The sequence below is a fragment of the Harpia harpyja genome, chromosome 8 (assembly GCF_026419915.1).
Source record: "Harpia harpyja isolate bHarHar1 chromosome 8, bHarHar1 primary haplotype, whole genome shotgun sequence".
NCBI lineage: Eukaryota > Metazoa > Chordata > Aves > Accipitriformes > Accipitridae > Harpia > Harpia harpyja.
In genome coordinates, this window is record NC_068947.1 from 52,590,056 (window position 1) to 52,874,668 (window position 284,613).

Consider the following 284,613-nt stretch of genomic DNA (forward strand, 5'->3'; position numbering starts at 1 on the left):
ACTCAAGATTTGTAAAATACTTGTCTACATCCTGTTCACTGTTTTCACTCCCCATCCCACAAAACTTTTGACCTTATTATTCTTTTGGTTTTGAGCCAAAATGTGAACCGGTTAACACTTTGCTGCTATCCCAGCTATTAAAGTCATTCCTTAAACTATGCTAGTAGCTCAAAACTTATTTCTCTGAAAATATAAACATTTTGTTTACTTCATCTTCTGGACTACTAGAAACACTTTTTGCACAGGTAGATGGTGGTAATTCTACTGCTGCTACTACTACTACTAGATTTCCTGTACCAGAATTTGGTATTATTGAAAAAACAATGTACTTTTGCAATAAAAAGAGAACTTAGAAGACAGGAAATGCCCTTCTAGGTGTCACAGATGAGACGGAGTAAATGGCAACCTCCAGTGGATCTGGATACTGGGGATTATTTTAGAATTACTGAGAACAGAGCTTTTACCTTCTTATTTCACACTGGCTTTCACTCACTGGCTTTCTCCCAGATGCATTACCTGGGTCTCAGCTTCCCTTCCTAGCAGCAAGATCATTGCTCGTCTGTGAAGGTGGAGCAGAAAGTTGTGTTGGTTCTGTGCTGTACAGCTGCTCCCAGTTACCAGTCTTGGGCATTACAGGTCACAGCCTCCGGGCACCCCCTGGCATTTGTTTCCATGCAGCTCTCTGATCCCCTCGATCTTCCCCCACTTCCAGGGTCTTTCCTCCAGCTGGTATATTCACCTTCCTTCTGGGCCCTTCCTCCTTGCAAGACTCCTTTTTTTCAGGAAGCCTTCATTTTGGCACCAACTCTTCCTTCAAGAACACCAAGCCCACAATTTTCCCAATCTAAATACTTTATATGCTGAAACACAACACCACCCTCCTACTTGGTGGTTCTGCCTCATATCTCTTTATTAACGCATTAACTTTTGTTTAGCCCAGTTGTTACCAAAATTTACAAGCAGCCCATACTGCTTGAAGCTAGCAAGTAGCAGGCTTCTGCCTGAGAGTTCAGAAGTGCCTCTGGGAGGTACTACCTCAAGAAATTATGCTAAAATCTCTTTATATAGAAGTTCCATTGGTATAACTCTCCAAATGGAAGATACTGCACAGATTAATCAAACAAGAATTCTTTATTTTGATTCCTCAAGGCAGTAAAATACAAGTATACAAAAAGAATATACAAAAGTGGCAGTGATAATGCAACTTGACGTAATCCTACACACATCTAATCCATCAGAGCGGATTGCTTCATCAATATACATATCTGTAAAATATTGCACCATTTCAAAGAGGGACCACTCAGGAAGAAAGTGTTTATACTCCAGGGAGGTACAACAGCCCCTAAACTGGTATCTTAAACTTCAGAGTAAGGCACCAATTGGCAAGTATGATCCTTGTTCTGTTTATCATGTTGTGTGTAACGTAAGTGCAAGACATGTATTAATGCTGCACCTTTGTCAGCTGGAGGAAACACAGCCTTCATTTCCCTAGGCAGAACAATAAAAAAAGCACATGCCTAATTTTCCAGCCTCCCTCCATATCTCTTTGTGCTTCCTATTCATAATTCTATCCTGAAAAAATATTTTAAAAGCCACACTTACATAAAAAGAGTAAGCCAGGAACTATGCCAACTTCCTGCTACAAAATGGAGAAGATCGAGACTTGTTCACTACAAGTGAACAGACTGTAGTCCACACGTAACCCAGTATATCAGGATTTAGGCTTTACCACAAAAAGAGAACAACGCCTATCTCCCATGTCACATCAAATAGGAGTAGCTGCAACAGGACACAAGCAAGAGACAAATTACAGCATGAAGACACTGTGTAGGAAATTTCCAAAAGAAGTGATGGATTATGCCACAACATTTCTTATCGACCAGTTGAAATGACACTTTGCAAACAATATTAGCTGAACAAATAGCTTTAAATGATCATGGCTGAAGAAAGAAAACTCACATACCAGGGTAATAATGTGAAACTCTTCCCTCATTTAAAAGGGAAACACTGCAGTGATAAATAATCCAAGCAACACGCTTAGACTGTAAAGAGCTGCCTTGAATATTTTTGTTAATTAAACAAAAGACAAAAGATCCTTCTGTACAAGGCTGTACGGTTTCAGGGATTCAGTTGTACAGTACAATTTACAGACTCCTGAGAAGTTGGTGGATTGAATGCTATGCCTGTTGTGACACACAGGTACTATGGCAAACAAATTCCTCAAAAGTAATATTCTATGCAGTTGTTCACTCTTGGGACTAACGGGAGCTAATCTAGAATTTCTAGATTATGTTTATGGAGGCTTATTTGTCTGTATGAGAAATCCTGGATCTCTATTTGTTTTGTTGATAACCTGGGATGTCTTGTAGTTCTCTTGATAACTTGGCTACAGAAGGAATGTGCAAAAACAGACTTTTAAGTGATCAAGATGGATAAGAAAGTGCCAAGTACTGAAAACTATAACCTTCCATTTTAGAGAGGGGAAGGATTCCCCTTCACAAGGAAGCCCTTTTCTAACGTGCACTGGAGCTGACTCCTGCATGAAGAACCAGGCAGAAAGTACTTAAAAATTTTAAAATACAAGCATAAGATAAGTAGCATCGTATGAGTAATCCTCCCTTCAGAAAGGCTTAACTTTAAAAAAAAAAATTATATGAATAGTCTGTTTCCCTTTTGACATTCACTTTGCTCCTTCCAAAGGATGTTCCCACTTCTTCCCAGTTCCAGTGCTGATCTTCTTTCCATCAATTTCTATACACATGGAATAAGTCAGGATATTAGAATTTTAAACCCTGAACTGAATCAGATTAGAAAAAGAGTTGCCAGATTATTTTAGAAAAAGACATCAAGAATTGGACTGGCCAGATATAAACAAGCATTCCTTGCTTGTGCATCTGATGTCACAGCCCATAAGAATGAAAACATAGACACCCATACTCAAAGTTCAGCTTTGGCAGTTTCTCTCTTCCAACAGAGCTGGCAGGGTTATTTTCCTGGCAGATAGCCAGGAAACAGGTAAAGGTCCCGACAGAGTGTGCTACAATATTCTGACATTTCCTTGCAGCGGTGAAATTCTGTGCCTGGGGCATAACCTTCTCGTTGCTTGATTTGCCTATTCACCTAGATGTGAGATTAAAAAAAAAATAAAGTGACTGGAAGAATTAAGAAGACAGAAGAAAAATGTCATTGCTTTCTGTACTCATAGATTATTCTGTTTAAAAAAGTAATTCTTGGCAAGCCAGATTAATTCTTCTCTTAAGTTCACCATGCGACTGCACAAGTGAAATGGAAGGAGTCAAAGAAACAGCATTTTTACTTTGGTTAAACTGCTGTGGAACTGTATATATATATAAAAATGGGAAAAGTAGTAATAATTTTGCTATAAACAAGGCAAGAACAATTGCTTTAATAGTAGATTAATCCTAGCAATTTGAAGCACTGGAAGGCTCTACAGAAACTAGGTAAGTGTGGGAAAGACACTCCAGCTCACCTTCACCAACATGTCAGCCACATGAGTGTCTCGGGAGTCCTCTGCAAACACAGAGGTGAGAGCCTCAATATACCAGGATCCACGCTTGGTGTTTCGCATGGCTGCAGTGCCTGAGAAGAAAGTGTGTATTACGATGAAGTTTCTGGGGAACACAGACACATAAAACCTCCTTATGCCCTAACAATTAGGGCCTTTCCCCAGTACCTTTCAGACAAGCATATCCACAGATCATATCAGAGCACGTAGGAAGACGCAGCTTGAGATTTTCTTCCTTGTTTGCATCACTTTCCTCACAGCCTGGGGAATCTGACCATTCTTTCCCATCTCTTTGATCCACTCCCCGGTCTGTCTCGTCTGGGAGGGGGCAATAAACAAGGAGGGGGAGAAGGAGGAAAAAAAAAAAAAAAAAAAAAAAAAAAAAAGAGAAGAAATTATCTTGAATTACTGGATGTAGTTTTCCTGTACTTCCTTAGTTTTGGGCTCTGGTCAGCAATGCCAGAACTGCTGTCAAGCAGAAAGCTTTTGCATGAACTTTAAGCTTTTTCAGCTGTTTCTAAAACTCATCTGAAAGTTCTTCTGCACGAACTAATGCAGATACCAACAAGCGCTGAACTTGCTCAACCTAACGTGACTGTTAGTCCGCCTACCGACTGATTTTCTCCCCTCTCCTTTCCTATATCCCATTTTCTCCCCATCTCCTTTCCAGATCATGGGATAACCAGAAAGCAAAGAAGTTTCTGATAGTTCTTCATCATGCATGGAAGGATTTGATGCCTAGCCCTAAAAGTTTCTATTTTCCACTTTTACCTACCTTAGAAATGTCCAAAAATGTCTAGTCCAGTTTGGAATACTACCTACCTACTCATTGCAGAACTCAAATGAGAGCCATAATTTTATTTGCTAAGCTCTACCTCCAAGACATCAAGAAAACATGGACAAAATATATGACCTAGTTCTAAATCCTGACTATAATATCACTTGTTTCAATCAAAAGCATAAATTGTGCAATAGTAAAATACAAAATAATTTGACCCCAAACACAAGAGAGAGAAGTCCAGTACATAGAGTTTAGTTTAAAACCTGGAGAACATTTAATGTCCTTTCCAGGATTCATTAGTATGTATTATGACAAGTGTAGATATTCTCAACTGGTTGTTCACATGATGCAGAGCTTCCATTGTAATCTAGACTAACTCCTTAGTGGTAATAACTTTAATAGTCCAGCTATGCTGTATAAAAAATAAAACTACGTTTTACAGGTTTTCTATATAATTTTGCCCTTTTGTTCTTCTGTTGTAAGATGAGAATCTACTATGCTACTTACTTCCTAACAGCATAGGTCAGATTCTAGTCTTAGAGGGCATAAGCGTCCACTTCAGGGGCCTTCTTGTTATGATGGCTCTAGGTTTTTGTTGCCAGGTTGTGCCTAAGAAATGTATTTGGATTTCTAACATTTTTACAGGCAGTGGCACTGGTGGCATCTCATAATTATGCACAGGAAACAGTCAGTTCATAAGTCAGCAATGTTGGTTTTTTCCTCCAAAATGCAAGCAGCAGTGGGAGGGGTGTGATTATCTGACAGGCTAGATATTGCCTATAATTAAGGCTCCATAGCTTAAAATTTCATCATTACTTCCATCAAGTTCCTTCATCATCACTTTAAGGTAGCAATGCAATTTTTTCCATTTTTAACCACACTTTTTTCATGTCTGTTATCACACTTCTCCAAATCCTTTTAGTTCTCTATCTTCCTAAAAATTCAGTGTACCATTCACAGCGTATGTTATTTCAGACAAGACTCAGGTAGTTTTCCAGTCAAGCTGTATTATTCACACTGTCATCATCCATAACGTATAAAGTCAAAACCTTTTTGATTAAAGCTTCAGAATTAGGTGTCTTCCTCATGCATTTGTCTTCAAACACCATTTCAGTCAACTTACCAACATAACTAAAAAGTGTAAAGCACTAACCCTATCAGGATATTCCTCTGCATACTTAACCTCTAATTTATATCACCAATAACTGCCACCCAGATTGATCCTATCTGTTTAAATTTTACTGAAGCTCCCAGATAGCTGTTTTCCCAATTGATTTAAATAACTGCTAACTACCTATTTGTCATTATTTACCACAGTTCTTCACTTTTCTGGATCAACTACTATATTAACCACAGATGTTAAGCAGCTTCAAAGTCTCATTTTATGTCATAGTGAAATCTGACTATTTGTCTTTTCCCATTGCTTTCTGTTGCCGCTGGTTTTTGATCCATGACTGTAGGTGGACTACTTCAATTCCTTAGCAGACTCCTGCCAAAGGCCCTTTGGAAGTAAACTGTACCAACTCTTCTTTATCTACATTTTTTAATGTGTCATTAATAGAAGATAGATAAGGCCGATTACATAAACTTAGGGAAAAAATAACCTATGCATTTCTCATTTTATTTCAACTGGCTCCAGCAAACTTGCATGGCATAGAGAGATTGACTACTAATCTCAAGTTGTCCACACTATTTATACAGTCTTTTAAATGCTGCTTTTGAAAAAAATTTGTATTGGCTAGTCTAACCTTTGAATGCTAACATGAAAAGGTACACATTTTGGTTCACAGCTCAATTATTTTGTAACTAGCTTTCCCCTCCAACTATTAATCAAGGTTTAAAAGAGAGGTTAAAAAAAGCAGGTTTTTTGCTTTTTTTTTAAATTGAAGAAAGATTTTTCCCTTTCAGTTGCTCAAGTCTCAATCTTTTGCCTATTGCAGTATCCCAGTTCTACAGCATTTTGCATAGCGAGCTTACCACTGTTTCTTAACTGAAACCTTTTTGGGAAGGCGAAGCCTGATTTGTTGACGTGAACAGACCCATTATGGTAACATTAGTGTCAAATAAACCTGATTACCTAATTAGGTCAGCTCCAAATTCTGGCTTATTACACTTATTTCCACACTGTATGAGTCTGCATATTCAGGTTTGTTCAAGAGTATCTAAAGGTTCAATAACATAAGGAAAGCAATCACATTCAATTCATATTGTAAACATGCATGTTAGAATATTTCTACATGCTTAGAAAGATCAAATATTTGTGATTGCCAAAATACTCCATGTAGACTTTAGGTTCTTCTCTGCATTGTGATTAAACATGAGTAGGTAACAGGTGAATGAAACATCTTCTTGACTAGAGGACAAACTACAAAGCTCTGCTAAAAATGAAAAAGAAATTGCAAGAAACAAGGGAAAAGAACATGAAAAGGCACACACGCTCAAAAAACTTCTCTATTGCATGGGAAAAAACCAAAGCTTTCTAAGACAGAACTTCTCTTTGGAGTATCTGCAGTTTCACAGCAATCCCAAAAAGTCCAAACACTTTAAGGAAAAATTTGGTCATTAGCAGATCTGAAAGGTAGTTAGTTACAGACATGTGTTTAGCTACAAAAGGAGAGAAAACGAAAAGCAGAATTTAAAAAAAAAAAAAAAGGAACAGAAAGAGTGGAAAAAGAACAAGCCTATGACAATCAAGAAAAGAATTCTGTACAATAGTATGTAAGAATTCTATAACAGTATGTGGAAAAGGATGTAAGGAAAGGTCATTTGAAGGTTGAAAACAGGATAGGGTAAAGGAAAAAAAAAAAGAAAAAAAAAAAGACTCAGAGCCAACTTCGATAGCTCAAGAGATGACAACACAAGAGACACAACACATCCAGGATCAAGAGAAAGACAGGACCTCAGGCAAGACTCCAGTGCTAGTGTACCACTCCATGCTGTGCTGCAATTTGATGCACCGTATGCCCCACTCCCCCTACTGCAGGCATAGCAAGAGAAAGCCTCAATATACGAGTGGGATATGATAGAGCTTCATATCACTAAGGTGCTCTGGGGTCTGCAAGTCAATGCACACGCCTCATGCAGAGCAAAAGACACTTACAGAGCAACAGATGCAGTGGCAGCAGCAGGGCAGAGGGAGGTGAATATGGGTCCCACTTACACCTGAGAGAAGCAAAGAGGAGAGTTGACAGCAAGTTGAATGTGAGGGTGTGTATGTGTGTAAAATGAGCCTTAATGGCATGCCAAATACATGGCTTTTAGTATTTGGGTACTCACCTCCCCGGCAGGCCTGAATAAAGAACATTTTTGGCTTATTCTGGAGATTTGGACAGTTTGCATTATCAAAGAGCCGGAAAGCCTCCTGCAACTGAGAAGAAAGATGATAAATTCTTCACTGCAGCCTTCTGTGAGCCAAACCCAGTCTCACCTTGCTTCCCTGTATTTTGGTTATTACTCTCCAGTCTTGATATTTTCTCCTTTATCTCCAAACTCACTGTGTGACAAACACATCCCTTTCCCACCCTCTCCCCCAGCTCCTACTAGTTCGAGTTCATGCACTCTACCTAGTAACTGTACATGAAGGAGAATGAAATAACTTCTCCTACTTGCCCTATTTCTATGCCATTCTTTACCTTACAGACCGCTCACAGACAGCCCCCTGCCTTTTTCTCCCCACAAGCCCTTATTTTCTCCTTTTCAAAAAATGTGAATCCTTAGTCTCCCATCACTTCACTTTTTTTTTTTTTAAACTTTTTTTTCCTCTTTCCATTGTTACTTTCCAACACTTAACCTAAAACAACGTATCAGGACACAGCAATATACCTGCAGCAGTTTGCCATCACTGCCATAAACCCCACCCTCCACACCGTGGGAAAGTAAAGCTACAATGCAGGAATCCACATCCCGATGATCTGGCAGCTTAGAGAATCTCTCCAATGAATTCTGCATCTCCTGGAAGAGAGAAAAAACCCAATGTTTAATGCTTTCCAGACTTGCACAGCGAAAGTGAGTCAATATACACGGAAAAATACAAATGGTCCTCCTGTTATGAAATAAACCCTACATACATCAAATTTACAGGATAAAAGACGTGTTCCATAAAAAAACCAGCAAAATGTTCTTGTTCTTTTATGTAATATTATGTAATATTTATGTAATATTCATATGTAATATCCTAAGTATAACACTGTGAAGTAGGAAACACTTGGGCCAAAGGGGGATGCAGCAAGTATCTGAATTGGTACATATGGATTCAATACAGGAGAAACCAACTGATATTTTATAGAGGTTTTACACTGACACTTGAGTCTGGCTGGGATTTTGGAGCAATTTAACAGATACATACTCTGGTATTTCAGGCATTCAAACACTAGTGATCAAAACACAATAATAATTTAAAGTGGAAAACTTTAGGAACTATGACAACATGGCAGGTGCAAAAGTCTTATTATAATGTTGCAAAAGCTGCCTTCTTGAATAAAATGCTCTTTAACAGGTTCTGTACCACTTGGTTTCATAGGGATTTAAAAGGACTAAGAACAAATGAGGCTGGAGAAGGCAGCAATTGCATTCCTAAGGAAAGTGAGTGACTTGATTCAGTCAGTCAAGGAACATTACCAATTTTCCTAAGTGAACCACAGCCACTTCTCTAGCAAAGCAAAGACTGAAAGAGTGGTATTTAACTGCATAGATACTAGAAGACTGATAAATAGGATGGCAATTGACTCAATCAGTGAAAGGACATGAAAACATCACTTACACTTGCAAAGACTAGGTCAAATATTTGCGAAGTTTAACTTTTAGGATAGCAGAACACTGGAAAAGTCTATCGAGAGTAAACTGGAGACTTATTTGTGTTTTTAACACACATGCCAGATGTGGCCTAGAAATTCTTGCACCTTGCACTACAGTCAGACTAGAGTAGTATCTCTTGTGGTCCTTCATGACCCTACTTTCCATCCTTAAGTCCTCTGCCTTCCAAGCTTCTTCATATTTGTGAGCATGTGAGCAGACGTCATGCCATTTAGGCTTATTTTCTATGCGTAAGTGACCACTCACATCTTCCTGTTCAAGCTTAGTTATACCAAAGGGAACCTCTTAAGATGTTTATGTAACAGTTACAAACTCTCATCCATACTGGTTGTGAAGTACTGGGATCCATCCCCCTCACCTGTGCAGTTTGATCATGAAAGACAGTCACTTGGTACCCAAGATGCTTAAAAAGCATCTCCAGGGAAGTACAGTCCACATCTCCCCCTGCACGATACTCCAAGTCCTTCTCACTGCTGAAATGGATGTTGCTGAGAATAAGTGCTAAGCCTCTGGGCTCTGATATCAGTTTATATGCCTGAGAAGAAGATTTAAAATTGGTAAATTTAGACTACACAAAGAAATAATAGTGTTAAAGTAGAACAGCAACCCCTACCTACTAACTTGATACGATGTGCAGGATTTCTTGATTGAGAAGGCACAAAACCAGCAGAGGTCAAAGTTGTGATTTTTTTTTTTTTTAAATAAATAAAACAAATGTTTGTATTGCAAAGGGTGCAAGGACAACTGTATTTGCAAGCCTCCACAACTGATGATCCTACAACACTACTATTAAGATGTTATACTAGCTTGCTTTATTTCTCATTTTAAAAGAAACACAGCTTATCCATTTCAAACCGTGAATTAGGTCTTGCTAACTTTTCTCCCCTTCCCCACCCTCACCCCAGCATGGCCCCGTATATTTCCACCATCCCCATCAAAGGCCTTAGGACAGCACTATGTAAAATTTGGCTAACATTTCTTAATTGCTGTTGGAAGCAAACAGAGATGTAAAATAGCATGTAAGTGGAATCGTAACAGCAAAGGACTGTCAGTCACTAATCCTGAAAGTTATGTGGCTGGCAAAAAAGGCTAACGGAAAGAACTAATTTAAAAGGGGTGTCTTCAAATTAAGTTCCCTCTCTGCCCCTCCCACTGGAACAACAACAAATGAATAGTAAATCAGTTACTAACACTCCTGTAAATTGGAAGCGAAATTTAATAAGGAGCATATCAAATCAGGTGTATCCAGCCACAGATGTAAAAGGAGCCAAGTCAAGCTCACACTGATGCTGCCTAATTAGGTCTCCCCAATAGACAGTTAATAAAAAAAAAAAAAAAAAAAATCAGTTTTGCTGAACACAGAGCCTGTGACAGAAGTGTTAAGTGTTAGCACATTGTGTAACCCTCGTAAAGTGTCTGCCTCATTATACGAAATGATTTTTTTCCTTAAGCCCACCCCACCACAATCTATGCTTTACAAGCATAAACAAAAAGTAATTAGACTACCTACGTAACTTCAAATGCTGCAGAAGATTAGAAATTCAGGTTGTTCTACCCAGTACTACCCAGCACAGAATCCTAATCTGGTTCTTGAGCCTGAAGAGACTCTTCCAGGTACAGCTGGCAATTAAAACAGCCAAGACTGTGACTACTAGTCAAAACACAGTTCTAGTACCTTACAGTCATTTGCAGGGTGTGTCATCACACAGAAGGAGATGAGGATGCAGACAAATAAATATGAGGCAGTAATAATGACAGCTTACACAGAGCAACAGAACAGAAGGCATTTCACGAAGCTCTTCAAGAGGCAGGGATTTGTACAGAGTTACAGAACTTCTCAGAATTTCTGGATGCTTGTAAATGAAACGACGTCAAATCAACCATGACTGGTAACACCTTTCAGTTACACAAATAGCACAACACTGATTTGTATCCCAATAAAGCATGTGTTTCGAAGCAGTTTTAAGTAGCATGTGTTCAGCTGATATATCCAAACTCCTCACATCTTTCACATCTTAAGGAGATTTTCTCTGTCAACTACTTACCAAGTGCCGATGATCATGATAAAATTCAGGAGTGCAGTACTTCACTGGAGGAATCGGGGGACCATCTCCATTATCCAGGGAATGTTCCATTGGTTCTGTGCAAAACAAACATATCGATAATAAGAAGAAATTCCAACTATAAAGCCTCTGCATTAAGGTAGTAACTTGCAAATTCTGAACTATGTGGTCTTAGGCATATTCCTGTATTATACTATTCATACCTCTAAAAATTTTGCTTGATCAGGGACTACAGACACACAATGAAACAGCAGAAAAAAATTAAAGTACTGGAATGGTATGCTTATTTTTTTATAATTTTAATTGGCAACTTTTTTTTTTGTCTTGTATGTGGGTTAGCCTTATCTAAGGCCTAGTAAATTTGGTTCTAGAGAGTATGAAAACAGAATTCTCATCTAAAATTAGAGCCATGTGCTTTCTGTCATTTTGTACAGTATGTTATTCCTTTCACAGTTAGGCAGACAAACCATTGCTACAAATATTCAAACAGAATAGTGCTTTTCCTTTCATAAAAGGCCTCCCGTGCTCACTGGATACAATTATTTATTTTTTGCTGAACACATGCATAAGTGATCAAACTACACGTTTCTAACTTCCATAAAGTGCAATGCCCTTTTTTGTTTATCTGCCTCTGAACAACCCTTTCCTCAGTAACAGCAGATGAGAGGAATGATAATCAACTATTTGCCATTTGCAGACAAACACTCACTCCCCTGTCCTGAAGAAACGGAGCTAATGACATTCATGATATCCTTTGAAATCCTTTTTCGGCCTTTTGAGGGATGGCTCTCCTGGTTGGAGGAACATACGCTCTAAAAAAACAAAACCAACCCAACCCTAAAACCTTTGCACCTAAGTTAAAAAGCCCTTCAAAATCTAGACACTTGTTCTTTAACACCAGAGAGAGAGAGCGCCTAGTAACCAGCACACAGTTAAAGCTGTGGTTAGGGAACAGGAGTACTCCAGGCATTACCAGAGGCAACATAAAGACTAGCAAGGAGATTCACTCCAACAACTAGTTCCCTGATTTAAGTCACAAATGCCTGCTAAAGAAAAGCTGATTTGCTGCACTCAACAGAAGCTATAGAAATCTGTGTTGGGCCCATGTAATGTATATAAGGCCTTGTACTTAAACTTACTTGCTAAGAAGAAGTCTAAGTTAAGGAATACTGCCCCAAATCAGTATCTTTTCACAGCTCTAGTTCAACTAAACTCTATTACAAATCTTAAAGAAGAAAATCTTTGAAACGTCTAAAATTTTACTGACATGTAGTGTTTAAGCAACAAAATCTCCTGTAAGAATAAATGAAGCTGACTAGAAACTGATTTGGTTCTCTCTTCCAATATGCTATTTCACTTTTATTTTCTAGCCTAATTCTGCCTCTTGCATCTGATCATAATATAGTCAGTTCACTGTCAAGGTTTGTATTCCTGGGATGAGCAAAGTGGTGGCAAGCTTATTGCTAGAATTGAATTAAGAGAGTATTAAGAAATTAGAAGCAACCAACCAGATAGCCAATCAAGTATTCACGATGTCACATGCAACTCACCAACCCAGCGCGGTCTCTTTGAATTGGATGACTCACTGGCAGGGACTGGAAGATTTGATCCATAACAGTGTTCAAGCTACAAGACATCCAATAAATCCACGAAAAAGAGTAGCATAAACCAGTTATTTTTTTTCTCTACAGTATAAGCCTGTAGGTGTCATGGTACAAAGATACATGCATTTACATACACATATACGTGACTTAAAAAAATAACGTTATGGTTCACATCCAAATGAAACATCATGACAAGATAGCAGCAGCATTTTCTGTCAATGCAAAATTCCTTCCCTTCTTTGCTCATCTCTACTTCTACCCAAATCCCCAGTTTGGAAACCTTACACTGAAGTCATATCCTCCTCATTTTTGCCAAAAATTGATTTGTCCAGCGATTCCTATCTTTCTGTTTGCTTTCAAGATGTCATTGTTTGTATAGTAAAGCACAACTGAAAACAAAAAAGTGGAAAGGGTAGTCTAATAAATCCTACATTTTAATAAGGGAACATCTCTCTTCAAAAATATCTGGCCTTCCTTCATATAAAATACGTTTACTGCCAATTTCCATCCTTGTCAATGCACTAAGAATATTGAATCTTTGCTAAATTCTTCTTCTAGTCCAACGCTAGCAACTGCAGATAGTAAAAAGGTAAAAATACAAATAACAAAATAAAGAAAGAAAAGTCTCTCTCTCCTCAACAGACTCACAAGGTTTCCTCTGAACATCAGGAAACACACTTTTACTGTGAGGGTGATGACCGAGCACTGGAGGAGGCTGCCCAGAGAGTTTGCAGAGTCTCCATCCTTGGAGATATTCAAAAGCTGTCTGGACATGGCCCTGGGCAACCTGCTCAAGGTGATACAGCTTGAGTGGAGGGTTTGCACCAGATGACCTCCAGACGTCCCTTCCAACCTCTACCATCTTGTGACCCTGTGTGAAAATTCTCTTCTTCCCAAATTCCTTCCCCTCTGCTTTTACTAAAGCTACTACAAGTTTCAATTTGCAGCAAACCCCCATCTTGTCCTTTATAAACAATTTTTCTTTTTTCCCATTTCAAAAAAGATTACTTCGTGCCCAAATCCAATGTGAAATGCAGTCCATCCATCTTATTTTTTTAAAACTGTTGTACCCTTGCAATCCCACGGCTCAGGTTGGATATTGTCTTCAAGATCATTGCCTCCAGATGCTGTTGTTTCGTTTCTCGTAAAGCTTCACAGAAGGCTGAGAAGGCATTAGGGCCTCTCTTGGGCAGCAAATTGAGGAATTCCACATTTTGGCTGAAGCTCCCAGACTTGGCCTAGATCCAGAGAAAAAACAAAATCCATACTCAAAGTAACACCCCAACACAATTAATTTTCAATGAATCTTCAGAACAACTACATTTTTTTTACTTCATGTAAATGTTTCATCATTGTGCTTAGCTGTGCTAGATCCATTTTTATAGCTTTTCCTAATTGATTTCGCTCCCATTCCTCTGTTCCTATTAGCTCAAGGGGGAGAGTATATGACAACACAGCAAGCCAACAATTCACCTATCACCACACACAGTAATACACCTTCTTCTCTCTAAACTTTTACTTCCAGTTACTGTTGGAATAGTATCTGCTTCCCCTCACTGAATACATGAATTCCAGAACATGCTTCCATTACTGCCCAATAGTTTGTAGTCTCATGTAGCGATATGCAAATCCCTCAGATAGCATTAAATAAAACACTTATTATACACAATCAATTCCAAAAAGATACTACATATGTATAAACTGTAACATTTAAACCAAAGAAGCAATATACAGTAGTATATGAGAAAAAGTAACAATCAAAAATGAAATTTATGTATCTGTGAAACATTCTCAAGAAGTTCTAATTGTTAGAATATTAACAGGGCATTTGTCAACAAATTGTATAATTTATACAATAGTAGCCTTCCCTGAAATCAAAAACAACCAACAAATCAGGTACTAAAATACTGGGTATCAAAAATAAATTTTATCAATTCCATGGAATTCATCTATATTTTTTGAATTACCACTTAGATCTAAGATGTCTTCTTTCGGTGGATGATAAGAAATGGTTGGCGAGTTACACAGAATCAAGGCCTAACACTATGCTTGCAATCACAGGAAAATCAGAAAAAAAGCCTCAAGTCACATGTGTAAATCCTCTGCTACAGAAGATTTCACGTCATCTGGTTTCTTTTATAATATTTATCAAGCTTGGTGTTAAAAGTAGTTTGGCTTTTGTCCCATCACACTGTTTGGAAGAATATTGCAAAATCTTGTTGATCCAATGCTTATGAACCTATTCTGAAACTTCAGAATAGCTTCATTCATGACTGACTAACAGCATTTATTTTTGTATCAACAATGTCCCTTGACTTCAATGTTCTCCTGTCCTTTCCCTTATTTATCAAACTTCTTTCTACAAATTGGTCTCAATTTGCTACAGTAAACAAGCCACTTTCTCTCAGCCTCCTCATAAGTGGCCTCTTCCCCTTGACAATGCAAGTAGCCTTTCCTACTCCCACAGAAACCTCAACTTTCAGAGCACTGTTGACTGGAAGTACATACAGTAATATCTCACCTGTGCCTCTCCAGAAGTATGAAAATACTTTCCCCTTTCTCCTGGTGACACTCCTCCACTAGTCCATAGAAGATAACCAGCTCCATATACTTGTATCTTGCTGTAAGCCCACTGAATTTTATTTTATCTAATAAAGTAATTGACAGCTGATATTCTGAAGTACCTATTAATTGTTTCCTCCTTTCTAGCAGACGTGCAGCTGTCTATGACAAGCTTAGGATCATTAATCTTCTTCGCTTTATGTCTTCATAGTCTATGATTCTAAACCATAAATCATAATTAAGAACACAAGCTGACCTCAAGAATTGGATCTTAAGTTTTACTGAAAAGTTAAGAAATTTCCATAAAGTTCATATTCTGCACTTTGTATGCACAGCAGTCAGCTTTTGGCAGACTTCTTCCTTAATGCTTCCTTAAATACCCAAAGTGCTGTACCTCCTTATGTAACTTCCACATCAACACCACATTTAGGTTATACTAAATAAAGTTCAGCAAACATTCAGAAGTAAAACTTTCGTAAGGCAGACTTCTTTCACTTTATTTTCTAATACATTCTTAATTTATTTTTTTACCCTCACAGATGAGTTTGATAATCTGCATAAGAGGAACTGGTTGCACGATAAACTGAATTCCTGTCAAAATCCCATAGTATTAGTCTTCTTATTGAGCCTGAATATACATGCAGAATCTGTGGAGAGAGCATATATACTTGACAAACATCCTAATCAAATGTATGTCACTTTTTCAAAGCCAGTGATCCCCTCATTACTGTCTAGTGATCAACACAGAGCATTTAAATCTCTTTATCTATACAATCTGGTAGTCTTCAATTACAGTACAGAGTATTCAACTTGTTTAAAAAGCAAAAGAAAGCTCTTGCTATCAGATCTGCAATTTTGAAGGTCCATCCCAGAGCTCTGGAAGAACATCTGATGCTCTGACAAGGCGGCATTAATGAAATGGATTTTGGACTTCATCTTAAAAACAGCTGTTTCCACTGTCCCACTTTATTTCCACTATAATTTTTGCTCTGTGTTTAAAATCCCTCTCTTCTAGGCCTTCATCTAGATAATTATATTTACATCATCTTCGCTACACAGGAAACACAATTTTTTTTGTCTCTATTCTTTCTTAGAACTGTATAATGGAAAAAAACTCAAATTGCTTAGTATCTTTCTTAATGACCCAATTTAAATTCATTCCTGTCAATTCCTACTCTCTCTCCCCACTTTGGGCAAAGGAAACTGCTCCTATTTATTAACTCTTCTCCAGTGTACACCTATAAACTCTTTACTCACTCTTCATATTCCTTGTGAGCTCTTCATCCAGCTCAACCACCTTTGTCTTCAGTGGCTCTTCCTGCAACGTCCTCCACTCCCACTTTTTTCTTACTTGTGGTAAAGTTTCAGTACTGGTTTAGCATCTCACACTTGAAGAAATTTCATCCTTCCTTCATCGCCCTGAGCTCCTCGGTTTATTTCACTTTCCTTAGATTACAAAAGCTTATTTAAGTGCAGTGCCCTATTTCCAGAACCATTTTTTTTATTCTTCTGTTTAGTTTAAATGAAACCAACAGGACCAGTATAATTGTTGTGTTTTTAAGACAAGATGATTTAAAACATAACTATTTCTCCAGATCTTGATTTCCTGACTTTTTGGGGGAGCAGGGGGATATATAGAACCAGTCAGTTACAATATCCAGGAAAATCTACGTTCTATCATCGGACACAGTGGCATTTGCCTCCTCCTATTTCCACTAAGGTACCTGATGATTAGCGTCACAACACATTTTCAAGGGTAGGCTACCTAACAGCCCTCCTAAGACCTTTGTTCACATTTGAGCAGAGAGTGGAAGACTATTACAAATTCACAGACCTACTATAGGAAAATGAAAGCTAAGACAAAGTGTTTTTGACTCAAGTGATTTTTTTCTTTATGCATGTTACTTCTTGTTTATCCACAGCACTGTTATGATTAGTACTATCCTGCAAACATTCCCTTCATTTCCATCCTTCTAGTACAAAGCATACTTTGCAGTACTACTGTTCCAGCTGTGAATGCTTTCCTCCTACCCCTGCCATATTTGTATTTTTGCTGCAATTTCCAGATTCATACCCTGCAACAGTAGTTCAAGTCACTTTGTTCTCTTGTTCAGGCTGCTATTGCTCTTTACGTACATTTAAGCTCTTAGTTATGTGCGTATGTTGTATTAGGCACTATTTTTCCACTAAGCTATTACTATTTACCCGACTTATCCATCATAACACCTTTCTCCTTACTGATAATCCATTACTAAGTATTGGTGCATCTCCTTATACCCAATTACACCCAGAGGGGAAGATTCCCTTAGTCGTCTTCCCCTCTGTCTCAGTTTAACACTTCTTAACTACAGCAGCATTTTGCCAAAAAGACTATTTTCTCTGGCATTATGCTACCTTTGAGAGGACTTCTTTTTTTTCCTTCTCCTTTTCTTCCCCTCCTCCTTCAATGACTAACTGCAGGCCAGCAACTGAACATCCCTACTAACCACCCATACTTCAGCAGTGTTGCTGTTTAACCCCTGCGGGCTGCTAAGCCCCACACAGCTGCTCACTCACTCCCTCCCCAGCAGGATGGTGGGGAGAATCGAAAGGGTAAAAGCGAAAAAACTCATGGGCTGAGATAAAGGCAGTTTAATAGGTAAAGCAAAAGCTGCACACATAAGCAAAGCAAAACAAAGAATTAATTCACCACTTCCCATTGCCAGGCGGGTGTTCAGCCATCTCCAGGAAAGCAGGGCTCCATCATGCGCAACGGTTATGTGGGAAGACAAAATACTCTAACTCTGAACATCCCTCCCTTCCTTCTTCTTCCCCCAGCTCTATATGCTGAGCATGACGTCCTATGGTCTGGAATATCCCTTTGGTCAGCTGGGGTCAGCTGTCCCAGCTGTGTCCCCTCCCAAATTCTTGTGTCCCCCCCGCCTCCTCGCTGGTGGGGTGGGGCGAGAAGCAGAAAAGCCCTTGGCTCTGGGTAAGCACTGCTCAGCAGTAACTGAAACATCCCTGTGTTATCAACACTGTTTTCATCACAAATCCAAAACACAGCACCATACTAGCTACTATGAAGAAATTAACTCTATCCCAGCCAAAACCAGTACAATCAGTTCTTGATTCATTCTCTGACTTTCACTGTCTTTCTGTATCTTTGTCCTCTTTCACTAGGGATTGGAGCTATTTCAGGTAAGACTGCCCGCATCTCCCACAACTTAGCACAGATATCCTTGACAGGTCCAATGAGGAATTTCACATTATCTTTGACATACAATGAGTCAAAATTCATTAGGAAGTTACTTCTTCATTGCTTTCTGTCCTGGTTTTGGCTGGGATAGAGTTAATTTTCTTTTTAGTAGCTGGTATAGTGTTATGTTTTGAATTTAGTATGAGAATAATGTTGATAACACACTGATGTTTTCAGTTGTTGCTAAGCAGTGTTTATACTAAGTCAAGGATTTTTCAGCTTCTCATGCCCAGCCAGCAAGAAGGCTGGAGGGGCACAAGAAGTTGGGAGGGGACACAGCCAGGGCAGCTGACCCAAACTGGCCAAAGGGGTATTCCATACCATGTGATGTCATGCCCAGTATATAAACTGGGGGGAGTTGGCTTGGGGGAGGATCGCTGCTCAGGAACTGACTGGGCATCGGTCAGCGAGTGGTGAGCAATTGCATTGTGCATCACTTGTTTTGTATATTCCAATCCTTTTATTATTATTATTATTGTCATTTTATTATTATTATTATTATCATTATTATTTTCTTCCTTTCTGTCCTATTAAACTGTTCTTATGTCAACCCACAAGTTTTACTTCTTTTCCCGATTCTCTCCCCCATCCCACTGGGTGGGTAGGGAGTGAGCGAGCAGCTGCGTGGTGCTTAGTTGCTAGCTGGGGTTAAACCACAACATTTTCAAAAACCTTATCAGTCTTAGGTTCATACCTTCTGCACTGGTACCCAGTAAATAGCTCATAATTCTCTTTTTCAGCATCTGTTCTTGTGACAGGACCATCAACCTTACTAAGGGACTAAGAAGTCCCTCAATTGCTTACTTGAGTCCCGAGATGCACTTGACATGCACCGTCAGTCACTTCCTTCCCAGTTTGCTTTCTCTTTGACATGCACCGTCAGTCACTTCCTTCCCAGTTTGCTTTCTCTTTGAAGACCTGTATCTCCATCCTGCACAGTCTTCGGTGCTTTACCGTATCTCTGGGAGCAATCCCAAGCTATTTCCAATGACTTCTCTTCATAGTACCCACTGCTCAGAAAAAGTGACAAGAACCTCCAAACAGCATTTGTCATCCGAGAGTAAGTCTTGGATCACGTAAGGTTCTTCACGCAATTTACAAAAACACATAGGAAGTACAAATTCTTTCAGTGAAAGGTGCCACGACAAGCTGGTTTACAATATATTCATTAACTTACTTTCACGGTATTCTTTTGGAAATAGGTATTATTCCTGCTTCTACAAATGGAAAAACAGAGGGGCCCAAAATGACAACAAAGGACTGGAAGACACCACCTGCTTCACGAAGCGCAGCCTGCCACAACTATGCACCGGCACGTGAGCCAAGGACTTAGTAAATCTCAGACAAAACCTGTATTGCCAAAAGCAGCTTGCAGTCCTCCTGCCTGTTGCAAGCAAACCCTGTTCTCCCAATGTAATCCCATTAAAACATGCGAGTAACATGTAGTCTTACGAGGAGTGGCTGAGGGAGCTGGGGCGGTTTAGTCTGGAGAAAAGGAGGCTGAGGGGAGACCTTATAGCTCTCTACAACTACCTGAAAGGGGGGTTGTAGTGAGGTGGGTGCTGGTCTCTTCCGTCAGGTGGCTGGAGATAGGACGAGAGGAAATGGCCTCAAGTTGCAGCAAGGGAGGTTTAGGTTGGATATTAGGAAAAATTTCTTTACGGAGAGGGTTGTTGGACATTGGAATAGGCTGCCCAGGGAGGCGGTTGAGTCACCATCCCTGCAGGTATTCAAAAAGCACGTAGACGAGGTACTCCATAATGTGGTTCAGTGGGCACGGATGATGGTTGGGCTCGATGATCTTGAAGGTCTTTTCCAACCTAAATGATTCTACGGGTTTTACCGTGCTGCCACCGCCAGGAGCGACACCGAGCTCCGCCAGAAAGCAAGTGCCGTCCGGCACGACCCGCACGCCCGCACCGCGTACCTGTATGGTCTCCACCATCTCCGCGGTGACGACGTCCTTCTCTATCATGTGCTCCAGCAACTCCTTTAAAACCAGCTGCTTCGCCAGCGCCACCCGGTTCTTCTTCAGCGCCTCCTGGTGACACCGCTGCATGCCGCACGCCACCAGCATCCCGGCGGGAGAGGGGACACCGGGGCCCAACTCGGCGCCCAGCGCCGCCCCGACCCCTCCCGGCGTTCTGCTCAGGAGGAAGCGGGCCGACTCCGCGGGCGGCCGACTCCGCGGGCGGCCGCCGCCGCCGCCTGGCAACGGGCGAAGAGGCCTCTGCCGCCCGCCCCACCGGGCACCGGCGGCGAAAGGCGCGCTCCGCGCCACCCCCGGCTCCCCAGGCCGCGGCGGCAGGCCGCCGTGCGCTCTCCCGGGACCAGCTCCCGCCGAACGGCCGGCCCGCCTTCTTCCTCCCGGCGGCCCCAGCGATTCAAACCGCGAGGGCCGCTTCCTCCATAAAAAAAAAAAAAAAAACCAACAAAACACAAAACCACAAACCACCAAGCCGTGTCCCCTCGTGCGCATGCGCAGGCACGCCTTTCCCCACCCTCTCCCCCTCAGGGGTTCGCGCCTCTTCCCGCCGCCGGGGGTGGGGTTTATACGGTTATAGTCTTTCACGTCAGAGTAACGGGAGGGGTTCTACGCGCACGTAGGGTTAGCGGGTACGCAGGTTTCCTCACAAATACACCGGTTCTGAGCTTATTTTTTTATTTTCAGAGTTTTTGTGAGGTACATTTCGCGGCCGGTGCGTTCCGGCTGGCGGGGGCCGAAGTCAAAAAAGGGCCGAAGTGGGTGTTCGGTGATGGGAAGGGAAGGGAGGGAGCGGGACGGGACGGGCGGAGCTCGCCTGAAATGGGGAGGGAAGAGGCAGCGAGCACCCTTTGGGCAGAAGGAGGCCCGCAGCTCTCCTCACGCAGGGTTCTTCCTCGGTGCACTGTGGTTTTCGCCTGCTAAAACTTAACACAAGGCCAAAGGCTTGAATAACCCTTACGGGGTGCTGCAGGCGAAATCCTAGCGATCGTACCTGGTGACATTTTTGGCCTTTTTTTTAATCTGTGCCGGTCACCTGAATTTCTTCGCGGGTCTTGGCGATTCGGTGGACTCAGAAAGGTCCTGGTTTGCCCAGTTTAGACCCAAAGCTTCTATTCCTGCATTGTATACCTGCACTCCTTTTTACTGTGGTTTGTTCTTTTGTGTTTGCAGACACAGGAGGGAAGTGCAAGAAGTGATTGCCACTAAAGAAATCACATTGCCTCTATCAGCAAATTTATCTCTCATAATACTTTTATGATAGAGATACCGTAGCTGCTTCATCGTTAATGATACTAAAGTGATTCAGCTGTAGATTTAGAAATGGAACGCCTCTCCGTTTTCTAAGCCAAGATTATCAAATAAGCAGAACGCAAGCAAAAGCACGGCTTTATGGAGTGTTTCTTTGGGGAGAAAAAACTAGTGATGCCACCAGGTCTTTTTAATGCGGTCCCGTTTATTTATAAACAACATAAAAGGTCTTTTTTTTTTTATTTGAACTATAAAGAATCAAACAGAAATAATTTATTTGCTTCTAGCCTATGGTTTGACGGTTCCTCGTATGAATTAAAGATGACGCAGTCATATGAGACAAGGCTGTGATGATTGCTGCTCTCCTTCATAAGGAGATTTGGACCACCATATTTCTTTTTTTATTTTATTTGGACATTCACCAGACACGAATGTCTCTTTGCATACTGCAGACCACTTTAATGCTGCAGAGCCTATCAGCTTAACTCACCCATTTTAAACGACCACACAGCATCACTGATCAGTGATCAGTGGAGGTAGAACCTGGCTGCAGCCTAGAGCTGTCATGATGATGAATGCATATGCCTCGGGATGGTGATTCTCAGGTGCCCTCCGTTGCAGCTGTGGCCATGTCAGACAGAGTGGCCCTTTCCAGAGCCCAGAGAGAAGCCTCCATGCACAGCGTTGCTACGGAGAACTGGAGAACTCGCCAGGATGACAATAACGTATCTCAAGCCATCAATGCTTGGGGATGTAGTACAGCAGAGAAATACACCCTCCTGTAGAGCTCCGCAGACTGGCAGTCCAGGCAGAGGATACATATATGTGTATGTGTTCCACTGCCGGACTCTCTTGTGGGAGAAAAACTGCTATTATCTCCCTCTTGTCCACCACTGCAGGCTGTGTGGGATGAGAACCTTGTGAACAATAGAAGTCATTTCATGGTGCCATGCTTGCCATCAGCTTTTCAACCCCAAGTGACAGGTATCGGGTGGTGCCAGCTTCCAGATGAAGACAGCCACCCTCACCTCAGTTACACTGCGGTGCGGCACAGCTGAGGATGCGGAGCAAGTGCAGCAGAGGGGTAGCAACAAACAGCGCAGACCATAAATTTGTGTTGCTGCAAAACAACAACTCGGGGAACTGCAGCCTCAGTCTCTCCATAGGGATTTTAGGGTGGCTGATGATTGCACAGCTCTCAACAATACTGCTGTTTGTAATGCACAGGCAGAACCTACTTAGTGCTGTTTCTGTTCCTCCCCTTTCCCAGGCAGCTTCTCCTGGCTGCTTCCTACAGTCCTTCTTCAGAGGTCCTTTGGCAACTTTGTCTCTTCTCATGATTCACTCTCCTCCCCCATAAAGGTGTATCTCCAGTTGGAGAATTGTTGCCATAGATAACACAACTTTCCTCACAGTGTTTTTATGCATCTGCCAAGAAAAGGCATTGTGGTATTGCATTGATTCATATTTTGTGCAAAAAGATTCTAGTGACTTCAGAAGCTGTGTCTGTAGTTCAGCTCTGGTTCAAAGAATGGTGGGACAAACTTTTACAGTTTCAGGCGTGAAAAATCACAGCTCTTTCACCTTCCCTCTAGGAGCATCCTGTACTGGGCTGAGGATTTGGTTCTGCATTCGTGGAAGGTGAAATTAATCATAATACGGAGGGCTGGAAAGCCTCTTCAAAGACCTCGTCATTGATGGCACTCTCATAAGCAGGTGGTGGAGTGAGTGGCTCCAGTGGCTCAAGCCTGTCTTCAAAACCTTTCACTTCATGGATGTCCGAAACGAACCGCTGCAGTCTTGGGGGCAGCACCAGCTGCAGCTGCATCCTGGAGCCTGTGTCCGTCTCAGAGGTGTGCCTTGTGTCTGCTGCCACTGATACCCTGAAAGGCTCCACCATAATCTCTTCTTGGGCAGATGATTCAATAACTACGTTGTAAGGAGGCGGCTCATTCAGCGGTGAGGGCACTAAGCCTGGATTGGATGCAATCGTCCATATTGCTGGAACCGACATCGTCATCACCTCCTCATAGGTAGGTGCTTCATAGGCAGCGTTCACCCTATGCGCGAAGAGAGGAATGGCCGTTACACTGGTTATTTTACTGCTTGGTTTGTGCAGAGGCAGGTGGTCCGGATAATGTACTATAGGGACCATGCTGCAATCGGCAGGTGGGACTGAGACAGGGTGTCTCGTGGTATTACTGTATGTGATATTCTGCCCCTGGATGAGCTCACTTGTCCACCAACTTAATGTCTTGCTTCCTGGCCTAGAGAATGGCTCATCTGACCATTTTCTCAGAGCAAACAGAATAAGTAAAGAAACCCACACTGTTCAGTTCAGTGTCCTAGGCTTAGCTTAATGTCCCTCATTTAAAATCTCCTACGAGTTAAAATTTATTACTAATAATTACTAACTACTAATTATTTCTTGGAATAAAACAGGAACTTACTTTTTTAAAACATTAGCTCAATATTCATCTGTTTTTAAGAAGCGGAGAAAATCAAGTATTTTCATTTAGTTTAAACAAGGACTAACTATTCTGTAAAAGAGTATCTGCAGAGAAAAATGTTACTTTAGAAACATTTTCCTTTTTAGGTCATATTCTTAAATAAACAGATACTAATTTTCTTCTAGTATGCCCCCAAGCTAGCAAAGCCCAATATAGACTTCTTTTTATGTACTCTTTCTGAAAATAAACACATCATTACATTTTTGCCTTCCTTCAAAACCTGTGTTTGAGAATGTCAAGTCATTTATGGGTGTGGATAATGATTATCTGGATTATACAGACAAGGAAGCAAAGATACAAATAAACTCTTCAACTACAGTAGGCAAATTGGGGTTAAATTAGGTGATGCTGAGAAACTGCAAATGTACATGAAGCCAAAAAGATGTGGGAGTGTTCAGGGCCTCTTAAAATCAGGGTTTATTAGTGTCAAGTTGGGTTTTTAAGACTGGAAACACACCCAGTTACAGGTTCCTTTTAAAAAGTTTGCCGAGGAACAGTTGCTCTGGAGATAAGGTTTATAGAGATAAACCCAGCTAAGATTCAGTATTGCTTCAGCTTTTTTTCTTTTTCCGTGTCTGACTCATTGTTTGGCAAGACCGGATTACTCAAAGAAAAATAAAACTGGGCCTGGATCTGTTTAACCTTGGAAGTTGTTAGTGGATCAGTTCCTGGGGGGAAGAAATTATATATTGGACGGGATACACAGGACATGAGTGGCATAGACATTCGCAACCTCCACCTGAAGAATGAAGGAAAACAACCTAAAAAGAACTTTTGCCTCCTGGAATGGGGTCTGTGTTTGGCGCCCTAGGGGAAGGGCAGCAAAACAATACGTAAAATGGCCGTGACTGAGGAGAGAGAGTTAAAGTAAAGAATAACCATGTTGCTGCTTACCCTGCTTGGCTTTGCCTGTTTGGAGGTATCTCATTTGTGTCATGTCGGTGCTGATTCCTCAGGTAACACTCGACAAACACGCTCAGCAAATAGCCGATCAGACACACTCCCCCTACCCCTAGGAAGAAATAGCCTACTGGGTTGATGTTAGATGAAATGGCCAGCATGGTGACCCCAATGAGAAGAGCAGCAGTGAAAAGAAGCAACAAGGCTTGGCGGATGTTCTTCCAGTGTGTCTCCAACCACATGGTTGTATAGATGGTGGTAGCAGACAGTTGAGAAGAGATGAGCAGTTATGGGGACAGACATCTGTGGGAGACAGAATAGTTTTTTCAACGTGAAACATGAGCATACAAAGACGTTATCAGTATCATGACCAAAATAAGAATGTACATACTCAAGTACATGCCATCATGACAACATGCAGCTATGCACATATCTAATAAGCCTGGGAAATCTGTGCATGAATGCATGCCAATGTAAATGTACTAGAATTTCCTATGTGAATGCATACTGAATAATGGGAACACTTGGGCACCCAGTTGCAAGACGTAAAATGCATAAATAGACCATCAGCACTTACTGCCAGGCTCATCCAAAAAGGTCTAGCTTCTTAATAGAACTCAGAGCAGTCTAGGATGCAGATTTGAGGTTACTACAAAAGTGAAACACGGAATAACTTTAAAGGTTAATTCTAGGACATTTGTACATTGCATAATGAACATTCAGATACTAGTTCAGATCCCGGAAGAAAAGTAGCGTTATTAATGGGGCTGTCTGCCCCGGTAAATTGAGAGTCTAACTTCAGTGTAGCGTTATAGCAATAACATTACTTTAAGTTCTAGATACAGCTGGGGTATGTCTGTTCCTGCAAAATGTAGGCGTGTGTTTGAATATTTGCCTGTATCCTCAGTTCTTTTTCTGTTGATGTGCTTTTTTCCATCATTCTCAAACACAAGAGCCCCTCCTGTCCCCCATTCCAAACCCCATCTCTGTGAAAGAGACAGCAGTTGTCACTGTGTGCAGTCAATATGGAATGAATGCCAGGGATCTGTGGTATTCAAGAATAAAAGAGTCATCTTGCATATACTAACCTACATATGTCCCACTGTTTTGATGAAGACCCCTTTGAAGGAAAAAAGCATGACACAGTGGACATATTTTTTATGAATATGCATCTCCAAACAAATACAGTTTTATATAGTTCCATGTTGCATTGTGTGCTTTGCACACTAAATGCATTCCCTTGTTACAGCAAAAATAGTTAAATGTATATATACAAATGCCAGAAAAAGAAACACATTCTTTTTCAGCATATACTTACCAGAGAGAGGTTTTGGTAGGTAGGAGCAGTCATGTTTTAACTTCGCTCTTCATCACAAGGAAAATTGCACACGCTCTTTTGTCCCTGCTCCTTCACCTTCTGAACTGAGGATGGGACACCAGTAAAAATTCTCCCTTCCTCCTTTTGAGTTTTCTTGTAGGCAGACAACAGATTTTTTTCGAAACTAAAAGCCAGGAACTAGTGAATATGGGAAGGTAGCAAACGATGGGAAGATCCTGTTGTACGAGTTTTGCGTGGGAAACTGGAACCTTATTTTTCCAGGTTTGGAATCCAAAGCAATTTCTAGACGATCGCGTACCTTCTACTCTTTTGCAGCTCTTCTAGGTCTGTCCCACAAAAGCAGGAAACTCATTAGGAAAGAGGGTGGAGTGAGCAGTGGGGGAGTGCTTACCTGTGTCGGATCTGTTTGGTCTGCTTTACTTCAGTGAGAGAAACTGCCCTGAAAATTATGTTCTCCCCTCCACGTAGCAGAGGAGTCTTGATCTCTGCCTCACAAAGCAGGAAGGACTGCTGGCCCAGCCCACGTCACATGGCCCACACGTAAATCTATTTATGAATTCTATAAAATGTAAACCTATACATTTTTCTATCCTGATTGGGTGCCATTTGTTTGTCCAATGTTGTTTTACGCCCTCTTTGATTTTACAAAAGAAAGGAAAGGAGACAATGGGTTATTATTTCACAGAGGGCTGAGTTAAAATCCTTTTTACTCCCTGATGTATGTGGGAATGAGGAGTACTGATAAGCAACAGAACAGGTACTGAATTACTTCATGAAGTCTGTTATCTGAACCTTTAGTGTGTGTCTGAAAATAGAATTAGTATAGAATAGAATAGAATAGAAAATAAAATAAAAGAAAAGAAGAAAGACAAGACTATTTCACTTGGAAGGGACCTACAACAATGACCTAGTCCAACTGCCTGACCAATTCAGGGCTGACCAAAAGTTAAAGCATGTTATTAAGGGCATTGTCCAAATGCTCCTTAAACACTGACAGGCATGGGGCATCGACCACCTCTCCAGGAAGCCTGTTCAAGTGTATGACCACCCTCTCGGTAAAGAAATGTTTCCTAATGTCCAGTCTAAACCTCCCCTGGCGCAGCTTTGACCCGTTCCCAGGCATCCTATCCCTGGATAGCAGGGAGAAGAGATCAGCACCTCCCTTTCCCCTTCCCCTCCTCAGGAAGCTGTCGAGAGCAATGAGGTCGCTCCTCAGCCTCCTCTTCTCCAAACTAGACAAGCCCAAAGTCCTCAGCCGCTCCTCAGAGGACATGCCTTCCAGCCCTGTCACCAGCTTGGTTGCCTTCCTCTGGACACATTCAAGGACCTTCACATCCTTCTTAAACTGTGGGGCCCAGAACAGCACACAGCACTCAAGGTGAGGCTGTACCAACGCCGAATACAGCGGGATCATCCCCTCTCTTGACCGGCCGGCTATGCCGTGTTTGATGCCCCCCAGGATGGGGTTTGGCCTCTTGGCTGCCAGGGCACACGCTGCTGACTCCTGTTGAGCCTCCTGTCAACCAGCACCCCCAGATCCCTTTCCGCAGGGCTGCTCTCCAGCCACCCCTCTCCCAGTTTATACTTGTGCCTGGTGTTACTGCATCCTAGGTGCAGAATCCAGCACTTCAACTATTAAATTTCATGCCATTGATGATTGCCCAGCGCTCCGATCTATCTAGATCCCTCTGCAAGGCCTCTTGTCCCTCGAGAGAGTCGGCAGCGCCTCCCAGTTTGGTATCATCAGCAAACGTGCTAGTGGTGCATTCAACTTCTGCATCCAGATCATTGATAAAAATAGTGAACAGAACTGGCAGCAGAATTGAGCCCTGAAGAACACAGCTGGTGACCAGGTGCCGGCCAGATGTAGCCCCATTCACTAGAACCCTTTGAGCCCTGCTGTCCAGCCAGTCCTTCACCCAGTGCACCGTGTACCTGCTCATCTCACAGCTGGACAACTTTTCCAGAAAGATACTGTGAGGACCGTGAGGAACAGTATTGAAAGCCTTACTAAAATACAGAAAAATTACATCTACCACCTTCCCTTCATCCACTAGGTGGGCAACGTTATAGTAGAAGGATATCAAATTAGTTAGACAGGACTTTCCCTTTGTGAACCCATGTTGACTGTGCCTGATGATTGCGCTGTTCTTTAAATGCCTTTTGATAGTACCCAGTATAATCTTCTCCATAATTTTCCTGGTACTAAGGTTAGACTAACAGGTCTGTAGTTTCCTGGATCTTCCCTCACACCCTTTTTGTAAATTGGAATAATGTTGGCTAGCTTCCAGGCAGCAGGGACCTCCCCAGACTCCCAAGACCTTTGGTAGATGATCGAGAGGGGTCCTGCCATAACATCTGCTAGCTCCTTTGGTACTCTGGGATGAATCCCATCAGCTCCCATGAACGTGTGAACATTCAGCTGATACAGCTGGTCCCTTACAATTTCACAGTTCACAAATGGAAAGCCACTGTTCCCGCATTCGTGGTCCTCTGATTCAGGGGACTGGACAGCCCAAGGTCTATCAGTATTATTAAAGACTGAGGCAAAAAAAGCACTGAATGCCTCTGCTTTTTCTTCATCCCTATTACTCAGGTGACCATCTTGAACAAGTATCTGTCCAATGTTTTCTTTAGACGTCCTCTTGCTATTAACATAGTTAAAAAAGCCCTTATTGTTATCTGGAGCAACACTGGGCAGTTTCAACTCTAATTGAGACTTGGCCAAGTTTCATGTCTTTTCCCTGCATATATGAACCACAGCTCTGTAATCTTCCTGCAAAGCCTGACCTCGCTTCCAGACATCGTACAATTTCTTTTTCCTCTTGAGCTCCATGAGGAGTTCCCTGTACAGCCAAGATGGTCTTCTGCCCTGCTTGCTTGACTTACGACACAGGGGAATTGCCTGCTCCTGTGCTTCTAAAAGGTGATTCTTAAAAACTGACCAGCACTCATGGACTCCTAAGCCCTCAAAAGCAGATTCCCAGGGGATGCTGCTAAATAGCTCACTGAATAGCTTAAAGTTTGCTCTCCTGAAGTACAGGGTAGCAACTCTGCTGTCCTTTCTTATTACACTGAAAATTTTAAACTCAACCATTTCATGATCACTTGTGGCCAAGACAGCCACTTACCATCACATCTCCCACAAGTCCTTCTCTGTTCACAAATAGCAAGTCTAGGAGGGCATCTTTCCTAGTTGGCTTACCGAGCACCTGTGACAAGAAGTTATCTCCTACAAACTTCAAGAATTTCCAAGATCTGCTCGTCTCAGCAGTATGATATTCCCAGTTGATGTCTGGGAAGTTGAAATCTCCCATAAGGACAAGGGCTACCGATCCTGAAATTTGTCTTAATTGCCTATAGAATAACTCATCAGTGCTTACATCATTGGAAGTTCTCAAACACTATAGTGCGAATTACCTCCAGGAGCTGACCGCAGCTCATGTTCGCCTGTAGTAGGAAGATGTCCTACTGCTAAATATTTATTAATAGTATTCAGGTTGGAAGATTGGGCCAACAAGAATTGCATGAGGTTTAACAAAGATAAATGTAAAGTCATGCATGTGCGGAATAATCACAATTAGCAGTAGAGGCTGGGGTCTGACTGACTGGGATGCAGCTCTGCTGAAATAGACCTGATGGTCATGATGAACAGCAAGCTCAGCAGGAGTCAGCAGTGTGCCCTGGAAGCAACGAAGGCAAACTGTGTCCTGGGCTGTACCAGGAAGAGTGTAGTCAACAGATCAAGGGATGTGATTATTCTACTCTACTCAGCACTTGTTAGGACACACCTGGAATAATGTGTACAGTTTTGATCCCCCCAGTTCAGGAGAGAAGTTGAAAAATTGGGTATGGTCTGGTGAATTGCCACCAAGATGATTTGAGGGTTGGAGAACTTCGACAACTTAAGGAGCTTGGTTTGTACAGCCTAGAGAAGAGAAGGCTTGGGCAGGTGGTGTCTACTCACAGTTTTCCAATGTCTAGTAGGTAGTTACAGAGAGGAGGGAGGTACTCTTCATGAGGGTACATGGTGACAGGACAAGAGGCAATAGGAAAGAGGGTAAGTGCCTCTGGATATAAGAAAAAAAGTCTTCAATGTGAAAACAGCAAAATGTTGCAATTACTTGCCCAGAAAAGTGGAGGAATCATCTTGGCTGGAAATATTCAAGACGCAGCTGAGTCTAAGGCCCTGCTTTCAGTAGAAGGTTGGACCAGATGATCTCCCCTTCCAGCCTAGACTTGTCAGTGTTTCTATGTTTCAGATATTTTTCCCTTATAATTGCCTTTTTGGCTGCTGACAGATAAAGGACCTTCAGCTCTGATTGTTATCCATTCTTCGCTTTCAAGAGAATTCCTTTGAAGATGGCAGACTTAACATCCATGTAAAGGGGAGGAAGTGAGGCTTCTGGTGGGTAACGTCATTTTGCAAGACTATCATTTAAATGGGAAAACTGATTTGTTTCTTACAGCTTTTTCCATTCTGGGGTTGCCTAGTGTTGAGAACACCTTAACTGCTAAGGAAGTTTTGCCGAAACTGTTTTCACAGCCTCTCCACAGAGAAAGCGTGACTGACTCGTGGTGGAATGTGGTCACCTCAGTACTAACAGCAATTTTCTTCTAACCAGGGTAGCTGGTGGTTGCCAGAACTGTTCCTTCAAGATACAAGATTTATATCCTACTGCGCTGAGGTGGCAATTAAAATATACTACAGACCTTGGCTAAGTGTTCTGTTTACTGACCTATTGTAATAAAAGAGCATCACTACTATAAGAATTATAGTAGTGAATTTTCAAAGGGTTCTGCTTTTTGAAGTAGCGACTGAAAGTGTGGTTTGACAAGGCAGCTGAACAAACCTAATAGATAATTGCTGTGGAATGTGGTAGTCCTTTCTCCTTCCTGCCTCTTCTCCATCTCTTCCTGTCCTCCTTGCAGTGATTCTGGTGCTCAGGTGATCTCTTGCTGAGCCAGCTCAGCTGTCTCAGCTAGTGGGAAAGAATTTACATTTTTCCAGAGTGAATTTAGTGGGCTGAATCTAATCACCAAAGTATCATCTAACCACTAGATCCCCATTCAAGGGAAGCAATGGGAATGCATAACTAGAGTGGTGGAAGGGAAGGGAGGGAGAGTGGGAATAACTTCCAGGGCTGCGGTGGGCACCGTTTGATCGGCTCAGCCCAAACTCTTGGAGCAGAAAGAAGTTCGTCCTTCTTTGACTGAGTAAGCCCCGCAGAAAGGTGTAGAATCTAAGACCCAACTTGTCCTCAGCAAATCCTGTTAATTATATCAGGGATTTCCAGCTCAGCCTGATGACTTTAGGCAACTCCCAGCTCTGGTACATACACTGACTATTGTTGAATCCCCCCAAGAATCTGACTATTGTTGAATCCTCCTTGTAAGTACCTAGAGAAGGTACTTATCCTTCTGTAGGCTGTGTGGAGGGAGCCGAGGCACTTTGCTTGTCTGCACATTCTGCTGTGGGGAGTAGGCAGATAAAAACTGCTTTGGGGCTAGACGTTTTTGCTAAGTTAGGAGAATGTCAGAAAGGTGAAAAGATCTTCATTATTTGGTGAAAAACTACCTCTGTGATTGGAAAAGCTGTATTTGATTTGTGGATAGATAGAAAGATACAGGTTTTGCTGAAAATTTGTATAGTAGTTTTGATTGGTGCACCATTTTTTTAAATATTTATAGACATGAAATACCAGGATGAAAAAGGCTAAAAATGGTAGGTATCTCTGCTGCATTAGTTGTTGCTTGTATTACTTCAGTTTATTTCAGTTGAAGTTCAGAGTTCAGTAACTCCTGTATATTTTAGCCATGGAGTTGCATGGATGACTGGGCTGAATCTTTAAGAATGATTTTTATACATTTACAAGAATGATACTTTGCCATGCAGCTGTGAATGTATTGGTTGGACATGTTTATGAATGTGATACTGACTGCTTTGTGGATCTAAGGATAGAAAGCAGGATGAAGTTCTATGAACTAACCTTTGCAGTATGATTTCTAGCAATGCAGTGCTTCTACATGAGGCCTTTCGGCATTTCTGAAGGACTTCTGAAATTTTTATCTCTCTGCCATTTTGATTCTCTCCATAGTCTGGTTCAGCCTGTCATTGGTTACAGCGTGTGGGATCCATAACAAAGAAAAATTGATCACGTAGCTGCATCAAGAAGTTTTTGGTGACGACAAGATTCAGAAAACAGAGAGGGGCTTCCAAAAGGCCTGAGAGGTATCACTACGCAGTGTTTGTGAAATAATGGGTAGAAGTCAGGGAAAGTAAACAAGGACATTTTTACTGCTGTCCTAAACTCTCTCCCTTTCATGTGCAGTAGAGATGTTTCTTATAGAAAGCTTTCTGTTCTCTGTTGTTCAATCATGCTGTGGGGACCAGACTTCATTTAACAGCAGATTTCTTTAGTTAAGACCACAGATTTCCTTTTTTTAATTCTTTCTTTCTTCCAGTATCTCATTGTTGATCTTCATTCTTCATTCAGTCTCTAGGAAGCATTTCACCTTTCCCCTGTTTCATCTCACTATCTACTCTACCTCCTGCCCAGACTGCTACTGATTAACTTAGTACCTACAGCAAGCTCGCTTATCAGCTCGGTATGCAGAGAAGCTTGCTTTATTCCCAAGGGCTTGTGACGTACATACCACGGCATGATTAATCTCTCTGTAATCGCTAAGTCTATTCTTCCCTATAACCTTGTCCTGAAGCAATTTCTGAGAGCCTCAGCAAGTACTGGGGACAAAGTGCTACTGAACCATCTTTTCCTGTCTCGTCTACGTCTCCTTTTGTCTCCCACGTTCTGCTTGGTCACCTTTGTGAAATACGTCTTTGATTTTTCTGTTCAGGAGCATGATTACGTTGTATCTACAGACATCATGGGGCAGCCAAGAACTATGGTTGATATATTTCTGGTCAGTATAATGTCTTGAGCAGGAGAAAGCAAAAGCCCAAGGAAGTTATGCCTATGTTCAGATGTTCAAAAAATATGTGTCACTTTGAGAAATCCAGTTGTGCTTGACCTGCCACAGCTGAACGTTCATACATTTCTTGGGAGATGGTAATCTCTTTTTGCCTTCCAGCTTATTCCAGTTCTCACAGGACAATGGTTGAAAGTTATTGTATGTGTAGTCACTGTATGGTGGTTTTTTGGCATGGCTGTCTTCTACCTGCAGTGGCTTTTCTCTATAGATCAGTGTTGAGGTGTTGTCACAGAAGGACTGATACTGCAAAGAGACATTCTACTGCTGCTGCTAGTTCCTCAGCTGTCTCGGGGATACCTGAAAAGCCTAAATCTACAGAGACTGAGTCAGAGACACTTGTTATGTTGTGCAGAACTAATGGATTTCTCTTTTCTGAAAGTGGGGAGTCACATTTAAGGTGAGAAGTGTTTCCTGGGCTGCCTGCACACCTAAAGTTCCTAAGTATTTAAAATTAACAAAGCAGCACCTCCTTTTCTGCCATGAGAAGGACAGAAAAGTAACAAGCATTTACCAAGACTGTGATATATGAGGTTTTTTATCTCCTCTTACAGCCTTTTAAATTCACTTATGTCACACATTTCACTTTTTCTCTGCAAAAAAGAAAGCAAAGGCTAGAAACTTCCTCAGTTTTTTATTCTGAGTTCTCCTTAGGGCAGGAGCTTTAAAACTATGAGGTATCATTAGCATTGGTAAAACTTTCTGCAGCTGGTTTAGTTAAATGACAGAGCCCAATCTGGTCTATATTATTTACTTTTTGTTGGAGGACTTTCTATGCTTGTGTAGAATCTCTGCACATTGCAGTACTTCTGCTGATGAAAAATCAGACATTACTGTATATAGCATGTAAATTGGCAGTATGCAATCTTTTGAAGGAATTCACCCTGGTGACTGTAATGCTACTAAATGGAATATTATAGTGACTTCTCCTTTTGTGCTTAGTGCTAGTTTAGAGCTCCTAATGTGGATCAGGCAGAGGAGGAGAGAACTTGACTGTGACTAAAGGTGAAGGAGGAGGGCAGTTAAGATCCTACTGCTAGAATATGGTGAAAGACCCAAGTGGAATACCTCGTGTGGAAAGAGCAAGTGAGCAGAAAGAAGTAGTTTCAAGACGAAATTAAGGAATCAATTGAGAATAGTTAAAAGAACACAGAAAGCTCATTTGCTGTCATTCTGGACGGTGTTAGGTGTCTCTGGAAATATAAGAGAAAATAAGACCCGCATACACCAAGCTGCTTTACTATAGAACAGGGTTTGCATTCCTTTTCTTCAGATGTAATTTCACCATTTCAAAATGGGAAAGTTTTCAGCCAAAGGACAAGAGATGCAGTGAGAAAAGTTAACATGTAATTGCCACAGAGTTCCTGTTCCCTATCTTCCTCCCTGGTCCTAGTGACATATCCTAGCTGCTTATGTTGCCAAACCTGTTATGCACTGCAGCCCTCCCTGACATGATCTGAATTGCTAACAAGGCATAAAACTAACCAAGTAAAAAGGAAAAAAGTGCTATTTTCTGTTGGGTTAGTAAACTAACAGTCACAAAAACATTCAGGAAGCACCGGTATGGCCACAAGAGAGGAGAAAAGACCTCATGGCCTATTTCTGTGTTGAAGAATAGGGGATGCCCTTTTCCTTTCAACAGCATTAGATGGTTCTGCTAGGGAACCTGAAATATTTGGGAATTACCACCCAACATTAAAACATAGCCTCCTTGGGTTGGAATTCAGTGACAATGCAACTCACTGTAATATTAAATAACAGTGGTCTGAAAAGTAATAGGCATGAGAGGAGGAGAAAGAAGTTGAAATTACTGTTGCAGAATGTAGCTTCCTGAGCAGGAATTTGGCATTGTTTGCTGTTGCTGGTGGGACCCACAGTGTCTCTCCTTGAGGCACTTTTACCTTCCTATTGTATAATGTTGCACTTTCTTCGAATTCTTTCAGTAAATAGTGGGGTGGGAGAAGGGGGGGGCAGGCAAAGACCTCACTTAACTATTTTGTTGATGAGCTGTGCTTTGGAGAAAAAGAGTACACTGCTGTTATTGGTACTGGTGACTCTCTGAGTGTTGTTCTTCACAGCAAATGCAGTGCAGAATCCCACATGCTCCTGGGCACCTGTTCCCAGCCTAAGGTGCTCATAGTCTAAAGCAAGTGTCACAAAGCCACCGAACAACAATTCAAGTACGGAAGGCCAGAGAGAGATAACTTGGTAAGAAAAGAAATAAGAAAGAAAAAATTAGTTAAATCTATTTTAATAAAGGCAGTTTTTGCTTGAAAACTAAATCTGTAACAGTAAGCCTTTTTTTGCTTCAATTAGATACTCTCCATTCAAAGGCAACACTGTTTGTTTCAGTGCTAGTTTTAGCACTGGTTTCCACTGCCCTTTGTGCCAGCCATGTGCCATAAAGGCAGTACACTGCAGAGAAAGGAAGCTCGATGGGGTTCCTTTTTCTGCCTCAGGAAAAATGGGTGTTACATTTTGGTTACATCCGTGCAAATAGGCATTCACAAGGGTCAGTGAAAGAGCATTTTCTTTGTTACTTTATGAAAGCAAATAGACACATGAGCTGAAAAGAACGTAGCTTTTATCTTGGCGTTGTTCCTCAGCGTATGAGCTGTCAGTTTATTTAGTGATAGGTACAGGTTTTATCCAGTTCTGACATGGATTTGCATTTCTAATGGACACTGCCAAATTAGCGAGAGCACATCATAAGGCATTTCTGGTATGTGCCATGATCATGCCTTGTAGTATTGCAGTTTGTATGGCATCTGAATTGTTATCCTGGTACATTCCAGCATGGCATTGTGAAGATGTTTTGGATGTTTTGTCCTGTGGGGTGAACGACTGTTTCCAAGGTCAGCTATCAGCTGCAGGGACAGTCTCATAAAGAGCACCGTGCCACAGCACTGCCAGACCAGGCTGCTATCTGTACGTCAGCGCTGTGAAAGCAATACACCACTTTTGCTTTCTCCTGAGGCAGCAGCAGTAGTGATACTGCAACTCCTGTTGTTTGTAAAGGGGAACTCTGATCAAGGCTTCTGTTGATGAGAGATAACTTTCTTGTTCACTGTAGGCAACAAAAAACCAGGATGCTCAATATGTGGAATTAAGTGTATATCTGGTTGAACTGATGGCTTTGACAGAGTTTGTTAATGGTGATAACTGTGCAAGTCTGCTTGTTCCACATAGTGTCCATATTCATGAGAAAAGTGATGACTGGTTGCAAAGGGTCTTTCTGTGAACATGAAAAGATTGCCCATGAAGGGAGAATTTCAGAGTGGTCATAGTTCATGGACATCTGTGTTGGACTGAAGTCGTATTTGATGCCAAAGATGATCCACGTGATGGTGCCACTGTTTCTTGAGAAGAGTAGTCAAGTCTACTGGCTACTGGCAACCTCTGATTCATAAGACTGTTCTGTGAAATCCCTTGCAGCTGAAAGATGTCAGGGTGATTCAGGAGAGCTTTGAAAAGCTCTCATTGACACTTGATGCATGGGAGATTGTAGTTTTGGCTGAAGAGACTTCTCTGAATATATTGCAACTACTGATGAGGTATATATTCTTGTCCACTGCCTCCTCTGTTCCTCCCTGCTTCCTCCAAATTTTGTCTCGCTTGATTAAAAAAAGGGATAATAGTCTCTTGTCAGAATCACCGTTACAGAACCCTTTAATTCTCACACTTGAAAGTGTGGCAGCGTGTGACACCCAGAACTCTCACAAGTTTCCAGTCTACACCTGGTTGTAGATCCATTGATATTGACAAAGTCTCCAAGTCTCCATTGATGTTGATGAAGTTTCCAAGTCTTTGATACATGGTGGTGCTACTTTTACCCTGATTCTCCTGCTCATCAAGCTGCTCAGCAACAACTTTGACCATCATCAAGGCTTCCTAAATTTCTACTTCAGCCGCTGCTATGGGATGTACATTTGGCCATCTGAAGAGAAGATAAAGGGCCTTCACGATGAGAGCTGACTCCTCTGCTTCCTTGGCAATATCATGTTCACCTCCTGTTCTTGAAATTGTATTTGCAAAGTAGGGGATAGGGCAGAATGAGGAATGTGTGGAGGTGAAGAAGAATTGCAGCCTTTAGGTGATTTGTTCAATTTTCTATGAGCACTGTAAAGGCCAAATTATGCACTGATCTTTATTATGCAAAATCCCTGACAAGTGTTTGCTTATATTGAGTACTGCCGCTTTCTGCATCTCTTGCTTGTGCTTGCTGCTTTCCCCTTGCAGCCCTACCCTGAAGTGTCCTTGCATGGTAGCCCAGCTACATTGAACTTTGTTAAGCCTGTCTCAAAATTTCAAAAATTCCAAACCCCAAGCACATGAAACTGGCAACATGAGTTTCTACCAGATCAACACACTTCATCATGGGTCTGGAGAAGGCAGAAATGTGTTCATTTCCATGCAAACTATGTTTGGCTTATTTAATGTAATTAGGACCAAAATGTGAGTCTTTAAAACACTTCTAGAGATCTTTTCAGAGATGATTTTTTTTATGCTCCTGTATTATATTTTGTTAATTTGCAGGCTGAATGTTTTTCTTACAGGTTGTGTTGAAACTGGTAGATCAAACAAGAAGCGTAGAATCTGACTGTAAACATATTTCAGTAAAACCCCAAAGACAAAAGCAAGGCTTCTTGTGAATTGTGGCTCTCTAAATGGAGAAGTTTTGGCTAGAAATTGCCATAGTAAGAGGTTTTCGTGGTAGGTCGATAAGAGACAACTGAAGTGGAACAACTTGAAGAATATGCAGAAAAAGGTGAAAAATAAATTTGGGTATTCTCCAAATCAACATTGGATGTATGCCTTTGGATGAGTCAATGGGAGAAAAAATTACTGGTTTGGAGTGATAGCTGAAATACTGGTATTATAAACAAAGAGGCTGTGGTTAGCTGATTCCCCACGTTTGACATGCCTGTGCAAAACTCTTCAGGATGAGAGTATAATTGGTTGTTGTTGCTGTTCCTGAAGTCCCTGGTTTAGCTGTTGACCCTTCTGAGTTCACTTCATAGCATTGACACCAAGCCAGCTGGGGTTTGAGCACTAACACAGTATAAATATTTACTGCCTAACAAATCTAACTTTCCCCGTTTTGGTAGAGTCCCACTATTGGTTATAGTTCTGCCTTTCATTCCATGAATGTATTTACATCAGTTATATCAGTATATTTACCAATTCTTAATATTCTTTGAGAAGGGAGTAAACATCTTGCCCTCCTTTCATTATATTTTAGTTTGTGCAGCTCTCCTTGCTGTTAGCAGATTGCTGGATTTTCCCTCTTCTCAGTTTTCTGTGTCATGGAAGCATTGCTGGCATTCCTTATTTCAGGTCTACAATTTGTAGCAGTTTAGAAATTGCTGGATGTTTCCTATTCCAGCCAAGTGGTCACTTGCTGTCTAAGAATGATTGGATGCTTTTTATCCCAGGCTGATTTCACTGCAATCTACTAGGATTTTTTTGTTGTAGCAGTTCAAGTCCCCACAGTCTCAGAATTCTACTGGATTCTCACTATCCATAGTGCTCTATGCAGACTGATTTTCCACTGGTGCTCAGTTGTTTGTCCTGCTGGTGCTATCCAGGCCAGTGAGGTGCTTAACAAACTGGTCCACAGAATCATTTTTCCTTAGTTGTTCTGTCACGTAAGTTTGATGTGGAAACACTATTTTGTGAGACATGTTGTCTGACAGTACTCCAAAAAGCTTAGGGAGCTGTTCTCTGTAATAAGTAAAAGCGAAGACATAGATTCAGCTTTTACTGCAGAGCTGATAGACAGAATATATTATGTATTTTATAAATATATGTGTACCTATACTGTACAGCCCACACATGCCAATTGGAATCATGTCCTATTGTGATATGTACTGTACAAATGCAGCAGGATATATATTTAGCCATTCACGCAAGCGAAATGTCCCCCACATTCTTCATTAATAGATTTTCTGGGTGTTTAGTGTATGGCTCCTACGTGGTAGACATTTTCTTACTGAATATCATGAAGTGATTCTTTTTAAGATGTTATATACACCAAGTATTTGTGAAAGCAAGTATCGGCTGTTCTTTGCTGTTGTACATACTTACACTACTAGACCCTCCTTATGTGTCCTTATTGGTTAACAAATAAATGATCCATTATTTTGCCTTTTAATGCTCTGCATAAACCATCTTTGCCACTTTCCAGGTAGCCTATCATTGTGGAATAATTGATAGGTGCTTTTTGATGAAATTCTCTTGAGGAATTAATTGTGAACAGTCTGCATATTGTTTGTTTACTGTCCTGATTCAAGTAAGTAACAACGTCCTCCCCTTCCTGTAATTAAAGGCACTGTATGGCATGCTTTTCTTCTATTGAGGAATAATAGCTAGGAAAGGGGAAGCAAGGAGACTGTTGTTGTAACCGAGGAACTGATCTCTGATTGAGGTAACCTCAGTTCGATTTCCAGTTGCTACAAACCTTTCAGCTGTGACTTTAAGCAAATCCCTTCGTTCATTGCAGGTCTCTTGGAGAAAGAATTTTTTTAGGACAGGGACTGACTCATTTTGTGCCTTGCAAATAGGGCTGAGATTTTACTGAGCTGTCTCGCAGCCTCCTTCAGTGAAAACAGGAGTAGAAATGTTTCACTGAAATGCATAATTTCACAACATTTCAGGTGTTGATCAAGTCTAAGAAATTATCAGCACGAACTCCCTGCCCCCTCCCGCCGGTATTTATAAGTGAACTTTCGTGCCTCGGGGTGTCAGCCCTCTTGGGTTTCCCTTCCCATTTTTAGGGCACAGGAGTTTGTGGACGCAGCCGCATCCCCGCATCCCCGCATCCCGCCGCAGTGGATCGTGCTGTCCACACTAATCAGCAGCTGCTCCCGCTCTTAAAGGGGCCGCGGCACCTTTCTCATTTCCCGGGATCCTGCCAAAAAGAGGGGACCCCTGCCGGGAGGGGACGGACGGGGGGGGTGGGTCTGGGCTGCTGGTGTCCTATGCCAGAGGTTGCCGCCGGACAGGGACCGGTGCCTGCCGGCCCTTGTGCTGCGGGCTGCTTTAACCCCTTCTGCTCCCTTCAGAGTTTCAGGCCCACTGGAGAGGTTTTTGGGGAAGAATCCCAGCTGGTTCGGATTATCCGGATGGGAGAAATTGAAAGCAGCTTTATCCCTAATTCTGCAAAATAAACTCACTTGTCCGGTTGCCTTTCCACCCAGGCATTCCCCTGTTGTCCTCACCTGCACTGCAACCCCCCGGGTCTGACCTCCTTCCTTCCCATCCTGTGTATCTCTCTAGCAGTCCCAGTGCCAGTTTGGAAAATTGTGGGTACATACAGAGCACAAAAACTTTGCAGGTGCACCCTGCCCTTCTGTTTGGATTAGACCACTATTATTCCCCTTGTTTGAATACCATTTCGTTGCTGCAAACAGCTAAACTTGTTGGCCCAATGCAGGCAAGGCCCGTACCTTCACCTAGGTGCTCTTCAGCCTTTCCTCACTCTAAGGACTTGCCTCTCCGCTGTCAAAAATCTGTCCATCCACCTGTTTTAATGTGACCCTGGCAATCCTGTCACCCCTCTACCTTGATTTCACATGTGATTCATGGACATGAACTGGCTTTGTATATTCATATATTACTGCTTTTGAGGGACTGGGCTGACAGAGAGTATAAAGTTTTTCTTTGTTAAAATTATTAGTTAAAGCCAATTATGAAGTTAATTGTGCCCAGGAACTAGGTCCTTTCTCTTAGGCATGATTATTATATAGATAATGCACTACCATTTGCACAATACTCTGTGAAGAATTTCAACTTGGTTATGATCTGATACACTGCAGAACTTGAAGCTCTTACATTTCGTGCTGAAACCATGAACTTGGAGCTTTTGAACATTTCATGCCACAGGTGTTCTAACATGCAGTGGGTAAAATCATAGAATAAATCAGGATGGAAAGGTCTCATTTACATCAACTACCCTGCACAAAATGGACAACTTCAAAGCTAGAACAGGTTGCTCAGGGCCTTGTCCATACAACTCCTGAAGGTCTTGAAGAATGGAGATTACTCAGCCTCTCTTGGCACTTCTTCCCCATACTGAACCATCCTCATATGAGGAACCAATTTTTCCTTATATATAGCTGAAATTTTCTTTGGTGCAACCTGAATGTTACCTCTTGTCCTTCTGCTGTGCACGTATGTGAGAACCTAGAAGTCACTTCTGTGGAGGAGCTGCTTCCTCTTTTCTGAATTGTGGCCATTCCAGTTATCTCTGAAATTAGCAAACAATTCCATAATTTCCATCCATATGAATTTTCCTTGTTGACAAATATCCAGAGTTATGCTGCCAAAATCTCCCCCCAATTCATACAGTACTGACAGTCAGATAAATTAATAAATATTTCTCATATCATTAAGTTCTCCTAGCAGGCAACTTTGCTCAAAGCTCGAAAATAAATGGTGTTGTTACCTAGGGGCTCTGCCAGGACACTGATGATGCAGTTTCACAGGCCAGTTTAAAATACAGTTTCTTGCAAAAAAAGTAGTCCTGCCATATCCCATTTCCATCCCTGGCCACTTATTCCAGTCCCCTTCATTGCACCAGCACTAGCACCCAGGATGTCGCCTGGCTGAGCCGGCTGATCTGAGTGGGACTGTCCTGGTGTCAGTGGGGTACGCAGGTGTCTCAAGCTGTTTATGCAACTGTACTGATGGACTCCAAGCTCTGTTTCCTTTTCCTGGCCCTGGGTGACAGTGAGGGTTAGTCTCTCTAGTTTATCTGTACGTGGAATAGCAGTAATAATGGGAACAAATATCAAAAACGTATTGTGGGATCTTCAGATAAAGGTGGCAAGGAAATGTGAAGTGTTAGTACCTATAGGGAAACAATTTCTTCTAGATTCCTTATAGACAAACGTGAAGACCCAGTCAGTTTATAATCTCAGGGTGATTTGAAGGCTTGTAGAAATGGAAGGATGTTACAATTTTATTAATCAGGTTATGAATAATACGCATTTAAAATTGTAAGATACCAGAATAGTCACACAATAAGTCCAGAATGAGTCTAATATTCAGCATAAAATGCATAAATTTATGCTCCTATATCTGCAGGTAGATATACAGGTATCGGTATCTGCTGTTTACTGAAAAGCCAAACATGACTGCTTTTCTAATATTTACAATGGTGGTTTTCTTAGTTTTATTGAGTTTTACCACACTTTGTTCTTAGACTACTTTTCTGGAAACAAAACATATTTTAGACAGTCTGTGTGGGTGTGTCTGTACACCATTATCCCTTAGTAGCCTTTAGAATAGTTATCTTCTACCAAAATTAGGGGACTGAGGTCTCAAAGACAATTTGTTCATTTGATGGTTTTCTCAAAATTATATTTTGACAATTCGATAATTATCTCAAAGAGAATTTATTCTCTTACCTCAGAGAAAAAGTTCCTATAAACTTAATTTAAAATGGTCAACCAGGAAAAAATTTCCCATAAATGTCCCAAAAGAGGGAAACGTTGCAAAGTGAACCTCATCAAATATTCAGCACAAGAAAAGGGTCTTGCAAGTGCTCCAGTAAATTCAGTCAAAGTTCTTAGACCCAGAACAACTACACAAAACAAATCCATGGGAAATTTGTTGTTGTTCCACCTATAGGATTTGTTGGGTCCCATGCTCATGTGAAAACAAAAAGCTGCTGGCTCTGTTTCTTTATTTAAAATAAAGCACTTCCAGCCTGCATATTTGTGGAGAAAAGCTTGACAAATCTTGATCCATGAAGTGTTGAAAACAAGAACATAATTAAAAACAATTGTAGATACAAACAGTCAGGTTTGTAGATACAAACAGTCATGGTGCCCTCTTGAAAGGAGTTGCCGGTTTTCAGGAGTCTTACTCACAACTGAGGTCACAATACCAACAATTTTTATTAGGCACTTTATTTTTAATGTAATTCCAGGCAACTCTTTATTACTTTTGGTAAGATTCCTGCAGATATTTTTTCAAAATATGGGAAAAGTTAAATAGGGCAGAAAACCCCTATTTATGACCTACTGTTTGAGCACCCTAGTATGCTTTTCTTTGTCTCTGTGGTGCCTCTGCCATGGCTATGGTCATGGGAAGAACTAACAGAAGAAATCACTGTGATGTTTGAGATGACCTAGTAGGAGATCCCCCCAGCAGACTGATGGGACCAGAATGAGTCAGGCTAAGTTACTCTAGTGCTAAATGGAGTGGTTAATTTGCCCTGGGAATTAAACCTAATTTTGCTCTGAGACCAATCTAAAGCACTCACCCAGTTGTAGGTAGTAGCCCTCTACAAAGGCAAAATGCTTTAAGCGCCTTCACCTAGGTCTGCTGGAACTTGTTTTACCATTGCCTAAGACTAGTACCACATAGGAAATTCTTTAATTATCTACAAAAATTACAACTGGACAATCACTCCGATCCACAGGTCAGTCTCACGACTCATGACTACCAAAAGCATTTGCAGAAAGTACCATGTCATCCTGTCCCCTCAGATTATCCTCTTTCAGTGCCTTTGCTATAGGACTAGGTCAGCACTAAGTAAGCATTTTTCAGATTTTCCCCATCCGCTACTTTCCCTTCCTACTCTGATCTATACACAGGAATCCGCATGACCCAGTTCGCTGTCACCAAATAACTGTCATTATACTTGAGAGGACTAAAAAAATGTGCTTGTCTGGGGGAAAAAAAAACAATAAACCCTCTCATTTTTAAAGGTCATCCCTGCAGGTCTGGGATTAGGAACGCAGGGAGCGGGATGAGGGTGTACAGAGCTGCCCCTGCTCCACCACCTATGGAGCAGGCGGTCTGGCCCCTTCCCCCAGAACCAATTTTCCCTGCTTCAGAGCCCAGCCGCTCGGCAGGCTGGCTGTTCCATTGAGCGTCATCTCCAGTTTTGAGTAGGACAGCGTGGACCTGCTCGCTCTCCAGTCATCTGCAGGTGGGGGCAGCGGAAGAGAAAGGGAGGGAGGGAGAGGGAGGACACTGCAACCTCCGTGAATAATTGATAGTGCAAGGAAAGGAGAGCAGCTGGGTTCCCCGTCTGCATCCGCTCACCAGCTGGGGATGAGAGATCCTTGCTCAGGTAGGGGATGAACAGCTTAGCTGCTTTTATTCTCATCTCGCCTGCAACGCCAATTAAATGTATTTTGCATTTAGAAGGAATGGGAGCAAAGAAAGCGGGGGGAGGGTTGATCCAGATCTTCTCTGCTGCTTGCGTGGCGTTGTGTAACAGATGGACCGTGGGGCAGTTTCAGCCTCAGCAGGGAAAGTGGCTGTATGCTTTTTAAAAGACATTGTGCTAGACTGCATTGTGTAGAGAAGCAGTTGGGGAGAGAGGGAAGGGGGGGGGACGGGACGGATGTCTGTGTAGGAAATGAGACAAACCGAAGAGATGGAGGGGCATGAAAGAGGGTCTGACCAGACTCAAAGGAATCCCACCCTGATTCTGTCAACCTTTGACATAAAATGATGAATCCAAGTGGGCAGTGGGAGGTGCTGCCTGTGCACACTCAGTACTATATTTAGAAGCTGAACGCATAGATCCGGGGAGACAGCTGATGTGAAAACATGTATGTTTCTCTCTGTAGGTGCATCTCAGAGTTTGCGACGACTGAGTGTAATATTGTAGTAAAACATGAAACAATACAGTTTCTGCCCTGAAAAGTTTACCGGTGAAGGATATGCTGCTGTGTTTATGTGATACTGCGCAGCTTCTGATGTTCTTACGATGACTCCATTAATAAAATTGCAGAGATCAGTTTCTGTGTTACAGCTAATACAGACTTTCCCTATGTGAGCAAGACAAAATGCTGATGCAGTTTTAAGAATGAAAAAAATGCTGTTAACAAAAACTGGGAAAATACATAGTAAAAGGTATAGACGCCAATTACGGTAATACATATATTAGAAGGATACCTGAAAGAACAGAAATCTGTGTGCCAGTTCCTAAAACACTCAATGACTATAAAATGCATATGATCTATGCAAATATAGACAGGTATATGAATTACAATGTGAGATTATAAGTACACAGGATTAGTCATATAAGAATGCAAGCATCAATAAGAACTGAATCTACTTAGTACAACTAAAGGCTTACATTAGGTGATATTGTTGCATCAGCTGTGTAAATAGTAACAATTGTTAGCTTGATTATAAGTTGAAGAACAGTAAGAGGAAGGGGGGCCTGTGATTTGCTTACATGTGGAAGTGATTTATTCATATGATTATTGCTAAAGGAGGCTAATTAGAACAGTAATTAGAGTATTTAATAATTGCTGGTTTGCTTGTGGGTCTTGAGGGCTTTGTATGCAACTAGAGTTGCACAGGAGGTTAGGTAAAGCTGTGAGACAGTTAAATCAAAGCTGAGCCCAGTGTGGTTTTGTATGTGAACAAAGTTGGCTCTTATCTGTAGTGGCAAGCTGCTGAAGAATGGCAGAAGGACCTGGGCCTCTCTGTATACTTTGCTTTCACCGTGGCCAGGCTTGCTATTGCTGCTGCTAATGACCCTGGGATCGGGGAGGGCAGTAGTTACTGCTGGCAGCCTTCTCTAGCAGTGGAAAATAATGTCTCTTCTTCCTTCCTGGATGCAGCATAAGTGGTAAGCTTGGCTCTTTGCCTTGGCCCAGTCACATCTCTGCTCAGAGATTCGGGTGAATGAGTAAGAACAGCTTGTGCAGACAGCAGCTGCTGTATTCAGTGCCCAGGACCCGTCTGGGAGGCATTTGGGTTGGAGTGAGGAGGTGGGCTATATGAGTTAGCCCTTATTCCAGCATCAGATCTGCTGGGGCTGAGGGGCAAAGAGGTAGACAAGAGGAAACGGAAACACTCGGCCTCCATGCAAGTTCCTAAAAACAGCAAGTGGATCACTTCTTTGTCCATTCAAAGCTGTCACCTAGCTTGATCGATTCCTTACAGTCTCTTTTCCCACCCACAGACCCTTGAAGGCCCCATAACCATTTCTATCCAGGTTTTTCACAAGTAGAATTTATAGGAAGCATTATGATGAATTTGCTGCACTCTTATCCCTAAAACTTTGATGTAGCTGCTCGCTTTCTCTCTTTTTCTTTTTGCTCATCTGTATCAGCTATCTCATATTTTCTGTCTGGTCTCTCTGCATTCTGCTTTTACTCTTCCTTTGCATCTTTTCCTAGCTCTGGCTCCTCTCTCAAATTCTGTCTCTTGTTCTGTGTTTCTTACTGTCCCCTTCATGAGTTAGAGCAGACCCAGCGTGAGGCTGACACCTGGCACAAGGTTGTAGCTGCTGCCTTTATAGGTCTTGATGTAAAGAGGAAACATTACATCATGCTGTGGAATGAAATTGGGAATCACGGGAAGAAAATGTGTCCAGAAGAGCTCTGTGTTCTTATTTAAATGCAAGTACGTGCATACTCTTGCAATGGAAGGTCATGGTCTCATCCCCAGCTTTTATCAGGAATGATGATCTACTGATGAGCGAACGCAAATACGTGCAGTTAAGGGGTTTCTGACCCCTCAAAATTTGAGCTTCCCTGGGGAATAGCTTACACATTAGATCAGTGAGCTATGTCACAAGGGGGGATGTAGAGCCAAATCTCCGTAGTGCTCGATGTAGATCAGCTCCAAATACCAAAGGCCAGTGGGTTGGTACCTTCTTAGCCTTTCACTGAAGGGAATGCGAAGTTGTGGAGGGTTGCCTCGATGCCCACTTTTCCCACTGGACGCTGAGAGCCTGGGGAGACATCTTACCCTACAGCAGAGGTGAGTAAGGGACCCCCCCCTCCCCCGCTGTCCTTGCCCAGCGCTGCCTGTCTCGCCACCCCCGGCAGCCCGGCGTACAGCTTCCTCGGCGCGGCTGTCCCGGGTCAGGGAAGAGCCGATCTCCACAGCGGAGGAGGGACGGAAGTCATGGCCCCATCCCCCGCTCCCTCATCTCCCGCCTTTCCCGCCCCGGCCCCGCTGCCAGCTGTGAGGTGCCCTTTGCCGCCGTCTCCCCGCGGAAGGGCGGCTCGGGAGGAAGAGGAGGGGTGGGGGGAGCCCGAGCCCTTCTCCATGGGGCGGCGGGAGGAGAGGAGGCTCCCGAGGAGGGGAGCCGGCAGCTGACTGGGCCGAGCGGGCCGGCATGTTCTCCCGGCAGCGCGGCTTCCCTGCCGCGGCCGGCGGAGGGTACGTACTGGTACCGGGCCGGGTACCGGGCGGCCCCGCTTCGCCTCGGGCGCCCGGCCGGCACCGCCTGTCCCCCGGCAGCCCGGGGGACGGGACAGGGCGGCGGCTGCCGGCGTTTGGGGCGAAGCGCCGGGGCGGGCGGCCGTGTGGTGGGAGCGGGAGGGAGAACCCCTCGCGGGTTGTGTCCGCAAGGGCGGGCAGCCGAGGAGGGGGGAAGGCGGTGGCCGCCCGGCCCGGCCCGGCGGGTCCGGGTCTGGCTGTGGGGCCGGCCCGTCCCCGCCTGGGCCCTGCTCCGGGCGGGAGGAGAGGCCGGCGGGGCCTCCTCTGGCTGAGGGGACGGAGAGGGCGCGAGTGAGGCTGGCTTGCTCCTCTCCCGCCTGCCCCGGGAGGGAGCGGGCGAGTTCCCCGGTTCGGACTTCTCCGGGGCTGCGAGCGCGGGTGCGTGGCGCGGTTAGTGTCCCTCGGGAGTCCGCCGTTCTCCTGCCCTGTGGGGGAGCGAGAGGCAGCGGGGTTCTGCCGGCCTTTTCCACGCCCTGCCCGGCTTTTCCGTCGGTGCGTGGGGAGACGGAGGCCGCGGAGAGCGGGGATTGCCCACCCGTCGTCCTCCCGGGAGGGGCAGGAGCTCCCCAGCAGCCAGAAAGGGGAAGAGGGGGGGTCCTAACTGGAAGTGAGGGTCTGTGGGCAGAAGAGTTCGTGACCAGCTGACAGCAAACGGCGGGATAAAGTTACTTCCTCTTCCTAGCTCTGTCTTGGTAATGCCTCCTCTTGAATCTGCGTGTGAGCAAAATTCAAAGCCGTGCAGGTGTTAGTAGAGCAAGGCTATTCGTGTCACGTTTTCAGCTGTCTTCACTGAGCGCCTAAAAATCGTATTTGGTAGAGCAAACACGTCTCAGGGAGAAACGAGGGAGTGAAAGAGCGGAAGCTGTTGCTCAAGGGAAGTGGTTGCCCGGAATTTTCCTTACGAGCATTTCAGGCTTGTTCTTATTTCAGATTACCTGCAGTTCTTCTGAACTGCCTGTCCCTTCTAGTGAGGGATTTAAAAAAACATATCGGTGTCTCATTGCAAGAATGAGGTAGCTGATTCACCCTTTCCAATAGCTGTTAAAGATGATTATTCTCACTCACAAGTTTATCAGCTAGTTTTTCTCCTGTCTCCTTTTCAAAGGCCAGTGATGACTTCAACACCTCATTTTTGGATTTCAAAGCTGTATATTCTACGTCAGAAACTTGTTTGGGAGCGGGGGCTTCCTTAGCTTCTTGCTGTGAGCACAAGATAAACAGGCTCCTAGAATCACACAAATGCATAGCCTGACGCCCCTCAGTGCATTCTCATTCTTCCAAAACTTTTGAGCCCACTCCTTCTCAGCCGGGGAAGGGGCATAGTTATATTTTTGGAGCAGTTTATCCATGGCAATCCTGCCAACTATGCCAATTTTCTGTTGCGTTGAAGGGTAAAGAAGTTTGGCAGAAAATAAACCCCCTTGCATTCCAGCTTATCCTCAGATGTCAGAGGGGCTGGGGGCAGCTAGGTTTAATTTCTGAGTGATGTCCAATTCAATGCTATAAGTCCAGTCACGTTCAATATGTTGACCTATCACGATGACAGATGTACTTGCGGTGTACTGCACTCTCAGCTTAGCCACGTTCAATGCATTAGAATTACCAGACTTAGGGAGTTTGGTTGCGTTAACGAACTATCATGACTAGATTAATGAGCAGCGCAATTTATTAAAACAACAGTACAGGTTCTTTTGGATTGCCAGTGATAAATACACTTTCTGCAAAGCACGTGCAAATAATAATACAGTCGACTACAAGCACACTAAATTATGGAAAAACGCTATAGAGATTTCTAAGTTTCCTGGGGAAGCACTCGGTATAACCGAGGGTTCAAATCTTACCCAATCCCCCAATAGGGATTCTTCCCTATGGGGCGGAAGAGAGATTCAGCCCATTGACTGATCCCAGAAGTCAGTGATGTCCCCCGACTTGTCTACAACGGTGTCTTCCCTAGCATTCCTCCTCTCTTAAGCCCTTTCATATTTTCTCATTTTTAGGTGGAGCTTGAGTGACTTTAGTCATACATACCTTTACTTTGATTGGTATAAAGTTCTCTTGCTTTTAAAGGTATATGCTAGAGAAATTCAGAGCGCATGCTCAGTGAGGGGTGGTTGCACCTTGAAGGCAGGTAGCTTTTGGGATGGAGGTGTGTTTTGGTATTATAATGAGCAAAGTTCACCCAGAGAACACGATTTAGCATGTCACTACTCCAGAACTGGGCACCTATGATATAAATCAGAAGTAAGGCCATAGCGTTGACAGAACCCCATTGTTTCACCTCCTTGCTTCAGTGGTCCCAGTGCAGGGACCTTCCATTCTTGTTCCAGTAGTTCCAGTTCCCTATCCCTGAGGTGATATCACAGACCCTGGCCGCGGTGTCTCCACTCCACTCCACCCTCCGTGTTGTTTCGCTTAGAGTCAACACACCAAGCTCCCCTGGTGTGGCTAATATCTGAGGTTGCATGTTATGTTGCTTAGGGAATTATTATGGAACAGATTTCTTGCATATCCACTGCATTCCACCCTGGAGGTTTACCTTCCCTTAAGAGAGGGTGTGTGTGTCATATCGATAAGTCACCTCCAGCAATCGTTCCACATTTGTCGAGGCCAATTTGTGGTTTTTTCTCGGAACAAATATTTGCATTGACTTGGTTATTGAACTGGCTTAGCTATAGCAGATGGGAATGATTTTGAGAGCCATATACAGAGATCCCAGGACTCAAATAGCAGAGGATGCTGCAAGATAGGAGTACGGGGCGTGAGCAGTGTTGTGTGTGTGGAGATAGTGGTTTAGAGCTCTGCAAAGGTGCTTGTCGCGCTGTTTCAGAATTGAAAGTGGAGTCTATAGCAGAGGATCAGCAGTGCCTACTTTTTAGTTTGGCTACCTGCTTGAAATTATTGCACTGGTTACTCTCACTAGTAAAATGCTAGTTTAGTCTTCACCATTTTGCAGGCCCTCTGCTTCCCCTTGTTGCCGTTTCCTAAAAATAAAGCTTTAGCACATATGCATTTGCACATATGTGCTCCTCTCCCAGTCTGCAGAATTGCTTTGCTTTTTCAGAAGGATGGTATTCTGCTTTTCTGTGGTCAAAGAGTTTGAAGTTCCAATTTGAAAAGAAGTATGTTGTCTTTCTATAAATAAAGCTTAGTGCTTTTCATTCCAGAAGTTCAAAATTCACAAATGGACTTTCAAGCAATAGTTAAAGTGGCCCCAAATTTTTGTGATATTTTGTAAAAGATAACATAAAATCTAAGTAATTCTCCTGGAATTTTAAAGTCCCTCAGCACATCCCTAGTCTAGGATAATTACAGAATTCAGAACATCTCTAAATGCATGATAAAACCAATGATTTTGGCATCTGCTGGAGTAATTTTGACAATAGAACTGTACTAGGATTGAACAGTAAGGAGCAGTTGCTGCATGAAGTGCTCCGGTCAGTCCAAAGCGCAGAGATGAATTTATGGTGAGAGAAGAGGGGCAGGACTGGCCACGCTGACCTTATGTGGGAGCTGCCAGCCAGATTTCCATGATGTGGGTGTGTATTTTACTCTCTACTGAATGATTCAGGATTCAAACCAGGGAGATATCAAAGGAAAACACTGCAGCATGCAACAAGGCCCCAGGGCATCCAGTTGCACAAAAGTTCTACTATTACACTTCTCTGGAGATGGCTAGTTTCTGAAAGTGAGAATTTATCAAATTAAGCTCTTATGTTTTTAGGCCTCACAGAACAGTATCTTCAGGTTTCTAAAAGAAACAATGAAAATCTTTCATGTACTGCTTTGGACATAAATTTTGTTAGTCCCAAACATGCTTCAAGTAAATGAGTTAAGATGATAAATAAAGCATGTGTTGGTATAATATTAATATTCATTTAAAATACATTTGCCACCTAACTATTCCAATATTTATTTGAGGATGTCAAGACTAACTCCTACATCTTCCCTCCCATATACATTATGGCTTTAATCTCTAGATGCATTACACAGATCTCTCTCATTTGAATTTTAGGAGAAAATTGTGGGATGGAAGCATTGTGTTTCTTTGTGTAGATCAGCCTATGTACAAGTTACATGATGCCATTGGGCTACTAAAATAAATTGTGAATTGTCAAAGAATTGGTGGGCATAGAGATTCTTGGAGCTTGCAATAGAGTGTAGGTTCATGATTACAGAAATATAAAAACTTCCATATGACAGGGAATGTAGCCACTGGTTTCAAAGCAAGAGTCTGCATGACTTACAGATACCAATCTCTTAGCATGGAAGCAGTAGGAGTCGTGCATCTAACAGCTAGAGGATAGCAATTCGTGATTGCATTATATGATCACATAACAAACATATTTATGATGGCATTACAAAGTGGATGAGTCTTGTCTCTTGCATTAGAAACTTGGGCTTTGTTCCCAGTCCCACCTATGTGACCTTCACCATGACTTAAACCCCAGTTGTGACTGCTAGTAAAAACTCTGAATGGCATGGAAATTTTATTAACTAACAGTAGGAGAGCTGGAGCTAGCAGTGAGACTGTCCATAGTGCAATGGGCAATGCAATACATGTCTTTTAAAGTGCATTGTTTGTGTTACTTTTTGTTTTCTCTTCTATGAAATCAAATAAGTGCTGCTGCTATTCGTGTATGCTGCTGCTCCAGCAGGGGCCAAAATAATAGTACTTTTTCCATAGAAGATGTGCAGACAAAAGCCCATCTAATGTGCACACTGCCTTTACCAGTGGTGGTAACACAGAACCATGCCTGCATCTCTCCTGCAGGGTGTATCAGTTCTGTTCTAGCACCATCTCTGTTACGTTCCTGTCTTGGAGACTAATACCCAGGCTGTGGTAACTGGGGCTGTCCTTTAGGTGCTGATTTCAGTGATATTTCAGAACTTCCAGCTCTTTTAATATGGTTTGGTTTTGAGATCTGATCCCAAAGCTTCCTGTGAGACCTGTCTTTATTCTGCTGCAAATCTATGATAGAGGAGGAACTTGGCAAAAACAGTCATTCAGCACTTCACAACAGTTGTGAGGAAAATAGTGTGTGTGAACAGAGACAGAGCAGTCAGGGCCAGAAGATTTTTGCTTTTATGTCCAGGATGTTTGCAGGTGCCAAGTGGTAAGTGAAAACAGCTCAGGGAATCTCACAGGGAATGACAGCTTCCTCATAGGCAAGAAATGGTCTGGGGAGAGGAATAGTAAACAGAAGACAGCAGAAAGCAAAGGAGGCACTGCAGGCAAGCACTGGCATCTTGAGTTCTTTTAGAAGTTGTTTCTTTTTTTTTTTTTTTTTTTTTCCCTTCTGCCTCTGTCTCTTGCAGGAGGTCTGAGGAGGAGGTGCGCTGCATCAGTGATGTTGTAGACTCTCCCACCCAAGGTGTTCCATGTGCTCTCGCTTCTGCTGTCCCCAGCAAGGTAAAGGCAGCTCATGTTCCTCTGGCTCAGGGTTGGCATGTGCCTTGAACCACTGGGCAGAAGAAATGACTGAAAGCAAGCTCATGTGCATGCATGTGTTATAGCTATAGTTGCCCACTTCTGTGAGAATCCTAAACGTGTTTGTTTAATAATTTCTTATGCTTTACTGTATCCAGTCATAGTCCAACCCATTGAAAGAGAGAAATTCCTCATACCTGTCCAATCAGGTTCCAGGTCAAGCTTTTGCAACACAAGCTGAAGACAATTTGGCCAGTTGTATTGCCCATGCTATCTGTTAAGGGAGAACGATTCCATCTTGTCTTCAGTGAGCAAGTAGTTTCTGTGCCAAAACATGGAAGGAGCTGTTGGCTTCTTCAATATCTGGGTTACCACAGAAGATAACGTTAGCTTCTGCAGATGTTAAATTCTTTTCCCTGTTGTCTTTTCCTTTTCACAGACTGTGGACTTGTTTGAGATGATTGAAAAAATGCAGGTAAGGAGGAGTTATTCTGTCAAACTTTGGGATCTTTTGAAGTTATTCTGTCCAACTTTGGGACCTCTTTATTTTTAATAGCCAAACAAATAATCAGCTGCTATTTGTCTTGTCACTTCACTCCCAATACCCTTTAATTTGGACTTGCAGAATGTTCAGCTCTTCTAGGCCCAAGCTCCTATACCTACTCTTAAATGGGGTTTCAAAAGCATTTTCCTGTGTTCATTTTCCAACCAGCACGATGGAAGGAATAGACACAAAGTATTATAGTTCTGTCTGTTCTTTGCAGAAGTGTGATTCTGAGAGAAAATCAAAGTTGCATTAAAGTATCTCTGGCATTTTCTTCAAGAAACTATGTTTCTGCTGGGTAGCAGCTGCTAATGACAGGTGATTAACTGGATGTTAACATAACTGCATTTAGCAAAGTCAAACAGTTTAATAAATAACTATCGTAGGCCTTGTCTTTAACTTGCAGAAGAAAAGAGGACTCTGGCTTAATTTTCTTATGGGAATACGTGCATTTAGTTGCATATATTATATTATAAAATTAAAATAGAGTAAAAGGGGAAAAAAACCCAACCCTGCCCTACCAAATAAAGAGATAGTAATATAATAATGTGTTATATGTGTTATATATCTAACAACAAAATCTTTAAAACTGTTTTTTTCAGATGCTCTGTTCTTAGAGCATCCTTACAGACAACAAATATTTTCTCTGAGCGGTACACCTTTTTTAAAATGCTGTGGTTAACTTTGACCTAACATAACATGTAACATGGCACATAACTGCAGCCTTTTATTATGTGCAGGAATTAAACTTATAAGAAACAACTTATTTTCTGGAATTTGGGTGACCAAGTTATGGATATGAGGAAAATGCAAGACTTTGGTGAGACTATAAAGGTGAGAAGGTGGAAGGTGGAAGCAAAATGCTAAGTGTAGAGTTATGAGGCTCAAGTACTATTTGGTAGACTAGGCAGGAGAATTGGGGCAAGGAAGAAGACCTAAAGATCTCAGTCTGTTTAGTTTGTCAAGAAGAGGGGCTGAAGGTATCTCTTCTATATGCTCATGTGTAGACAGACACAGATCTTGAAACCACTGTACTGACACCCAAACTATGTTTGGGGTATATTCTCAGTGCTTTAGAATAACAAGCTCTATAAGTGTGCCTGGCTCATTTAACTCTGTGCTGGAAAGTAAGCTTGAGCGTGCAGAGCTTCTTGTTCAGTTCAAGCACATGTTAAAAGGTATGACAATCTTTTCCAGGCCTTTTGGAATCTGTATAAGGAAGAATCACTAGCAGATATCCCTTACTGGAAGACTGTGTTGCTTAAGATTCTCAGTGTTTCTCAGCTCCCAGTTTACCATATGAAAACTGTCTCTCACTGCATTTGGACCTCTTTAGTTAGAGATATAAGAGGGAGCTGATGAGAATTTCCAGCATATTCAGACCACCTAATTTTGCATCTCTATTGGTTTCCTAGCTGCCCATTGTTAAGACTGTATAGTGTTTGTTTGATGTTTCCCTATGAAGAACAGTTCTAAGCTGGTATTTGTTCAGGCTCCTCTGTTGAAAATACAAATGAAAAAAAAAAAAGAACTTTTTTTGGGGGGGGGGGTAACTCTCTTTAAGCTTAGCTTTTATAGTTTGATCCTGTGTCACCCTGTAGACATTTTGGCAAGCTTCTTTATTATAATATTAAGGAAAGTTATAGGAAAATAATATATTATTATAAATATATGAAAATAATATAATAATACAAATTATACATTTATATATCAATATGTTAAATATATTAATATATATTTATATATAAATATATAATATTATAATATAATACATAGGAAAGTTAAGGAAAATAATTTTTTTTGCTGTTGTTATGTTATCTGCAGATTGTTCCTCACTTGCTTTACTGTGTTTCTATATTTAACCAACTAAAATTTGTTGTTACTGCTATTTTGTGTTTGAACTCAACTTCAGACTTATGAAGAAGGCCCTCATGCATCTACTACTAGCCTCCCTTACCCTGGAGTTCAGCCATACTGGCTTACTTTGGTGTTTCTAAGAGTTTTTTGAAGGTGTTATGCATTTGTTGTGAGATCAAGGTCTGGTCCGCATCATTTCATGAAGGTTTAGCTTTTTTTATGGCTCATTTTTAAGTTCTTTTAATAAGCTTTCTGATTTTTCTATAACCTTGTTTTTATGTGTAATAGATGTTGTTGGTTTTTTTTTTTTTGCTTTTGTTCCTCATGCAAGGAGCATCCTGATCATTATTAATCCTCAATGTAATGTTGCTATTGTTCAATGTTAATGTTGTTGCTATACTAGCAGTTTTTCACCCTATATATGGCTGGACCATTGGCCCCAAACTTTTGCTTTTGAGCCTTTTAAATTTCCACTGTAGAACTCCACTGAGATTTACCTATTTCTACCAGATACTAGTTTACAAGCTAGTTCCACTGTAGAATACTTGCATAGACATAGCTGTTATAAATCAGATCCTGCTTATTTTCAGAAGAAAGTCAAGAGCTGCTTATCCTGTCTGGAATCCCTGATTAGCCACTCCATTAAGCAGTCACTGATGGTGTATAAAAATGTGGTCTCAGCAGCAGACCTGCTGTAAATCTGATATGAGATTTACAGGATTTAGGTTGCAGTAGTTGAATGCTTATGTATTGTGTATAAGAGAAAGCTATAAGTTAAATCCTGGTCTTCAGCTTCCTATCTGACAATGCAAATTTTGCCTCTTACTCTTCTGTCTGTATTGATACCCCCTTGGACTATGGCCAGCATTTTATGCAGCCTGTCGGGCCCCATATCTTTTTGGCTTCTTTTGTTCTGGGCTTCTGCTCAGTCCTTGTTGGGGCTGTCCACGCTAAAATTTTCCTGTTCTTGTGTGCTTCTGCTGCAGAAGTGTGGTGGAAGTGAGCTACTCCTGCCATGGTGAGAAGGCAGAGGATGGAATAGCCTTAAGAATGAGAATCAAGTCTGGATGCCAGTTGCTGATTCAGGAAGAAATTAGGCATCCAGTAGTCTTTTGCCCTGCCATTCCAACCCGCCTCACAGTAATGGTGCCTAGGAAAGCAGATGTGTAGGGCTTTGCCGTATGGCTCCTTGCTGCCTGCAGGAGTCTGTTGCACTAGTCAGATGCATGGATGGAAAGCAGCTCTGATTTTCTGTCTTACCTCCAAGAGACAGATTTGTTCCCTTATGTGGATGGAAGCAAGGCACATAAGCTGCTTAATAAGTATCTTCAAGAGAGACAGTATATTCAAGGGAGAGGGAAGAGTAGAACAGGAATGAATGGTTTGAAATACTGTTCTTTTGCATTTTGTCTTTACCTCTTCCTTTTTTTCTTGCTTGGGATAGGAAATAAAGTAGCTAGAAGAGATTGGAGAATTAAATAGAGAATCAGTTTGGGAGATCGCTTTTGATTTCTGCTAGCTTTCTGCTTTTTAAGAGATGTAAGGTGGGGGGGAGCTTTTCAGTTTTAACGCCAAACTAGGGGACTGGCCAAGTTCTAGCTTTACTCCTGTGTATTCCAAACTTCCATAAAATAGAAAATTACAGAGAAACAAAATATGCATATTGGGGATACAGAGAAGGACACAGAGGGTAAGTGAAACAGACCTGCTAAAACACAGGATTCACTGTCTGTGACTTTATGTTTCCAGGGGAGTCGTCTGGACGAACAAAGATGTTCCCTTCCAGCTCCTCTCAAGGTCAGGCCAAGTCATTGTTGCCTCCTAAGTTGTTGAGAATGGCAGATAATTACTGACCTGGCTTGCAGTGTATTTTCAACTTGGAATGAACAGGGAGCCTACAAACAGCCCAAGAACACATATATGCTTGCCTTTTTTAAAAAAAAAAAAATATTTTTTTAAAGTTGCTGCATAAGAGGGTGAAACTATGTAGCTGAAACAGAATCAATACTTCCCTTTTTCCAATTTAAGTGGTTCCAATAAGTGTTTATTATTATTAACAATCTTAGTTTTGACTAAGTAATTTCTTAAATTTTATTCAATGTAAGAGCTATAATAATATTTATGAAACCACATTGCATTTATTTCAGTAGTCTGCTTGAGGACTCATACACATGCTACTAGAAGGTGTGTCTGTTTCCCTCGCTATTAGGCCAATAAGAACAGATTCCCATCTTCAAATTCTCAACTCTTCCTCTCCATTCCTTCAGTCTCAGCTCAGGCACAGTAACCTTACAATCAACCTTGACCTTGAATTTAATCTTTGAATGACCTTAAAAAAAAGCCACATAGAGAATTGATATAGCTGAATTCTGTCAGGGATAGTCAGTGCTCTTTCTGGTGCTGGAAGGGGCATCCAGCTGGCATAAAGTGGCTCAGATAGTGCTCCTATTCTTGCAGTCATGCCTCAGCGCTGCTCATTTGTATACCACAGGTCTAGCTATGGAGATGACACAACCTTGATCTCACTGTAAATAACAGTACTATTTCTACCATCCCTACTGTCATCTGTCTGCAGAAGAACAGCAGCTGTCTAATACTGTGTGGAAGGAAAGGAGAGAGGCTGTCACACCTAACCTCATTCAATTTGCCTACAGTTTGGCTACCTCCTCCTTTTGCATGCCTGTGTTCTGTGTAGTTTCAAGGAGGAAGGTGGGTGAAATCTGACTCCGAAATTTATTGTTCTCAAAGTTTTGTATTATAACGCTAAAACCTGGGAAATGGAGTCTAACCTTAAATCCTAAAGTAAAACTCTAAAGAGGGACTAGGGCAGAGTGGAAGCTGAGGGCACAGCTTGTGCCATCATGAGAGCATAACACTTTAAAAGATGTCACACATTTTTGCTAATGGTCTCTTCTGATTTCAGACAGAAGAGGAGTATATTCCTTACCCCAGCATCCATGAGGTGAGTTAGTTCTGCTCTCCTCTGTTTTTCCTTGGACTTTATGGGCCTTTCAGCTTATTGGCCTTTCAGCTTATTGGCCTGTCAGCTTTCATGTTCTCTGTCCTGAATAGGTATTACAGAAAGGGTGGCCATATCCTCTCATTATCTTACCCCAGTTTGGGGGCTACTGGATTGAAGGGACCAGCCACAACCCCTCCAGCCTGAGTCCAACTCTGTCGGATGTACCCTTTCCCTGGAGTGGTAAAGTGAAACTGGAAAGTGACCCTACAGCCAAGCTGTACCGCAAACATTTTCTGGGGAAGGTAAGGGTGACCTTCAGTGCCTTCTCTGCCTACCCAGCCTGAAGGCTGAAATGTATCTCAGTTTTTTTTCTGATGGACTTAGAAATAACTGCACAGCCACTCCATTTCAATTCCTCATGATGCCTTGAACTAATATGAATAAGGTACCTACAACCGCATGGCCCATAGCATGTTAAGTTGGTCCTGTCCCTGTGTGATAAGTGCATCATCCTGTGCATTAACAGAAGAGAAAGATTTGCACAGGAAATGCTTGTATTTGGTTAAGAAGTTCTTTTGAGGCTCCTGGGCAGATACCAACCTTGGGGTGACAAGGGGAAAAAAGTGTAATAATATTGGAAATGGAGATGGTATTATTTTTAGAGGGGACTTCAGCACTGATAGTGCAAGCCCCTCAGTAGTAAGCAAAATGATCCATTTTCCCTGGTGTGGATAAGTAGTAAGCATGGTCACCACTGAATGTGTATGAAGAAACTGGACAATGTGTTTTACAGTTGTTTGATTTAAGTAACTTTGGTGCTAAGTGTTCCCTGATTCTAAAAATTCCAGTCTGACAGATAGGGAAGCAGAGCTTGGCCTCATAAAGTGGATGTTTGCTGGCTGGCCATTAAGGTCCATCTGCGTTGGCCTATTTAGGGAATTGATTGATTCCCAGACTGGATCTCAGGGTGATAGTAACCATCAGGAACAAGTGAGAACAAACCCATGGCATAAGGAGATAAGAAAGCCCAGCAGGTATACTCACACTGCATCTTATTCAGTGGTCTCCCTCTGCGACTGCTTAATAAGTTCAAAACCAGGAAGAGGTGGAGCTTTAAGCAGTGCTTGGGACCTGTTCAGCAGTAGTTGGGCTTGTCTGAATGATCTTGTGTAGTATGCAACACTAGAAACCGATATTAATATCACTTATATGTAAAGTACCCTTTCTGGAGGCTTCCTCTCTAGACTGACAGATCTGCTGTACAATCTGTTAATGGACATCTACCCTGTGACATTCTGGAAGCTTTCAGTATGCCAACTGTAATTATTTTTCTGTCATGGTAAATTTAGTGTTGTGCTTGAAGGTTTCCAGAGCCAGCCAGGATGAGAGGCAAATTGGGATACAATTTTTTTCAGTCTGATTGTAGGATTCACTGCTGACCTGATATCACAGAATGGTTGAGGTTGGAAAGGACCTCTGGAGATCATCTTGTTCATACTCCTGCTCAAGCAGGGCCATATCATCATTGTTCATGCCAAGTGAGATCCAGGAATTTCCGTATCATCGGACTCTATGCATTTGCAAAGTGCCCAACCATCGATGCTTCATTACTACAGAAAAACTCCTCTCCTATATTTTTTCCTTTTCTACAGCGTCCAGTGTTTTATTCTTTGTCTTAATTGACATGAATGTGTGTCTCTGTTCAATTAAACATGCAAGTTTTTGAGCAAGCCAGTATCAGAAAAGAACAAGGTGAACAGGACTCTTCTCACAGAAAACTCTACCCATGGGTAGAAAATTTTACCTGTGTCTTAACCCATGGCTTAAAGGCTTAGGTAAGGAAAGAGCTCAGAGCTTTTCCACAAGGAGAGTATTTCTTCAGTGCACAGTTAGAGAGACCAGTGATTTTGATGCTGTGTGGATTGGGTCCTTTTCTTGCTGATAACATGGGAAGGTTATTTCAGAAAGGTAAAGAAAGGTCTCTTGCATGCTTTGAATAACTGCAAACAATTCTTAGCTGAAGAAGAGTCCATAATGTCCATGATGGGACAGGCATAGCCAGTGGTTTGGGGAATATCCTTTAAGCAAGATAGGAGATTAGAGTATGTGTGGTATTACAAACTTAATATGCATGTCTGTGTTGTGGGTGTGCATATACTAAGTCATTCAAATTCGGACAGTTCTTTTGACACCTTTTGCAGAACATGCAGATCCTATAAAACAACCGCAAAAAAAGAAGTGCTAGGACATACAAGCCATAGCTCAGTTCCTTTTCTTTGTTTCATGGTCTATATTTTATATGACGATTACACAATAAGATTCCTTTTGCCTGTAGGAAGAAGGCTGTAAAACCTTATGTTTTATACTGTGGGAATTATTAAATGTCTGCATTGGTTTTCAAGACTATAATAAAGAGAAGTAGCCTGAAGCCAGGAAGGATTTCATAAAGGTATACATTGGAAATGCCAGTCAAAGAATCTTAGGGTGCAGTTTCACAAGCACTTGAAGCTGGCAGTGCTGATGAGAGAAGCTTTCTTGCCATACATTCGTATGTGGTCATGTATTTCTCCATTATGCTGTCCTTCCTTTGTGCTGGTTAAAGTATTGTTTCTGCAGTGCTGTGAACTGTTGGGGACTGACTCAGTGGAGTCCTCTCAGCGGAAAGAACTACGTCTGAAATTATTAGTGTGAAATTCTAATTTAAGCTAGGACAAAGAGGTGGAAACTACTTGAGCAAAGGACATTTTTATTACTAGGTTTAATTGTCATGATCTCTTTTGTTATTTTAAAGTGTCTCTAATTTTGTTTCATTACTACAAGTCTATGCTTTTGGTAAACGTGTTCTCTGACTCGCTGAGACTTCAGGTCTTCTCATTCAGGGTCATTTTCCTCTGGTATGCAAATACATGTGTTTTGGAGCTTGTTACTGTTTTCCTGTCATGACAAGCTGACGTCAGCCCAAGATTTATTTATTATTTTTTTTTTAGTTTTCTCCAGGCAGAGATGCAGTGAGGGCCTGCAAGGAGACAACCTTATCAGGTATTATTTCAGCACCAGTCCAGCCTTAGTGGTTCTGTGTTCTGCAGTTGCCAACAGTGGGAGTAGCTTCTATATCCTTGTTGTCATCTGACTGGCAAACAACACCTTACACTTTTCCAACAGGAATGCTTGCTGGAATAATGATGCTGCCTACTCCGTACTGTAAGTTTATTAGTTATCTATCACTGTTGATAGGTTTGGATGTTCAGGTATCATTATCTTCCTGTAGGTCACCACGTAATCATTTGGCCACCAAAGCTGCTTTTCTTCCTTCTTCAGGGATGAAATCATCCCAGTGTTTTACCAGGTGACCAGAGGTTGCCAAGTTTTTAAAAGTTAATTGTTTTTTTATTTTCAGTTGTCTTGAAGGAAGACAATGGGCTAATGAACCCATTTTGAATCCTGTAAAGATCTTTCAGTGTTCTCTGGCTTCCTGTGCTCCTATTGCTGAAAGATGATGAAACATACCAGGTCCCATGGGGAAGACGTCTTTTACTCTTGTCTGGTTTGTTCATCTTTGGTGCAATTGCTGCTACTGAGTAGCGAAAAATAATCCTATTTCATCAAAAAGAACCCAAGTGGCTAAGAACATGGCAAACGTCTTAATAGCTTTATAACTTCTCAGGCAAGCTGTCAGCCCTCCTTATGTATCTGTTAGTCTTTTCCCTTGGCCCCATGGAAGATACTTAATTGCTTTTACAGAGATCCATTTGAAATCCAGAGCTTCCTTTCAGACTGCCCTAAATGTTACAGAAACTGCTTCTGTGGCTGAACAAATTTGTACCTATACATAGATCATCTCAGCTCCAGGGTATCTTGTCACCGCTGAGTTGCAATCTTCAGTGTTAGCCATAAAGCCTTTTGATGGTTCATCTCTTCAGGACAGCTAATGATAAATGCTGTTGAAGGGCTCTGAGTCTGCCTTCTGTTGACTGTGTGTTTTTACAGAGAAAGAAAATCACAGAGGGAAAAAAAAAGTCATAATGAGGAAATTTTAGTTTTGTTCATACATACAACTACTCAGATATCTTACATTCAGGATCAGGCTAGACAGCCAGAGTAGCTTCGACAAAAATTCAATTATTCTAAGACCTTCACTAATTCTGGTGCCTGGTCCCCTGTGAAGATTGCACCCCTTTGTGCAGCTCTGCCCAGTTATGCTGGCTGCAGAGCTGATAGCCCAGTCTACAAAGCAACTGAGATCCCAATGTGTCAGACCTGCTGGGGTCTGGCTTAGAAGTCTCATCAAAAGGCATCCTGTTTTCTGGTCTTTGCAGCTCAGTGTTACTTTCGGCTGCAGCTAACCTCAGGCTTTGGCTCCTATTCCTTTGTTCTGCCTTCTAGTCCTGACTTCTGTTGGCATTGTGCCATCTTTTTCCTTAACAGCCTATCTTGGGCGTCCACTGTAGCGTATGACTGCTTTGGTTTATGGACTTCTTTGATTCTAGACTTCAACTGACCATTGAGCATACTCTTGTTTTGCTCCTTGAATCTGTCTATTCCTCAGCTGCTCTGTCTTTCTGCCCTTGGTCACAACGACTATTCACCTGATTCTTGTTCACGTCCCAAAAATCTCTTAGTATCCTGAAGGTCATGGTCGGGAGAAATAAACTGTCCTCTCAGCCTTTGTGGCTTCCTTTGATTTCAGCTTTTCTTCCCACATACAGATAAGTTCAGTCACTACCATTGGCTTGTGTGACAGATAACACTGGACTTCTGTGATTTGAACACTGTGGCTAGAGGCCGCATTATTCTGTTTGCCTGTTTGCTGCTCTCTACTTATACCTTCCCTTTTTCAGGACCCACTCTTTTGGTCTGCTTCAGCAGAAGGTAGACTATGCTAGCACCAGAAGCCATGAAACTTTCTCCCCATGAGTCACTAGTAGGGCAGTTCTGGGTGTTGGGTTTTTTTCTGTCTCAAAGAGGAATTGAGGACAATGATATTTCTAATACTTAAAGAAGTATAATAAATTCATCTTCACATCCAGGTTTAGGGTAGTGACTGTAGTCTTACTTATTCCTTTTTGTCTTTTTCAAAGAGGGGATTGTTTTGTCTGTTGACTTCAGGATGCCTATGTCCACACAGATATCATAGTATTTCACTAGATGTATCTTTATTTCACAGTGAGTCAGAACTATGACTAGTACAAAAAGTTGTTTAGATTTTTTCCACAGCAAAAGGCAATCTCACCAGTGTGTTGAGAGAGGTTGCAATCCACCAGAGACAGAACAGACCTGTATTTTCTAGGCAAAAGGCTGAGGAAGGAAGTGTCAGTGTAGCAACTCTTTTTGATCAAATTACACACTTTGCTCCCATTGAGTCCTTATTATTAATTTATTGTGTCCAGAATATTCCTTTGACAGAACACATTCCAAATCGTGCAAGTTCTGACTGTACAACTGGACACTTAACTTACTGTCCCAGCGCATAACACTCTTGTGTCATGCACAAGGGTGCATTTATACAGTGCTTCCTGTGATCCTCCCTCCGAGTCTTGCAGTCCCAGTTACCGACTTCATGCTTCTTGGCTGTCTCCTCAGGTTGCAGGTGACTCTGTCTTTGATTTGAGATGACTGCTATTCTGGTGGTAGAACAGCCCATTCATATTTTCAGGGGAATGGTGTTCTTTCCTCCATTTAATTTGACCATGACAAACACTTCGCATTTAGGCCAAGGAGAACACTTGTACAACCAAGGAGCATAAAACCACTGGTGTACATCAGAACGGAATCTGTACACACTAAAATGTATGCAGAATACTTTGATTATGTCTTTCAAGTAAGTTGGTGATGGGCAACACTATCATTAGAAAATACATCAACAAACAAGATAGCAGTTGGTACCTCTTCTCTGTGAAAGAGTTGACAAGTGGAATTTGGGAGTCAAGCTCCCCATTAAAGTGTGTGCATTTAATCTCCTGGGAGCATCTGACTTCTCAGTGAGTGGACAGAACTTCTTTTTCCTACAGAACCACAAGTGGGAAATCCAGTTGGGTATCTTGAGGTACATCATCTGGGATTTGGAAAATCCCAAGATTTGTTTACAAAAGATACCAAAAGAAAGCCTTGATTTTTTTTTTTTTTTTTTTTTCTTTCTCCTGTTGCCTAAACTGTTCTGCACTGAAGATCTCCGTGGACACATTCCTGATTCCACCGTCAGCAGATTGCTGTATGACTTTCTCCTGATTTTCATGTCCCAAGGCATAAGGAGGCACTGATAATTCTGCCTGCTATAGGGTAGCTGAGATGATTTTTGTTTGGGGATTTTTTATTTTGTTTTATTTATTATTATTTTGCTTTGCTGGGATGGAGTCCTACTCCAGTTTTCATCATTGCTAGCTCAGAAGTACCATACCAATCTCGCTATATTCTTCTGGTTTGGAGGCTAAATACTGGAATGTACTACTGCCCCTTTCAACAGAAGTCCTCATTAGCAGCAAGAAATTAAGATATTAATCTAATCAAATCTAATCCAAAGAGAATTGGATCCCCTGCATGACATTCTCATTGGTGTCTCTTTCCTGCTTATACCTCAAATCCAATAATTTTGGACTGTTTGCTGAAAGCATGAGTTCAGTCTCAGCTCTTTGGTCAGACTATATGTAGCAGATGGCTCCAAAACCTGGCCATAACGTGGTTTTCCACTAGGAAGTTGGGAGTGATCTAAGCATTTCTGGATGATTCCACCTATATAGTATTCTCATTGTGCTAGAGGTTTCCGTTCACATCTCTTGTCAAAAGGCTTTAATCTTTTGAGGTTAGAGGTTATATATATCAATATATATGTTTTATATATATATCAATATATAAAATATTTATTGCTACACTCAGGCCATTGGAACATGGCTGTATACCTAGGACAAATGTATGGCCACAGCCATTTCTATATAGAGCCTGTGAAAATGTTTGCATTATGGTTCATTGTTTGACTGAATGACTTTGTTCGAGGCACACTCCACTAAAGCTCAAGCAGTGTTAGTGGCACTGCTGAGAACAGTCTTAATCTGCAAAGTAGTTACCTGGAGCTCTGACTGCATCCTCCCTGAGATCTGAGTGCTCTTATAGATCAGCCATTTGGTATAATGATTCTGCCATTACTGTTTGTATAGAAAATTCCCATGACCACATCCAGTTGAGTGTGCTGGAGACCACTGCTTAGTCATGCAGACTCTGAATGGATACAGGGAAAGTCCATGAAAGATACAAATTTATTTACAAGAAACTCGATTTCTTCAAAATGTGTTGCTGAATGCTCTCATCCTATTCCTTCTCGGGAGCCCTTCTGATGATGGACAGCTGAGGAGGAACTGAACTGACAGTGGATGAACTTTGACTGATATGCTCATGCATTCATCATTGAGGGGGCTGGGAGACAGCATATGCATGTCTTCAAGCACGCCATTGCTAGTTAAATTAAAAATTAGCTAATCTTGAGTGATAGGTTGTATGCAAAAAATCTGGTAAACTTTTCTGGGAAGCGTTTTGGGAATAATGCATTTTGGCTTCTGGTTTTCAGGAGCACCAGAACTTTTACTCCAGTGACATGTCCTTGGGCTACCTGGTACTTTCTGTGAAGTATGAACAGATTGAGAAACAGGAAAATCTACGCCTGTTGCTGAGGTAACAGAGCCTGTTGTTGAAGTGTATGTATGTTACTGCGCTGTGTCTCTCATCTTACCTTGAACTTCCTCTGCATAGATATGGGTGTGAATCTCATGTCTTTCTCCTGGAGAGGACTGCAAAGAAACCTTTGAGCCTTCTTTTCTTGCCTTCCCCTCTGAATTTCTCTCAGCAGTTTCCTTCAGGAAGCTGAAGTGATGTTTGCAGGTGCATCTTTATAGTTCCTGTGTGAAAAACATCATTTCTTCCCTCAAAAAGAAAGTTTTTCTGTTTATTCTGTTTACTTAGAGACATGTCAGTACTCTCTAGGAGAATATGGATTCCCTGATGGAGGGCAGCCTAGCCCAGGCCTGTCTTTGGACTTTGTGCTTGAGACTAAGGCTCCCTTGAAGGTGAGCTAGAACATTCCTTAGCTTCCCAGGACAGCCTACGAAGTGCCATAACCTTTAGGGCTTCCACAGAGAGCCGTTACCCAGAGAGAGCTGCTGAATGAGCTAGAGGAAGAACAGAGATGGATCTTGCATAGGTGAGAGGCATGCTGCAGAAAATCTTATTACCAGACTATGGGCTGGGTGCACCTCCAGTAGGCAATATGCTACTGGAACCAACTGATGTACAGTTGCTGCTGACAAGGACTCATCCAGGACTGAGGGAAAATACTGGTTGCATAGGAGTCAGCTACAAGAGAATCACTGGTGGGTTTCCTCCATTGTATGCACAGAACACTTCAGAGTGCCAGGTGGACCAATAATCTGGGGGGGGGAAAGAGAGAGCCTATTTGTGAGCTGTGCCAGGGAATGCTTATCTGAGCCCAGCAACCTTCCTACATGGAAGAGACTGGTGAAGAACAAAAGTGTAGTAATTCCTATATTAAGATACCATATTATATGCAGCACATTTGCTCAACAGCTTGTTCATAATGGTTTGAAGAGGACTCTGACAGCCCAATATTTCTTCTTCCCTAGAAGGACATCTCTCCTTTAATATGCATGTATAGAGAAAGGAAGCTTTTCTCCATCAGCTTTCTGGAACAGTGCTGCACCAGTTTCTACCTTCTATACTTTGCATAGATCTGCTTTCCTAGGCCATCTCTAACAGACCTTTGAACTGTCTTTCAAACCCTCATTGTATGATCTTATGAATCCATTATAATACTGTGTCCATGAATTGTATTTCAACATTTAGATTTCTGTGAAAGAAAATGGCGGGGGTGGAGGTGGGGGGAGCAAAGCAAAATATTTCTTCAAGTAAGAAAAGAATGCAAAGGAGCAAGAGACTAAGCATCCCTGTTTTGTCTTCCTCTGCTCCCCACCGCAAGTGATGAGCAATAAGAAGTGTAAATACCTCCCTTTTCCAGTGATTTTATGTACCAGGCTTAAAATTAATCTTCTGGAATTAACTGCTTTAAAGATAATCTGCAGGAATGGCTACTCTTTCTTTAAAGAGCCAGCATTGCTTGTGTCTCCCTTCAGCCTTTGCACTAATGCCTTTTTTGTTTTGTGTCAGGACTCGGACTGGCACCAAACATGACCTGATCCCCATTTCCTGTCTGAATGAGTTTCCCAATGCTGTCCAGATGGCAAAGGTGAGATTTGAGCTTGCCTGTTCACTCTTTAACGCCTCATTCTTCAAGTTGTTTTCACCTCTGTCCTCCCATTTCCCTCTTTTCTACTATTCCTCAATAGTACTGTCATATACTTCCCTTTTACACTTCCATTTAGCTTCTCTAATTTCACTTCTAAATTTACCTCGGATTTTTTGCCTGAAGGGACTCCTGTCAGATAATTATAAACAGTGCCTACACTCTCATGCCTGCAGCAAGCTAGGGCACATGATAATCACACTTCTGTTTCCCTCTCTCTTTCTCACTCAACAGCTACTGTGTGAGGATGTGAATGTTGAACGCTTCTTTCCTGTCCTCTACCCCAAGGTATAATGTTCTGATATGTCTGTTTGTCCCTGTTCCATCAAGGTCTGGCTAATGACATCCAACTGATAATTTGTATTTTCATTACTTCAGGCTTCGCAGCTTATTGTTGCATTTGATGAACATGTCATAAGCAATAACTTCAAATTTGGGGTCATCTACCAGAAACCTGGACAGGTAAGCTCCCTCAGATCGCATGATACTTAAGGCAAAACACAAAGAGTTGGTTCTCTTAGCTTAAATGTAATAACAAGGTCCATACTATTCTGTGAAAAATACAGATGCTGTAAAAAGAAAGGATAGAAGCTTGCCTTATGTTGATTGATTTGTTTGTGCAGGTCCTCAAAGCTGGTTGAACTGTGTATAGAAATTACTGCCTGTTCTTTGTACTGCTTGTGCTCCTTATGACTTCTCCTTTCCTTTTGAAGACGACTGAAGAAGAAGTCTTCAGTAACACAGAAGAGAGTCTGGGTTTTCTGGAGTTCCTGGATTTCCTTGGTGACAAGATTCAGCTGCAGGATTTCCGTGGGTGTGTACCCAGTGCAGTTGGAAAGCCAGATTGAGTTAGGGAACCACTGTGTGTTCAGAGGCTGTGGCTCTGTTAGTGCCCTGCTTTCAGAAAAGTGCTGTGGCCTCTGAATCCCAGTGTAGGTGGAGAAGCCCAGAATGCTTTTGTCAGCCATCCTGCCTGGGAACAAGATGGAGCTTAGGTCTCTGCTGGTATTTTCATTTAAAGGTTTCCTGGTATCTCAATCTGACCCACAGTATCAGTAAAGAATAATTTTATTTGATTGTGTGAATGTAAGTTTGTTTCACAATAGTATGGGTCAGTATTGTTGTAGTCTCTTTCTGAGGGCCAGCCCATCCTTTCTGTAGTTCTAAAATATGGACTGTGTTTCTCAGAATGCCAAAGAAAGTAGCTACTCTGAGGATCCCTGGTTTAGCTTCATAGCTTTTAGCAAGCAAGTATGTTCATCAGCAGAAATATTGTGCAGCTTCAGTCAGTGCATTTGTTTTGGGAAGATCTGGTGCCTCGCTATCACTGATTTCTTAAAAATTACCTTTGATAATATCGATGTACCAAACTACTGTTATTGATATCATCTTTCTTCTCTCTACTTTCTCACCTCTGTCCTGCCTGACCTATGGTGTGGTATGGATTTGCTCAGGTTCCGGGGAGGCTTGGATGTTACCAGAGGTCAAACGGGCACTGAGTCGGTCTATACAAATTTCCAGGGCAAGGAGATCATGTTTCATGTGTCTACAAAGCTGCCCTTCACAGAGGGAGATTCCCAGCAGGTATCGGAAGGAGAACTAAGGAATATAATAGTGTGGCTAAGAGAGGATGGGTATTTGATGAGGGACTGCCTAGAGGGGAGAATGCGTAACTGCATAATGTTGGGAATTATGGCTGGAGTAATGGTAAAAGTAGTGATGAGGAGTTTGGTTGAACAGATGGGTTGGAGATGCTAGGCAGACTGGTGTTTGAGGCCCCATCATACTGTTCTGCTCTTTTTTTCACCTGCCTTCTCGCTTTATTTTTTTTTTTCCTCTCCAGCTTCAGCGGAAGCGTCACATTGGGAATGACATTGTAGCCATCATCTTCCAGGACGAAAGCACACCTTTTGTCCCTGATATGATTGCTTCTAATTTCCTACATGCTTATGTGGTAGTTCAGCTCACTCATGGCACCACTGGGGACACTCTCTACAAGGTAAACAGAACCAATAGATTCCTCTGTACTGATTTACTGATATTGATCCTTGAAGTGGAAAGGTGTTCTTGGGCCTTTGGGAGAGGTACAGGTTCAGCCAGCTGTCATCCTAATTTGTTAAGTATCTACACATGAAACTAGAATGTAGTTTTATGTTTTTCAAAGTAGCTGATGAATTTCTGAAGCTTTAAGCTTGGGAATTGAAGAAGGATGAATTAAAATTAAAAAAAATTGTTTACATCAAAGAACATGAGGCGCAATTGATCTCATTTTGGGGGATGTCTTGCTTGCATTGTATAAGTCAGGTAAAACTCATTCACCTGACTGACAGCCATGTCTGCGTGGCTCACGCTGCACGGCACAGTGCTGAGAGCTTGCATTGGCTGAGACTGCAGGTCAGATACAGCTGGTTGGCCTAATCTATGGAATCTGAACCAGCTACATCTGCTTTTGGGGACCCCAGAACTGATGCCCATCTGGCAGGGAAGTGCTACCTGTTAGGGCCCTCCAGTTGAAAGAAGCACTGCTAGAACATGAATTCCCTGCCTGCAGCATTTGGACACAGCTCTTTCTCCGTCACATGACTCTGTATGGATGGCTCTGTATGTTCAACGTTCAGTCATGCTGAGAGCGCAGAAAATATATAGAAGCTTGCATTCTGTGATGGATTTTTCCATTGTAGAAGCATTTTAATCAAAGTGCTATGTCTTGTATTATGTAGGAATTCTGATTTGGTGAGGATGAGTCCTTATGCCTTGGAGGTCTACAAGAACACCAAGAATATAAAAATTAGGACAGGATCTCCATCTCCCAGCCCACCGAAGAGGGTGCTGGGGGTGGAACAACCACCTTCCATTGTTCCCTATGCTATAGGCAGCCAGGTCTGTAGTGACACGATAGCCTCATGTTGATCAGGGACATGGGGTTCCAGTTTTCCTCTTGCTCTCTGTTTTGTAGGGTGCAGAAATTCACTGGATCTTTTTAATGACAAGAGAAGGAGCTGGGGAAGCTTGCCATTTGTCTTGTCTCTTCCTACTATTGTTTTCATCTCTGCCTGTCTGCAATACCATTGTTTTTGTCAGTGTAATAGGGTTGCTTGTATCATTTAATGAAAAAGAAATAGTACCAGTCAAGACCCTCAAGCCAATGCAGAGTCTTCTGTAAAGGCTTTTCCAAACGGGTTTTAACTTATTCTGCCTTGAGAGCATTCTAGTACCTAAGAGACTGCAGTTTGGGAAGATTTTTTTTCCATCCATTGTTCCATTTACTTAAGCTTTAGTGCCTAGTGGTTAAATTGGAATATTAATGGCATTTATTTCTGTAAATCAATTTTTGCAATCAGAAAATTAAAAATGCAAAGGAGGATTTTAACTGGTAGATACCTATCGGGAGGGAGAGGAAGGCCTGGTAATTAGGGGAGCTGGCCTACAGTGTGAGAAATCTGAATTAAATCGAGGGCCCCTTTCCTTCTTCCTCTCATTAAACTCATGCCCCTCATTGACTCTGTGACATTTACATTGGCGTGTTATTTTGAGGTAGTTGCTGTTAAGTTGTTCCGACGTCGTTCCCTGTTGTATGAAATGGCAAATAATGGTATTGTTCCATCTCAAATGTGACAAATAACTGTGAAATATTCTTAAGTGCTGTATGTATCTGGTAAGATAGGCAAGTGCTGTGAAGAGCCAAATGACAGTATGTAAAAACTGGACTGCATTACAGTTACTTTTTTTGGCATTGGTGTGTTGGGTAGGATCATGTTAAAAAAAAATAAAAGCATGCATTTCCTTATCTCTTACTGGGAAAGTGCTTTTGTATGTTTACCACATGTGACTCGGAGAGGTGGTGTCACTGAGATACTCCGCTCAGTGTGCAGTGTATCTCCACTGAGGATTCTCTGTCAAAAAAAAATAGGTCAGTATAACCATATTGACAAAAGTTCTTCTAGTAGAGGTAAATCTTGCGGGCTGAATAGAAGTATCTTATTTTTTTGTTCTAAATGTACTGGTGGTTATTAAAAATATTTATTAAAAAAGCAATTGGTTCGATTGTTTTTTGTTGCTGTTACTGTGTGCACGTCTAGCTGACTGAATTTCTGGGAGATAAATTAGCACATCCATTCCCTGAGTTCAGAAACAGATGGATGCACAGGACAGCATATTAGATTTCTTTTGGATATGTAAATGATTCAGGAGGGATCAGATATACCATAGTAGTTTGAAAGCTTTGATAGTCTCACCTGTGTTATGATACTTATTTTTTTTCTGCTTATATTGTTTCAGGTTTCAGTCACAGCCCGAGATGATGTTCCCTTCTTTGGACCCCCTCTGCCAAATCCAGCAATATTTAGAAAGGTTTGTTTCTCTGGTCCAGTGTTAGGTGGCCGGGGGATATGGTACACACACTTGTGTTCTGATTCAGTATTGTCAGTCTGGCTAGATGACTTTGGAGGGCTAAACAGTAGTAAGGCACAGCTTTTCTCATGTGATACTTTATTACTGTTTTCATCTCTAGTCTAGTCTTCATCTTGTCTTGCAGAGTGCAGAGTTTCGTGAATTCCTCCTGGTCAAGCTCATCAATGCCGAATACAGCTGCTATCGAGCTGAGAAATTTGCTAAATTAGAGGTGGGTTTATTACCTGGTTGCTTCCACTGAAAATCATAAAACTATATTACTGCCAGATTAGTAAAATACAGTACAATTTTTTACTTTCTTCTAATTTTGTGTTGCCTAAAAAAGGAAGATGGAATGTGATTGTACTCAGCTATGAGATGCTTCCTTTGTATTTCACAGCAGGCATGGTAGAATATGAACAGGTTCATTGTAACGTAAAGGTCTAATCCTCAAGTAAGAATGGGAATACAATGCATACGTTATGCTGGAGGAAATTCTGTATTAGCTGAAACTCAGTATTGTGCAACAGGATGAGTACCAATATCACTGATTTTTGGTTCAAGGTACCAAAATTCTGTTCCAGACTCTGCTGCTTGCCTGATCTAGAAAAAGCATGCCTCTGTTTCATCACCTGTAAAAAAGTACTGACGTCCTTTATGACTTGCTGTAGAAAGAGCTTAAAAGGGCTGGGTATTACTGTAATATATTCCATAACTATACAGTTAAAACCACTAAACCACTTCATACTGTTCAAAGTGATTTTCATGGGGGCTTGGGGGGTTTTTTTTGGTTTTTGTGTTGGGTTTTTTTTTTTGTTAAGGATGATGTGAGACATTGCAAAATGGTGGTGTTGGGGGAATCCCTCCACTCCCAATAATAGTTGTGTTTTCATTCCTAATGTTGAAGCAGGAAAGAACCCGGAGTGCCCTCCTGGAAAGCCTTTTTGAGGAGCTGCAGCTTCGCAGCCGCAGTATGATGGGATTACCTGTAGGGGAGGATGACAAGATAGAGAACGGCAGTGGGGGCTTCCTCGAGAATTTCAAGGTGAGCCATAGTGGATTGATTCCTTAGCCAGTTGCTCACATTTTTCGCAAGCTCATTGTGTGTCCCTCCAAGGATTATTGACCCTGCTGATCAGCTGTGCTTAGGGTGAGACAGAAAAGAAGTCTTTCCATCCAGCAGCCTTTCTTTAGAGCATCTTCAACTGTGCTTTACCATACCTCTCAAGAAAAAAGATTTTTTCCCCTTCCTGTGCTCCTTCCTACAGAACTACAGGATGGTCCAGGGTGGAATTCTATACTGTCCCTGAGAAGTCAAACTCTTTATGCTTCATACTGGTGTCTAGTGTCAGATGGGATTTCACTCCATGACTTACAAAAAAAGGAGTGAGTGTTTGCAAGAGGAATTGTAATAACTAGTAGCAAGCAGCTTTCAGTTCCTACAGCAGATCTCTTCCAATTTGTTTTCATTATAGCTGAAAGAGTTGCAAGAGCCACTGCAAGAGAGTTTCTGACATACCTGTGAGTGTACTAGTGAGAAAAACTGATGCTTTACTTACCTTCTAAAAGCCAGAGTTAATTTACCTTTGTTCAGTGTTGGCTTTTTAAAATAAATCAGGATCAGGCAACAGAACTTAGTTTTAAAAGTGATCAAGATGATATGAGAAAGCAAAGGTTTTGTATGAACAGGCAAACTGAGTTTTGAACTGATTATATTATATCACTTTCCTATCCACTTCCCATTTCCCACTTCTGTGGGAAGTGCCTCACCACTTCCTTTGTATAATAAGTTATCTGTCTGGACAGAGAGACGTATTATAAATAGCATTTCTTCAGATGACCTCCACCTGCTTTATATGGTGGGCTGGTTAGAGTTGTTAAGGGCTGTGAAATTTCATACCCATCCATGTCTTACACTAATTATCCTCAAATGTCCTTTTCTGACTTCTAGCAGGTGCTGTGATTTGCATGTCGCATACACAGATGACCTATGTAAAAGGCTGAGTAAACTCAGAAAATGGCTTTTTCAAATGCTGCAGATTTTGATATGGCTGCTTTCCCCTTGGAACCAGTACTCAAGTTCATGCAAGACTGAACCTTACAGTCTTAAACAAGAGTTTGATTTTGTGTTTTGTAGCCTGTACTGGGTAGGACTGCTCCAGATGATGCTGTCTTATCCAGTATGCTGGGATACTGGTAGGGAATCTCTATTGCAACAGGACAAGGGCGGTGAAAGTAGAGAATATACTTGAGGAAGAACTCTTCCCTGGCAGTAAGCCCCATGAATTGGCTAGGACCAAAAATGGGTAATATCTAAGATGCTGCCTTCTAGGAGTTAGGATTTCTGTGGTTCTGGTGTTGGTCTGTCACAACTTTCCACCCAATCTGTGGTGCTTTTCATACTACCCTACCGTGTGCATGTCTATATGTGTATCTGTGTTTGTCTGTTTCCCTGCCTCCCTTCTGTTCAGCGGGTGATCAGAGGCCGCAGCCAGAGCCTGGATACCATGGGGATATCCATGAGAAAGCAGCAGCCAGCCACCCTGCCCAGCCGCCCAGCTACAGCTGGCCTCGCTCTCAGCCAGAGTGTCGCCGAGGGCCCTAAGGCCATTGCTGCGGTAAGGTATTCGGGTGGGCTGTAAGAAGAAACCCGGCATACCTTTGTGACCCACACATACATTTTATTTCTCTTTCCCTATTAGTTTGTCCTCTTGTCCTTCTGTGAATCTCTTTTTGTTGTATCATCCCATTTCACAAGCGATGACAGCATGTGTTGCAGTCTGTTTTGTCTGTGCCTATCTCTAGCCCCAGTTCATCTGTAAACTAGAGCTGAGATTGATGCAGACTGGGAGAAGAAAGCCAAACATGATTCTACGTCAGACATATCTCTCTGCTATCCTGGATTAGATCCTGTACGTTGCCATACCTTAAAAAAATGCATGCACTGTGGTTTGACCAGAATGGTACTGTATTGTCACATGGCAAGAGCTGAGAACATAAGGACACTAGATCTGTTCCATTTTCTTCAATTTCACCAGTCCGATTATTTTCTGTAACATAATAAGCAGCTGTACAATGTTTATTCAAGGTGCTGTTTTGCTGTAAACAGAATTTGCATGTTGGGAACAAACAGCAGAATTAATAAAGTTTGGGGTGAGAAAAAGAGTGAATATTTCTAGGCACTATCAAAGCCTTTCTTATTTGATAGGGATACTAAACATACATGATCAGTGTGAGCATAATAAATCCATGACAAATGTTTCCCGAAAAGGATCCATGTTTCTGATATTGGAAATATGGTTACCTTGGCCAAAGTGCATCCAGCAGATTGTGGTCTCTGCACTAGTGATGTCAATACAGGCAAACTACAAAAAAAAAAATCTCCGAGTAAGCCAAGGTGCCTTTCAGTGTGGAAATTTCTTGATGAATTGTATGCATTCTTTATGTCAGCACAACAAGGTCATAGAATAGTAATGACTTGGGTTTCTGCCTCATTCTCTCCTTTAACTTCTAGTTTTCCTTACCTTTCTGATTCTGCCTCTCCTTCTCTCCTATGGGGATACCTCCCTTCCTGAGCCTCTTTCTCTGTATACTGGCTGTGTATCTTGTTCTGCCTTTGTTTCTATATCTCTCTGTCTCTTCCTCATACCACCTTTGTAGGCCCTAGCTTCTCTTTCTCACTGACAGAAGTACTCCTTCTTGCACCAGTGGATCTGGGCTGTGCTACTGTATTGCAGAGAAAAGGAGAGGGTCTGGATCCATGTCACAAACTCCCTCTCCCATGCTTCCAGTTCTCCACAGTTTTTCCTGTCTTGTTCCCCTCCCTGCTTTCTGTCACACTTTCCTTTTTTCTAGTCTTTTGCCTTGCCTGGTAGGAGCCCATCACGTACTCGAGCCAGCCGCTTCCATGGGCGACGGAGTAGTGCCATTGGCATTGAGAACATACAGGAGGAAAAGAGGTATGAGCCATGGGAAGATGAGACAAAGAGAGAAAAAAGCAGGAGGAGATGAGAAAAGGGAGATAGAAAGGCACGTATAAGGACAGAAAGGGGAATCAACAGGAATGAGAACTGAACTGGAAATTGTTGGAGTGGGAGGAAAAGCCTGATTATTGGCTAATGGAGAAATGGACAAATGACAGAAACAAAATAAAAAAAGGACATTTGGAAATGGGGAGGATCAATACTTGAGGAAGAATGGAGGAGATGGGTGGAGTAACATAGTAAGATCGCTCTTAAACATTGTGCAGTATGATCCAGGACTCTTGGTTCTCCTGTTCTGTATTCACCACTTTTAGATAAGTCAGATGAAAGGCTTTTACTTGGGAAGGGGGAATTGGGTGCTTCATTGTTTGTTTGTTTGTTTTCATGTTGAAAAGTTCAAATAGACAAAACTTCTAATATCTTAAAGAAAGGATTTTTTTAAAAAAGCTTTAAGTCAAAACAACTAGCCTTTAAGTTAGATGGCCTGAGAAATAATTATAATTAAGGGGTAACATACAGGTTCAAGGAGTGATTTGGCATATCTGACAGAATTATAACCATTCAAAAGTTGTTTACTGGTCACAAGAGATTATTTTGTTAAATCAATAAATTTGTCTCAGCTCTAGCTGAGACACCTGTTTAAGATTATACAGAGTCTCAAAAGTCACGAGTGCTCTGCATCTAATATACAGTTTTCCCAGTTGCAAGAATTCCAGGGAACAGCTTAAAGACTCAGTGTAAAAGGGGAAAAGCCATCTTTAATGTGGAAACTAGCGATTTCACAACAGGAAGAATTACTACATTTTCCCTTCTTTCCAATTATTCTCTTGAACATTTCCTTAATGAGGTGCCTATAACCTAATCTGAATAAAAATAGTATAGAACTTCCTTTGAGAAAAATAAAATCTTCTGAGACAACTTCCCTGTGACAGTCTAAGCCAACACAGTAGCCACAGCTCCTCACTACTTTAAATAGTTTTGTACCTTACGCAGCTGTGCCCTTCAGTCCATTACTTTGTGTACAACATCCTTCATTATCCTCTTAAAAGATCTGTAAAAGCTTTCTACAACAAGGAAAAACCCTGGATTTATTTTCTTTTTTTCCTGCTCTTTGCTAGGAGGGAATTGGTAAGCTATTGGGTTTATTTAGCTTTCCTTTTACTTATTTGTAATGTCGGATATGAGGAACAGTAAGCCTTATCTTGTGTTTTGTGAAAGACTTAGTGGGTAATTCTGGAACGTGCAATTTCACAAGCAACTGGTCTGTTCTAACAGTTAATTGCTACTGAAAAGCAGATATCATACTTTTCCTCTCCCAGTGTCTCTTTCAACTACCCAGTCCTGTCTCATTTCTTGAGATGTCTCAGATACTTAGTGGACCCTTCGTGGACCCGATTCAGCCCATTAATCTAACAGAAAAAGTCTCGACTTTCTTTCATTGGATTAATTGTCCACCAGGTTCTGCTATGAACTGGCTCATGGAGAAGTCTGATGGGTACCAGTACCGATGGAAAGTACACTCAGCAAGAGTGAAGGAGGCTGGAGCAGGCTCTCTCTGGCAACACTGAGCTCAACATGTCCTGTGTGACCTCACCCTGAGCTGTAGTTTAATGATATGCAGGCTTTGATGACAGAGCTGACCCGGTCCATCCCGCTTGTTCATGTGTCACAGAAGTTTCACGGCTGTTTTAGTTTCAGGATTGTTTTTTGTCAGGATAACTTCATCTCACAAACAGTTGTATTAGCACAAGTGAGGGCATGAGGAACTGTGATGCAAGTAGTACAGGTAGGATCAACTGACCAAGAGAGCAGAGGAGGAACTTTGTGAACTCCATCACTGAAGCCACAAAAAAACCCCCAACAAAAACCTGATTTTTCCAATCCTTAATTAAACATACCCCACTTTTCAGTTACTCACACAGACAGCTTGCTTCAGAAGTATCTTGACCAGTACTAGTAGCAATAAAACTATTGTAACCATCCTGAAGCAGGGAAATTTGCTGAATCCTTTTTCTTTATGCAATAAATATATAAGCTCTCTAATCAATCCTAAAGCTTCTTAAGACCAATGAAATGGGGTGGGTAAAAGAAAAAGTTGAAGAATTAAAGGAGAATACTGAAATTAATTTAGGCTTTTATATCAATTCAAAAGGAGCTTAAAGTTGGCCATTTCTAATATATTGCCCTCAACAGGTCACATCTAAGGAGTCTGCCCTTTTCAACACAACTGCATTTGCTTCCCTTTTGTGTGTATATGAGAGATCCAGCTTTGTATCGTGGCTTGCAAGGAGGTGTTAGAATAGATAGGTGTTAACTCTGGCCCTGGGGTATAGCTGGTTTCTCTTTTGTCCCAGCAGAGATACTGCAGAGAGGATACAGAAGGTGCTGGACAGTCCAGGAACTTTCTTTGACCTGAAGTCTGATGGATCATCCAGTCCCAGCTCCCCAGAGTTCCCCAGCAGGAAGAGCAAGTGAGTTGAAAATAATTTTAATATTTGAAAGATGCTCACTGTGTCTGGTATTGGCTTAAGTGTGGTGCATGTCTTGCTCTGTTGGAGGCTTTACTGAGATTGTCCACATCAGGCATTGCAGCATCATAAAGGTTAGGTGTCTGGCTGTGGCACAGTAATTCAGAGCATGTAACTAAGGAATTCAGCGTTCTTAAACAGCCAGTGAAGAAAGATTGGACCACTTAAAGGTGATTTTGGCTATATCTTTACTGTAATGTTAGCTTGCATCCAACAGGATACACAAAGCCCTAGCTGTCCAATTACCCATGCTTACTCATGTATATGTTTCCTCTGTAGTTTGCTCTGGAGTGATTTTGGAGCTTCATGGAGAAGCTTGGACAAGGGTATGTTGGGATGTTGGGTTGTACTCAAGTTCTGCTCTTTTAAGCAGGATTCATGCTGCTGCTCCCAACCAGTGTGAACTAGCCTGTCTTAAATCCTCCCGAAGTGTTACAGCAGGTTCTCACGTGTTGCACCTATGTTTCATTGCTAAAGCACGCCACACCACACCCAGTGTTCTCCTCCAAAACACTTCATGCAGTAATCTGCAAAATAGTTCTCCAGTTTCGGGTGGTCGAAAACTGGAAAAATGCACTTTCCTTGCAGTGCAGCTTTGTTGTTGCTAAGCTGTATTATGCTGGGATGTGATCCTATCTAGGATACTTCAGGACTTCACGGAAACCACACATTTAAATTTCCAAGACTCCAGAGCAGCCTGTCTCTAAATCCAAGACTGCAGCTGACTCTCTGGAACAGCTTGCCACACCTGATTTTTTTTTTTTTCATGAGAACTTGGATGAGACCTGTGGCAAAAAGGGTACCAAGTACTTTGTAGTAGGGCATGTCCCTTTCTCAGGACTGGGGCTGCTGTAAGAAAATTTCAGGAGGTCCCCTAGAACCAGGCCTTTATAGTTGTAATTGCTCCAGATTTCAAGTCTAGGGGCCAGGAAGGGCCTTTCTTCCAACTAGATCCAATGCTCCCTAAAAATTACAGGCTGGTGACTATCTGCAGTAGTTCAGCTACCCAATTGTATGCTGTAGGACTGCCCAGAATTTTGTCACAGCCAAGGTGCAGAGTTCTGGTAAGTATGTTTTTGTGATACTAGTTTTTGGGTTGGGTGGGTGTCCAAAATTTTGGTGGGGAGGAGGATGGGAAAACAGCTAGGGGATACAGAGCACTTAAGATGCTAGCTCTGGTGGCCAAGGAGAAGAGAGAACACAGGACATGGAACCGCTAATTGGTCAGCAACCCCCATCTTCCAGCATTACCACAGCATTCCACCTCCCCTTCCTCATCCTGCCTGGGACCTTGCTAGTGAACTAGAAGTTCCTGGCTAGGTATGTGTGAGGGACTCTTGCTCTGATTAGGTAGCTGAAGTAACCTTGCATAATCAGCAAGAATTCTGCCTAGCAAGAAAACATCTCATAGCTCGGTTAGTCCTGGCTACCCTACTGTAGAATGTGTGCATGTCCTGGAAAAAAATGATGAAGCTTTCTTGACATCTGTTCCTGATTTCTGCATTTGATTGTGGGCTTCCCCCACATCCCAGTGCCATTCTCCATTCATCAGCTGAGGAGGTGAGCCAGTTGCAATGGCTGTTTCAAATCAGCATCACATGCTTTCAGAGAGCAAACATAGCATGGGATTTCACTAACAATACTTGCGTGAATATTGTTTATGCACGAGGCATGACCTGTATGATTTGGCAGTCAGTCTGCTTCTGTCCTAGGATTCTCTCTATGCATCTTTTTCCAGTCATGGACTCAGACCCATTTGTATGATCACCAGAAAGTCTTTTCACAGTTGTGGTGGTTTAGCCCATTCCTGGACAGTTTGTTTATGAGGTGGGATGTAGCATGGAGTTTTGCACAACTGGTGATTAGCCAGAGTTAGAGTTGTGATTTCAGAGTTAGGCACCAGCCCACATGCAGTCATACCTTCTGCGTCACATCTCGGACAGGGAATCAAGGACATGTAATTCAACCATGTAAAGCACACCATTTTCACCAAGACCATACTAGCACAGTATTGCAGGAACAGGCTAGGAGTGTAATTCTAACAAGTCTCTCTTGGAGACAGTTCTACTTAAGTTCTACTGAAATAGTCTGTTTATTGTTCATTAATTGTGGAACCACAAATCAGGATCATGATGTAGGCATATTTCTAATGCAAAAAGAGTTCCAACTGGTTATAGAGTAATTTATGCAGCCCCTATTAAAAATGTTATCCCTGGCAGTATGTCATCACTCCACTCCTGTCCTCTCCAGGGCGTAGCGTCACAGGAAATTTCTCAAAATTCAAAAAAATGTCCAGCATGTCACTGCTGGTCTTAAATAATCATTTCAGATTCCAGACTTGAATGATCAAACTCTTCATCTATGTTCTACTACAACCAACCTGGAAACAAATGCAAGGGGAACACATAAATAATAAATTAATTCTTTTACAGTAGAGACAAACGAGCTCTTACTTTCTGTCCTTGCATGCTGATTTCCAACATGCCCTTCTGCAGTGATCCGCCTGCAATCCATGAAACCGCATTGCTCACTTGGGCTAACAGCATCTTCTCTCCCACATGCAGGGACAATTGTCCCTAGTTTTTCCACTCTACTGCCCAGGTAGCCTTCCAAATAATCCTTCTTCCCAGGGGACAGACTCAAAAGAATGGACCCAGTCTAAGTAACCAGGTAGCAAAACTCCTTAGCATCAGATGGCTCTCTGGGTTGCATCTGAAAAATCAAGCACTGTACTGTGTATGTCCATATCCTAGGAAAAGTACATGGGTTTTTTGTGTGTTTTCCCTCCTCAGACACATCTGAGTGGGGACATCAAGCCAATCAGGAGTGGACCGGATGCTACTCAGTCATTGGTTACCTCACTGAAGATACTGGCAAGACTTTTGGGGTGAAATGAGAGTCCTGGCTAAGAGGAGCGTGAACTTACTTAGAGGACCTCAAGGACTGTGGAGAGACCAAGTGGCACCAAGTAACGCTCCACTGGCAGTTCCTGGAGCAGGAATCCTGGGAAAGGGAGATGGACAGATAGCTCCTATTGGAGCATTTTGGCTCTATGCCCTTTCCATTGCCCAGTCAGCAGCCACTGAACCAGCCTCTACTAATGATGGGGAAAGGAGGCCACCTTGAGTGCCTCCCCTTCTCTTCCCCTCCCCTCAGATGAGCAAGAAGAGAACAGCTTGGCCTGCAGAAGGCAAGAGCAGAAGAACATGTTTCCACCTCTGTCTCTAGTGCCTTTGGATGACATAGGTCAGGAAGTGCAGTGCAGAGAATGAGGATGGAGAAACCTGCTGAGGAAGGATGCTGAGAAGGAGATACTTTGTGGAAATCTAGGTCCCAGCTCACTTAAATTCATGTTATTGATTTGCTCTGCCAAGGGAGAAGCATGTTGGCCTTCATTTCCTCCAAAATATATTTCCTAATCTCCTGAGGAAATATCTTTGGCCTATATGGGCCCTATCTTTACTGTTCTCCCTGTTGCATGCTGGCATGTAATATGCCTGGGACTTTAGGTTTCATTACTGCTTGTAGGTCAAGACTGGCCACATTTTGCAGTGTTTCTGAAGGAATAAATATATTTAGTATGTTAAAGGTGTCTTATCTTTCTTGCCTCTCTCAGCTTTTTTGGGTTTCTTAAAATTTTAAGCACTCCATCTCTCTCTTATTGGCTGGTCTCTTGTGCAGGCAGTGAGTATTTCACCATAAATGTTAGGCTTATAACCACAGTGTACCTTCCGCCATGTAAGCATATCTGCCTCATGGACTGCTCTTTCTCCTAGATAACTGCAAGCAGTGGGTCCCAAATTCTGAGCTGGGACAAGCTGACCTTAAGGGTCTTTCTTGACAGATATGAAACATGCAGCAGGCTACCTCAGTGTCTGTGACATTTGAGAGAGTGGTGGTCAAGTGATCCAATACAGTTTGGGATGTTCCCTTTGTAATGACCCTGTGGGAGCTAAAAGTCTAGTGGGATGGACCTACAGGAGCCAGTCTACTGGCAGCTGGGCACGTGCAAAATCACCAGGACAGGCATCCTGACCTCGGTATGTTCCCGTCTGTAAGCAGGAGGAGGATTCTGACATATCTGTGCAAGAGCTTGGCACTTGATCCTAAATAGTTGGGCACTGAGACACCCTACAATAATGCAGATGTCAGTAATTTGTTTCTACCTCCCCATTGCTTCCCTGAACTTTCTTAGTTAACATTCTATAATACTGTTTAATGTCTATATGCTTTCCTGACTCCTGTTACAGCCATCCAGAAACACAGTGGTAACAGTTTATAAGCTCTATGACATGAAAAATGTGCTTTCATAGTTCCCTGTACTGTCTGGAATTCCATGTAAGATGAAACATGACAGGCTAGCGTGGCTGTGGGAATGGGTAGGCTAGGCTGTGTAGTGCCTTCCCTTTATACTCAGTTTAACACTTCACCATGTTGTATTTGGGCTCCTAAAATCTCTGATCTCCAAAATGAAGGCATCTGTGGATTGTAATGAATGTCTAGAGGTAAACAGTGCTTAAATGCAGGTGGTTTGACTCACTCTGCTTTAAGATACTTAGGTCTGTGACTTAAAAATTCAGTTAGTCTTGTCCTTTTATACAGCTTTTGTACAGTTACCCAGAACAGAAAAAGAAGTGGTTGATAAATGAAGTAGCAACTAGAAATTAAGGAATGCAAGCCAGTTCACCTGAATTCTGTTCCTAGGTGGAAAAACTAGCTGTGGATGAATAATTTCTTCTTACTGTTTCTGACTGCTATATAATCAAGCTATGTCACAAAAAGTGCAAGCCTATGTGTAACAATAAGCATGATGATGTTGAATGCTTGCATTTCACAGAATGCTCAGGAGTCAGACTTCAGGATACTGTGTGATGCAGCCATTCTCACGTTCTTCATCCAGTGTAAGCAGTTGTTGTAGTGGTTTGAGGGAAAATGAAACATCTGAGGAAGAGGAGAATGACAGGGTGGGTGTATGATCTCTAACAAACAGAGGCTACCCTTCCTGATTTTACCAAGTGCATTATTAAAACACGTCTTCTTTGCCCTCTCCAGGAGCTGACGTGCTCTCTTGAGGGCCCTCCAAAACAGGATTCAGTGGTTCAGAGTATGTGGCTGGATGACAGTGACTGCACACCCAGTACTTCCAGCTCACCAGGTAAAAAAGACAGAAAGAAAAAAAAAAGAAAAAAACCCTCTACTTATGCTTCTAGAAGCGTATGAGAGGTTGAGCCACATTCATTTGGCAAAATCTTTTGTATGCTATACTTAAGATTTGAGAAGCATAGGTAGATGATAGGCTCAGAGAAATGGGGAGAGGAGCTAGCATGCAAACTTTAACGGGGAGAGAATGGGAGGGGAAGTGTGTTTCAGTAGCATGAATAAATAGTGATGTACATACTGCAGAAGGAGTTAAATTAGATTGCAAAGAATTAATGTGTTTATGTCTTTCTGTGGAGAGCATGTATCTCAGTGGTTGCTTTTCTGAATGCAGTGCCCATACCTTTTTATAAACTAGATAGTTTGGATACGGGAATTACACAAACAGCGCTTCCTGAACAAAGCAGTATGCTCCTGAGAAGGTGGTAATCGGGTAGCTAACCTGCACTGAGCTCTTTGACTGTTAAGGCTGGGCTCTTTGTGTAGTACTTGATTAAAGTTGAAGTAGTTAATTAAAGTCAGCTTGGATCCATTCACAGTGCAGAGATGATTTATAGTCATTAGAAGTTCTATTTAGTTCCACAGCAGGAAGAACTATTGCAGTATCTGTTGCTGAGGTCGTATCAGCTGCCCTGATCTCAGACCCCGTTTGCAGTTGCGTTTCCCTTTGTTAAAATGAACTGGTTTGGATTGAAGCATTTCTTGTTAAGCATCAGCCTAAAGCTAAAATTATGGAAAATTTAAATCAGTTTCAGTCTGTTTCTGGGAATGAGGCTGAAGGGACTGTGTAAGATTTTCAGAAATATGATTGAAAGCACTAAACTTCCGAGATTGGGAGGTCATTAGGAACTGTGGAAGGCAAAACTTAACATTTGTTGCTAAAAGATTCTGGAATAGGGCAGGTTGAGATGGTAAGAGATACTAGGGATTATGTGGATGGCAAGGAAGAGGGTTGGCAGGAACACTGAAATCTTTATAGGAATTATGTGAAAAGGGATTGTTGAAAAAGATTACAAGGGTCAGAAAGTGAAGCCAATTTGCTTTGAAGACAGAGTTAGGTGTCTCAATCTCTGCAGCAGCCCTGTCTGAGATACCAAGCGGCCATCAGATCCCTGCTTAAAATTGCCTGTATCTTAGCAACAGCAACGAAGATGTGATACTGTGAGATGTTCTGCAGAGACCTCTGTTCTGTGAGATGCTCTGTAAGATTTCTCCACTTCTGCAGAACAACTCACAGCATGAGTGCTTGTGTACTTAGAGGCACAAGAGAACCCAAAGGGCTGGTACTGAAATTCTGGAAGAACAGGGAAAACAAGTGGAGTTATTGATCATGCAGAGGAAGACAAGAGCCATGCTGTATGGTGTAATTAGGAAGTGGGGTGCTACATGTCAGAAGCCTTCACAGCAGAAGACAGCTAATGAGCTGCTATTGAGAGGCAGAAGATAGGAATGAGCTTCTGTAGATCCTTGTGTTGAAGGCTGGGAAAAAAGAGTTCAGTGTCATCAGCTCAGAGCAAGAGTGATAAATAAATACTGTAAGGCCAGGAGGCCCAACACTATGAAACTGTCTCTTTTTGAAGGGATCTGGAAATGACACCATAAAAGGCAATAGCTGCTTTGTGCCTGGTAGTATGAGGGTTTTCAGTGTATCACCATGGCATTGTCCAGGCTACCGTTTCCACGGGTCTGGGATTATCCTGAGCAGGCTACAGCTCCCCTCACAAATGTTTGAGCTTTATTCACTTCTCTTGCCTTTGTGGCACCACACTGAGACCAAGCAGGTGTGAAAGATGATTCCCTGTCAGAAGTGAACAAACAGCTTGTGTTTACTTGTGATATGAAATACTAATGGGAGCAGAACATTAGTGTAAATGCAAACTAGTTTGTTTTGCTTGAGTGTCAGAAATTGTCTTGTCATCAAGTAGAAGATTTCACAATCCTTTTGACCTTGTGGGTAACTGCAGTTCCCCTTGCCCTCCATTTCTCCGAGAGCACTCCCAGGCACAGACGTACTGCAGTGCTGTTTTTAACAGTACTGTTACGCCTCCTCTGCCACGGCCCATAGTTTAATCCAAGTGTGATCTTTCCACAAATCCACTTATCACTCCTATCTACCTGATTCACATAAAGCCCAGTGGAAGTGATCCACTATAAACTTTTATTATATTGGCTTAGGTTCTCTCTCCTTTTACCCCTCTACTCACTTGTGCTACATTTTCCTTCCTCCATTCTTCTTCTTGCCAGAAAATCCCACTGGATCCTAGAGCTGTAGCTGAGCTGTGAAAGTTCAGATCCAGATCCAAGTGCCAGGTTCATAGTACAGGCCCAGCTTGCTCTGAGCTCCCAGCTTGCCACCTTGAGGAAAGCTGCTGACTCAATGTACTCTCCAGTAGCAGAGTGCTAGGTTATTCAGCCTGCCTGTTCCCCTTTTATTATGGATATTGGAAGTAGGGATGCTTTCCAGTGGCCTCTGCTGCTCTTCCCAGATAGTTTCCCTATCTGCTGACTCCTTATTTTCCCACAGGTGTATACATCATTAATATACACCACTGAGAATAATCATTACAGAGAACGCGATGTAAGGTTCAACATAATTTTTAGGTTTTGTACACTCCGTTGTTAATGGCAGTGATCTGATACTGACACTGCAAAATTTTCACTGTGGTTTCTCAGTACCTTGGCATGGTAAGAAAGACAGCTGCATCCTGCAAGGGTGGTGATTTTTTGCTGTACCGTATCTACTCTTATATCTTTAGTGCAGAGATTTTTTTTAAAAAAAAAGTACATAAAGGTACACAACAAACATGCAGGTTTGTATATGGACTTCTGATTTATGCCAGGAGAGCCATGGTTGAAAGGAATAAACATAGTGGATACTTTTCTGACTAGCTGAAATCAACTCACCTAATCAGGAGACTGTAGAGATGTAGTCTTGAGTGCCATTGCTGGTTGCAGTAAGAAAGCCTGATGATGTCACCATCCACACCATTTAGAATGTGTTTGCAGTAATAGATGAAGGGGCAGAGAGGAAGGAAATAAAAGGGGGGGAGGGTGTGTGTGTGAGGTACATGAGGTAGCAGAGTTGAGCCTGCATTTTTCTAAGCACAAAGTGAAATCTTGTCCTTAGGAATTTCAAAGTTTTTGAAATTTTATTTTCTAGAAATTCTGACAGTTCTTGAGCTAGAAAAGATAGGATTAAAGCAATTTGTTGTGCTAAAAATTTTAGGAAAAAAACCCCAGGAATCATATATTTATTTTGATTTTTGCAAATATTAAAAAAATTTCTATTTATGTGCTATAGCCAGTCCTGATAGAATACTAATTACCAAAAGATCAAGTGTGCCAATACATGTTAATATTCCTAGACAAAATTACATTTAAATGAACATTGATAATTTAGGTTAATCTATGCAACAGGGAAGAACTGTAATTATCCATAACCAAGCATAGTAAACTGAAGAAATGCCAGAGTTAAGCTAATCTGAAAGCAAAGAAAACACCTTGGGACACAGAGAGGCATCCGGGTGTTTTAGTTTTGCCCTTTAGTGAGCTATACAATAACTATTCAGCCACAGTTAATGTACTGTGTAAAATCAGACTGAACTGATTTTTTATGAAGAAACCTTAAGACATTTTGGATGCCCACTGTAAGTCTGAATCTTACGCTGAATGATTCTAGGATTCCTAACCTGTGAACTCATTCTTGGGTTCTCCAATTTGCCATTTGGATTGAGAGAGCAAAGTTGCAAACAAGAAAAAAAAATGGCCACAGTCTGTGGTCATTATGCTACCAGAGCTAGATAAAGACAGAGAGAACTACCACTGCCAAAACTGCTATTTTTGGAGTTGGCTTTAAAGCACCAACATGTTTCATATGCCAGTGCATATCACATGAGGCAGAGGTGACTTTCACCCTAGCCTCAAGGCCAGGATATAAATTCAGCTATAACCCTCCTTAATGCGTTCTTTAAGACACGTCTAGGTTAATTAATATGCATAGTTGTTTTAGATGTGTTTTTATTCAGTTACTCGGTCTATTAGTCACTACCTACAAACATACAACATAACTAAATTTCAAAGTACTGGAGCTGGGACATACACCAAATGGAGAAGAACCTTGGTACTGCAAATTCATGTTGTTTAAAGCCACAGTTTAGCAACAAATAGCAGTGATTTACCAATTTTGTTTTTAAACCTCAGAGTTTTAAATTACATCATGAAATTGGGAAAGGGCATAGTCTACCTTTGAAAAACTGCTGAAGCCCAATTGCATCTCACGTGTTCCCTAGAAAATATTGGTATGATTATGTATAGTTCAAAAGAAAAAAACGTTCCTGTGAAGAACATCTTGGCTTACCATCTTATTGCAGGAATCCCTCATTTGCTGAATTTTACAGCTTGCTTAACTTCCCTGATTGAATGGCGGATAGGTAAGCCATCACAGTAATTTGTCTGCTCCTTCTTCCCCCTTAGCACATTCCACGTGATACCAACTCTTTAACTCAAACGTTTTCCATTTTCCTCTGATTCAAAGAAAAGACTTATAATACAGATTTACTGTTGCAATAGAGCAATGCACAAACTCCCAGAAACTATACTATTTATGAAATTACAATATTTAATAATCCTTAGTGCATAGGATGGAGGGTCACCTAAGAATAAATTAGAATGGTGTAAGAAAGAGAGCTGTTATGTTAAAGACATCATACTTGTTTCTTGTCACATGTGTATGGTGACTATAAGATGATTACAGAAAGCAAAAGAATGTTCTAAGTTTGTGAATTTTGCAAAGTATTTCATCCCTGGTTTTGCCAGGGTGTTGATATGTGATGATAGGCAAATTCCTTAAACCCTGAGGTCAGATGTAGGAATCTTAAGGGGGGGGGCAGAGGGAGGAGAAGAAGGAAGAGAAACACTATGAGAGCGTAAGATTAGACTCTGCTTCACAAAGTGTATTCTTAAGGCTAAGGCATTCAGGTTGCACAGATGTATTCAGTAATGGCATTTCTTAGCTTGACTGCATGATGCTGTCACCTACTGGAACCTGCTGTATTATTTTAAGTTATTTTTTGTGTATAACAGTAGACTGATACAGAAATTCAAAACGGGACTGATGGAAACATTTGGGAAGGTTGGAGAATGCCTTCATTACTCATTAGATAGCTATAGACATTAGCTGCTTTAGCCAGAACAGCTATGGCATTGAAATACAGTCTGGAACCAGTGGTCAATGATTTTTTGGAATGAAATGAAAGCCAAGTAGTCACTTTCCTTGTGTTTCAAGCTGGAATGAGAAGTAGGTCAAAGTAACATTAGTCAAGTTGGGTGTAGATACATTCCTTTCACTCTTCCCTGTGGATGAGCCACAGATCTGTGAAAAGTTTGGGGTAAAACCAGCTATGTGTGCAGCTCCTGGGATACCCTCTTGATTATTTCTTTATTGTTCTGTGCTTGGTTCCCTTCTAGGAAGCAGGTTGCTTCCTTCCAGCAGTGTTGCTGGCTCCACTGGAAAAGGAAAAGGCAGCAAAGCAGATGCTCAGCACCAAAATCCAGTAAGTGCTTTAATGAAATGTTTCCTTTTCACTTGCACAGAGATAAGGATGGGACAAAAAAGAGAGATTTAATTTAGGTGGTTTTGCTTGCTGAGGGTTGAAAGGACAGTAAGGTGCTTGCAGGGGAAGGTTAAAGAACTGCCTTGTTCTGCAGGCCTCCATTTTGTGCTGCGTGTGAGGTCACCGCTGGAGGACTGCCTCGGTGTATACTGGGTGAGGAGCGCAGGTAACGGACATGGAGAAGTGCCACCGGCCCCTGGTTCAGGCTGGGGACAGGCCCCTGGGCCATCCCTGGCCTCGCTGAAAGAGGGCAGCAAGTACTGTACAGCTTCACAGTAAATAGAGTCAATCCTGTACCTGCTTCCCTGAAGGATCTTCCCTGGCCAGCCGACTCTGGCCTGTTTAATCTACCTAAGCTCTGACTTTCTTGGTTGCTCACTCCCTCTCAGGGAACAGCATTTTCCATTGAGACACCTCTCTCTGCCCTAATCTATGCTCAGTTTTATTCTCTTCTTTTTCTTTCATTGTTTGGTTTCCTTTCCTCAGATGCAGCCAAGCTCTCTCTGCACCTATGCTCTGCTTCCTATGGTTTCATTATTTTACTGAACCATTTTCTTTTGCTCATTTTGTGACTTTGTGCCTATCTCTACACTTGCTTGTTTGCTTTCAGCCTAGCATTGGCGGGACCTACTTCTCCATGCCAGTTTCACAGCTTTTCCAGACAGGGGAAGTGGGACCGGATCTCCTGGTGAGGTCTGTAATAGAGCAAAGGGGAACACAACTCCAAGTTTGTTCCCTAGAGCTCGTAGTCCAGTTTTGCCTGCATCACTGAGAGTCTCTCTTCTGGCTCAAAGTCCCTTTCCTTGCCCCATATCTTCTCTGGCTTGATAGCTAAACAGCATGCTGCCTTGAAAGTGCTGTGGATGCGAGGCTCTCAAGAACTCGTTTGGTGTATAGCTAAGTATAAGTATCACCTTTATGGAAGAAAATTATTGCAGCCATTCCTAAACAGCTGTCAGTTCTTACTACTGTTAGCATCTACCTCTGCGCCTGGTAAAAAGACAGCGGTTCAGCTCCTCAATGTTTTTTCAGTGCTCAGCTTTTAGCTGCCCGGCCACCTGATGACATTCAGATAAACAGGTCAACGCCATGCAGTGGTGGCTGTTGGTGTGGCAGCAGACTGACATGTACAGAGAGCGGATCATAAAGGGAAGCCAGGGAAAGCTGGTACTCAGCAGTGAGGCTACCTAAATGCATGCTATGCCAAAGGTAAGTACTGAGAATGACAGTGTAGCTGCCAGCCAGTGTTTACTGGGGTAATCACCAGAGCGTCTGCCAAGAGCTTGTGCTCATGGTCAGGTCTCTGTAACACAGGAGCAAGGTTGCCTAAACAAGAGGCAGAATGTCCTCAAAGCTCTGCTCCCAAGCAGGCAAATTTTGCTCAAAGTAGGTATACAGTCAGAATTGGAACAGTATGCATAGTCACCGATAAAAATGCAAAGGCTGTAACCACTTACTAGTGGTTATCACAGGCAATAAGCAATGGCAGGAATCCTGAGTTTGGATTTTTCCTTATCTATCTCAGTAGTGTTTAAGTACCTAATGCTTTGAGCATTTCATTTCCAGTGATTTCAAGTAGGTCTAAGGGCCTTTAAGATCATTTGGGAAATACATAGCAGTTTGTAAGATCCATCTCATTTGGTCCATCTGCCAAATCAACAACATTCTGTCACAAAGGCGCTTTTTTTTTTTTTCTTTCCAGTCAAGCTGGTTCAAAGGACAAAGTTTCATGAGACCCTGGCTTTCACCATGAGATTATTTCAAGATTTTCCTTGCATTCTCCCCACCTTCCCACCAGAGTTCATTACCTCTACAAAAGTGCATTTTACCCATTTCTGACACAGCACTGGCCCCAGGCCACTGGGGTGATCTGGATTAAAGTGATGTTTCAGTCATTCCATTTTTATCACCACCTCCATCAGTTTGATAGCACAGATTGGAGACTAGCAAATTTCAGGGGGCGGAAATGGTAAAAAATTTCCTTAACATGGCTTCAAGGGACTCAAAGAAACCTATGGCATCCAAATACATGATACTTCCCTGTCATTGTAACTCCTAAATGAATGTAGCCTCTTATATCTCACAAAGATTTCCTTAAATTCCAGGCTGAATTTGCCAACGACTAATGGGTACACTGGTGGAAAGGAGGAAGGAGATCTCAAATTATAGGATATTTCCTGAAGAGCTGAAAGAGGTGTAAGAAGGAAAAATTGTGGATGGGGGAACAAATGATACTCCCACACCACTTACAGCTGTAAGAATGTGAAAGATACAGGTATTTTTTCTGATGCTTTGTTCCAGGATTTGCTGTTCAAGTGACCAAGCATGAATATGCTTTACCTTAAAGTTCAGAAAGACACAAAAAATGGAATCCCAGCTGCTGCTAGTTCTTCTGCTTCCTTCAGTGATGCATCAGAGACGGCCAGGAATTGTTGAGAAATCAAGCCTCATACAAATCAAATTAATTTGAGCGTGTTACTCCAGCCAATACAGGGCCAGGTTCAAACTATTTCAGTGTGCATTTTCTTATTTTTATTGTTTGCCCATCTTTCTCGCTGTAGACTATATGATGGGAAGTCCCTCTTAGCCATATGCAAATCACCTTTGGACAAGCAGTAATTAGGCCATCCTTGAGGAAGCAAACCACAGTCTGGTTCAGTTACCAACTAACCTTACATGGTATTCACCACTGTCCTCCGAAGCCATTACTGTAAATTATTGATTAAAAACCCCTGCAAGGTCTGGGGTTGGGTGCCTGAGAATGCATGTGTGTGGGGGAGTCTCAAATGTCAGTCACTGCAGAGCAATGTGTATAAAATACTGTCTGCGAGGGGGACGGTTCCTTCCGAACTACTTGATTAGTTCCCTATAATCTTTCTTTGGGCTTGAACTGTCCCTCTCTCTTCCACTCTTCTTTCTCGTGTCCCCTCCAATTGCCATATTGCAGAGTAAAGGGAAGTGTGAATACCTTGTCCTGTGCTTCTAGTGTCTGTGTAGTACCTTGGATGTAAAATAAAAGGAGAATGTGGCCAGCTTCTCTTAGGCTGTATGTGTATGTGTTTCTAAAGGACAAGCAGGAAGATACGAGAAATCCAGAGACTGCAATCCCATAGCAATTTAATCCTTACACTTTTAGGGAGAAATCCAGAGATCTCAGTCCCATACCAACAATTTAATCCTCGTGCTTTTAGTGTAAGAGAAAGAGAACTAATCAGGAAAGAAGAGTGTTTAATCTGCAAGAAGTTAAGTATTTTATGTTTAATCTTTCATGTTAATCATTGATCTGTTGAAAGAAAAAAAGTGCATTTGTGTTAGTAAAGACCTCACCAGGCTGGTAATACTGGCAAACCTTGAACTTCGTAATCAGAGATGAGACTGAGCTGTAAAGTTAGCTGTTAAGGATAAGAAAGCGCGCTCTCCATAAAATTGGGTACATTCAGATGATCAGTGAAGATTAACCATGTACATATATATTTTCATTCCCATACATTTCCCCAGGACTTTTCACATCTTGGGGCTTGGAACTGATGGAACTGGTCCCAGCCATTTTTCACCTGTAAGACAAACCAGCACAAAAGAGAAAGTTAAAATTTAATACATAGAAGTGATTGGCCAGTCACATTTCTGCAGTAGGATGACTGTTCCTATGCCTCTTTTGAAGGGCAACTACTGATGATGGAATACAGATTTCTATCTTGTTTGGCATGCTTCAGCCAGCTCCGTAAATCCTTCACTGTCTAGTCACAACTGAAGCTGTACAGAATTATTTTCTTCTGTCACAGATGAGAGATTCTGCAGGTCTGGGACACTCCACATGAGGGTGAAGCCAATTCTTTTTAGGACTCCTTATTTGAGGGGCTGGGGCTAAGGAAGAAAAAAAGGTTGGAAGGCTGGGGAGTCAGAGAAACAAAAGGAAAACCTGTTGAAGTCCTTGGAGTTGAGACTAGAAATCAGGCCATAACATTCCAATTAGGATTAGTGACTATTGTAGTGGGTGTTGGGCATTCATCTTCCTCACTCTCACTTTCATCAAGAATGTTGTTATAGAATCAGAAACCCATCCAGAAAAGAAAATAAACCTCAAAAAAACCCCCCTTCTGTTTAAGCCTATGACTAATTTTAATTTACATTAAGATTTTCTGCTGAAATTTTTCAACAAAAGCATCAGAGCTAATTCTGGACATCACTCTTTCTAGTGACAAACTCTCTCAAGAGCCAAATCTTGAGATCAATAGTCAAATGCCCTCTAACTCATGTAAAAGCAGGTGACTGAGTTCTATTAGTTATCACAACCTATTCCAATTATCTTCAAAAATTTAAAGTTCATATTCTATTAATGGAAAAATGAAAAGAAGGATGGTCAATATATGAATATCTGTTAAAAAGTTGCGTAGTTAGGCAATTACAAGTTATGGATTGGGGAGCTGTGATAATAAAAAGCACATTAAGAAGGAAGAGATATAAAATGAAAATGTTAAAACTACAAAAAAAAAAAAAGCAGTATCAGCCATAGTCTTAATCTTAGCCAAGACCTAATGCCCAGTACCAAAAGGTTAAATATGAACATTTGGAAAACTAAAGAGTTTCAGTAGTAATTTGAGAATGGCATGTGGAGCACAAAGCTTTGAAACATACCAAGAGAGGATGAACTCAAGTTACTTCTTGTCTGGGAAAGGGCTACACCTGTGGTCACTCTTAACTGTACTGAGACACATTCCGGTCAGCAGTTTCATCCATGAGAAGGACAGCCAACATTAATATTTGCAAGACTTTAGGAGTGTTTTATTTAGCTGTATTACGTATTTCATTACAAGAGGGTGAAAGTATGAAACCAAAAGTGATGTTATTAGGTACACTCACCTATAACACTTCCTAAGAGCTCTAAACGATCAGAGCCAAAAAAGAGATGAGGTTCTCCATTAAAATGTGCCACAACAGCAGGCATCCCAAATGCCTATTGACAGCATGGAGATGAAACAGAGAATGTTACAATGACAAATTTTTGCAGACACATGATCAATCTTCAGGAATAAAAAGCAGTAACTTGGACTTTTTTTCCTCCCCTTCTTTTCACCTTCTTCATTCTTAAAGATGAGTCTAATGGAGCCATCAGAAAGTAGGGGAGTCTCCAGAGCCTGTGTGCCCCATTTGAAGGAGCAAAAAAAGCAACTCCATAAATCCTCAGTTTTATGTCAGGTAGCGATAAATGGTATCTCTTAGTACTGGTCCTGTAGCTCCCCATCTTTGCTGTCCAGCTGGAATGAGCTGAATGGGTCAACCTTGGTTTCCCAGACAACAATGAGATAAACTACCATCAACAGTGAGTTAGCTTTCACGTGTTCAAAAAGCAAAGACTACCTAAGAGAGATGGTCTATACATCTTTCTAATCATCACCTTCATTGTTCCTTGCTTCCCAGTATTCTTAATAGGGAAGGAATGCATAGCTGCGATGCCAAATGCACTGGAAGCATCTCACCCCATATTTTATTGCTTCCTCTGTTGTCTCTTTCAGTCGGTTCTTCACTGCAGGGGATGAAATCATTTCAATTAGCTTCTGGGAAAGCTCTGATGATAGCCCAGCCTGTCCAGCAACCTAAGAAAAGATGATATAATTAAGAGTACTCTAATACTAAATATTCTATTTCCTACTGTAGTCTAATTAATTTAACCTTCAGTATCATCACCCAAGGTCTATTATCAAAAAAATTACAAAATACCCTTGAAGCACTTCTTGCACAACTGTCTTGCTGCATTCCCAACCCATTCACCATTTATCAACTCTCAGATAGAAAGTAGAAGGGATAAACTTCCAAGCCCCACATCTACACTTTTTTTCAGGAGTTCCTAAAGAGATAAAAAAAAAAGAAATGGGAAAAAAAAAAAAAAAAGATAAATACTAAGTTTAACCTCTGATCCAATGACTTATCAGATAACTTACCAAAAAAAAATTTTTTGTTCTGAAAATCTTACTGTACAAGCCTACGAAGACAAAAACCAGTTTGCATGATAAATGTGGCCACACAGGATCTATATGTGATACTGCATGAAAGAGACTGTAACTCACAGAGGTCAAACAGTTGCTAGTGTTATTGCTGTATCTTTTTAGCCTCCTCTGTGCCTCTGCCACACAGGAATGAGATAAAGTGGCCAAAGGTAAAGGTCCAATGTTTATCGGGTAACATCGACGTTACAAGTACCTATTTTAATAAAGTATTTCACAAAAGATGTTAACTTCCATGCCATCTACCTGAATGACATGCCCTTTTTTCTTTAAAAAAAAAAATTAAAAAACACTTACAGTATTGCACACAGACCAGTAATCCTGCACTGCAGGTGTTAATGATTTTTTCTTTCTTTCTCTCAATCACTTTTTCATTTAGCATCCACATTTTTTTGTACCTTCTCCTACTTCCACATCAGGGAGATTAGGCACTCTTTTTGACTGCTTGAACAGGAGATAAGGAAGCGTAGCACTGGAGTAGAACAAAATGCTGTGTATGCTTTGTAGCCAGTGTTTAGACTGCAATATTTACACAGACACAGTATCTGGTCCTCACCATTTTAGGGCAGAAGGGGTATTTAAGTGGACTGGAACAGGATTCAGACTATACATTGCTTCTATAGTAATTTATGTAAAGTTACTGCTGACTAAAGAAAGTAGTAAAAAAATATTAAGGAACTGTATCAAGTAAACAACATTCCATTTTTCTAATTGATGTGTAAAATATATTCACCTATAAAGACTCAGACGAAAGGGTTGGGACCCCTCACTCACCTTTGGGTGGCATATTTCCAGAAGAGACTGAAGTCTAGTACTTGCTGCAGGGGTGAATGAAGACAGACACAAGCGAGCAAGGAGATGCCTACCTCTCTGCCTTGCTGAATATCGGGGGAAACTCACAGACCGCCAGCGACTAAATTACACAGAGATCTTTCTGAGTATGAAGTTTGTTTCTCTGAAGTTCTGCATGTCCTTGGCTTTATCTTTACTTAAATAATGACGGATTCAGAGACAATGTGAGGACTTTCTCTATATATGTATGTACTGGGCCTGGCTGGGATGGAGTTAAATTTCTTCACAGCAGCTCCTACGGTTCTGTGTTTTAGATCTCTGACCAAAACAACACTGATAACACACTAATGTTTTAGCTATTGTTGAATGGTGTTTGCTCAGTGCCAAGGCCTTCTGTTTCTCACTCTCCCCTCCCCACCAGTGAACAGACTGGAGGTGCACAAGACATTGGGAGAGGACACAACAAGGCAGAGGAACCGAACTAACCGAAGAGATACTCCATGACGTATAACCTCATGCTCAGCCATAAGAAGTGAGGAGGGCGTTTAGGGAGGTTAGCCACCTTTTGCTTGGGAACTGGCTAGGCATCAGTCTATCCGTGGGAGGTGGTGAGTGATTGTCTTTGCATCACTTGCTTTGCTTTCTTTCTCTCTTCTTCCACTTCTCCTTTGCTTATTAAGCAATTTTATCTCAACCCACAAGTTTTCTTTCTTTTATTCTTCTTGTCCTCTTCTCCTGTCCCACTGGGCAGTGGGGGGAAGTGAGCAAGAACCTGTGCGGTGCTTAGCTGCCCACCAGGGTTAACGCACAACAGTTTAATTAAATCCTTCAAATCTTGCCTCTTGAAAAGGCAAAATGCAAACCTTTGCTGAAATTCTGGTAAAAAATGTACACTAAGATGAAGCTGAAGTGCAAGGACTAGACTGGGGAAACAGCAAGACTGCAAGTTTCAGGTTTCAAATAGGGATGTTGGATAGGAGAAACTAGTCATGGACAATTCCTCTCTTTTCTTCATATTCCAAGAACTTAAAAAATAAAATAATGGAGAAATGAGAACCCTTAAAGAGGATCTCATGGTATACTAACTTACATGCCATTACAGCTTTTACTGTAATAAAATCTAAACAGCAAAAGAAAATACATCAAAAAAGTACAATTTCTAAGCATGTAAAAGGGCAATACAGCACTGAACTTCATGGTAAAGCCTGGCTCCATCACTTTCAAGGAAAGTCAGCTTCCCCAAAGTGTTGCACTTCACCTGAAGATTTCATATAGTAGCAAAACCTCAATGCATTCTGGAGACACTGTTCATACTTTCACTACTGCTAATAAAACAGCATTAACAGATAATTCATTGTCCATCCTGGGTATCTCGTCACATGATTTAACAAAAAAGGAGATTCTGGTTGAGCGTCATTCAGAGCATGACCAAAAAACAAACAAAAAAAATCATTCCAAACAGAGCTGCTTGGAAAATTAAATCCGCTTTTTTCTAGCTGAAATTTTTCAAAACTCCAAGTGATCATTTGACTAAGCTGTCTTCATGTCTGTTACTGGCTCAAGCCATCAATAAGAATCTGTATCAGAAATGCAGAAGCGCCAACAAAAAGGAGACACTTACAGCCAACATATTCTCCGGCTGACCGATATCTTCATGCTGGTAAGAGAATAAAGTAAGTTAAGTCAGTACTTAAGAACAAAAGCTCAGCTCTGGACTTGAAAGCAAGTTTTCTAAGAAAATAGAAATAAAACCAATACTAGTTGCTGGAGAAATTTCCTCAGAAAAAGTTTTAAGTCACCTACTCTAGGAACGTATTAAGTGCTTTCTGATACGAACTACTGATCCACTCAGCCGATAGGACTCACCATACACACCTAAAAGGCAGCAAATTAAGCTGACTATAAGCTAGCTCTTTTCTTGTAATGGCTCCTGAACCACTATGACCTTAAGTTTCCTGCTATGACCTTTCATTAAAAGATATTTCCTTTCTCTTGCTTGAATTCCACATTTGAACAAAGTGGGACAGGAAGGGTGACAGAGAAAGAATCAAGCAGCTGGCTTCATAAAATACTGACCTGTGACCAAAAACGTATCCAGAACTCCCTAGATAAGGGTTCCAAGTATTGTGGTTGTGTCATATCAATGGCTGTGATAAAGCGCATGGCCCCAAGGCTGCCTGGAATTAGTGGGGAGACAGGGAAACATACTGAAACAAGGCACAGATCAGGAACAGATATGGTCTGCACAAGTGCTACCTAAGAACAGTATGATCTTCTCTGTAACAGTCCCCAAACAATAAAGCTTATGTTGATTCACAGTATCTTCCATGCTAATATCATTCACAACCATATTTGTCTAGAAATTCCTTGTATGGTTAAAAATGCACAGACTTCATATTGCTCACAAATACAGGAAGAGGCTGTGGACAGGGAATGCATCTTCACCTTTACTGTTAGGGAGAACTTGAACCAGAAGTGCTAGAGTTTAAAGATACCAGCTAAGCTAAGCCTCTTACTTACTTGTACCAGTAATACGTTGGAAGTCATCTTTTGAAATTTGTACAGGCACTTGGTAGTATTTTGCCATCCGTTTTACATCCTTCACCATGTATTCTGCGCGCTTTGGCAACATTGCTGGGGGCTTGTTACCTTTCAGGAAAAAGTTCTGTTGAGATTTTCAGCTGTATTACAATAACTCCAGAAAAAACAGAACTGGACAAATTAGACCTCATGCATACATGTGCCTAAGGAAGAGTAAAATTTCATATTGGCTTACTGAAACATACACAGCTTTTCCAAATACAACGCTAGGATTTAAACATGATTTATTTTGGTTTTGCACATGTCAAGCCTTTAAGTTAGCAGAATCAGTTTTAAACCAAGGTACAAATGCCCTAGCAGGGATTTATACTGATTCAGACAGATGACTTTTAAGCTAAACAACTACTAACGCATGGGTAGACAAATGTAGAGACTTGTTAATTTCATGAGTTATGACTTGTAAGTCTCAGTGATTAATTTGTTCTCATAAGGCCACAATTACTATTTTATGGCATACTTGGATCCTTCATGCATATTACAAACTGCAAGTGTTCCAGAAATTAATTCTGGTTTGAACTCAACAGAAAACTTTTAGGAAAACATGCCGTGTCAAATGATTATTATCATATTTTCGAACTGATGAACTTTGGCATAGACTGTATGTGCCACAAACAGTGGCCGTGTAATTGCAACAGTATGAAATTCCTTGTAGCTGATTTCTCAGTCACTATTGACCTCCACAGTCCTATAGTTAATTTGTTACTGGTGCCAAAACCTAGTTTAAAGCTGGCTCTGTGGGCTCTACGCTCACTAAGTGCTTGCCCACTAGTGTCCTACTGGTGAAGAAGGTACTTCCCTCCAGAGGCAATCTCCCCGTATTGCCTACCAGTTGCTTGCATTATGCCCCCAAGGAAAGCTGGACGAAAGCGCAGATCAATATTCCAGATGTGCCGGTACCGGCAGAGCACCTGCAACATAAAAAAGCAGCGATGGATTAGCAGTCAGAGGAGATGTCTAGAGAGCTGTGTGCAGCTAGGAGATAAGCGGAGGCATTAAATGAACGCTGCAGATAAATCCTTTCCTGCTACATTAGTGGTAGTCCTCAAAGCCTTTTCTGGAGGCTGCCAGAGAACTCAGACCTCGGAAAAACTGAAAGGACTGCATTCGTATTACGACTACACGAGTCTAAGCAGGGGTAAATAAGGAAAAGATCAAGTTCCTGAGTGGGCCCGTGCACTCGTTAAACAGCAAAACTGGTTAAAAGCAAAACGTTCCGCAATAACTCCCAAATACACCGGGCCGCGCTGCCCTTTGGCCGAGACACGCTTCCTGAGCGTCCCTGGTTTTCCAAACCTGAGGCAGGAACCGAAGCACCCCTCCCAGGGGAGATAAAAATAAAACCCCGAAGCAGGGCGGGAAGGGCGCTGCCCGCCGCAGGGCGGGACGAGCCGCCCTTCAGCCGCCTCCTGCAGAGCAGGCCGCAGCGGGAGGCTCCGACCGCCCGGGCCCCTCAGCCCGCCGCCGGAGAAGGGCGGGCCGCCCCGGGAACGGCCTCCCCTCCCTCCCTCACCTCAAACCCCAGCCAGGAGTAAGGGGACACCACATCGTAAAACAGCTCCACGAGCGTCCGCGCCATCGCCGTCCCGACCCGCTCCCGCTCCCCACTGCGACCCGGCGGCAGCGGCACCTCCCCCGGGGCGGGCGAGGGGCGGCGGAGGCGAAGAGCCCTTCCCTCCCTCCCCGGACCGCCATCCCCTTCCTCCTCCTTCCCGCCCCGGCCCCGCTGCCAGCTGTGAGGTGCCCTTTGCCGCCGTCTCCCCGCGGAAGGGCGGCTCGGGAGGAAGAGGAGGGGTGGGGGGAGCCCGAGCCCTTCTCCATGGGGCGGCGGGAGGAGAGGAGGCTCCCGAGGAGGGGAGCCGGCAGCTGACTGGGCCGAGCGGGCCGGCATGTTCTCCCGGCAGCGCGGCTTCCCTGCCGCGGCCGGCGGAGGGAGGGAGGGGGGGGGGGGGGGGGGGGGGGAGAAAGGGCAAAAAAATCCCCCCCGAAAACTAACCGGTTGGGGTAGCAAATTGAAGTTCTCGCTAGCTGGAAAAAATCATGCGGTTATGAACCATTCTTTCTAAATGCACTGACGTTTTAAAGAATTTTCTTATGCGGCAATCTAAAACAAAGAGACGATCACTGTTTTTCCTTTTCTTGTATTACCCTTTTTTTTGGTATTGTGTTGCACACATCAGTCAGATAATCTGTAAGTCTGTCTCCTTTAATGATATTTAAAAGTCTTCTCAAGTATATTCCAATATCCCACTGCAGCATATAGCACACGGCAGCAAAACACTTACCTTGTGACTTACCATCTCCTTTTTGATGTACTCGGTAAGTTCGTTTCACTATTTTAAGCATGGCTTGTGTACATGGGCAACAGCACAAAGTCGGCTCTTCCAAAAGCATGTAGCCCGTGCGAATTCCATCACCTCTTTCCTCGGGTGACTCCTCGTGTGCAGAGGTAATCGCAGTTTGGCCTTAGAGAAGTGAATTTCATCTTTCATGCTGCCTGATCAGGAAGTGCAGTATGCTTCTTCCACCATTCAGTATTTGCTCTTTGAAGTAACCGAGGTACATCTACAGACTCAGCTCCTTGGTCTTTGCTTCCTCCCTTACATCAGTGAACCATATTGAGTACGCTGGGCTAAATTCAGCTCTTGGACAGGCATCTCCCACTGGGTTTTACAGGTTTCCAAGCACTCAGGAGCTCTGAAAATGGGCCTGTTCCTCTTCAGAAGTTAAAATATGAATGTGTCTAACTTCAGACAACAGATTTTAAATGTTGAGATTATAACAGTTTCGAGCATAGAACTATGGTTGCTTACAAACTTCTATGTGTTAGAAAAATAGATGTTCATTATAGTAGAACTGTTTGTCTTTAACGTTTTCACCTATGAAACTATATTGATTGATCATTATATATCTAGCCTTGGAAAGGAAATGTGCTGTTTCACATGTAGTTTTGAAATGACATTGTAAGGATGGGCCAACATTATTAACAGCTGTAATCAATACATACTTTCTAAATGATTTTGAGTCCTTCTAGGAGTTTTATCCACTTGACTTTTTCTATTCAATTCATTCACTGATACTATAAACAATCAAGAGGTTCAGTTTTCCCTTGGAGAAGCCAAACTGGCTCAGAATTACTCTTTATATTACATATTATATGTATTCATATAAAGAGAGAGAAAGATAGTAGGGAAAATTAAAGGAATTTTGAAATCACATAGGATTTTATATGTAGTAATCTGAAGTACAAATATCCTTTTAATTTACAGTTGTTGCAGGAATCTGGCCCTTAATAAGCTTGACAACACAGTTCTGACATTCAGCCTTTATAATCTGGAGAGTCTGGATGGGCATTGGAGCCAGACACTGCGGCGGGGGGGGGGGGGGGGGGAGCAAGCGGCTGCATGGTGCTTAGTTGCTGGCTGGAGTTAAACCACGACACTGTGGGATGGGGGAGAGAATCGGAAGGAAGAAGGTAAAACTTGTGGGCTGAGATAAGAACAGTTTAATAGGACAGAAAGGAAGAAAATAATAATGATAATAATAATAATAAAAGGACTGGAAGATACAAAACAAGTGATGCACAATGCAATTGCTCACCACTCGCCCGATCGATGCCCAGTCAGTTCCTGAGCAGTGATCCCCCCCAGGCCAACTCCCCCCAGTTTATATACTGGGCATGACGTCGCATGGTATGGAATACCCCTTTGGCCAGTTTGGGTCAGCTGCCCTGGCTGTGTCCCCTCCCAACTTCTTGTGCCCCCCCCAGCCTTCTTGCTGGCTGGGCATGAGAAGCTGAAAAATCCTTGACTTAGTATAAACACTGCTTAGCAACAACTGAAAACATCAGTGTGTTATCACATTCTTCTCATATTAAATCCAAAACATAACACTATACCAGCTACTAGAAAGAAAATTAACTCTATCCCAGCCAAAACCAGGACACACAGTTAAGCCACTTTACATCTCTTATTATTCTTGTGTTCTGTTAATATGCTTTCAAACCAATTACTTCAGTTATCCTAAAAATTTCATTGGACAGGTCCCATTCAGGTGCATCCATAATGCTATAGGCTTTTGGTTACAAATTTGAACACTGTGGGCATATTTCCAAGATCAGTCCACTTGCCACAATGAGGATTATATGCCCTTATATATGGTCACCTGGGGAGTACTCAGCTGAACTGGATCATCCCAATGACATCAGTTGTTGCCATCTCTGATGCCCAGGGGATTCCTCCTTCCCGGTCGCTGGAGCCCAGCCCAGTGCACCCAGGGAGGGGATGTCCTGTTCTGTATCGGTAATTCTGACAGGGATAAGTAGTCTGCTACACCTGTTTCTGGCACAGAATTGGTTGCCCCCGTCAGTTTCTGCTGCCTTTTCCTATTCCTGGCAAACACTCTCTATTTCCACTCTAGTTTTTCTATTAGTGAGCCAGGAAAAGCAGATGGCGTGATGCAGTTAAATTACATGGATGTATGTGTTTCTCTCCTTCTGTGTATCACAGCATGCCTGTAGCATGCCTGTTAGGTCTTGCTGCTGCTGCAGGAGAAGCAATCAGTAAGAATTCCTTTCTCAAAGACTTGGCTGCTGCGATGGCTTTATGTCCCCCTGTGATCCTAGGTTTAACCAGGGAAGAAGTAAACCACTCTTGCCTGGAGCTAAATGTTAAGGTGGTTCCTTTTCCTTAGGATTTCTTTTAACAAAGTGTCTTGTCTTTGCCAGACTTGTCTTTCCTTTTGAATTTCTTCCTCACTACTTCCCGTCTGGCTTGGAAAGGATAAAGTTACACAGATAGAAACATCCTACGCATCACAGAATCATAGCAGTACAGAGTACTCCTGTGCTCTCACGATATTGCACAGGAAGCTTCATTCAGTGTGGAGAGGGAGACAGCCAGGGAAGCATAGATTTGCCAGGATACTCACTGAATACAAAGAAGTATTCAGTTCATCTCAGTGCAGTCTCTTCTGCCTCAGTCCTTGGCACAGGGTTGTAAGGTGTCCTGATGCTGGGCTAATGAGGATAGTGAGATTGTTTGGGCAAGGATTTGCTTTTCTGTGTGTCTTCTCAGCTGTCTGGGACAAACTCACATTTCTTGATGTATCGTGATGGCTAGAACAACTGTTGTTTTTACGTACAAATAAGTCTCATCTAGTTTATGGTGACTCTCACAGGTATTTCTTCTAGACACATCATTACGCTGGCATGCTCTAGGCAAATTCTCAACAGCCTGCGTTTCCACTACATTTAACCTCTGATCCCAAAAATCATACCCATGTTGAAGTTTCAGACCTTTTTCTTTTGAGATACTTAGTTGATCTGAATAAGGTTTATAAAAAATTTCCTTCACATTCTTGAATAAATTAGCAGCTTTCTTGGGTGGAGAGGGAGTGCCTACTGGAAGGGTAGGGCTCAGGTTTTGAGGGATAAGTGGAGTCCGAGAGAGATGACAGAATGCAAGGGAGGCTTTTTGTTTCAAGACCTGAAAGAAATTTCATTACGAGCCAAGACAACAATACTTCAACTTCTATTCCATCAACATGTGGACTTTTTCAATCTGCCTTGATACGACTGAAAGAAATGACATGACAGACATGTATAGGTATGACCATCACTTGCCATTTATGGAAAGAAATTAAACTTTCTCTTACTATGTAATTGGTATGACTTTGGGAGACAATAAGTCACCATGCTATGGAGGGAGGAAAGAGAAGAGAAGCTTTTCCCTCCAATCGAATGTGTGATTCTCTTGTACATAATTCAAACGGCAGAGCTGCATCTAAAGTGAGGACAAGAATAACTTCTTGCTGAGTTTCTCATCTCACAAAGCACTATCTAGAAAATTAATTCTAGTCCTCACATTCTGTGTGACAAGCAAGAATATCCAAAAGATGAAACAGAACTTTGATGATTTTCTTGCAGTTCAGTCTCCATTCCTAACAATCTCCAGAAAGCTGTCCTGTGCATCTGCGAAGAGAAGCATAAATTTGAGAGGAGATCTTTAAACAGTTTCTAATAAGAAAATGTCATGATATATTATCTCAGTAGAAAAAAAAAATACAATGAAAATATTTAGAAATAAAACACAAAAAGTGTCCAGGCAGTCTTGGCAACAAGAAATTATATGGGAAATTAGAAAGATTTTCTTAACAGTCATGCTTGTATATCTTCTAAGTATGTAATCACTTCTCTGCAAATAAGCCAAACTTAGGTAAACTAATCCTAAATGCAGGTTGTTCTGGTTCTACTAGTACCCGATTAGCATTTTATGAACAGAGTTGTATTTCCAAAAGTGGTCAGTACAGCTCAGCAGCCTCTATCATTGTCCTAGCTCTTCAATGTCATCATAGCCCGTATCTTCAAGAGCAGGGGATGAATGCCTTGCAGCCTCGGAGGTCCTGCTTCCTGACACATTAGGACTCCAGTCTGAAAACACGAAGGGAAGAACACTGAGAGAAATGCATATCCTGTACGTATTACCTTTACATGGCTGTGCAGCTGGCAGCATGGGCTGTCAGCTGCCACCTCCAGAAATTAGAACCTTAGATATGCGTGGCTGTGAAAGACCGAAAAATGCTTGTCTCATCCTGCCTCCTGCTACATGTACACATATCCAAGGATCAAGCTTGCTGTTCCCAGAAAACAGGTTACTGATCTAACTTTAAACACTTCTAATAAAGGCAATTCTTCAAAATCCCTAAATAACCCAACTCCGTTTTTATTGCCTTGAGTGTTACCTGACACGTTGTAAATTTAATAGATCTGTCCTTGTCCATCCCACAAATGTGCCCTGAACTGGCTCCTCCCAGGGCTACCACAGGAGAGTGCTCAGCCCCTTGTCTGTGTTTGAAACCCATTAAGAGGATGTAACCGACCTTACTGCCTGAGGGGTGGTGTTGCCCACAAAGGTATGAGACTTATTATGAGATACAGGGGAAGAGCATCTTGGGATTAGAGACAATTTACTATGGGCTGCTTAGAGGAGGAAACAAAAGCACAGAGAAGGAGGGACCAATGTAGTTTGGGGAGGAAGAAACGGGAGAAAATACAGTGCTAAGGGGATAAAAGGGGCTATGCGTGCGTGTGTGCGTGCGTGCCTGTCTGTCTGCATCTGGGTACTGGAAAGACTGAGTGTCTAAGGCCAGTTACTGGTGGAAATATAGTGTTCGTGTGCATGTGTGTGTGGGAGGGGTGGGTGTGTGTAGATCTGTTAGTACATGTGGGTGCCAGCAACTTGAGAGACTTAGGCTCCAGGGGCAGCTAGTGGATAGACTAAGTGTCTAAGGCCAACTGCTGGAGGGATCCATACTGTGTGTGTACATACATATTTTCCACCAATAGGCTTTCATCCTGGTCTGCCAGGGAGGGGAGCAGGGTAAGGCCATGGGTGCTGCTTGTGTTTGAGCGCTGTGTTTTCTGTCTGCATTGGCTCTACAAGCCAGCCTTGTGCACCTGCATATATGTATTATATGTGCGTGCATGTGTGTGCATGCCTACGCGTGCTCAGCCTCACTACTGGCTGGACCTAGGGTCATGGAAACTCCATCAGACTACCAGATTTAGCAACCCCTAGTATCTCCTAATCTTTAGAAGACAAACAACAGATGAGAGAGATGAATATACCTTAACTATACACGGTTTTTGCAAACAGCAAAGTTTGTCAATACAGCAGAGCAGCTTTGTATGAAGTCAGCAGCAAGTGAGGTTCACAAAGACACTGAGAATTCATTTACATAAGGTAGAAATGTATACCATTTCTTACATAATGTTAAAATGAATATAATCATGGGCTGTTAAATAAAATCTCTTACGTTTCTCTAATCACTTTGAGTCCTAAAATGTTTTGATTATTTTTTCATGTTTTCAATCTGTCAAATGTATTTATCACTACCCCAAAAGGTGGAGTTCAGCCGCTGATCAGAAGGTGTTCCGCAGTTATATTAAGTGCACAGAGAAAGAAAAGTCTATCTATCTTAAATTTTTTTTTGTTAGTTCTTTTTGATTTAGATGGACCAAATTTAGTTCTAGGATAAAAACCTAGCTGAATCCATCCTCCAGGCACTATCCACTGTCTTTAAGAACTCACAGAGAACAGGCTCTGAAGGACTGGGAAAACATGAACAACATATGCTTATTTTTAAGATGAGATGTGTGGGAGAAAAAACAAGATCAGGAGTTACAGAAAGTTTGACTTCAGAAAGGCATGAGAACAAATAAACTACTTGTAAGGACACAGAAGAAAAAAAGCAGGTAGATAACAGGTAACGTGGATTTATCAAAAATAAATCACACCAGATAAATCTGATTTTTCTTTTTGATTATCTAAAAGTGCTTTTATAAGGGAGTAGAGCCAATTGTCACTCAACTCACATGATATTTTTACAAGTAAACTATAGAAATATGGTCTAACTCAAACCTCTGTAGACTGGGTACAAATTCAGTCAAAAATGATATTCTTTATGTAGCTCACTGTACCAGGTAAGATTCTTTGACAGCCCTCAATACAATCAAGTATTTTTTTTAAGTCCTAAGATGAAAGACACATGTTCTTATTACGTTTTCCAGATGGTACCATACTATACTATAATTCAAATGATCCTGGCAAAGTTTTGATGAACATAGAATGAAATCTAATGACACTTGAAGGACTACAGATGAAGGGAGAAACAATCAACTGCATAATTAGAAAGACTGGTGTCTAATGGTATGTGGTATTTTACAGAGCAGGATTTGAAGTTGCATCAGGCCAGACATTGAACACTGTCAGGAGTGTCATGCTGTTGCAAAAAAAGGAAACATCACAATAGCATGCATAAACAGAAGGATATCCTCTAACACCTACAAAGTGCTCCTTCTGCTCTACCTGACACTAGTAAGGTCTTAATACCATGCTGTACAGAAATACTGTAAAATTTGGGGTTTGAAACAATTTTTGAAAGATACTGACCTACTGACATAGCCTGAGTGGAGACATACAGAATGAGCAGAGATCTAGTCAACAAGACCTAAGTAGAAGATTGACTAATTTAGGTTGCAGCAGTCTAGAGAAACAAAATACAGAACAGAACCGCGGGGATATATGTTAACAATCTTCAAGTACTTAAAAGGCTGTTACAAAACGAATGCAACTCCTGTATCCCCACAGTCATTGTAATAAGTAACAATTTTAATTTGCAGCAGTGAAGACTTAGGTTAGGCCACAGGCAAGAATTTTATAGCTGTAAGCAAAACATAGCATGGGAACAAGATTGCTTGCAGAGGCTGTGGAAACACTGCTACTGAATGGCTGTAAGGACAGAATAACAAACATCTAACCTACACTCCCTGTGTAGGTAGGTAGTGTTCCTTCCCGACAGTGGTTAGATAAAACCGAGGTGATCCCTTGAGGTACCCTCCACCTTAATTTTCCCTGAGTTCAGTACAGTAACTATAGATTATGAAAACTAACAGCACTTCTCTTCCGGCCTCACCTGTCCGTGCATCCTTGTTTCTGTCATGTTCTTGAGGGATCCCAATGATTTCCTGTTCATTCTGCCCAGAAAGAGAAGCATCTTTAGGTCCAGGAGCTTCTGTCACATCATCATAACCATCTTCCAGGGCATTTCCAGGCAGTGGAGAGACCTCTGGAACAGTACAGATATTAACTGTAATGGGGAGAGATCTTCCACTAGAGAAAGCAGTAGCTGATGCTCCAGCTATAAGGGCCTGTAATACTGACATTATCATGATGATAATGAACAATAATAAACCAGGAATCCTCCTGAGGACTCTAAGGTATTCCAGGCAACAATGATATAGCTCCAATAATTGTTATACATTGCTGTAACAAGTAGGAAGCGAAAATCAATGTGGAGAGGGACAGGAGGGGGAAGAAGATCTGGAGAAGGAGGCAGTTAGTGACAGCGTTTATTTCAGAGTAAGATTCCCCATTGCATTTCATAATTGCACAATGACAAATTACTCCTCGTTTATCTCTGTGTAGAACCTGCTTCCTTGTCTTTTCATTACTTTAAACACCTTCTGTTAAATTTCTCTGAAATGGCCTAGCTAAGTAGCCACACTTGGCCGTTTGCCTATTGACATGTGGATACAAACTTAGGCCAAACCTTTGGAGAAAAATATCTGCAGTTCTGCTTCTCTTCTCCAGGCTAAACAACTCCAGCTCTCTCAGCCTTTCCTCATAGGAGAGGTGTTCCAGCCCTCTGTTTTCGTGGCCCTCCTCTGGACCCGCTCCAACAGGTCCATGTCTGTCTTGTACTGGGGACCCCAGAGCTGGGACGCAGTACTCCAGGTGGGGTCTCACCAGCACGGAGTAGAGGGGCAGAATCACCTCCCTTGACCTGCCGGCCACGCTGCTTTTTATGCAGCCCAGGTTACAACTGGCTTTCTGGGCTGCGAGTGCACATCGCCAGCTCATGTCCAATTTTCACCCACCGGTATCCCCAACTCCTTCTCCACAGGGCTGCTCTCAGTCCATTCATCCTCCAGTCCCTACAGATCCTGGTGATTGCCCTGAGCCAGGTGCAGGACCTTGCCCTTGGCCTTGTTGAACTTGGCAGCTCGCTCTGTGGTCTGTACTTAACTGGAATCCATCCCTCAGAGAATATTAGTTTTCACTGTTTTATGGTATATACATACACACGTGGACTTAAAAATAATATATATATAAAAAATTAAAAGTCTATCAAAGCACTCCTATTTCACTTTTTACCTAGTACTCAATATTCAATCTAAAGAAGAAAAAGAGATCTTATTTGGAATAATTATCTTCTTGACAAGCATTTCAAAGCAAGTAAGGAAAAGAAAAGCTTTTAGTTTAATTTTAAATAATAAAAAACCTTAATATAAGAAAAAACATAGAAAATAAAATTAAAGACATAGCACAGTAGAGAGTCTGGGATATGGGCAGCTGAGGTCCAGAACTGCTTATGCCTTTGGCGGTTGATCTCTGAGAGACCAGGCAATAGCTAAGAGAGCTTTTTGATCAGCTCTAGGAAAATGCAGTTCTTCTCCAAACACTTGCTCTCCCTCAGCTTTTTCAAATTTAAAAAAAACCCATATATGGCAAACTGCATTTTCTTCAGATCACTCGGATTAAAATTCTCTAATCAACTGCAATCATATGCCAATGTTTCTATTTGGAGCCTGTTCTTCCTCTGTCTTAATTCTCTCCATTTATCTCAGAAATGAAGCAACAGCTTACAAGCTGTTACAGTTGTGATTTCTGGGAGAAGCAGTTGTCAAATTGTTGGATTCATGTGACTGGATCCTGTGAAGAGTGCAATACTTTTATTTTCAACTTCTCATACAGAAGAGAAGACTAGCACTTGTATACGAGATTGTATGACATTCTTCTACCACAAGAGTTAAACAGACATTTTTGGTTCACATCAAAACATCACTAGTAGACATGAAGTGCAGCAAGAAAAAAGGTTTAATCACCAAAAATGCTCTGGAAGTTAAAAGTTACCCTGATTTTGGGTCTCTCTCTTTGTAGGATCCCTGTCTTCCATTACCTTGAGTTGCTCCAGGATCATTTTCTTCATCACTGTCCCCAGTGTAAAACTGTGCCTTTGGTTTTGAACTCTCTGAATAAGAATCTAGGTAAATGAGAAAGAGCGTGATATCAGATTAAACTCTCCTTAGCTGCTAAGACTGCATCATGAGGAAAAGAGTAGGCTACAGTAATACCATCTGAGTCCAACAGATTCTTGGGCAGTCAGTATTACTCCTGCAAGGTAAAGGGCTTACGGTGAACAGCCAAAAATCCCTCAGGGGCTCCATAACACCTCTCGTGGCTCGAGGGGGAGGCAAGCCACAAAGGGAGAAAAACAATCGACAGGAGGAAGCCTACAGAGACACACAGCTGCTGGGAGGGAGATACAAATTATCCCTTTATTTGTTCCTGCTTTAAATAATTGCAGCAAAAGCCTTTTTTTTTTTGCTTGTGGTTTTTTGGGGTTTTTTTGTTTGTTTGTTTGACCTGTACTGATCTATGCTCTATAGCTGCAGTGAGGACAGCACAAAATGAATTGTCCCTAGGAGAGGAACTGGCAGAGTCAAGTGGACAGGAAATCCCTCTCCTCAAATCTAGGAATTTTCCAATTCCCAGTAGACTTGGGAGCTGCAAAGTATCAGACTGGGATCTGGGCCACCAAGAGGAATTTCCTCTTGACAAGATCAAGACACAGACCTGAGAGGCCAGTCATGCCCTGCTTTTCTCTCATCACGTTATAGTCGATCTCTTCATAGACAGCCTCAGAGAAGGGGTCATAGGACAGTCTGGAGCCTGAAAGTAAAAGGCAACAATCACTCACACAGTCTCTGCTCATACGCAGGCTGGGGTCATGAAAAGTAGAAGTGACCTAAAGGGGTCTACATGGCCTGGTTGGTACCCAGAAAGTCACCGAGAGAGTGCTGACTGAGAATAAGCACTGCTGGGGTGTCTTATTGCCAGATGGTAAGTGAAAATCTCAGTGTGGCAGCAGATGCCATTCATCTCAGTCACCCATCCCCCCCAGCCTCCCCAGCCAACTAAACACTGACCAGCCATGTCAAAGAGGCATTTCCTACCAGTTCTGAGGGACCCACCTCTCTGCTGTGCCCTGGCACTTCGGCTCTGTCTGGCAAGAATGGCAAGGACCAGGCAGAGAAGGACCCCCAGGATAATGCAGAAGATGACAGGCGTTGAAATTCTCATACTCTCTGTGGCAGGGCGGCGGGGAAGATCTGAATGGAAATGAAGCAGCAACATGTAGAGAACCAGGGGACCCAAAGGGCTGCTACTCTGTAGCCTCCTGCTGTGCCCATGCTAGCAGGGTAAGGCAGGTCACCTGCTGCCCAGCTGTGGGTCATGCTTAAGCAGCTAGAATTCAGCAGCTGGGATAGTGCCACTCGGCTCTCCTTTACAAAAGGCTGCAGGAGATGCTTTCTGGTGAGCTGGAATGTACTGGTGATTTACCTGCTATGGAGTATCAGGGACATTAAATCCTCATTTGATGGGAGAGAGAAAGGGGGAAGAAGGAATGTTTTACCTGCTCTAGTAGGTGATGCTGTTGTTTCTGTCATACCTGCAAAAGGAAGGCGAGTCCAGGTTAAGAAAGAGGCAAGTGTGAAAAATAGGGAGAATATCTTCACATAATTTGTGAGGTTCCTGCAGTCAAAATTACGAAGGGGCTAGTCACTGGGATGTAGAGCTGACATAATGTTCCTCTATCCACCTCCTTCCCAGATCTGTGTAATGAACCAAAGGACCAGTCACTAACCAGAGCAATTCACAGCAGCATCTTCCTTATGATCACAGTTTTTGCCGAACAAGGGCTTGGCAGGACATTCCCAAAGAGACAGCTCTGTTCCTTTACAGTGCACCTTCTCCAACCAGATGGGACCAGTCCCTTCCCCAAAGGCAGCTTCAGTCAGAGCAGACACAGCAGATCCACAACCCAGCTGCCTGCATACAACATTAGCATCTGCCACGTCCCAGGAATCATCACAGACTGTTCCCCAAGAACCTTGGTGCCAAATCTCCACTCTGCCTGAGCATCTGTCCTCTCCTCCTATGACTCGTAACTTGTCCCTGTCTGCAAAACACAGAAATCTTCTGTATTGCTGAAACAGCAGGAAGGTCTTTAGGGACCAATAAAGAGAAACAAAGAGGTAGAGGTACCTGAACAACTCGTAGAGTTTGGACACTCAGCAAATGTGGCTGGAGACGTTGCCTGTTTTCTTCCTGCAGAATTTAAATACTGAGGTAAATAATTTTATTATTCTCTGAAAAGAGTGAGGGAGTATGAAATGCCTGAAAATCAATCATCAAGTTAATTTTTTCCTATAATATATCTATGGCCTATTTAGTACTTGGGGGATCACTGTTTGGCTATCGCTGTGAATTAAATAAACTTCCTGATGACTGTGCTTTCTTTCTTCTTGTGTGAGGCAGCTGCAATGCCTTTCAGGAGATCTGAATGTCATCTAGAATTCATTTATATTATAGTGGGAACCCACAGGTACGAAATACTGTCATAAGAGCAGGCATTAGAAATGGACCTTCAGAACTGAACTAATTCATACACTTGTCCATGGCTACGTGCATGCACAGTACATATGTGCTGATATGCCTCCATACATGTAGAAACATACATGCCTCTAGACTTCTTGAGAAGCCTGATCCTAACTCAGTTCTCACAGACTGACTGTGTAGCATAGATTTTTGCTTTAAAAATATGAAGTAGCAGCATCCTATCAGGGACTTCCTTGGGATTTCCACTGGGTAACTGCGCTTGGTGACACTCATGTAGTTTTAATTCACTCATTTACATCAAGGATATAGACAAAGAAAAATGTTTGTGCCGTTTGCATGAAACTAGAAATAATATATACCAGGTAACAAACGAACATGAGGTAATTACTACAATGTCCATATACGCATGCATAGGTTTATGTATATGTCTGGGCAGTCCTGTAGAGATGCATTTCTAATTACCAGTGCAAGAAATATGGGTCTCTTCTGCTCGGTTATCACACGACTGAGGATTCCAGGGGTCTGACTGACATTGCCAGAGGGAGCTATGTTGCTCAGTACACTCAACGTGGTCCAGCCACATGGGCCCAGAACCTCTGCCATATTTGAAGTCTCCTGCAATTTCCCCATTGTCTCCGCAGTTCAGGTGTTTGCATACAGTTATTGCAGTGAGTTGAGACATACGATTGGAGCAAATGCTCCCCCATGTCCCATTGTAGAAAACTTCTAGCCGCCCAGCACAGCCATTGCCATTCACCAGCCTCAGAGACAGGAACTCTAGAAGTGAAGACATAAAAGTGGAATTAGAGGGGCCTGATTCTGCTAGGAACTTGGCTGTGACGAGCGAAATCCAGAATCTGCTAACAATCCTGTTCATCACTCTGAATGAGAAAGTGCCAGAGGAAACCACCATAAAAGTGACAAACACTTAAAACCAAAAATCATACAGTGATCCTCTCTGGTTCAGCATCTACATCAACAAACAACAGTGATGGCCACCCCTCCCTGTTACAGGCATATTTCTTTGGTATGTTGAAGTGTAGGTATCATGTGCTCCTTTGATTTGTTGAAGTTTTGGTGTGCAATGACTTGCTTATGATAATTTCAGAGCCAGCTGGAATGGCTCTCCTGCAGAAGCACAGGGCACCCCTGCAGCCTCTGATGACTGCCAGTTGTAGCCAATACATTTCACCCCTCACCTCTGTGAAACACCTCTTTAAGAAGTGTTTGAACATACACCCATTATAAACTCTATTTTACCATCATCATAGTCATAAAATACATAGTTTATAAACTCTACCCTTAGTCCCAGACAATAGGTATTGACATTGTAACAATGTGCACATATAGTCAATAAAACACTATCTCTCATTCTGGGAACCACACTATAGGAGTTAACATCATACCAATCTCAACATATATTAATTACAAGGCTCAGACCTTGTCCCTGCAAAACACATGAACAAGAACATAGTTTATGAAGTGAAGTAAGATTACTCTCTTCTATTTACTTTATGTAAAGGCATACATTTAATTGTTCTTTTTCCAAAGACCAACCAGTAAGTAAACCCTACTCTTCAAACAATAGAGACCACTTTCTTAGGGATTTCAACTGTTGCAGGCTTCTCAATCCAAGCATCCTCAGGCCTGGCTGGTACTCTATCACCCAGATGAGCTCAGGTTTTCTTTTGGGCTGCATGGGTTTAAGTAAACCATTGCACAGCTCTACTTTTCCAGCTGCCTGGCGATGTACCCACTCTACTCATTCTTGAATGGTTGTATTTTTGTAATGACTTACATTGTCTGGTTCCTGCCTAAGTGTCATTCCATGGTGCCAACAGATATCTTTGTTTACTCCTTCTAGGGTTCTAGCCACCTTAGTGATGCTCTACCACTATGAGAACGTAGCATCTGCCAGCATTGCTGGGGAGGAAGGTGTTGGTCTATATAATCCACTTGCCAGGCATCTCCAAACATTCATTTCTCTCACTGTGCATACTGTTTCATCATTCATGCTCTATGTTGTGTTATTCCACAGACATCACACTGCCTAAATGCTTGCATTATGTCTTCCCAAGACAAGCCTAAGCAGCCTTCTCTGTCCTAGAACCCTCGCAGCGTTCTCAGCAGTTTCCTAGGCTCGCTATCTAAAAAATAGTTTTCCTTTATGCTCCCATCCCAAATCCCTACTGTCAGGTTGAGCCAACTGGTCAGCTTGGTTGCTGTGTTTCTCTTCCTGAGTTGCCTTTGAATTTGGGATATGTGCATTATTAGCGTGACATACTAAGCAGGTCTTTCTTCAAGCAGCTGTTGTATTACTTTCCATACTTCTTCAGCTCAAAATGGTTTTCCTCACTGCTGCCAGTTACCACAATTTCATTCTTCAAGCTATTTCCTTGCCACATTATTCACCATCCAGGAATCTGTACACATGGGTCTGTTAATGCTCCTGAGTATGTTCCAAAGCTATTTTCAAGGCCTTTCAAACTTCTTCAAGTCTCCTTCCAGATGGCAGCTTCTCCTGTAGAGGGGTTCCAAGGATTTCCACCTCCTGTTTCCTGCTGTGCTTTTCACAGGATCCATCAGTAAACAAACTGTTGTTTATTTTCAGTACTTAATTTATCATATGCTAGGGCTTTGACAGCCAAAGGCATTTGGTCTTCCTCATACTATTGATTGCTGGCCATTGACTTAGTAAATGCAACTAATCCTGGTCCAGAGCTTGAACCAGTATGTGCAGATTGGCAAAGGACCAGTAGCCATTTTTTGCCGTGTAGTTGCGGTTGTTCTTCCCTCAGTGGTTTTGAATCCTTGAACCTAAAATTCAGGACAGCTAGTCTAGGGCCTAACCACAGTGACTGCTCTGCACTCACTTCAGTGGCACTCAGACACCCTCTGCATATGCAGCTAGAACTTACTGCTCTACAGGGGAGTAGTTATTTTCTGCTCCTTTGTGGCTCTGACACCAGAGTGCCAGCAGTGTCTCTCATCTCCTGAGATGCTCAGCACCACAAACTCCATATGATGCTTTTCTTTCCTGCATGTGTGTATAACAAGTTTTTTACATTGCTACCTACCCATATTGGTCCTAATGCCATGGAATGGACTATCTCCTGCTGATCAGCTCCAAAGCTTGCTGGTGTTCCCCTTCCCACTCAAAATGAAGCTTATTTCAGGTCACTTGATATGTGGGTTTGGTCAATTGGCTGTCACCAGGGATGTGCATACGTCAAAATCCAGTAATGCCCAAGAAAGCCCAGGGTTTTTTTTATTGTGTGGAGGTCCATGGTGCTTATCCAAGCAATTTGGTCAGCTGTCACATACCAGCATCCATTTTGCATGCCTAAAACCTGTATATCTTGAGGGGCCCTTTTTACTTTGGAGTGCTTAATGGCAAATCCAGCACTGAGAAAGGTAATGATTACCTATAGCCCTTTACTTAGTACTTCTGGAGTTGTTCCTCCAACCAATACATCATCAAGGTAGAGGAAAGTTCTTTGGAATTCCGTTGCTTTAAATTTTGGTGGATGATGCCATGGCAGATAGCAAGGGCTGTGTTTCCACCCTTGGGACAGCTGGTTCCAGATGTACTGCACACCACGCCAGGTGAAGGCAAACAGAGGTCTTGCTTCTTTGACCAGTGGGGTTGAAAAAAAAAAGCCTTTGCAGTACCAGTTCTAGCATACCAGGTATATTCTTTAGCTTCTAGCTTGTACAAGAGCTGCAATGTGTCTGGAACTGTAACAGCTAACAGGGGTGTGACTTCATTCAGAGCTCTGAAGTCTCCTGTAAACCATCATTCTCCAGCAGACCTCCATACCGGTCAAACAGGACTGCTGTGAGGTGACCATGTGTTTAAGACCACCCCTTGTTCTTCCAGGGAAACAATTATTTTGGGGATTTTATCGGTGGCCCATTGGTCAGTTTGATACTGCTTTCCGCAAATTATTTGGATTGCCAAGGGACTGACACCTGGGTCTATTTAAGCAAATTCAGCAATGTTTGGGTGATTAGAGAGTCCTGGGGAGTCCCATAGCTGGTTCTCACCTATGCAAGCCACGCTGCCTATTCCAAAAAACCCAAAGCCTTTCTGTCCCATCCATCCACCTCTAGTGGTCAAGAAAGTCAGTGTCAAGGATGACAGGGGCAGTAGGGCCAGTGGCAGCAAGTAAGGTGTACCAAACCCATCTATTCAAGTTTGGTTCCCTTCCTTGAGAGCTGGGCACGTTTCTCCTCCAGTCACTCCAAGAACTATTTGTTTATCACTGCTACAGAGAGAGGACAATAAGGTGCACTGAGTTCCGCTATCGTTAGGTAGCAACTAGCGCACACCATTGTTGAGGCAAGGGTGCCTGGCTGCCTTATCTGGACAGTCTAATGACTTTGGTTAACTTCATCCACTGCCAGGCCAGGGGAGAACCCCCCTGACACAGTAAGTTCAAATCAGTTGTCAGAACAGTATGTGGTCCAGAAGCAGGGGTAGCAGAAGGGAATGGTTTAAATAAGCTCTCACCTCCCTCCTGTGCTCACAATGCTAGGTCTGTGAAGGGCTTTTCCTCCCAGTCTCTCATATTGTCTCCCTTTTCTTTCAGATACATCCTTAAGTCTCAGTGTGTAGGAGGGGGACGTGCAGAATTCTCATTCTCTCTTCATGTGTTTCCTGAGGTTGACCATACTGCTGGATCGTGGGTATTAACCTCATTCGCGCTGCTAAGCTTGCACTCCTTTTCTGGCATCCTCACTCCAGAATGGTATACGTAGGTCACTCCTTTATCAACAGGGCATCCCACCAGGTGGCACCGGAGGAGCATTAGTAACTGTGCCTGGCCATTGGAGATTTCAAGCCCTAACATTAGTTACCACAAGCTTTTCAGTGTCCCTCTCCCTTTGCCACACTCCAGCAGTCCAGGAAACTGCAGTTGATTATCCCCTTCTTCCCAGTTCTTTCAAAGGGGTATTTTGGTTGTAGGATCAGCACGATTAGGCACTACTCAACATATCTCTCCATAAACTGATACCAAAGCCTCCTACATTGTGCAGTACAGTCTTTACAAGTGGCTTACGCCCTGAACTCCCCAAAGTTCTGCTTTCTCAAGCTTTCAGCTGTATCTCTTCTGCTCTGGTGTCCCAGCAATGCCATAGCCACTGCAGAGGCCTCTCCCTGGAGCAGTGACTGTAAGTTTCTCCACATTTCTCCATTCATTTACACTCAAAGACCCATTGAGTGGTCACAGTCTGGGGAGCAGCGTACCCTTTTCTGTAGGGGTCCTTAATTACTGTAACTCAGGCTGCCTGAAAGGACTAATTTTTTAATCCATCATGAGCCCCTAGTTTTCCCTCCCAAGGTGTCAGGGTCCCCCTCCAGGTCAGTCAATCTAAGCCGTAGGTGCTCCCAAAAGCAGCCCTGAAGCTTGCAATTTGGCCATTTCAGTGCTACTAGTGGCTAACTTCTGGCCAGAATCCTCCCTTTTGTGCTGAGCACTAGTTAACACCACTTTACCAGACCATTACTCTGACAGAGACCATCAACCAGATTCCTCAGCTCTGCTAAGCTGTCCCACTGCCTCCTGAAGCCCTACTGTGAGGACATGGTATGCTCTGGTGTACCCCACAGCAAAGCAACACACCACTCTCTTGGGGTTTCACAGGCAACATAACCCCTTTGCATGTCCTGGGCTGATATTCTTGCACAAAAAATATCCAGGCTCCAGGCCACTGGAGTTCTTCCCAATCACCTTCCCCTCCAACAGGGTCTGTGACACTCTCCATTTCCCACCTGTTTACACATAGGTTGTACCCTTCCCTGCTCTGCCCTGCCACCCCCCCAACAATGGATGTGCCATTTACACGACACCACAACAAGACAAATTTCCAATATCAGAATCAAGGCTTCTCTGGAACTTTGAAATCACTACAATTATTCCAGTCCCAGGGCATGCCAGGTACTAGTGTTGCCAGAGCTTCTCCCACATTTACTGTCTGCTATCATGGGCAAAACTGTTTCCACTTGGGAAATTTAACTTAATTTTATTTTTTGCACTTAACATAATCTTAATTATTGCTTTGGGTAATGAGGAAATAAAAGAAAACATTAAAAATTGAACAAACATTTAGGGAAAAGCCTTTGATCCACTCTGTTAGTCCTAATTTCCTTTGTTTTCCCTCCCAGTTCCTTCAGTGTGGGTGGCAGTGCAGGTGGTTGTGTTTTTTTCTGCTGCTCCTTGCTTCTTATTCATTTTCCTCTACTCCAGGCTGCAGTCCCTTCAGGGGTTGTATTTACTCCATTGTGGGGTCTCCAAAGGCTGCAGTCCTTTCAGGGTTTGTACTTGGTCCAACGTGGCTGACCAGTCCCTTCAGGGCTTGTACCTGCTCCATTGTGGGTCCTCCACAGTCTGCAGTCCCTTCAGGAGTGTATCTGTTCCAGTGTGGCTTATCCGCAGGCCACAGCCCTCTCAGAGGGATACCTCCTCTGGCATGGAAACTGTCTCTCCAGCCATGTTCCCAGCAGTGTCTTTTTCTACCTCTTCATTTCTCCTCTCCTTGCAGCTGCCACTCTGTCTCAAATATGCATGAGCAGAGCTACCATATGCTCTTCTGATTAATTGATTCGTTGGTGCACAGTGTGTTATTTCCATTGGTCTCAGAGCCAGCTGTAACTGACTGTAATGGGCACATGGCAGTTGATGACCTCCTCCTGCACAAGGAATACCCACAGCCCCTTGCTGTGGAAATCTTTATGGAAACCCTCCAGTTTACCCCCCAAATATACCACCCCATCACACGCTTCTTTGTGTGTGTGTGTTAATGCAAAATAAGGACTTCTGCAGACCCTTTGCATCTTGGTGGGACCAAAGGGATATGCTGACCAACTATGCTTGTAGCCAGTGAGCAAGAGGCTGTCCAAGCAAGTCTCCCCTACTCTCTGCTTCCCCTTCACGTAACCCTCCCCTTTCAACCCACAGGCTCAGAAAAGGCTTTTCTGAACACACCTGAGCACAGGACTCCTGCATCCTCTTTGTGTTGGCAGTTGTGCTGGCCCCATGCCCTAGAGGGACATGCCCAGAGATCAGATTCAGCCCCAGTGCAGTTCACATCGTCCAGCCAGATATGTCCTGAGCCTTCGCCATAATGAGCAGAGACAAATTCCTTGATGGCATGTCCACATCCCAGCTGTTTGCAAACAACATTAGCATCTGATAGATCCCAGTTATCATCACAGACGGTGCCCCAGATGCCATCATGATAAAGCTCTACTCTCCCAGCACAGCGGTTTGTTCCATTCACCAGCCTGATCTGTCTGCTACCTGCAGGAAGAAAACCCAACTGTCAACATGCAATATAATGATAATGCACAGGGTCAGCATAATGGCTGTATGTTTAAAACACTTTTAAGGCACCATCTTCTTGTTATATTCCAGTTCTTCTGTTATGGTTTCTTGGGCAGAACTCCTGTGATGCTAAAACCGCATAAAGGGAAAGGCCTACTCCTGCATCAGGTAAATGTTTGAATAATTCCTGTGAGATGTTGCAAACAAGGAGGAGTGTCTAGTCATGCTAATTATACACAGAGATCACCTTATCTTAGAATGCTGGAGAAGCTGTTTTCTATCTAAACTCATTTAGTTAGACAGAGACAGATTCTGTTACAGATGGGTTACAAAATAAGACAAGAGTAGAAACAGTTCTCATTTACTTTAGAAAGGCTGCACATATCTATAAATATAGAAGTGTCACAAAATAAAACCTATTTAATTCCCAAGTGACAGTCAGAATGTGTGGCAGCCATGGCCAAACTAGTGTTGTATGGCTTCTGTATTCTATTATTTCTTTTTGATTCTGCGAGAGAAATTCTTGAAGAAATTCAGATGAAGAAAGCATCATGTAAATTCCACTTGCTTCCTCAACTATCATTTGTCCCTTAGAGTATACAAGCAGGTGGGTATCACAAGCTCAGACCCATGCCTATAGATCTGGTGAGACCACAGCACAAGGTGGGCTAGAGTCAACCCTAGGAAGCATTCTGTACCTTTCACATAGTAACTCACCTGAGCAAAACACACCAATGTCTTCAGCAACTCCTGTTGGCACTGTCTGAGAATAGGAGGTGTTACAGAGCATCAGCTGAGTCTCATGTCCAGCACACTGGACACTTCTTAAGCCAACAGGACCCATGCCTCGCTCAGACCTTGGAAGGTAATAGGCTTTCTCGGCAGTTCCACACTGGAGCTGTCTGCACACCACATGAGCATCCTTAATGTTCCAGTCATCATCCAGGACTCTCCTCCACATGCCATGGAGTGAGATCTCAACTCGCCCATCACAGCGGCTCTCACCACCTGAGAGTCTGAGTGGTTCAGCAAGACCTGGGCTCAAGAGGAAATGTATTGAATAACATCTACTGCAGTAGAAATAACATGTGGAAGAGAGATGGAAGACAAATTTCTATGTTGGTAAAAAAATAATTCTCACCACCAGTTAAAGAGGCAGCCTCTCCTAAGGCTTTGTTTGCTTTCATGCACACAGGGGTCTGCAATGGGAAGCGAGAAAGGCTTCCCCAGCTCAAACATAGGCTGACATACCAGACTTGCTTGGCAGTGTGAGATCACCAACGCTGCTTTGGTCTGAAGTTGCGCTACCCATAAAAGGCCACTCCTGACTTACCTGAGCAAATAACAGTGGCTGCTTCTCTGGCTGAACAGGCTGGATTGCCCAAAGTCACTTGAGCACAATCCCATAGGCAGGACTCTGTCCCTTCACAGTGAAAAGCATCTCTCCATATGGGCCCATCCCCATCCACGAAATGGTCTCCTGTCTGGATTGACTTTGCATAGCCACAGTTCAGCTGATGACAGAGAACGCTGGCAGCTTGCAAATTCCAGTGAGAGCGGCAGAGTCTTCCCCACATGTCTCTATGGCGGACCTCCACTCTGCCAGAGCATGTGGTGCCGTTCACCAACCTGACACCTGGGCACCCTGAATATAAGAGAAAGTGAGTACCGAGATATCATGTTCGTAACTGCTCATGGGCATGACCTGAAAGTGACTGGGAAATGGGAATGAGTTTTCCTTAGCATTCAGTAGTAAAAATTACTCCACTGGGCCACGGGAACTTCCATACTCATAACTAGACTTCAGCCCACCCTATTTTACTAAGAAGAATGACTAGAAGTCAGGATCTGGTCCCCTTTGCCATTTTTAAACCCAGGGCACTAGGTTTCAGGGCTCTGGGTGAACCAATAGACCTTAATTGTTCTGACCAGCCACCTCACCTAGGGCCTCCAGCTATGTACCCTTGGGCTACTGGTCCAAGGCCTCACTTAAACCTGGACCAGGCCTTCAGTCCTTGCCTCAACCATGTGGCTGGTGTAAGTGTCTCCAGTCTTGTCTCCTGCTACTCCTGACTGTACTCTCCAGTTGGACCCTACTTTGCCTTGTCTAGGACTGTCCATAGACCTTGTTATCAGTACCTTCCTCTGTTCTCTCTGCAGATGCTTTGGATTGTGCCTTGGTGGGTAAGGACACACTGCCTGTGTTGTCCTCAGTCGCTGCCCCCAGCTCATCCTACCTTGTGGAGCAGCCCTGTTCTTGCTGTTCCCTGACACTAGGAGCATTTCACAGAGAGCAGCCTTGTGATACAGATGAAGTCCTCAAAGGAGTTTTTCAGTTCTCCTCTTAGACCTTTCCGCTGCTCACCTGAACATACCACACGAGCATCTTTTCCAGCAGGGCATTCATCATGACCTAGCACACTCACAAGGCAGTCCCTCAGGTGTGAGCCATTCTTCTTGCAGCTGAATGTGCCATTCCAGACAGATCCATTTCCTTTCCCGAAGGACTGTCCATCTGGTATCATTAGGGCAATTCCACAGTCCAGCTGCTGGCAGAGGGCGTCAGCAGCTGGGAAATCCCACAGGTAGTCACACAGGGTTCCCCACGTGCCTCCATGAACAAGCTCTACTCTCCCTGAACATCTGGTGCTGCCATTTGCCAGCCTGTACCCACCATAGCCTGCAGGAAAAATAAAGGAACTTAGCAGTTACATTTTTTTTGTGTCATTGCACTGAAAATTGTGAGAGAGATCTAGCTGCAAGGAACTAACACTTGCTGTGTCTCAGGTTACTGGGAAACATGTTAGACCAGGATGCTCATAAGCCAGCTCTGAAAAAAAAAGGTCTTTATTGTCCATGTTGTAGCCTGCACTACATCACTAACAGTCTTTTGACTCTTTAAGTTCAGTCTCTCCTCCCCCATAATAGTTGTTGCTGCTACCTTGCAACATCTTTTCTTGCAGAGGCAGCTCCAGCATTGCCTTGCATTTGGAGCACGTGAGAAACTCAGAGTAGGAGCTACCAGTAGCACTCTCTCTCCCAGTAGTTAGTCATCTCACATTACCCAGTAAGCAGCAACTGCGGCGTGCAATTCTCAACTTTCACCCATACCACAGCATAAGGCTCTGAACACAACAGGCCATGCCCATCAGCATATTCACAATAATTTACGTGCGGCATGGGTAGGACTATGGTGTCCTACTGCCAGCCCCATGCAGTCCCTCTGTCTTCTCACACTGTTACTTCTTACCCTTGCCTGGTCCTTGCATCGTACTCCCCCTAATGAGACCTGGATTTCCACTCTGAGCTGTGACTCTAGCAAGACGGAGGAAGGACCCAAGACCTGTCAGTTACTGATACCTTAACTGCGCTGTTTGGCTGTCACAGCTGCCCAGCCAGCGCTCCAGACTGCCATGGCCAGTGGGACAGTGTCCAAGGCAGTCTTGAAACAGACTGCAGCCCTTTGACTGGGAAATGGACATGAACTGCAGTCCTTTCCAGGCTTGTTTTGTGACAGGGTGTTGACAGCAGCTCTGCCCCATGTTCAGTTTACCCCTTTTGATTCGTGCCCTGTGTTTGCTAGGTCTAATCATCACTTTTGTAGTTGGGGGCAGTAAGTTAGATGTGTTTAGAGCCCCCAGCAGCCATGACTGTATGGAGTTCTTAAATAATGTTACCTGGCAGTCACAACTAAAGTCATCCAGGCCTCTTGACAACTTTTTCTTTTTCTTTTTTAGATAACTTCAATTTGTAACTTGTGCTTCCTTTGACCTTTTGGAGGTATGGTACCTCTCCCAGTTTTATAATTAACTGAAGTGCCAGAGATTAACATACACACTGGCAGCACAGAAAATAAATTCATTTCTCCATGTTGCTGCTTGTCTGCTCTGGCCATCTCTCCTTTTATGTATATGAGAAAGACATGGAAGGAATTCTCAGCACTACTGAGTGCATACCTCTAGTAGCATAAAAGAAATTACAGCCCTTTTGAGATCTGCATCCCTGGTGCAGAAGTGAAGTGGTTAGAACAGCCTATGTTAAATGCACACTCTCAAGTGAATGAGAGATTGTGGGGCTGCTCTTTATTACTTCCTGGCCTTCCCTGGATGGCTCAGGGCATGATTAGAGAAGCACCCAAGAACCCTGAGGACCACAGAAATATGCAGAGGCTCTGAACAGTGGGTTGACAGGAAGAAAACATATAGGACATATGTAAATTACATCCATCAGTCCAAAGTCTCACCTGAACATACAACAGTGGCATCATAAGAGCATGTCTTATTATGGTGCAGCATCCTGGGACACTGTGCAAGGCAAGTCTCATTCCCTACACAGTGAAACTCTTCTTGCCAGATCAGTTCACGTCTGTCTCCAAAGTGAGTTCCTCTCAAGATATCCACAGGCTGGCCACATTCTAACTCTTTACATATAACAGAGGCAGTTTTGAAGTCAATGTGTGAAAAACAGACCGTAGCCCAGGTTTCTTCCTGCTGTACTTTCAGATGTCCTGAGCAGGCAGTGTCCCCTCCAGTCAGATGCAGCCTAGAGAAACCTGGAAAAAAAACCCAAGAAATCCAGCATCAAGGGTTGGTTGTACTGACCTAATTTAATAACTCCCATACCTTCATGGGCAGGACACGTCACTTCTCTGACGACCACTGACACTTTTAAATAAACATTGTGACAATTCCTGTATGCCACCACCAAGAGAGAAAATGCTGTGTGGGAATGCTTATTTCTTAGTATGTGAAAATACTAAATCCTTGGGAAGCTACAGGAGGGAAGTTTTGAACATTTTCCAAATGCTTGAGAAGTAGCAATCCCCAAACAAACAAACAAATAAATAGCCATTTACTAGTGTGCTGTCCTCGAGGCTTCATTATTCAAATGAGAAAGAAGAAAATTAACTCTATCCCAGCCAAAACCAGCACACTCTTCTATGTCATTTACTATGTCTACTTCCATTCTATGTCACTGCTGTGCCCAGGCAAAGGAGACATAAACTTGTAGTAAGCAGAAGACTTAATGCTTGTGCAACTTGCTTTGGCTGAGCAGAGGCTATGGAGAAAGTGTTACCTCTGTGCAGTATTTGGCTTTTTCCAGCTAGGACAAAGTTTGACCTCAGCCTTGTAGCATTTTTCTATTATACAAGGTTGGGTGACTTCTTACCTGAGCAGACCACTCCAATATCAAAGTAATGAGGGCAGGTAAAAGCACCCCATCCTGCATGTGAGCAATTCCAGAGAGCGGATTCATCACCACGGCAATCAAGTCGATACAACCACGTTGGTCCAGATCCTTCTCCAAACGGAGCTCGATTAAGAGCCTGAAGAGCAAATCCGCATCGTAGCTGCTTACAAACAACCTCAGCATCTTTCATGGTCCAGTCACCATCGCACACAGTTCCCCACTGCTCCTGATGTTTTACTTCCACTCTCCCAGAGCAGGGTCTAGTTCCATTTGCCAGCCTCAATTCGTCAGCACCTTCATACACAGAGACAGGGCAAGGTTATGGAAAGGAGAGTGCCTAATCACGATTATCTCCTGCAGATGGTTAACGAGATTGTTATTACTCTTAAATCAGACTTATCCAGTTCACCTTTCTAAATAGTTCAACTTCAAGTTTTTTTGCAGGGAGTTGTGTCTGTATTTACAAGTTTGAGCTAACAGCACTGCTAAAATGTAAGTTATTTCTAATGACAGGTGAGCTTTCTCTTCTTCTGACCTATCAGGGGTGGGAAAAGCTGAGTAATGTCCCTGCTGTGTGATTCACAAAGGCTTCAACAGAAACTCCTCCTTTCTCTTTGTTGTTCTGCTATGATGATATCCAGCTGAAAACGTTCACTGGGCACCACTTTCTTCACTTCCGTGTTCAGTACTATGTGAAGAAGCAATTTCCCTTGTCTGCCTCAACTTCTTCCTCTCAGACAAACTATTACTTGCAACTCAGTGTCCCAATACTCTTCTTTCCCTCTTCTCTTGCCCTAGCCATGGGGTGCCCTAGTCAGGGGTACCCGAAGAGAAGAGAATTACTCATGAGGGGTAGCAAGCTATCTCAGGAGATGCAGCAGCATAAGCAAGACAGACAGGTAGGTCTTCACGTTGTTCCTCATGCCCCACCATCTCTTGGGGTGAGGGTGAGGCTGATGCCCAAAGAACCCTCTTTTCCTGCTCTTCTCCCAGGTCTGCCTCTTTCCTTTGATATGGGTACACATTTCCCAGTCCTTTTAACTGTGGACTCACAAAATAACATTACAGTCATCACAGAGCACTTGATAAAGAGCCTGACAGAAGAGGGAAGATGCACATGTTGGCTTCTTGCCTTACAGTGTTGGACGGCTACTATAGAGGCACCAAATATTATACAGTAGCTTAGCATGGGGACTTAAAGGCTAGAAAACACAGGGAGAATTTTGTTACATTCAAATGCAGGGATGATGCTGGGACACAGGAGCAGTTCTTAGGAAGCCAAGCTACACAAAGGCCTGCTAGGATCCAAGAAACACAGGGGAATGGGTCTGAGTCTGTGTCTTACACAGACACAGTAAACATTGGAAAAACTGAAGCAAGTAGCCGAAGATGTAATGACACATAAAGAAAAAAAGTGGACTTGTTCAGGAATTGTTTTAAGTTTTTTTTCTCAGTCAGAAATTTTAAGGCAAGAGTTTTGGAACTTCTTTTCATAAAAAAGATTCTTTACTTACAGAAAGATTCATATCTGCTTGAGTAAAAAGTATACACAGAATCACAGAATCATAGAACGTGTTAATATTCTGAATTGAAACAGACAATGAGTTAATATTCTGAATTGAAACATACAATGATTTTCTGTAGATGTTTGTGAAAACAAACATTGAAACAAAAAAACCCCCAAACCTTCTGTCAAATTCCATCAAAAACAGTCACTATTGTAATTAAACAACAATATGGATGGCATTCATTTGTTAGGGTATGTGATAGAAGGCTTGTCTCCACGTGCAAAGGAGAATGTGCCTGCCAACAGAAGTGGTGAGTGAATTCCTTGTTTTGCTCTGCTTGCGTGCGTGGCTTTTGCTTTACTTATTAAACTGTCTTTATCTGAACCCATGAGTTTTCTCACTTTTAACCTTCCAATTCTCTCCCCCATCTATGACTGTTGACTCAGCTCCTGCTCAGATTTTGGCTAACACAGCTCGTGCTAAGGCCTGATGTATGCTGGGAGCAGTGCCATCAGGTCAAAGCAAGAGCACCACGTAGGCAGGACAGGTGCCCAGAAAGAGCTATAGGGCCATTATGCAGCCATTGTCACCTGCAGATTGCTGGCTCCTACAGCCATCATCTTTGTCTGGCAGAATCTGCTAACTTATGGAAATAGCATAGACCAAACTTCCAAGCTGGAAGGTATAAAACATCAGCTTACCCCAAAAGCCTTTGAAGCAGATGCAACAGCAGCTGGACTGCTGGGGCTTTTGTGCTTCGCGGTGTGATAGAGAGGACACCCACACCATGATGGAGGAGGAAGGATGAGCACTCTCACTGTTAGCTAGGTAACTAATTCTTTTTTGTTTTTTTTCTCATAGGTGCACGAATTAAGATTTAATCATGTTATGGAACTGAAGAGGGCTGGCAACTTCTTTTGGGGCTTGGAGGATCATTCAGATTGACCACATAGCTAGAGAAGGTTTACAGGACAGTCATGTAAGAAGCCTAGTAACTTTGGTCCCAAATTAGCACTCCTCCAAAACCTGACACACAATGGAAAATTAAAGCAAACATCTATAGGACAGGTTTGATCCAATTGTCAGTGCCTGGAGTGCACTAATAATCCTTAATGGCCTTGACCTTCCCCACCTGGGGTCTCCACCCACACACTCTTCCCATGGGCCAAGGCCTCCATTTAAGCACAGGCCTGGACCTTCTGCCCCTTCCTGAGCTATGTTGTAGGTGCACCTGTGTTCAATTCAGGCACAGCCATGCCTGGCCATGGGCCCTGTTGGTCTGCTCTCTGAGCCACAGACTGACTTCTCAGCTTGACCTTGGACCTGCCTCATCACCATGAACTTGCCTGATCATCTGAGGCAAGCTGGCAATAAGAGTTGAACCCAACTACCACCCCTAGGTCTGCCCTGCTTGCCTCTCTTGGGTACGGCAGGGCTGACCCTGGCTGGTGAGGCCCCTGCCCTGCCAGCCACGTTATCGCAGCTGGAGCAGCTGGCCCTTGCTGTACCCTCATACCAACTCTACAGCTCATGACTCATAGGAGTCACCTCTCCAAAGGTGACACAGTTAGCTGAGACAGACAACAATTCTTAGTGAGTAAGACTGCACTGGAAGCAAGAAGGGTATCAGAACCTGAACCAGGCACCAAGAGACACCTGCAGTACTCATTATGACCCAGCACTGGGCAGTGATGTGAACAGAAAACAGTGCAGCTGTGCACATCTTGCAAATAGTCCAGAAAGACACCTCTCAGAGATCACCTCCTATCAATGATGGTATTTGATAAGCAAGAAAAGATAATGAATTTGCACTAAGAACCTTGGGTTTTCCAGTAAGAGTTTTCAAAACAATCTGGTGTGGAAAATATCGCCTTCCCTCTCTTCCTCTAAAGAGGAAGGTGTTCCTACATATCATACTGCTTGCTGTCATTTGAGATTGTGAAACAAGAATATATCGTTTTTCTTTGCATTTGAAAATGAATCTAATTCCTCTATCTATTCCGTGTAAGTATGTCAGTCTTAGCCCATGAACTGATGCTAATGCAGCCACTTCCTTCAGTAATTAACCATTGTTTCATTTCTCATTCCAGAGTAAACTGCTAGCAGCAGTCAACTGAAAGGCAAGTTTGCCTCCATCTCCATGTGTTCTGTAGCCTGATTCTTCCCTGCTTCATCAGACACAGACAATATAGATTTGACACATGATCACCTCTTATACATAGGCAAAAGTTTTACCTCTTTGCTAACACTGCTGGACTTCCTCACAATTTCCTGCGTATCATTTAGATTCTGAAACTCAAAAAGTATAAGGGAGATTATTCAAATGAATGACAACTAGTAACTTCCAAAACCTATTTTTTCTGCAAACTTCCCTCTCTGTCTCCTCAAATTTCCTGAGTAAGAAAGTCTCTCACATACATAGCATAAGCCTCTGATAACTACAAAATCCCTTTGTACTTGCAACACGTTGTCTCAGAAGGAGTATAATCTTTCTGCAATAAGTCTTTTAAGACTCTTCTGAAAGATGTTCTGGAGAACAATCCACAGTTTATTTGAAGAACATAGTCCAAAAAAGAGTTTTCTTAGCTTAAAAATATGCACATTTAAAAGAGAAATAATTTCTAAGAAAAGTTAAATTCATAATACATTATTAAAGGAACCAGATAACCTATTTCAATTAGCCATATGCAGGAGCAAAACAAACAGCTCCTCACTTGAGTGATTGACCTCTCTGCACTTGAATTTTTAAATAAACCAACATCTGATGTTTTCAACATGTGACAGCGTGCAAGGCTGGAGGCAAAGGTAGGCATAACCCAATCAAGAGATTTAAATATTCCCTCATCAAAACTGTAATTTGCTGTAATCAATCTTATGTGAATTTTTTATGATACGTACAGGCACCCCTTTTGTATTCCTCACATTCCTTAGCATGTCCCACAAGTGCCTTCATTGAATTCAGCAGTACTAGTCACAGAGTGAGGTTCTGCTTGGATAAGAAGGCATCAGATTTTGGCTTGCTCTTGCTGAAGACCTGGTTCCCCTCGTAGGCCAGGGATGAAAATGAGCTACGAATCCCTGTACCCAGACCCTAAGTGGAGGTTTTCAGCACACACATGCTGCCTCAGTCGCAGGTTGCCTGCTCACTCCCGGAGGGCTGTGCCTCCCGCACTGCCCGTGCGGTGCACCCTCCCTGGGGAAGAGCCGGCGGCTGCAGTAGCGTGGAACAGAGGTGGGGGTCATAGGTGCTGATGATGGTGGCAAGGTAAAGCTACTCTTCTCTGCATCTGCCAGTCAGTCACTCTATTACTGTTCCCTGTTATTAAAAAGAAGTTGGCAGAAAACTCACTCTCATTTCTACAGTACTGCTCAGTTGACACTCAAACATTGCTACAAAGATGTCTAAATACAAATGCTTAAGATTGTCCTTCACAATCCTTTGCACAGAAAGGCCTGTGCCTCCTCTTCCTGTCCACTTGCAGTGTGACTGCACCCACACAACTGGTGAGAACCTTTAAGACCAGGGCCATGCTACATCGAAGTATCAACCATGAAGTCTTGTTCTCATCATATGGGGATGCGACCACCACCAGAATGCCACAGTGCCACCTCCATGTGTATAGAGACAAAAATGAGGATTCCAAAATCTGTCTCTCATCATCAGCTTCCAACGTGTACACATAGCTCTAAAGAGCAGAGAGACAAATAGCGATAAGATTCAGATATACAGCAACAACTGAGGGGACAGTATGATACTCAGCCGAACTCCACTAGACACATAGAGCACAGCAACATCATTTTAACTGGTGTTGAACAAAGATGTGGAGTTATTCATTCTGTCTACACAGAGCTCAACAGGGGAGGCAAGACAGTAGTAAGAATACCCAGCTGGTTTCCATTACAGTTTGGCTGTTTACTAAACTTGGACTCAAATTCCTGAAGAATGGCCAGTCACTGATGTCTGAGTAAAATACAAAACTATTACAAATGGCTTACCCTTCTTTCTCTCAGGATCACCAAGGAGATTGAATCAAAGGCAGAAATGTACTTAAACACCCTCTTCACACTTTGCCTTACAGGTTGATGGAATAACAACGTATTTATACTGAATTTACATTCTTTTCCTATCTCACTGCCTTATGTGAAATAAAGTATGTACTTACCCAGGGAGACCTGAATGGAGAGGAAAAGCAGCCACAACACTGGGGTAGAAAGATGTCCTTTTGTTGCCATCCTGATTGCAGACAGATGAAACTTCACTGTCTGTTAGGCGCTGCCTAGACCAAACTCTGCATGGGCTTCTCTGTGTCTCACAAATGACTACAAAGGAGGAAATATATAGATTCACATGCTAGCATGAACTACATTAAGGAGCCAATAGAAATATTGTTCACCTTTTTAGACATTATCAACAGATTCATCTCAAATCTGAAAGAACCAAAACCTCCAATAAAATTTGAAAATTGTGCCTGTGACCTTATATGAAGGATGATTGCGCTTCTGATGTCATCATCAGTATTGCCTTATTTTTCTATGAGACCTACATTAGCGGTAAGGGTAGAGCAGTACGCAAAATGGTTATTTCTCACCTGACAAAGCAATGTGAAAGTGCAAAACTTTGGTCATTTTATGAATCACTTTGGAAGAGAAAAAGGCAAAGAAAATCCCTAAATTTGTAGCTCATCCATCTCCTTGGGAGAAATTGTACTCTCACTATAAAATCAACAGAGATGGCATTTATCACTAGCGGTAATTCTGTGAGTAGAAAATGACACCTGCTCTGTCTTTGAGGCAAGCACTGCTCAGGGTTTCCTTATTCAGTCAAAACTTGAGAACTGTATAGGCAGAAGCTCTTGAAAGACCATCTTCCTTAGGATGCTAATTACAGGACTTCCTGTTTCCTCTGCTAAGTTTCTTTTTGTTTCAGGTTATGTATGACCATTGCTGGTAGTTCTGCCTAGTCTCTCATTCACTCTAGAATGATGAATTTAATCAAATGGTAGCTACTTGACTAATTCTTGGCAACTGGAACAAGTTGCAGAGTGCTACCTGTTTACACCAGTCTAAACACACAATCCTCTTTATGACACTGACACACATACTCTTTTTGTCTGATGGCATCTATCTGGTGTTTATCCACAATCCCAAGTTCAGTGATGTCCAAGCTGTTAGGTCCTTAGTACACCAACAAGCTCTGCAACCTCCTCCCCTTCTCACTGGGCTTTGTCTGCCTGTTCAAGGTCTAGTATAACCTTGCAGCAGTGTAACCTTGGGTCAGACTGCTGTGGAAAAAGCAACATGACACCACACCTGTCATCCAGCCGTATCTACCTAGCAAAGTTTGTGCAGGACCATAAGGATATCTTCTCACTAGACTTGGACACAGAATGTTCCTATATGGAAAAGTAACCCATTGGGTTACTTGCACAGCACATCATTACTGTTGGTATCCTTTGTCTGGATAGAGGGGCATTCTGGGACACCATCTATGCTCAGATAGCAGAAGAAAAACCAGCACTATCTCCAGTAAGCACAAACATCTTGGTCTACGTATCCAGAAGTTCTGCTCTTTCCTCAGATGGATGAAACCCTTCTTCTCTGAGGAACCCACCTACCCCTCCTCAGTCAATCTCTCTCCGTTCTTCACTTCTTTCCCTGGCCACTTATAAGCCAGGTCCATCCCCGCCTTTTCAGAAGTGGTGCTTTCCTAGGACAGCTTTCCACACTGTATTTCCACTGTTGGCCTTAGAAGTAGATGCTCTCTTCTCCACAAGGAATTGGTCATGACAGCAAAAATCTGTAACAGAGCAAAGAGGGGGAACCAAAAGTTTGAAACAAGACCAGACAACAGCAGGTCATCAAGTGGGTCTGGAGGACTAGGAATGACTTCAAGACTTATGAAGAAATACTGAATTATATTTACTTTAGGTTTAGTTTTCCCAATGTGAACTTATATTGCTGAATTCTTGGTGCTCTTTTTTTGATTTCACATGAGTTTCTGGGGCTTCTGCATGGTTTGTGTTGCTTGTGAAGGTTCTTTCAGAATTGGCTTCCCCATCAGAAAAGCCTGAGAAGATGGACAAAACCCAACCCTTGTGGACTGGAGGTATGCAACAGAATGGGCTGGGGACAAGACTCAGCCTTGTGTGCTTGAGAACAAACTTTACAACTCTGTAACTAAAAATCATATTGCATATGAAGTTGCAATGACACTGCTTAGTACACACCTTTGGACAGGAAGATGTAACAGGTATTGGTGTCTAGAATCTGAAAGAAATAGAAGACCCTCACATGAGCCCTAATAAACTGTGAAATTTTGCAGTCAATAGTTAGAGTGCATGAGAACACAAGAAGAAAATCCTGTGCTGCATGAGAAGCATCATACTAGTATCAATTCCCTCAGTTCCCTACTATACATTCTGAGAGTAGAATGAAGTATATTTCTTCACAGAAATGAAAATGGGGTCTGAGGATACTGGTTCACAGCTGCTTCTGTGTTTGCCAAGTAGGTGCTTCAAGACATACTGCTCCCCAAGCAGCACTTCCTTCCAGAGGCTCCTGTTGTCAGCTCTAGTGGTACCTTCTGGCTAAAGGATTACTTCTTGCTTCTTTTGCAAGAAAAATCTGGTGTTGATTCTGTTCTCCTTACTGGGATGAGCAAAAATTAAGAGGTGGGCAGAGCCCATTGTTTTCCAGCTTGCAAGGAAGGAAGAAGAGAAGTAGATATGGGGCAGGGCTCCAATCCGGCTGGAGCACAGAGTGAAGCTTTGCTGTTCTCAGGATCTGTCCATATACAGGAGATACTTACCTTCCTGAAAAATGGTCATACATGGTGGGAGCAGCCAATAAATAGCCCACTGTTCCATAAGGAAATCTCCAGCTTATATCGTAGGTATAGTGAGAGATTAGTAGGGTAGAAGAGAGGGTTCTCTCTTCTCTTCTGATGCTCCTCAGTCCTACCACTTTGCATTTGCAAAGAAATGTAGCATAGGGAACTGACACGCATAAGGATGTTCTTGCAGCATGGCTTTGAAGCAGGCTGCATGGTTACCACCCATGGGTAGTGCAGCGAGAGTAGATGGAAGACTCATGTGGCAGGACCCCACAGCTGAGAAGCGTGTAGGGACTGCTTTCACACAGACTCACCTAAGACAGAAATACCATGGAGACACTTGGGCTTTCATCTCCTGGAGCAAACAACGAAGGATGTGGTTAGAGGCTCATCTCATTTTTGAAGCAATCGGCACAAATATTGTCTACAGTGCTAAGTAAAAGCTGGTCAGGGACTGATTCCTGGGTCTGGTGTCAAGTGGCACAGACTGACTTGCACCCACACTGCATAGGATTAATTCCCTCTATATCATATTTCTCTTGAAGTGGGCCAAAGCAAAGCTAGAGACTGAACCAGCACCTGAGCCACAGACAGAGGTTAAGTGCTTGAGTTTGCTTGCTTATTGTGCAGTGTAGGGGTACCCACAGGGTCTCCCTCCCATCTCTCTCTCCTGCAGCTAAAGAGCTCCCTGATCTTCTTGACACCAGCCAGGATTCATCCCCATGCACATGAATATGAAGTATATAGAGTAGGAAGTCAGCAAGAAAAGTCCTTCCTTGTGGTCTGTAAAAAACCTTCTAAAAGAGTTTTCAAGACCTGGCAATACAGAGCTGTCTAGTGGGAGATCTCTTAGGAAGCAGTTGTAGGGGAGGTGGCTAAGAAGACCCATTAGCAAGTTCTGTGCTGGATAACCTGGACTACACAGGAGCCTTTGCAGGATTCCAGGCATGCACATTGATGCAGGGTAAGCAACAAAGGAGGCAGTACAGCCCCTTTTAGAGGATGGGAAAGGAAACATGGAAAACATTTGTTACAGACCATCTTCTAGGCAACAGAGGTGAAGCAGAGAAAGTCTTAGAGGGATGGGAGAGAATGGGAATGGGTACCTCACCTGTACTGGAACAGGGCTGTGGTACTACTGTACTTTTTGGAAGATGAAGTGGTCAAGACAGTCTACTGAAACAAGCATGGTGCTGGCTTAAGACAGTGGGAAGAGTAAGCTGGGCTGGTGATGCAAGGTTAGGATGCATCAACAGTACCAAGGAGGAAGGAGGTAATTTGAGGATGAGGGTAAGGTGTCTGGATGAAATACATTACTAAAGAAAAGGAAGAAAAATGCCTAGATCTTGTCATGCTTCAATCGATGAACAGGAACCACATCAATATTAAAAAAAGGCAAATGCAATTCTAGGCTGTATCAGTTGAGAATTTGCAGTACAGATAGAGTATTATTAAGATCACTCTACAGAGTATTTTTTACAGTAAACAATTTTACTCACATATAACCAAAATCATGTACTAGAGTTGGAACAATACAAAGAAGGGCTTCAAGGATGATCAGGGAAATACAGAGTCCATCTTACAGTCAAAGGGTGATGAAGAGACTAACAAAAAATGTCAGTCTAACAAAAACCCTTCTGTTTCTAAGTATTTTTGGACAGGTTAACACTAACCAGAACAAGGACCGTATAATGTGAAGAAAAGTATAAAGTTGCTGTGAAGACATGTAAGACTGGATGTCACAAGGCGGCTTCTAACGATCAGAAAAATAAGGCCCTGAAATAAGCTTCCAATAAAAATGGTAACAGAAAGAAACTTTTCTAGTAATGAGCAAGGTCATAATCACTGAAAGGAACTACTGGGCATGTTTCCTTCAGTTAACACAAGTGTAGACTTGATGACTGAGGTGGTCCCCTTAAATCCCTTGCCCCATAATTCAGTAACTACCACAACAGACCTTCTGTATAAATCATACTTTTGCCGTAAAAACATAGAGAATACATAGTGCAAGATGTGGTAGAACTACAACCACCTCTGTTTCCTGAAACTATCCAGAAAAGTAAATCTGAATATGAACAAGAGAAGATTGCTGTAGAGTAGACAAAAAGACCTTACTCCATAGAAACCATGCAGCATTTTCACCTGGTACTTGACAATGGACTCTGCCCTGTGAACACGCAAAATCTCAGATTTCCTGACACCGCGACCAACAAAATGCAAGGGAGGCAGGTCAGTGAAGGGGGAATGAACAGTATTAATGGAATATTTATTGGTCAAGTGAGGTACAGATGGGACTCAGGCAGACAACTACTGATAAGTCTGTGCTAATCCTAAAGTCAAGCAAGGACAGAACGGTTTCATGAGCAGAACTGTAAATTTTCCTGATAGATGTTCACATCAGGGGAGAAAAAGATCACAATCAGTGTTTATTAGATCACCTTTTACTAGTAAAATTGTTAATAGAATCAAGTTATTATTAATAGCAGATAAGTATTTACACGGTATGCTCAATTATTGCCTCACACTCAGACACTCACTGACAGTTACCTGTTTAGAGCAAGAGCTGGGAGGCCCATTCCAGGACCAAAGGGTTATCATGCCACAGGTTTCTAACTGAGCTCAGAAAGGTCCTTTAGGGCCCATTTTTCAACAGCTGTGTATATAATTCTGTTATATTTGTACATAGAAGTCACAGCATCCTAGGATGTGGTCTAAGTTATACAACCCACTGTTGGTATCATTGTGTGCTGGGGGCCCTGACAGACTTGAGATTCTTGATTTCTTGATGTTCTGAGTTTTTCTCTTCTTGTGGATGCACAGGACTGAGCGCCTCCACACCTTATGTATTCTTGGGAGACTTTTACATGCTGTCTCTCAGCACCCACCTGTCCTTTCTTTGATCTGATTTCTGGTAACTGTTTTTCCATTCACACACACAGGCAATGGTCATTCATGCAAATTCACCCGATATGGGCTTTTATGGCAGAAACGCAGTGCCTGAGCTGATCCATAAGCCAGCATTTGTCCCACAAGACACTCTCCTATCCCACAATTTCAGCTTCTAGCAGTAATCTCTACTTCCAATCCCTTTGGACACAGTTCTCTTGTATCTATGTGAAATTTATACCTTTATGGTTGCTACATATCAAAACTTAGAATTTTAAAATATGTCACTCTCTGCAACATAACTAAGAGGCAAGCAGCTCTTGCCTGATTATTTTAATTCCCTCTACCACATGCTGACAGTGTGTTCCCCCTCAAATGACAGGAACGGTATCCCTGTAGAGCTCTGTTTTCCACACTTTTAACTCCAGGGGCACACAGTTTTCTGGTTAACATTCGCAGAGCACAGCAAATCTTTGTCTGTAATTTGTCAATCTCCACCCAGCACAGCCAGACAGCATTCCAGTGACTGTCATCCTGCCGCTGCTTTCGCTGCCCTTTGGCTGCTTATCCCTGTCAGCCTCTCCAGCATGCTAAAGGTAGGCAGGGGTAGGAGCTACTGCCCCAACACTGGGCGACTGTTGCTCTGTAGTGTTCAGGAAGAGATGCTGTACTCTCTGCTTACCAGACAGTGCCATCAGTAAGGGCTTCTGGTAAGCTTTCAAACTACTAGGCTTACAGGTAAAAACAAATTCTTAAATATATATCCTACAGTGCTATTAAATGGATTTAATCAGAATATAAACCCTTTTGTACACAATGCTGTACACATTTCTAAAAGCCTCCTCCAGGTCTTAAGACCTTCAGTTGCATACGTCTCTGAAAGTGAGTAAGGAAGATAAACACACACACAAACACATGTCTTGTGGTCCAAAGTTAATACAGGCTGCTTCAAAACTTGTTTTGGGGCTATATATGTGTCTTTGAACTGATGTTATCTTGAAACAAAACATAGATGGAGCTAAGAGATGGAGCTAATACTTAATGCTAAGGTAAAGATGGGGGTGTCTGAAGGAAAACAAGCAGTTAGGAAGGAAACCACTTTCTTCCTTATTCAGGCTGTGCTGGAGGGATTTCGAGTTTCAGAGAAATGAGATGTATCCTGTGGTTAAGTTAAACCTCAGCCTTGACATGGATTAATCTCTGTATCTCAAACTGACAATGGTTTAAACAAACATCTGAAAAGAAGTCAGCTGGAGTGGTATTTACCTTTGTGAATCTTTATGAATGTATTTTTCAAAAACTTCCAAAAGCTAGTCATACATTTTTTTGCTCTCTTGTGAGCCCAAATGCTTTTGGAGAAGTGGCAGTCAGAAATTTTCCAATAAAAGTATGACTTGAGGAAAGCGTACTTTAAAGAAATAGATATATTTGACAAAATTTGTTTTTAGGGAGGGCTCAAGTGCAAGCTAATATGATTTATATTGTAAGAAAAGCTAAGATGTCATCCAGTTTCAGAATAAACTGTATTTTGATCTTATGATCCATTGAATGTCTCTGCCCCCAAGAGTTAAACAAATTGAAAGTAAAGTTTTAGTGACTTCTTTGAATTGTGGTCTAAGGCAGATGTTTTTGGTGCACTTTCTCTGAGACATTTTACTTTATACATGGAAACTTTGGTGGTTTCTTTTTGTGGCTATTATTTCTTTCTGTACCATTTTTCCTTAAAATAATAATAAAAAAATCTTTTAATATGATTCTCTGTTACTTTTTTTCTTTCCAGTTTTTATTAATTCCAAGTTGTCATGAAATCACTATTTATTCAAGCCATGTATGGTAAAATTAACTTGAGGTAACTGTCCAGGATTTCATGATGAGTATGCAATCAACTAATGACAGAAAAGCTGATCCAATGGCTTCTGAAAAGTTGCATTAATGATGGTGCATTATGCTATGACCTTTGCTTCAGAGAACTGTGAGGTCACCTTTAGTTTTTAATTAAATGCCAGCATCTCAATTCTCAAGATCAAACTGATTCCTTCAAGTTTCAATAGGAATGAGGTGATGTGTGTATGTCTGTGTTTGTCCCCTTGATAAGATAAGGTTTCTACACTTTTTCTCTAAATACTTAAATCTTTTATCCCTGAATTTGAAGGCACAGATAAAAAAACAGTGGATCAGGTCTTTCTGGTAGCTGGCCTCCAGACCCTCAGATTCTCCAGTACGTAGCTCCTAAACTTCTTACTCCACTCACCAGCAAGTCCAGCTTGAAGTTTGCTGCAACACCACACACACAGAAGAAACAGAGAGCATACTCACGTGAAAGCAGTTAGACAGGACAGTCTGTAGTGATCAAGTGCAGGGACTGGCCAGACAAGTTTCCTGCTTATGTGCAATGGCATCTTTTATACTCCTCTTCCTCCATTTCTCCATTTTCCTCTATAACATGATCCTTCCCATTCCTTGTAAACATCCCATAATTCATCCTCTACATTCCCAAAATTCCATTGTTTAATCCCCAAATTCTCCTCTTTCCCCAAGCTCCCCATTTTAACTTCTGTACTCCTTTATGCAGTAGTCTGCTTTTCTTTGCATTGCATTCCAAAGAGAACTGAACCACCATTGAGTGCTGTACAACAGGGGCAATTACTAAATTAGTCATCTTCAATGGTTTTAGGAGTAGCTGATTCAGAGGGATTAGGTTGGCCAAGGTCTTGATTTGTCACTGTTCTTCTGATTGCTTTCTGTGTACTTGTATAGCTGCTACCAGATTTTTACTTAATTAATCTGAAGTATATGTATCCTATGAACTTAGTTGTGTCTCAAGAATCTTGATCCTTAAAAAGGTTAAAAAAGTAGTTCTGAGATTTACTACTTACAATATGGAAACTCTGAATAAGCACACACTCTTGAACTTCTAGAATGTTACTGTTAGGAAACATGTCACCAAATACTTGAAAGAAACAATCACTCCTTCAGTAGATCTCAGATTTGACTTATGACCCTCCATAAAGGGGCAGAGAGGCTTAAAGGGAGAAAGAAACCATGAACAACTCCATCTGTATCTGTGTGGTGCCACACTAAAAAATGTCAAATTAGGCTATAAAACACCCCTAAATGTAAGAAAATCAGCAAAAGCACAAAAATTCTTGTCAGCCAACTGCTGAAACCAAAACACTACTGTGGACCTCCTGGGTACACAGTGCAATCAGCTGTGCCCCAAAATGCCAGGGAATGGGTGGCACCTCATAGGTGCAGACTTCCTTCTGAAGGAACAAGGACACTGTCCCAGGGACAGCGGTGCTCCAAAAAGCCAGCAAGGAGGAGGTAGCCAGCGGCGTTGGACTCTTTCTGAGCCACCTGCATGTGGTGGAGGAGCTAGCAGTACCCAAAAGCGCCAGGTTGTGGCATAATATACCCCCAAATGTTGGAAAATTCCAGAGAAGACTTGACAACAGGGGTTCTGGATCCCTCACTTCTGCCACCCTAAAGCCATTAAGGGTGGCTAAGCCAGGAAACACCATCAAATCCCTAAAGTTGTTCAGAGACATGTGAAGGAGTGTGCTGAAAGGGGACCTTGGCATCTCACATTTGAACATCCAGAGATGCATCACAGAAGCATTTCCACATGAATGTGAACCACAGTACAGGCCAACAAGTGCACATTCAGGCTGTGTTAGGGATGACAGGAAATTACTTTGCAGAAGTAATTTTGAAGTGCATTTCAGAAACTGGAGGAAGCCTTTTCCCAGATAAACTCCACAGGCTAGAGTTCCAGCAGGAATTATTCTGGGCTAAAAAGTTTTACTAGAGCATGATTGTACATCTGTTCTTCAGGTTTTTTTTCCCTAGGTATCAAAGAAAGATTCAGAAAGAGTGAGATTGAAAATAACTCAGTTCTAGCTTAAGAAAGTGATTTCAGATGGTGATCCTAGGGATGCAAATCAGTCAATAATCAACTTTCTACTGCTGCTCACAATGTTTGCATATTTTCTTCCTTCAGTGCTAGTGATTGATTATTGCTAATATTTTAATTCTGTTTTCCTTTTGTAATTACATTAGGAGTGTGTGAGTGTATCCTACTCGTACAGGAGAAATACAGAAAAAAACCCAATTATATCTGGTACTGTAAAAAAGAAAATACATTTAAAGGAAGTCAAAGGAGTGGGAAGAAAGAGTGCAAAAAAGATCTGAGCATCTCTTCACGCTCACTGTTCTAGCACAAGATCTTCTTGCAAAAATTATCATCACTACACCATTAAATTGTTCTGTGTGAGTTTGTGGGTGGAGAAATAGTTACCAGAAAACAGCAGGTGGAAGAACTGAAAACTACATCCTTAGAGGTATCATGAGAAAGTCTCCCAAGAGCTGATACACTCCAGAGACCAGTGGTACTGTTGAATCCACAGGTACTGATAAATTCAGAACACAAGAAGACTGCTGAATGGATGCACAGTTACCAGCACACACTGGTGTCAACAGCAGGTTGAATAGCTCAGAGCACAGCCAAGGAGGCAATAGTTGTTAGACTAGAAGATTATATACAAATACAGGTATACATATGTACACATATATATGTATATTTGATAAGAGAAATATCCCTTTAGGAATTTTCTGAACACCAACCTAAAAGCTACTGTTGCACAGCTGTTGAATAAACAGCTGGGATTGGTCTCAGCCATTATTCTGATGAGGTTACTATGTGTGAGCATGTATACAGGGTGTGTGTGGGGGGGGGTGTATGGGAGATGGAAAGAGAGAGAGAGGGAACTGTGTAAGAGGGTAAGTGTATGTACTGTGTGACTAGCTATCTATTAATGAAAAATGTATTCTAATAAAATAGCAGCTGAATTAATAACAGACATTAAAGTAAATATTGTTTGTGGACTGGGTTTCACCACAGCATAATCTTCTGTCAAGGAAAGTGGAATTTGCAATAACCCTAATGCCCCACGTATTGATATACAGGAGAAAATCTTTTCAAGAGTTTTAAATGCTTCAATTATGTATGTCTGATTGAATCCTTAATTTTTCAAGTTTGGAGAATAGAAGAATGCCATATCTTTTCAAGGAAATAATTTCAGCACTGAAAATTCAGGCATCAAGTATGATTAGTCACTTTTGACTAATCTTTTGAGGTGTTTATATTTTTATATTATATACAACATATATTAGGCATATTTTCAAGATGCTGTCTTAAAATTATTTATCACCTTTCACAAGTACTATATGTGTGTAGGCATTAATCAAACTAAAATCAGTATGATAGTACTGCTTTTAAGATATGTACCCATACAAAGACAAAGTTGTGGATCTCTGGGAAAGCCTCAAAGATGCAATAGGATTTTCCATTTCTCTTAGCTCTGGAAAGAATGCTTTGATTTTAAAAGCCCAATCAGTAATCACAAGGATGCAAACTACAGTGAATGGCTGTTTGCATCTCCTGTTTGGATCATTTAACTCTTTCTATGTTTAACCTGTGTATCATCTTTCTGTACAATTCCATCTTGTGCCCAGAAAGAACAGGCAATAAAAAAATTAGGAATTCATTCAGAGCTGCGCCAGCTAAACTGCATCTGCTTTGCCTGAACAGTCTACAAAAGTAAAATTGAGTATCATACAACTAGAATAAAGCCAACCTAGCTAATATCAATAACCAAGGCTCTGGTGATTGTATGAAATTGATTTGGTAAAGCAAAGTGATAGGATCCCCATAGGGAAATGATAACCCTTGTACAGAGAAAGAACACCTAGGACTGGTCTATAGAAAAACATAGGCCAAGGGTGTATAGCCCAAACATGAGCATAACATTGGATTCCCAGGAAGACACTTCAGCACCTATGTGGGATTGCATCTGGCTTTTTTTTTTTTTTCCCCATTTCTACTGGATTTTTGTCCAATAAATGTTTCGTGTAAACCTGATAATCCATGGATAGAAAAGGAACCAGAAACAAGAACTCTGGTCTCTTAGCTCAGGACACTTAATATTTTAAGTGGCCGTCACTTTCTCTGTTGTGTCCAATTAGTATTATACTAGGAAGCATCTCCACCAAGCAAGTGGAGAGAACCTCCTACTTGCCCAACCTCCTTCACGCTTACAGCCTTGTAAGGTCTTGCTGGTTTGTTTGTTTGCATGTTATGAGGTTGCACAAGACACTAAATCCAGGCTCTCTTTCTTGAAGAAGTATTCTAGACAGTAGACAAGGAAAGGGAGGAGAACCACATTCCTCTCCTAGTAACTCTTAATGGAAATAAGGCAGCTGTGATTAGATCTTTGAAGCTGCTCAACTCTATTGATACATGCTGCATGTGGGCAGGGCAAACATAATGCATGGCGAATATATGTGCTGCTTTACCTAGTTTGTTTTTTGGTTTTTTTATTCTACCAGAATTCGAGTCAGAAATAGCATTGAGTACTTCTTGGTGCTTGCAGAACTCAAACTCTAGGCACATATAAACTTCAAAGACAAGCAATGAGAGACATAGAAAATTTTAGGAGTTCCTTCCAGTGTTTTTTGGATTTCTATTCCGAATCTGGTTTTCTTACAATGTGTTATATAAAGGCAACAGTAAGGGTTAAGTCCTTTTCTGGCTTGCAGAAATAGCATGATTGTTGCTCCTAACAGAATGACAATGAGTTATCTTTATATTTGACACTACCATTGTTTAGGATGAGTTATTGCTGGCAAGTCACAAAAATGTAAAGAAGTGCAATAAAAAACAGAGAAAAGTTACTCCTCAAGAATAGCAAACCTGCTTGCATAATGATGCCCATACATGAGAGTGGTAATACTGTTTCTCAAGTTAATTCCTCTGTAGTCCTCTCCTAAATATGTAGCTATCTGTAGTATCTGGAGCCCTGGTATCTCCGAGTTCTTACTGTGGTCAGAGAGCAGGCACATATCACAGATCTCAAGTGTTTTGATTAACCCGTTAGTAAAGAACTACACCAGATAACAGCAGTTGTAACTAACAGTCATCTTATTTTCCAAATTCTCAAAGCCACTGTTGTCAGGTAACTTGAAAAAATAGTCTGAAAAACCCACACAGATACCATATGCCTGTAAATTCAGATATGAGATGCAGAACACTTCAATCCATAACATGGTGTTATTTGATGACAAAAATTTACAGGACTAAGCACAGTTTACTTTTATTTAATCATAAAAAGTTTTCCTTAAAAATGCAAAAGCTAAAATTATTCAAACTTAGGAAATTATCTATAAACTGTCTGAAACTGTATGTAAATATAGTGTGAAACTGTAATACCATTTACAGTAAAAACTTACATTCGAACCAAATAATTATACAATTATATGATAACTGTACAAAGGAGTTTCAAAACAATTTGAAACATTACCTTACACTCAGTTATTCATTAAAATATTGGGTACTTAAAAAAGTATGTATGGAGTTTCAAGTCATCCACTTAACCCTTGAGACTCATTTGTGTTTAATAAGCACAGGAATATACAAAATTCTGCCTCATTTATGGTGTAACTATAAGACTAAGCTACTCTGCTAAAAAATATTAGACACAAAACCTGTGACTTCCTCAAAAATAGAGTCTTAATTGTTTTTAAATACGCAGGGAAAATCCGTCTTTGTGAAATTTTTCTACAATTCAAGGTCCTTCTCTTAATTTCTTGCTTCCTGAGAAAGGCTATATTGTTCTTCTAGCAACTGGAACATATATGAACATGTTCCCCCTCTGCTTCTCCTTCAGAAGATGACCCAGTTTTGCCATAAAAGACACAACCCATTGAGAAATAATACGGGCTATTCGTATATGTGTCCTTATGCTCCTGCCTCTGGTTGGAAGGAATGTGTCAAACAGTGAAGACTTTGATGATCCTGCCTGTACAAGAGTTGAAAAATGTGGTGACCTCCAATATAAATGGTGAAGAAACACACACTCAGATGCTGAGAAAAAAACAATACAGATGATTAAGGAAAGGTCCACCAATTAATTAATTACTTCCCTTTGTATTGCTGGTCTCTTGTACTCATAACCAGTCATACAATAGTCTACTTTTTTCCATCAGTTTTTGTCTGATCCTTTTGCTCTCTGTCCTGCACTTAGTATGTGTCATGTTTGTGTTCCCTTTCAACTCTTTCCCAGCTTCAGAGAGTGCGAGTTACCACATGCAGTGGGATCTTCTTAGGCTTTGTTCAAACAATATTGGAAAAGAATTTAGTAGCTAATTCCTCTTATACTACTAAGGCTGATGCCTGTCACTTCAGCTTTTCAAACCTGGGTGTCTATATATCAGTGAAGAAGTTTAAATTTAGAAGCCTTACAAAGAAATTTCTGCAGAAAATGGGTTTGGTGAAACATGTACTTTCAGGACAACTTCTCAGACACACGCACACAAGCTGAGCTGTGTTAAAATGAACATTTTTACTGGGAAAGATGAGGTTTTTGATACAGGTCTCTTTTTCTGCCCTTTAAAATAAGTGATCTAGGAATCCATATGAATGTAAGAATACACCCTTATTGTGATTGTGTTTCAATAAACTGTGTTTTGATGACAACTTTTAGCAGAAATTTCCTTCATTTTGGAGGAACTGATGTTAACTGCTCCTGGGCTTTCACATACACATATATACTATCACAATAAACTGGAATTTCTGTCCATGCTGTATTTTAGATTCATTCAACACATATTTGCAACAACTTGAAGATAATAGAAATCCCATTTTTCATCTCTGAGCTTAGTGTAGCATTCCAGGTGTCAAAAAAGAAAGAAAAGAATTCAAATGTTATGTGTAGGTATCACCATTTTAACTCCCCTTCATGCAACAAAGATACTGTTCTAAGAGGTTTGTTTCACTGCTTAAGTAAAAAGGAAGAAGGTGGATGCAAAGAGAGCTCAGTGAATTGGTCTAAATAAACAGCAAAACTGGGCTTGTGTAAGACTCTTGCAACCTGCCATATCAGATATGCTGGTTTAGGCATGCGTTAACAGTTGCATTTCCATATCTCCACAAATTAAGCCACATGAAGATGAAAGAAAAAGAAGGGTAATGAAGAAACTTTGCCCTTTAAAAAGACATATATTTTGGTTTAAGTAGCTACCAGCTTAATGTTGAAGTCCTGCCTTCTATTTTTATATGCACATACAGAGGTATAAAGAACCATCATACAAGATGCCTGGTTGCCAATATGTACACGTGCAAGCATATGTTGAAATGTTCCTTCATTTCAGGAAGGTGTGTGAGGAACGAACTGTATCTGTGTATATTGCTAGGTTTTCCTATTTCTTGAAATCATGTTCTGACGGGCAGTGAAAATAGACTCTGTAGCATGTTTTCCAGAATTTCAGTTATGAAAATTCCAGCTGTGCTTTTGGCTATGCAAATCAGAGAAGGGTTCTGTAGTGATCTGTCAATTATATGGCACATCTTTGCATTTTTTGCCTTGAGCTAACGACTAGAATGAAATTACTGTTTCATTACTTGGAAAAGAGGCCAGACTGTGATTTAGAAAACAAATGAGGGCTGTTGTCCTTTCTCCTCTGAATTACTCATTGATGATTTTTTTTATCATTATGAAGGATTTAATGATTTACCAGTCATCTATAGGCTACTTTAATACAATATATTGATATTATCACAAAAGTGAAGTTCTGTCTGTGACCCCTTTTCTTAACCATTTTGTTCAGGGCCTTTTCTGTGTATAGTTTAATCAGTACCCAATAGTCCACAGTCCCATGCAGTGTAATAGAAGTAATTTTCTGTCTGTCCACTACAAAAGAATCTAACGGCCGTATACCTTGTTAAAATATAGTCATAATGTTGGAATTTTATAATATGTCTCCTTCAGGGAACAGAAATCACATCACATCATAGATTACAAGGAATTTGCTCCTCAGGCAAAAAGAAAGGGTCCTGAACTTGTAAATTACAGAAATCCAGAAAAGTCTCTTTAGTGCAAAAGAGCTTTGTTTCAAATGCTGGCATCTTTGTTTTATGCTACATTTGAGCAGTTTCATAGAAAATCTTGTATTTTTATTTTCTGGATCCTCAATGAAAAGAGCTACAAGACAATATGATTTGTATCATCTCATTCTGCTAGTGTTAGAACAGGATGAGCTTTGAACTTGGCTTGTCTCCTGATTTGATTTACCATACAGATTTTAAATAGAGCTGCCAGTGCCTCTAAGTAGCATTGGTGTGTGTGGAAATAGTGATGTTTTAGAAGGGTCTGATAAGATGAATTTCAAACTTTCTTCAGGTTGCAAACTGGTAAGTTTAAAATGGAGGAATCAAATCAACCTCCAGCTTACAAACAAAACAGAGTAAAGAGAAAAATGCCTACTATCAGATAAGATGCATAACATCAAAGAATCATAACTCTAGTAACTATTATTTTCCTACTAGTACATGGGTTGTTTTTCTTCCCACAACAAATGTTTATCAATCTTATTTAATAATTTATCAACAACAAGGATTTAGTAGACTGTTTATAAAATGCATTTTAAAGATGATATTAATATGACAAGTTAGTTCATTGGTCAGTTACAGAAACAAAGGTCCACCAGAAGATTGACCCTATAAGGTGCCTTCCAGTATTTCTGTCTACCTTCCCTCTTAGGTTCCAAAATGCATGTTGATGCACAGGTACCTTTTTCATCTAACTCTATGCAAAGAAAGCTTTGGAGGGAAGATCCACTTAAAGAGTCTGAAAAATAACACAGCAACGTCTTTCAAATCTCATATCCACTGAGGAATGTGGTTAGGTTGTTTATTCATGAGGGGCAAAATGGAAAAGAAAAAATGTAAACCAAATTATGTAATAGAGGCTGTTCAGAGTATCCCTGCTGAGCAGCCACATACCTTATAGCTCAGCCTGGAGCAGGACAAAAGACATGTTTTATGGGTTGACAATACCTCATGTGTCTTGCTTGTTCCTGTGGTCAAGAGAGATCTGAGGTTTTTTCCCCTAAGGCCAGTGAGGGGACACCATGGAGGGGCAGAGGATAGACCAAACCTCCTAAAATGTGTGTTTCATGGTGCTAAGCTGGGAACCACTGTATTTCACAGATTGTGAAAATGGCAATGACACCATGACATGGCATGTCCTGAATTTTCACCAGCTCTGTTAAATGCCATACGAAATTCTTCTGCAAGCCACTGCTGTCACCTGTGGAACAGTTTATGTCATAAGGGGAATAAAGACTCCAACAGAAATAATTCTTTAACTTGGTATTTTTAAATCCTTTTAAAAACCCAATTCTGACACAAACTCAGTTTAAATACAAATATATTGCTTCAAACAGATTGACTGTGACAACATCAAAACCAGATATTTTAAATCAGAATGGGCTTAGTCAACACGAGCCTCAAGCCATATATATTTCACTGATGATCACTTTAAAAGAATGTAAACTCCTGCTGCAGCTGAAAAGAATCATAAAGTTCCAGTCCCAATGTGCTGAGTTTTGGACTCTGCCAAAATATGTGATTTGTCCAGGAAATTGTAATTTATTTCTAAAGCTGAAGGAATTCCTGTGTAGAAAAAAATTACAGGACACAGCCTGTCAAAATTGAGACAATTCATGGAGATGTTCAATTTCTAGAAACTTTTAAAGAGAATTCCAAGCCATATATTTAAACATTGGTGAACTATTTTCTCACTAATACTAATTAATTTTAGTAATTTAATGATATTTGACAATATTTAAATGACACAAATCCATGCTTCTGATTTGAGGAATCTATTCTCCCTAGCAAAAGCCAAAAATTAACCTTTCAATTCATTCTTCAGAAAAGTCTGATATTAGGAAATTTTTTCCTATTAGCTCTAGTCACAGGATTTTGGGAGTCTTCCAACGTATCTTTCTGTTGGGAACAGAGACACTGATTACTAGTTCAGCAACAGCAGGAAGCACAAAAGTCTGTGTCATTCTTCACTGAATCATACTGGAATCTTAAAGATGCTTTTAGAACCAACAAACATTTTTCTTCTAATAGAATCAACAAGCAGTCAAAAATGACCAGTAAGAAACTCCCAAATTCTTGGGAATTCCTTAGCATCCTCATATGTGCTTGCACTAACCAGAAACAGCCTTCAAGCTTCATATTCACATATAAAATTTGAGCATGCCTGTGCTTAAGCAGGTCTGTTCTGTTACTATCATGAGAGTCTGATTCATAACTTAAACCATCTCAAGTGATTACATATTGGTGATTTCTAAATAAAGTACAGCAAGTACAGTACTTATATTCTGCAGGCAATCATCTTTTAAAATAGGAGAAAACTTACAGAATTCCTCATTACAAGGATCACATCCAAGTAAAGCAAATTCCCAGCTTCATGATTCCAGATCAGGGCCATAATCTACTCATTCATGCTTCTATTATTTTATACCTCTGGGGACTTCAGTTTAATTAATTTGGATCTAAACTAGAAAGCCCAGGCTATCCCAGCATCTTTTACATGGATCTAGTTCTGACATGACAGTTTGCGTGGTGCAAAATCCTAGCTGGCAGCTCTCGAAATTTGGGGTTGCTCCAGATTAAGACCATAGAGTGTCCTGCAGGACAAGCAGCCATTACAGCTAAACACATGGCTTCCCCAATGCTTAAAGGTAAAAAAATGTTGGATAAAATGAGAACCAAAGAAATAAAATATGTAACATAGAGGATAAGGAAGGAAAAGATTGACTTGATGGCACCAATATGGGCCTCTAAGCTAGCATCCCTGAAGCCAGTTGCGTTATTTTGCATCTGTCTGGTGTGTATCCACAGAGACCTAATCAGCAGGATACTCGAAACGACAAACACTATTAAAGGCAGTGCTACACCAGCATTACAGAGAAGAATCAAGAAAAAAAAACTAGCTTTCATTGTGACTCTCCTTTCTGAAGAGTTTGTCATGGTTAAAGGAGCAGTGAAGTTGTTGTGCACATCGTAGACATCCCAGGCAAAAGGAAGAGAGGTTGCAAAGGAGAAAAGAGATGATGTTATCAGCATCCAGGGCACAAGACTGGAAATTCTTTGCTTCAGCCAGATGAAGAAAGACTGAGTAAAACTAGCAATCTTGGTACAATAGAAGACACTAAGCCAGGCAGCAAACCAGAGGCTGGAGTAGTTCAGAAACATAAAAACTGTCTTGAAAATTACAAACAGATTTTCTTCGTAATAGGAGGTTTCGCAAAACAGACTTAGGAGCAAATCCAGCATCATCCAGGACTGCAAAGAGAATCTGGATAAACTCAGAAAGATCATAATCATATCATACGAGGACAATATTTTGCTCCTGATGCAGCTAGTTGAACAGACAGCCAAAACAGCTCCATTTCCTAGAAGTCCTGCCATGGATTCAATTATAGCAATTGCTACCAAAAGGAGAGAAAATAATGCATACATTGCAACTCAAGAACTCACAATTTTTACTCAGCTTTTCATGGGCTCCTGAAAGCCTTAGATTTGCAGGGCAATGCCAATCCCAAATAGCTGTTATCAGCACATGCTCGCCTATTTATCTCAGAGGAAGAAGCATCATAGTAAGTCATTTAATATTTATGTTATTTTACATCTTTTTGATGATTAATAGCTCAGCTGCTTTCTCTAAGCATGCAAATTAGATGAAGATTCAATTACAGGCTTTTCAATTCACAGAAAGGACTTGCATTTAAAGGACTCATGCATTTTTAAAAGTGTGTTGTAATCCAGTTTTCACAGAACCCTCTGAATTTATGTATGTAAAGATGGAGAAGAGTTTCAAATGTGTGTATTCTCTCTCATGCTAGGATTGGGCCCCATAGCCCTATCGGGGGGGGGGGGGGGGGGGGGGAGAGAAAGATCATTTCAATATCAGAACATGCAAGAAATATAAGATATTTTCAGAAAATACAGAATGAGCTAACTTTTGTACACAAATGCCTAAAGTCTCTTAAACCTGTTTGAGGAGCCTGATCTGATTTCCACATCTGGCCATCATGCAGTTAACATTCTTCCTCCTCCCTCACTCCTACAACTGTTAGGCAAGCTTTCTCACTGTGGGTCCTAGGTTTGCAGAAAAGACATTCACAGCTTGGCTACTATATACTTGATTTTTCCTAACAAAACAAAGGGTTCAGACCTTGGTTCAACTCCACTTATGACTTGTAATGGAATAGCTAGTGTTATTCCCACACATCAGGGAACTGGATGCTTTAGTACACTTGTTTTACAGTCCTTTTTTTTTTTCCTTCCCTGAATCTATGGTGTTTTGTTTATGTATTGACCAGTCAGAAGTGCTAGCCCCTAACCATTAAAGTTCTGCAGCCAGCAGCCTAACTACACCTTTAAGGACCAATCACAGCAAGGCCAACTGAAGAGAAAGGTATGATTTACACTGAGTGGCAGCTCATTCCTACCAGCTAATTGACAAAGCAAGCATGCAATTTGCTCTTGCTGATCATCATGTCATGATGTTGATCTGATCTACCACCTTGTTTCTGTGCTTTGGCTGCTGCGAGCCCACTTTTTGTCCTTGTTTTTATTCACCCACCATGCTGGAGCATAGCAGTCCGGAGGATAGCTTACTTACCCTGGCCAGAAGAGAATCTGGCCATGCCTTCCAACTTTCAGTTAAATGTCTGTCCTGGTTTCAGCCCAGCCGGTAACAAAGCACCACGCAGCCGCTCGCCCACTGTCGCCCCACCCCGGACACGGTGGGATGAGGAGAAAATATAAAGGCAGGCTCGTGGGTCAAGACAAGCACAGGGAGGGATCACTCCTCACTTATGGGCACGGGCAAAAGACAGGCTCAACTTGGGGAAGGAACAAAATCAATTTAACTTACTACCAACCAAAACAGAACAAGGATATTAGGAAGCAAAACCAAACCTGAGAACAGCTTCCCCGCAGCCCTCCCGCCTTCCCGCCTCAACTCCACTCCCGGTTCTCTCCACCTCCCCCCCCCCGGCGGCGCAGGGGAACAGGGGACGGGGTCAGCTCGTCATACCTGGTCTCTGCCGCTCCTTCCTCCTCAGGGGCAGGACTCCTCACTCGGCCCCAACTCCACCGTGGGATCCCTCCCACGGGAGACAGCCCTTCACGAACTTCTCCAACGTGAGTCCTTTCCGCGGGCTGCAGTTCCTCACAAACTGCTCCAGCGTGGGTCCCTTCCACAGGGTGCAGTCCTTCAGTCACAGACTGCTCCAGCGCGGGCTTTCCCATGGAGTCCCGGCCATCTTGGGGGGCCTCCGCTCCCCTCCATGGGCTGGGGGGGACAGCCTGCCGCCTCACCACGGGCTGCGGGGGCATCAGCCTCCTCAGGCGCCCCTCCTCCTTCACTGACCTCGGTATCCACAGACGGGTTCCTCTCACATTCCAATCCCCCGACTCGCTGCAGGTTCCCTTCTTAAATCTCCTCTCCCACAGGTGTTACCACTGTCACTGAGGGGCTCGGCCTGGGCCAGAGGCGGGTCCGGCCTGGAGCCCGGGAAGCTTCAAGCAGCTTCTGACAGGAGCCGGCCCTGCGGCCCCCTCCCCGCTACCAAAAAAAACCCCCGCGCCACACAAACCCATAACAATGTCCTAACTGCTGTATAGTAGAGGAGAAAGATATAGGGACCCTGCCTCACTTCCCATGACAAAAAGGCATTGTAACTTCAGAAATGATCTGAAGGTGACATTAGCAAGAAGAACAGGTATCTCTACCTTGAAAAAGTACTTCAAGGTGAATAGTAGTCTGGATGGGGAAGTATCTACATCTCTTTCGCTCCATTGAGAGAGATTTGGGCATTTTCTTTTCCTTTTCTTCCTTTGTGTCTGTTCAGTGGTGACTGGGAAACCGGGTGCTTTCCTTTGCACTGGCAGAGGAAGAGGTGACGGACCAGGCATATAGACAGCCTAACGCTATGAAGCATGTCTAAGGTTATGCAGCTGCTGAACTGGGGTTTTCACAACTACGGTTTTGAACTCTCGCGTCTGATGTCCCACTTTACGTGCCTATATTTGTATTTTATATCTGATGCCTAAACCTCTCCCTGGATTGCACAATTATCATTTCTGAGTTTATGAGAAATACTTACCATGGCCTCTTCTGCGTTAAGAAACAAAATGGATGTCCGGCTACTGGGGCCTCAGGTCAGCTCCTTAACTTTATTAGATATATTAAAAGGGTTGTTACAAAGTGGATTATCATGTTTTTCTTATGTGTGTGGAGATTTTTAAACATTATAATTATCATTACATGCTTGTTCTGAGTGTCCCAAACAAAAATACTAAATTTGTAGGAAGATGGAAAAAGCGAAAATGAAAATTATTTTTCCAAAGTACTTCACCGGTCCATTTTGCTCTAGTGTCCTGAAAAAATACAAAATTTAGCTGAGGAATTTAAGATCTGGAAATATACAGCATTAAATACAGGAGAAATGGCACAAGTGTTAAAAGAGTCAGAGTCTTACTCCAATATGGAATGTGCATACTTTTAAATTCTGTTGTACTTGCTAAAAGGAGTGAATTCAAACACTTTCCACATACAAGAAGAAAAATTTTAAGGGTCTTCTAAATGAGTGGACAGGTTTGGGTTCAGTGAAAAGGTTTGGGAAGGATGTTTTACATGTAGGATAGAACACTGAAGAAAAAACCCAAAGACTTTTTAGAAACGAAGTGATACAAATTGCTGTCAGTAGTACAGTAGAAGGTGTGGGCAGTTATCAAGGGAGAAATTTTGAAATATTTTTTCAACGCTGTTTCTTTGTGTAGTTTGAATTTACAAATGCTTTAATGTAATCTATGATTGCCTAGGGCAGTGATCAAACTTTTTGATCACACACTCCTATATATAAAAAATTTTTGAGCATGCACCCCTGATATATGTATATTTATTTATTTATAAATTATATACATGTACCAGTGCACATATTATGTACATATTATGTACATTATAAAACATACACAAAAATAGAAATTTTAAAAAGATTAAAGATTAAATAAGCAATATATTAAAAATAATGTTTGTTTTATTTTATTAATGGTACAAACCCCTTTTTTGTTCTCACTAAAAATATTATTAATAATTACTTTTAGTGAGAGCAGTGTGATTGGATATGTTTCATTATTTTTTAAAATCTTGGTTTAACACTTTGTGATACAGTGATCCAAAGGTCTGGTTCTATGTTCAGTTTATGTCGATACTTGGTCTTAATGGCTGTCATAGCTGCAAAAGATATCTCACAAAAATACATAGATCCAAATGGAAGAAATATATTGTTGGCTGTGCTTACTAAATCATGATACTCATTTTTGAATCCCATCCACCACATATGCAAAGATTTTTGTTGAAATTTGGCTAGCAAATTTCCATCTGCCTGATGTCAAAACTTGCAAACTAATCAGAAGGTGTTGCATTCTTATATCTTTAATAAATGGGTTCAAAACCCACTGAAAGTCTTAACCTGGAAGATTTTTAAACAGATTAGAAAGTTCTGTTTCCAAATTTTGTAAGTGTTCATGTATGAGAGTTTTTGTAGGTGACACATCATTTCTGGCAAGAAAATCACAAAAATCTCCACAGCACAAGTTTCTTTTGAAAAGCAGTTACTTTCTCACCCACTGTTACAATGTCACTTTCACCTTGAAGGGAGGCATTAAATGTGTTTATTTTTTTAAAAATAACTGCTAGGTAGCATGCTACTGACAGACGCGTGTCATCACAGAAAAGATCAGCAAATTCAGAACACTTCTTTTTTTGTAAAAGAAAAACGTGTAACTGGTCTTTAAATTCAACAAGTCTTTTAAAAGCCCATTGCCACAAGATAACCAGCAAATGTCTGTATGGTAGAAAGGATTTTCATGGTCAGTCCCCATCTCATTAGGAAGTACTGTAAAGATTCTGCTGTTCCGAAGGCTTGTTTTTACAAAATTAACCACATCGATGACATCCTGTAGTACTTTGTGCATATCTGGCTCCCATTTCTTTGCTGCAATAGCTTGCCTAAGAACAACGCAGGGAACGAATTTCAGGTGTGTTGCTGTCTATGTAACCTTACCACACAATCCTTTTCTTATGCCAAAGCAGCTGCTCCAGCAGTCATTACACTTGCACAGCTTTTCCATAAAACATTTTTATTAAAGAAGTAATTTACTGTTGAGAATGTAGCTTCTCTGGTAGGTCTTTCCTTTAGTGGCTCACAGAAAGTAGTTCTTCATGCATTTCACTATCAAAACAGAATCTAGCAAATACCATAAGCTGCATAGCAAGCCTCTCACACTGTGTAATTTGTACTGATACTTGTTTCTTCAAATCTTCAGCAATGTTTTCTATGCATCTTCCAACAGTGTTTGCTGACAAAGGAATGCATTTGTTTGCCGCTGTATTGCTTTCTGCGTATCGCTGCAGCCATTTTTACCATGGCAGGAAGAACAAGTGTTTCCCCAGTGGTATGTGGCTTTTTGTCTTTTGCTATGAAGTAAGAAACCTCAAAGAAGGCTTCTAAACATTTATCATTAAGTTCAGTGAAATTCTATAAAAAGTACTGCATTGAATATCACATACTTTGAAATATCACTGAAAAAATTGTAGAGGTTTGTCTTCCTGTTCGGGATGCTTAGTTTTTAAATGTCTTGCTATTTCTGATAGCTTCATAGGATCATTAGTTAACTTTTCAAGGCACATTATATGGGGTGAGGTACTTCCTGTGCATGTTGATCTCTGTGGCCAGCAGCGTGCTTGAGTATTCTGACTGTATGTGCTTGTGTGTTTCCGTATATGCCTGAGGAGTATGTGCTCAGCCTCACTACTGGCTCGACCTCAGGAAAACAGAGCCACAGCATCCATGCATCATCAGGATAATGGATTAATCAACCTGTAGCAGTACAATCCCTAGATAATAGAATATAATTAAGAGGAATAGTAAGTATAGAGAGTGCTTTAAACAAGTATCATAAATACCTTCTATGCTGGTGATGTTTCAACAGGATAGATTAGTTCTACATTTAATGAAATTACGTAACAATGTGCTAACGTCTGTTAGTAGTTATTAACATACTACAGTACAGTCCTAATGGTACAAGTTGTTTGTACAATTAGCGAATTGGGCACAGATCATGTCACCAAATTGCTTACAAAAATTATTCTTAATTTAGTTTTGGTAGACTATCAGTATGTTACAATTCATCCCGTATTTACAAACTACAGAACTTGGAGTTGTTTCATGCAACTTTCTATTGTCCTGGTGACCCATTCCAGGCAATGATCTTTGTTTCCATGGCTAAGAGACACCTGGAGTGACTCACATGCATTTACTCATTGCACACCTCAAAAGCCAGGCCAAGCCTACCCTGCCTGGCAACTAACTGACAAGCTGACTGATACTGCTGCCATTCTAGCTGCTGTTTTTGATTCTACTGCTGCTGTATTCTCAATTACACTCATGCTTGGTAATTATCTAGAAAGTTCTGGACAAATAATTTTTTCCAGGAAGGGGCAAAGTGAGCTGCTGAAGGGTAGATAATTTCTTCACACTGCAGAAAATGACCCTCCAGTTCCTGGGGTCATATTGTGTTGTGCACTTGGGTGGACCAGCAGGAAGTGCCAAATTTTGACATAAAGAAGGTTACCTTCAAGGTTCTATGCAGTGACCTACTGCCTGTCACCAGGTGTCACCATATCACATTCTGGTGCCAACACCTGTGAAGAAGGTCCTCCATTGAATTGTGTAGCCTTACCATCTTGAAGTTGATTGCTAGGCAGCGAAATTGAAGTCCATAGTGCAGACGGAGATGGAGGTCTTCCAGGCCATCTTCCAGACTGTCTACCCATGAGTCAAAAACAACATCACAGAGATCAGATGGGTGTTAGCTGAACCTGAACTCCCCATCTTCTTGGAGACAATTAACAAAGTACATATCCCCATACGCTGTTTATAGGGAGGCTACTACCAGTACATCGATTTTAAAAGCTACTCAAGATTCTGCAAGTCGAGAGGGAGAATTATGGATGAAGCATGGATTGCAATGGCCACGTGTGTCAAGGAGCAGCAGGAGGAGCTGTTCCATAAGAGAAGGTGAGCCAAGAAGTTAGCACCACCGCAAGGCAGGCAGGGACAGTAAGGGCACTGTCAGGCATGCAGTCCCACAGCATATGAGCAAGAATAACAGATAAGCTCTGTGATGGTAACTAGGGTCAGCTAGCAGTCCAGTGATTGCCAGAGAAATGGTAACTAGGGTCAGCGAGCAGTCCAGTGATTGTTAGACAAGTCCATAGTGATAAGGCATGTCCAAGATCAAGCCAGGAATTCAAGTCTGCAGGTCACAATCAGTATTCAGATCAGCTAAGCACGTGTAAAGGCACAGGCATAGCTGCAGCATAGCTCAGGTGGAGACCAAGGGTGAGCACTCAGCTTAGAAGCAGCTCCTGAAAATAGGGAGGGCAAGCCCCACTGAGGCTTCTCACACCGATTTGATTTAAGGTCAGCCAGCTGCACTCTGAAAGTTGGCTCTGAATCTAGGCAGCCAAAACCCCAGAAGCAGTGGAGGAGGAGTGCACTCAAGGCCCTGACAATATGCACTATGGCAGTACCTGAGAACTTTATCAATGAGTCCGTCCCAGTACCATCTTTCTACCACCTGGTGGTAAAATGAATAACATCAGTGCTATTCAACACAAGTAAATTCCAAGGGTTTGACCAAGAAAACAGTTTGTTTAAACAGAATTAACTACCACAGTAGGTGGGTAGTTAAGTACATAAAGTAGTTCAGTGAATGTATAGAGAATAAGTATACAGTATACAGTATTCTGAGCTGTTTTAACAGGAGATTAAGGGAAGTGATTCTCTCCCTCAGCACTTTTTAAGACAGTATGTGGAATACTGCATCCAATATTCAGGGGTAATTTTATTTTTCTAGTGACAGGAGACTATTAAATCTGTAGATAACACCAGGCTTGGACTGGCCACAAAGTTTTTGGAAAACAGATTCAGAATTCAAAATCATCTTGACAAACTGGAGATGCAGACTGAAAAAATACAGACAAATGCTTATAGATATGAATAAACATATGCATAAACACTTGATAGGGAAGAAGCTGTCAGCAAAACTGCAGAGAAGGACCTGGTGGGTACAGCAACAGTTGTGAAGATAATTGTAAAAAAGACAAATGGCATGCTGGGATATACAAACAGCAATTTTTGTTTGTTGTACGAATTAAGGCATTGTACTGTTCTGTGTAGCTCTATTAAGGTTATGTTGCAGAACTCCAAAAGTTAAAAACATTTGCAAAAATTGAAAGCACCAGCCTTGTTTAGTTTAGAGAGAAGCCCCTACAAAAGGGCTTACACATGTGAAAAATAACTCTGAAGTATAAACTTTTCTCCACGTACATTGTGGGAAGGGCAAGGAGTGGCAGGCTTCATAATTACAAAGTCAGATCCTTTTTATGAGCAGAGTGTTAAAACTTAGAGAAAAAAAGTCATATATATTCTCATGGCAAACTTCTTAGAAGAGTTCAAACAAGAAGCTGCAGGAATGTCACAGGGAAAGTTGAACCTGCCTTTGAGAAGAGAATGAAAGCACAGCTTACTCATTTAACTACATAGAAGTGTACTAAAAATGCATTTGTTTCCATTTCAGTCTGGGAGAAAATCTTTCCCTGCTAATTAGGCTGTTCAGTTTGTCTTTTGACTTTGTGTACTGGAGTCTTTGGTACTTCATAATATCTCATAGTCACACAGGAAATTATTTAGTTAATTTAAAAAAATGCCACATTGCTGGGCAGATACAAACAACACAAGTTAGGAGATGACTCAACCCCACATATTACATCAGGATCAAAGATAGGAGTGGAACTTTAAATCACCAGAATCCTGAGTTTAGGCCTTACTACTGAAACACAGTGCAATAGCTGGAGATACTGAACAGGACGAAAAGGGTAAGAAGAGAAGTCATAAAATGAAAACTTGGTGGAAATACAGAGCAAGGAAATTGAGGGTTCTGCTCAGGAGAGATGAGATCACTTATTTTTTTTAAATATGTCAGTCCTCTTTGCATTTCACAAGCGTTATTTGTGATATTGCTAAGTATATGAAGAGCTTTAGTATCAAGTACGATCTAAAACACAAATGGAGACAGCAGATTTGGAGACTGAACAGAAGAGAAGAATTTTTATTACTGATGACACTTCAATATCTGGTCCACAGCTGTAACAAATGGTAAATAATATGGACGTACTTCTATCCAAAAAAATACTGAAAAACAGTGTTCTTGCTGACACCTTCTAAAGCATTGCCAATGGCCATGGAATTATGCTTCCACATAATTTCTTGTTGTGGCATAACAGTTAAAATACACATGTTGAGACACAAGTCTCTGAGTTTTGGTCAAGTGGCTATTGCATTTTAACAGTCGTGACTCAAGTGATTCTGCATCAGAAGAACTTAATCTACATGTGAAATATAATTGTTTCTGCCCCATAATCTCTGAAATTCAAGGCCCTTTTCACCTCACACGTTAGCATCCATTGTTTATAAGGCTTAATTCTGTTTTACTGTCACCAAGCACAGAACTTAGCCTGAGTTTGCCATAAGTAGATATTAGTGAACAACTCCACATCTCACATAAGGTTGTCTCTCATCTCAATTGGATCTGTAGGGCTAATGCAGTAAAACACAGGACATAGCTTTTGTATTATTAAATTCACCACTTCTGATTATGTGGAATATGAAAGGGGATTTTTTTTGTTCTACTGATTTTTCAGAATCAGAACTGAATTTTAGAGCAAATATCCTTTTAAATCAGCCTGTATGCAATTGTAAAAGACAAAGTAGGTAACCAGTACTTTAAAGAACTGTGGAAAATGGTTTTCTAGTGTGTATTTCGGAAGGTGGTGCACTGTGAAGAAGCAAGAACAGAGTTGGTACAGAGTCAATTCTAACAGAATCCCTCTGGTAGTCTCCTGGTCTCAGCCATTTCATTTGCCTTAGCATGCCTCCTCAATAGCAGGCTGTGTGGCTACTTATTCAGGGATTATGTTTTTATTCTTTCTTGCCTGCCTTCATTTTAAATAAAAGTTTCAGAGGCTAGGACTTGCTTTTCTGAATGGAAAACAATGCCTCATGGGTGTTTTGGGATGGTTTCACAGTTAATGTCTGAATGTGTAAAAAGATATACAACTACAAAAAATCTTTTTTAATATAAATCTTTACCCTGTTGCATAGAAAAAATTCAAGTTCTCACTAGTAGAGTAACTGCAACAAACTACAAAATCATTAACAATAGCCTGAAGTGATTTTATAATTAAGCCTATTTATTCTTAGAGATTGTGCCCAGTGAAGCAATAAAATGAGATATTAAAGTAACATAGAAAATAATACAAAACATTCATGTAGGGCAGGATTATGCCCAGGGAAACTCAAGAAAATAAGGTAGGTGTCTTGTAATTTCATCTTCAATGTCTTCTCCTGCCATTCTTACTTTCAAGTCTTTCCCCTTCTGGCTTTCTTGCCTAATATTCTCTACCCTCCTATCTCCATACTCGGACTTCCCTTCTCTAGTACCTGAAACAAACCTCTTTTCTTTTCTGTCATCAAGGCTACCCTTCCTGTCTTACTTCCTGATTCACACACCTTGCATCCATTCTATCCACTTGGCTTCCAGGTCGGAGTATACTCTTCCTTTTGAATGGATCGATGAATCTTTAGTTTGAAGGACCCACACAGGTCAGGCTATCCCACCTTTTTTCTCGTCCTCTTTAACAGATTCAACGAGTTAACGGAACTACCACACATTGAGCTAGTTTGTGGTTACAACCTTTGGTCCTTCCCCTTCTTCCTGCCTCCTCTGAACCTAAAGTCTTTTGACAGATGTTAGTGGCTAGTAGTATCAGCGACTTTTCTGTCCTTTTTCCTGAGTAAAGCTGTTGAACAAGTGTCCCCAGAGCAGCTGGAAGAACAGGTTGCCCAGGGAGGTTGTGGATGGCCCATTGTTGGAAGTGTTCAAGGTCAGGTTGGATGGGGCTTTAAGCAACCTGATCTAGTGAAAGATGGCCCTGACCATGGCAGGAGGATTGGACTAGATGATCTTTAAAAGGTGCCTTCCAATCCTAGCCATTCTGTGACTCTATGATTCTACGTACCTGACGGACTGAAGGTAGATGAAAGAGCAAGTATTTGGCAGAAAAAAGGTAGTGAAAACCTTCCATCTGCATATGTACCTAAGAGTCTCTGAGAGCATTCTTGCCCCAGAAGGGATCTCTCTGTGTCACCCATGGGGCAGGTAGAACACTCTGCTAGTTCCCTGACTGGCAGGTCCAATTCTGGGCTGTTTAAAATGAATTTATCCTGCCATCAGTGCTCCCATCCACAATAGAAAACATTATGGCTCTCAGGTTATCCTGCCTCCATTTTTCTGAACTTCTCTAGTGAAGCAACAAGCTCTCACAGTGCTACAGCGTTCTGACGTTTTCAAAACAAATTTGTGCTTTTGATGGTTATGAAAACTACTACTAACATTTGGCAGGCAGTCTTTCATATAAATGAGAATTTCTTTCATGTTGCTTTAATCCACAAATCACACTGGTCACTGGTAGTACCATCAGTGACCATTTGAGGTAGAAAAGCTTGAGTTAGACAAGTTTATTTTTAAAACTAAGTACAGTCTCTTTGTAAGTGATAACCTTTCCACATGAGTTTTCAAGATGGCCAGTGACATTAACATTGCTGCATCATGTTTTTTCTAATGTGCTTTTTTTCATTTAATTACATAAAGCTGGCAATTTTTTGTGCAGTCTATGATACATATATATTTTTCAAAGTTTGAAGCTGGAATATCAATCTATGAAGCAAAACTTCACCCTACCAAGGTGTTGCAGGGGAATTTACTATTCACACAATGTAGAATATCAAAGTCCCAATTCAAATTCACTTCAGGACAGATATTAAGAAAATAATTTTCTGAAATCTCCCTAGATTCCTAACCATCTTGAATGTATAAGAAAAGCCTGCAACAACATCTGTCAAACACACATCAATGCACTTAATAATTCCACATTTCTTTGAATCATACATGTATTTAAATCTAAGAGGTATCTAGAAGATAATTGCCATTAAACATTTTTATGTGTGACAGATGGAAAGCACGTCCAACACTGTATTCTTTTCAATGTGCTGTTCAGTGTTACATTTGGAAAAGCTAATGCATTGTATAGAGAAGAGAAAGAGTCTGTCACAGAGAAAAAAGCCAAAGGTCCTCTCACTAATTTGTGAACTCAAGAGAGCAGAGCTGTCATCTGTGCCTTAAAGATAAGAAGGGAATCAGTTGATAAGGATTACTTGTGACGTTTCCCCCACCCCCAACCCCGCTTCCTGCTTCTGTAGTTAGAAAAAGTTTACAGGGAAACTTTTTGTCTTCACTTTCAGTAGTTGATAAAGCCATCTTCAAAGAAACTTATATGCTAGCAGGAAAAAACAACCGCATGTGTACAGCACCATATCCTTGTATACATGAATACTTCACGTATTCAGCTCACAAGATCCCCAAAGCTCTATAGGCTGTATATTCAATAAAGATGTCAGACTGCACACTGCCATCATGCGATCCCCTCCAAGGTAGACATTTTTCAAGGCTTAAATGCATATACAGACATTACACAGTCCTGTGGCACCTAACCTGAAGAAGACTTCCATATCCAATTGGTAGTGTGGAAAATGTAAGATATGCTTCCCTGGCTTACTGCTGCCAGATGAAAATGTGCTCTGTCCTTAGCTTGATAGATGCAAGAAACTGTGCTTGAAAAGGTACATAACTACAGTGTCTGAATTACTCAGCTTCAGCTAATGACCACAGTCAAACAGATTTTTCTGAAGTGTGGGTCATATAATTTTGGATAAAATATGTCTTATACCTGGATATCTCAGAGTACAAGCACAGAGATAGCATCTATGTGAAATAAACCTACATTGTCTCCAGAGAGACATGAACCTTGGAATAAATAAAAGTTTTAGCAACTTGATTCTCTCCGTAACAGTTCAACTTTCCTGCTGAATTATTTAACAAACTCTGTTGCAGTAGAATTTTACTCAGAAGCATGCTCTTCCAATGGAAACCAACAATAGTGTCTGTTAGATCCAGTATATAACATTATGGTCTGTGATGGCTTAGGAGGGGGAATATCGCCTCCATGCCAGATCTTGCAAGACAGCTTTCTCAGCATCACAGCACCACTGAAACATGTACTAATTCAAAGACCCATGCTCTTAACTGTGAAAGTGATGTGCATTTAATTTCCTGAAACATCCTATGCACACTTGTAATGAGGTTGTGATCCAACTACTTTTCAAGATGTGTCCTGATTAGTTTACAAGGTCTGGAAAAAATTGTCCATATATAAACATTCACAGTGTTTCTAGATAGTGTGTGGGGGACAGTCCATATGGTGTGGCAATATCAATGTAACATTTTGTCAAATTATGTGGTAAAATTACATTTAATCAAGAGGAGGTAGAGGACCTGTTTAAAAGATACTGGCTCATGAAACAATGTTAACTCCAATCATATCCCATTGGCATATTGACCAAAAGGCTTTTTTGGTCTTCTCAAGTTTCATTTTAAAACTGAATACTTTAGCTAAGGTTTTATTACTTGCTTTAATTTAAATTACACTGTGTTCAGAATTATCATAGCCATTTTATAATCAAAAAGGCAATAAATATCTTGCCCAGAGAAATTTTAAAGCCTAGATAGTGTTCATTAGAGAAAACAGAAGTAAAATTAACTTCATTACTTAAAGCGTGGGAGCTGTTAGATGCTGTAATTATGAAGATGGAAGCGTTCAGACACATAGATAAGACAGATAAATGAACTGCATATTATCATGAACAAATTTGTCCAGTCAGTTTCCAAAGATATCTCCACTGTAAGATCACTTATAATTAAACCTAGTCAGGTCACTACACACATTTGCATACCATTTCTTTGTCTATACTATCAGTGCAACTACTAAAAAGCATTTGTGAGGGAGTACTAGAACTGTAGCCATTGTGAGAAAAGATGTACAGTAGAGAAGAGTGAAAAAGGCTCAAAGGCAAATGGGGCAGAAACATGTGGAAGACTTAAAGCTATGTTGAAACAAAGGATTATAAGGACTGTATTTTGTTACATATTCCCATTTGTCAGTTTGCACAAAGATTTGGGATTTCACTAGCTGTAAATTAATTTAGGCCACAATGAACAAAGCACATCTGTATCTGTTGGACAGTATGCATCACAGTAATGCTCCTCCCAGTGATGCAAGAGTTGTGACTACCACAAGAGTGTCTTGTTACTTCCACTAAGTTGAATCTCAAGCATTTATGGAAGGAGTATTTGCAGATTGGATTCTGATGTTAAGCTGAAGGGAAGTGACCTATTGCAAGGAAAGAAGGGTCATCAAGGACCTTTTTTGCAGTATTTAGAGCTGTTTGGTAAATGTAGAAATATATAGCTACCAGTGACTTGAGAGGTAGAAAGAACTGGGAGTAAGTAAGTAACTCGTTTCAGCCACAGAAGAAGTCTGTTGTCACAGTATAATCAAAGATGTTAAGAAATTATGCAAGCACTACAGGAATAGGGAAAAAATCAGATTGATGAAGGTGGGGAGAAGATTTGGACTTTAGGAGAGAGACCAAAGTTTTGGGAAGTTGTGAACGACTGAACAGATATCTAATTATCTTCAGATCAGTGAACCAAGGCATCATATTCCCCTGAGAGACTAACATCGTGGGGAGGTAAACAGTTCTGTTCTGGTATTCTGCTTGTTTCAGTCATTTGGGAAGCTGACACCAAACTGGTCCTCACCATCTCTCTCAGCTCCCAGCTGCCACTTGAGAAGGTCTCAACTCCCAACATCCACCACTCAGTTTTTAAAGTCTCAGGGGAGTGATGCTGTAGTCAAATGTTTGAGTTATGGCCTAATTGTGGTGATACTGCTCAATTTAGGGTTAAACACAATGCATTGTCCTCTAAGGAGGACCATTACTCAATAGTTTCACTATGTAGGCCTGGTTACTTTGGATAAACGATGCAGGCTTTGCCAGCGGCTATACCTTTGAAGAAGGAACTAGAGACTGATAAAAAGGAAACAGAAGGCACCGAAGGCTGGACGATTGCCAAAGAAGCATGAACTAGGGGAAAAGTAAAGGCAGCAGGGGGAGATCGTGACCACCGACCCAATTCAAGACCTAAAACACTTACCCCCCCCCCACAGTCCTTGAGCATGCACTGTAGAATAAAAGAACACTGTACTTTTAATTCGAAGAGGAGAAAACCTTAGCCCCTTAGCCCAATAGAAATGGTGGCAGGTAAGCGACTACCAATAATGATTTTGGGGAGGGACTTCGGAAACTAAGTAGGTGAATCTAAAACTGTATAAATTGCTCACTTGTTTAACTGCAGGGTGTGCCAGCTTTGTGGAGTTATCACCTGGCACCCATCTCTGTGCAGACATGAAATAAACAAATATCTCAGCTCTGTGTGTAAGATTGGCTCATTGCACACTGGGTACCGAACCCCACTTGTGGCACAACCATCCTGGTTCCCAGTCCTCAAAGCAGAGAAACTTCCCTCCCAAATCTTTCCAGTATGCATCCTTAAGGAAGCAAAGACATGCAGGCTGGCCATTGCCTGAGAAGCAACAAACAACTGTAACTAGAACCAGTAATGAATGATTTCTTTTACGCCTCTTAATGCAAAAAAAAAGAATCGGAAGTATATTTGTGTTCAACCCTTGAATGGACTTAGGAATGCAGATGACAGCAAAAAGAAAGTCAGCACATCGGCCTTTCTTTTGCAGGAGGAGGAGCACGAGGACCCATAACCCACACTATCTTGCAATAGGCAGAGGCCTCCAGGCCCAAGAGCAGCAGGTTGAAACAGGCTAGTACCGGTGAGAATATCAGACCAAAACAGGCTTGTTGGGTGGGCAGGATAGTAAGGCTGTTGGAGAGAAAAGAAGCAGCAAATTGTTGAGAAGAGGCTGCGGGAGATAAAGAATCACATACTTCTGTTCAAAAAGATTTCGGCGCAGCTCCAAGAGACAGAGGGACACATGGGTCACAGCAAGAGGTAGAAGGGAACAAAAAATACGGTTTTATGAGAAGTAGAGGTGTTGGGAGGAGAAGGTGGGTGGAGAGTTGCAGAAATGTATCCGTTTCCCTCCCTCCCATTTTCTTTAAGGGCGTTTTTCTCAGAGCTTTTCCTCTCTTTTCTCCTCCCCACAGCAATCAGCCAAGCTGGGAAGAGGAGATTGTCTCTGAACTTAGTAGTGTGGCTTGGCACAGGAGACTGATAGTAAATAAGTAAACAGAGTTGACAACTGTGGTAACCACAGGAGCAAAGCCTGCTCAGTGACAAGGATGAGGACTCTTCCAGAGGTAAGGGTCTGTCTTGCAATCTGCTGAGGTACCTCCATCGCACCCCTCTCTTTTTCTTCCCCTGTCACAGGTACACTGCCTATTGCCCCTGGGAACTGGAGAAGTTGAGCTTTTGGCAGTTTGTATCCAGAAGGGGCTTGTCCAGGTGTCAGGATTAATGATGTGGGATGTGGTGTGAGGATTTAGGGGTTCTTGCCCTTCCTGTTAGTCATCCTAATGTCCATTCTGAGGCTGTATTCAGATCTGTTTGAAGCACTGACCAATAAGTAGTAGTAATAATAATAATAATGTGATTATTTGTATCTTTTATTGTATCCCCATTTTTTCAACAAATTATTTTAAGAAAGTCCTTATGCAGAAACATGCAAATTTTTTCCCCACAAATAACTGTGGGTATACATGGCATAGTTTTCTGAATGTGAGAATGACATGGTAAGCCTAATTTCTCCCCATGTAGTACAGTGTCCTTTTCCTGATTTGATGTCTTATATAAATAACTAGTAAAGTGTTAATTGCGTATTTACAGCCAAATCACACCGAACCGAACTGTTAGTTCAGGGTTACTAAAATATACAAAACATTCAAAGACAATAGAGCTAAGTAAAGTTTTCTATGTAACTAAATAATATTAAAAAAGGAATGTGTATGTTTTGTATGTTGAGAGCTGTTCAGTGTTGCAAGAGCTGTGGCTGTAATGCATACAGTCACTTTATATTTATCTTGTCTGCATTTTTCTGGCTGAAGAATTTGCAGAAATGTTTGGTTTGTATATCCATTCTCATATTTCTATGTGATAAGGATCAGACAACAATCATAATTTTAAATAGTTATGGTTATGCTTCAAACTTTTAGTGGTCCAGAATATAATTCAGCAAACTTTGTTTAGTTTCTCATGTTAGCAGGTACTATATTTTGAACACAGGCTAAAATACTATTTCTCCAATAGCATTTAATGTGCTCAATTTATGTACTTAAGTGATTTGCTGGCAAAAGATAAATTTAAGAAAATGTTGAAGTTTTTATGAGTATTGGAGCATTAGTCTGAAAATGTCATCCACATGACTAATGTGATAAACACAATTTGGGTAAGAGCCAATGTCAGTAATTCGTGAATAATCTACTGGCTGAAAAATAATACTGCTAAACTGTCTGGTAAATAGTTATGAAAAATAACTCCAATCCTCCCTGCCTTTGATCTCTTTATTTTAATTTACTTTATTTTCATAAAAGTTAGATGCTGCTGCTTCTGCAACAGCACTAAACACTGGGAAAATGCAAGGTAAGGAAAAATTAGGCAAAGGAACTTCAACCTCCCTGCAGAATTCAGGAATGGCTCACAAACAGATGGAAGGAGATGCTGAAGGAAAGTCAAATTGTTTGGCCGATTTAGATGCATCAAACAGTTCTTGCTTTAGTCATAACAGTGCTTGTCAAGATTCTGCTAGCCTAAGTCATGCTTGCATTTGAATTGGATGATTCATGTAGTACATAAATTCAAAATTATTCATTTTATAATTGAGGAAAATTAGAAGTCAGCTTTTAGTGATTTTGCAGGCATTTGATCTCACTTAGCTACAGTGAAGCCATTTAAATTTGAGCACTTGCACATTCTTAAAAGAAAAGCATGAAAGAACTGAAACTGTACTGGAAATTGCATTCATCTTCAACTTCATGCAAATACTAATCATTCTTCTCACTTACTCAAAAGTGAGGCCCATATGGAAAAGCTCTGTCAGAGATTAAAGGCTCTTTATCCTTTTCCACAGGCTTGTTCAAACTATTCACTTGTGTCTTTATATGGAGAGTGCTGGATGAGGCAACCAAGCCTCAAAACATACCACAATAAAGTGCTTCTGCTTCCTGCAAGCTATGTAATGTTCCTGCATCCTGCGCCCTGGGAGTTTTTATATCCCACCTCCAGTTCCATCTAGTTAAATCCACACTTTCTTGACCAAGGATCACTGAATCAGGAAGGGCTCTGTATTTCAGTGCCTGTGAACCACTTAGTCCGCTTGTGGCATAAAAGTGAAATTCATACTAGATAAAGAAGCTGACAGGGATATTGCCCAGGTCAGTATCTTTATAAGACTACTGAAAGAGCAGGTATTTGTCTGTCTAGATTTCTTTAAGCTGTTGTCATGAAAAAGATATAAGGGACAACTAAGTATGACTGCCCTCCTCTTTTTTCTCTGTTTATGTAGGTCCACAGGTTCTCTCAAATCCAGCCCCAGTAACAGAGACAAGATTAGAAAGACATTCCTTATGGAAGGTGAAGTGTTTGAAGAACACTTTTTTTCCTTATGGCTTACAAAACACAGACCTTAATCCAGTTTCTAAGTAGAGGTACACAACCAATTTCCACTCCCCTGTCTCTTCTTTTGGGGTTTGCTATTCTCTTGGGGTATGCTGTTCTCAGCCAGGTACTTCTTTAGTTGTTTCACTTTGGAGTCTTGAGGGGGACAGTCTAGTTCACTTACAGATTTTTTAATTTGATGCATTTTCCATTTCAAAAGGAACATAATGTATCCGCTCGATATAGACCTACTGTTAACCAGAAGTTTGGAAAAAATTGCAGTGACAGTCTGGAAATACCAATTTCTTTTTAGTATCTCCACAGCCATGCCATTTAGTACTTGAAAGAGAGAAACGAATGTCCTCTGATAACATGAGCCCAAAGAATTGCAAAATTATTTCATAGTAGGAATAGGCCAGATTTTCAATGTGAAAAACAAGAGGTCTATTGCGACAGAGGAGTCAGGAGCATTGTGAATGTAAATCATTCACTCTCTCCTAAAAGGTGAGAGATGAGGGCTTGCAAGTTGAAGAGTACTTGTTCTTCTTCCTTTTCAGCCAAGCAAATTTTCTTTCGCTCACTTCCCTGCCATAATGTTAGGTCATGACACTTACTCTCTGCCTGAGGAGTAAAAGCTAAAGTGTTTTACTACAGGGGCACATGAAAGGAATTTGGATTTCCTCCTTTGTATTTTCTACAATGTACTTTGCCAGTATGATCATGTTCTGTATCTAGCACCTTTTAACACCTGGATTCACTTGTATGTACTTGCTCTCCATTTAGTTATTCTGTATCCTGCCTAAAGAAGTCATCAGGAGAATAGGATGTTAAAGGGAGAAAAGCAGTTAGGTATTTAACTCTTGTTAGCAGTTTCCATGAGCCAAGTAAGCTGACATAGGCTTTTAAGAGGCTTCTGTTCATGATTGAATAAAATGCACATTTGAAAGATATAAAATTATGAGGTCTGTTTTTCTATGTTTTCTGTTCTGTTAATGTTTTTGTACAGGAATTTTACACAGTATATTAGGCAAGATGATTACAGCAGACATTCATTTCCTTAGCCTTTCCTCAGGTGAAGGGGTATATGCTGTGAGGTACTTAATTCTTGTAGGATTTTGCTTCATTTCTTCTTGTGTTTTTTGTAAAGATCTATGTTTTCTGGTTTTGTGGCAAAGAAGATAGATACTGAGCATGGTGACAAATGCAGTTTAGCTGCTGCATGTGAGGGAGCAGCAAGGGCAAACAAGGAAATACAATCTAGAACCTGAGAGTCATGACAAGGCAGGCAAGAAGTAATGACTTTACCAGCAACGGGTGCACCCCAACAGTATGGGAATGAGGGGGGTAAGGCAGGTCTGGTGACAGTAGCCAGGGTCAACCAAGAGTGTAGATTGCCAGGTAAGTCTGTTGTGAGGAGGCAGGTCCAAGGTCAAACCTGCAGAATCAAGTCTGTAGGTTAAGGTCAGGATCCAGATCAATAGGGCACACGGCCAGCCATAAGCATGGCTGCTGCTGCAGCATAGCTCAGATGGAGATCACACATGAGAGCTGAAAAAAGCAGCTCCCAAGTGAAGAAGTGGGCACCTCCACTGAGGCTGCTTCTAGCTTTTTCTCAAAGTGCGCCAAGGCCTGTCAAGGTTTCTCAAACAGATTTCTTATCAGAGAACCAGGCTTGAGCACAGGGACCTAAACTTGAGGCTGTGAGGACAGTACAGTAATCTGCTGTTCTCCAGTCTTACATGCATCAAAGTAGGTAGAAGCAGTGGACACACAGAGTAAATGTCATTTTATCTAACTTTACGCAGGTAGACGTTAGGTGTGTATCCTAACATAGTTATCTAGCTTTCTTTGCAGTCAATGGAGAAAAAGAGGTAAATCTGGAGGATGCTTCAGCTCATCCTAAGACAGATGTCTAAAACAGAAGCTGTACTCATAAGGTGCCTAGCCTTCTCCACTGACTAAAAAGACACACCTAGATTATGAACACAACTAAATTTAAGTGAGATAAAATCTGTCTGTATGTAAGATCTCTGACTTACGGCTTACTGCAGTTTTTAGAATAGGGCAAATCTTTTCTCCCACTTGAACTGGACTAGAAGGCTTAGGATGCAGCAGTTATTTCTTGAGGAGAGATCTGAAATTAGTGCTCAGATTGCCAGACTGTAACAGAATAAAGAACCACCAGTCCTAGCCATCCTGTTATTAGCTTTATGGGCTCAAAAAGGCTTTGATATCTTCAGGAGGTATATGCAAGGTGATTCCATAAACCAGAAGGAACTACGGACAGACAGGTCTCCTCATGGCAAGCTGGCTTTTAGATGCATAATTCATAAGACTGTGCAACAGCTGTAGCTGGAAAAGACAAGGAAACAAAGGAGGTGAGAAAGGCCCCGGGAGTACAGTCACCTAGATGACTTGGACGACTATTGGTATCCTGGCACTAGTCCTGTGAGTGATTTTCTAGTAGATTAGGTGGAAGAGGAAGTATATTACCAGTGCTAACTTTAATATGAATTTTTCTTTCTTCATTTTTTCTCTTTTGTCTCATTTTTCTCTCTTCAGACCTGTGACCAGGAGCAGAGAGCAGGTGCAAAGAAAGAACGATGCCTTCAGGGGAAAAGCCTACTTCTGTGTACACTCCTTCTCAGTACTCTCCTTGGCTTTACACTGCTTATCACCTACATCGTGATGACTTGTGGTCTAGGTATAACATGGGATATCCTTTTCCCTGCTTCTTCCTCCACCCCATTTGTAAGACCCCTTTCTCTCCTATCTGCCTCCATTGTGTATTAGGCTTAGCATCTGTGTTAAGAATCAGACTTTCAGAATCTCAAAGAATCTTAACACCAGTTGTAAAAAAGGTACACTGTTCTGCCTCTTCCTTGGGTCATAGTGGGGCGAGATCCCCACACCTGTCCTCCTTCGCTGCCCGCCATATAATATGCCTGGGCCCAGTTTTGAGGGAAAGCATCATTATATTGTCTTGCATCTCATCATCGTGTCTTGCTCTGTCTGTAGTCAGCTCCAGGAAACTGGACTGAACCTGAGATTTGGAGCTCCTCCTCCACCTTTCCATCTCTGACTTAATAAGTGTAGTCCTAGTTTTCTAGCACAGACCAGTGCAGTCATAGTGTAGAAAGAAAAGTCATAGTCTCTTGCTAATTGGGGAGCTGTGAGCATAAACCAGAAATGTTAATTTGCCTTTCAAATGCTAAACAACTATCTGCAGAAAGGTCCATGTAAATGTTTATGCATATAGAATGCACAGTACTGAAGGTGCATTTATATTGGTGGATACAGACATTCCCTGCTCCAAAATAAACAGTATTGACTCTTTACCTAGCATTTTTCTTTAGCCACTGTTATGTGTTGGAGAGACCAAGGAAAAACTGTTAGTTTAGATCTTGTCTATTTTACACTCTGCCTACCTGCTCCCATGTCAACTGTTGAAACCATAGTATGTAAAGTCTTACTTTGATTTACAAGTGGCTTATTTCAGTAAATAATTGATCTGATCTGATGTTGATACGAGACACCGAACCAAAATGAGAACACATACCCAGTGATTCACAGCAGTTTAGATAAAGGGAGTTTTAGATCAAAGCAAGATGTACTAGAAAGTCTTTGTCCTGTTTTAACAAATGGCATTGCTGAGAAATGTTTCCCATGCTTGAACATCTCCCTCCACATTTTAAACTTACCTCCTTACTTTCTCTGTGCTATGTCCTTCTTTTGCTTCATATGTTGACACCATCAGTTGCTTCTTGTTTATCATTTGGCCAAATTTGGCTGATTCAGAGAAAATACACTGAGAAGGCAGAGTAATCCAAGCTGTGACTGTCTAGGTACTATGAACAGAGGACACCACCTCTGGACATATTACCTGTCCTTTATTTAAAGAATCTCCCTTATAAAGTGCAAAGGCAATCTTCCTGTGAAGTGAAAGACAGAACACACTTTGTTCCATATTCAGCAGAAACTTAAAAGGAATTCAACAATCTGCATGCAAAGGAGTTTGTACCAAAAATAAATCTTTTGGGGGAAATGTCCCACAGATAACTTCTAATTTTTTTTGTTTGAAGTTGTTCTCACTCTCCACTGTCACTGCTCAGTTCTCTCCCATTTACTTCCTGCCCAGGATCCTGTGATGCCGAGCTGGGTCTTAAACTGTTGGCCAGACTCCTGAATTCTAGGAATGACACTGTAGACCCCTGTGAGGATTTCTACAAATATGCCTGTGGCAGCTGGGAAGGCAAACACTCAAGCAGAACCACAGAAGAATCACTAAATGTATTTGATGTGTTGTTGGAAGAAAACCAGTTGATCCTGAAAAGGCTTTTAGGTAGGGACAGATGATTGGTGTGTTACCTTCAGCATCTTCCTCAGCCAGAGCTGAGAATACTAATAACTGAGAGCACAATCATTCCTAACAGGGACTGAGTCCAGTCTCTTTGTTCTTCTATCATTACAGGTACAGATTTATTCTTGAGCATGTCATATTACAATAGCTGCTTTTTAAACATTTTAGTTCCCCTTGCCAAGTGTAACAGATGAAAGTAACACTTTAAAATTCTGACAGCAACCCAAATAATTTTCCCGTTGCCTTGTAAAAGTAGACCCTTTTTGCTGTGTTTGTCTGAATGTGCACTCTGGTCATGTGTCCTGACTCCACCTGGGACTGAAGCCTAGGTACGCACCACCTTCCTTTTGTGCTCCTGTTTCCATGCAAAGAAACTCATGTATTTGGCCTCAGGAAGAGTCATAGCAGAAGAAGATCTCTTGCTTTGAGTGACCGTGAGAAGTGTGAATGTATTTACTGAACTGTTCTGAATCAAAGTGCAGTGTAATGGTTTCTTAAAACCTTTCTCTGCCTTAATACTGCCCCAACTTTTTTTTTTTACCACTTTTGTAGTTTTTAATCTATGTTTTTTTTCCTCAGAGGGCCCACAGTTTGGGATAAGAGGCTCAGCTAAAGAGAAAGCAATCCAGTTCTATCGCTCCTGCATGGATACCCAAAGGATAGAATCCCAGGGAGCTCAACCATTGAAGGACCTCCTAAATCAGGTGAGTGTTCGTGCTATTTCCTCTCCCTCCAGAAGATAATTCCTGCAGGAAAAAGGAAAGTGTGAAGTTAGGGTCATATGGTGCTACATGATGGAATTTTGCCAGCATCTGGCCATGAAATAAGCTCATGGTTCACAGCACAACTTCTAAGTGATAAATCTTCTAGCTTTAAATGCTGTTTCAAGATTTGATTTTCTGACATCAGGTACCTGAATCTTTCCTCTTGACCTTACATATTAATTTAGGACTGTACAACAACCCAGACTGCAAAGAGGGATCACTTCTAATCTCAGAAGTTCAGTTCAATAGGATCCAACTTACAGATCAGGGAACATGTTGCAAAATGGATGAAATTTTTTTGTCTAAGATCTGATGGCCATCCACTACTTCAGGCTTCACGGGAGCTTGTTTAAAGAGTAAAATGCTTCTCTTTCCATTCTGGGAGACTCCTCTCAGTGCCAGGGAGAGTTGTACATCTTCCTGCTAGCAAAGGGCATTTATGCTCTGTCTCCAAGGAGGATGCAGAACCTTCCAGCAGAAGAAACAGTGAGTGCAGGCCTACCTGTGAATCTGCTTGTCAGGGAGGTGGGACCTGTAATCCCTGATTCCTGGTTGTCCTTCTGGATGGCTTTTGAAAAATGAGACCTCTTTCCTTTCTCCTTCTTCTGCTTTTTTCCTGTACACCTTGTTCTGTTGATAATTATCATTCCTTTTTCCTGTCTCATTTTGCAGTTCGTTGCTTTGCTTAAGTGAAAGTAACAGGTCATTTTAAAGCCAACAGGGTATGTAGAAATCTTCATGAGTTTCGTCTGTTACTATTTGCTTTGTTGCTTCTCGGTTGTCATAATGACTGAGCTCATAGGAGTGAAAAAAAGATTTTGTAAATATGGATCAAACAAGTGTTTTTCTCACCTGCTGTCATGCTGTCTCTCTCCCTCTCTAGATCGGTGGATGGAATATCACAGGCATGGGGAAAGCAAAAGATTTTAATGAAACTCTTCGGACTCTTATGGGCAGATACAGCACCTTTCCCTTTTTCAGAGTCCATGTGGGACCTAGTCCTTTTGACCTCAAGACCAATATTATTCAGGTGGGTGGACTAAAGAAAGAAAATTATCAGGAAGCACTGGGAATAAAGAGTCAGTTACACAGCCCATGAGACCCAGGCTTGCTCAAGTTAAGCCTATGTTCTTCTCTGAAGAAAGTTTTCCTGAATTTCAGTAAACTTCTTGTTTTTATTACATAAAAAGCACTTATTTCTGGAAAATGAGCAGATGAGGAAGAATAAATCGCTTACTTTCTCTCATCTCTTCTGCCTGACAGTGTAGATTGTACTTTGTCGTGGAAGGGTTTGGTTCTTCTTATGTTCACGGGTATGACTAGTATAATAAGTTATGGACTATAAGTGCTATGTGTCTAATACACATAGTGTAATATGAATTTTGCAGCTCACTGTTGGGGTTTAAACCTGTTAGGCAGCTAAGCACTACAGAGCTGCTCATTCACTTCCCCAACCAGTGGGATGGGGTTAAAAGTCAGAAGGGTAAAAGTGTGAAAACTCATGGGTTGAGAAAAAGACAGTTCAATAATTAAAAAAAAAGAAAGAAAGAAAATAAAGAAGTGATGCAAAAAACCTCTAGTTGCTCATCACCAAACGATCACTGCCCAGCCAGTTCCCAAGCAATAGCAGCCCTGGCCAACCTCCTTCACCCCCACTTTTATTGTTGAGTACGATGTCATATGGTCTGGAATATCCCTTGGGTCAGTTGGGGTCAGCTGTCCCAGCTGTGTCCCCTCTTAGCTTCTCATGCACCCCAGCGTCCTCGCTGGTGGGGTGGGGTGAGAAGCAGAAAAGGCCTTGACACTGTAAAAGCTCAGCAGTAACTAAAACATCCCTGAATTCTCAACACTGTTTTCATTACACATCCAAAACACAGCCCCATTCTAGCTACTATGAAGAAATTTAACTCTATCACAGCCAAAACCAGTGCACCATGTAGAAATATTTAACAATGTGGTTTACATTTGAATATCAGGCACTGCAGATTTGTAATGAGCTTTTAAATGAGCTGCAGAATATGATAAATCCACAAAAATTAATTAGCAAGCATTTTCCAAAAGTAAAAGCAATTTATTAACATTTCAAATTCTGTGACACAGAAATTAACAAAGCCCGTTGAGCATATCCTCACATTCCAGTGTTTCTGGAAATAGCAAGATGTTTTTTCTTTACTCCTTTTTGCAGATTGACCATCCTGAGTTTGAGATGCCACCTGAGAGTAAATTCAAAAAGAAAAATTATCTTGAGGTAACATATCAGAGGCTGAAGAAAGGTAAAAATAGCTATTTGGTGTAGGGATCTCATTGAATTGCCTCCTGGTTCAGAGTGGTCTGTTTCCATGGGTTACGGTCAGTGACCTTTGAAAATGTCTCCAGAAGGAATTCTTTACAAAAATCTCCACTTTCCAGAAAGATAGTTTGTAAAATGTAACCCATTTTTAAATGCCAGGTTTAAAACTTCTAGTGTAGAAACAGAATGTTATAGTTTTAATTTGTATTTAATAAGTAATATGAACCTGGGCTTCCCTCTAGGTTTCACCTTGAATGAATGTTTAAAAAAAATGTTCTTGTCTAAATTAAGGCTTTATAACTTAAAATCTGTGTACTGGGGGAGGGGTAGCTAGCATTTCAAAAGTTATTTTAAAATGTTTTAACCTAAGCTGGGGAAACAAGCTCTTTGACCTTGGGAGTTATTACAACAAAGTTAATTTCATCACAGCTCTGTCATTTTTCTGAACTTATAAAAACTGAATTGATTTCAGTTTCTCAGTCTGACTCTTTCAGAAGAGTCCTCAAAAAAATGAGCCTGTCTACTCATCACAAGTGTTCCTTTGATACCTCAGGAACATAGCAGCAAGAAGCTGGCATTTTCTCTCCCGTCAGAAATACTGGCTCATTATATCACTACATCTCTCTCCTTTGACTCCAGAGATGGCTGGCCTACATCTCTAAAATGATTCCAGTATTTAATGTAATTGTAAGGTGGGACAAAAATAACCTTTTGGGAGTTCAGTGTTCTTCACTGAAAGAGCAGCTGTACTTGGCAAACTCTATTCCACATGAATAATTACATAAGGATGATGCAGTGAAGAAGACAGTTTTAGGGATGGGGCTGCAGTGGTTTTGAAAGATTGAAGCTTATATGGTCAAGATGGATGGATGGATGGATGGATGGATGGATGGGGTGACTAATTTTCAGTCATGTTTCTCCCACTGGTCATATGCTCTGTATTGCAGGTTCTCCGTGTGTATCTCTCATATTTGAAGAAACTGGGGAGCCTACTTGGAGGGCCACAGGATGGTCCCCCTGATTCCTTTTCCCTTACCTTGTCCTTCATCTCTAACCTCCAGCGAGTTGTCACCCCACTGCAGGAAAGACAGCAGAGGGGGATGCTGTTCTTTCACACTACCATTAGGGAGCTACAGGTATCTATTCCTTAGAACCTGAGCAACACAATTTCATGTTACATTCACATTCTGAAGATCTGGATCAAAAGAGTTGTGAGACACTCTGTTTAGATGCCATTCCCTTGCAACTTACACTTGAAGTCTGTTGAGCTTTAAATAACCTATTAACTTAACGTCTTTTATTGACAGCAGATGGATTTTTCAGGCCCAAAACTCTCTCCCATCTCCGGTGCTAATTCAACTAAAAAAAGTCAATTCTCCTTTTCTACTATAATCAATACCCACATCATAAAAACAGTTTAACTTGTTGAAAGCATCTCTTGACAGTATCAGAGAGACTATCCCAGTTTCCCTATTATTTCCTGTCAGTCAATTTAGATTCATAGTTCAGCATGTAAGCTTTGTTTTACTTCTAGGAAAAGGCACCTGCTATTGACTGGCTGTCATGTCTCCAGGCTGTCTTCCATCCTATGCCACTGAACCTCTCTCAGCCAATTGCAGTGCATGACATGGATTACTTAAGAGGCATGTCACAGCTCATCGAACAATGGCACAAGGAAAGGTAGGAGTCAATATCTATGGTTATAGTTGTTCATGCCTCGAGAAGTATTAACTTCAGATACCATAAATCAAAGAGGTCTGTGTTAGAGGCTGCTGAATCTAGTAGCCTAACAATTGCAAGGCTGCTGTGGCTCTACATCCACAGGTTTAGCCAGTAGTAAGGCTTAGCATATATGCCCAATAGGCTTGCACATGCACACACCATATATGTACACACATATAAATATGTGCATCACACAGATCAATAAAGATGGAACACAGTGCCTTTACTGGCACCCACCCACCCATAGCACTCATACAAACATGAACAGCTCAGCCTGATCCTATTGCTCCTCTCCAGCTGATCAGGATTGGTCTATATTAGTGAAATATGTATACATACACACACAATATGGATCACTCCAATAGCTGGTCTTAGATATTCAGTCTGTCCAGAAGCTGGCCCCAGGTCCCCCAGTGTCCACAGCTGCTGGCATCTGGATATATAAGCCCGTAAGTCTTGCAGCCCTACTTTGGTTGCTGGTACTCTGGTCTCTTCCTGTTACACACACACATACACAAGCAGATCTCTCCAGTAGCTGGTCCAAACCTCTAGTCTCTCCAATAGCCAACTCTCAGACACTCTCCAGCAGCTAGCTTGGACCAAAGTCCCTCCAGTAGGCAACTCTCAGACTCCTTGTCTCTCTAGTATCCAGTCCCATCCCCATACACAGAGAGCAGAATGTTATTTAAGAATAGCATTTAATAAGATAGGACAGATTCCAGTGACCATGTGCAAGGCTGAATCAGATGTCCTGGTGGGCCACAAGTTTACGCTCAACCATTCCCTCTTACCACCTTTCCTCTCCATTTTCCCCATGCATGTTCCCCCCAATCCACCATGATCCTTCCCTTTCCCTGCCTTTTGTCCTTCCCATAAACATTCCATAATAAATCTCACAGAATCCCACAGACCCCTCAAAATATTCTATAATAAGTTTCACCCAGTCCTAAAAATGCTCTTTCTCCTGCTTCCCATAAAGAATCCTGTGCCCCAGCAGGTAATTGCCCCTTGAGTCTTCATGGTGTTCTGGGGAGAGAGTTTCTTCGGTTGAGTCATGTCAAATCGTCCTCCTTTGATAGCCCCAGGTGTAGCCCTTTCAGAGTACTTTGTTGTCATTGTTCAGGTTACTAGAGTTCTTCTGCCTCAAATTATTCCTGGCACTTGCCATGCCTCTGTGTTTATAGTGACTAGCCTTCAATCTTCAGTCTTTTTAAATGTCATTTTCCTACAGGGTCCTTCACATTTATATGATTGTTTGTCTGGTTGGGAATCTCTCCCCAGCCCTTGACAGTCAATTCCAAGATGCACGCCTGGAGCTATCTAAGATTCTTTATGGAAAACTGGGATCTAGAATGGTGAGTTAGTCTTTAACCACCTTCTTCAGCCTGACCAGCAGCTGAACGCCCTAGCTGAACACCTTCTAGATGTTCTCTTGATGTCTTGTCTGGATGGATTTTCTTAGATTTAGGAGGGAAAACTACTCTCACTAGGCCATTAAATGCTTCCTTTTTCTCTAAGAAATGCGGGAGTAGACATGACACCCGAAACTTTAGAGAGCTAAGTGCACTGTATCACGGGGTGGGGAACAATATATAGATGGTCACCTTTCTTCTATGTATTTGTCTCAGCTGGCATATGAATCTTCATCTTGTGTGAAAGTAAGTGGAGTAAATCATAAGGAAATTAATGTTTTACTTGATTAAAGTTTTCTGAAGTAGCTTAAATGGAACTATATTACTTACCATTCACTACTGGCATTTTTAGATAGCAGCGTATATGCTACTGACTGCACGTTTGCATATCTTTTTACTGTCTTCCTCTTTGTCCTCACTCTCATGTGTCTCTATTTCTTTCTCTGTTCTTACAGATCGCAGCTGAGCGCTGGAGGAAGTGCTTGACTGATACCACTTCTTTCTTTGAGCCAGTTCTAGGGCAGATGATTGTGCAAGAAATTTTCCCTCAGCAGAGCAAGAAACTTGTAGGTATTCATCCTCTTAAACCCCAAGCAGAGCTCAGCTTCATCTTTCTTTTTTTGACATGCCAACTTAAGACCACATCAAGGCAGCAAAATCATGTGTAGGTTTTATAACTTTTTACCTGTTCCTATACTTATGCACTTCCCCTCCTTTTGGGGGAATGAAAGATGTCAGAACAAGACATTGCTGTCATTGCTAGAATAATCAATGCTAAAATACCACTTATTATCTTTATCTCAACTGTTAGCAAAAAGTCATGTGTGCAGCACCAATACCTATGACAGCCCTACAAATGCATGCAATCTCACTGTGCTTCCTGGAATGACAGTTAGTATTAACAGTATTCATCACCAATCTGACATATTTAAATAAGATTTTCAATTGCAAAGCCATTAAGCCATCATATGACCAGCTGTACAGAAACAAAATCAATGCCAAAACATTCTGAGTAAAAGGAACACCTTCTTTTTTTTCCTTTGATGATCAGAGTTCCTTTTGCTTTTGAGGCAAGTTAGTGTAGGCCCCAGGTTTTATAAGGAGTTTGCATTGTATAAAGTGACAAGAGTAAATAAGTTAATGGGAAAACTAAGACTACGTGTAGTGAAGCACAAAGCTGAATGAACAAAATATAATTTTGTGAAGGAGAGACTCAGATTGCCATAACTTTGGAAAGGGAGACACCACCATGAAATACTTGTGGATACTGAATTTTGATTTCACTCAAGAAGTGCGGCAATCATTTGGTCCACTCTTTTCCCAACAGGGATTGAATGAAAAAGAATTGTTTCCCTCTTAGTTACCATGAGAGGCAAGATGAAAAGGTGTGTGGGAGAGAATGATAAGCCCTGTGAGGAACCACTGGATGCCAAATAACTTAAGCCTAAACCATTGTAGAAACTGAAATCTCTTCTTTCATCACAAGAAGAGGAATTTTCCCCCAGTTATTCTGTGGTTGAATTGCAGGAACATGGGAAGATGGTAGCTAAGCCTGAACAATGTTTTTCTGCAGTTCTGACTGTGCCTTCTTTAATCCATTGCAGGCTGAGCAGATGTTCTCTGAGATCCAAGATGCCCTCTATGGCCAACTGGATCAGTTGGAGTGGATGGATGAACAGACTCGCCAAGAGGCTAAAGTCTTGGTGTGTGCAGAAGGCAGAAGTTACTGAGGCCTTCCTTTCCCTGAAGCTTTTGGGTGGTTTTATAAGTGCCATCACGCCATGTGATCGTACATTGATGTGTAGGCATAGAGAGGCTCAGTGTTTGTTTGTCCGTGGATACTCTGAATTAATTGTATTGAGATACAATTCAGTTTTATACACCTAAAGAGGTTAAAAACTATAAAGCTGAATGCCAGAAAACAATGCTATAAAGAAAAAGAAGAGTAGAACAGCATTAGGCCTCAGGTCATTGAGTTAAGAAACCAGAGTAGCAAGAGAAGATGTCTTGTTGAAACAAAGTAGCTGTCATTTTGAAGGGCTGATTCACAGATTGTATTTAGGTTGTTTAAAAATAGAGTTTAAAAAGGACTTCTAGAATGTAAAGCCTCCTGTTGGTCATGTGTCTTTCTGTTTGTTTGTTTATTATGATTTTAGGTTTCCAAACTACAAGTGGAGATTGGCTATCCAGCTCACATACTCCAGACTGCCAAAGTGAACCTGGAATACCAGAATGTGAGCTATATAATGTAAACATGCCTGCCTCACAATTGGCAGTTTACCTGTACCAACTGCTATCTTGTCCACTGCTAAAAAAGGCTATGGCCTCTGGAACAATGCACATTTCTTACTGTTCGTTTTCTAAGAACATATGGGCCCAGAGAACCTTTTTGTTTCTGTGTTGTTGCCTATGCTGTCTCTTACTTAGAGTGGCTGGCCTGAGAGGGATTGATTGTGACCTGCTCGTATGTTCTGTTTGGCCCGAAGATAACATTGCTGTCATATCTTAAATTGAAGGTCTTTAGAACTGGGAGAGAAAAAAACACAAGTATTCCATTGGTTTGTCTTTTGATGAACCCTTTTTTGACCTGTAGGACTTTTCTCTTCCTCACTCATGCCTTATGACACTCACATTACCTGTCTCTTCCCTCAGCTGGAGATAAGTGAAGACAGTTTTTTCCTCAATGTGGTGGCTTGCTTGAAATTACTAAGGCAAAATTCCTACTTGAAATTCCTTCAGCATCACTCACAGGACAGGTAAGTGTCAGATACTGATCTAAAGAATGTAACAGTCTCACACACTTGTGGACTGAGGTTGGAAGGGACCTGTGGAGATCACCTAGTCCAACCCTCCTGCTCAAAGCAGGATCAGCTAGAGCAGGTCACTCAGGACTGTGTCCAATTGTGCGTCTCTATCTCTTTTTTAATGGGGAAGGAGGGGGAGGGCAGGTGTGGGGCTGGGGCAGAACTGGACACAGTACTTCCAGATGTGGTTTCACCAGTCCTGAATAGAGGGGCATGTTCACCTCTCTTGACCTGCCAGCAACACTTCTCCTAATGCAAGACAAGATGCTGTTGTCTGTCTTTGCTGCAAGGCTGCATTGCTGCATCCTGCTTAAAAAAGCCTTTAATCTGGCAGCCTGTTTTGTATTCAGCCTGAGCTCATGCTACCAAAAAACCCCACTGTTGTGGATGGGCCCCAGACCCCTGAAAGAAGAACCTTTTTTGCCCGTGAACCCTTGAGTAAGGGGAATAGCTGGTTCTCCTGGACTTAGCAGCAAAGCAAACAGCAGAGCACTGTGATGACGTGTATGCTGGCAGGGTTACCTCAAAGGCAGGACATAGGATGCTTCAGAAGGCAGGCAGCATTGACAGGCATGCTTGGGACCTTAAACCACCTGAAGAGTATTCTGTGCTGGACTTCACAGGAGATTACTAATCCTGACTTAACTTGACAGAGAAGTTGTGAGGGTGAATCCCTTACTGTGTGTGAAAGCTAAGCTACTAGCTCTGACCATCTGTAAACAAGTGAAGGTTTATTTCAAACACCTTTAACTCTAGATAATGTGAATTTCATCATTTGCTGCTGCTGTATGAACAGTTGTACTGAGCAGACCATTTCTACAAGCCCAGTGGAGGAAAGGAGCAAGGTATGAGATAAGGACTTCATACATTCTCTCATTTCTCTTTTTCTGCTTCTAGCTGGCATGTGTCCCCCTGGACTGTGCATTCATACTACTCAATAAGGCACCACATGGTGGTCTTTCCTGCTGGAATGTTCCGCAGCCCTTTTTTCCACATGGAGTTTCCCAGGTATGGAGGGGTTGCAAAGGTGGAAGCTGAATGTAGTGCCTTGGCTGCACCATGTTTCCAGGAAGAATCTTAACGGGTCTGTCCTTAACCTCTTTCTTACTACATCCCAGAAAGACACAGTAAAGGGGGGAAAAATAGCTTTTTCTAAAGCCAGATGGATACTGCCTTATGAATTCTGAAAGAGTGTGATCATTGACTCTGCTGGAGCAAAATCAGAATCTAGATGAAACTAAGATAAGCCAAGTATATTACTCCAGAGCAGAGAGGCAGAAGTCTCATGTAGGTTAACTGCAAAGAAGACATTGTGCCTTTGCCTCTCATTTTCTAGATTCCAAGAATTCCTGAAATCTAACCCATAGAAATCTAACCCAGAGAAAATAGAAGCCTCACAGAGCGACATTTTGTCAGAAGTCTTTTTCAAATAGATTAAACACAGTTCTCTTCCTTTTTTAAAGAAACCTTCTCTAATAAGCAAATACATTTTTAATTCTGAGTCTTCCCCTGCAACAATGACACGTCCGTAGACCATACTCTTACAGTTGGGTTATTCCATCGTATGGAACAGATCTGCAATATTTTTCTGATATTAAAAGCACTTAGAACAGTTGACTATAAAAATACTATTTTATGTCCTTTTTTGCTGATAATGGATAGATAATTCTCCTAATCCCATTGTACTGAAAGATAACCTCACACTATGCAAGAGGCTGAAGTTTGAAATAAATGTGTCTCAGTTAAAAATAATTATTTTCTCCATGGTCATCTTCTACCACTAGTTGTATGACATCTTCTAGTGCTTGCAGTATTTAATGAATTCATTATACTATGAAGAACAGGACACCTCAAAAGAATAGTAGAAAAAAAATATTTTTTCCAGTGGTATGGACTGTCACTTACCATAATCTTCCTCTCTGAAAAAGTGTCTACATCTTCTTATTCCTTTTGTGTTCAGTGCTAGTAAAATATATTTTTCTCACTGTCATCCCAGTTGACTAGACTGGTAAGTCAAACTTGATCAGCTTCTGGTGAGTTGGCACAATAGCATTTTCTCAGATGATTCTCCAAAGTTTAAACTTTTGACAAAAGTTGACAAAAGCCAATTCCGATGACTGTGAGGATAATTTTTAAAATGAGAAGTCAGCAAAGCAGTACAATTGTTATAGAATCACAGAATCATAGAATGGTTTGGATTGGAAGGGACCTTTAAAGATATCTAGTCCAACCCCACTGCCATGGGCAGGGACATCTTTCACTAGATCAGGTTGCTGAAAGCCCCATCCAACCTGACCTTGAACACTTCCAATGATGGGGCATCCACAACTTCCCTGGGCAGCAACTATAAGTTACCAGCTACAGACCTTCTGAAAGAGCAGTTCTAAGAGAAGACGCGTTGCTCTGTTCTTGTTACTTACTACTGAGTTCCCAGTGATGTAATGATGATCTACTACAACCATTTCATGCTTCAGCAGTGTTAATCAGTGCATGTAAAGAAAGAATGAGCCCATCATTTCGTATTATGGAAATGCGTTTTGAGTGTACTCTTACTTGTGGGACTGTTTGTAAATTCATTGCATAGAATCATAGAAATTCTGATTGGAAAGAACTGCTGGAGGTCTCTAGTACAACCTCTTGCTTGTAGCGAGATTACCAATGCTAGACCCGAGTAACTGTAGTCAAACCTTCATGATTTTAATTTGCCTTGCCAGTTTTACGTATCATTTTTCACTAGACAACTGTTGCAAGATCGCTTCTCCTACCATCCAGCTTTTGTATGATTACCATTGCAGTTACTGTTTGTGCAGCAGTTCAGCCAGTAGTGGGTAAATAAGGTCATATCTCAACAACAATACATATCATTAGAATTAATAAAGGCAGAATCTCATTCACAGGCTCTTCATTATTATGATAGCTTATTAGCTACAAGTACTTGAATGCAAACCCATAGTACAATTTTAAGCATTGTTAGAGTAATTTACAGTTGTATTTGCATTTTTACAGAGTGTACCACATCTGAGAGATGTACTTCTCTGTGTTCTCAGAGTAGAATGCTCCTGAGCAGCCCACAGTTGTGCTCAGTGGCTATAAAGAATGCTCACCTGCTCTCCTTTTTTTTTTCAAAAGCATTCTTTTCATGTTTATTTTTCAGTGCTGTGAACTTTGGAGCCATTGGGGTCTTCATGGCGCATGAACTTCTTCATGCATTCTATGATTATGGTGGGTACCAGCTGTGGTGTCTTTGTTTACTCTTCTAGGTCCCCACTGGTACTTTCCCTCAGGGTATCTTAAATCCCGGTCCCTATATCAGTGTATACATATATTATTAGGGTAGATGAAGCTAAGAAAAACTCATTCCAGGCCATGCTGACTACTAAGAAGACTCAGTTATTAATGTGAGGAATACAGGTGAATGCCAGAAATACCTTTACTTTCTAGGATTTTTTTTTTCCCACAGTGCTGCCTGGGGGCTGTCCTACATGCAACAGGAGTGCACTACAGAAATCTATAGACTGCTTGGTTGAACAGTATGAAAGCTATGGCTTTAAGGTCAATGGTACTTTTACACTGTTGGAGAATACAGCTGACACTGGAGGGCTCGCCATTGCTTACCAGGTATTGTAGTCTACTTACTTCTCTAATCTCATAGTTTCACCACACAACTCAACTGCCATGTTACAAGATTGCTCTGCTGCATCCCTCTTCTACATGCTGCTCCAGTTCCAGATTTCTTGCATGCCTCTGCCAGTGCAACATGTGCCCTGCATGTCCTCTGCTATTCCAGATGTAGGTTCCTCACAAAGCTTTGCTCATAACCTCACTACTTCCATGTAAGACGACTTCTTCCCTTCACCGATTCTGGGGTGGGCCTTTCTTTACTTCCGCATTTACATCATGCATAAAAAAGCATGTTATTGTTTGTATGTTTATGTTATACCTGAGGAACTAAGCTGAGACATGGACCAGAATTCTGTGTGATGGTAAAATGACTCCATAATGATGTTTTCAGTAATACTTTAGTCTAGAGTTTCCTCATGCAGTAGTTCAGCAGTTTAATTAATTACTGAGTGCAGGATGCTCTGAGATCTCTAGGTCTCAGATGGTGCACGAAGAATGTTGGGAGGTAGAAAGTCTTTTAATTTTTATTCAAATATTTGTGACTTTCTTTGAAAGTAATTTTCATTCTTTCATAGTGCGGTCACCACATCTTCTCTTACGATGATGTGAATGTGGTAGTGTCTGAAATGGGAAGCAAAGGAGTTAGGGTGTTATTCTCCCGTCTTAAAGCTGTTAAGGGGCATGGCCAGCAGCAGGGAGCCTCAGAGCAAGAGAGAGATATACAAACTTGTTAATTTATTAAATATATATGAGATTGATGTATTTCATTGACAGAAGACATAGTTTTGGGACACTATCTGAAGGGGGATTTACTATTACTGATCTTCTCTCTCCACAGGCCTATAAGAATTGGCTGAAAAAGCACAAAGAAGAGAAGGATTTTCCTAAGACTGGACTTTCACACGACCAGCTTTTCTACCTCAGTTTTGCTCATGTAATGAATTCTAGGCTAGTCATGTGTCTCTCTCCATTGTCTTCCACATTATTACAGTTTTTCTTTCTCAGTATTCAATCACTTTTCCCCCTCTTCACAGAACTGGGAATGACCGATGTTTCTGGGAGATCCAGAACCTTATTTAGAAAGCTAAAATTCACATACAGGGCCCCTAACCTGTTATGGATCTCAAAGCTAACAATAGGCCTGTCTGCAAAAATATCTTTTACAAAGCTTTGAAATCTACCAAAATTAAGTTGTAGCAGACAAGTTGTGTCAGGGAAAGCATGCTTCATTGCCAGCTTCTGAGTACTTTTTTTCTGTTGTGAGAAATCTTACACATGGAAAGTGGAATTTTACTGGAAAAGGCATGTATCTCTCCATCCCTTCCTTCATCCACCTCTGTCATGTTGAATAACTAGATGTCATGTCATTCTGAGTGACTGATAGTGAAAAGAAGAGTTTAGAATGTTATTTAGAGATAAAGAACTAAAAGTACATGCATACATAGTTTGAGATTTCTGTGGGAACCTGGTTTAAGGATTTGTGCATTGTTGTGCAGTTGTGCATTGTTGTGCAGTTGAGTTCCTTATGATAGATCATTGGATTTCTGTGCTCAGAAAAGTCACACCCTTAGAAGTCACTGTAATTGTGCAAAGGGAAAAGTTTTGTGCATGTATTGACATTAGGTCAGAGCAGCGTGTAGAAAAGCAGTTCTGAAATCACAGATTATTGGGTCTTGGTGCCAAGATTTGCATTTCAGAGGCTATCTGGCAGCTACTGCATCATTTGTCAATGAATAAAGACTGAAATCAGAAGAGTGAAGACTTGGATTGCCATTTTAACACCAGTAAGGTCACATAACCTTCCCTCCGATCTCTTGAGCAGTAATGGGATGTTGTGTAAGTGCTCTCCTTTCTTGATAAGCACGCATTGCTTTTGCTTAAGAAGCTGAATCTACACACTGATACTACATCTATACCATTATTTTAGATGGAGTCCAAGGTTGTATGCGCCTAAACTCCAAGGTGTTCTAAATTCCCTGTGTTCTGGACTACGCAGTATAGAAAAAGAGCAGATAGCTTGTCATATAGGGAAATTGGGACAGAGAAGTTTAGGGAAGGGGAAAACAGAAATTGTGGTGGTGAAGGGAAAGATCTGAACATTGTTGGCACCCATGTAAGTGTGTTTCCTTGTTTACTCCAGCAGCCTCAGTCATGTGTGCAGAGGCATGAGGAGCCTTAAGTCTTGTTCACATGAGGACTTTCAGCCAAACTGACCTGTCTGTTTTGCTTCCTTTCAGGCAATGTGCGGACATCAGGATCCTGAGAAACTACAGTCTTCCCTGAACACAGATCCGCACAGTCCCTTGCCACTTCGTGTCTGTGGGCCTGTCAGCAATAGCCAGGACTTTGCCAAGCACTTCCACTGTTCCAGTGGATCCCCAATGAACCCAGACAACAAGTGCCACATCTGGTAATCTGCATGGAGAAGGAGGAAGAGAGATATGACCCCAGGGAGAGGAAGGCCTGACCCATGAAAGTACGACCATCTTCTCAGGGCCCCTAGGGTGACATGGTGCTCTTATTCACTCCTCTATGTTCCTTTTCTTGTTATCCTTTCCCCAGCGGTTGATGGTAGCAAAATTCTTAAACTGAGCTCGTAAAGGAAGAGGCTCTCCTCCTACCCCTCTCAGCACTCTGTCCCAGATGCAACAACTCTGGACTTCACCAAGTCCCAAGGTAGCAAGATAACTAGCTAGTCTCTAGTAGGCAACAACTTCTGAGGAGTTGTAAACAGGAGGACTGTTGCATTATTAGTCCCTCTGTTCAGTGCATTTCTCTGTCTACTCCAGCGGCCTCGCAGTCATGTTGAATGGACAGGGCAATAAGGTGGAGTTCTAAGACTTGTTCATGTAAGATTGGCTCTTAGGAAAATCCTATGGATTACTATGCAAACCAGACATGTAAGTTACCAGAGAGGGAAGAATCCTCTTCTCTTATTCTCTTCTTCTGCCAATAAATGGAGATAGGTACTAGGAAAGATTCAGTGGCTCCAGCTTCTAGGCAGAATGATAAGTCACCTAATAATGAAGGTTATTGAAGGCCTTCCCTGTTCTGGCTTTTTTATCAGCAAAACTCCTAAGAGACAAAAGAGGAAAGAGGAAAGCATGCCTGTTGGTGGGAGGGGGATTGGGAGCTGAGAACAGATTCTCTTTCTTCTTTCTTTTCCAGCAAGATTGTCTTTTTCTAGTCTCTATTTAGGGTTGAGGATATGGTTGAGGGTGGAGTATGGGACAGTCACAAGGGTTTCTAGAAGTCTCTGAAGACTGAACAATTAGAATTCCAAGAACTTCTCTGGATCCTGAATCTAGTTCTCTCATCCCTACATTTGTAAATATTTATCATCCAAACAGAGGAATGGAGCTGCTGTAGGATTTTACTTTCTACTTGAAATTGAATTTTAGGTATTAATTTACTTTAGAGGAAGAAGAGAGTAAGAAGTAATATATTTTAGGGTAGCAGGAGAAGTTCTTAAAGCACATTCTTAAGAGCAACCTAATAATTACATCAATTTCAGGTTCTGATAATTAGAAAATTTATACCAATGTTCTAAAATTTACCAAAGTTAATAAGTATACAAAATACTCCTACCTTTTGCATACTCTTCAAACTGTTCTTGATTATGGAAGCATTTTTATTTTACTTATTATATTGGCTGCCTGGGGATTGGTTGTGGAATAGGTGATGGCAAGTGGAAACATCCCTTATCAATCTAAGCATTGTAAAAATTGTGAAAATCCTAATAACTGTGTTAATTCTTTCCAAGTACTGACCAGTACAGCAAAACATTTCCCAAGAACAGACTGTTCAGAGATTTTGTTTTCATTAATTAACTAAAATACTAATAAAGTGTTTGCTTCAGAGAAAAAAATTACTTTGATTGCAAACTCTTTATTACCAGGCCTGTTTCTTTCCTCTGTATTTGTACTGTTCCCAGCATGACTGGAGTTCCTAGCTGAACTTCACAAGTAATAAATAATATACCTCGAAATAATTTATTTACCCATCAGAAAAAATAACAAAATTGGGTTTGTGCTTATCTTTACCATTTAAACAGTGTATACTCTTCCTCCATTTGTTTAATCAATTTTGTCCTAGCAGCGTGTCCAGACTGTCTTTCTTTTAGATGCTAATAGCAATTAACATTGTATCAGACCTTGTGTGTAATATAGATGTTATTTCAATGTACTGAAACTACTTAGCTTCTTTGTTTATAATGTATAGAATAAGCAAAAGCTATTGACAATCTGCCTTTTGAGGAGCCTTTACCTTTTCTTGTATCTTATCTTATTAAGTGTATGGGGGGGGACAGTTCCCTGGAATATGCAATTTTTTCTTGTTCTTACAATGTATGATGAATTTATGAAAACTCTATTTAACACGATCACCCTTGAAGTTGGTGAGTTCAATCAATTCTTATTACTAATTATGATGTTTTTACACAAAGAACATATGGGAAGTGCAAGAAGGGAGGTCTGGCTTAGAAAAAAATTGCATGAGTCTTGGACTGAGAATTTATTGTGTTTCTCAAGGAGAGAACAAAACTCACTCAGTATGTGCACAAGGTCCCTGCCCTTGTCCTCAGTGTTGCAAGTTCCCTGGGATGTGGTTGGTGAAGAGAAGCCATGCTGCCTAGTAGGTGATCATGAAACACAGGTAGATGTTCAAACTGTTATGATCCATGACCATAGAAATTATTTAATGCTTTATGTCACACATAAAATAAAGAGCACAACACTGCCAGTGTTCAGGGTAAGAGCCAGATCCAACAGCAGATCCTTCACCGCTGAATTCCTCAGTCTCTGTGAGTCCTCCTGCTGCACCATGTTGATCACCTCCATTCCTTCCCCTGTTGATGAGGCCACAAATGTTTCCTCCATTTGCTCCCAGCCTGTAACGGGGGGTGGGTGGGAACAACAAAAGCTTTCTTCTTGTCCTCTTCTTTCATACTTGGATCCTTTTCACCTCTGCTTCCCTCTCTCTTTTCTCTCCCTGCTTTCTAAACTTTCAACTCCAGTTCACCCTTACTGTGTGTCCATTTTCTCCTTCATACTAAGCAGCTTTTCATTCATGCCCCTTCCCACTCTCTGCTTCCCTTGTCCTATTCTTGTTTCTGCTCTTCCTCATTCAGTGTATATTCCTCTATGCTCACCCTCCCCATAGCATCCTCATAATTCCCAAGTATGTTTTCTTGATGTGTATGGATTGCCAGTGTGCAAACCTGCCCTAAACTTCTCCCCTTTGCCCTGCTAAGTGCATGCAATTGCAGCAGTGTGGTAAGTGGTCATCCAGGAAGGGGAGACCGTCCTTATTGCTATTTTACAAGGGGAACTGAGGTACAGAGAAGCAAGGCATTGGAAGAACTGGGGACTGGAATCTGGACTCCTGTGGTTTGACACTTGCAGGATTTTTTTCTTTTCCCTTCTTTTCTCAACACAATCTTTCCCATTCTCTTGTTACAAATGTGTCTTTCTTCCATTGATTTTCTCTTCCCTCATTTTCTCCCTCATGCATTTGGCCAATTTCCCCACTTATTTCTAAACACACTTCCTCCCTGACTGTTGCCTATCTTGCTTTCTCTCTTCCCATGCTGGCTCTACTTCTCAGACTTACTCTCCCCGAATTGCTGCACTTGGGTTGTTTCCTGGGTATGCTGGGTGCTGTGACAATGTCTCATTTTTCCTCTTCAATTATATTGCTGCATGACAGACAGGAGAAAAGTGTCCAGTAGAGCAAAGAGACAGAAGGAGGGAAGAGGAAAGAGAAGCATGGCTCAGACACTCCCCAGGAAACAGTACTTGAATGGCCAGCATGTCACAAGCTCTAATTTTTTTTTTTTTTTTTTTTTAAAGAGGGAGCTATTGTCAGGTTGAGAGGAACTGATCACTTCAGAAAAGGTTGCAGATCTTAAAGTGAGCCACAGTTCCAAAGACAGCAGATCAGGGTCAGAAGCCATTGTCTTTTCCAGTGCACAGCCAGTCAGTTTTTTTCAGGAATTAGGGGCAGTGATTACTGACTTGCCACAGGGCAATTGAAGTCGTTTTAGATATTGCTGTCTCAAGCAGTATTTTGATTTTTAGAGGGAGTTGTGTGTTAGGAACACTTGCTTCTTATTGCAGGTAGGATCTTTTAAGAATTTATCTTCTCCTTAGAAAGTTTTAACTCTTGCCTTTAAGATTCTTACAGGTTTTCTGGCTTCCTGGTTCCACCAGGAAGCTTGGCTCGGAACAAAGTGCCTGCTTCCTTATGGCTCTATTTTGAGAAACCACCAGTTTCTGGGCAAAGAACTTTACTGTTAGACTACATCCCATCAAGTAATAGTAGGAGAGGTGGCATGAGAAAGACTGCAACAACAGTGGCAAATGTGACTGTCTCTCAGAACATTGTACAAGGCAAGTACAGAGTACAATGAAATATATAAGCCCATTGCTTATATGAATAAGAGAGTTCTTGCCTGAAAAAGGCCTTTTGAAATCTTTTATTTTGGAAATCACTTTCTCCTCACTCTCCTGCCTTTGTGTCTTCTTCCTTTTCTCCTTTCCTGTACTTTTCCATTGCAAGAGTCATCCCAGATTCATTCTTCCATCTTTTCAGGGCCATGACTGCAGTAATAGGCTTTAATGGCCCTTACCAGCCTCAGCTGGAGCCTTCACCCCCATCCTCTGCCCATGGGTCCAGGAGCTTCGTTTAAGCTCAGGCCTGGATCCCCAGTCTCTAGTTGTGGGCTGTTGCAAGTATACGCCTCGCTCCAGCTCCAGCTCCATCACAGCTGTGCCTGGCCATGGACCCTGTTATTCTGGATCCTGACCTACAAATTCCCTATTATGATATATGATCCCTTCCAAGTGACCAGCCTCGCCCTGGGTGCTGCCCCCAGGATTCTGAATGAAGCCCCCTGCCCTCCTGGCTGCCCAGCCGCTGGTGCTCCCCAGGGGTGGCCTGGACCTTTATTTTCAAGCCCACTGAGCCTCCAAAGCTCCCCATGGGCAACCCGATCCACACCCCAACCCCCTTCCCCAGGCTTTAAGCTCCCCCGGAGATGCCCATTTCCCAGTTTCTCATCCCTTTCCTGGCTCTTTGCCTTTGGAAATTGCCCTGCAGCATCCCATAGCGATTAAATTACTCTACAGCATGTCCATTCTGAACCCAGATCTCCATTGGTGTGAGAGGGGCCTGCTGCCAGGGCCATGAGTGAACAAAGAGGCTTTAATGGCCCAGACCAGCCTCCACCCACATCCTCTGCCCCATTTCAGTGTAGGGCTGGGCAGTCACTGGGCTGTGTCTGACCCTGGTTACTGTTGCTGCGTCTGATCCTGACACTGACTGGCATTCCTCCTTGAACTTGGACCTGTCTCATCATCACGGACCTCCCTGGTGATCTCGGGTCTGACCCTGACTACCGTCCCCAGGGCCGTCCTGCTTGTCCTGCTCGGGGCTGTGGGGACCGGGCCCTGGCAAGTGAGGCCCCTGCCCTGCTGGCCTTGTTATCACACTCAGTTGCTGGCTCCCTCTTCCTTAGGGACCATCCGACCCCCACTGCCCCTTGATGCGTATCTTTTCATTCCTCTTTTGCTTTTGTCTTTGCCAAACCAAGCTTCTGTGTCCATACTGCATCTCATTTATTTGCTCTCCGAGCCTCCTCTTTCTCATCCTCTCGCTTCAACCCATCCTCTCACCTGCTGACAGGCTGTTTCCCTCTTGCTGTCCATTCTTGGCTGTGTGAATCATGGTCTGGCGCCTCAGTGGTGTGAAGCCATTAGAGAAGACTCGGCAGTAAGAGGCCGGGAACACAGCCACCAGATAGATGGTAAATCCCAGGGAAACTGTCAGGGTTGGATTACCCCCCATCCAGTTCTCCTGTCCAGCACAAGACACTTTTGCTCCTCACCCCTTTTCAGCTAACAGAGTCAGGATTTCCCTGGCACCACAGTCTTACTTGGGGCACATTGTGACATCACTGGGCTCATCTGAAATACAAAGTCATAAGCTGTTAGGCAGAAACACTGTGGACTTCACGTCATATGTAGCTAACAACACCCTAAAACATGAAAAGAAAAGAGTGCGGAAGATTTTGGGAATCAATGAGAGTATGTCTCTGCTCAAAGTTAAAAAGAAATAGAATGAAAGGGATAGGATCATAACAATAGGACTCCATCTGATGTGAAAAATCACACTTAATCCTGGACATTTCTATAGTCTTACAAGTAGTGCTCACAAGTAACTGACTGAAACTGGACAAAAAGATTTTATAAGATAGGTGCAAGTGGAGGGGAAAGGAAAATGTAATGACTTTCTCACTTCAGTCCTTAACCAATTATTAGTATTTTGTGCTGTTTGGCTCACACAGCCTATGTGAATAGAAATAAATTTAAAAAAAAACAACAGTAGAATGACAAGCATGTGTTTTTAAATGTCCTCTAGATGGTGATCTAACACCATCAATGCAGAAACAGCTCATCTTACACAGCACCTATTCTAGGGGGCGGGGGGGGAAGTTTTATTAACCCTTGCCATGCACTTTGCCAAATTGCTGACTCTAATTGAGTCTCTTTCCAGACTACATTTTAGGACTTCGATGATGATTTTCCACCGTGTAGCCTGGGAGACAATTTTCTAATTATTTTCAAACTCACATTTAACTCCAACTCTCATTTGCTGTACCAAATATCTTCCACACTTCCTGAATTTACATAAAGTTTTATGTTACCATTGGCTTTCCCTTCCACCCCCCCCACCCCCCGGCCCTTTTCTTTTCTACTATTAATAATGGTCTTTTTATTCAAGATCTTAATGTTTTTTCTGAAATGCCAAAAACCTGTCTGGAATTTAGGCAGGTCAGGCATTTATCTTGTCAAATCAAGATAATAATTATCCCAGGCCTATGAAAGTCACTACAGAAGTAAGCATATGCAAGGTGATTTATAGACAGCGATTTCTACACCAGGTGGTGGTCTTGGGTCATCTTCAGCTTGCTGTCCAAAACATTAAAGGATTTTTTTCCAGATAGTCTTGAAAAGATTTTGCACTCAGCCCAGAAAGTGCTGATTAGAACCAGACTTCAGGAACTTAGAAGATCAATTTTTCAGAAATACTCATTAAGTTGAATGGTTGAATATTACATGGCTGTATAAATTTCTTATATACTGTCTCCTACTGAATGGTGTGTAATAAGGAATGAGATCAATATGCCAGGTATCAGTAGCTATATACTCTAACACAGAAGGACAGAAGCTTCAACAGACCTGAAGGCAGAGCATGTCAGACAGAGTGAAAGTGGAATTTTCAGTCCTGCAGTGAGACTAGTAAAGCAACTTCAAGGGACATGTTCCCTGCAGAGATCTCTGGATCTAAAGGAATCTGTACCCTATTCAGTGTAAGATTGTATATCAAAGGTGTTCAGCATTCCTCACAGGGAGTGTGGAATACTTTCAAGTCCTCACCTGCACCTCTGAAATTCTTTATTTTACCAAAGTAGGTAAGTAAATAGATGCCAGATGTGGAAACTCATACTACTACTGAGGTCATAGTGACATACTCATTCTGGCATAAGTCCAGGCTCCTGCCTCAACAAGGGATCCTGCCACAGGACACTTGCTCCCACATCTTTTTCTGTGCTAATGCTAGTGTTGGTGTGGCTCCGTTAATGAAGCATATTAGGTGACAAAACCGTTTTAAATACAGGTTTTATTAGGTCACTTTTCTAATGGGTGAGTTTTGGATCCAGTTAACTGTGCAGTCACACAAATGCCAGTCTGTGGCTAGGCAGTAGAAACAAATGGTTGGGATGGGACAGAGGAAGGCTAGACTGCCCTTTTCTGAGTGCTGGACACTACAAATTCAATAGAAGCCATGGCCTTAAAGAGACAGAGTGACTACACAATCCTTGCTTGGGTTCAGAGAGTTCTGACTCTTTTTTTCCCTCATTTGTGGTTATATATGTTCACCAGCAAAGAATATGTGCAGTGAGAATAGGAAAGGGATGTACTAAGATGAAATGTTAAGTGAGAAAGATTTAAGCTAATAGCAGTGCTTCTGAAACATAGCTCCATGGCTGAAGAGTTCATAAAATCAAAATGCAAAATTCTTTTTTAAAAAAAGAAAAAAGATGGAGAACAGAACCAGACTGTCTAGCAAATGGGTTTTTACTCAGTGTGACTGACAGTAGTAGGATATTCAGCTGTCCATCTCAGACCTTGTATGCATATTTCTCTGGATGTTCCCTGTTACAGTGTTTTGCACGTGTGGGTGCGAGTATGTGTGAAAATTTCAATTTGTATGCATTCAGCACAAGAAAGATAGAGCAAAAAAGGTTGAAAGAATCAAAGTCATATTAACCTTTTTTTGCACTTCATCTCTATTACCAGAATTAAATCACATTTTGTCAGCACTGATACCCGATGTGGAGGCAAAGGGTGCTCTACATTATACAAATCTACCTTCAATCAATTAATTGAACTGATTTGTTTAAAAAATAGTTGGATATTGTGCATAAGTTGGACATATTTTGAACTGAGTCTTTTTGTGCTTGGGCTCCCTGGCCTGCACACTAGTAGGTTAACATCACCTCCTGCTGCTGAAGAGGACTGACTTGCATTCAAAAATCTCACTCCACATGGCCTTGTCCTTTTGTTTCTGCTTATTGTCACACTGACTGCACTGGACAACAGATTCCTGCCTAAGGCTGCGCTTTTCTAACCAGACCAAGAGATACAGGAGCATTTCTGTAGCCAGTGGAGTGGATTCTTAGTGCAGTTCAAAGGACTGCCCTTGGACTCCTCTGAAGTAGAGGCTCCAAGGTAGAAAAGAACAGTGGATATGGATTCCTCTGTCCGTGCAGTGGATCCAGTGGTGGGGAACAAGCAGCCTATGAGAGAGGTGAATACATTGAAACAATTGGATAGACCAGAGTCATAGCAATAATTTATCTTTCTAGGGATTTTGACTCAATATTTCATTTTTCCTCCCTCAGCTAATTCTGCAACATGACCCAGTGTGAGGTGCAAAAACAATGAAAATATCCAAGCCAGTGCAGCACATTGGCCACTGCTCTCATATTGGGCTGGGGGAGGGGGATAAGACAAACTAGTTAATGTATGCTTTCTCCCTCATCAGGTTGAATGAGCTGGTGCATGAAATCTAGTAAAGCAGCTCTCCGGTCCAGTGAAGCACAGGACAATTGGCAGCACCAGGAAGGTTATCACTGTCTGCATCAGATGACTCTCCTATGTGAGGGCAAAACCCCATCGGATTTCTAATGAGGAGGTGGAGGAGGCTGTAAAGTCATTCCCAAGATGGAGCAGTGAGGCCCTTGAGGCAAAAAGGAGCCAATGGAGGGAGGAAAGGAAATGGACCGAAAGATCATAATCAGTGAATTTCTGCATCCTACCCCAAGGCTGTATTCCTCAGAGAACAGGATAGTTCCAGGCAACTCAAGGCACACCCACTGGCTGAGTTTGATGCCACGATCAGAAAAATGATAAAGATGGAGAACTTGGGGGTACTCCAGTCTGTAATGGGGGACTACAGAACATGACCTAGAACAGATCCTCTTGGGAGTGCCCAGAACTACAAAAACCAGGGAACAGGGTAGGAGGGAATGGCACAAGCAGAACTGTGTGAAGATCCCAGAACAGAAATGAGTGGAGAGATGCAGGGCAGGACAGAGGGAATTGGCAGAGGTTTTCGGGGACCATAGGATGGGAATGACCGGGCAGCTGCAAGACAGGAACAATGGATGTTGGAAGTTCTGGGTTTGAGATGGTTGAACTGCTGCAGCTCAGGCCACAGGCAGTTGTGAGTGGAGGTGTGTGGTGAAGTGACTGCACACAGTTCTACATTATGGCTACTGATCTGGTGTTGCAGGGAGTCAAAAAGCGCACTGCAAATTCTGAGAAACTAGTTCCTCTCTGGCAAACAGTTCTTTTTATTTTTCTGGCATGCTTATTATCAGAATGGTAACTAGTCTGCTGGAATCTGTTTTTCATGACTGTCACATGCGTTACACAGGAAGGCATGCACTCTCCCCCTTCGCTTTCTCATGCAGAATTCACAGCTTCTAAGGTCATCAGTACATAGAAAACTTTGAAAGAGGGGTTAAAAAGAGCAGCAACCTGTCTGGGGTTTCAAAATGTGGCCATTTTTCATCACTAATATTGGATCCTGAAAGTAAAAATGTCTTGCCTCTAACAGCAGATACCAGCAGTCAGGTTGTATCATCCCATGCAAGAGATGAAGATAACGTCCTTACCCAAGAGGTTTCATTTGCCTCACCATGACACAGTAACAAGAAATGAAAAGCTCCTGATCTGGGAGTCATGGTGACGATGGCTGATGATCATTTAAAAAAAAGAGTACAAATTGGATTTCCACTGAAGCATGGGCTATATTGCTGCTTTCTCTTTTCATCCTCTTCTTATGCCATTTCTGTTTTCATCTGCTCTTGTCTTGATTGCTGTTAATTATTTAAAATAATAACAGTGGAAGCATATGCAAGCTACGTAGTGTGAATCAAACCTGTATTAAACCTAGTCTTCTTTAATAGCAAGAGAAAGAGTCACTTCCATGAGGCAACCCTTTCCTAACAGCTTGAACAGCTGTAGTAGGACAGGATAAATTAAATTACTTTTTACACTAACTCAGACTTAACTAAATTTTAAATATCTAGATTTAAGTGAGATAAGCACCCCTGCTTGTTATTTTGAAGAAAGTGAATTCAGATAAGAGAGGAAGTTCACAGCTGGGAGTTTCTATATTGGACGACTACACTGCTTGCCTGCCAGGCCCCTTCTTTTAAAAGCATGAAGAACCTGATGCCTTCAGCAGCAGCAGAGCAGTCAGCGTAGCCTAAGGAGAAGCAGCTTTAACTGTCGAAGCACCTTTCTGTCTGGCCTGTCAAGCCTCACATCATTTATCCAAATATCTTTATGACAATCATCAACCACCTCCCTATGCATTCAATAAATGTTGAAATCTCCTTTACAACGGCCTTACTATGTTTGTTTTAAAGCATTCTTATGTTTTTTCTCTAATTTACTTCAGGCTACCCTGGCCAATTTAGACATAAGATAAGACAGAAATGACTTCAAAAGAGTTTCAGCTTCTTATACTTATTATTTCAGAAAGTCACAGTTGTTAAGCAAAATCTTAAGAAAATTAATAAACTGTCTTTAAGATTATAAGAAATACAATATGCAAAATGTTGTTTGCCTTCTGCTTTCTGAATATGCTTGCTTAATATTTTCAGGGTTCTTTTTTTTTTAGTGACGAAATCTAGGAAGCCACTTTTTAAAAAGCTGGCAAAATTCAGGGACTTAGTCCAATATGCACTGTAGGCTTCAAGGTCTTTCTGCAGAAGGCATTGTAGTGCTTGTACAATGCAAATTATGCTCATTTCCCAGGAAATCTGCATATATCCATCCCTCTGGTTTTTATTCAGCCTTTATGATGCAGATATTAATGGTTTTCTTCATTTGTGAAGTGATCTAAGGCCTATGCGGAAAAAGATACAATTTCATGATTATTTAATTAAATTAATAAATATAATTAGTCATTATTGTTTAATAAATGAATATATATCATTATGGCAATAGAACGAGGCCTCCAAATGGGTGGAGGCTACATATACCCAGAGTTCTTGCAAATGAGAATGTGAGGCAACTCTCCATGCACTTATCGAAAGTACAGAGAAGAGAAATGGTATAGCTACCGTGGGAATGCAAAAGTCATTAGGTGCATTGTCAGGGCCTTGAATCCCTTTCTCCCCAGGCAAAACATCAGCAACATTGTTCTGACATGCTTTCTTTATGAATGGGCAATTATACAAGGTTCTGTCTTAATTTCTCTTGAACCTGTTCCAGAGTTGACCACATGATGTAACTATTCATTAGATAAGGTACACAAATCACTGCTGCAGTCTCCTTCCAGACTGTAATTTGGTTTGGGGTAAATGAGGGCAGTACAATGATAAGATGGAGATCCAAGATAATTAGGTAGTTCGTAAGAAACTGTGATAGTTCACTGCTGTCAGAGGTGTTACTATGAACTGCCCCTGAAGCTGCACAATCTGTATCATGCAATATATTTCAGTCACTCTTACTAGCAAGGAAGAATATTTAGTATTAAAAGAACCAAATAAATAATTCTGTGTTTAAACAATTAAATGTGATTATTAAGAAAATTACTCTTATTTCATTCTTATTATTCTAATCGTGTTTTCTAAATAGCCATGGAACACTGTATGTTAACCTCAGTGACTTTCACTTCTGAATTTCCCATGGGATAGATATCATTCCAGTTTCTCTCTGTTCAGAGAAGTTTTAACCCTCCAGTCTCACTGTTTCTTCCTTTGGTATTTATAAGCCTGGGTTTGCAATACTGACTTGCTGTAATGGAATAGGCAGATGTAAGAGATTGCACTGCCCCTTTAAATGTAACCGTATTCGGATTTTGAGAAGAAGTCAGTTGCAAAATAGCAAAGGCTTCATTTGGAGCCAAGATTTTGCTTAAGAAGTATCTGCATGTGTACTAGCTAAGTGGGAGTATTACAAATAGTCTTCAAGGTGCCTGCCATAGGTAGTTACACAATACAGTACTCTAGAAGTTCGAGAGTGCTTTTTTTTTTTTGCTTTCAGTTCGCTGAAAAATCCTCAGTCAACCCAAAATTGAATGTTTCAATGTGATTTCTTGGTAAATTGTTTCAATTGTCTAAATAGAGTTGTGTGGAGAGGGAGAGAGAAGTATTTGTGTCCCACTGTGAAGCATTTGGACTGAGAGGACTGTGTTGCAGGACAGACTGGACAAGTAATGGGTGCAGCTGCAAAGATATGATCTTAAATGTTTTGCATTATCTACATCTTCTGTAATGTGCTTGACCTTCTCTATCTATTGGATAAAGCTCTTTTAAACCTGGGGCCCACCCTTTTACAGATACTCCTTCAAAAATGGGAATACATTGATCCTGTCAACCAATTACATTTCCCATTTACAATGCAAGTGAACATGTTCTGAAAGTGTAGTTGTGGCAGAAGTACTCCCTAGTACCATAATACTGTTATGCTTTCTCAGAATTGCAACAGAGGGCAGAAGTTGCCAGAACGTACATTCTTCCCATAATACTCTTGATAATGTGATGCCCAGTCTGTAATCTGATCTGTATGTTTTGGAATGTGAACCGTACCCACCACTGCAGCATCTGAGCTCAGCTTCATATTGACTTTCTTTGTGTGTCTTGTAGTCTAGCCCTGGGAAACAAATAGCAGGAGCTGTTTTGAAGATTTTTTTTTTGTTGCTGTTCCTCCTTCTTTCCAAAGATAGCAGATTCACAAGTGTTTTTGTGAAGATAAACCCTAAAGGTGGGGAAGTTCAAATGCCTGATGTTTAGTAACTTATGTGACTGCCTTTTGAGCTTCTTTTCATGTGAAATGACATAGTTAAAAGGTATATTGTTAGGGTTTTCTCCCATGACTTCCTAATCATGGCTTGGAATGTTTGCTGTTTCTAAATAACATAATCAATATGCTATTGATATAAAAACATCTTATATAGTTTCATAGGAAAGGATAATATTTCACAGATCATAGGCAATATTAAAAAACTGACACAAAATATAAAATGGTAGAAATTGTATTTGCTTCCTGGCAGTGAGAATTATTCTTAAAATTGCAAAATGATCTTTTATTAGCCCTATAGTAAGTTACTCCTGGCTTTTAAAGTCATTTGTTCATTTGGATAAGGTTTCAATGTATATCACTCCCCTGGGGTAGATAGCTGTGGAAACACTCTGATAATTTAAATTAGTTAGTGTTAAATTATCTTACAATTTATTATCAGATTATCATTTCTCTATTTATGATTTAAAAATTTATCTCCCACAGATAATGCAAAAAAGCAACAGTAGCTGAATGACTGCCCCAATTCATAGAGTCATCACAAAGATATCTTTATGAAACACTCACACATGGCAGCATGTGAACTAAAAATGCAGCTAAGAGTTTGTGTTCATCATACCATGGCAAAGAAATCAGTATAGGTAGTTTCAGACATAGCTGCAGTAGCTGAAGGAACTACCAGTTCAGATAAGAATTTTAGTAACACAGTTTAAATTTATATTGTCAGTATTGTTTCTTCCAATTTTTTTTCAAATAATAAGTAACTATCAGTCCTCAACTTCTCCTTGACAATAATGTATCCTTTCAAAAGGCACTTTTAACCGAAAATGTTACAGAGCTGGAAGTGTCCATGAAATAGTTGCAGAGCTGTAGAGCAGTCATGGATCTGCAAATCAGCAGTGTTTTGTGAACTGTGGAAATGAGCTGGCAAAAGAATTCCTATGGGTTTTATAAGCATTAGCATATTGATTATATGTACATGCTTCCCATACTGCAAGTTCTGATTACATTATTTCTGATAAACAGGTATCGGAGTTTTGTTACTGGATGGTAGAAATGAAAATCTCAAACTGCTGGGAAAAGGAAATTTCCAAATGAGGAAAGATTAAAAACACTACGTAGCCTAAAAAAGAAAAGAGCAAGAGGTGACATTACACTTTTTATAAAGACTGGAACCAAAACACTAAACTGATGATCTGGTCTGTAATAAAAACAATCAGTTTTCAAATAAAGTTTGTATATGGCATCATGTGAAAATAGATTGGGAGTCAATATTTATAGTTGACTTCAGAAGGAACTTAAGAGGCAGAGAAGGCTTTAATACATAACAATTTTCCTTGGCAATCCCGCATACAGGAGAAGCCAAACGGAATAAGCATATTCGGTTAGCATTTCTTTTTCAGTAAACTTGGTGACTCCAAAGGGCAAATTATGGAAAAATGCCGTGGGTGCACAGGTGATGTTCAGGCGGAAAAATACTTTGTGGTCTTTACCCCAGGGTTTGGATGAAGGTGACCCAGATGTAGTGTTCTTACAGCAGTTCTTAGAGATGTGACCTCTGATCTTACAGGCTTAAAATCAGAAGATGGGCAAAGACTTGGGCCCTAATGCTGGTTACTCTGCTGTATTAATGGGAAATCATCTACTTAAGAGCTTCAGCTAATCTGACCTAGTGTTTGTGAAGGTATCACTTGAAGTGAGAGGTTACACTGGATACCTCAAGAGGTCTCTTCCCAAAAAATGTGACGCTACCATTTAATTTTTTTGGTAAATGATGGCCTTGCACCTCCAGCAACTTGACTCTGAAATCACTCTGAAATCTGAAAAATGAGGAGCAGATGAGAAGTTGCTTCTTCCTAACTATAAATGCAAATTTCATATATGTTTCAAGAGATGTCAGATTAAGAAGCAGAATGGTTCATGGGGCACTCTTGCCTGCAGAGAAAGCTAAAAGGGTCTTTGTTGAAGCAGGTTTACCCTGCAGCCTGTAGTTGTGAGATACCCAAGGGTACATCTTGGGAAGACAGTTGTTTTCCAGGTGTTAATGAAAGGTAAATTCTTCTTTTTTTCCCTGCAAATTGAGATCTTGCAAGTTTATTTTAGCAAAATTCAAATCCTCCAAACCTCATACAGTTCAGAAAATAATTAAAAAATTAATACTACAAAGTGAATTTTCTCTTGTTTCCTAAGGTCAGCCTTTAAAAATTATTTTTCAGCAGAAATAAGAGATGCAGCTTTAGCTCTTTGCTACTTTTAAGTATAATTTGTTGATTTAGTTGTAACAATTTATGACTCTATCACAAATTGAAGTGTGTTTGTAAGCAGTATTCAGATCTCAGCAAGTGCTGAAAATACAAATAGAGCTGGTTCACACAAAACTCCCTGAAGGACAACAGAGTCACATTTATTGGATAGTTGTTCACCTCCAGTATCTGCTTTGGCTGATGCTTGAAGAAGATGACAGTGATGTAATTTTGATGACTGTACAGCTCTAGCATGCACCAACATCAGTGAACAGGTAGATACAGGAAGTTCATATGTTAATTAACAAAGTATAATTAAAGAGTTGTCAAATTTTTAGTTCTTAAAAGCACTTCTATAGATTCATAGCCTTTAAAAAGGCTGTACTCTCTTCTGGCTCAAAGCAGTGCCAGCATCAAAACTAGATCAGCTTGCTCAGAGTCTTGTTCAACTGAGTTTTGAAAAGCTCAGAGAATGAAGATTTTACAGCCTCTCTTGACAACCTATTCCACTGCTCAACCACCCTCACTGCAGCGTTTCAAAGTTGTTGCTTTTTGTCCTTGGTACCTCTGCAATGAGTCTGGCTCCATCTTCCCTATGACCCTGTTTAAGGTGGTTAGACACTGCAATTAGACCTGTGCCTTCCCCTCCCCTCCTCACCCCCTCCTTAGCTATCTCCATGATAAACAAACCCAGCTCCCTTAGGCTCTTCGAACAGTGTTGTCCATCTTAGTGGCCCTCTATTTGACACGCTCCAGTTTGCCAGTACCTCTCCTGCACTGGGGGGCCCAGCCCTGGATGCAGCGTAACTGCTCTGAAATGGAAGGGAATAATAATTTTCTCTTGATGTACTGCCTACAGTATTGCTAATGCAGTCTAGCATGTGGTTGACCTTCATTGCTGCAAGGGCACACTGCTGGCTTATGTTCAACTTGCAGGCTCTTTTCAGCAGAGATGGTCCCTAGCTAATCTTTCCCTAGCCTGTACTGACACGTAGAGGTTTTTCTATCCCAGACCCCAGGCTGGGTATTTGTCTTTGTTGAACTCCATGAGCTTCCTGCTGGCCTGTCACTTCATTTTATCAAGTAGTCTCTGAATGGCAGCCCTGCCCTCCAGCATAGCAACCACTCCCCACATTTTGGTGTCATCTGTGAACTTATCGAAAGCGCCCTTTGAATGTATTTGTGATACCATTAACAATGTGAACGAACTGTCATCACTCCAGGAGAGGGCAGTCAGTCTCTGCTAATTAACACACAGGGCACAGAGGAATATCAAAGCATACACACCACCCCTACACCAGCTCTTGTTGTGTGTCATAGGTAAGTAGGTTAAAAACAAGGACACCCACTACAGAGACCGTTGGCAATAACTAAAATAAAATATGTATTTATGTTTGATATTCAATTGTTGGGCATTACATTGAGCCTTGAGCTTGTGTTCAGTGATAGTGGATGTACCGTGACCACACCTCTATATTGGGACGTAAGGACTGAACCAAGGAGAAGTGAGGTTACTGCTGAGTCATCTAATGCCATTTTATGATATCAAATTTGTGGTGCTTTGTTAAGTTGTGATCTTTGTGTCACATTACATACACTTCCTTCAGCAGCACGAGTGATATTTTTGTTGCTCACTCAAGGAAAAAGTGTCATTTTGGATCATCTAAACAACAGCAACAAAAAGCAATCCTTGGTTAATATGTAGTTTAAAGAAGGTGTAAACATATTTAATTGTTTGGTCCATGGCCACTGACAGTAAGAGACTTCCAGGAGGCTATAAAGGAGCCTCTGCCTGGAAAATGTAATGAATCATGACATTCCCTTGCAAAGAAAAAGGTAACTTTTTATTTCAAGTTCTAATCTCAGAAACCCTCAGAAATATAGAACACTTCCTCTAATAGTTTGTTTTCTAAATGCCTGTCCTATTCAGCTATGTAAGTCAATGGAACTTCTTTCCCCTTAACCTAGTTAGTAGTTACTGAAAACATATGCTTCATATGCTTCAGGAGACTCTTCATAATAGAAGAATTCAACTGCTCCTGGCAAAAAAAGCGGTAAAAAAAAAAAGAAAAAAAAAGACCCAGAGACAACAGGTTCATCACTTTGGCTCAGCCCAGGCACTGCCTGGAGTATGTACAAGTGCGTGAAGACCTGACTTCTCAGAATAATTTCTGTTCCGTACTCAGTTTTTAATCAGTGCAGGTCTGTTTTAGGGAACAGCTTTCTGGTATATTCAACATTCTCAGAGGGAATAGAGGGTAATGTTTACTTTTGATCATTCATCATGTTCTTAATTAGGTAGTTGTAATGACAAACCTGTTTCTGCTATGGAGTAAAACTTCTCTCAACTTCTTGGCAGGAATGGGGGGGAACAAATCACCAACGCAAATACAGCTCTTGTAGCTCTTTGGGTGTCATAGTGTATCAGGCTCAAAATTCATTACCTGATGAAGTCTAACTGGGTAATGTGAATGTGAAGAAAACCTCAACTCATTACAAAAAGTGCAAAAGAATGATAATGAAATGAAACTTTCTGATCCAGGACAGTGTTATGGCAGGCACAAAAAAGAAGAATTCTGCATTATTAAATAGGGTGAAAACAACAGAATCTGAGGAAAAACAAAAATCCAAACAACAAAAAAGTCTCAACCACCAACTTTTCCAGCAGAAATAAAGGGGAAAATAACTAAATGCTGATAAGTAACTAAATTTACAAATAAATGATTTTAGTTTTAGTAGTTACTTTAATAAATAGAAAATTAAATAGAAGACAACCAGTTCCATTTTATAGATTTGTCATTTCCTTTCTCAGTGCTGTTAAAATTTCATTTAAAGTTTAGTTCACTGCCTTCTCCCTGAATCAGATCCACTTTGCATACAGCACTCTTCAGTTTCTACCATAAAATTTTCCATGAGGTGTATAACAGTCCTTTTCCCAGAATCTCAGGACAATGAGTGCTACAGCCTTTGAGTATCTTTCTTAACTATTGTAATACCATACCTGCACAGAGAGAACAGGATTGCTCACACAGTAACACAGTAACCTGAACCTTCACTGGGTTAGCTAACCAAAGATGATAAAAAGACAAATACTTCCTCTGTCTATGGGCAAGTCGTTTGATGAATATCCTTCTTCAGGATAACCTGCTTGAGAGGAACATTTCTACCTTCTCTGCTCTTTTTCAGAGGGCACCTTTTTAAACTCTCTCTGCTTGGCATCAAGCTGTGATATACTCACATAATCAAAGGCCTTCCAATAGTTAATGCAAGAAACCACTGGTTCCTTTGTCACTTCTCTACCAGGAAAATTCTATAAGCAGTTCTTCAGATACCGTAAGTGGACTTTACCATTTTTCAGTGATTATTTCTGTTGTTGAAAGCAACAAGTTCATGAAAGCAGAGATTTTGGTTTCTACTTTAATACCACTTCTAGGAACAGCGGGTTGTTGAAATTAAGTTTGCAGAACAACCAGTCAGATCTGGCCTCTTCCCATGATCTCTTGCTACTGCCAAAACTTTCAGAACAGGTCAAGACTTCACTGGGACAATCTTTGATACTGTAATTTGAAGAGTAATATCTGCAGAGTTATTTATAGGACCTCTTAAATTGTGAGGGAAATGTTAGGAAGCAGCAAGGGCTGGCTGCACCCTAAGGGATAGGAAGCTGAGCGTGACTTCACGCCAGACAGTACAGGGGCCTCATCAGCTAGGGTACAGCCCCACACTACTTGGGCAAGGTGAGTAGGCAGACCTGGAGATGGAAGCCAGGTTCAACCAAGAGCCTGGATTGTCAGGCAATTTTGTGGTGATGAGGCAGGTCTCAGATCAAGCTAGGAAGTTAATCCCTTGATCAGAATGATGTCCAGTGATGGTAACCAAGGTCCACTTATCACTAGGTAGGTCCATGTTGACAAGGCAAGTTTGAAGTTAAGCTACAAGTCAGTCAGTAGGTCAGTGTCCAGATCATTGGAGCCCATGGCCAAACACAAGCATAACTGTAGCTCAGCTAAAAATTTATGCTCTTACAAAATAGCTCAGGCAGGAACTGAAGGCCCAAGACAGATCTTAAATGGGGCTTCTATACTCATGGGCAGGGCATATATGTATACGTGTGTGCGTGTGTGTGTGAAGGCCCTGAGTTAGCCTGGTCAGGGCCTTCAAAGCCCATGAGTGCACTCAGGCACCTAACAATAGTGTTCCCTCCCAGCAGCACACATCCTCACACCTTACAGGCATCTGGGGTCAGAAAGGACTGTTTGTAGAGTGGCTTAATTGTCGTGGGTTTTCACAGAACTATTTCAGGGGACACAGAGCCAAGAACAGGGTACTGAGAAAGAGAGAAGGCACGGGAGACTTGGGGCTGGGTAGCGAAGCTCAGGCTGCCTGTGAGGTCCTTAAAGGCTGGGTGGGCTTGAGAGGCGAGGGGGGACGAGTGGGAGAGAAATTCACTCTATCCCTGACAAACTCTGGGAGCAGGGCAGGGCAAGGAGAAGGGTCCAAACTGCACCCAGGAAACCTGGGAGGTTGGACAGGCTTTGAGGTGATGAGTGTGTGGGTGGAGACCCCAGGTGAGGCTGGTCAGGGCCATTAAAGCATTTTAGTACACTCAAGGACCTCACCAAGGTGGAAGAGGGGAATAAAAAGAAGTAAAATATTTTGACTCTGCTCTGCGATTTCACAGGTTACAGATGTTTGTATTATGCCCTATAATCTGTGATGTAGAGTTGAATGGCTCTACCAAGCCATTAGCAAGTAATATTCTTAAAGACAAACATTTATCAGGGCCCAGATTTATCATATTAGCCAGGCCCAAAGCTGAACCCTTGTCATCAGGAGTTACCTTCAAAATTCTCCCTCTTCCACCAAAACATATATTCAGGAGCTCCCTAATGATGCTTTGGATACCAGCATAACTCAGAGCTGTGTTCTAAGTGCTAAGTGGTGTCACCTGTTCTCATACAAATAAACGAGTCATAATCCAAGTTTGATTTCATGTCTGCTATCCTGACATAGTAGCACAATTGCTACAGGCTAAGAATCAAAAAACTCAAAGCCAAATCAGGATGGATTCATTTTTCAGAGGTTGCTGAGAATCTTTAAAGCCTGATGCCAGCTGTGAAATTGGGAGTCAGCGTACTCACACCTAGTCTTAATTCAACACTATAAGGCATGAACACCAAGCAGCTGTCACACTACTTCCTTTTTCCAAACTGCAAAAGTGTTGCTAGCCACAGATTTGGAGGTTAACATTCCCATGGATGCATCCCAGATATGTACTTTCACCCTTTTGTGTATCTTTAGGAGCAAGGAGAACTTCTACTAAAAAAGCAGGTTCTACCAATTTCAAGACTCACACACAGAACTTTACAGTTACTGAATTAAAGACCTAGGTATTCTTATGGCACTCCTGACCACAAGGTAAAACTAATTAGTGAGGTGCTCTTTTTTGCTAATGCTTTCTCCTACTGTGTTACAGGCTGGTTTAGAGATTCCTAGCAACACCATTGGGCTATCTTAAAATCCCAGACCTCCTTTGAGGAAATCCAAATGAGAAGGCTCTCATGGCTTGATTTCAATATTATATAGCTTCAAATCCTACTGTCACAATTTTTATGTTAGTCTACAGTCCAGGTGAGGTTCCAAGCCGGACACCAGAGGTCTTCAGTTCTTGCTATTGTCTCTTTTGGCTTTTCCTGGAAATGCTACAAAGTCTGCTGCAAATGTTGGTGGAGTCAGTTTTATGAAGTCTAGTGATCTTTGTGCTGCTGCACCAGGATTTTCTGTAACAGCCAATGGAACTACTGCTGATCCCTCATCCAACTCACCAGGACCTTGGGAATGCATCTTTCAAAGGAGTCTGTGCCTCTGCTGCCATACTCCACTGCAACTAGTTAGCCTTGCTTCTGCTGCTCCAAGTCAAGAAGTGACTTTAAGTCTTTTCTTAACCAGGCTTACTACACACACACGTTCATACACAACAAATACACACTATTAAGATAATTCAGCATAATAAAACAAGCTTGCCTCCAGCCTTTTGCACTCCTTCAGACCAGGAGACAGATTCACAGAATTACACATCAGGATTAGTTGCATAATACGTAGTAGCTTCTTAAAGGACACCTGTGCCCTGATATAGTTTATAATGAATTGTTTAGTTTCTTCTATTTCTGAGTTATCTGTGATTTACTGGTGGTTAAGTAATTCCTATTTACACAGTAGATAAGATCTTGTGAAGATAAGAATTTCTCAAGAGTGGTGGAGATAACACTACTAGTATGCTTTTTGTGGAATATCTAGTTATTTTCCTCTGTTACATAGTTTTGATATACATCACCACTCAGTTTTGTGATATGAAACTGTACATAATACTGTGCATTTGCATGCAAACATCCATGACTTTGTTTTCCTATGCTACACAAGTAAGATACTATAACCTGAACTTCTGGAAATTTCACAGTCTAACAGGATTCCCTAACATATCTGTAATACATCAAGCAGTTGTTGGCTAGTCATTATTAGAACCTTCTCAGATGGAAGATTATCCATTATACACATGGAGAAACTACATCACAACTTACTGCTGACATGGTGAGTTCTTGAGTTTCTGTTCTGCGTTCTGTTTGTACTCAGAAACTGTTATTTTTCATTGTTTTTTCCTGTACTTCTGCTTCTCTCATTCTTTTATCTCACAACTCACATCTTTAGAGATTTTATTAGGTGCTGCGATTTCAGACAAGAATTGCAGTACAATCAGAAATGTACAGGGGCGATGTTGAAAGACTGAAGTCTGGTTGTAGGCTGCACTTCCACTCTTGCTCTTAAGATGGTAGCCTAAACTTGGGTATGCATTCATGCACTTTGTTTTTGCTGTTGCTGAAATGACAATTTCTCTTGTGATTTCTGAATGTGGGAATTTTTTAAGAGCAAATTTTTATTAGAGGTAAGGTGAAAGATTTTTGTGAATTGGAGCAAAAAATAGAAAATGTCATTTTATTTTTAAGATTTAAGCATACATGGGAATCAGAAAGAATATATGGAACAAGACAGGGAGAAATATGCAATGGAAGAATAAGAGCTTCTGAAATGGCCTGGCAGCCTGTGGCTCTGATGCTGTCCCTGAGACAGTAAAACAGGCAAATCTTTGAGCTGAAATTTGTCCAAGCAGAAGGGTTGGGGCAATACTTACCTCTGACATAAACAACCTGGACTGGCTATAGGCTAGCCAAGACAATTTGGCTACTCAGTGGCTGTACAATGCTCTGAAGATGTGTTAAGCATCAAATTATGCTACTTTATTTGTCTACCAGATGCTTAACAGGGATTTGGGGGGAAAATTTGGAAGGCAAATGTAGAAGACACTTTCAATTCATCATAACAAATAAGTTGACTTCCCTTTCTTTCTTTTCTCTTCAAAAGCCACTTTGTGTAAGTTTTCCTGATACCATTCATTACATAAGCACATTCTGTGCTTAACAGAAACCTTTAAAATCTTTTCAGAAGATAAAAATGGGGACTTTTATCACGTGTAGCTAATATTGTTTCTCCTTTAGGTTCAACAGGCTTCCTTACTTTTACAATGCCTTTTATCTTCCCCATTTCCTGCTAATCACAGTTCACATTCTTGTGGACTTTGTGAAAGACTAGGATTACACTTATATCTTCATAATAACTTTAAGATATCACCCAGGTCTTACAATTTTACCACCTCTAAAGAAACTGTAAGAGAAAAACAGAGAAAGAGAAAAAGAATATGCACTCCCATCCTGATTTGTCACCAGATAAGCACATTGGATTCAATCCTACATACCTTCAGCACTCAAAATTTCCAGGAAGGTTAACAGGAGTTTTGTGAGAACATGGAATGTAAGGGTCAGAGCCATTCAGAAGGAAAGGAATCCATGCCATGTACTGTGCAAATTATGTCTGTCTCTACATTAGCACTGAAATTACTTTTATAATAGGCCAGGTAATATCCATTTTGATTTATGTTTGAAAGAAAGAAGGAACTGAAGAAGTGGTTGGGGTGAAGAGAAAATTGGAGACTATGTAGAAAATTTTCCTGTAGCCGCCTTCTATGATTTTTCTGTAATAATTTTTCCTTTTCAGGTATGTTGCTGGAAAAGGCTAATTTAAATTCCAGGGTCACCAAAATTCCAGGGTCACCAAAAGTCAGTTCATTCATACCCAGCTATTCAGATTTATGTTTTTTTTTTTTAATCTAGGCTGACCTAAAAGAAATGCAATGCACTACAAAAAAGTGTAGTGTCTCTGGCAAGATCACAATCCACAGTGGCAAAGGTTGTACCCTTGTTACCTTGTATTTGTAGCAGGTATGTGAAAATAGGAATTTCTTGGTTGTTGCTGAAGTATTTCCACATACTGGCTTATTTATACAGCGGAGCACATCCTAACTGTATCATATGCAATATTGATAGATCCCCTAGAACCATGAGGTGACTGAACTGCACAGAACTAACATCATCCTATCATTGCCAGTCTGCTCCTGATTTTGAGTCGTAGACACTGTGGTGTGAGGAACACATTTGGCCAGGTTGTGCTTTGTATTTCTTCATGCTTACATTGCTACTCGTGGCCTATGGACATAGAAGGGAAACTGTGCATAAGGAGATTTTGACATCAGCTGTCATATTTGTTACGTAGGGCCAAGCTGGAATCAAGAGATTCCAGGAATCAGGTCAGTCAGAATCAGCCCGAGTCAGAAACAAGAGAAGTCAAGACACACACCAGGAAAGGGCATCACTGGCAGCCAGGATAAAGACCCTATTCGCAGTAGGACCCTAGAACAAGGAACAGGTAGAGCTAGAAGAATGTCAGGAGCTAAAGTCAGGCCTTGAGAATGAGGGCTAGGAGCCAGAGTCACAGTATGACTCGTGAGCTGTGGAAAGGGATACAAAGAGCTAAAAGCAGGTATAAGGTATGTGGGAAACCACATACACCAAAACTGTACAGACTTACAATCCACCCCTCAACTACTAGGCTTTATCAGGTCCTTAGTTTTTGAAAAACTATTTATAGCCTCCTGCTAGACTGCAAGCCCAGCAGTGCTTAAGAGGTATGACCATGATCTGCTAAAGAGACTTTGGTCCATGCAATATTCTTACATATTTCATCCATCTTTCATCTCTATTCTATTACCTTTGAAAATTACCTCTATCATGAATTACAAGAAAACACTCTTTTGCAGTATTAAGATTTTATATCCATACAGATGGGCAAAGGAAAACTATTGAGTCAGATTTACTGCAATCTGAAGCTACAATAAGAGCTGGAACGAGCCCCCCACAAGAATGTAGGGAGTCCACCTGAGATACTGGTTTACAGTTGTTTGAACTGCCCTGGCTGCTGCAGCTCTTGCCTTCATGGCTGGCTGCGAACTCTCTCCTCAACCTGCTGTCTGGCTGTTACTGACTTCTTGTACCTCAGCGCTGCTGCCTGGGTGGCAGTAGCACTGCTGCCCAGAAGAGAGAGGAATGTGTCACTGCTTGCTTGTCCTGCTGATACCAGTCTTCTAGGGCTTTTAGTCCTTGGAGAGGCAGCAGAAAGTATTCTCTGCTTGGGAGAACAGCCCAGGAAAATAGAGATTGTGTTTGTCTGTCATAGGCACTTAACACTTCAGTGTCCAAATATCTTTTTCAACTTTGAGTGGACTTGCTTCCCCCTCTCAGGAATGTTAGGAGGGATACATTATTGATATTGTTAAAAACCCTTCACACTTTGCTCATAACATCTGGCTGGTGTTACACTCTAACCTCTCAATGTAGCAAGTAATGAATTTTTCCCATTGTGACAGTTTAACTTGACACTTCCTCCTAGAATGGGACAATTCAGTGAATCTTGCATTTTAGGATACGATTCCTCAAGTTTGCCTTAAAGCATTGTTTTTTCTGTGTGGCAATTTACGTTTTTATAGGATAGGATACATCATGAGTTTACAGAAGTTTGGATGTGAATCTTGGTTTGGTAAGTCTAAGCAACCTCTAAATAAACCAGGAGTTTCAAAGAGATGACTCAGCCCCATTGCTTTACACGCTTTTCTCCCTTACACACTGATTCTGCCTAGGTCCAGACATCCTGAACAGAATCCTTTTCTGCTACAGCGGGAGTAAGAAGGAAGGGACATTTCTGTTGATTTGAGATGCAAGAATATTAGGACAAGTCTTTAGGGGAAGAAGATTAGAAACTAGGAGCTTTGCTTTTCCTTTTCTTTTCTCTTTTCTTTTCTTTTCTTTTCTTTTCTTTTCTTTTCTTTTCTTTTCTTTTCTTTTCTTTTCTTTTCTTTTCTTTTCTTTCCTTTCCTTTCCTTTCCTTTCCTTTCCTTTCCTTTCCTTTCCTTTCCTTTCCTTTCCTTTCCTTTTCTCTTTTCTTTTCTTTTCTTTTCTTTTCTTTTCTTTTCTTTTCTTTTCTTTTCTTTTCTCTTTTCTTTTCTTTTCTTTTCTTTTCTTTTCTTTTCTTTTCTTTTCTCTTTTCTTTTCTTTTCTTTTCTTTTCTTTTCTTTTCTTTTCTTTTCTTTTCTTTTCTTTTCTTTTCTTTTCTTTTCTTTTCTTTTCTTTTCTTTTCTTTTCTTTTCTTTTCTTCTCCCACATAGCTCCCAGCTTCTTCACAAGAAGAAGGATGTTTCCTTTCTTTATTTTGATATTTTGTCTACTGCTTTGCAGACACCCCCCACATGACCTTGATGATGTCTTTCTACACCAAAACCTAGTTTTTGTTAAATAGAAATGTTCATCTCTTTCCTAAATAAGCTTTTCTGGAAGAAATGTGAAGAAATGTGAAGAAACAATGAGAGATTGTAGAACATTAAAGGAAAATGAAATATGCAAAGTTTAGACATTAATCTACAGAAAGTCTTCTTCTAACTTGTGAAGTAAAGTGATTTTGGTTGACGTAGAGAAGGTGGAGTCTATAATGATAATTTCTTTAATGGGATTTGCAGATAGTTGGAGTGGGAGGTGTGTCCTCCTCTATACTACCTTCCCAGAGCGCAGTGTCTTTTAGGGCACGTTCCCACATGTTCACTCACCTAAAAGGTGTTTTGCCTGACTTGTTCAGCTGTCTATTTCAAAATTGCTTACATGTTGCTTTCCAGAGGAATTCAGAGATACATACGAAGGATGATTACTTCTAAATTCTAGACGTCAGGAATGAAATACTAGAAGCTTAGAACATTGATGCTGTATGAATTCTTCAGTGCTGTATAGGGTCTTTGTGAGGGGTAAGCTGCTGGCGAGCTACTTCTAAATCAGACACACCTTTGGGTTGGGCTATTTTGGAAACTAAGTACTCGATGAGGCTCAAGGTATGGTCTGCTAGGGACAAGTGATTTTATTTTGTGTTTTTTACATGTACTTTGATCAGCTGATGCAGCTGACGGACAGTCTCCTCTGTAAGTAACAGACTGGGGGCGGAGGAGTGGTGACCTGTAGTGAGCCTTCCCTGACTTTTTTCAAAGTGGGATTGCTGGCTTTCAGGCAGCTAGGCAAGAGAGAAAAAGGGACGTGCTATGGGGGTACCTTTATTTGGGGATAGCAAGCCCTTCTATTTCCGGATCTGGAATGGACTGAGTCAGAAGTTGCAAGGCAAAAAATCCTGGGATAAACATCTGGATGAAATCTACTTACTCCAGCAGAAAAGGTACAGTGCATTTCAGCCTTCTTGTCTTCCCTTTCTTCTGCTGCTCTCCCCTTGTAGCTGATTCTCACTCTTTTCCCTCAGGCTTTTCTGCCAGTAGATAAACTTTAAACAACCCTGGAGCACTTTTCTCTATCAGATTTCTTCTTTCAAGGTGGAATGCTCCTGGAGTTCCAATCTTATCTGCTTTCACAGGTGGGTTTAGTAGGTCACAATTGAATTACCTTGAGTGCTGGACTTCAGTCACAAATTAATAACGTATACTCTTGTCTTTCCTGCTTCATTGGTAAAGCTCACAAGAAAATGTGTGAGGGACTGTTTTGTTTTTTTTTTTTTAATTAAGGGGGTGTGTGACGTATATGCTGCAGTCAGCTGAAATAATGGCTTTTTTGCAAAGATTCTGCTTTCTGTCTCTCTAAATGTTGCCCTTACTGTGGGATAGAGTGGACTTAATGTTGTTCCACATTCTGGTGGTCAGTCACTTCCTGGGTCGGACTGCTGTTTCTCACCCCCATGGCGCTGGGGTCAACATGTACAGTGACTCCTCTTAGACCTTAACATTATCACAAAGATTGCCTGTGTCTTCACATGTAAATACTGAATCAAGGCTGTTTGTTACTGCTGTGCAGGGTTGCTCCCTCCACACACAGGAATGCAGGAGTATTCACGGAAACCCAGCTGAATCTGTTTTTCATTGTTCCTTGTCATTTCTGCATGCACAAACACTGCAGTACTCAATTAACAAATTGCTTCCAGTCCTTTGTAAAATTTGTTTTTTCTTTCCTCACAAAACTCTGAACATCTCTGGGGACAAAAAGGTGGCTATGTGGGACAAAATCTCTCTCTCTCTCTCTATGTATGTACGTATACACACATATATGTATAGAGATGAGTAGAATAGTACCTTAAGAGAGACAAATGTACATATCTGTCTTTAGGGAAAGAACTTACATATACCATCATCTAACTTCTGACCAAATAACAAAAACCTGTTCTATTTTACTTCAGAGCAGTAGGACTTAAATACACTTAAAATGGGAGGGACAGTGGGAACGATAGTGTCTCCATAGAATGCTGAAGTGTTTACATTTTGGGATGTTCATGAGAAGCATCACAGGTAACTGAGAAATAAGTTCTCGGCAGATTCATCAATAACCAAATGAATGTGTGCAAAAGAAAAGTCTAAATCTATTAATATTTTTATAATTATAACATTATCTTCACATTTTAAAGTCACAGAGATGTGGAAGGGACCTCTGAAGGTCTCTATCTAATCTCCCACTTGAAGCTGGACTATTGCCAGCAATAGATCACATTGCTTTGGCTTTTTCTAGCTCAGTCTTGAAAGCCATCCAGGACAGAGATTCCACCGTATCTTTAGGTACCTGTTACAGTGTTGTAGTAACCTCCTAGAGAAAAACTTTTTTTTCCAAATGTTCAGTCTGAACCTCCAAAATCATCATTTGATGCTGTAGCCCCTTGTTTTCCCATCTGCTGTTAACAAGAAGGGTTTGGTCCCTTCCTTTTTTGTTGCTCCCTTTCACATAGGCTGCTATTAGATTCCTGTTCAACCTTCTGTTTGCTTGACAATTCTCATTAGTCATCTGCTACAGGCCCATGAACACCTTGTGTTGCTACAGATTAGGGAAAACAGAAAAACTGTTAGGCATATAAACCCTTCTTCATAAACTCTCTTAGATCGCTATAGTGCAACCCCAGTGGTCCCCAAAACTAACGTTTCTCGGTTTCTTTATAGAACTGTGTAACAACACATGTAGTGCATATGATATCATTATCTGTGAAATCAGGGTTGCATGGGGACACAACTGTTCCCTTCCACTTTAGGTCTATATGTTTCCCACAGCTTTCAACTAACATAAATTCGCCTTCTGCTATTTGGTCAGAAATTATGTGGTGCCAACATGTGGATACTCTTTTCCTGAAGAGGAACAGGACCATTTCTCCCGCTTATTGTCCTACTCTTTCCTTTCCTTTCTTGTCCCCAGAGATGCTTAGAGTTTGAGGAGAAAGAAAATTAACATTTTGCAGAGGACTGGAATCAGTTTTATTGCTTTCATATTCTTAATTATGTACAGATAGAAAAACACAAGAGGAAAACCTTCTGTGGTGACTTGTATATGAGAGCTACTCTTATAAAATCTTTGCTTTTGTGGAAAAACTGTTGTAAGCCAAAAGGGCTTTTACTTGATCCCGTCATTTTTGTTGTGTGGAATTGCAGTGTTGTGGCTTCAGCTTGAATTCTTCTTAGTGTTAATGGTGGTGGAATACATACGGTAATGAGTAGCAATTAAATTCTGCTATTATCTTATTGAAAGCCAGTGGTAACTATATTACTATTTAACTAGTATGCTGTGACTGCACACAGGAAGTCTGCAAGAGAAGAACAATGCTTTTTCCTGTCCTACAGCTGGTGATGATAATATCTGAAAGCTAACTGTTTTGGTAGTTCTCACCTTCACCAGAATTGCTGTTCATACTCTTTCTTCATGTGCAATAGTTCTTTGAGTCTTATTGGCAGTTGATCTCAGCATTATCTACAGTGAGGGATTTCTTTGGCTTAATCCTGCACTGTATAACATTTCCCAAAGGGCCATCTAAGTTCAGGAAATGTGATACAATCTCCTAATGTTAAAAAGGACTTTGAGTTTATTTTGCCTTACTCTGCTGGTTTCTTTCTATTCAAGACTCTCCTTCTTAAACAGCCTGTGGAGTCCCAGGGACAGTGGTCACATCTCATATGTCCTTTCTAGAACTATCTTTGGAAGTAAACTCTGGGATCTACATACATTGGAGCATACGAACATAAAAATCCAACATAGTTCATAATCATGGGGAACAAAGAGATAAATACTTATGAAAATTCAGGCCTGATAGAGGTGAAGAGGAATCACATGCCTGTCACAGTCTAATAGATCTTCCAGAAATTATGAAAGCCATTGCTTGATTTATTTTTTTTAGTCCGGATTTCAGTGTAAGAGGTTCTAAGGAGATGTGAACAAAATCTCCCTAGCATGTAATTTTAGAAATTCCACTGTATGAGATTTGCACTGTTCATAAGAAATAACTAAAAAATAAATCAGAAAGCAGCGCAAGTGAGTACATGGATCCAGGACAATTATGTAATATTTTCCTTTCTGCTATTTCCTGCCTCTATAACTTTGATTGATAAATAATCTATCTTCTGTGTGTCTCTTCTCTTTCACAGCTGCTGCTTAGGGATTAGTGGTATCACCTGGCCTTTGTGGGATGCTTTGAGGCTTAATTATTCTAATGACAATAAAATATTTAACTTGTGTGGTACATTTTAAAAAAAACCCTAAACACAAAACAAAGCGTTTTTACACACTAATTAACTATAGAAATCTGTGCTATGAGAAATAATGCATTAGAGGTGCTTGGGACAATTTGCATAACTTGCAGAGAGCTATGGTCATTCCAAACATGTTGCAATAAAAACTTTATATCCCCTTTAGTTTCCAAATTTTTTTGTGGCTTTTTAGTCTCACAGACATGTTAGTGAAGTGCTTTGCTTATACTGAAAACAAATCTTTCTCAAGCTGGTGGTGAATGAGAGATGTTACCATAGTTTTGCTGTTCATTTGTCTAAACAACATTACTGAGTTTTCAGTGCACAAATTAATGTAGGACTGTCCTGTCTTAAAATCCACAATGCCTGTCAGTATTAATTGGTTCCTTTGCTCCCAAAGGTGACAGTGAAATAAAGATGCCAGCTCCCATTTCCACCACTTCATTTGTAATATGTTTCAATAACAGTGCTTCTGAGTAGTCAAGATGCAAAGAACATCCTGTTGGAAACTATGCTGCTGCATGTAAAATAAAGTTAAAGGCATCACTGGTAGCATTTCTGGTCTTTCCTTATGCTGTTACACCTTCATCCTAATGGAAGTTTTGAGTCTAACAATGGAAAACAAGCCTCCTTAATTTCACAAGTGCAAAGGTCCTCCAGAACTGACATTTCCCCAACAATGCATGTACACACATCTGACCTCAGTGCCTGAGACATAGCTTAGGCTCATAGATTTAGGAAGCTATTTGCCACCTTAAACTTGGCTATAGGTTTCCTTGTGAAAAAGTAAACATGAAATCTGTGCTCTGAGAAAAAAACACCTCAAATTAAAAAGTTGTTCCAGAACACTAATTAGACAGAGGGCGAGGAACACAACCTAGAATAAATCTGCAAGAAAAGCCCTATTGGAGAGAGTTGGAAGTTTTGATGCAGGATGAGGTTATGCTTCAGAGAACAAATTTGTTTTATGAATAACTCAGTGATAATAAAGAATAACATCTGCTGAAGTGTTAATCCAGTTCTAGCATGAGATTATTTTTAGGATGGTCTCAGATGCAGAATTAAGAACAGGAGATTAATGCAAGGAGATTGCCCTGCTGGAAGTGACTGAGCAAGATTTCTATTGCTTAGTGTGGTAGATAGCTAAATATCTGAATGGATAAGGCTTCCCTGGTTTTTGTCTGGTATCATCGGCAATTAGTAACCTGTTTAATTTATTTCCAGAGAAGTTCTGTTTACTGTAAGCTGAAGGGCCTTTGACATACATGCACAAGAGGTTCCAGTTAATTTGCTGAGTCTTGCTGTCAATGCTGAAGAAATTTGTTGGCCCTGTTGATTGTCCAAGCCCCTGTTATCTGTCTCCTTTTCACTTTGCGCTATTACTTCCTAACTCATTCTTTAGCATCTTGTTAGATGATTGCATTGATCCTCTTTCTGGCTGGTTAGCTTCCTCTGAGCACTCCTCTACTGTCCTGCAGTCTTGCATACGTTTACATAAACATACTAGGAGAAGGAATGGAGAATCTCCTTTGGCAATTTCCGGATGAAGTATTGAGCATGGATATTCTGAGCACCAAAACAGGGAAAGAAAAGAAAGCTGAAATAATACCCTGCTGATGAATTTATAGCTCAGTTAGAAAGAATTGCTTTAGAACCTCAGTAACTGACATAGTTATGGGGATAAAGCATGACACTAGCAGATGCCAAACTTAAACGAGAGAAAACAATAGGAAAATTCCATACAGTGAATGACTCAAGTAGTAGAATCTGAGAAGGGAAGGAAAGAAGAGAAAGAGATGCTCCTTTGCACCTCTGCTGAGCTCAGTCTTGAAAAAGAAGCTTCAGATTGGTTGCTGTCCAGACAGTTCATATATTTAACATATTTCCTTGTTTTAAAAGAATAAACCTATAAATCCAAATTCTTCTTTTTATAAAAGAGTTAAGACTTATGGACTTGTCCTTGCATTCTTTATCTCTTCATAAGTGTAATGAGCAGGATGCACTCCAAAAGAAGTGCTTAAGAAGCTGTAAATCCATAAGGGTACATATTACCAGCAGAAAGTGCTTGTGAAATCCTTAACCTTGTTTAAAACTATTTTACGTGACTCCCTCAGTCAGAATCTGACCTACATTCTATCTTCTCTTTGTTTCACAATGGATTTTCAGGTGTTCTTGATTTTGTCCTCACCTATATTGAAAAACAGCTTCCTGAGCATATCATTGAATCATCTGTTAAGAAAACTGACTGATAGTAATGCATGATCAAGGCTTTCTAAGTGCCTCAACACAGCTACATTCCTTAGCTCAGTAAGAAGACCCAGGAGCACTTCCAGGTGGATACTGTTGTGGTTTTCATTGTCTGTCAAACTACTGGTTAGCCATGTAGCTATGCTTATCCTAAACTGATCCTATAAGGCAACATCAGTACTGCCTAGTGCTACAGACCTAACTTAGCTGGCTAAATTAAGAGCTTAGTGTCCCTTGACTCCATAGCTGATGAAGAGATTGATTTAGAACAGGATCTTAACTTAGATGTGCTGAATTGTCTTCTCAGAGTGTCTAAACAGGTCTCTGCTGAATCATTTTCTGAAAGCCACCCTCTCCACACAATGGTACTTTATGGAAACTAAGCATCTACTGTAGGCAGCTCTGTTAAGAGACTAAGTTACAGATTTTACCTGCTGCTGCCTTGACAGACAGAAACTAGAGTTGTAAAATGTGAAATTCATGCTGTGTTTGATGGGCCAGGAAGAAATCAAAATGTTTTGAAGGTTCTAGATTCAGGTGACTTTGTTTTATTTTTTATATTAGTGAATTTGGCTCACCTAGTACTTGACATTTATATGCTCAGCACATTGCTGTAATGTATTAAAAATGAGTTGATAATTATAATGGTATGTTTTAAATGAGAGTAAAATGTTTCCCCAATTATGGGACAGAAAATTAAATGAGAGTAAAAGCATATAGTATAAACATGTAAGTCACAGACCTTTCAGGCATCAGAGGCAGCATGCCATGACATTTGCCAACACGTCTGGGATCTTCACCAGCTTGCTGTTTGGCCTGGGATCTCTGATTCTTTAAGGCCAGTTGGACGTTCCTACAATAAGTAGAAAGGTTTGACAATTTTGCCCTAAATTTCTGAAAGCTGAGTATAGTAGTTATTAGGTATCTCCCTCTTAGCAGGCTTGTAATTTAATTAGTTGTTTACAAGGGCTTTAGAGAATTTTGTGAGAAAGGTATTGTGTTTGTTTCCTCCCACATGGTCTCTTGCCCAATCCTTCCTCCTCTCTGAGGTCATTTGAGGGATAAAGGCCTACCCAGTAAAGCATCAACATATTAATTGTAGCATTGTTTGTACTATTGACACCCCACCTCCTTCCCACTTCCTGCCTCTGAAACTTAACATTGTCCAGGAACAGAGTCCTTCTCAGCCAAAATAATGGCAGAGGTGGCAAGCTTGCTTCACTGAAACTGAATCTTACAACTTTTGCTCAGAGTGCCTCTCTATTTTATTCCTATTTGTCTGATCCTAGATGCAATGTTCTCATCAAATCATCTTGTAATTAGCAACTAACGCAATTGAGGCATGAGTAAGCTAAAGAAGGAATACTTCTCAAAGCAGCAAGGCTAAGAGTTTGAAGGACACATAAAAATATCTCAGAATGGCTCCCTGGTTTGTTCAGCATGGTTCTTTACATTCCAAATGTTTTTATTTCTCCTCTGTTCTTCAGCGTTTTTCTAGTCTAGTTTCTAGTAACTTAGATAATGGGGTGCTGCTGGTGATGGGAAATGCTCCTTTTATGGAATGATAAATGTAATGTTCAGTTATGCTTTTATTACTTGTAGCCCATGCCCATTAATTTACACTTATTCAAATGATTCCTATTTATCTGTGTAATTCTGATACTTCTCTTTGTTTTGCTTTATCCCCCAAGTTCTCTCAAGTGTGTCAGTATTTTCTGCTACAAAGGTGTGCAGAACTTGCACATTTCAGGTGGATTAAATCCAGAGATAATGGCATATTGAATAAATTTTTTTTTTGGTTCAAGGTTCTATTGTTCATAAAAGAATAATTTAAAGCAATAAATACATATCTCTATAAGCCACAGAATCTATGTTGCCTGTTTTCCTACAGTTTTATTGTTAAATTATCCTATACCTAATAAGCACAAGTTCTGAGAAAACATTTTGTGCAATGGGCCATTTATATTCTCTCTCTTTCTCTGATGTGGGTTTTCTTCTGGCTTATAATAGAGTTATATTAATAATGTATTCCAACATCAGTGTTATCACTTAGTGCAAAACACCTATTGCTTTATATAGTATTTGCCCTATAAACTGTATCCCGAAAATCTTGTAACTAAATAATACCAGAATACAAAGAAGAAATCTGGGACATCACAAGGAAAAAGCATTGAATATATCTCCAGGTATATAGTTTGACTAATGTATTTGTCCCACATGCTTTTTTTTTGTGTGTGTGTGTGTGCGAGACTAACATACAGTCTATTGGCAGCTGTTAGATTGTAGTAAAAGGACAGACTGGGGCTGGTAGGAAAATGAGGGCTGATGTTCTCCTTTTTCATATCAGCTTGAATTTGTCATTGTTCTACTGTGTTCCTTAGAGTTATTCCACATCACACATTACAGCTTGACCTGAGCCATGCTAGATAATTAAGAACAAATTAAACATCTGTACTACAAGAAAGCAGAGGTGAGATAAAAGCACAACATTTGTATCTGAACAGAGATCTAAAACTGAATTTATCCTATTTGGAGAGAGGAATCTCCTTCTATTTTATACTGAAAATTCATGAGATGTAGGCTGTTTCTTTGGGTTTGAGGGTTTTTCTTCCCCTTAAATCTTTAGCTCCTGAACTTGGGCTACTTTGAATTCTTTATTTGTATAAAAACAAAAATAAAAAAACCCTACCCCAAACCACTTTTCATGAACTAAAAGATAAATCTGAAAATGTTCAAGGATAACAGAAATATTTACCCCAAATTAGTAGATTTTGTTCTATACTTTGTGATTTTTGGGTGGCCAACTCATTATTTTGAACGTTGGCAAAGCTCATTTGGATGCTGAGCAAACAGGCATTACAGGTAACTCTCTGCACCCTCCCTTCAGGTACTTATACACATTGATAAGAACCCCGCCCGAGCCTTCTCTTCTCCAGGCTAGACAGTCCCAGTTCTCTCAGCCTTTCTTCATATGAGAGATGCTCTAGTCCTATAAACATCTGTTTTGGGTTTGTGTGGCGCGGGGTTTTTTTTGGTAGCGGGGAGGGGGCCGCAGGGCCGGCTCCTGTCAGAAGCTGCTCGAAGCTTCCCCCGCCTCCCGGCCGGACCCGCCTCTGGCCCAGGCCGAGCCCCTCAGTGACAGTGGTAACACCTGTGGGAGAGCAGATTTAAGAAGGGAACCTGCAGCGAGTCGGGGGACTGGAATGTGAGAGGAACTTGTCTGTGGATACCGAGGTCAGTGAAGGAGGAGGAGGAGCGGGGAGGAGGGGATGCCCCCGCAGCCCGTGGTGAGGCGGCAGGCTGTCCCCCCCAGCCCATGGAGGGGAGCGGGGGAGCGGATGTCCCCCAAAATGGCCGCGACTCCCGCGCTGGAGCAGTCTGTGACCGAAGGACTGCACCCTGTGGAAGGGACCCACGCTGGAGCAGTTTGTGAGGAACTGCAGCCCGCGGAAAGGACTCACGTTGGAGAAGTTGGTGAAGGGCTGTCTCCCGCGGGAGGGAGGGACCCCACGGCGGAGCAGGGGCCGAGCGCGGAGTCCTCCTCCCCCTGAGGAGGAAGGAGCGGCAGAGACAAGGGGTGAGGAACCGACCCCAGCCCCCGTCCCCTGCTCCCCTGCGCCGCCGGGGGGGGGAGGTGGAGAGAACCGGGAGTGGAGTTGAGGCGGGAAGGAGGGAGGGCTGCGGGGAAGCTGTTCTCAGGTTGGGTTTTACTTCCCAGTATCCTTGTTTTGATTTGATTGGTAGCAAGTTAAATTGATTTTGTTTCTTCCCAAGTTGAGCCTGTCTTTTGCCCGTGACCATATGTGAGGAGTGATCCCTCCCTGTCCGTGTCTCGACCCATGAGTCTGCCGTTATATTTTCTCCTCATCCCACCGTGTCCAGGGTGGGGGGGCAGTGAGCGAGCGGCTGCGTGGTGCTTTGTTACCGGCTGGGCTGAAACTACGAATCCGTCTTTGTGGCCCTTTGCTGAACTCTCTCCAGTAGCTCCATATGTCTTTTGTACTGAGGATCCTAGAACTGGACACAGACTCTAGCTATGGCTTTACCAGAGCTGAGTAGATGGGGAGGATCACCTCCCTTGACCTGCTGTTTGCATGAAAGGACCTTGCTGTAGTGAAGTTTGGTGACTGTACTTGTAAATTCTTCATCAGCCCCAAAGGATGTACTGAAATAACCCAGAGCCTCATGGCATACTCAAAGGCACTCTTCAACTCTAAGTGAACCATTCAGTCTGGAACTTGTTTGATGGATGGCATGCTCTTTCCCAGTACAGGCATACATTTCTGTTCTCAACAATTTCCTCAATTTTCTCAGCATCAGAGAAAAAAAATAGTATAGCTAAGCTTTCAAATTTTTCCTCATAAACTTATATGATGAGGAACTACATTTCAGAGCTCTTTCTTTTAATTATACCATAGGAAGCGTTACTACAACACAGGGGGAATTCTTGTTTGTACTTTTCCATCCATTATGGGAGTAATTCAGATGGTAGGTGTGCCTTACTGATTTTTCAGTGAAAGTGTTGAAGATACATACTGTCTCAAGCAAAGGCCATGCTAGCTCTGGAGAGAGGCACCATGTGTTTAACTGTGTTCCTTATCAGCTGCTTTTTCTTGACTACAGGATCTGGGAATCCCCACTCCTCCAGGCTGCCAAAGAGAACAACCTCCCAGCCATTAGGAAGCTTCTCACTGATGGAACATGTGATATTTATCAGAGAGGTAACTTTATTATTTGTGACAGATGGTTTTCTGTGGAAGGCAAGAGTCTGCTACAACGAGAAGAGTAGTATGTTTGTTAGTTTGCTAAAACATTTGCATTAGCAGACTCAAACTACTTAACTCTGTGTCAGCAGCTTTGCAACAAAGTGAGTTTTCTGACTTGGACAGCTCATCAAACCCTAAGGGAATGGTGATGATCAGAGGTTTACAGCTTGTATGGGCCCATTTTTCTAGGGGGACTGAGGGAGGTGGTTTACTGTGAAAGGTGATCAGTGGAAGGGCTGTGTGTTGATTCACTCCATGCCTGAGTCTGCTGTCACTTACAAGCACCTGAAGTCTCTGTTCAGCTTTCAGATTTTGATGGAGTGAAGGACAGAGACTATGCAGTTATGTGGCTGTTACCATGTCATATGATGAGATGGCACCTGGCAGTACTTAAGGGGGGACCTAGCACTCCTGTAATTCTCTACCCCAATAAATCCATTTCTGCTTTTGTCCCATGTAGTTGAATGTCTAGATGACTCACATGCTTCTCCTACTGTTTCTAGGTGCAGTGGGGGAGACCGCCCTTCACGTAGCTGCCTTGTATGATAACATGGAGGTGGCAGTGACTCTGATGGAAGCAGCTCCTGAGCTTGTCAATGAGAGGATGACATCAGAACTCTATGAAGGTAACGACTCATGGAATGAGGATGGGCAGGATTCTCTGCAGGGGGAGAGAGGAAGTACTACCTGTACATTTAGGAAAGTGGCTTATACTGTTCCTGGTTCAATATATTGCTAAACTGTTACATAGCAAAACCAACACATAAATGGCTCCTGACAATTTGTGGAAGGTGGAATTATATTAAACCCAAGTACACACATGTGCAAACATGCAGATGCGTGATTGATAAACCCTTAACCACAGGTGGGCCTGTTCGCTGTAGTGGGATTGCAAAGATATGTACAGTTTCCTTTCTGGCATACTCATGTGTAACAAAGGGGTAACCTACCTGATCTCCTCTGAAAGGAGAAAAAATTAGTTCTTTGGCTGACAAAGAATAGGGATTGAAAACAAATGTGGCCACCGCTTTTGAGTCTAGACTCTGAGCCAGGTTTTTAAAGAATGGTTCTGACTGACTACACAGGAATACCAGACAGAATCTTGAAACCACTAAAATCATAATGATGGGGTTTTAAAAATTTTATTACCTAGTTTGAAGGATTAGAGCAAGTCGTCTTTGGGAGCTTTGTCTTGACCTGATCTTTGTGTCCCATGAAGGAAAGCATAGTCAGTCACACAGCTTTCAGCATGCTTCCTGGAAGAGTGTGGCATATCTTGGTTTCTCCCAGAAAAAATCCAGAAAGTGCATCCTGTTGGATTTTTTGGCAGGTTGTAAAGTCAGTTTTCATGAATTCATAAGAAGATTTATGTAGAATGGGACCTCTGGAAAATAAGTAGTCCAACCCTCTGCACACAACAGGGATAACTTCAAAGATAAATCACATAGCAACTATGATGCAGTCCCAAAAAACTTTGATGTACCATGACTGAAATGTGAACTGCAGGCTACCGATCAGCCTGAAGTTGCTTTCTTGGAAGGCAAGGTTTTATTTCTTTGTCTCACAGGGCAGACAGCTCTCCACATTGCAGCTGTGAACCAGAACATCACTTTGGTGAAGGCTTTACTCAAGAGAGGGGCCAATGCCTGCACAGCACAGGCCACTGGGCACTTCTTCAGGCGCAGCTCCCAGAACCTTCTCTATTTTGGTACAGTCTTGTCTTCTCCCCTTGCTGCTATGGGAGGGAACCAGCAGAGTGATGAGGGAATATAAGGGAGGCTTGCTTTAGTATCCATCTAAACCGGATAAACAGAGGCTTATCTCTAAGTGTCTCTAGGTGTCATCAGTCACACACCTTTTAGCAGACAGTAGGATACATCTGAGTATGTAAATACTACATAAATGTATAAATCATATACATTTTATATATCTGCATGTATGCTAAAGAATATACATTGCATAAAAATTATAATTTACTTCTTCCTAGCAGCATATACTGCAACTTACTTGTCAACCTCCTTATTTAGATAATATCCCAAAAAGAATACTTCTTCCTTTTAGTGTTGTGTGGGGCAGGCCTTTTTCTTCCTTTCTGAGTAGGATGAGGAGTGGGGCAGGAAATTTACAGGTTACCTGAAGTAACTCTTCCTTTCATATCTCTGGCTTCATAGCATAGATAGCTTTCCCTCAGCATGCTTCAACCTCTCCTGCCTACTGGGGTCTTAATGTTGTTTCTCCCCATTCCTTTCTTTGCAGGAGAACATGTTTTATCATTTGCTGCCTGTGTGGGAAATGAGGAAATTGTACAGTTGCTCATTGAAAATGGAGCTGACATTAGAGCTCAAGATTATCTGGGTATGTGCTGTGCGGCCTAGTGAATTGCATATGGTGGATCTGGATGCTTTAAATCAGACTGTCATCTGTGCATGCACATATTTTTCTCTCATTACAAACAGCTGTGGGATGTGAGGAAAATGAAAGCCATTAGTCAATTGCCAGTCTTTGCACAGGGCTGGGCTATTCCACCTACTTTATCTGGTCTGCTTCCTTCATAGGTAACACTGTTCTTCACATCCTGGTTCTTCAACCTAATAAGACGTTTGCCTGCCACATGTACAGCCTGATACTTTCCTATGACAGGAACAAAGAGGGACCAGGTTCACTTGAGTTGATTCCTAACAATGAGGGGCTTACTCCATTCAAACTGGCTGGAGTTGAGGGCAATACTGTGGTGAGTTTGTGTGACACAGTTGCCTCCATATAGAAGAGAAATGGAGAACTTGAAATAACATCATGCAGACCAAGGGAGTTTGTGTATATTCTTAGTGGGTAGAAGATACATAACAAGTCTTTTTTTTTTTTTTTAATAAGTCTCATGTAGGACCAGAAAACCCTTTATAAGAAATTTCTTTATCCTAATGAAAGAAACAAGTGCTTAAAGAATAGATCTTTTGACCCATTTTTTTAAGTATTTTGAGTTAAACAGGTATTAACAGAAAGATCCACCCCCAGTAATTTTTTTGAAAGTCTGCCTGAAATTATTTGTCTTTGATGTCTAGATTTCATTACCTTAAGTGTGACACATGGGAAACTTCCTCAGGTATCCACAGACAGTTATTCATAGACAAGAACTCAATATTTAATGTAAACTCTCATCCTCCCCCTTAACAAAAAGGCAAAGGTGGTTAGTGTTTCTTCTGTAGATCCACAAAAGACAGGATCATTTCCCTTGCCACACCTCTTTCCTGATAACTTTTAGAAGAGTATAAAAGGATTTTTTTCTAATTAACTTATTCCATATGAAATCTGTTGTCAAAATGTATAACTGTGTCAAATAACTTCAGGAGTTTGATTAGAATTTGAGTAAAAATCACTCATCCCTTACCTCAAGCATGAGCTAATAATCAAATGGGAATCAGAAAAAGTTCTTCCACTTCTTAACCTGCTGTAATTGTCCCTGAGAGATATGAGAACCACAACAAGGAAAATACATTGTAATTAAGGGTTTTTAACAACTTTATTTGTTCTCATTGCAAATACACTATATACTGGAAAGCTTGTGATATCCTTGACCCCCTTTTCTCCTCAGATGTTTCAACACCTTATGCAGAAGCGGAAGCACAATCTCTGGTCCTTTGGCCCCTTGACCACTGTGCTCTATGATCTCACAGAGATTGACTCCTGGGCTGAAGATCAGTCCTTCCTTGAGCTCATTGTCTCAAGCAAGAAGAGAGAGGTACTGTGAGCACCACATGCTTTCTATATGCAGACCATGGTGATTATAAAAAGAATGATGAGTTTGAAGGTTCAAGCTCTTTTATATTATGCATAGAGCAAGGACTTTGTACTGTGTGCTGCAGGGAATATGTGAAATGTAGCAGCTTACTAATGTTTGGGCTACATCTGATGCTTTATATACAGTTTCTTCTGAGGTGTGAAACTTGCAGATGACTGAAAGAATTTAATATGAGCAAGCTACAGGAAATGACATTGTGTGATTCAGTAAAGGGTTGTCTCTCTTTCACCAGGCTCAAAGATATCAGTAACAAGTACCTCTAGAGTAGCTCTAGCAAGTAGCTTTCTATAACTGATACTGATTAACTCCCACAATGTCCCTGTGAGACACAGCAATGTTCAGAAATACTAAACTGGAGTGCATTTTAAAACCACTCATTATTTCCTTTACTTAATGATATTGCTTGTCCAGGTTATGACTCAAAGCGGGTGAATTATCTCTGCTGTAGGCTCAAAAACTTATAAAGGGATCACTGAGATAAAAATAGCAGAGTGTAATGGCAACCATAGGCAGATCTCCTTAAGACTTTAAAGGTACAGTACCCTATCAGTTGTAATCACCTTAAATAATCCTAATAGGACAGGAAATGAATCAGCAGACACTTTAATTACCACAATTCTACCCATCCTGTATTATTTCCATCTATCAAAATTTTAGTCAAACTTCTCTAACAGAAGTTTTAGCTACTGGAGAGCTTTGCACAGTGTGGAGGAAGTCTATGAAACTCTCATTTGCTTTTATTTAAAATCCTCTAAATTTCTGTGTGGTGGTACATATGGGAATTCAAGGGAAAGCAGTCTACGTCAAAAAATAGAACACCCTTAGAAGTTGTCCAGAAGACTAAACCATAATTTTAAAGAAAGCAGAATATTGTGGCTCTTATCCCAAAACATGTAGTGCATGCAGATCTAAGATTCCTAATTTCAGAAGGCAAGATGTCCCCAAATACCATGAGATATTATGATTTTTATTTTCTAGAATGCTCTTAAATATGAACAATTGCAATTTTTGCATGCATAACTAGTAGTTCTTTTTTGCATTTGATATATGTTTGGCCCAAAATGTTTGCTGTCTCCTCCAGAAGAATGCTATGTGGTCACCCTATCCTATCATACCCTCCCAGTCCAGTATTGGACCAGAGGAGCATCTTTAGGCTCCAATCAGAAGCAGGTTCCTCTTGTGTTAAGGGGAATACATGCACAAGTAGGTACTGAGATATATTTTCTGACCCTTAAGTGGATGAAAAGTGGAAAAAATAGAAGGGAACTAAACTACAGGAAGATTATAGTAAGCTTCAAGCTTACATCATCCTTTTGCAAATGAAATTTACTCTCCTGTGCAAAGAATTCTAGGATACTGACTTCTGCAGAAAACAGAACACCTCAGGCTATCTAGCTAGGTTCATTACCTCTCACTGAGTTTTGATCCTTTAGGATATTTCTTAGGCCATTCAAGAGTTCTGTTAGAGTCATGTCCATTTGCTGAAACATATGTATTCCTTGCACTTTGTGCAATCTGTCTTTGGCTGACAGAGGAAGCACGGCAATGTAGCAAGAGAAGGAAAACATCTAGAGTGCAGTAAGAAGTTTTCCTTTAAAGTAACCCACTTATGCCAATTTGACTTACTTCTCCTTCTTTATTTCAGTGGTCCCCTAAATATTACAATAGGAAGTAGGTCTAGAAGCATTTAATAAAGTTTGTGGGTCAAATTCATAAGCAAGGTGTAAAGTATACCCAGTTTGTCCTACTTATGCTCTAAGTGTCAGTCTTCTAGCAGAAGGTGAAGGCTTGATATAGATGACAAGTACTAGTCTCTTCTGGAAAAATGTTCCAATTTTCTTATCCTAAATATTCTGATACAAAAGACTTGTATTGCTGTACTAACAAGAATATTCTGTCATCCTCAGTCCTATGTTCCTACAAACAACAAAAACATTTCAAAGATTTATCAGATAAATTTTAGTTGTTAGTTTTCTGTTTTACCCTCAAGATGTCATCAGAACTGAGGGTAATTTCCAATCAATTATATATATGCCTTTGTTTCCCTTTTACAGAAAAGGCCTTGTTGACATTTTGGCGCTTGGTTGGCAGCCTCAGAAAGGATTCTTGGAAAAGTAGCTTATTGCTCACATGAACCCTGCATAAGTTCTGTGAGAATAGCCAAATAAATTCTTCCCTTTTTCATAGGTAGAGAAACTGCAAATGAAATAATACTGACTGTCTTAAAGTAGCTGAATCTAACTGCCTTTGACTATCTCTGGAGTAGATCAAGCCCCTTGACCTACAAAGCAAACTTTGATCCTTCATAAACATACCAGCCCTAGTCCTGTTTCTGGACTGAGTATTTACATATTCTACTTACATCAATAGAAATTACACTTCCACATAGGGAAGACAGATGAGGGACTACAGGCTCACTTTTCAACTGTAGGAAACCAGTGCAATTACAGCTTCAATTCAGCTATACTGATTTCTTCCAAATTGGGAATGGACCCAAAACAGTTATAATGAGATAACAGAAAAACACAAAAAGACTCCGTGCTGATTTTCTGGGCTTGCAGGTGCCAGTAAACAAAGTATCTTTGTTTTACTTTCATTTTAACAGAATATGGCTTATAACTGAATGAAAAAGAAAATTTGTTTTGAAAATACTTTAAGGTGATCCATTTGATTCCAAAGTAGAGATCTAGCTCTTCAACTACCACAGATCTTGGAGGCCATGATAACCTGAGTCAGTATCATCCATCTACTTTGAAAATAACATTTGTCACTTCTGTGGAACATACTTCCTCACAGTGGCACTCTATGTATTTTATGACCAGTAGGGAATCACAGGCCAAATTTTTCAAAAGAACTCAGTATGAAAAGACCCCAATATTCTGTCTTAGATCTTATTCATATCAGCATAGTGCTCTTGTCACTATGTTGTTGAATACATCCCAATAGTGCACTACATACTAAAATTAACATCTTTCCCATGTGTTTCATTCTTTCCTCACAGACTAGTTTACTAAGCAGAGCATCTAGTTTTGGGTGGGCTTGAGAGTGATTACTTTTTTACACACAATATTGTGTGTTCACATTGGAGAAATTAAGCTAAAGAAGTGCACTTGGCCTAGACTCATCCCATCTCATTTTTTTCTCCAACTGAGGTGTCTAAGGAATACAGATTCCCTACATTTTACATGTGGATGATAGAGAAATGCAAGTAACTAAGTATCTCCAGAGAGCAGTTTAGATCTTAGGTGAGCTGAATGGCAATCTGTGGGACCCTATTGCCTACAAGGAGAAAAATCTTGGGATAACCACATCACTAATGAAGATACCTCCTTTAGGTGCCTAAAGTTATGTGATGGGGTTACTGGTAGTAGTGATACTCTAAGGACATAGATGAGGCAAAGTTTGTAGGAAGAAGTAATGACATTTATTAGACATTTCATGTAGTTGCAATTTCATCTTGTTCTGGGAAAACAATTAAAAAAAGCAGAGTGACATTGATCTTTCCAAGTTTTATAGTTGTCATCCCAGCAGCAAATCAAGAGATTCACTCAGAGGCATAGATGAGCAATGTTCAACAGAGGAAAAGATGTTGAATTTTTTTTTTCCCATAACATCTCTCTGTATTTTCTGTCCCCTTTATATGCATGTGTGCAAATCAACCAGATCAACCATGAGGGCACTTAAGAAAATTTCTGTATTCTTCCTGTTAGTTTTTGAAATGGAATTGTATGATAGGAGAGGATTCTTCCCTCCAGTGCTCATAACTCTTCTGTTCTTAATTTTTATAGACCCTCTTTGTCACTTCTAAAACTATGGTCTCAACTTTTTTGATGAAGCTTTCTTTTTGTATAGAATTCCTCAGCTACTCAGTATGTATGGATATATGCAGATCTCTGACAGAAACACAACCCCAAGGCATGCAGCAGCACTATTTTTCATGCGTGCAAGATGCTCACTGAAGCTTCTGTTTATTCCTGAAAATGTCTGTGGTCGTCTAGGTATATTTGAGCTGCACCACTCAGATTCTAAAAAGAAGGGCCAAAACATTGAATATGATATAAATAATCTAAAGGAAGTAAGTTGAAAGAGCCTGGTTTTTTTCATAGTATGTCTCACTGGGGGTATAGTGCAGGTTTTATCATCATAGCTTAATGGCAAAAACTCTTGAAAATCCGGTCCATTAACAGGCTGCATTTAGACAGAAATTAAGGAACTTTGGAAATTTTTCCAAAGTCCTCTTAGTTGCCTGCTAAATCAAGGTAATATCAGTGTCAGTTTTTCAAAGAGAGCTAATCATCTAAAGGACCTTTTGATACGTTTCCTACAGATGAAGAGTTCTACAAAAGCTACCAAAGTTGATAGAAATAGCTGTTGAAACCAATGTTAATTTACATGTATAAATGCAGAACTCCAATTTGGAGAAAAAAAATCTAAGTGAATTTTGCAAGGTTGCACAGAAACTTTTTTCTGTAGCTGAAAATAGAATCCAAATTATCTTATTTTCAATTCTGTGTTCTAATAATGTATATTTTGCACAGAGGAGAGTATCTGTTTGCTGCAGAGTGCGCTGTGCTGTCTTGCTTAACAGAAAATATTCTTCAAAATTCATTCCAGTTACAGTAAAAGGCAATTCATGAGTAGAAGTAGTTTTGTACGTGTTTGAATCCCTAGAGTTCACAGGATAAATAAACTTTGACGCTGTAAAGTTAGCCCAACTTTAATACGTATATATCTTATACTCTGCATATAGCCTTGTAAAAGATAATGGGATCTTTCATAAAGGATGGTATCAAATGCTATTTTAAATAGTATTTTTTATTTTCTGTAACACATCCTCATATATTAGCATTCATGGATCTAGGTCATAGGTTTATCTCAAGTGCTTATACGTGTCCAGGCCTACACAGACAACAAACTTATTCCAGTATCTAACACGCTTTTCTTGCGCTTCTCACTGGTACTCAAAAGCTGTTCTCTGCAGGATATGTGTTTTACTGTTTTTTTCCAAAGCTCTTTACTGGCAAACTAAGCAAATCCGAACCCACTTGAGCATTCCATTTTTGCAAAATAAATTCAGCTTCCAAATGCTCAATAGAGTAGGTGAGAATAGTATGTTGATGTTCTCCCAGGAAACAGTGTGAATGTTTTTAAACAAATGCCCTTATGGCAATTAATTCCTCCTTTCTATCTTTCTCAGGCACGCCAGATCTTGGACCTAACACCTGTGAAGGAGCTGGTGAGCCTGAAGTGGAATATGTATGGCCGTCCCTATTTCTGTTTCCTGGCTTTATTCTATATACTCTACATGGTCTGCTTCACTATGTGCTGTGTCTACCGACCTCTGAAACCCCGAACAGGCAACAAAACAAGCAGCAGAGACAATACAATCTATGTCCAGAAAATGCTGCAGGTACTGTGTCTATAGGAGTCAGAGCCTCATAGGCAGCATTGGGCAATTCTCATCTAACCTACTTAACTGGAAAGTCCAAGTATTTCCCAGTTCCCAGCTACTGTAGCTGTCCTCCTCTCTTTCTGCCAGCTGACCTTTGTCAATGAGGAACATGGGGTATGCTCTGTTCTCAGCTGCTGGGGCTGAGCTGGTTCCTGTGGCCTTGTCAGGCCTAGTCATGTTTATTACATTAACAGTGGGCCTTCTTTTCCCCCATCCTCTTTTTTAATTTCTTTTCACTCCCTTTAAAATTTAATTTTAATTTCCATTCACTCTCTTTTTTTTCCTTCTTTTTTTTTTTTTTTCAGGAATCATATGTGACATATGAGGATGAACTGAGGCTGGTGGGGGAGCTGATCACAGTCATTGGAGCTGCAGTAATTTTGATCCTTGAGGTAGGAGAAACAGTGAGCTGTATAGTTGAGAGTTTCATCAAGACAGGTTTTACTTCCTAGACAAACATGAGTTTGTACTCACAACTTGGTAGGGGTTATTTGCTTAGTCTAAGTGTTTTGATATACACCTGTGGCAATAGACACTGTCAACAGTATCTTTTGGATGAAACAGACTGTGACAATGTACTAGTAAGAGTCCAGGTGTGGAAGGAGCAGTTAGAAGGACTGGCCACACTCAAATACTATCTGCAGGGTAATGCCACAGTTCCCATTTGCACCATCTGTAGGTCCAGCTGAATCCCAGCTGTTGCATGAGATTCTTAGAGATTCTTCACCCAGGACCCCTAAATACTTATGTGTTTAGGGGTGCTGGGTGAAGTAATTTCCGTGTGTACACAGAAAAGTTTATATTTAATTGGAGATCAGTGACTCTGTGGACCTTTAACAGGAACCTTACTCAACCAGAGTTCTGAGGTGGACATGTTTAGGTGTTCTCCTTACTATGAACTCTCCAAAAAAAAAAAAAGCAAAAGTTCTTTAAATTAAAACAAATACATCCCCCACTTGATTTTATTATAATATGAAATAGAAGACTGAAACTTTTATATGAGAAAACTCAAAGGACGATGCCAGGGAGAACTGAAATAAAACAGGGCTTGTGAACAGCTTTCTCTCTCCCCATATATGTTCCAGAAGGACAGGTCCTTCTTCCTGTGTTTGGTCAGGATTCTGGGGCTACACTACAACTAACACAGTGAGAATTATAAGAAATGCCTTTGATTCCCCAGGCAGGTATTTTTTGTCTTCCTTTCTGAGGCTCAGCTGTTTGTCTGGTCTCTTCTCAGTAATCTGTATGAACTTCAGGCTCACAGGTCTGTGCTGCAACACCTCTCTGCCACATACCAAAGTCTCTCAATCTGCCCAAGCGTTCTTAGATTTTCCAGCAATCTCTATCACATCATGAGATGGGCCTAATCATTCTGTTTTTAAAATAATATAGAAATCAAACTGTGAACCAGCAAACAAAGCAGATGCAGCTGGCCCCAACATCCTGTGAATATTGGTGGTTACCATGACATTTAATGGCATAATGGAATCTGTCTGAGTCCTAAAGTCAATAGGATGTCTCTCTTAGATCCCAGATATCCTTAGAGTTGGAGCAGCGAAATACTTCGGACAAACCATCCTGGGAGGGCCTTTCCACATCATTGTGTAAGTACACCACTTTTTAAGTCTAATAAATATATTGCCTCTCATTTTCCCCACTGCAGTCTTTTGCCAGATGAGTCGCTTTCTCTGTTCTTTGAGTATTCCTTCTCTTGATTTATTTCTCTCACTGGCTCAACTGGTGTGTAGGAAACCAGGTGAGTGGACAGGTAGAGTTGACAGTGCTGAGAGGTCTCTGTCTATGGGGCTGGTGGCTGTATATGCCTGTCTTGGAATTTTTGAAAAGAAAACAAAAAGGAGGGTAAGATTCCTTTACTGAACTTTTTTCACTGTCTCTTCTTCCTTTGCAGCATCACATATGCTTGCATGATTCTAGTAACCATGGTGATGCGTCTCACCAGCACAGCTGGTGAGGTGGTGCCCATGTCCTTTGCCCTGGTGCTAGGATGGTGCAATGTCATGTACTTCGCACGAGGCTTCCAGATGCTCGGACCCTTTACCATCATGATTCAGAAGGTATAAGACACAAACAAGTATGGGCTTGTTACACACATCCTGACACCTCTTGCAGATTGGGAGAACTGAAAGAATACTTTTTCCTCCCTCAGGACTAGCATTAATGGCAAATGGACATGCTCTTGTCTGCACAGAGGGTTTGGGACTTTCACATTCTCTCCTTAGTGCAGAAGTTTCCTTTAGTGCACTCACGGTCTTAGAGTCTGGAAAACGGTTTACATAGGGTTGCATTGTGACTTGGTGGGACAGGTGGGCATTATGGTGGCTCTGTCTTTGCTCTACAGATGATATTTGGAGATCTGATGCGCTTTTGCTGGCTCATGGCTGTGGTGATACTAGGCTTTGCATCAGGTGAGTCTACAAAAGGAAAACAGCAACAGGTTACCCCTGCCAACTTCTTTAGTGTGAATTAAGTGCATGGGTTTTGATTTATTCTCAGGTTGCACTCTGAGTTAGCTGGCAAACTTGGTGATGATGTATAGCTTCTGGTTTTTTGAGCATGGTCACTTTAGCAGTACTGATTTCTGTTCTCATGAGTTTGGTTTTCAATTCTTGCTCTTTCCAGGGTAATAGAAATTAGGACAATCCAGATAACTCCACATATATATATATAAGTCAAGATTTAAAAACATACTGCATTTACGATATTTGTCTTTGGAAAATGAGATTAACACACATAGCTTTATTATATCTTTGAAGAAGAAAAGATCACTATTTTGAGAACAAATAAATAACCAGAGTAATTGAGTCATTTTATAATGGAGACCAGTGATTGTTTGTCCTTGTTATGCTGGGTACTGCACTAGCATAGAAACATGTGTAGCTCCTTCCCAGACCACTTTGCGTTGTCAGCATCTCTTTAAAGGACCCTGTTGTTGCTCTTGGAATATGATTCCCGTTGTTAAACTCTCTCTCTTTTTTTCCCCATTGGTCTCCTCTAGCTTTTTACGTCATCTTCCAGACAGAGAACCCTGAAAACCTTGGGCAGTTCTACAACTATCCCATGTCCTTGTTCACCACCTTTGAGTTGTTCCTCACTATCATTGATGGCCCTGCAAACTATGACGTGGACCTGCCCTTTATGTACAGTGTGGTATACTTTGCCTTCGCCATCATTGCCACCCTCCTTATGCTCAACTTGTTAATTGCCATGATGGGTGACACCCACTGGAGAGTGGCCCACGAGCGGGATGAGCTCTGGAGAGCCCAGGTAACCTAGTTTAGGTGGTAGGGGGTTCGCTTTGAATAAAGAGGAGGAAAAGTTGTCCAGGCAAAATGTACTAGACAGTGCAATTACTTACTCTGCCATCTGTGCTCTAGAGGAGGTACTTTAAAGCCTTTCCCTGGCCTTCACTTTTCTTAGGAGCTAATAAAATAAGCCATGTCCTTTTAATTCTGTTTTACAGCTTCTGTACATCAGCCACAAAATTTCTTTCATCCTTTCTATGAGTCTGAAGTGTCCAAGTGCAAGATTATTCTTCTTCACATCTTCCCATGTGAAACTGTCTTCCAGTATATCTTTGCTATGTGGGTATTCCTACCTTATTTCAAATAGCAGCTAGAAGCCTGTCCAGCCTTTCTAGTCCATCCTGTGTCTCCCGAGCTGTTCCTTATGCATGGAATCTCTTGTTAAATAGAATTAAAGTTGCATCTTTTTTTACAAATCGTGTTTCTGTGTAACTGAGAGTTAAATTATAATTATAGGGATTGACTGAGGGGAGATGGAATGCAAGGTAATGATTACAAGTAGGTCAGTAACCTCTATAGATCCATTACGAGAAGTTGGCCTGACTCTCTTACTCAGAAGGCAAAAAAATTCAACCAGATCATTATATAGCTGTTCAACAGGAAATCCATTTTCTAGTATTTTTCTATGAGAAAGGAGTAAGTCAAATGGTTAAATGTAGTTGTGTGGCCACATTGATAAGTTCTAATGATGGTTAATGCAGATATAAATACTGTTCTCTAGCTTGCAAATTAATTACCCTACTTGTTGTCATCAGGTATAAAAGGAAAGAAATTTAACAGTGTTTTAAGAGCACTATTGCTTCCTCAAAACATGGCACAGTTAGGACTGAAATAGTGAATTGCCATATAATAAATGGAGTATTGACTGATTTTTCTTCATTGCATATGGAGCTGTAATGAAGTACAGTAAAGGGTCAGTACTCATGAAACTGATAATTTTGAAAGAGAGTCTGATTTTTTTTTCTAGTTCATCTGAGTTTGTTCTTTTTTTTTTTTATTCTAAAGGTTGTGGCTACTACTGTCATGCTGGAGCGGAAACTGCCACGGTGTCTCTGGCCTCGCTCTGGAATCTGCGGGCGGGAGTATGGGCTAGGGGACCGATGGTATCTCAGGTGGGTTCACTTCTAGTGTGTGCACATAAGGATCCCAAAAGAAGAATCCAATGCACAGATGTTAATAAAGAGCCTTTCTAGTGGCCTTAGGAGGAGTGTTTGGAGTCCTTCCCTTCCGGAATGCAGACCCCAATCTGTTTTCTCTGACTGATGGACAAGCAGTGCTCCCTTCAGAAAGCTCTGCTGTGCAATTACTTGTGAAATCAGCTGATGTTTTCTAATCCAGTAGTCACAGGAGACAGACCCCAGACATTGCATGCGTTACAAGGCCTGAATTTTTCTTTCAAACTTCTTGCGATATCACAAAACTTTACTGCTGTGCTTGGTTGGCTGTCTCTATCCATTAGATGCATGAAATGGCAGAGGCAGAATCAATCAATTAGACATTCAGCAGCAATGAACTGCACTACAGATGATTCCAAAGCAGAACAGGACTAATTAAAGGCATGATTTCTTTCTCGTGTGAACCTAGTAACTATGTTATACTTTGCAAAGACTGCATCAGGTGGCAAAGTCTTAGGTCCCAGATTTCAGTTTAGGCACTGAAATAACAAAACAATCTGTAGTCTATCTAGGTAACGCTAGATTCCTCATTATTTCTGATTTTAATCAATATTTATACCAGGGTGAGAAAAGATTAAACTTTGTTTGGGCATGTGTCTTTCCTAACTGCATCATCTTTTGTTGATAAAGCCAGAAGGGGGAGTGGAGGCTGTATGAAATAGGACTTTCTGCAGGTTTTAGCAGAGAAATGAACCTTGTGGATTTTCAGGTTTGCTGGGCAGAACAAGCAGACCTAAAGTGGTACCAATATGCAACACCTTCAGTCCAAGGTGCAGAATATAACTTTGCAAGAGCAATATCCCAGCAACAATTCTTCATTGGATGCTATGAGAAAGGAGTATTGGTGTGATCTAGTTCTGTCAAGTTACATGTATGTTCATCGTATATATTGTGGGACAGTATTTCAGAAGACAAGTCATAAGTAAGGTAGAAAAGGGTTGGTGGAAGTGGAGCATTTAAATAAAAGTTCAGCAAAAGATAAGTGACATCCTGAGGCTAGCAGCCATGAAATATCAGAGGAGCAAAGGCAAGAACAAAGAAGATGGATGAATATATGTGTATATACAAAGGATCTGGAGCCAGAGTCAGGGGTAGGTCTGCCAATAGCTTACAGCTGGCAAAATGGAAAGGGCAAATCATGACTGGGAAATGAGTTAAAGGATAAGAAAGCATGGGCAGATAAGGGTACTGAAGTCAATGATGGGGATGAAGGTCTAGGAGATAATTGTGTGCTGACAGCTGCTAGCACCATGCCTATGTCTGGGTTAGTAGCTGTATTTTTGGGAGGGGCTTGCTTCCTGTGGCTGCTCGGTTTTGTTGATAAGCTGACACGTTTCTACTGCATTCAGTTTGTTTTTTAATCCTCTTACAGAGTTGAAGACAGGATTGATCCCCACAAACACAAGATGATGCGGTACACAGAAGCATTTAAGGCTCAGGATAGGGATAACTATGACAAAGGTTTGGAAAAGCTGGAAATCGATAGGGACATTCTGTATAAGAAGGAACTGTCTGCTCTGTCATTGTCACGGAGCACATCCAGGACTAGTTCTCACCGTGGCTGGGAGATCCTGAGGTGCAACACCTTCCATCAACTTCGTGGAGAGGTCAGTCATGCCATGGAAGAGGAGGTCTATGATGTCTAAGAAGCCTCTTTTACTCCACAACATGGATGACTTTTGCCACAACAGTTGTCTTCTCCAACTGTTCATACACACTCCAGCATGCTACAGGCATTCATCAGCCTTGATGAACTCTGGTGGTGAACAGTTAATGAACAGCTCATGGCATCTGTGCTATGACATACGAATGCAGTCTTTTCTCTCCTACATTTGAGTGTCTTTGCTGTTGCACTGATGTTTGCACCAAGCTGGTGGGATTGTTGGGCTAAGGTCTGTGGTGATTTGTCATGCTTTGCAATGCCCTACAGAAATGAGCAAAAGAAGCCAGCAATGGGATTTCATCCATTTACAAAGAAGCGATCAGTAAACCTTCTCCCAGACTGTTATGTACAGTATAGTCGCTCCCTCCGGTTTCACAAAATCCCAATGCTCTCATAGCAGAGAGAGCTGACTGAGGTTCTGTTTTATGATTTGGTACAGAACTGAAAAAAAACCCCTGTAACTAAGCTCAGGAATGAAGGTAGTTGCTGACACTGTAATGATTAAAAGAACTGTAACTACTCAGCTGGCATTCAGGGCCTGACAGATTTTGCCCTCTGAAGAAACGCAGTCTCTATTAGCTGCATTTTCATCATTGCTATCTTAGCAGGACTGTTTTGGTTTGGTTTGCTTGTTTAGGGTTTTTTGGTGATGGGGTTTTTTGTTTGTTTTATTTTGTTGTCACATGAATGCACTTTAAGCTTTTGGAAAGAAGTGATTGCTGTTCCTGGGAGGATTCTGAAGAATCTGAAGTGGGAACTTCTTTTCCTAATGAGAGCATGTATGACCTGCTTAGGTGACTTTCAGCAGTGTGAAATTTCAACAAAGCTATTAATCTCCTAAATGAGCTGAAGCTGGTCTTTTGTTTGCTGTAGAAGAGTAGGATTCTGAATCATAGTTCTCCGACTTATAACTGAGCCATCAAGGTTGGGTAGTGAGCTACAATATAGTGCTGAAAGAAATGGAGAGAAGTGTTGGATAGATGAATAAGAGGTATTGCAGAGGCAGTTAATTCAGAAACTGGTGCGTGCACTCTCTCCCTCTCTCTGAAACTCTAAAACTATCCAATGAACAACTGAGTCATCCCCAGTTCCCTTCCACGTACGATGCTGTGCCAGTCTGTCAGTTTGTGATCTGCCTAGGGCCACTTTAAGAAAAATGGAGAAATGTTCAGAGAAATGGAATGTCATTTCAGGGTTTTTTATATTCTCAGGAGTGTGGAGTTTCATTTGAATAGAAGTAAGTGGAAAGTAATCCATGGTCTTAACATTTCCTTCCAACAGGACTAGTAACAGAAACTTTGTTTTTTAAGAAACCAAGGTTTATTATCTAGCACTAGACTTTGAGCCAAATCACCCTGTGATAATCAAAGCAGATAATGAAAAAGCTGAATCCAGTGGATTTCTGATTGTATTGAAATATCACAGCAAACATCTCCTCTCTTGCAGGTGCTGTAATGAGCATCATGATCTTTGCGATTATGTGTGTTTATTTAAATGTCCTCTTTCTCTTACTTGAATGTGTATTTATGCTCCAATGGAAAACTGACAGAAGACTCTCTCTCTGGAATTCAACTGCATGCTTTTGAGTTGACTCATTTTCTTGAACTGAAAGTGTTGCCTGGTCTCACTCAAGTGTTGTCAGTCCTTCCCAAAACCTTTGGGGTTTGTACTGGTAGTCTATGGAGATGGGAACAATGTGGTACATTAACCAGAACTGTGAATTGCTGCTCTAACTGTAGATCAATTTTCTTTCCTAGTGAATAGGAAATAGCAGGAAGGGGAAAACTGATGGCTTCCCCCTCCTCCCCCCACCCCCAAGTATAGTAGTCTTTTCACTAGTTTGAAAACCTGCAGAAATACAATTAAGATGAAGCCACATATAGCCATTTCTACAAAAGGACTCCTCTTTGTGACATACTACTACTACCACTACTATTTTAAAAGCTAGTTTGAAGTACAAGCTGTGTAAGCCCTGCTTCTGATTTTGTGTTCTTTATCTCTGTAAACTATAATAAGAATTTTGATCTTCAAACTCAAAACAACATATTGACACTGCAGGAGACAGAACAGAACTCAGTTGACAGTGCTAGGCCTTTATAGATTTCTGTATCTGCTCTCCATAAAAAGAAAATAAAAAATCCAGTAGCAGGTATTTTTAAGGAAGTGCCTTCTCATGTAATATTACATTCTGTAACAGTTAGCTTTCAAACTCCTTGCACAGAACCCACCCACAGAACAGCATCAGAACTGTGTGATTTATTTCCTGTCTTTGGAGTTGCCTGATGTAAATAAGACAGAGAATCATGGAATCATAGAATATTTTGGGTTGGAAGGGACCTTTACAGGTCATCTACTGCAACCCCACTGGAATGAGCAGGGACATCTTCAACTAGATCAGGTTGCTCAGAGCCCCGTCCAACCTCACACTGAATGTTTCCAGGGGTGGGGCATCTACCATCTCTCTGGGCAACCTGTTCCAGTGTTGCACCACCCTCATAGAAAAAATTTCTTCCTGACTGCTATTAGAATTTGGCTTCCAGTTTCCTGAGGTGACTTCATATTAAAAAAAAAAATCCTGGAAAAAGACCTTATACAAAATGAGGCAGAATACTTTACCAATAGTAAATTATTCCCCAGTCAACTTTGCATAATCTTTTTCTTGATGATAAGTGGTTGCAGACCATTTTTAGTATTATTTATTTGATCTGGAGGATAAACAGCTATAGAAAAAGAATTGAGGTGGGATAAGTCAGCAGATATAATGGGCACACCAGAAGTTGGAAATATTAAATTTAATACGTAAATGTGGAATACCTACCCTCTTCCATTAGGACATATACACATGAGCTGTGCCCATGTGAGCCTCAGATGATGAAGTAATAGGAGGCACTAGACTAACACTTGAGCTGTTTCGATGCAATCTGGCTTAGACTCGGAAACAGCAATGACTACAGTCACACGAAGGCAAAGCACTTCTGCTGTAATATTCTGCACAAATGTGCTGCTTCATGATTTGCTTCAATTTTTTGCATTTTGTGATGCAGTTATATGCTAAAATTCTGAAACAGTGCTGCTGCTTCTTGCTGTTGCAAGGTGTCTTTCCTCTGCCTCTTAACAATATTGCAATAATTTCAAAGCAGACATTCCTCCCCTCCTTGAAACTGCTAACCTCAGACTATCTTCTATGTTACTGGAGCAACTTCTGAGTTTATGATAATGTGATAAGAATGAATGTTTTGATCCAGTTGCTTGTAGTAAAATGAGAAGTATTTTGCTGAAAATAAAAATATTAAATAGGTGGAGTATCTTGTCTGCTTCTTTGTGTCTAAAATATCATGGGGCAATTTTTGTGTTTGTTTCTCTATTAGCAGTCATGGACATTAATTGACAAGTTGTTTGGATTGTCATGTTTGGGTCCATGTTAAATTTTTTGACCTAAAGCTGTTTTTCCACAGCAATCCACTTCAGAAATTTCTTTATGCAAAATTTGTATGGAGTTTCAAATAGTGATTTCCAGTTCAAAGAAAGAACTGTCAAGGCCCTTATTTTTTAAAGTCATTGAGTGTTTAGTGAAAATGCAGTACAAGCTCTTTGGAGAAGCAGCTGTATTTGCATGTTGGTGGAGTGGCCCATTTTGGATGGTGAGGTGATAGTCCTTTCTATAGCTGCTTGCAATAAAATGCGCTTAAGTACAGAGAGTTTTCTCAGTAATACACATGCAAAACATACAGATACACACAAAACTGGGCTATTTGATGAATTTGATGTTTACACCATTTCTTAAATGATTACTATGATTTCCTTTCTAGCCTGGTTAAGGGCTTCATCTTACATTATGCATTAAAGCAAGCCAGGCAAAGAAAGTGCAAGCCAGACTAATGGGATGAATCCTGATGAATGAATTTCCATAAACTCCTATTGAAGTGCATTCTGTACTCCTGAGGAACTCGGCTGTAAATAAAGGGTCTTGCTTCTTTATTAGATAACAATAAAGTTGCTGATATACTAAAACAATAGTTTAATTGGGCTTTGAATTTGCACTTGTTTTTTCTCTTTTTTTGTTTGCAATATCTAACTTTAGTCCCAGTAATATAGGCTATTTTTTCAGATTTTTATAATAAATACAGTAACAAATCTGCCCTTATCTATGTCTTAGGTAGAAGTAAACAAGTTAAAACAACACTTTAAGTTGTTTTTTTGAAAGCTTTCTAAATGGGAATAAACCAATCCAACAAATACTTGGTTCATAGAAGATTAGGGTAATATATAGAGCCATTAACCATTGATTTTAAGAAAGAAGTTATTTTTATTTCTGAAATGATAACATTTTAATCAAGCTCTCAACTGTGCACGGAGAGCTCTTTAGCAAGAGTTTTGGGCCTGCCTTGAGAAATCTACAAGACAAGAAACTAGTGAAGATGTAAGCAAGCGTCTCCAAGCTGGGCCGTAAGGTAAGCCTCTGGTCTTGCTACTGTTTTATGCAGGGTTGATAATTGCAAAGTATGTAAGATCTGCTGCTATTTTTCCCTCTCTGCTGCTCTGACAGAAGTACACTTTACCATCATCCCTCTGCATACATGAAAACCTTGTCCTTGGAACACCTTCCTACTCATTAATCAAATGCATTGGTTGGCTGAAGTTCTCTTTTTGTTGCAATGAATTAATTGAGACTATCTCAGAAAGAAGCAGAACTGGGAAAGAAGATATTACAGTGTTCCATAAGCTCAACCAGCCTATAGTATCAGAATGAATGATTTTTAAAAACCTCTGAGAAGTTCTAAGTTGATCTAGGAATTTTAATACAAAATATCAATAAATTAAAGTTTCTAGGGGGACAATATCTGCAACATGTACTAATCAACTATATTATTGGTATAGTCAAGCTGGACTGGAAGCCACTTGGCAAAACCACGCTGTGCATTGATGCTAGCCCCACTTCTGTCTGGGACATGGAGGGAAAGTTGAAGAGAAAGTGGTAGCTTCCTAGAATTCCCAAGGGGATAGCTGGGTAAACGAAATGGCAGCAACCAGATGGAAAAATTACAGATTCCTTGTCAGATGTGCTGATTTCTGTAGCATCTTGAGAAAGAAGTTTTCAAACTGCCCAGCTGCTTAAGTACAGAACATCTAAAGCTTTGACTGAGTGAGGCACTTCACACCTCTTGTGGTTTCAGGCTTCCCACAGATCCAACCAGATGTTAGGGTATTAGTTACTGCCTCCTCACTGTTTCAGATTATCTCCATTTGGAAAACTTTTAAAATAGGAAAATATGAGATCTGGTTCCGCATCAAAAAGAATTTTATGGCAAATTCTGTGGAGCAGAATAAACAGTCCTGCCTTTCAGGAAGTAAGAGTAAGTTACAAAAGGTACTTGCCCAGTGCTATTCTCATTTATGTTGTAAACCATTCTCTGGCTTTTCCCATTATGCTTCTGATAGATAATAGAAAATTCACTAGCTTGCCCGGAAAAAACTCTTCTGGGAGGCAATTTGACTCATTCACCCTTCATCCTTTCTTTTAGTGTTCAGTGCTTGACAAATAAAGCTCTGGTTTTTCACCTAGAGGTGAAATAGACTGGACTAATTCTTCTCACAAATAAATACCAGTGATTCTAATCACTAATCAGTAGCATTATCTATGGGAGAATTTTGCAAGTCAGCTTGGATTTGAAGATATAAGAGAAGCAAGATATTTAAAAAATGAATGAAAGGCTTGAGGTTAGCGGATTTCTATTAAGATTTATCTATTGGCTCATAGAAGAATTGGTTGTAAAGGACATCTGAGATCATCCAACACCAGACCATGTCTGCTGTGACTTTGTCTTCCAGAGTCTTGAAAATCTTAAAGATGGAGATCCAGAACTCCTCTGTGTACCTGTTTCTGTGCTGCACCAGCCTTGTGGTCAGAATATTTTTCCTAATGTCCAACCTGAGCCTCTCAAGTCACAATTGATCATTGTCCCTTATTACTGAGACATTAATGGTCATCTTTATTTGAATCCTCATCCCCCCCTGAAAATGAAGATTTAAAATAAAATGAAATTGCAAGTCCATCTTTACTCTCTCCTGTAATTTCCCCTCTCCCATCTGGTCTTGTGCATATATTTTGTCCTCCACCAGCATTTTAGAGCTCAATATGAATTCGTATAGGCTTAGATACATACATATACAAATCACATTAATTACTGCAGTACTGAAGAGGTGAGTTTTATAATTACAAATGAAAAATTTGAGCTAAAAAAAATTTGCTTAATGCCACTTAGGAAATAGTATAAAGTTGGACAATTGTCTTGGTGTTTTTCTGATCCCCAGTATGAACAATAACCTTGTATCCCCTGGGGTTAAGGGTATACTTGATAGTGCCATTCAGATAGCCTTATGGGTCACCTTACAAACTAGTAAGTTGTGAAGCCCTTACCTGCTGAAGGACATCAGCTGAAGCATTTTGAAAGGCCTCTGGAAGTAATTTGGAGGGTATGGGTCTTCATAAACTTCCCAGTAGGCTTCACACAAAATGTCATAAATTGATAAATAGGACAACAAGAATAATTTTGAAAACTCTGTTCCCTGAGTGTCTTGCTTAAGGCACATCAACAAGACAACAGAAGGCTGGTTTTCCTTTGTAGCCTCAAAGGAGACTTTCTGAAGTGCTAAGCTCACCATATTTTGCAAAGTTTACAGTTTATGTGCTACAGAAAATAAGACTGAAACAGTTTGGCCTGTCATTAAAGAAAGTATGAGGGTTTTCTCCTAAGTCACTGAATCTGCACCCCACCTTAGCTTGGCACCTTTTTCTTAAATTGTAGTTCATGTGCAATTTTTCATGATTCAGCCTTTCCCTGATTTCACCAAGCTTACAGCACGTGGTGTAACATTTACACCACCACCCCAGGGTCTACTCAAGGTTGCTGGCCATGGCTGGGGCTCAGACTAATGAAAAGGTATCAGTACTGTTGATTAAGCCTGTACATGCTGGAGAAGAAACTGGTTGCTGTGTCATACTGTCACACAGTTTTCAGAGTAGTGTCCCTGTGAATAAGTCAGGAAAGTTGATTTTTATAAACATTGTTTCCCAACTTTGGGACAATAAAATGGGTAAACACTGAAGAATGACTATTCAGCTCCTAACTTCAGAGGAAGCTGCTCACCATTTTAAAACTTTGCTTTACAGCAGGAATACATCTTTATAATATTGCAATGTTGTGGTACATTTTTAATATCTTAGAGTTGACAGAGTCCAAAAACCAGAAACACCTCTTTGCCAGAAATAAGACTGGAATTTAGTGATCATAAAAATTTACTGAGTGCTAATGCAGACATTTGGGGATTAACAAGGAACAGACATGGGTGTTTATATATCAGGGTGTTTGTGATATGATCAAATCATATGAGAGGAAGGAGGGAGGAAGGAGGTGTAGAAGGGAAGAAAAGGGAGAGAGGAAAGGAGGAAGGAAGCAGGGAAGGAGTGAAGGGGAGGAGAGAGGAAGGGAGGGAGAAAGGGAGGGAAGAAAAGGAGGGAGGGAAAGGGGGGGTCTATATTTTTTTTTTTTTCATTTGAAGTGTTGAAGGTGAGTTGACATGCTGTTACCTGACCAAGGCAAAATCCGTTCTTAATAAATGACAGCTGGCCCACTTTGCCTCTGCCAAAAACATCCACATCTCCTTAAAGGCTTTTTTTCTCTCTCATTGGAGAAAGAGTTTCCTAGAACTGCTATAGTCAGAAAAGGAGAAAAGAATCACAGAAATCCAATCCCTGAAGCAATTTTTACATTAAATCAATGAGAAGTGTGCATTATAGGTTGAAAGTTTTCTCTTCAACTATTTGTTTAAACTGGTTATAAACTGTGAGTTCAGACTAGGTTGGGATACAATGAATTTTCTTGCACTTGAAATGAAAGATAATAAAATGACAAGGATAGGTTTTAAGAAGGTACAAGGCAGATGCAAGCAGAAGAATCTGAACTATGATTCTAAGTTTCCTTTTTTTTTTTCACAAAGCAATGAGATCACAGCTGCTCATAATTTTCCCAGAACTCCATCTATGCTGCTTCTGCACGTAGATACACATACTGCTTCAACATATTATCCTTCATGATAGACATGAAACAGAATCTAATGGATTCAGATATAAGTTAGATCTTTATTCAGGCTCATGGTACTGTTAGCTTGCTTGGTCTCCTGGGGAGCGTGCCCTGGACTGTGGAAGCAATAGAGACTGGCTCACCCTAATGCAATACACTGGGGATGCGGCTGAGGTGCTTGAGAACGCTGGCATGCTTATTCCTCCTATGTCTCAATGTTTGGAATGGGCTTCACCAACTCCCATTGGTAAAACCACATGATATTCCACATACGAAATAATCAGGAATGGATCATAAATGTCAATGTGCAAAAGGTCACCTTCATGGCATTGTGTCAACAGCTGGCACTGGCTCTGGACAGCCTGCACATGCATATCTGGGTGTCAATCATAATGCTAAAGCAACTGACCTTTAACAAATACTCATCTCACCAGGGAGGGGCTGATGGAAGGACTGGCTCACCAGCTTGCAGATGGTGATCCTAGCTGGTCTTAGAGCGTAACAGTTTCATCAGACTCATGGTCTGGTGGAATCCATGCTGAAAGAAGGCATGTGGTCAGTCCAGGTTATTTGGTTGTGCTAAGATCTTTAGCCACCACCTTTTCACAATAAGCCTGGATGTTCTCCTCCTATTCTCTGTGAAGAGCAAAGATAGGATATTTTGAAATGCTTTTTACGTACAGTGGCATTGTATTTCCCCCCTCTTCATCACTCCAAACAGCAGTTGCCATTTATGGCTTTGTTCAACATCTTTCCTTCATGAATATTTGATCTATAGCCTTGAATACTGCTTGGGTAAAGCAAGCATGATTGGAAGTGATTTTTGAGTGTTTTTAAGAGGGCTTTCCAATATCAGTACTTGGTGAACTGGGTGCTAGGATAGCCTGAGGGAGCACTCCCTTAGAAAAGTATAAATGCAGCCACAATGGTGCTTCTCTTGTTGGCAAAACAATCAATACAGACCAAATGATCCAGTATCAGAACTACCTCCTCATAATACAAAATAGGTGACCTATTTAAACTCAAATATATATAAATGTTGAAAAGTGAGGGCATTTTCTAACTATAGCACAACTCTTCACTATTAAAAGCAAAAGGGTAAAGTGATATATAGTCAGGAGCTCTGTATTTTCTCGGAAAGGTCTTTTCTAACCCCTTACCTCACCAATGCTTTCCAAAGACTTAAGTCCAAAGATCCAGGCATATGATTGAATGCTAAAGTAATAAAACCTTTATATTTAAGTGTGTCTGCCTGTGTGAGACTAGCTCTCCTATTGACTGGTCAGAGGATATTGCTAATAGCTAATTAAATAAAACCTTTAATTTACGGCAGTCATGTCTGTGTTGTTGGTGATAAGTGGTTCTGAGAAATACTTCATCTAGATGTGCATTTGTCTTCATATTTTAACCTCCTGTATGTCTGGATTTTCTTTAGTAGGAAGGAAGAACTATTTTTCTGTTTCTGTCCTTCTGTCCTTCTCTTTGTTCGCTACTCCAGCAGCTCCTTCCCTATATACTTCCATATAATTCTTTGAGTATGGAATAATCTGCCAGCTTGCCTTTTAAAACTCTCTATTTTTATCCCAAATGCCTTTTGTCAATCAGTAGCACTGGGGCCACTCCCTGACAGGCAATGATATGATCAAGACTTTCCATAGTTTTATTACATGATAGACTTAGAAGCTGCTTTAGAGGGTTTTGCAGCTGCGACAAATACAAGCTCCCTTTTTAATATCACATGCAACCTGATACTAAAACTAATGTGCATAGCCTGTTAGGCTATGATTTTATAGGAAGATCTTACCCTGGGGCTAAAATACAGAAAAAATCTCAACCTTCTGAGATATTCCTCACATATATATTTTCCCCTGGGTCTTCTCCTAGTCTTCTGTCTACCTCTTAATCACATCAGTTTCATCTTCAGACACAATCTTCTCCTGGAGTAGCATACAATTCAAGGAAGCCTAGAACTGTATTTGTCTGTGGGACACCTCCACTTACGCACTGAGCCCTATGCAAAAGGTATGCAAACTAGTACATTCAGTATAGGCTCATAACAAAAGGCAAAGGAATCTAATTCAAAAAACTGGAATAAAGAGAAACATAACTGCACCTGTTGTAGTGCTGACTATGTATAATAATGTACTAAAAAGATGGGGCCCATGAGAACAAAGGCATAACCATTTATTTTCCACAGTAATGGGAAAAAAGCTACCATGTCCCTCCTCATAATGGACTTGTCATTCAGAGTGACATTGCCAAAGGTCAGAAATGAGATAGATTACCAATTTACAAAACAGTTTTTCATTATCATCTTTGCAGACTCCTAATTGCTGAAATCCATTTAAAAGTTTATCTGTACATACCAACACTTCTACAAGACACCTATACCTAGATTCTCCTCTGTTTATACAAAACATATTTGTTTTCTTCTCAGGAACTGCAGAGGTTTACTCTTGAATTTGTCTTTATAGTCAGACACAAATGCTACATTGTTATTAGAATCTTTATTTTTAATGGTAATTGCATAGCAGCTTCAAAAGCATTTTGAGGACCACAGAGTAATATAGGACTTACAGAAAAGTTCAGGCAATTTCCATAGTATTTTCTTTTCTGTAGGCATACCTGAAGAATATGCAAAATGGATATAGCAGCACATAAGATAACTAGGTACTTAATGAAGGTTGCTTTAAATCATTTTCCTGGGGCTTCACATTACTTCATTAGACATATGGCCTGAGTTTGGAGGTTTGGTGGCTGGGATCTTGTCTTGTATCATTATTGTACTGACTAATTTGGGGGTTTCTCCCACACTGATACCTTCTGCTGTCATTTAGCCATCTAGGATTCCTGCACAATAATACACAGAGAAAATCAATTGAATGCACTGGTTTTGCTTGGGATAGTGCTAATTTTCTTCAGAGTAGCTTGTATGGTGCTGTGTTTTAGATTTGTGATTAAAACAGTGTTGATAACACAGGGATGTGTTAGTTATTGCTGAGCAGTGTTTGCACAGCATCAAGGCCTTTTCTGCTTCTCACCCCACCCCACCAGCGAGGAGGCTGGGGGGGGCACAAGAATTTGGGAGGGGACACAGCCGGGACAGCTGACCCCAGCTGACCAAAGGGATAGTCCATACTATATGATGATGTGCTCAGATATAAAAGCTGGGGAAGAAGGGAGAAGGGGGGACATTTGTCTTCCCAAGAAACTGTTACACATGATGAAGCCCTGCTTTCCTGCAAATGGCTAAACACCTGCCTGCTGATGGGGAGTAGTGAATGAATTCTTTATTTTGCTTTGCTTGCACATTCAGCTTTTTCTTTACCTATTAAGCTGTCTTTATCTCAGCCCATAAGTTTTCTCACTTTTACCCTTCCAATTCTCTTTCCCATCCCACTAGGGGGGAAGTGAGCAAGCGTCTGTTTCTCTGTGGGGCTCAGCTGCCTACCAGGGTTAACTCACAACGGTGAACACCAAAAAAATTCATACTACACAGAAACTTGGTTGAGAAACCATCTGAGTCAGCAAACAAGAAATGCTTAAGGGAGGAGAGATGACTGGACAGTCCTGCATATTGTTGGTAGATAATGTCAAATCAATCAATCAATTTTCCATGGTGACAGCGCATTGCTCTCTTCAGTCCATAAATCTCCAAGCAATTTACAACTGCCTGATACTCAAGATTATTTTTCCCATTGGACATATAGGGAATTGGTAGTGCTGCTGCTCGTATAAGAACACTCTAAACCTGTTTCTCGTACAGACAACAACTCTGTCTACGTGGAATCTTAAAGGCATTAGTCTTCTGTAGCCAGATCTTAATAGTAACAGAAGTTCAGACACCAACCTCTGAACTGATGTCTATCAGCTTCTAGCTGTATGAGGCTAATGATGCTAATGATGCATAGCTAAGTGGATGTGTTTCTCTATTCAGAGCAGTGATGACCTAGCAATGCACTCATTGGGGGTGGACTGTTTCCTCCAACAGCCGCTCTGTAATTGCCTTGTCTAACTCCTCTTTGTTCAGGAAATCGATGCAACTGAAGAACACATTAAAAGGCTTTTCCTTCATTCCTTATATACAGATGATGTCAGGGATTGTTCATATGACTATATTTAGAGATTGTTTTCAAAGCTGGGAGGTATGTTAGCTTTTTTTGCTAGTGCAGAGAGGTAGAAAATTCCATGGTGCAAAACTATATATACTGTGTGCCAGGAAGGGTCATGGAGTTTGATTCCTCAATATCACAAGACCATGTTGCCATATAATCCCTTTCACAAACTTAACAAGCTTTAAATAAATCACACAAACAGTAAAAAATAAAGAAATCTCATAAACAAATACAGGATCATGAAAAACATACCAAACAATTACAGTGGAAAACATAGACATATTTCTGTATACAAGGTCATCTACTTGATTCCAACTAGAACTACCCAGAAGTTCATTTCTGACATCAGGCAGTGAGTGCATTTCCCTTAACTTTAATCATGTAAATATTAGGCAGCTGCTCTATGTCAGGTTTTCTCAATGGTCAACAGTGGGAGGCTGCTTCAGGTGGGAGGGAACTCATCCTGCCTTGGGAGCCTCTCTCAATTATGGAGGGAAGTTGTTGGCTATCTGACTAGTGACATACAGATGTCTACCATTTAGATTAGATGTCTGCCTCTGCATCAATCAAGGCCTAATACCTTGAGCTTCAAGGAAGTTTCTTCCTTAGCACTCACTTGCTTAGGAGGATTTTGCTGTGATAAGATACTTGTTACTTTTAAAACTTGCGTGACTAGTCTAAAATAACAGTAACTGCAGGTTAGCGAATATTTATGATCTCTGAAAGTAGCAACGGTTAGTGGTGTACATTTCAACTTTGATTCATCTGCAAGCGGTCTACTTAACAATCGTTTCACCCACTTGGGAGCCATTTCTATATTATGATAAAAATCTGGACAGCTGTTAAAAGACAGGCAGCTGCATTTGAACCAGAAATAAAACAGCATTGAGAGACTAGATAAAATTTAAACTTTCATGTTTTTCCTTTCAATTTCCCTTTAGGGGAAGTTTATAGTATTTCCCCTTTGTAAGTGGAAGTGCAACACAGCTAAACAGGTAACATGTCACCTTCTTTGAGATTATAGTGAAAGTGTCCATTTATTTAATGTTTGCACTTCACACAATTTGTAATTACAGAAAACAAAAGGAACTCAACTCTATCACCTGCCTCAGTATCACTTTGGAGATCTGCCTTCTGCTTTGACCTGAATAACCTCATTTGCAGCATGAACTGAATGCTTCTAAATCTCTAAGTTAGGGCTACTTTTCAATCAGAAATCCAGAAGGGATATTTAGCATGTCAAGAAGGCTTACTGGAAACTGCTGGTCACATAGTAGTTCAGTTCTAATGCAGGATATTATTCCACAGGTATGAGGTTCATATTTACTGTAAGTAACCCCCTTCCAAATGAGATTAGAATTTATAATACTGTAAATACCAACTCCCTAAAGTGTAAATGAGAGATTGTACTTACATTGACTTCCAGGATTATTTCCTCTTAATATTCTTGCTTCCCCCCCCCTATTTCTTCAGAATTTTTGTTTGTTTCCTTCTGATTTTTTCTGGACTGTGTCTTCAGTTCTGCCTACTCATTAAATATTTCCTTCATTCTGAAGGGCTTTTGCTTCCTTTCCACCCATCCTTCTATTACCCATGTATTTTTCATTAGCTCAGCTTGCTCTCTTCATCCTCATCCTCACTATGAGATGTTACTTTAGCTTGTTCTCCCTAGCCTCTACTTCAGAAAGTAGCAGGAGTTGCAAAGGTAACCAGACTTATCAATACAGCTAGCACTTCACACCTTTTGGGAGCCTGCCCATATTAACTTTCAGTGATGTTATTGAACAGTTGAATATGGTAGCTAGAGATAGGTTTTGAATTCTCCAGAGAAGGATTTGTGAACATCACATCCCTCACTCGGTTGCTATTTCTGGAATACATTTTTCAGTTAAGAAGATTTTTATATTGATAAATGTCTATCAGTCCTTGAATTTGTCTGATTATTAGGATCTGAAAAATTGCATGAAGAAGCGCTTGCTTATTTGAGGTATTTGTTATTTCCATGCTTTAAAAATGTCAGTAATCCAGTCAGGGAGCAGAGCCATTACTATATGATTTTGAAACCCATCACAACGGAATATATTTGTTTTATTTGCTACCATGTAAAATCACTGTATTAATGTGTAAGAGTTGTCATCTTGCACTGCTGATCTATTACTGTTTTGATATCTAGCATGCTTTGCAACATTTTATTTTATAGGATGACTAAATTCGGAGAACAAGAAACAAGATTGCTTGCCTCTTAGTCCCCAGGTTAATGTGGAGCTAGACATTTTTAATTTTTAAATGAAAAAGTTGAATCAGAGAGGATACTACCAAAGAGTAGATGGTAAGTATGGAGTTCTGCGTAGGCTACATATTTAGGGTTCACTTCCCAAAGCTGAACTACACTTGAAAATTTTCTTCACAGTAGCTAGTATGGTGCTGTGTTTTGGATTTGTGCTGGGAACGGTGTTGATAACACAGGGATCTTTCGGTTACTGCTGAGCGGTGCTTGCACAGAGCCAAGGGCTTTTCTGCTTCTCACCCCACCAGCGAGGAGGCTGGGGGGGCACAAGAAGTTGGGAGGGGACACAGCCGGGACAGCTGACCCCAGCTGACCAAAGGGATATTCCAGACCATAGGATGTCATGCTCAGCGTATAGAGCTGGGGGAAGAAGAAGGAAAGGGGGGATGTTCAGAGTGATGGCGTTTGTCTTCCCAAGTCACCATTAAGGCGTGATGGAGCCCTGCTTTCCTGGAGATGGCTGAACACCCGCCTGCCGATGGGAAGTGGTGAATGAATTCCTCGTTTCGCTTTGCTTGTGTGCACAGCTCTTGCTTTACCTGTTAAACTGCCTTTATCTCAAGCCACCAGTTTTCTCACTTTTACTCTTCTGATTCTCTCCCCCATCCCACTGGGGGGTGTGAGTGAGCGGCTTAGTTGTGAGCTGGGTTTAAATCATGACAATGGCTGAATAAGAAAATAATAAAATCAGTATCCTCAAATACCAGCTTTTTTTACTCTTGGCAGTGTTTTATGGAGGGAAAGGAGGAAATGGGAATGCAGGAATGAATTCTCACCTAAATTTAGCTAACTCATGATAAAGCCCTAATTGAGAGAAGGTTCTTGTTAGTGTTAGAGTTAAGAGGTAGTACCATAGCCCGCTTAGGCTTAAACTTACCTTGCTAACTCCATTGCAGACTACAACCCCCACAAAACTACATACTCCCTTCTCCCTACCCCCTGCAATAGTTCTTACCATCAGCACAGCAAATTTAGTAAGTAAGTAATTGATGCGCTTTCTGTGCCTTGCACAATGACTCTTAAGCATTTCCTAGCATCTCTTGCCTACAGAGAGTTACAAATATTAAGGACATAAAAGCCATTCACCATAGTAGTATTTGAGATTATCGTGGAAGATTGAGAGCTAATTGGTCACACTAAGACAAATAAAATTTAGTGGTGTTGTTCCCATTTTGTATATGATGGAATTGAGATATAGAGCTGAGCTGCCCAAGGAACTAAAAGTATTTGGCAGCACAGCTGCTGTCATATTAATGTCGCTTTAGTATATAGTGGTGTAGTAAGTAAAAGAAACATCTGCACTCAACTAACTGAAATGCTTTTTGAAAACACTAGAAAAATATTTTGATATTCCAGAATATTTTCCCCACAAACTTTAGGAAAATCAGACCATCAGTCTCTTGAGCATTTGTTACATAATTTTTTTTGTCTGGACAAATTTCCATTTTCCTGTGTGTATTGGAGTAACCTTATTTAAAACAATTCTCAGTCTGACTGCTATGTTGTAATGTGTACTTCAGCCCCATCACTGGTCTGTAGGAATTCCTGCTTGGTATATGCACCAATGTGAACGCTGTGGCATCCAAACTTGTCTGTGTCCTCTTGTGGATAAGCTTGTACTTCGTTTTGGTGGCTGCTGAGCTGTGAGGAAAACAAATTCTATCTATCTATCTTCTGTGTCTGATCTGACTTTTCTGAGTAAAGATAATGTGTCAGCTCTTTCAAAGCACCTAAATGGTTGATAGGGAGTGAGAGATAGTTTGTTCTGAGAGGGCAGGACAGGATTTTACCCCTTTTCCTTGTCAGAAGTCAGGCCCTTGATATTTAATCACTTCTCAAGAGACTGTTCTTCAGCTAAGAGAACTAGAACACATGATGTTTGCCTGGTATTTCTAATAAGTGTTCCTGAGAACACAAGCATCATTGCTGTCCTTAAAGGAAAGGCTGGTCACAACCATCAGCAGAGCGGTTATATGTAAATTGCTTTTGCTGGTGTGAACGCGTGTGTTCCTATCTAACCTGAACTCACTTACAAAGACCCTCATGTCAGAAAGATGATAGGCAGCTATATAGACTGAGTTACATATGTTCCCCCCAACCCTTTAAAGCCATTCATCTGTTTGCATGAAGACAGATTCTCATCCTAACTGTTCCTGATGCTAGAAGGCAATAGAGGTTCATCTTCCCAGTCACTAAGGTTCTCACACTTGTCCATATATACCCTCCTCTTTCTCCCTCCCCCCCGCAATTCCTTTGAAAGGAAAGCAGCGGTCTTACATCCATCAGCGTGGTGAGACTCTGAGTTCACAGGGTTTATCCTCATGCAGTTCAGCAGACAGACTTTACCCAGAGACCTGGCTCAAGCCAGCCTGCCAAACCTGCAGCAGATTACAATCATTCCAGCTCATGCTTTATGGATCAAAACAAGTTTTCTTTGGTTTCTGGTCATGATTAGAGAATGAGGCTGACATCCTTGGTTTATGGTGACAGCTAGATGATACCGTGGCTTTGTTATGTCTGTTTAACAAGAGACCTGTGACCTAACTCAGTCTCATGTATCGGTTTTGTGTTGGTGTGCTTTTCATGCTCATTCAGTTGAGTAGCATGAGAGAGAAGAAACGACAGTCTGATTCCTGGGCCCTCACATTTTTTTATTGCTAATCCAGCAGGATGAAATTTTTATTCAGGGATAGCAAGTACCTGCAAGGATATTTTTGTAGGTGCAACAGTGTCTGCATTAAAGAGAACTTACGGAGATGACTCCTTTTCAGTCCCTTTGCTGATATACTTTTGGTTTAATGACTCACACAGGGGGAAAAGAACATCTTAGGATAGCCAAAGGGCATGGGTAGCTGTTGCCTGGGACAGGGTTTTAAGCATATGCATGTGGGCTTGCTTGTGGTGGAAAGAGACACAAGAGAAGTTTGCCTGGAGCTTAAAGCAGAAGAGCTTCAAGCAAACCTTCCCATTTGGTCTCCTGTCATTATCATTGCTCCCTCTTCTGCAGACAGGGACAAAATATACCTGAAAGAGAAAGAAAGTGAAAGGGAGAGGAGGTGAAACGGAGCCCCTGACAACCTTTGGCACTTCTTTTATAACTCTGCTGTTTCTCTTAAAAATCTCTTCTTGAAAATATGTGCTGGAAGTCCTGTGTGGAGTATAAACAAGACTATTCAGGGAACACAGTAGACTTCTTACAGCTTCTGAAGAAAGCTGCCTCTCTTTATATCAGGAAGTAGTTTGGAAGAGAGGTGCGTGCTTGCTGTCTTTCAGTCAGCAACTTTCCAGCAGGCCGCCTGTCTCTGAAACTCAGCCAAGTTGCCTGCCTTAGCCAAGTGTTGCAACTTTCTGCCGCTCTTCTGCACTGACCTTTACTGTAGAAGCACCTGTTTCCCATTTGGATTGTCTTATCCCAGGTGGAACAGGGGGAGGAAGTGTCATTTACACATTAAAGGGAGAAAGAGAGGGAGGGGGTGGTTTGAGTTCAGCTGAGGAGGGCACAGATCCATGCGGATGGTCTTGCCTAAGGATCACAGGTTGCTCCTCTGGCTCTGGAGCTCTTTTTTACACAGCTTACAGGGTGAAAGAACTCAGGTTAGCTGCCTGGGTGAAATCAACCTACTGCAGCAAAAAAAGGTATGCTGTTCCTTTCTGCTTCTTGCTTCAGTTTTTTTTTCTTGTCTGCTGTCCCCACCTGGTGTTTACCTGTTTTCTGCCCTAGACTTTGATGCAGAGAATAATTGCTGTCTCCAGGCAGCTTGGAAACAGTTCCTCCTTTCATATATCATTGGACGTTAAGAAATGGGCATTCCAAAGATGCTAAGGACAAGCTAAAGGACACTACAACACAATAGCATACATAGCTGATTTGGCAGCTGAGAATTCAGCAGCTCCAAATTGTCAGGGAAAGCACAACAGAGATCAGAGGAATCTTTTGCCATCATTAATAGTCTGTGGTCTCGAGGGAGCCATGCTCTGACCTTTGGCCCAATTGCAACCAGAAATTTGATGTGTCACACCCATGATTATTACATTTCCTCTCTGATATGTCTCTGTTGAAATACTTGTGGAGAGGGACAAATTTTTAAAGCATTTTAAAACTGTGTGACTGTGCAGAAGAATAAAGCAGAGATTACAGGAATCTTCCACCATCCACATGTGAAGTCCCAGGGGAGGAAAGGCAGCCGATGAGAAATTGTATAGCCTCTTCAGTGAGGCTGAATTTATGTGGTCACAGCGAGCTGGTGTTATGTGCTTTGGCTGCCACTGAAAGCAGAAGTCTTCTACCTGCATCCAAAAGCTTCTACATCTACTCTTACCGCATTCCTTGTGCCAGCACTAATGCTAATGTGGCTGAGCTGTGAGCTGGAGCAGAGAAGTGAGCTTGCTGCAGACTAGAAACCTGAGAAAAAGGGTTGTTTTCAGCTGGATGGGTTCTTGATGTGTTGTGAACTGAACAAGGATTAACCCTGGCACAAGGAGGTATGGGAGAATGCATACCTGCGGCAGAGACAAGGGTGGGGCTGAGGCCCCCCCTCCCCCCCAAAATGGTGGCGTAGCCACAACCCAAGACACAACATACCAACTGTTGATCCACCTTGCTCTGCTGCCATGCAGAGGCTTTTGACATCCTCCTCTTCTGACAGTGACGTCCAGTGAGGTGGGGGATAGTCAAACCATCTGAAATCAGGCTGGGAAAGGGACTACTGCTTCAACACTGAAGTGCGCTTGGTGGATGGGTAGCAGACTAGTTCCTCTGAGTTTTAGCTGTCTGAGAAGTATCTCGTCCGTACTTGCAGGGGGCTACGTGTAACAATCATCATTGTTACTAATTTTCAGGATCCATAGCATAGGGGCCATAGCATCAGTGTTACTTAAATGATATTTCGGAGAGGGAGGGGATGATCAAGGTGACCTGCTGCTCTATAGCTGGGTGGTCAGAATACAGAAAAAACCTTTTGTCTGGGTAAAAAGATTTTCACAATGCTAACATAGTAGCTGCTCTGGACTCTGTTCTTGCAAGGTATTTGGGGAAACGGAGTACTGCAGTGTGGGTGATTATTTCCTGTGGGTGGCCAAATAGGTGAATCACAGGACTGGCTTGATCAGTTATTTATTCTATTAAGTCTTAGGGTGTGCATAGTAATTCTATGTGGCTTAATCATGATGGCTTACACCTGAGGAGTTCATGAACATGAAGGCAGTAAAACTTGGCTTGAGAACTGAAGTCCAGGGGGCCGGTAATTGCACAGTAACTGGAAGGTTAGCAACTGGAAACCTTTATTCTAAGCCCTCCTGCTCTAATACCAATGTTCACTACCACTGAATTAATGAACCGTTCAAAGCAAATAATTAAATTAATGGAACATGTCTGAAAACAGGAAAGGGGTGAGATGTTAGAATAGTTTCATTGTTAGTGACTTCCTTTTTAAAATTTTAGCCTATTTAAAAATAGGAAGAGAATAACAATGAGAATATTGTAATGCTTAGGGCTAGAAGCAGCTACAAGCTGAATGAGAGAAATAAACAGTCACAGAGCCAACATCCTTCAGAAAACTTGCCCCTGTCCCATTCTGCAAATGAGTGAAACAACTTTCTGCTGAAATCATGTGTTCAGCTTTGGTTATCCTGTCTCAAAAAAATGAGGGGAATGTAACAATGGGTACGAAAAATTATTTAAAGCATGAAAAAATATGATGTGAGACAGAGTTGAAATTGTTTGGTTTAGAAAGATTAGTAAGTGGGAGGGTGTGTGCATAGAGGGAAGATTTCCGAAAACAATGAATGAGAAAGAGGAGGATGATCCTGTCCTTCATATAATGGAAGAAATAAGAGATGTTGCCAAATTAAAAAGTGCTTTTTACAGAAAGTGTAATTTACTTCTGGAACAGGATATAGTGATGTGAAAAGCACAGCACAAAAAAATAAACTGTAGAGAATCTAGAGTTTGGTTTTTGGTTTTTTTTTTAAGGTAGATTACATTCATACTATGGCTAGTGGCATAAATCTACTGTATGCAGTCAGAGATGCAAGAGACTTGTTTAACAGCATTCTCAAGGTGAAGCTCTACAGGGAAGGAAAGGGACAGTTAAACGTACTGCAGATTCTCCCATCGTCAATGCTGTTATGCTAGTTTACATGACACCACCTCCCTACCAACTGGCATTCTTAACTGCCTTATATACTTCATGAGTGGATCTGATCCTGATATTAGCATTTGAAAAACTTCTGGCATCTTTCTGCCTCATACATGTCACTGGCCGTGTTCCGACAGAACACTGAGTTAGTGAGCTGCCATTGTGTCACAGTATGGCCAAGACTATGTTACCTTAGTTTCATGCAATAAAAAGGGAAATTGTTACAAATGTCACATAACCCTGAATTTTAATTGTGATGCATGGCCTTGGATAACTTGTTACCTCTCCCCATTTTCAATCTTACAATCTGCAGGGTAGAGCTTCCCTTTTGGTTAATTTGTGTGTTCTAGTAGGTCAATGTTGGTTAAAAACTTTGACTATATCTTAAGGGGTAACATACTGTAATTCCTGGTTGCCTTAAAAATAGGACTGAGTTGATCTTCCAGAGGTTTTTATTTATTTAAATGATTACATATATTTTGATTATGCATTTTAAAATTATTATATATCATTAGATTATGCATATATGGTTAAAAATGCATAATATTTTTCAACAATACGTGCATTCCTGATGTAGGTAAGGCCAAGTGCTATCAGTGGTGTGTTCATGTTTCATGTTACACCAGTGTTGTTTATTCAGACATCTGAAAAGCACCCTACCACCTAGCAGGAACTGGAATTTCATGTAGAACTGTCTGGGACATTCTTCTAGATGATTACATAGATAACATGCTGAGGAATGCAGCACTGCTAATAGAGTATTAGGAAAGTAGTCATTACCATAAATGACTGTATTTTTAAGAGTGACTTTTTCTAACAGGTTTATCTAAAGGTTTATTATGTAACACAAACAGCCCACAGCTGTTGCATTTTTATGAGCTAAATCCTACTCTCAGTGACACTGTCCAACCCCATTGACCTCAGTTAGCCTGTCCAAGTGGGTCCAAGAACAGATGACCTTCTGACCAATAATCACCTCCTTCTCTGTTGTCTCATGAGGCTACACAAATAGTTTAAGGTTTTTCTCATGTTTGAAATCCAGTTTAATTTTCTTTTAAAATTAGAATAGAATAGAATAGTATAGTTCTAGTTGGTAAGGACCTACAATGATCATCTTGTCCAACTGCCTGACCACTTCAGGGCTGACCAAAAGTTAAAGCATGTTATTAAGGGCATTGTCCAAATGCTCCTTAAACACTGACAGGCATGGGGCATCGACCACCTCTCCAGGAAGCCTGTTTCAGTGTATGACCACCCTCTCAGTAAAGAAATGTTTCCTAATGTCCAGTCTAAACCTCCCCTGGCGCAGCTTTGACCCGTTCCCAGGCATCCTATCCCTGGATAGCAGGGAGAAGAGATCAGCACCTCCCTTTCCCCTTCCCCTCCTCAGGAAGCTGTCGAGAGCAATGAGGTCGCCCCTCAGCCTCCTCTTCTCCAAACTAGACAAGCCCAAAGTCCTCAGCCGCTCCTCAGAGGACATGCCTTCCAGCCCTGTCACCAGCTTGGTTGCCTTCCTCTGGACACATTCAAGGACCTTCACATCCTTCTTAAACTGTGGGGCCCAGAACGGCACACAGCACTCAAGGTGAGGCTGTACCAACGCCGAATACAGCGGGATCATCCCCTCTCTTGACCGGCCGGCTATGCCGTGTTTGATGCCCCCCAGGATGGGGTTTGGCCTCTTGGCTGCCAGGGCACACGCTGCTGACTCCTGTTGAGCCTCCTGTCAACCAGCACCCCCAGATCCCTTTCCGCAGGGCTGCTCTCCAGCCACCCCTCTCCCAGTTTATACTTGTGCCTGGTGTTACTGCATCCGAGGTGCAGAATCCAGCACTTCAACTATTAAATTTCATGCCATTGATGATTGCCCAGCGCTCCGATCTATCTAGATCCCTCTGCAAGGCCTCTTGTCCCTCGAGAGAGTCGGCAGCGCCTCCCAGTTTGGTATCATCAGCAAACGTGCTAGTGGTGCATTCAACTTCTGCATCCACATCATTGATAAAAATAGTGAACAGAACTGGCAGCAGAATTGAGCCCTGAAGAACACTGCTGGTGACCAGGTGCCGGCCAGATGTAGCCCCATTCACTAGAACCCTTTGAGCCCTGCTGTCCGGCCAGTTCTTCACCCAGTGCACCGTGTACCTGCTCATCTCACAGCTGGACAACTTTTCCAGAAAGATACCGTGAGGAACAGTATTGCAAGCCTTACTAAAATACAGAAAAATTACATCTACCGCCTTCCCTTCATCCACTAGGTGGGCGACGTTATAGTAGAAGGATATCAAATTAATTAGACAGGACTTTCCCTTTGTGAACCCATGTTGACTGTGCCTGATGATTGCATTGTTCTTTAAATGCCTTTTGATAGTACCCAGTATAATCTTCTCCATAGTGTTTCCAGGTACTCAGGTTAGACTAACAGGCCTGTAGTTCCCTGGGTCTTCCCTCACACCCTTCTTGTAAATTGGAATAACACTGGCTAGCTTCCAGTCAGCAGGGACCTCCCCAAACTCCCAAGACCTTTGGTAGATGATTTCATCAGGTAAACAGACATGCATAGTAAATTGAAATAAATGGGTGAAAAAAAAATTTACTTAAACACAGTTTTGTGCTCTACTCTATAAAACAGGTGTCTTTAGCAGGTCTACTCTTTTAACAGAAGCTGAGGGACAGCTTCCTGAGCACCATAGAGATGGCTCACCACAGTAATATGAGAAACTCAGGTTCTAATATTTATTATCTTTGATTCAAAGTAGGGATGAGTCTTTCCTTGCAGGAGACTGCACACATTACTGAACTATAGGATTTTTGCAGAATTAGCAGTTCTCCAGCTTTTTACCATTTCCTTATAATTGGTCCAAAAAGAGAGAAACTATGTTCCACCTGGAGATACTGAGAGCAGATTAATAAGGAATATCTCGTAGGAGTCTGGTCAGACCCATTTCCTGAGACTTTGATTCAAATCCTGCTCTGAATCATATATTATATGGTTTTAAATTCAGTGCTGTCACAGAGTAGGTGACTGAATTGAAAGACACAATGAAGTTTTTTTTCCTTTTCTTTTAATTTTTGTGTGTGATAGTTCTGCTTATTTGTGCCTCAATCCAAAACGTATAACTGATTCATAATTTTTGGTTATAAACTAGTTGTAAAGTTACTTCCAAATTCTTGAATAGGCCAAGAATAACCAAGATAACCCAAACTGCATTTTCCTGCAAATAAAGTATTTGCCAAAAATTATGAAACCATCCCCAACAAATCCCCAATCCCATTAGTTTAAGTAAGTGGGGTAAACCCAAGTATGAATATTCAAGACATGCAGAGTTTTTAGTTCTGATAGATTTCAGGAAGTTTGATATGCCTCAGCACTACTCTAGTCAAGAGGTTCTACAAATGGATATCACAGATAACTGCAAAGCGATTCTCATTTGCAAAACTGTTCCAGGTTCTTGTGGTGATATTCTAACAACTTTGTCTAGAAGTACCCTGTGGCCAAAATTAAGATACGGTTGAGTCCTAATTTCAAGAGTATTAGGTTCCAATCCTAACCTAAACTAAGGTTTATTCTTAAAAAAAAATGAATTCTCCAGTGTACCAAATTAAATATCTCAAGTGTGATACTGTTTGTTTTGATAGTCATTTATTCCATAGACATTTTTTATGTTCACATGTTTTCTTTACTAAAATAACCGGATGAGGATCTCAAATGTACACACTTTGTTGCATTTATGCATCAGAAGTTCAGTATGTAAGTGCTTCTCAAAGCTCTATCTTCTGGGGCAAAATAGAGTACTTTTAGAGTTACAGACACCACTACCTTATAATGTCATATAATCTATATTCCTTCTAATGAAGGTCCTTCCCCTTTAGCACATTTCTCAAAGAACTCAACCCCTAAGACTTTTAAAACCAAGGTATATTGGAGGTGACATGATCTTCCAGGGGAGAGGAAATCCTTATCTCCTGAGTCACCTATACCTGGAACAAATAGAGTAGTAGATATTATGTTTCTAGCCTAGCTGTACTAGCTGTATTTTGGAAAAGAACTCTGGTCTAGTAAGGAAAGATCACAAGTTTTATTTGGAACTTTCCAAGTTTTTAATTTTGATGACCATAGTAGAGGAGTATTTGGTATTGTTCCTTTAAAATTGTTTTCATTGAATAGGTCTGAAATAATAAACTATTATTTTAGTGGTTTTAAACTTGGACTGACCAGAGGCCTTTCTAATCCACTATACCATCTTTGTTGATACCCTGTGCTATATCATTCTGAAGAAGGTAAAAGAGCACTCACAGTTAATACCTTGGAAAATAATCTATTCACCTTTGGCTTTTATTTTGAAACAAAGGCTACATTTTCAAGGTTTACTGGAATGTCCCTAAAGAATTGCCCTAGATTAATTATTTCCAATAACACACTGAATATAGTGTGCTGGCAATTCTGGTTTCTGCTGAGATGGAGATGAGGATGGTAAAAAAGCAAGCAGATATGATCTGTCCTGTTTCTCTGTTCCTTAGGAGCTGGAAGGATGAAGTAACAGCTTGTCCATGCAGTGAATTTGGCTAAAATAGCCACTAACGGCTAACCTGCTCTGCACATATTCCTGAAAGGCTCCTGGTGATATAATGTTACCTTTTCTTACAAAACTGTATACACTTCCGAAGCACAACATTTATTCATTCTGGAAAAAAGATCTGTGTTGTTCTGGAATAAAGTAGCTGTTACATAGGAGTTTACTATAACAGTAATTCTAATCAAGTGCTTTGTATGGATAATTCCTAGATTACATTTAGGTATGTCTGGAAAGGAGAAAGAGGGGAAAGACTGTAGTTTGGTTTGCTTAATTTCATGCCAAATGAATCACCATAGCATATTCAGAATGATGAACAGAAAGGATAACAGGAAGTATTAATATATCAAGAGATTATGTGTTTTGATCAGAAACTGGTGTGCTGAAATGACTTGAAAGGGTTGTTAGTGTTGACCTCTTGTGTAAGATATATCATCAGCAGTCAGCATATATATGTTTAAATTGTTCCTGATTAGAAACTGTATGGACTTTGCAGGACCACTTTCCAGAGAACAGGTGCTGTTGGAAACAATGCCGGTGTTAGAGTCACTTGCAGTCTTTTTTATTATGAAAATGGTGAATGTCATTGTGATTACAAAAACTATAAGTAAGGTTTTTTTTATTTGTCTAGACCAACAGAAGAATTTTTTGATAGAGGTCTTAATTTAATTCAAAAGATACTTTATATATATATATTTATATATATATATATAAAAACTATCTGGAAACAAATATATTTTATCTGCATATTACTGTAGTCTATATCAGGAACTTTGGGAGTTTTATAAAGTTCTGTTCTCTGAAAGGAAGCATAAATATAAAATTGTCTGTAGTATAGACTTCTGTCTTGCTGTTTTTATTTTCATTTCGGTTTGATGTTCAGTCGAATGGATCATCCACATGGAAGTGTGTAACTTCCAGGACAGTTGCAACTAGGGTGACATCTATGAGCAACCTATTCTGCGAATACTTAAAAGTATTCACAGAAGTACCATCTAAATGGCAGGTGAGATGGATCCAAGGATTCTCTGCTAAAACCCCTGATGTTCTGGGGAATCAGGGTATCAAGGAGTCATGGAGTCACCAATGATCTCAGTGGAGCACAGAACATTCCCTAGCAGCAGAAATGGCTGGTAGTGTGGTGCTACTGGTATGTTTAAGATATCTAGTAAATCCTCTGAGGTAAGAGCAACATGATCAAGTTAAATTGCTCTTGCAGCCTGTGACTGGCCTGGTGACCCTGAGGAGCACAGCAGGTGTGTCTGCAGCACAGCAGAAATGAAGGAAGGGGACCTGTGCTCCTTTCAGTGCCCAGGGCTGGACACAAACTAGAAGCTGGGGCTCTTTGTTGCATCATTCTATTCACGTGGCAACAAGATTACTGGCAGAAAGACAAGCTTATTTGAAAAGAGAACACATGATTTTCACAGTGTTTTTCATGTCAAATTCCCAGGGTGCTTTTCAAGGGTTACCTGAGTAACTGAGACATAAAAGGAAATGTTCTGCCCAGAGCTACAGAGTCCTATAACTGGCTCAGGTCTTGTCCAAATCTGGTGTGTTGTGGAAAGTACCAAGTCCTTGTTCGAGGACCTTGCTGAGTGTAGTGTGAGGGATGAAGGTTACTGAGAGTTGGTACATGATGTGACTCAGTCCCATTCCAGGCTACCTGGTCATTTGTAGACCTCACTGTCCTTCACTAGTGATTCTCCTTTTAGATGGAACAATAGCAGGATTGTGATATGGCAGAGAAGAAAGTGTAGGGCAAAAATCCTAGAAAAGCAGCAAATTTTGGATTGCCATCAGGCAACCCATGGAGTTCAGACAGCCCCTATTATTCAGAGTATCTGAATGAGATATGCATCTTTGTGAAGTCACAAAATGCCTTTGTTTATGACACATGTGCACCCAGAGTGTTTGCTGAACAGCATTGTAGCAATAGCATGTCATAGATATAAAATATGATAGTGCTGGCTTCAGTTCTGTGCTGAGAGATAATCTGCAGCGAGGGGTAGTGATAGGGAGTGGGAATACATTAAGAAAACACCCATCAGTCTGCTGTTTTATCATTCTGGAATTGCTGTATTCCTGGGCTGAGTCATAGATACAGAAGTGACAGTAGGGAATTGCTCCAGAAAAAAGTTCTATGCCAAGCTGCTCTTCTACCCACAGCTCTTCAAACTGACTCGGCTCTTGTTAGACTAAACATCAGTTCGGGAGGGCACAGTACGTAACTGCCTGGATATGATGTTTGTAATACTCGGGGAAGGAGTTTGTACTGTGGGGTTCAGGAGCCGAAGGTATAGCACAGTTAAGGAAAACGTAATAAAATCCGGCAGAGGAAGAAGGCTGCTTTTTTTTTTTTGCTTTTTTTTTTCTCCTTCCCCTTATTACAAGAGCTCTGTTAGCTGATAAAATAGCATCTTCAAATGAAGTAAGTAAGACTTATTGTTTGAGCCAGAGTGGAGTCAAGCCTGGGAAGAAGAACAAGGTATATAGTTTTATGGACAAATTCCCTGACTTTAGAGGTAGCAGCTGCATTCCAAGGTTTTAAAACTGGCCTCATAAAGCCTGTGCACATTTTATACTTAGTGTCTGATTTACACCGAGGTGTCAATGGCTTAGCCAAAGATGAGTCTTAAGATGGGGTTACATTGAAGTTTGTAGCAATTTGAACTAAAACCTAGTTCAAATGGTTTGCGTTTAATTGAGGTTGCCACATATGTATTTTCTCTAAACAGACATGTACTGAGCAAGTCTTCATCTCTCGGGTTCAGGCAGAGATTAATTTCCTCAAGCCCTTCCTGTTTTCTGCTCAGATCTCTGCTGCTATCTTGTGGTTATTTAGTTTCCCTGCAATAGAATGCTATGGTATCACCACAAAACTGTCTAGGATCTCAGAGTAACAATCAAGATTGAGAGTTTCAAGTTTAGAGAAGCATTTGAGGTAGTCATCTAAGGTAGGCCTTTTTGTGCTGAGTCATGCTAGACGTTTCTCAGCTCAGCAAATTCTTTGCAGATTTTAGTGTTAAAAATAAAATAGACTATTGTTCCCGTCTCAGATCAAATGAATTATATTTACTTCCAAAAAATAAATCGCCCCAAAACCTAAATCTGGAATCTTTGCATGGAAACTGATATGCAGGATTCCTTTGTGGATGGTTAGCAAATTTAGGTAGATCTATTATTTTTTTGCCTCATATTATTTCAATCATATTATTTTTTGCATCTGCCTTTGCATTTGTAGAAATTTGTGTAAAAGGTTTCCCATTCAGGCCAACAATCCATTGAATCTGCCCACATATGTTGCTCTGGATGGTTTTTTTGCCTCTTCAGCATGGCGGCAACATCATCAATACAGTCTTCCCAGCCCAGTGTGAAGAAAGATACACAACTTTTGTGCAAAATAAGTGTACTTCTGTGAAACTCTCAAGCTAAGTTTTTGCAGTCCTGAGACGTTCACATCCATCTGTCTATATCTGGTACCTTTTCCTCCTGGCAGCAGATTTGCTGCCATTTCAATGTTGGCCTTGTTTTCTTAGAGACAGTATCACTAAGTCGGGGTGGGGGGGGGGGGAGAAGAAACAAACAAACAAAAACTCCCAAACAAATTAAAGCACTGCAATAATAAGCTGGTCAATATATGTATCCTGCTGCTCTTCTCCCAGCAAAATCCATGCTGCTCAGCTCTGTGTCCTGGATAAAATCATATGTTTATCTTCTGCAGGTCACTAACACACCTGTCAGAACTGTTCTTACCTAAACTGTCGGTCAAGCCAACCCTAGCTGGATATCACGAGGCAGCTCTCTGGGTACGAGACGGGTGAATGAAGTGGCACCACTTCTGAGACCACCACTGAAATGCTGTGTAGAAAGATGCAACTTTTCTACCAAAGGGAGTAGATCCTCTGTTTGTTCAAATAAAAGCAAGGCTGGGCTGTGCAACTTTGGAGGCCTGAAGTTCTGTCGTTGTTTAGATACCGTGACATTGTTGGAACGTTCACTGTTGGAGAAGAGGGAGAAAATCTCCCTCTTCTCTTCCTCCATTGATGGGAACTTCACTACAGATTATCAATAGTATTTTAGAGCATGGAAGTACCAGGCAAGTGGTACTTTAATACTTTTCATTATAATTTTAATCAAAATATGTTAAATGTTTCTTTACTGAAATTATAATTTTTTAACAATTCGCAAAATTGGGCTTTTGTTACCTGGAAAAAATAATTGTTTTAGAGACAAAATTCAAGGCGGGGGGGGGGGGGGATTTAATCTAGGTGCAATTATACAAATATTTACGTGGGAAGGGACCTCTGGCAGTTTCTGATCTGAAATTTTCTACTCCAAACCCTTGCTTACAGCATGATTAAATCCAAAGCCAGATCAAGCTGTTCAGGTGAATTCTGAACATCTCGAGGAATCTAGATTCCCCAGGCTCTCTGGGTACCTTTTCTAGTGCTGAGCCTGAACCACCCTCAAGAGGAGAAATTTTTCCTTATGTCCTATCAGAATTTTCCTTAATGCGACTTGTTCTGTTGCCTCTCTCTCTCACTGTGGTGTTCTGAGAAGAGTTTGACTCCTTTTTTCTCCTCACCCCATGGGTATTGGAAGATAGTAATTATATCTGCCCCAGGCTTCTCCAAGCTGAACAAATGAGCCATCCTCAGCCTCTCCTCACGTATCATGTGCTCCACCACTCTAAGTATCATAGTGATTGTTAACTGTACTCACTCCATCGTAGTCTCTCCTGTACTGCAGAGCTCAACCCAAGACTTTTTTCTAGATGCAACCTCATCTGTGCTGGGGCAAATAATCACTACTTTTGCCCTGATGGTTATGCTTTTCCTAGTACATCACAGTAAGTAGTTAAATGGCACTGCCACAAAGGCACATTACACTGCTGACGCACGTTCAAGTTGGAAGTCTTGTTGCAGAGCTGTCCCCTGGTCAGTCAGTCCCTGGCCTGAAGTCAGTCAAAGGTTAGTTCCATTCCAGATGTGGAACTTAGCCTTGAATTCCTGAATGGCAGATTTTTAGTTTCCCTTCTATTTTTTTTTTCCCAAACCATTATTCAGATGTGTAACAATAATTAGGAAGAAAGAATTCTCACTTAAAATGTTTCAAAAATGTTCACTTCATTGAGCAAGTGGATTATTTCTACCTAGTTACCTAGAGCAGAGAAGATAGTATTTGGTTCAAGCTTGTCTTTTTCTTTGTATTTGAAAACTACCGCAACAAGTACAGTCATATTTAGGGTCATTAGGCTAGTTAGCCTATCTGGAAAAGTTAGACCATCGTGTGAAAGGGAAGGAAAATTGTGAAAACGGATTATTTAGCATGTAAGTAATAAACATGCCACTTTCATAACATACATATTTCTCAGAGGAAGAAGCAGCAAGAAACCTGTCATCAGCAAAACGACTTTTCTGAACAGTTGCATGTCTAAAGATTGATCAAGTCATTTTCCTTGCTCACTGAAGGGTGAAAATTCTCACCAGCCTTTCTGCTGCTTCTAAAATGGCTGGACAGGGAATAGACACCCTGAAGAACCCTAGTTCATAAACCATGTTTTTTTACCTTTTTCCAGTCATGGGCTTATATTTTCCTGTTGATAGATTAATCCCTTTGGAGGAAATTTTAGCATGCTAAAAATAAGCTTCTGTAATAAAAGAAAGTAATTTCTTAATTCCTGGACACTTCACAGGTAGTACATCAACACACACACTCTTCCAGAGTCCTGTTAGACAAGTTCACCAGATCTGTATAACTATCCAGCCTTACATGCACATATACAATCAGGTGATGAGCACCTGCTTTAGAAATTATTCCAAATAATATATAATACATTTTACAGAAGTTTCATTAATGTTTTAATTAAGTGATATTACATTTACTGCATATTCACAAATTTTTAATGGCAGGCTTTAAAAATTCATTTTAGGCATTTTAGCTTCATGAACAACCTGCTGAGAATAAAGATGGAGAGCCTGTTAGGCACAGGTGCCAATAATTTTAAGACAAAGGTAGAGTTATACAGACAGTGATCTCATCCTTAAAGCAATAGAAATTGTTTAGGGTGGCCTGAAAGAACACAGAGACCTAAAGAAAACAATTAGGCAAAACCAGAAGATTCGGGTAGGATGATAAGAGATCCTTCTGCACAATTACAGCTCTGTAAGGCTATGAAACAGTCACCTCAAGCACAGAAGCCCAAGCATTTGGAATCTAAATGATTTAGACTTCAGAAATGGCAGAAAGTGTGATCTCAGACTATCCAGAGTAGATCACAATAAAAAGACATTCCAGACTTTTGTGTATATTTTCTGCTGAGAGAAATGATTTTTTCAAGCTTGACTTTTGACCATTTTTTTTTATGATGTCCTGCAACTCCATGTTCAAATGTTTAATTATTCTGTAATCAGCTTCTAGTTTCTTTCCTTACCTTATATGTAGTTCAATCTTTCATAAAGGCATCAAATCCACTTCAATCTTAGAGATTTACTATTTTCATTTCTAAAACTTCTAGTTGATTGGTCTGTAATGAGATTCAGGCCTCCCACCTTATTCTCTGGCTTTTGGGGGCAGAAGAACCTCAACAAACTCCTTGGGAGGTACCAACTTTTTGCTTAAGTATGGCAAAGCAGACCATTTGCTGTGTGGGTCTAGAGAAGATTAGCTAGAGAGGAAAGCCTTTTCTTCTCATTATCTTTGTGTCTTCAAAGAAAATTGCGGATGATGTGATCGATGATTCCCATTGTAAAGACTGGGAATTCATTTTCAGGAGGTGAACTAGTTCTGGATTGTATTAGTTTTGCAGAGATTTTACAATGTTCTCAGAGACTTCTTAGTGTCACTTCTGGAGGGAGTGTAAAAGCAACCTGAACAGCAGCACCAGCTGACTCTTGTCAGCTCTCTAATTTCTCACTCTCCCCTTTTAGATGTAACCTACAGTGTTCCTTGGGCCATCTCCCTCCCTTGGATTTCAGCCAGCAGCCTCAAGGTGTTTCATGTGCTCAAGTCTTGTTCTGCCCAGTGCATCTGCTGTATATCTGCACCTGGGATAGAAGAATGCTTTGGATATTTCCCTGACCAGAAACTGTCTAGAGCAGATTCTATATGGTGAACAGCTACTATATGGTGACTCACTCTTAGGACTGCCATTCTCCTTTTGTAAGCTGGTCATTCTCCTTTTGTAAGCTGACCATTCTCCTTTAGACATATTTTATTTTGAACTACTGAACCCAGGAAACTGGAATCTCTCCCCTAAATAAACGTTGCACAGAGAGACAATGCATATTTCCAGCCTAGTAACCCTTTTGTAAACACTCAAGTTCAATGCCTTTAGTTCATTCTTGACTTTCTCTAAGAGTAACAACTGACAGGAAGGGATGGTGACCGTGAAGGTTTCATCAGTGTTCCTGAGGAACCTGCTAAACTGAGAAACATTCAAAGATTTTGTAATGAGAAATGTCATCTGTCACCTGTCTTGTGTGAACAAACTGTTCCTTCTACAGTTAGTTCAGGCAACTACAGGATGAAGGGGAATCCTAAAATTGTGTTTTGTGGGAGAACCGTTCCTTTTTCAGTCTCTGCATGTCTTGCATGCCTCCTGCAGCTGCAATCTCAGTCCAGAATTTTCATCTTGACTCACTGAAGAAAGCAAGCTATTTGTTTGTTGAGCTATTATTCCATGCTGCTCCTGAAGGAGAGAGCTGGTTTCTGCCACTACTGCCATCTTCTGCCATTCTGCCATCTAGTCCTAATCACTGAAAACATCATAGTCTACATGGATAGAGAGAAGCTGTAAAGACTTCAGAGCAGTCCCCTTCTCTATGAAGTGCAAAGAAACCAAGGAGAAACCAAGAAATATGAAGGGAACATACAAGACTTGGTAGAAGGGTTTCTCCCATCTTTTTCTGGGATACTTATGGAAGATCAGGGCCCACTTTCCACAATCAATTTAGGGTAAATGATGAGCCCTATGTCTTCTTTCAATTTTTCATTGAGATTAGCATCCAAATACACATACATAATACCTTCGTTTCCTTGTTCATTGAGAGGCAGAGATCCTGGATTGTAACTGCAGGTGTTTATATTACCCACTGAACTATTAAGGAACCACTATAACCATTTTATCTTATTTATCTGTTTAATAAATCAGGAATTGCATTGCTGGTAAAGATGAGTAGCTGACAGCACTACCTAGTGTTATGCAGTGCCAGTGAATGCTGAACAAGTGTTGATCATACATTCAAGCATACTCCATTCCTCTTCTGTATCTTTTCTGCTCTTTCTTCTTTGGTTTCAGCATGCCATTTTGCAGATGCAGGTCAGCAGAGACATGCAGCCCTTTTCCTAATTTAGTTCTTCAACCTTGTATAGCTATGGTGTAATACCTGTTGGCAAGATTCTCTGTTACCCCAATCTTGCCCTTTCAGCAGGTTTGTCAGTAACTTCAGGCTTGACTTCTCATTTTCTTAAGCACAGCCTGCCCCATTAAAAGCAGGCAGAGTGGTTTTCATTCTCTCCTTATGAAAAGCATGATGCTGCATGTTGTTAGTACATTTTCTTAGGGTATCGCCTTATTTTACTTAAGTTAATAAGCTGATGAAGAAGCAGCTTCTTTCTTTTTTTTTTTTTTTTTTTTTTTTCATTTTGGCAGATCAAGCTGGCTAGGTACATACAGACAGAAGCCCTGTGGCTCTCAGCATCAGAGATAATTACAATGGGCATGCAGCCAACCTTTATTTTTCTTAAAAAATATTTATTGCTGTTAACAATGACGTCTTTATTTTCAAACTTTCCAGAGGGATCATTATGTGTTGTATTCAGCTGAAGCTCCCATGCTGGGATGGAGCAAGATGAAAGGTTTGAAAATTTAATTAGGATTCTTTTTCTACCTGAGTTTCCTGGTTAGAGGGGAGGGCTAGGAGTCAAAAGACAGTTTGTGTTCTGCCAGTGTATTTCCATCTGTCAGAAAGAAAGGATTTGGTTAATGAATTTTGTATTATGACAAGAATCAATGATCCAGCCTACTTGAGACTGGCTGATGAACTTGAAATGGGAACAGAAATCGAGAAATAATGCAGGGAATATGTGCAATTTCTGCATGGATCTCAGATGTCGTCTGCTAGAAAATGCTGAGGCCTAGCAGTGTAATATTTGAAGGTAATTTGACACTTTGTACAAAGTCTAGTCAAGAACGGTAAATGTGCAATTACCCTGGAATGCTAAATTACCTGAGTCAGAATTATATTTCCTTTGTGACATTTTCATCAGCTCTCTAGTCATTTAAAAGCTGAATTATAGATCTTCTCGTTATGCAAAATGTCTGATCTTTAAAAAGTGGTTCATTCATGAATGTATCTTGACAGTTCTCAAAAGTGTCTGTTATCTTGAGAACAAACAACTCTAACCAAGTCTGTTTTGCTGATGCAGCAAGATTTCTTTCCTAGAACCACTATGTTTATTTTAAGACTACGAATGGGCAGTTTTTATTGTTCCAGGCTCTGGGACTCTCCCCTGCTCCAGGCCTCAAAGGATAATGATGTGCAAGCTACTCAGAAACTTCTTGCTTGTAAAGCCTGTGGTACTCATCAGAGAGGTAGTGCCCCTTCTTGTACTAGCCTTGACTGAAATACTTTTGAGAAGAAGACTTCTGGGGTCTGCATATTTGGATAACGGGCACAGGGCTGTAGCTGTAGCAGAGTATAAACTTGCCAGGGTGGAGTGGAAACAGGTGAATGGTGGGGATTCAGCACTGGGATGGTAAATTTATTATTGTCTCTCTAGGTCCACTGGGGGAGACAGCCCTTCATGTGGCTGCCTTGTATGACAGTGTGGATGCTGCTCAGGCTGTGATGGAGGCAGCCCCAGAGCTTGTCAATGAAGTAATGACATCTGAGCTGTAAGCAGATAAAAATGCTGAGCTGAAAGGACAGTGTCAGGACACCCAAATGGTCCAAAATAGTCCAATAATGGTCTAGATCCATGTTAGAGATTCACTCAGGATCCCTAACAGCCAGTGAAAATGACCTACTCAAGGATGTTCTATTTATTGTCCCGTGACTCAGTTGCTTGACACCTCTGGATACTCTGCTTTCACTCCAAGAAGTAAACCGTGTACCTACATTGATCTAAAAAACCTCTGTACCTGAACTGTGTACATATGTTGACCTAAAAAAAACAGAAGTTAATTTTGTCCTTGGAATATAACCCATCTGATTTGTCTGGACTGATAACTGAGCAAGATCACTTTGTGGTAAGATCTGCAGATATGTTTCAATGCTGCAAGAAGCAGTATGGATTCAGAAGATGATGCTTTTCCTATCTGAAGCTCATTCTCACCTATGTTGCTACACAGAGACATGCCAGAGGAAGCACCATAAGCAGTCCTGGGGAGGAGCCTCCTCCCTGACCAAACGCACTCACTGAGAGGAGAATGCATCTGAAGCTCTTGTACACTCGTGTTGCCCTCAGGAGCAGCAGTATTTATTCTGTTGTTTTGCCTAAATCTCAGGGTGAACATTACAGCTAACTCTGTGAATTTTTCAAAGAGGATGTCACTTTTTTAGAATGTTTTCATAGCAATTCTGTGCATTCTGTGAGAATTGCATCCTCAAATTTCAAAGATATAACCAATACCAACTGAAAACCAGGGGGAGTAAACAATCTCCTCTGGGGAGGTTGTGATCCTAGAGCTACCGAGACAGAGAAATGCTCAGTTCCAAACTCACTAGTCCTAAATCAGAAAGGAAAGAGGCTCTTGTACTGATAACCTATCCCATCCACTTCAGTCAGCAGCAAACTACCTTTTTTTGATAATTTTTCTTGTATATTGAATGCCTCTACTTGGCAGCTGCTATCATTAGATTTTAAAGTGCATTTGTTTGTAGGGCACTGAGGGGGTGCAGGGTGCTAACAAATTGCTTTCTCTTACTGAAGCTGAGTAGAGACAGCCTAAGAGTCTGTCATAACTAGGAGATGAGGGTTTTTTTATCTTACTGTTTCACGGATCTCATTTTCTGTCAGACATCTACAGGTAACACTGTTCTCCATATCCTGGTTCTTCAACCCAACAAAACCTTTGCCTGCCAGATGTACAGTCTCATCCTCTCTTATGAAAGGAATAACATGGGGTAGGAAGCCCTGAACCAGATTCCTAACAACAGGGGACTCTCCATTCAAGCTAGCAGGCATAGAAGGCAGCATAATAGTGAGTATGTGAATACCATTCAGATTACCTAAAGATATTGTCACTGTATCACCTCCTGAACTAACGGAGTTGATGGATTACCTGTGTATAGGACCATTTAGATGCAGAAATGCAGCTGCCCAAGGTAAAATGTGATAAGACTGGACCTGTGCTGATCCAGTGAGAGCTTCTGCACTCCTGCATCATCATCAAGTTATACAGTGTATCAGAGCGCTATTCTGGTCAGTAGCGACTTAGGAGGCAAAACATCTATTACTAATCACCTAACATCACAGCAAGGACTTGGGTCAGTCCTGGCTGAGGGAAAAGAGGACCTCTGTTAAACCGGTAATGCTTGTAACACGTGGGGATTTTTGGAAGTCTTTCCACCCTGCTATTGACCCAGATCAGCTTACTTAGCTTGAGAACCTGGTAACACCAGAGACTGACAAGTCCATTCTCTCTTTGCAGGAGAGTAAGGCAGCTGGGAAACCTGGAGAGACTATAAAGGAGATTGGTTTGAGCAAATGTTTTTATTGTTTCAGCTGTTCCCATCTCATTAATTAGATATTTCAGCACCTCGTGAAAAAAGAAAACATGTCCAGTGGAATTTTGGCCCTTTGACTTCCACCTTGTATGACCTCACTGAGATTGACTCATGGGAAGATGGACCATTCTCTCTTGGAACTTACCATCAACACAAGGAAGAGAGAAGTGTATTATTTGATCTCTAACTCCTTCTTTCACTGACAAAGTTTTGCACACTTTCTAAATATCCCAGAATATTAGAATTGTCCACATGTTGAAAGCTAGGAGTGCAGCTGTTACAGTGGAACATCGCTACTGGCATAATCTCAGAGGAATTCGGGTTGAATGTCCAAGAATGGCCTGGTCCCTGTGTCCTCTTTTCCTCGTACGTTCCCCCTTATCCTAGGTTCTTTCTCTGTTGTCATTATGGTGGTGTTTATCTAGTGAGTACACCGGGTCTTTGTCTTTAAATAGTTGCAGTGTCAGTAAAAGAGTGAATAGGTCAGTGAGAAAAACTGTTGCTTTTTCTATTAGTCTTTCTCTGCCTGTGGCATTTCAATCATTTGTGTTTGACAGGCAGAGCAAGGTACAGCCAAGACTGGAAGGTTCTACTTCATCTTGGTTTGTGATAACTTTGGGAACGACAGTCTTCCAGTCTGGGGTGAGTTGTTCATAGGTTACTCTTCTCCTGATTGACAATGTAAATTTAGTCTGGCTTCTTTTCTGAGGCCCAGATGGTCCTTGATCTTACTCCTGTTACTGAGCTGGTGAGTTTGAAGTGGAATAAATATGGATGTAGCGGTTTCTGTATCCTCACTGTGTCCTATGTGCTCTACATGATCTGCTTTACCATCCGCTCCATTTACCGACCTCTGAAACTTCAAGACAACACCAAAACAGATCAAAGAGACGATACTATATATGTCCAGAAACTGTTGCGGGTATCTGATTCTTCATGTCCCCTTCATATCCCAAAGTGACTAAGCCTACACAGGTAGAGTGTAGACTGCCACCCTGCAGACTTAATGGAGTGACTCAAGAGCTTCACCCTAGCTTTCCCAGGTCAAAATAACAAGGCAGCATGGGCTTCAGCATGTCCTAGAAGCATATTTGGAGTTCCTGAATAAGCTTTTATGGTCTGCACTGAGAGTCAGCATGACACTGCAATAGATTGCCCATATTTTAGGGAGCCACAGTGATGGGCATGCCTGTGCCTGTCTATGCAATATTTCTCATAGTCATAGTATGTCACTATGAAGGAAGAAGTAGCACTTCTTCCTGAGAAGCACACTTTAAATCCTACAACACTGTCCAAAACTTTAAGGCATTCTAAAGCTGGCTGCTTCCAGTTCTGGGGACATTTAGGCTACATGATGTAGTCAAGATAGCGGACAGGTCCCTGCTATGTGGACTAGCTAAACAAGTGGCCATTATGTGATACTGTATTAGTCTGCCTTTTTTATTCAAAACCTCTTCCCTCATTCTCTTCTTGCTCTTTTGTGTGAAAAGTATGTAAAGGTGTTAACAGAGAGCTCTGCTTATCAATACCTCTCAGAAACTGATGATTTATTTCCATTTCATGGATGAGGAAAGAGAGTCATGGAAGAGAAGCAGCTAGGACTTTGAAAACTGCTTGTGATTTTTAGTGACCCAGTTCAATGGACAATATGAAATATCCATGGCCATATTCTGTGGAATAGGTATCCACAATTCCAGGTGAACTCTTTGGCAATGCAAATGCCCAGAACCTCTGAAAATCATCCTCTACTAGGTTGTCTACAACTGGGAACCTGACTGTGAGATGATTAGGTAGCCATCTTTTGTTAGCAGTTGAGACCTAAATCAGTTTTCCTTAGACTAAGTTGAATTTGGCAAAGGATGGAAAGAATAATAAGAAGGGCTTCTACAGGTAAATTGGCCCAGAAAAGGAAGATTAAAGAAAATGTAACACACCACCACCACCACCCCCCCCCCCCCCACACACACACCCCTGCCCCGATAAATAAGACAAGAGAACTGGTGAAATCTACATGGAGAAGGCTGAGGTACTAAACAATTTTTTTTGCCTCGGTTTTCAATGGTAGTCTCTATTCCCACATCTCTCAAGCCCCTGAACCTGCAGGCAGGGATTAGGGCAATGAACTCCCACCCATTGTAAGTGAAGATCAAGGTAAAAACCACCTGAGGAACCTGAACATACATAAGTCCATGGGACCCAATCAGATGCATACCAGGGTCCTGAGAGAATTGGCTGATGTAGTTGTCAAGCCACTTTCCATCATATTTGAAAAGCCATGGCAGTCAGGTGAAGTCCCCAGTGACTGGAGAAAAAGAAGCATCACCCCCATTTTTAAAAAGGGTAAAAAGGAGGACCCTGGGAGGTACCAGCCAGTCAGACTTACCTCTGTGCCCGGTAAAATCATGGAACAGATCCTCATGGAAGATATGTTGAAACATATGGAATCTGGGGAGGTGATTAGAGACAGCCAACACGGTGTCACCAAATGCAAGTTTTGCCTGACTGATCTAGTGGCCTTCTACAATGGAGTGACTGCACCAGTGGACAAGGGAAGAGCTACAGATGTCATCTACCTGGACTTCTGTAAGGCCTTTGATACGGTCCCCCACAACATTCTTGCCAATAAATTGGAGAGGTATGGGGTTTATGGATGGACAGTTACATGGGTAAGGAACTGGCTGGATGACCATGCCCAAAGAGTTGCAGTCAGTGGCTCAATGTCCAAGCGGAAACCAGTAACGAGTGGTTTCCCTCAAGGGTCCATACTGGGACTGATACCATTTAGTACCGCCCTCATTGTGTCATTGGTAGTGGGATTGAGTGCACCCTCAGTAAGTCTGTGGATGACACCAGCTGAGTGGTGCAGTTGATACACTTGAGGGAAGGGATGCCACCCAGAGGGACCTGGACAGGCTTGAAGAGCGGGCCCAGGTGAACATCATGAAGTTCAACAAGGCCAAGGGCAAGGTCCTGCACATGGGTTGGGGCAATCACCAGGATCAGTACAGGCTGGGGGATGAATGGCTTGCGAGCAGCCCTGTGGAGAAGGACTTGGGAATACTGGTGGATGAAAAAGTGTACGTCAGCCGGCCATGTGCACTTGCAGCCCAGACAGCCAATTGTATCCTGGGCTGCATCAAGAGAAGTGTGGCCAGCAGGTCAAGGGAGGGGATTCTGGCCCTCTGCTCTGCTCTCATGTGACCCCACCTGGAGTACTGCATCCAGTTCTGGGGGCCCCAGTGCAAGAAAGACATGGACATGTTAGAGCAGGTCCAGAAGAAGGCCACAGAAATGGTCAGAGGGCTGGAAGAGCTCTCCTGTGAAGAAAGGCCGAGAGAGTTGGGGTTGTTGAGCCTGGAAAAGAGAAGCCTCTGGGGAGACCTTCTTGTGGCCTTTCAATATACAAAGGGGCTTACAAGAAAGATGGAGCGGGACTTTCCACCAGGGCCTGCAGTGACAGGACTAGGGGCAACACTTTTAAACTGATACAGGGTAGCCTTAGATTGGATATAAGGAAGAATTTGTTACAATGAGGGTGGTGAGACACTGGAACAGGTTTCCCAGAGAAGTTGTGGATGCCCCATCACTGGAAGTGTTCAAAGTCAAGTTGGATGGGCCTTTGAGCAACCTGATCTAGTGAAAGATGTCCCTGCTTATGGCGGGGGGGGGGGGTTGGACCACACCTACGTCTGTGGTACTGAAAGCTGAACTTACAGTTCAACTTGCCAGTTGTGCTGCATTCTGACTGTGGCTGCATAAGAGAAGTCTCAAGAACGGTTCACTGATTTTATGATATATATTTGTGTCAAGCTACTCAACCTGAGATCCTCAGTGTTAGTTTAATAACTTGGTACTATTTCCTAGAGAGGTCTTAAAAAAGCATTCTAAATATGAATAAAAAGTCTAGCAGTCCTAACAATAAATATTATGTGCATGCAGTTAAGCAGCTGTTCACATGATCCTAAGTATGTTCCTAAGCTGACATTTAGTTTCCTGATTGGTAGGTTTGATAAACTGATCTTTCAGTTTGCAATAATATTTCACCTGTCAAAAAAATACATTGCTTCTCAGTACAAATCACAGGCAACCCAGCTGCTGGACTACTGCTATTTTTACTGCAGTTCTCTTCATTGGGGAAAACCACATTTGTTTTTCATAATCATTGTTATTATTGTTGTTGTTAGTTTGTTCTTGTTATGAGTTTGCAGAGATGACAGGTTAAAATAGCAACAGTTTTGCAACTTAACTTATAGTAGAGACATTAGGGTACATTATAATTGCTGTCCTTTTTTACAGAGCAACACTAATAGACCTATTTTTAAATAGCTTATTTCAGATAGTGCCTTCTCATTCATATCTGTCAAACTAGCTGACTTCTCTGAATAAACCTGATTTTCTTATTTTTAATCTCCTGTTCACTTGCAAAGTCAATATCATTCAAAGAGGACTAGAGTCTGTTCTCTGCAACTGAACTGTTTATAAATGATCAATCTGTTACAGCTGTCCAACTGCATGGATAGTAGTAGGTTTGTATAAAAGTTACCAAAATGCAATGAGAGAGAGAGGTGCATAGATGTAACTAAAATTCTAGTTTTAGCCAGCAGCGTGTATAATTTCTAGTGCCACTGTAAACTAGAAAAAAGCCAACCTTACTTAGCATGGCCTGAATTCAAGGGATTAGTTTTCAGAAGCAAGCAGCATTATCACTGTTAGCCAAGCACACTTGGTCTTGTATAAGAGACATAAATAACAGACCAAACTCTATTACCTAGTTGAGGCATAGATGCTAACCCATTATACTCATACTTGTGACTTGCTCTTACAGCAGTTGACTAAAAGACCACATTACTCTCGTCATTCAAGGAAAAAAGGTCATGGAAGAAACTAGGAAGAAATCTTGATATGTTTTCATGAATCTGCATGTTTCAACTGAGACTATTTCAGGAACAGAGTTTTCTCATCATCCCAGAAAAGGGAAATAAAGAATATAAGCTACAAGGCTTTTTGAGGGTAGTCGAGCCTTCTCTTTTGTGTTTGAGGTAGCGGAACACCAGGGGGGGCAATTACTCTCTGAACAGGCCCGAGGTACAACACGGCAAGCTCTGGAAGACACAGTCATTTCTTACTAGCTCAGTGCAGGCCTTTCAGTAACACAGAAGTGGAACAGCTTCATACACAGAGCATGATGATCTTGAATGCCACAACAAAATGTAAATTCTGAGAGTGCTGACATTTTTTCATATAGATTTGAAAAAGGAAGGATTAGACTAGCTTTTTCGTAGGACATGAGGTTTGCTCTTCCATGCTGTCTTTTAATGATATCCAGAGATTCAAATTTACATGTGATCTACAATCCTTAGGATGCTCGATACTAACAGCTCATTGCATTGCCCTCTCTAGCATCTGCTGGTTTCAGGGAAGAGAAAGAATGGGTTTTGTCCTGAATCCAAATCTATTCCTTAGCTGCACCTGTATGCATGAGAGCTGTGTAGTTGACTGCTGAGAAAGTGTGCCAAAGGCAGGATGGATTCAGGCTGCTTACCTTCACTTAGACTAGCTCCCAGGTAGATTCGTTGGCTGGAATCCCTGACCAAAGAGGATCCAGAGGTAGGGACAGCATTACCTTTGTTTGCGTATTAAAGGCAAGTTCCTTGGTGTTGCTCACCATTTCTCACCACACCCAGAGGTTTCATTCAGCTTAATAACATGTGAATTGTCTGGGACTAAGGAAGATAGAGGAGCTTCTTTCTTTTTAGATAGTCCCAGGTGCTGCATATGTTTGTACTAGACAGATTCTTTCAGCTCCCCTTCAGTAGCATCAAGCAGCTTGTGCTCCCTCAACTAGTCCTAATATAGTGTTATCAAAGTATGCACTAAGATTACATCCTTGAATTTAAAAAAAAAACAAACAAAACAAAAACTAGGGACTGCAAGCCATATCATCTGCATGTGCACTGAGGATACTTGGGTGCCAAACATAGGAATCACCAAGTCATACTGTCACTGAGCCTTTCCTCAACATCATTTCCGGCATGGATGCAAAAATCTTAGCTTATGTGCTTGTCTTTGAATACTCTGGCTGAGCAGGGCTTGCTTTTGACATAAACATGCCATGGCTCAGTGAGGCAGGGGGTGCACAGACATGTAGCTCCTGGCTGAGGATTTCACTTGGCTGCCAAAGCAGCATAGGTGGGAACTTGCTTGCCTGATGTGCTCTTTGGCAGCACAATACATTAACTGACATACTGGTGCAGACCCAATTGTCTGGGAGGCTGTCCAACAACAGACACCTAAAAGGCAGGTGCAAAGAACCTCATCAGTAATAATTACAGAACAGCTTGCCTTAAGGTGAAGTTTCTTCCTGTTTCCAGATAGTGAAAAGTTCGTGTTCAGGCAGAAGAGCTATTGGTCTTTGCAATATATTCCTTCCAACTCTAAGTATGAATCTTCTGAGTTTTCATACAAATGCCTAATGCCCTCATGAAGCATTACACATTGATACTGGTGCATTTAATTTACTCAGTTTTCTTATCCACTGCATATTATAGATATCATATGGAGTAAATGTTGGCGATAACTTGTTAATCTCCCATTGCTTCTCTGGCAAAGAATATGGCTCTGTAAGACTTTTTTGCATTGTTTCTCCCTCTTCTGGTAAAGTACAGATACCAGGTGCCTAGGTGAGCCCCACTCCTTTCCCTCATGATTCTCATCCCTACCTGTTGAGGGTGCCCATATACTGCAGGACATCCCAGATGACGTCTGTGAAAACAGAATGTTGGCTTTCTGCTTTCATATGACTGAGAAAAGTAAGATCAGGATATTTCTAATGCTTTTGCCATGACTGCCTTTCCTCCATGCTTGCAGAGTTGAGGGCCAACATGATGACAAATAACACAAGATGCATTGCGACACGAGAGCCTTTGCATCCCAAATTATGGAAGAAGTTAAGTACTCTGAAAATAGGGAACAACCTGGGAATAAAGAGAATAGAGAGACTTCTTACAGAAAACAGTTATCCTTTTGCACTCTGTCTGTGACCCCCAAGCCTGTCCCTGTGCAGTTCTAGCCACAGCCAGGATATCTTGACACTTTACCACTTGGAACTATCATAGGGACATTTAAACCTTGCCTTAGAACAGGAGGCAGAGCTCTATGACATCCAATCACTACTTGCCTGCCTTAGTATAGCAAGTAAATCCCTTTCCTCCCACTGTGAAAACAACTTTGCCATAGACTTCATATGCAAAAGTAAATGTCCTACTGCCTGAACTACAACCAAACAATTCATTTCACTGCACCTCCCCATAAGGGGCTATTAAACCTCATTGTCATTGGTATGAAATTCAGACAAGGCTCCCATTTTG

At 41.3% G+C, this 284,613-nt stretch overlaps 8 protein-coding genes and 1 long non-coding RNA gene across 38 annotated transcripts; 3 read left to right on the forward strand and 6 right to left on the reverse strand.

Annotated features, from left to right (window-relative positions):
• Window positions 1-1,112: 1,112 nt before the first annotated feature.
• Window positions 1,113-20,776, reverse strand: CASP2 (caspase 2). 2 transcript variants are annotated; one of them, XR_008236383.1, is made up of 11 exons: window positions 20,514-20,776; window positions 13,857-14,024; window positions 12,733-12,808; window positions 11,165-11,259; window positions 9,478-9,654; window positions 8,130-8,258; window positions 7,584-7,674; window positions 7,408-7,469; window positions 3,695-3,844; window positions 3,491-3,600; window positions 3,021-3,120 (listed from the first exon to the last, which is right to left on the reverse strand). XR_008236383.1 is itself a non-coding variant. In XM_052794941.1 (10 exons), the coding sequence occupies exons 1-10, from the start codon at window positions 20,661-20,663 to the stop codon at window positions 2,986-2,988; spliced, it is 1,281 nt and encodes a 426-aa protein (XP_052650901.1). In that variant the 5' UTR covers window positions 20,664-20,776; the 3' UTR covers window positions 1,113-2,985. The 2 variants fall into 2 exon arrangements, 1 of the variants encoding a protein (XP_052650901.1); XM_052794941.1 differs by lacking the exon at window positions 7,408-7,469 and having other exon boundaries at window positions 1,113-3,120.
• A 618-nt stretch (window positions 20,777-21,394) lies between these two features.
• Window positions 21,395-27,076, reverse strand: TMEM139 (transmembrane protein 139). 2 transcript variants are annotated; one of them, XM_052795119.1, is made up of 4 exons: window positions 26,550-27,076; window positions 25,809-25,880; window positions 25,226-25,534; window positions 21,395-23,881 (listed from the first exon to the last, which is right to left on the reverse strand). In XM_052795119.1, exons 3-4 carry the CDS (start codon window positions 25,471-25,473, stop codon window positions 23,473-23,475), a joined length of 657 nt encoding a protein of 218 aa, XP_052651079.1. In that variant the 5' UTR covers window positions 25,474-25,534; window positions 25,809-25,880; window positions 26,550-27,076; the 3' UTR covers window positions 21,395-23,472. The 2 variants fall into 2 exon arrangements, with proteins under 2 accessions (XP_052651079.1, XP_052651078.1); XM_052795118.1 differs by lacking the exon at window positions 25,809-25,880.
• A 17,253-nt stretch (window positions 27,077-44,329) lies between these two features.
• Window positions 44,330-92,566, forward strand: LOC128144737 (rap1 GTPase-activating protein 1-like). Of its 19 annotated transcripts, none has more exons than XM_052793943.1 (25): window positions 44,330-44,502; window positions 53,085-53,178; window positions 53,636-53,671; window positions 57,347-57,394; window positions 58,173-58,306; window positions 58,521-58,559; window positions 58,670-58,861; window positions 66,115-66,218; window positions 67,725-67,803; window positions 68,095-68,148; window positions 68,239-68,322; window positions 68,574-68,674; window positions 69,315-69,444; window positions 69,704-69,859; window positions 72,139-72,210; window positions 72,395-72,481; window positions 73,160-73,294; window positions 74,721-74,867; window positions 76,105-76,208; window positions 78,590-78,703; window positions 83,598-83,724; window positions 83,813-83,915; window positions 89,384-89,469; window positions 89,624-89,695; window positions 91,831-92,566. In XM_052793943.1, the coding sequence occupies exons 4-24, from the start codon at window positions 57,370-57,372 to the stop codon at window positions 89,645-89,647; spliced, it is 2,097 nt and encodes a 698-aa protein (XP_052649903.1). In that variant the 5' UTR covers window positions 44,330-44,502; window positions 53,085-53,178; window positions 53,636-53,671; window positions 57,347-57,369; the 3' UTR covers window positions 89,648-89,695; window positions 91,831-92,566. The 19 variants fall into 19 exon arrangements, 17 of the variants coding, with proteins under 17 accessions (XP_052649903.1, XP_052649902.1, XP_052649913.1 ...); XM_052793942.1 differs by lacking the exon at window positions 44,330-44,502 and adding an exon at window positions 44,514-44,646; XM_052793953.1 differs by lacking the exons at window positions 44,330-44,502; window positions 58,173-58,306 and adding an exon at window positions 44,630-44,646.
• Window positions 92,567-92,740: 174 nt separating this feature from the next.
• Window positions 92,741-100,569, reverse strand: GSTK1 (glutathione S-transferase kappa 1). Its single transcript, XM_052793954.1, has 8 exons — window positions 100,435-100,569; window positions 99,751-99,832; window positions 98,844-98,972; window positions 98,400-98,500; window positions 97,945-97,980; window positions 95,007-95,123; window positions 94,390-94,483; window positions 92,741-93,083 (listed from the first exon to the last, which is right to left on the reverse strand). Exons 1-8 carry the CDS (start codon window positions 100,498-100,500, stop codon window positions 93,034-93,036), a joined length of 675 nt encoding a protein of 224 aa, XP_052649914.1. The 5' UTR covers window positions 100,501-100,569; the 3' UTR covers window positions 92,741-93,033.
• A 1,732-nt stretch (window positions 100,570-102,301) lies between these two features.
• On the reverse strand, window positions 102,302-131,278 carry LOC128145202 (antigen WC1.1-like). The gene is made up of 16 exons (XM_052794971.1): window positions 131,135-131,278; window positions 125,443-125,757; window positions 124,517-124,825; window positions 122,639-122,953; window positions 121,607-121,918; window positions 120,991-121,308; window positions 119,935-120,249; window positions 113,408-113,722; window positions 112,592-112,654; window positions 112,191-112,505; window positions 111,960-111,995; window positions 111,517-111,654; window positions 111,119-111,214; window positions 110,442-110,525; window positions 108,396-108,548; window positions 102,302-105,351 (listed from the first exon to the last, which is right to left on the reverse strand). Exons 1-16 carry the CDS (start codon window positions 131,202-131,204, stop codon window positions 105,245-105,247), a joined length of 3,261 nt encoding a protein of 1,086 aa, XP_052650931.1. The 5' UTR covers window positions 131,205-131,278; the 3' UTR covers window positions 102,302-105,244.
• A 16,759-nt stretch (window positions 131,279-148,037) lies between these two features.
• LOC128145005 (taste receptor type 2 member 40-like) lies at window positions 148,038-150,447 on the reverse strand. The gene has a single exon (XM_052794570.1). The coding sequence runs from the start codon at window positions 150,059-150,061 to the stop codon at window positions 149,126-149,128; it is 936 nt and encodes a 311-aa protein (XP_052650530.1). The 5' UTR covers window positions 150,062-150,447; the 3' UTR covers window positions 148,038-149,125.
• A 1,564-nt stretch (window positions 150,448-152,011) lies between these two features.
• Window positions 152,012-165,746, reverse strand: LOC128144817 (uncharacterized). The gene is made up of 3 exons (XR_008236222.1): window positions 165,658-165,746; window positions 156,356-156,441; window positions 152,012-155,510 (listed from the first exon to the last, which is right to left on the reverse strand). It is a non-coding gene; the product is annotated as an uncharacterized LOC128144817 (long non-coding RNA).
• Window positions 165,540-189,701, forward strand: KEL (Kell metallo-endopeptidase (Kell blood group)). 9 transcript variants are annotated; one of them, XM_052794099.1, is made up of 19 exons: window positions 165,540-165,777; window positions 165,877-166,029; window positions 170,885-171,026; window positions 172,461-172,664; window positions 173,262-173,386; window positions 174,330-174,476; window positions 175,632-175,694; window positions 176,684-176,872; window positions 177,271-177,416; window positions 178,690-178,813; window positions 179,326-179,436; window positions 180,475-180,573; window positions 181,027-181,104; window positions 181,523-181,626; window positions 182,572-182,682; window positions 184,829-184,896; window positions 185,135-185,292; window positions 186,134-186,229; window positions 187,533-189,701. In XM_052794099.1, the coding sequence occupies exons 2-19, from the start codon at window positions 166,012-166,014 to the stop codon at window positions 187,707-187,709; spliced, it is 2,160 nt and encodes a 719-aa protein (XP_052650059.1). In that variant the 5' UTR covers window positions 165,540-165,777; window positions 165,877-166,011; the 3' UTR covers window positions 187,710-189,701. The 9 variants fall into 9 exon arrangements, with proteins under 9 accessions (XP_052650059.1, XP_052650063.1, XP_052650058.1 ...); XM_052794103.1 differs by lacking the exon at window positions 186,134-186,229; XM_052794098.1 differs by lacking the exon at window positions 187,533-189,701 and having other exon boundaries at window positions 186,134-187,047.
• A 24,240-nt stretch (window positions 189,702-213,941) lies between these two features.
• On the forward strand, window positions 213,942-243,554 carry LOC128145197 (transient receptor potential cation channel subfamily V member 6-like). Of its 2 annotated transcripts, none has more exons than XM_052794964.1 (15): window positions 213,942-214,573; window positions 224,769-224,866; window positions 225,415-225,537; window positions 226,479-226,619; window positions 227,168-227,266; window positions 227,467-227,642; window positions 228,501-228,647; window positions 233,905-234,117; window positions 234,465-234,551; window positions 235,687-235,763; window positions 236,069-236,234; window positions 236,519-236,585; window positions 237,176-237,444; window positions 238,488-238,594; window positions 240,030-243,554. In XM_052794964.1, exons 1-15 carry the CDS (start codon window positions 214,443-214,445, stop codon window positions 240,301-240,303), a joined length of 2,175 nt encoding a protein of 724 aa, XP_052650924.1. In that variant the 5' UTR covers window positions 213,942-214,442; the 3' UTR covers window positions 240,304-243,554. The 2 variants fall into 2 exon arrangements, with proteins under 2 accessions (XP_052650924.1, XP_052650923.1); XM_052794963.1 differs by lacking the exon at window positions 213,942-214,573 and adding an exon at window positions 223,384-223,722.
• The last annotated feature ends 41,059 nt before the right edge of the window (window positions 243,555-284,613 follow it).

What these genes read in the sequence shown, in the direction of transcription:
- LOC128145197 (XM_052794964.1), top strand. Translation starts at nt 214,443, where the DNA reads ATGGGGGTACCTTTATTTGGGGATAGCAAGCCCTTCTATTTCCGGATC. An exon ending in TACTTACTCCAGCAGAAAAG is followed by an intron (nt 214,574 to 224,768) that starts GTACAGTGCATT and finishes TCTTGACTACAG; the next exon opens with GATCTGGGAATCCCCACTCC. An exon ending in GATACTAGGCTTTGCATCAG is followed by an intron (nt 236,586 to 237,175) that starts GTGAGTCTACAA and finishes GGTCTCCTCTAG; the next exon opens with CTTTTTACGTCATCTTCCAG.
- LOC128145005 (XM_052794570.1), bottom strand. Translation starts at nt 150,061, where the DNA reads ATGTATGCATTATTTTCTCTCCTTTTGGTAGCAATTGCTATAATTGAA.
- GSTK1 (XM_052793954.1), bottom strand. Translation starts at nt 100,500, where the DNA reads ATGGCGCGGACGCTCGTGGAGCTGTTTTACGATGTGGTGTCCCCTTAC. An exon ending in GGGCATAATGCAAGCAACTG is followed by an intron (nt 98,973 to 99,750) that starts GTAGGCAATACG and finishes TTTTCCTGAAAG; the next exon opens with GTAACAAGCCCCCAGCAATG. An exon ending in CCAACGTATTACTGGTACAA is followed by an intron (nt 98,501 to 98,843) that starts GTAAGTAAGAGG and finishes CACTAATTCCAG; the next exon opens with GCAGCCTTGGGGCCATGCGC.
- LOC128144737 (XM_052793936.1), top strand. Translation starts at nt 47,218, where the DNA reads ATGCGAAGTTGTGGAGGGTTGCCTCGATGCCCACTTTTCCCACTGGAC. An exon ending in CATCTTACCCTACAGCAGAG is followed by an intron (nt 47,304 to 53,084) that starts GTGAGTAAGGGA and finishes TGTCTCTTGCAG; the next exon opens with GAGGTCTGAGGAGGAGGTGC. An exon ending in TTCCTGTCCTCTACCCCAAG is followed by an intron (nt 68,149 to 68,238) that starts GTATAATGTTCT and finishes TCATTACTTCAG; the next exon opens with GCTTCGCAGCTTATTGTTGC.
- CASP2 (XM_052794941.1), bottom strand. Translation starts at nt 20,663, where the DNA reads ATGCTGGTGGCGTGCGGCATGCAGCGGTGTCACCAGGAGGCGCTGAAG. An exon ending in AGATGGTGGAGACCATACAG is followed by an intron (nt 14,025 to 20,513) that starts GTACGCGGTGCG and finishes CTCTGGATCTAG; the next exon opens with GCCAAGTCTGGGAGCTTCAG. An exon ending in ATCATGATCATCGGCACTTG is followed by an intron (nt 9,655 to 11,164) that starts GTAAGTAGTTGA and finishes TCTTCTTCTCAG; the next exon opens with GCATATAAACTGATATCAGA.
- KEL (XM_052794098.1), top strand. An exon ending in GAACAATGGCACAAGGAAAG is followed by an intron (nt 177,417 to 178,689) that starts GTAGGAGTCAAT and finishes ATTTTCCTACAG; the next exon opens with GGTCCTTCACATTTATATGA. An exon ending in CAGCATCACTCACAGGACAG is followed by an intron (nt 181,627 to 182,571) that starts GTAAGTGTCAGA and finishes TTCTGCTTCTAG; the next exon opens with CTGGCATGTGTCCCCCTGGA.
- LOC128145202 (XM_052794971.1), bottom strand. Translation starts at nt 131,204, where the DNA reads ATGGCAACAAAAGGACATCTTTCTACCCCAGTGTTGTGGCTGCTTTTC. An exon ending in GACCCATATTTCTTGCACTG is followed by an intron (nt 112,655 to 113,407) that starts GTAATTAGAAAT and finishes TAAATTCTGCAG; the next exon opens with GAAGAAAACAGGCAACGTCT. An exon ending in TGCCAGGGCACAGCAGAGAG is followed by an intron (nt 111,215 to 111,516) that starts GTGGGTCCCTCA and finishes TTTTACTTTCAG; the next exon opens with GCTCCAGACTGTCCTATGAC.
- TMEM139 (XM_052795118.1), bottom strand. Translation starts at nt 25,473, where the DNA reads ATGTGGTTGGAGACACACTGGAAGAACATCCGCCAAGCCTTGTTGCTT. An exon ending in AACAGGCAAAGCCAAGCAGG is followed by an intron (nt 23,882 to 25,225) that starts GTAAGCAGCAAC and finishes CTTCGCGCATAG; the next exon opens with GGTGAACGCTGCCTATGAAG.